The sequence below is a fragment of the Schistocerca serialis genome, chromosome 3, assembly GCF_023864345.2.
Source record: "Schistocerca serialis cubense isolate TAMUIC-IGC-003099 chromosome 3, iqSchSeri2.2, whole genome shotgun sequence".
Classification (NCBI taxonomy): domain Eukaryota; kingdom Metazoa; phylum Arthropoda; class Insecta; order Orthoptera; family Acrididae; genus Schistocerca; species Schistocerca serialis.
This window is the reverse complement of record NC_064640.1, coordinates 852196394-852471609: the sequence shown is the minus strand read 5'-3', so window position 1 is coordinate 852471609 and position 275216 is coordinate 852196394. Positions and strand designations below refer to the sequence as shown.

The window sequence follows — 275216 nt, the reverse complement described above, 5'->3', positions numbered from 1 at the left end:
TGCGTTTATGTCCTAAACTCAGTCTGTAGTGAACATGTGCCCCTTCAAACCCCTCTTGAAGCTGTGGTTGTCAGAATAAGGATGACGCATGAAATAACTGTCTGCAATGTATATCTTCCTCTGGATGGTGCAGTGCCCCTGAATGTATTAGCTGCACTAATTGATCAACTTCCTAAACCTTTCCTACTTCTGGGAGATTTCAATGTCCATAACCCCTTGCGGGGTGGTACCATGCTTACTGGCTGAGGCAGAGATGTCGAAACTTTACTGTCGCAATTCGACATCTGCCTCTTAAATAATGGGGCCGCCACACATTTCAGTGTGGCTCATGGTAGTTACTCGGCCATTGATTTATCAATTTGCACCACAGGACTTCTCCTATCTATCCACTGAATAGCACATGACGACCTGTGTGATAGTGACCACTTCCCCAGCATCAGGCACAAGGACGCCTGCCCAGATGGGCTTTGAAAAAGGTGGACTGGGGAACTTTCAGCTCTGCCGTCACTGCTGATGCTCCCCCACATGGTAACATCGATGTGATGGTAGAGCAGGTGACTAGCACAATTATTTCTGCGGCAGAATACGCGATCCCTCGCTCTTCAGGCTGCCTGAGACATAAGGCAGTCGCTTGGTGGGCGCCGGAAGTCGCTGAAGCAATTTAGGAACATCAGCGAATTCTACAGCAGCATAAGCGGCACCCTTCCCTGGAGCACCTCATACCTTTTAAACGGCTCCGTGCCCGTGTTCACTACCTTATCAAACAACGGAAGAAGGAGTGTTTGGAGAGATAAGTCTCCACCACTGGGTGCCACATGGCACCTTCGCAAGTCTGGGCAAAGATCAAACGTCTTTTCAGGTACCAGGCCCCAAAAGCTGTCCCTGGTGTTACCGTATATGGCGAGTTATGTACTGACGCAAACGCAATTGCCGAGCACTTTGCCGAGCACTTTGACCTGCACTTTGACCTGCACTTTGCCGAGCACTTTGACCTGCACTTTGCCGAGCACTTTGACCTGCACTTTGCCGAGCACTTTGACCTGCACTTTGCTGAGCACTTTGACCAGCACTTTGACCTGCACTTTGGCCTGCACATTGACCTGCACTTTGGCCTGCACTTTGACCTGCACTTTGCCGAGCACTTTGACCTGCACTTTGACCTGCACTTTGCCGAGCACTTTGACCTGCACTTTGACCAGCACTTTGCCGAGCACTTTGACCTGCACTTTGCCGAGCACTTTGACCTGCACTTTGCTGAGCACTTTGACCAGCACTTTGACCTGCACTTTGGCCTGCACTTTGGCCTGCACTTTGACCTGCACTTTGACCTGCACTTTGACCTGCACTTTGCGTTGGAGAATTACCCTGCAGCCTTTTGCACACTTAAACAGCGGCTGGAAGAAATGGTTCAAATGGCTCTGAGCACTATGGGACTCAACTGCTGAGGTCATTAGTCCCCTAGAACTTAGAACTAGTTAAACCTAACTAACCTAAGGACATCACAAACATCCATGCCCGACGCAGGATTCGAACCTGCGACCGTAGCGGTCTCGCGGTTCCAGACTGCAGCGCCTTTAACCGCACGGCCACTTCGGCTGGCGGCTGGAAGAGAATGTCCTCTCATTCACTACATGCTGCAGTGAATCCTATAACGCCCCATTTACAGAGTGGGAGCTCCTCAGTGCCCTTGTACATTGCCCTGACACAGCTCCTGGGCCTGATCACATCCACAGCCAGATAATTAAACATCTCTGATCTGACTACAAGTGACATCTTCTTGTCATCTTCAACCAGCTCTGGTGCTATGGCATCTTTCCATCGCAATGGCGGAAGAGCACCATCATTCCGGTACTCAAAACCGGTAAAAACCCGCTCGATGTGGATAGCTATCGGCCCATCAGCCCCACCAATGTTCTTTGTAAACTGCTGGAATGTCTGGTATGTCGGCATTTGGGCTGGGTCCTCGAGTCACGTGGCTTGCTGGCTCCATGTCAGGGCGGCCTTCACCAGGGTCGCTCTACCACTGATAATCTTGTGTCCATAGATTCTGCCATCTGAACAGCCTTTTCTTGAGAGCAACACCTGATTGCCGTCTTTTTTTGACTTACATAAAGCATAAGACATGACTTGGCGACATCATATCCTTGCTACATTGTATGAGTGGGGTCTCCATGGACCACTCCTGATTTATATCCAAAACTTCCTGTCGCTCCGTACTTTCCATGTCCAAGTTGGTGCCTCTCAATAGTTCCATCCATATCCAGGAGAATGGAGTCCCTCAGTGCTCTGTATTGAGTGTCTCTCTATTTTTAGTGGCGATTTACGGTCTAGCAGCAGCTGTCGGGCCCTCTGTCTCACCTTCTCTGTTTGCAGACGACTTCTGCATTTTGTACTGCGGCAGAAGTACTGTTGTTGCAGAGCAGCACATACAGGGAGCCATCCACAAGGTGCAGTCATGGGCTCTAGCCCATGGCTTCAAGTTTTCAGCCACAAAGTCGTGTGTCATGCACTTCTGTCGGCGTCGTACTGTTCATCTGGAACCCGCACTTTACCTTAATGATGATCCACTCACTGTAGTAGACACATATCAATTCCTAGGACTTTTTTCGATGCTCGATTGACTTGGCTCCCTCATCTTTGTCAGCTTTAAGCAGAAGTGCTGGCAGCACCTCAATGCCCTCCGTTGCCTGAGCAACACCAATTTGGGTGCAGATCGCTCTACACTGCTGCAGCTCTACAGAACCCTTGTCCAATCCTAAATTGACTATGGGAGTGTGGTTTATGGTTAAGCAGCGCCTTCAACATTGCATTTACTCGACCCTGTGCACCACTGTGGGATTTTATTAGCGACAGGAGCTTTTAGTACGAGTCCAGTAACCAGTGTCCTGGTGGAGGCTGGTGCCCTCCACTGTAGATCGGACGTGCGCAACTGCTCATAGTTACCCTGAGCATCCGAATTACCATCTCCTTTTCCTGCCCATGGCAGTCCATCTCCCGCATCGGCGGCCCAGATCAGGGCTAATGATTGTGGTTTGCGTGCGGTCCCTTCTCTCCAAACTGGAGTCCTTCCCTTTACCAGCTCTAGTTGCGGTCCGTTCACGTATGCCTCCATGGTGTACACCTTGGCTGCAGCTTCGTCTGGACCTTTTGCATGGCCCTAAGGACTCTGTTAACCTTGCTGCTCTCGACTGTCACTTTCCTCTCCATTCTTGACGTGTCCCGGGGCTCTGAAGCGGTTTACACCGATGGCTCAATGGCTGATGGTCATGTAGGCTTCGCATATGTTCATGGAGGACATGCTGAGCAGCACTCCTTGCCAGTTGACTGCAGTGTTTTCACTTCAGAGCTGATGGCCATATCTCGTGCTCTTGAATACATCCACTCATGCCGTGGCGAGTCATTTCTCCTGTGAACTGACTCATTGAGCAGCTTACAAGCTATCGACCAGTGCTACCCTTGCCACCCTCTGGTAGCGTCCATTCAGGAGTCTATCTATCCTCTGGAACAGTCCCGCCATTCCGTGGTGTTTGTGTGGACACCAGGATACGTCAGAATCGTTGCTGACAGGCTGGCCAAACAGGCAATGCAGAAACCGCTTCTGGAGGTAGGCATCTCCAAAGCTGACCTGCGTTCTGTCCTACACCACAGGGTTTTCCGGCTTTGGGAGACAGAATGGATAACAGCATGCACAACAAACTGCATGTCATTAAGGACACTACGGATGTGTGGAAGTCTTCCACGCAGGCCTCTCGCAGGGAATCAGTTGTCCTCTGCCAGCTCCGCATTGGCCATATGTGGCTAACGCATGGTTACTCCATTGCAAGGACCCACCTCAGTGTCACTGTGGCCCCCTAAATGACAGTTGTCCACCTCTTGCTGGACTGCCCACTTTTAGCCACTCTGCAGCAGACTTTTAACTTTCCCAGCACCCTGACTTTGGTGTTGGTCAACAATGCCTCCACAGCAGCTTTAGTTTTACGTTTTATCCGTGAGAGTGGGTTTTATACTTCTATCTAGGTTTTAGTACATGTCCTTTGACCCTTTGTGTCCTCCACCCTAGTGCTTTTAGGGTGGAGGTTTTAATGTGTTGCAGAGTGACTGGCTTTCCCTTTTTTTCTCGTGGTTGGCTAGCCACTGTAATCTGCTTTCATGTTTTACTCTCTTCTGTTTCTAGCGTCCCTGTTGTTTCCTTGTCCTCTTTTGTTCCTTTTAGTGTTCATTGCCTTCCCTTCATTCTTGTGGCTTTTCCTTCCTTTCTGTTTTGTGTTATATGTTTCGTCCGTTTTATTCTCACACTTGTGGCATTATTTTATTAGGAACAAGGGACCGATGACCTCATAGTTTGGTCCCTTCTCCTGCCTTTAAACAAAGTAACCAACCAAACATGATAGGTAACAAAGTGAAAATGAATAGTTATAGAGTATACAATTATTTTTTGGTGTTGCGATTCTTTTCCCCCATTAGTGTCATCAATTTTGTAGCAGTTTTACTCAGGCAGCAGTTCCACAAGGGCACAGGGCTATAGCAGACAAGGAGATGACATGGAGTATGTGCTTCAGACTTAGTACCACAGTGCAGCAGACCTTCCTGGCTCACTCCAGCAGCAGCCCAACTCCTGTCATGATGGCAACGAGGCAACAAATTGCAACCTATGCACAGCAGCTGTTTCTCACCACCGCAGTGGACATGCCTCTGTGCCACATGCAGAGGCTGCCTGGGTGCAGTAACTCATTTGCAGGATTGGCTACCTCTGCAAGATTACTCTTCACCTTCATGCATTGCTGACACCCATAGAACGGGGCAAGGCCATCTCCCAGTATAGATACAGTGATAATGTAACAGTGAAAAATAAAACATTAATTTTGACAGTCTCTTCTCTCTCGTCCTTCACCAACCATGAACTCCCCACTGTCTCCCATCCTGACATCATAGCCAACTGTCCACCCCAAGGTCACCTATAACATGCAACTGTTATGAGCACCCACAGAAAGTGGTGGCTGAAGGATGGCGAAAGCACTGGTAGGTGACAAGATGCTGAATCTCCATGGCTGATCATAGAATGTGGAGGTCAGAGACTTGCCGGCTCTATAAAGGCAGACAGGGAGTGCTCAGTGGTAGATCTGATGACACAGTGCTGAACAGGCAGAAGTGTTAAGGGGTGCATAGTTTTGTGCACATTATTGAAAATAAGCCCCCACAACAAACAACCCTTGTGTGTTCACATGTTGACCCAATGACACTGCCAGTTGTGATTGCAGTGGCCACAGAATCAGGGAGATTAAGCCATGAATCAATGTAAATGTCTTGCTTAGTTAGATGGATCACATTTCTTGTTACACAAGATCAGTAATTGTGTCTGGATATACAGGCCAGGATGCAGGCCAATTGGAGTAGTTTTATTCTCTGTTGGACATTCACCTTGTTTTTCGTTTGAAGTATAGAAATAATCAGACACATTAAAGCTATGGAGTATATGGACACTGTTGTAGACCATTTACATTCCTTCATGCTTGATTTCTTTCTGCCAGTGATGGCATCTTCCAACATAACTTTCCATGTCTCATGCCTGGAAACATCCTGTAGTGATCTAGGAGGCAATACAGTTACCTCACGTTGATGTCTTTACCACCAGATTCACCTGATTTGAACCTAGACATTTAGTAGCATAACAATGCTTCAATCTGGTTCCTGACAATACTATATGTAGCTCACAATGAGTTGCTCCACCCCACAGATGAAATGCACAGACTTGTCTTAACAAGGTTTGGTCTTGGCTGGTTCTGATTATACAAACATCAAAAAACATTTTGCATCACCCCGGTTCCCAGAACTCCTAAAGATAGATGTTGACTGTGGATATTGTATCACAGACACAGTCCCTTTGACTGTTCAGAGATCCCCCTGCGGGTCCGGGGGTTAGAATAGGACTGAGGTATCCCTGCCTGTCGTAATAGGTGACTAAAAGGAATCTCGCACTTTCTGGTCCCATTTTATGATTTGACCTGCCACTTTCCAAATTCCACAGAAGTACAGGCCATATGGGGAAGGACACCTTACATGGTGCAAGAGTTGTCCATAGTGCCCTTAGATTCGATCTCCTGAACCTCTTGTCATGGCTTTGCATATCCAACTGCAACTCAAGTATTTGCGCGAGGACACTTTACAGGGTATGTCACTTGCTTATGTTGTCTCCTGTCCTCATTCGCCCCCATGACAGTATTGTATTTCTCTGCACCCACTATCCAGCATGGTAGCCAGTCCGTTGTAGTGGGGCTGTCATGTACCCATTTGGTAGTAGTCCCCTGACAGCACAGGGATTGCACTGCTGATGCCTGAACTATAAACTCCCCATGTATGCCAAGAAGTAGATGCCTGTCTTCCTGCAGCATCAGGACTCCTGGCAATGGTCATCATGCCAGGTGCCCTTTGCTGTGGCTGGGTGTCACCTGTGGGGAGAGCCCCTGATCAGAGAGGGTGGCATCAGGGCAGATGACCTGCAATGAAGTTGACTAAGTCATCTCTCGCTGGTGACCATATGCCACCAGCAATCTCTGCGAAGGGCAAGACCGAGTACAATGCTGACAGATATGACACTAAATTGTTTCCCCCCCTCACTACACCATGCGAGGAACAGTGGGCTACAGGAAGAAGAGAGCCATATTCACCTCGGTATTTAGTCTGTAGCAGAATAGACGGGGACTCCTTTCTACTTATGAAGCTTCAATTTTTTGTTGAACATCTTGAGGATAAGCCTGGGGAAGTGACAGCACTGTGCAAGAAGAGCAGTGGTGCAGTCTTTATTCAGACAGCACCCCAGCCCAATCCTGGGCATTACTCGCTTGTGACCAGCTGCATGATATTCCAGTTTCCATCACTCCCCATAAAAGCCTCAACATGGTCCAGCGAATTATTTTCCATTGCGATCTACTCTTGCAGTCTGATGATGAGCTACGTGGCAATCTAGATTGGTGGGGTGTTCATTTCATCTAGTGCGTTTACAGGGGACCCAAAGACAACAGGGTTGCTACTGGTGCCCTCATCTTGGCCTTTGAGGGTGATTCATTGCCTGAAAAGGTCGAGGTGATGGTTTACCACTGTGGTGATAAACCATACATCCCTCCCCCTATGCAGTGCTTTAATGCTGGAAATTCAGGCACGTCTTCCCACTGCATTTCCACCGCCACATGACAAGACTGCGGACATCCACTGCATCCAGACACTCCCTACCACGTGTATCAACTGTGGAGAGCAGCACTCCCCCTGCTCACCAGACTGCACAGTACTCCAAAAGGAGCTAAAAATCATGAAATACAAGACCTTGGACCGGTTGACTTACTAAGAGGCTAAACGTAAATTTGATCAATAACACCCCATTTCGTTGATCTCCACATGTGCTGCTGCTACATTACAATTGCCATCACAAGTACCAGCCATACCACACTCTGTGCGCCACGAACAGGGGGCCCTCCAGGCCACCAGAATACATCCGCCCCCTTGGTGGTAGGGGGAAAATCTCCTTTCGTTTCTCCCATAGTACCTACTTCGGGAGCAAGGCCCCCCAAATGCAGGGGACATCAGTCCCCTCTCTCCAGCCAGAGAAGCAACAGCCTCCTCCAGCTCCTCTCATGCAGAAGGGGTCCTTCGGTACCCTCTCTCTCAAGGTCTCTACTGACACAGGGGGGACACACACCAGTGGCTAAAGGAGCCAAAAGCTGCTGGACGAAGAGCTTCTCGGTCTTCCTCTGTGCCTGAAACTACTTCAGAGAAGTACTCCCAGCGCCCATAAAGAGAAGCAAGAGGGCAAGCAAACAAAGAAGTTTGCTAAGAAAAAGGACCCTCCAGAGACCAATTATGCACCTGCAGTTGAGGTGGATATCTCACCATCCCTTAAGGACCTGGATCTCACTGACATGTCATCCACAATAGGAATGGATACAAATACTCAATCGGTGGCAGCAGGTGACCCTGAGGCGTAACCTGCCTCCTTGCATGCTTCATGCCTTCCCAACCTCACGATATCGTCATCCTCCAGTGGAATTGCTGCGGTTTTTTCCACCACCTAGCTGAGCTACGGCAACTGTTAAGCTTTACACCCGCTTTCTGCACTGCGCTCCAGGAATCTTGGTTCCCGGCAATGTGAGCCCCTGCCCTCCATGGCTATACGGGATATTACAAGAACAGTAGTGCCTATTATAGTGTGTCAGGTAGAGTTTGTGTCTATGTCCTGAACTCAATATGCAGTGAAACTGAGCCCCTTCAAACCCCTCTTGAAGCTGTGGCTGTCAGGAAAAGGACGACGCAGGAAATAACTGTCTGCAACATATATCTTCCTCCAGATGGTGCAGTACCCCTGAACACATTGACTGCACTGATTCATCAACTTTCTAAACCTTTCCTACTTTTGGGAGATTATAATGGCCATATACCCTAGTGGGGTGGCACTGTGCTTACTGGCCAAGGTAGAGATGTCGAAACTTTTCTGTTTCAACTCGACCTCTGCCTCTTAAATACTGGGGCCACCACACATTTCAGTGTGGCTCATGGCACTTATTCGACCACTGATTTATCCTTCTGCAGCCCAGGACTTGTCCTACCTGTCCACTGGAGAGCCCACGACGACTTGTGTGGTAGTGACCACTTTCCCATCTTCCTGGACGTCCAACAAGATGGGTTTTAAACAAGGCAGACTGGGAAGCTTTCACTTCTGCTGTCACCACTGAATCTCCCCACAAGATGCCATCGATGGTAGTTGAGCAGGTCACTATAATGGTCATTCCTGTGGCGAAAAACACAATCCCTTGTTCTTTAGGGTTCCCCCCAGTGAAAGTCAATACCTTGGTGGTAATCAGAAATCACTGAGGCCATTAAAGAGTGTCAGCGAGCCCTACAGTGACATAAGCAGCACCCTTCCCTAGAGCACCTAATAGCTTTTAAAACAGCTCTGTGCCCACGTTTACCACCTTATAAAAAGATGGAAACAGGCATGTTGGGAGAGGTATGTCTCGACCATTCGGTGCCACATATCACCTTCCCAAATCTGAATGAAGATCAGATGTGTTTGTGGGTACCAGGCCCTGACAGGTGTTACTGGCTTTAACATCAATGGCATGTTACCTACTGACACAAACGCAATTTCCGAGCACTTTGCTGAGCATTATGCCCAACCTCCATGTCGGAGAATTATCCCCCAACCTCCATGTCGGAGAATTATACCCCAGCATTTTGCACCCTCAAACAGTAGATGGAAAGGAAAGCCCTCTCGTTCACTCAATGTCACCATGAACCTTATAATGCACCATTTACAAAGTCGGAGCTCCTCTGCATCCTTGCACATTTCCCTGACACAGTTCCTGGACGAGATCGGATCTGCAGTAACATGATCAAACATATCTTGTCTGACTACAAGCTACATCTCCTTGTCATCTTCAACCAGATCTGGTGCGATAGCATCTTTCCATCGCAATGGTGGGAGAGCACCATCATTCCAGTGCTCAAATCCAGTAAAATCCCGCTTGATATGGATAGGTATCGGCCCATCAGCCTCACCAACGTTCTTTGTAAGCTGTTAGAATGTATGGTAAGTCAGCGTTTGTGTTACGTTCTGGAGTGACGTGGCCTACTGGCTCCATGCCAGGGCGATTTCCACCAGGGTCACTCTTCCACTGATAACCAGTTTCCCTCAAGTCTGTAATCTGAACAGCCTTTTCCAGATACCAACATCTGGTGTCCGAATTTTTTGATTTATGAAAAGCTTACAACATGACCTGCTGACATCATATCCTTGCCGCATTATATGAGTGAGGTCTCCAGGGCCCGCTCCAGATTTTTATCCTAAATTTCCTATTGTTCAGTACTTTCCGTGTCCAAGTTGGCACCTCCCATATTTCCCCCATATCCAGGAGAATGGGATCCCGCACGGCTCTGTATTGAGTGTATCTCTGTTTTTAGTGGCTATTAACTGTCTAGAAGCAGCTGCCGGGTGTTGGTCTCACCTTCTCTGTATGCAGACGACCTCCTCCAGCACTGGTTTTACAAGCGGCGCCTACAGGGAGCCATCCACACGGTGCAGTCATGGGCTGTAGCCCAGTGCTTCCAGTTTTCAGCCGCGAAGTCGTGCGTCTTGCACTTCTGTCAGTGTCGTACCATTCATCCAGATCTTTTAACTTAATGACGATCCACTCACTGTAGAGGATACATATAGATTCTTAAGTTTGGTTTTTGATGCCCGACTGACGTGGCTTCCTTATCTTCATCAGCTGAAATGGAAGTGCTGGCAGCACCTGAATGCCTTCTGCTGCCTGAGGAACACCAACTGGGATGCAGATCGATCTATGCTGCTGCAGCTCTACAGAGACCTTGCTCAATCCTGCCTTGAATATGGGAGTCTCGTTTATGGTACACCGGTGTCCTCAGCATTGCATTTACTCGACCCAGTACACCATCGTGGCATTCAACTAGCAACGGGAGCTTTTAGCACAAGTCCAGTGACCAGCTTCCTGGTGGAGGCCGGAGTCCCTCCATTGAAGGTTAGGCATGTACAGGGGTTCATTCCCACATTGGAAGCCCAGGTCAGGGCTTACAAGTGCAGTTTGCATCCGATCTCTTCTGTCTGAAGTGGAGTCCTTGCCTTTACCACCATATACTTGAGGTCTATTCACGTACACCTCCATGGTGTACAACTAGGCCAAAGCTTTGCCTGGACCTTCCACATGACCCTAATAAATACAAATGTTAGTGGGAGTTGCATTCACTAGTAGTTCATAAGAAATATAAACTGTCTTACCAAGCTACAGAAGTGATGTGTGGAGTGGTACATTACAAACAAGCACAGATATGATAATTTAACAGTGAGTTTGTACTATCATAGTATTTTAACAAATGAGTAAAAAATACAGGGCAAACAAATTGTGATTATCATATGTTAAGGACGGGCTGCAAAAGTTGACATGTAGCTATAGGAGTACTAAAACTCAAGCAGTTGGACTCAGCTGGGTATGTTTTGAGAAAATTTAACAAATACATAAAAAAAGTGTGAAGGCTCTTCATCAATGTGAGGAGTTAATGTACAGTGTGTAACGCCGGAAATGCATATCCTCCTATTTCCATCTATTGTACTATTATTTTTTTCCTTGTTTTGTTACCTCAAAATATGACATTTCTGTCTCTTTATATATTGTAATTGCTTTACTGTTTGGATATATATATATTTATGCACTTATGTCGATGTATAATTGGTTTGTTTCATAAATATTATTTATATTTTTGCGCTGGGTCTTGCCTAGGGAAAACTGCTATCGAACGATTACGTCGATAGGTCGTGTGAAGAATCAAAGTGTGTAGGATCTTTGGTAGTGTTAACTCTGCCGCGTGGAGCGCGGGCAGTGAGAGTCTGGCGGGAGTAGCGAGTGGAGCAGGTGTTGTGTGACGCTCCCGCGAGTTGCCGCGCTTTCGGGGTTTGGCAGCATGTAATTGCGCTCGACTCGCGATGATAGTTTCTGACATGGTGTCGCGGACGGGAAGCATTAGCTGGCGCACATCAAGAGCCCGTTTCGCCTGGTGACCGTGTCGAGAAGAAGGCGCGCCAACATCCAGCTTCTGCAACAGCGACGGCCGACAATGAGTGACTGTCGCCACCTCCTCGATCGACGGCTTCAAACCTTCAATCAACCAACAAGGAAGACTAAAAGCACGTAAAGTTTCAGAACTGTATGGCAGACCTCAGCTTTTCAAATTGTTCCATTTGCCTCGCAAAATTACAGCAACTTAGCATGAACCTTTGTTGCTCATTGTCCCAATTGCATTGCCAAGCAGGGTCCCTTCCTTTTCCGAAATGAACCCGAGTGTCGTTGAAATTCAAACGCCAGCATTAAAATAATATAATTAGATTTCACTGCTTTAATTTCAAAGTTCAGTAGCTGGCTACAATATTTAGGTTACACGAGCACAAATTTAGAGTACGAGTTTTGTTAGCATATTTTAGCTTACCTGTGACTGCAGCTCAGCTTGGTACGTACTAAATTTTACTATTGCTAATAGTTCAGAATCATTTAATTCAAGTTCAAAGTTAAATCTCTTGTTTCTAAATTGCGTAGAGTCAAGTTGCTTTTGAAATGATTGTTGAGGTAGTCCAAGACTAACCGTATTTTACTGGATTTCGATGTGCTTCAGAAAGAAAGCTCACTATTAACTTCAGTCACTAAATTAACTTTCGATTTTCCGGTTTTATTAATTCTTTTGCTAAATTAAGTCATAGTGTAGCGAAATTTATTACTTCTGACAAACTTTCAGTTTTCACACTACACGTGTCAACCTTCAGTTGCCACGCTTCTAGTGTTAATTATATGTGTAATAACCTTTCTTTTTCAGTTACTATAGTAATTGTCCTTAGGACTGGCGACCGTGATTTCCCCCAAATCTCAAATATCTAATTACCGCTAGTTAATTGTTAACGTAACGGCCGCACATTTACTTTCTTTATTAACTTAACCCCTTTTCAAAATTAATTTCCACCAGTTTCATTTGCATTTTTCCTTTCATTTAGATGTAACCCTTTCCTCCCTCTTTACCGATAGATTAACTTCGGTGACGATTGCTTTTCCAAAATTCCCATTAGGTACACACGGTTTAATTTTTCACTTCATTAAGGTCGATAAGTGAGGGGGGAGGTTACACGTGGCGACCGTGACAGGACAATCTTCAGATTTGAGGTTGTTCTGGACACGAATTTTGCATTGTGCAAATCTCGTAACAAAGTACTGGTTACGAAATGGTCGATACGTCAGCAAGAATATTAGTGTGAGGAATCCTAATTAGATTTGAGATTTGTTATTTATATTGAAAATTATTAAAATGAGTGAAGGCAACAATTACCAAAATTTGGTAGACTTGGATACGGAACAATCGGTCGAACAGTGGGAAACGCGCACCGCGGTACCCATTGTTCAGAGGCAGGCGGCTAGCATGAAAGACGCGACCGCCGAAATGCAACAAAGAGCAGAAATGGAATTCCAAACTTTAGAAAATGTTTCGGAATCGGAAGTGAAAATCAAATCTGAATCCCTTGATGAAGAATACGGGGGGACAATTAAAGAGGAAGCCGCTGCGGAAGTAAAACCGGTAGTTTCCGGGAATTTAACTGATTTATTGAATGTTTTGATTAACGAAATCAAGAGTCAATCGGCCAAGCAAGAAGCTCAGTCTGAAAAATTTGAACGAATGCTAGACAATCAGAACAAAACTATTAATGTTGTTAACAACAATGTTGGAGTTGTTAACACAAAAGTTGATAAAATCAAAGAAGATATTGTTGTGATTAATAGCGAAATCGGTAATCTTAAACAGGAAATGATAGGCGTTCAGGCGGAAATTGCGAGCATAAATACGCGTTTTTATTCCGAAATTAGCAGAATCGAGAAAAGTGTAGGAGAATCAGTTGCTCCGATCATCGAGAATAAGGTGACGGAACAAATTCAATTAGTGATAAAAGAGGATCAAAAGAAGGTGGAAACTTTAAAGGCTTTAGTATCCGAAGTAGATACCAAAGTGACGAAGCAGGCTAATACCTGCGAAGAGAAAAAGAGGGAAGTGGAAACGCTTGCGACAACCACTTGCCAAGTGATTATGAGGGTGTCGGAATTAGAAAGGAAACTTGACGAAAAACAGAGCTATGTGCCAATCTGTGCACATAGTTCGGAGTTGTTGACGAAAGAGGAGCGGTTCGACCCCTTGAAAAAAGGCGGTATACACCCGACGGATTTCATTAAAAATTGTGAAAGAGTTTTACCCAGATCATGGACTGATGAGAGAAAAATTAATGGGATTATTGATGTGTTGGCTGGTGATGCCAAGCGTTGGGGCTTAAACCTCAACATTACGAACCTGACTTTTGACGAATTTAAAAATTTGTTTCTGGCTGAATACTGGTCAGAGCAAAAACAGCAAAGTGTCTGGCGCGAATTTGTCGTATCGAGGCCTTTCGATGCGAATTCGCGCGGTTCGATGAAGGAGTTTTGTGAGGGCTGGATCCGCAAGTTGGAATATTTGCGTGACCGCCGCTCGGAATCCGGAATAGTCTGGGAACTCTACAAGAAGCTTCCAGATGATACAAAACGATACGTAGGAAGCAATTACAGGACAATCTATAATTTCCTGGAAAGAGTGGAGGACGAGGACAATTGGCGCAATAATCGCGACAGTGGCAGAAGCCGTGGTAACAACAACGGGTACCACAGCAACCACAACAACGATAACCACGGGAATAATGCATACCACAACCATGGCAGCAATAACAATAATGGTTCGGACCGTAATAACAATCGGTACAATGCAAATAATAACAGGAATGACGGAAACCAGTATCATACTAACGTGATACGGGCTTCACAGAATAGTAATAACGCCAGAGGGTGTGATAAGCCGCCTCAGCAGCATCCGGAGATCGTATCTGCTGGGACGAGACAGGGAAACCATTAGCCGCGCCGGTGAGGGGCCGACCGGGCGTGGAGAAATTTTGGCGGCCCAATAGCAGGAGAAAACCCAGGTGTCGTCGATATGAAAATTCCGTGTGGAATAATCAACGGCGGGAGAGTGTGCCAGTGTTAGGAGAAAGGAGTGCGCCCACAAGTAGTAGATCAGCTGTATACACGGCAGTAGAAGGTACATTCACTGTCAGTGAGAACAATTTAAGTAGTTTTCCGGAAATCGATTATAAAGTGGCAGCTGTAATACCCACAGCGGAACTGGAGATTGAGTTTAAGAATGATTCGCAATTGTTGAGAGAAGATCAGATGTCGGATAACATGTCCGTCGTTGAGCGAGGGGATGCAGAGAGGGATGAGGTCTGGTTAAGGCAGTTCGGTCGCTTATACGACGAACTAAGAGATTATAGGGGCCTGTACGGGAGAAGTATTTATGGAGAGCGCGGGCAGAATTTGCCGCGTCTCGTCCCACAGGAAGATAGTATTTGTGAAGTGATGGAAAATTCTGGCCCTAACCGGCAGACTTTACCAGAAATAGTTGATGTTAATGGGGAGCACGAGCAAGATTCGTCGTGTTTCGTCCCGCAGGAGTTAGATGTTGAAGTAGTAACGGAAAGTTCTGGCCCTAACCGGCAGACTTTACCAGAAATAGTTGATGTTAATGGGGAGCACGAGCAAGATTCGTCGTGTTTCGTCCCGCAGGAGTTAGATGTTGAAGTAGTAACGGAAAGTTCTGGCCCTAACCGGCAGACTTTACCGAAAGTTATAGTGATAGAAGTAGCCGACCCATCCGACGCAAACCTCTAGTTTAAACGTTGCGAGAGTATTAAGGAGAAAGATTACGAAAATTTTAGTGATAGCCGGACACGATTGGTAGAAAACCACGTAGATTACAGTGTGTATGAGGTTAGAGCTGACGTTATACGGTCAGACAATAGCAGTGTGGGTTGCGCAGATCCAGAGGAAGTAATTGCAGATACTACTGGGCACATGTCTCCAGGTAGATTGGCAGATGAGATCAATCTGACTAAAGAGGAATCAACGAAGGTGACAATTAGTGAATTGATAGCAATGCAACACTCACTAGTTGACGAGTTACAGGAAAAGGTTTCGGTATTGGAGGCGAAGCTACAGACTAAGCCTCAGGACAGACGTGTTGAAATTAAAACTGTATGTGAACAGAGGCTGAAAAAGCCGCCAGATAAACCGGATTTAGGATCAAAGCCGGATGGTTTTTTCTGGAATGACCTGGATATAGACGAGGATTTACTGTGGGAAAATAAAGAAACCGTCGAGGACAAGTGTAGACAGATGGTAGTGTCTGTTAATATGCACGACCTACAACTTAACGTGTTGATTGACACCGGTGCAGAATTGAGTGCTGTATCTGGGAAAATATTTGAGTTACTGAAAGACAGACCTGGCATCGTAGTTATGCCAGTAACAGGAGTGAAAATTATCGGTGCTACTGGGAAGGCCAGTAAACCGGTCACAAAACAGATTTTTGTCAACTTTGAGATATGTGGGGCACAATTTGAACAAGAGTTTGTCGTCGTGCCAGACTTAACTACGGAAGTAATTATCGGGTTAGATTGGCTATTAAAGTACCGTGCAGTGATTAACTGCGAAAGCAAAACGTTGACATGTACGTCCCAAGATAAAACAATAGTAGTTAGTTTTGACGAGGCAGGAGACGGTGTGCATAGGCAATACCAGCCTATACACATTGTTAACTGGCCGGATGGTATTGACGTAGGTATGAATCTGAACTACTGTAATGTGAAGAATCTCGGCATTGACAATAATGTAGAAAGTGAATTGGAAAGTATTGTAGACGGTGTGTCAAACGTAACACACGAACAAAGACGAGGCCGACTTTCCCGTACCTATTGCCATCACAACCATAGGGCATGGGGCAAATATGTAGCAGTATTTGAGAGAATTATGAACACCTTGAGACATGAATCTACGGGATTTTCTCCAGAGGAAATCCTGTTGGATGACAGAAGTAAAAGTTTAGTGGAAGAGGTAATCAAATTCCCTCCACGGATTGACATTAGTATTGGTGTGAAAAAAGATCGTTTGCGAGAACTAATGAAGCTAAAAGCTGATGCTCGCATACGTCGTCATGACGCTAAAGCGCGTTTTGCTAAGTTTGCGATCGGAGACTTAGTACTTGTAAAAGCTCATGAGAAATCGAGCGAGATAGACAATGAAATCTCTAAATTTAAGTTTGTTTATAATGGACCATATAAAGTCATTGGTATACCTCACACAAATGCTTATTGCTTAGAGTATCCAAGCTCTGGAAAGCTATTAGGTATACGAAATATAGTAGATTTGAAATTGTACCAACCTAGGATCGATTAATACCACACAATGGGTAATTTGTACAATATGTAAATATAGAGTGTAAGATTTAAGGTTTGCTAGATTGCCATGCTTTTGCCTGACCAAGAACCCATTAAAGAAGTTGTAATTAATAAGTAATTAATTTTGACTAAATGATTTAAGAGAGAGTGATTATTTATCAATTGAAAAATCCAAGCTGCTAGTTTAAGTTTTCAGCTGAGTCACAGTAGATTAAGGAATGTAAATATGATTTTGTAAATAGCTGTAAGATTCCATAAATATGTGATTTACTAGTCATTGCCGATGTACTTAGACGCTGTTTTAAGTTTCAGGCTAGTACATGCGTGTGATGATGGACAGTGTTGAGTTATCCACTGTGATAGTATTAAGGGACTCCTTGAGATTACTCGGGAGTGAGTTTTTCCTAAAGAATTCAGTGAAACGGACGTTCTGGAAACGCAGTCACAAGGGCGAGTGAGATCAAGCGTGCCGCACACGCGGGCGCAACAATACTGGCGAGGCGAGCCGCTGTCGGCTCTTGTGCCGCTGTTGGCTCTTGTGCCGCTGTCGGCATTCTTTGTACTTGCGAGTACGGAAGGCGGAATTGTTTTTCTTCCTGGACAGCTGAAAGAATTCTACTGTCAATATTTATGTTTTTTTCGATCTGATGTGTGTTATTTTCTTGTTTAGCGTTTAATGGACTCCCATGACGAGAATATTAATTATGAAAGGGTTATGTAAAAATGTGTATTCTATGTAATTAATTATTAATTTGCGTATTTTGATCTACCTGTTTTTATGACCATGTAGTCTAATTAATTTTGCAAATAGTATTCCATTTCATGATAGTGTTACGGATTTTGACGATTTTGGAATAGCTAAACCGTTTTCTATATCTTCTATGAATTTTAATATGTTGTCAACCTGTTTTATTTTGTGCAAGATGACAGAGTGGAATAAGATTAGGAGTGTCTCCACTCAGTTATTATGGTCTAAAAATTGATTTATGATTAATTGGACGAATGCTAAATTTTGTTGATGTTTTGAGCATATGCATTTCCGCTGTTTCTTTTTTTGGGACATTTTCTGAGTCTGTTTACGTTACACGAACATCCTCAGACAATGTGGGGCACGTGTAACGCCGGAAATGCATATCCTCCTATTTCCATCTATTGTACTATTATTTTTTTCCTTGTTTTGTTACCTCAAAATATGACATTTCTGTCTCTTTATATATTGTAATTGCTTTACTGTTTGGATATATATATATTTATGCACTTATGTCGATGTATAATTGGTTTGTTTCGTAAATATTATTTGTATTTTTACGCTGGGTCTTGCCTAGGGAAAACTGCTATCGAACGATTACGTCGATAGGTCGTGTGAAGAATCAAAGTGTGTAGGATCTTTGGTAGTGTTAACTCTGCCGCGTGGAGCGCGGGCAGTGAGAGTCTGGCGGGAGTAGCGAGTGGAGCAGGTGTTGTGTGACGCTCCCGCGAGTTGCCGCGCTTTCGGGGTTTGGCAGCATGTAATTGCGCTCGACTCGCGATGATAGTTTCTGACATGGTGTCGCGGACGGGAAGCATTAGCTGGCGCACATCAAGAGCCCGTTTCGCCTGGTGACCGTGTCGAGAAGAAGGCGCGCCAACATCCAGCTTCTGCAACAGCGACGGCCGACAATGAGTGGCTGTCGCCACCTCCTCGATCGACGGCTTCAAACCTTCAATCAACCAACAAGGAAGACTAAAAGCACGTAAAGTTTCAGAACTGTATGGCAGACCTCAGCTTTTCAAATTGTTCCATTTGCCTCGCAAAATTACAGCAACTTAGCATGAACCTTTGTTGCTCATTGTCCCAATTGCATTGCCAAGCAGGGTCCCTTCCTTTTCCGAAATGAACCTGAGTGTCGTTGAAATTCAAACGCCAGCATTAAAATAATATAATTAGATTTCACTGCTTTAATTTCAAAGTTCAGTAGCTGGCTACAATATTTAGGTTACACGAGCACAAATTTAGAGTGCGAGTTTTGTTAGCATATTTTAGCTTACCTGTGACTGCAGCTCAGCTTGGTACGTACTAAATTTTACTATTGTTAATAGTTCAGAATCATTTAATTCAAGTTCAAAGTTAAATCTCTTGTTTCTAAATTGTGTAGAGTCAAGTTGCTTTTGAAATGATTGTTGAGGTAGTCCAAGACTAACCGTATTTTACTGGATTTCGATGTGCTTCAGAAAGCTCACTATTAACTTCAGTCACTAAATTAACTTTCGATTTTCCGGTTTTATTAATTCTTTTGCTAAATTAAGTCATAGTGTAGCGAAATTTATTACTTCTGACAAACTTTCAGTTTTCACACTACACGTGTCAACCTTCAGTTGCCACGCTTCTAGTGTTAATTATATGTGTAATAACCTTTCTTTTTCAGTTACTATAGTAATTGTCCTTAGGACTGGCGACCGTGATTTCCCCCAAATCTCAAATATCTAATTACCGCTAGTTAATTGTTAACGTAACGGCCGCACATTTACTTTCTTTATTAACTTTACCCCTATTCAAAATTAATTTCCACCAGTTTCATTTGCATTTTTCCTTTCATTTAGATGTAACCCTTTCCTCCCTCTTTACCGATAGATTAACTTCGGTGACGATTGCTTTTCCAAAATTCCCATTAGGTACACGCGGTTTAATTTTTCACTTCATTAAGGTCGATAAGAGAGGGGGGAGGTTACAAGTGTTTCCTGTAAAGTGCTATTTAGTAATTATAACATATTTGTATTACAAAAAGCCATAGATGTTTTGTGTTTATTCAGGACCCCTAGGCGATACTCTTTTTGAATACATTCATGAAATCATTAACATGCCAACTGATGAGTTCGTTTCCACATTATTTCATTTGATTGGCAAGCATCAAGTATAAAAGTATAATTTTAGCATTCAACAATGATGAAATCAAAGTATGCATTGACTGCCAGACATGGTCAAACACACCAGGAGTTTCTTTGATTGCAACACCTGCAAAGAAAATTCTTGTGACGAGATCCATTTCAGACTACACAAGCTTACGATACATGAGAGATTTCATGGCTCTCACAGAAAGAAACCAAGACTCAATAAATCTAGTGACCTGGTCCACCATGCCCAATCAATTAATGCAATAATGACTTATTCAAACACCTATGAATAGCCAATCCAAAATGAGCATGCACTCCATTATGCTGGAACCACATGCTGTGCATCACATTTACTGTAGCATTTTCAAGCGAACTGGGAAGAACCTGTTCCAGAAAAGTCTGATAATAAGTGGGATGGTAAAAGGTACTGCTCAATGAAGCACTCACTGACCAAACCCACCCACATGTTAGCCGTGAACTGATGTTGTGCAATATGGTGCTGCATGCCGCGAGCATTTCCTGGTACCCATAACTGCTGTGTGTGTGTGTGTGTGTGTGTGTGTGTGTGTGTGTGTGTGTGTGTGTGGTGCATGGGTGGTTTGCTATGGAAGTACACTGGTTCATGTTGTGTATTTTATTCATCACTATTTGCATAACCTTGTTGCTCTTGCAGGCCACATTGCTGATGGACACAAAATTCATGTTCCCAGTAAGATTTCCTTTCAATCCATCAAAAATCAAGCTTGAAGATATAGAAGTACCAGAGGTGTTGAACCTACCAATGCTAAAGAAAGTTTAAACTTGTGAGAGTAGTGTTCATCAGGAAAACAGAAATGTGCCCTACTACAAGGTTTACATAGATTTCCTTCTGGAGATCTGGGTTCTGAAGTAATAAATGTAAAAATTGTAATGAGATATGTATTTAATGTTAAACAGTCATCAGCATCCTATAAATGTAAACTTCTTTATTCCTTCACTCTAATATTCATTTCATTCTTAATATATCGTTATTACGTTAATCTATCTGCTTACAGTTTTTTTGTTCATCAAAAATATTATATATAAAATATCTTTTATAATTATTTAAGATGTTTGCATTTTGTGTACATATGGCTTTTGTTGAAATATGTGATTAATGTTTGGCTTTCATGTGCGAGTGGGGGGGGAAAGGGCTGGAGGTACTGGGGTTGTGTGTGTGTGTGTGTGTGTGTGTGTGTGTGTGTGTGTGTGTGTGTTTGGATCTGTATAATGTCCTAAATCACTGTCAACAACAAATATTTGCAGATGTAAAAACAGATGTTGTCATGACAACTTTGTTTACTTGCAACACAACTGTCATTTTTCCTCCTCTATCTGTGAAATCAAAACTTTGTTCTAAAAGTCAAAGAATGTGTATATACTATGTGGAGCAGTGTTTTAAGCTCTCTTAATTCTCCACAATGATGGTTTATTTAAATGTCATGGCACTACTAGACTATTATTCCTTTTTGTTAAAATTATTTCAAGAAAAATAGGGTTCAGGAGACAGAGAAATAAAATGTTGTCATCTGACAGATCAGTAACCATGAAGAAACTGAAATACATGTCATTTTTCTTTCAAGGACATTGATTGTTCCTCCGTATTCTCACTTTTGCCTAATATGAAAGAAAAATTTCTATCATATCTTTGGTATTCTGTTTATCTCGCCACCTTCTTCCTCTTATACTGCTTCTTCATCATCTGTTCCTCATTAACACTTAGGTAAAACTTGCATGATTAATTTCACAATGATCTTGTTTTTCATTTGTAGTCATTCCTCAGTGTCTGCCAACTAGGTATCTATTATAATTTACTCCAGGCCTATTAAATGTAAAGTTGTATCTCCTGTACTCAGGTAGGACTGCTTTTTTTATTTTCCTTTTTTTAGTGACAAGTTACTTCCAGCCACTTATGAGTGCCAAATTACTTTGTTGTAATCATAATGTGGTTTGTCTGCAAATGAACAGTACAAATATAAGTCTGGAAGTTGTTACAAGAATTTGGTTTCTGGCCAGTACTGCCATGTAAATGAATATCAGATCTGCTATGTGTAAGTGATTTACAGATATGACTGGTTTTTAGTATCAATTTTGTACTAGTTACTGTGTGCATAATGGGCCTCCAGCAAGCCTTTGTTATTATTTAGCTAGAGATTTCCATTCAGACTAAGGCATTTCATGTTAAAAGGTAAATAAGGAGTTGTACCCTGATAAGGATATTTAAAAATGGATTTTCTGTTTCATTTCATATGGGTATCAGTTAGTATGGTCTCATTTTTTTTAAACATTTTAGCTTTTTCACAATATCCATATCAACCATACAAAAGAAATTACTGTGATGATAAAGAAATCAAGTTAACTTCTTTCTTTCTGTCCGTTCTGTGTAAGTGATTTTTGTCAGAAATAATATAATTTTTTAAATTGTTGGGACTCGCCATGATAATGTAATTTGACCATGTGTTACAGACATATTGCAAGTTACTGTTTGACATGCACAGAACATTATGGTCACCAACCTTCCATCAATAGCAGTGTCACCTTGTGAGGAATGACTGCTACACACACACACACACACACACACACACACACACACACACACACTGTGTGTGCATGTGTGCGTGCATGGGTGTGCGCGCGCGCATGTAGAATGGGGAAGGTGCGCAGTCTGAGTTTGACTGAGGGCAGATGGTAATGGCCCGAGGCTCAGCATGAGCATATTGGAAACTCCACAACTTGTCAGGTATTTGAGAAGTGCTGTGGTGATTGCCTTCAACACATGGTGATACCACATCCAAACGTCATGGGGTTGAGGGACTGCCACTCATAACAGATGTCGGACGTTGTAGGCTGAGCAGACTGGTAAAACAGAACAGGCAGTAAACTGTAGCAAAACAATCCTCAGTCTTAAATACTAGGCAGAGTACAAGTATGTCTGAACACACAGTGCACTGAACACTCGTAATGATGGGCCTCTGCAGCCAATGACCCAAGCATATGCCAATGTTAACACCACAACATCAACAACTACAATTGAAAAGAGCAAGTGACCATTAGCACTGTACATTGGTGCAGTGGCAGAGCATTGAATCCCGATGCCATCATCATCATGCCAATGGGTGGGTGCAAATCTGTCATCTTCCAGTGGAACATCTCCTTCACACCTTCACTTGGAATGGAGACAAGCTGGCAGTTGCTCCATTATGCTTTGGGGAACATTCAAGTAGACACTCACGGGTCCAGTGGAGCTTACGCTAGGCCATGATAGATAAGGAGTATCGTACATTGGTTGCAGACCACATGAACCCCTTCATGACAATCATGTTTACCGACAGCAGTGGCATTTTTTCAAAAAGATAATGTGATATATCACAGGGCCATGAGTGTGACAGAATGGTTCAAGGAACACAGTGGTGAGTTCCAAATGATGTGCTGGCCACCTCAATTAGCCAGATCTGAACCTGATTGAACGTGGCATCAGAGGTCATCACCCCCCCCCCCCTGGAATTTATGGAAATCGGGTGCCTTGGGTGTGCAGGTGTATTGCCAGCTCCCTACAGTGACCTACCAAGACCTCACTGCTTACATGCCATTATGTGTCACCTCACCGCTGTTATCCATGTGAAAACGGTGGACATGCTCCCTATTAAGAGTGTGTGTGTGTGTGTGTGTGTGTGTGTGTGTGTGTGTGTGTGTGTGTGTGTGTGTGTGTGTGTCTGTGTTCCAAGTGTCTCATACAGACAATCACATTTGACATCAAAGAATGATTCATTGTCAATAAAATGAAAATTAATGAAGAAATAACACATCATATCATATGCAGCCTTAGCAACTATGGAAAGCCATGATAATCTGGAGGCTGTCAAACTGCTGTGATTCATGACTGGCAGTAAACCTTTGATGTTAAAATGTAATTGCCTATTGAAAGGGGAAAGGGGGGGGGGGGGGGAGAACTTGCTTTGATAGTTTCTAATTCTTTTATTTTTTGCTCTTATGCCATGTTTTTCTAATTATGACTCAACATAATGACATTACTTATATCTTCTTATTTGTGTGAAAGATTATTATTATGTATTGGTTTATAATCTGTACTGTGACATTTGTTAACTGTGGGTATCATGTATCAGGCAGAAGTTTGGTGCTCATCTTGCAAATTCAAGTAAATTATTGAAATATTACTTTCTCTGCTGACTAATATTGATTGTTCATCAAAAATCACTTTTTCATTTTTAAAAATTTACTACTAATAGGCCCTCAGATGGCTAAAAGTAAAACAAATGAGGTTATTAGTAAATCCATCATAAATGTGATAGGCAGACTCACTCTTTGAGAAGATCTGCATGAGGTGAACTTTTCATCTTAATGACTCTTTTTGTTTTTCCTGTTATATATTTTGTGTAACACCTACTAGATATTTCTACATCAGTCATTGGCTTTAGCTGAAGTATAAAATATTTCTTGGGCTAAAATGTAGGTAAAAAGGAACAGAGACTTGAAAAAATTTATTTCCATCATAATTCAAGATTATGGTGTTAACTATACTATGGAAAGATGCATAATTTTACTTCTGTTGTCAGTAAATAGTGTGAGACTTTGAGAACATAAGATGTAGAAACGAACTGTATTGTTCCTCTGACTATGACTGAATAAAAATTTTAAATCCATAAAAAGCTATTGTAGTCACTGTTAACTGTAAATATTGCCGAGCTTATCAGGGAGAAATAATCTGTGTGCTGAACTTTAACTGTTTTTAGCAGTTCTGATGGATAGTGAATATGAGTAACATGCTTGGCTAGGAACATGATGTACATAAAATATTTCTTTCATGTGCAGATTTTCTTAAAACTGTACCAGTGTTAAAAAAAGTTGTATAATACTCATTGTTCATGTACTTCCTCACAGCCGCTAAAGGAACCAGGTGATGCTATGTTTAGTTTAAAAACTGTTTTATGAAAAATTTAAAAACTGGTATTATTTTGTATGAGCTGTTTCCAAAGAAGCAATATTTTAAACTCCCCCAGTGCTATTAACCCTGCTTTTTCCATTCTGTATGTACACCACAATGTTGTTTTTGGGATGTAACTACCATTTCATTTGTTTAAAACTATAAAATATCACACTAGACTGACAGAAATATGTTCTTCATGAATACTGGCCACATCAAAGAACAGAATTAAATGGGAATAGTGACCTAACTACAGTGTCTTTAAATCAGAATTTATCATTCAGGCATTGCCGGTGCTACTGTAGTAATGAATACTCCACTTGAGGTGTGTGTAGTTACAGTGCTTATTGTAAATTATTCTCTTCTAAGATAATCCAAAAATCACATTTCCTTATTTTTATTAAAAAAGTAGAATTACTATAAAGATACAGAGTTGTTTCAGATAAATGAGAAATATATTTTCAAAAGTCTAGTCAGGATAATTTCATCCCTTCTGTATCTTTAAATGACCACACTGAATAATACGAGGGTAGTCCACAAATTAAGTTCCGTTTCTATTTCTATCTGCGGCAGTGCTACGATCGCAGTTCCGAGCATGCACGGCAGTTACTCTGCCTCAATGAGAAGACATGTAAGCCATTTTAAAATTGCTACTGCTGACATGTGCTTTGTAGTGCTTCTTTATAATGTCAGCCATAATTGAAAATGCCGTCACGTGTGAAGTAAGATCTGCGATTATTTTCTAAATGCAAAGAAAGTTAAACCAAAGGAAATTCATTGGCAAATCTGTGAGGTTTATGGACAAAATGCTATGAGTGATTCAATGGTTATAAGATGGGTCAGACTGTTAAATGAAGGACGTGATCAAGTTCACGATGAAGAATGGAGTAAACGCCCGTCTGTGGTTACTGATGAACTGGTTCACACAATTGAAGAGAAGATTAAGCACAACCATAAGTTTACACTTAGTGCCCTTGCTATGAAAGTTCTGCATATCTCACTATCACTAGTTCATGAAATTGTTACTGAAAAACTGAAATTTCAGAAACTTTGCTCATGTTGGGTACCCAAATTTCTTGCTGAAAAACACAAAAAACAATGGATGGGCAGTGCACTTCAGTTTTTGACAGAGTACAGTGAAGACATCAATGGTTTTCTTTCTCGGATAGTCATGGGGGGGGGGGGGGGGGGGGGATGAAACTTGGGTAATGTAAGACACCCCTGAAACAAAACAGCAATCAATGAAATGGAGGCACACTTCATCCCCAACAAATGTTAAGCCTAAGCAAATCTTGACACCTCTAAAAGTCATGTGCACCGTTTTTTGGGACAGAAAAGGCATTTTGCTGATTGATTGATTGGCCTCATGGTAAGAAATCAATGCACATGGTTACTGAGAGACCATCAAGAAATTGTGCCGTGCAATACAGAACAAGCACCAAGGATTACTGTCAAAAGGTGGTGTTTTTTCCCCCACCTCACAGCTCTTATGAGAATTTCACTGGGATGCATTTGATCATCCTCTGTACAGCCCAGACCTTGCTCCTAGCTCTCTTCTTACATCTAAAATCTGTCCTTGGTAGTCAACACTTCAATGATAATGACAAGCTAAAAGAACATGTTACCACATAGTTGAATACACAGGTGGCAACCTTCTATGAAGAAGGCATACAAAAACTTGTCCCACGGTATGACAAGTGTCCACAAAATTTTAGAAGCTATGTAAAAAAGTAGTTTAACAGTTGCAGATTTTTTACAATAAATATTTTTTCTGTCTGTGTCTGTGCACGTTTGTTTTATATAACCAAATGGAACTTGCCTTGTGGACATATCTTGTAAATTAATAACTGTGAAGATCTATAATCAAAAGTGATGTCTAATTATTTTAAGCATATAACTGAAATTTTTGATACTTCAATTATGAACTTTTTTTAACTGCATTTCATAGTTCACTCCCACCTTCATAGTTTAGTGGTCAGTGTGGCTGAATGACATTTAAGGGGCCTGGATTTGATTACCAGCAGAGTCAGCAGTTTCCTCTGCTTGGGGACTGGGTATTGTTTTGTCCTCATCAATACCGGCATGTAAGTCATCAAAATGAAATCAACTAAAACGACTTGCAGCTGACAAACTCCCTGAAAGGGTACCCCTGGCAAAATATGCCATATGCACATTTCATTTTCATAGTTCAAAAGTCAGAGAAGAAGGAAGACTAATGTTGTAAGTTGAGGTCACTTGTGTTTATTTCATAGTAATGTAATGTCCTATGCAGAGAGTAAAAATAAGTTGCAATATTGGCTGGGAGTATAATCCATTGGCTACAATCTTTGGAAAAAACACTGTTTGATAACATTTGACACAAACTTTGCTAACTACTTGTAAAATTAATCTGAGGCAGTAATTTAGCCTCTTGGAAAATAAAGTAGTAAGGAAGTAAGTTTATTTTTCAGGTATAGTAGTATCTCCATATTGTCCATTGCATTATGATCTCACAATTAAGTGTGCATCAGGAATATTAGTGAAACATGAACATGAAAACTACAACTGAAACCACTGAAGATCACTTGATGCACTTACCAATGTCATATACACATGCATTGGTTCTTCAGCTTTGGATATGAAAGGTAAAATAACAAACAAGAGGTGCGGCAGTGAAATGAGAGACTTGGCAACACTGGAAGTAGGAATCACAAAACGGGAGTGATGCCACTGACCCTGATATTTATGTTCAGTGGAGATGCCATCATGGGCCAGTGAACAACGTGTTGTTGCCACGAAGGTGATTTCCAAAAATGACAACTAAGCAGCTATGCAGTGTGTTTTTTGTACTCATTACAATCTCGCAAGTCATGCCCCTGTCCCATCAGCACATGCTATCAAAGTACAGGTACAGAACTTTGAGGAAATGGGTGATGAGGTGCAAAAGAGGGATGGAAGTGCAAAATGGATGTGTACACTAGAGAATATTGCAAGAATGGAAGAAGCCTTCAGCCGAAATTCCAGGCATTCTGCACAAAAGCACGTGCTGAAACTTGACGCAACAGATTGCAGTGTGTGGTGAATATAGCACAAAGAACTGCAAAACTACCTATACAAAATTCAGATAGTGCAAAAAACTGATGCAAATGAGCTCCTGAAAATACTATTCTTTCACCAGAAATTTTTGGGGTTCAACACCACCACGTCTGTGCAACAATCTGACAATGAATGATGAGGTGTCAGGCTTTGCTGACAAGCAAAACTTTAGCGACTGATCATGTGAAAATCCTGAAATGCTTCATGAAACACAACTACAGTCATAAAGTGGTGGTGTGGTGCAGTATATTAATGTTTGGAATTGTTGGGTGCTATTTCTTCTAAGACAACTGTGCTAATGCCGGTACCATGAATACAAAACATTATGTTCACATAGTGAAACACACCCTAATGTGACAACTTCCTGTAACTTTAGAGACATTTTTTCAACAAGACCATACCTTGCAGCATTCCATTAACATGCTGCAGAACATCTTTCCTGGTCATCTGATCTCCAACAGTGGGGACATTTCCTGGCCTCCAAGATCCCCTGACCTTCCGGTATGTGATTTGTTCCTTTGGGGTCATTTGAAATCTCAGATCTTCCAGTGGACCCACCAAACACCATCCAGGAAATGAAGGACCAAATTCAGGAGGAAATTAATTGAAGTTCAGTGCCAGTCTTGATAGATGTGAAGTCTACCTTCTTTAAGACATGAAATGTGTCGTCAGCTACATGACATCATTTCAAGTGATTGTCATCTTGAAGTGCAAGCATTGTAAACTGTTATTTTATTTCTTTTCTAGCACTGTGAATAAATTTTTAGATGTATAGTTCCTTAGAGGTGGAGAGGGGAGACGAGGGGAAGAAACGAAAAAAAGTCTTAATAGTGTGTGTGACTTTTAACATGTTGACTGCCACATGCATAGTGATGGATGTTTCACCACCAGGCCAAACCAGGCACACAGTGTTAGGGGTGAGGCTCTGCTATGACCTCATGGCAGTCATCATATTAATGGAGATTCCAGTGTCTCAGTGCATACATTTTCTTTCTTAATAAGATAAGCTGTCAGTAGACAAGAAGAAGAAAGAATGAGGGAGGAAGATAAGAACAAACTATTAAAGGAACTCGGTATACATTCTTGACAAATGCAGCATAGAGTTGTCAGTGCTTACAGACAAACAGCACTGCATGAAATAACTGCAGAAACTGTTGTGGGAGATGATGAATGTATCTGTTAGGACAGCATGGTGAAATTTGGTGTTAATGGGCTATGAAAGGAGACAACCGACAGGAGTACCTTTGCTAACAGCACGATATAGACTGCAGTGCCTCTCCTAGGCTCATGACCACATTGATTGGACCCTAGATGACTGGAGAACTGTAGCCAGGTCAGATGAGTCCCTGTTTCAGTTGGTAAGAGCTGAAGGTAGGATTCTAGTGTGGTGCAGACCCCATGAAGCCATGGACCCAAGTTATCAACAAGGCACTGTGCAAGCAGTTTGTGACTCCATAATGGTGTGGACTGAGTTTACACAGACTGGACTGGATCCTCTGGTCCAGCTGAACCAATGGTTGACGAAATGGTTATGTTCAGCTACTTGCAGGCCATTTGCAACCATTTATGGACTTCATTTCTGTGGATGAAAATTGACCATATCACCACACCACAACTGTTCATGATTAGTTTGAAGAATATTCCACACAATTTGAGCAAATGATTTGGCCACCTGGATCACTTGACATGAATCCCATCAAGCATTTACAGTACAAAAGCAAGACATCAGTTTGTGCACAAAATCTTGCACCAGCAACACTTTCAGAATCATGGGTGGCTGTAGAGGCAGCATGGCTCAATATTTCTGCAGGGAACTTCTAATGACTTTCTGAATCCATGCCACATAAAGTTGCTGCACTACGTCAGGCAGAAGGTGGTCTGACAATATATTAGGGGGTAGCCCATGACTTCTGTCACTTCAGTGTATAAGGTGAACAGAAACTGGAAGTTCTGGAAGGCCATATTTTCATCTAAAATAAACAAAGAAATACGTTATCCTAACATTATCTCTGTAACGAGAATTTGAAATGTGTGAGGTACCAGGTATAAGGCCCGTTAGAAACATCACAGGTGTTAAAGTCTTAGTCCCATTTTTTTCCCCGAGTTCCTTCTAGCAGATATAGTCTACCATTTTCATTAACTGTGGTGGTGCACTTTCTCAATTTGGTTGTTAGAAATCAAGGAATATGGTCTTTGGCCTTGAGGTCCACACAGGAAGAAATTGCACGGGGAGTAGTCTGGGAAGAATGTACGTCTTGTGGCAGTTTCCTTGAAAAATAAAAACAGGGTAAACATCTCATTTGAAATTGGTTATTCCATTTGTATATTAGCATGGGGTTAATTCATCATGCCTGTGGAAATTTTACTTAACTATTCATGACGATTACTTCCCACAAGCCCTCATCCCATTCAGTGGCACCCCTAAAAGTCTCATGAAACATCTTATTTATTAGATAATTATTATGTAGATGCACTCTCTGCATGTCATTGAGGTTGATGTTGCAGGAGACGAATGAAATTCAAATTGGTATCCAAATGCCCATCAAATTGGAACAACACTGCCATGCATATTTAAGAACTTACCTGTAGTTATCTGTCAGTAACACTAATATTTTCCAGCAACATTAAAAATAGCATCAACAGTAAGCTATATCTGGCTCAATTTACTATCTATGCAGTTAGATACTAATGCCAAAGGTCCAAAATGCATTCTTTGAGAGAATGTACTTATGTTCATTGCCCGTGAATTCATTGTCTTATGAAGTTGTCCACTATGTGTAACTGGGGAGCATCATTTCAAATTGCATAATGACAAAAAAACTCATTACCTGTAACCTGGGAAATTTTTCACAAATTTTAAAATGTGAAGTTGTTATGTTTGAAATGTACTTCTAGAAACATGAAAAAGTGAAATCAGTTTTGCAATTCTGTTCTTCATATTTAAGGAAAATGTGACGGTTTTAGTACGCCATGACTAAATACAAATATAAAAATAAAAAAAAAAAAAATTAATGAGGCAAATACATAATTAAGTATTTATTTTTGTTACTATTGTAGAATAACAGTGTTAATGATGTCCTTTTTGGTGCCATTTGTCTTTGAAAACATTTTTATTACACAATAAATATGGTCACATTAATCATTTCATATCAAACTCAGCATGTCTTTCTGGTAAATATTTTGATTTATAGAATCTTGAGAATGGCCATTCTTTTGGTTTCTCTTAATATTTGGTAAGGTCCTCGTGCTCCTTTCAAGCAACCACAAGCTGATGTACAAACCCCTTCCCCACTGCCAGTTACAATAGGAACTGCACCAATGAAGTTTGCACAGAAATCTAAATCTCCTATGCTCTTCCAGTCATCCCCAAAATGTTTAGATAGTAAGTAGAAGATTCACATCAGTCATCTTTGCTTTGCCTGTATGGTGAAATCACTGATGGTTTTCCCCCTGCATGTCCAGGGGTAAGAATAGGCCCTAGGTATTCCTGCCTGTCATAAGAGGCGATTAAAAGGAGTTTCCCAAGTTTCAGCCTGAATGTGACGGTCCCCTGTAGGGTTTTGAACTCCATTCTTCAAAATTTTCCCGAAGATCAAGCCAATTGGGGAAGGGAGCCTTACATGGTGCATAATGTCCATCGTGCATTGAAATCTTTAGCCCACTTCCTCACTGTCGCATCTCAGTCCCGCTCATTCCCCATCTATTGGGCGAGGACACCTTCCTGGATGTGTTTTCCATCATGCATTGTGCAGTGTCGCTTTCTGTGTCAACGATGACCATGGATTTCTTTGCACCTGATATCCAGCACGGTAGCCAGTCTGTTCTGGTGGGGCCGCCATGTACCGTGTTGGTTGTAGCCCCCTGACCACACAGGGATCACTCTGCTGATGCTTGCGCCATTAAATCCCCACGTATGCCAAGGGGTAGATACCCATCCCCCTGCGGCATCAGGACGTCCGGCAATGGCCGTCCTGCCAGGTGGCCTTTGCTGTGGCTAGGTGGCACCTGTGGGTAGTGCCCATGGTCTGAGTGGGTGGCATCAGGGCGAATGACACACGATGAAGCGTAGTCCATCATCTCTTGCTGGTGGTGGTAAAATACTAGCAGTCTCTAAGCGATCACAAGTTCAATTCAACACACAGAAGTGCGACGCCAAATCGTTCCCCTTCTTGGCCACACCATGGAAGGAACATCAGGCTAAGGATGGCAGCGGAACTTATTCGCCACGGTACCTTGTATGTTCGAGAGCTGATGGGCAGTCTTTCATGACAAAGAAGCCTCAGTTTTTTGTGGAGGATTTGGAGTGGTGGAGGGATTGTCCAAAACGAGATGTGGGTCAGTCTTGATCAAAACAGCATCCTCAGCCCAGTCACCAACATTACTAGCTTGTGACAAGCTGGCGGATGTTTCTGTAACCATCACACCCCATAAGAGCTTAAATACAGTCCAGGGTATCCTATTTCACAGAGACATCCTTCTGCAGTCTGGCGATGAGCTGGGCCCCAATTTAGAGTGGCGAGGTGTACATTTCGCTCCTGTAGTTGTTCTGTTGTGGTACTACTGAAGTTGCGATATCTTTCTGAAAATAAATCAAAGATATACTGAATGAGTGAGAAGAACAAACATAAGTAGAATAACATCACTGTATGTCAAATTAGAAAAGAATTAAATATGTACTGATTAGTAACATGAATTTTGTGTGTAGAGTACACCACTCCATTGCCAATGAAGCACCTAGGAGTGAAAACTGCTGCATTTGAGCAAATATTAAGCTGTCAAATGGTGAAGCATATAATCAGCTAATCTGGTAACATGTTGCATTCACAATGTAAATGGGCAGCTGTGGACAGTGATGCTAGTGTTTACCAAGAGTCATTTTATAGGTGCATCTTCAAGGCCTTAAGCATTTGTGACAAAGCTAGCTGGGATCTCTTTACTTCGTCTCTTATTTTTCCACCTGCCTCCTTAAATTATTTTTATTTTAATTTTTGCCTAGTTACCTTTACATGTATGAATATAATCTGCATTTCCATAAAAGAGAGATGCTGGCCCTCCGTCTTAAGGAATATAGCACGAGGTCAAATTTTGTGCCTACTTTTGTATATGTAATTAATTTCCTAATTTATTTTGACAATTCCTAGTTAAATTTTTGTTATAGGGTGAAATCAGTAATTGTTTTGTGACAGATTCTATTGTTGACTTATAAACAAATATAAATTCTGTAGTAAATATAAACATTTGGAAGAAAAACTACTCAGATTCTTAAAGTATCTATTTGGCTCTATTCAAAAACATATTAGCAAAGTCAGCCCTTAATTAATTCCAAAATAATTACCAGGTTTGTCAAAAGTATTGTTTGTGTAACTATATTAATTTCATTATTTAAACAAATGATTCGGCCTAATCTTTGTGGTAGAAGGAACTACTAAAAAGAATGAGTTATGAGTTAAATTTTAATTGTAATTTCTGTAACTTAAACAGTGAAAATGTAAAGCTTCAGTGCCTATTATTGTGGGGATATACAAAAAACTGATTTTTGGTGCTGAGACAGTCAGTCCACAGCCGATTTTCAGACAGGAATTATGTATTCGTTAAATTAACAACAATCCATTAACTTAACAGTGGAATAAGTGTAACACAAATAAGCCGTGTGTTAGAACAATTAATGACAAAGTCTGTTCAATTTATTTGAGAAATAGTGTCATCGTATTATTCTGCAAGAACTGCCTAGTTAGGTTTTTACTGCTCGTAGATATTCAATGGCAAACTATTGTAGCAATATGCTGATGTTGCCTGCAACCTATTAATGAGGCTTTTCAACATTAACCCATAGTTAATCTGCCATATAATTGTGTAATATTGGGCAGGTTTTGAACAGTGAAAGTAAAGAACTGTGAATCGCAATTGTGCAACTGTTGGCTACATCATTTACAGTAGTCAGTGTTGAGCTTCCACCCACTATTTTTCAGCTAGTATAACAATGCAGCACGCCGACACAGAGGACTATCAAGGAAGAAATAAAGCAGGCAAACGTCACACATTCTAACAGCTCCTTCACAAGATATACATTTACTAACGTGGCTTGACATAAATAAACCATCACAATTTCTAATGAATAGTGATTCCTTCTACTCATCCACCATGTTCTTTACATCCCACCAACAAGGTGAACTTACAAGGCTCTGGAACAAGTAAACAACCAAACATTGCTTAAGCCCTACATTATATTAACAAGAAACTATCACAATACTGCTTAATAATAGTTCTGTCTCTGCCAGTTAAAAGTGTTCTAATGAATTAGAAAGAAAGCTGCTGTGACTTCAGTTACGTTAGCTAGCTGCAGACTGTCTTAACAGGAACTTAATATTTACTTAATTAATAAAGTATTTTTCGAAGAAAATAGTAACCTAAATCTGTTATTACACAGGATTGTTTACAACATACTACTTGCCATCCATCTAAAGGAGGACTCAAACCCTTGCACTAAGATAAGCAGTAGAAGGAGACATCACCAGGAATGTTTTTAATTGGCTGAGATAACCAATTACTTGCTGTATGTTAGATGGGAGCTTCTCAAATATCTTCACACCATAGGATATAATTCCTAAGTTAGATTTCTGTCTTGTATTGATGGTGGAGATCACAGTTCAGCTTGTACTGGTTTTTCACAGCCACACTACAGTTCTTTCATGACACCTATATGCCCACTATAATGACTGATTTTTTTTTTACCCACCAGACAGCATTCTCAGGTGCAGTATGATGCATAGGATGGGGAGAGCCAACTGTTGCCTTATCATCAGATGGTGCATGTTTGCAGCACTGCTGGAGTGGTGCTGCTGTGGCCAGGCGTGAACTGTACATACTTCTCACTACATTCAGTGTGTACATGTTTTGTTCTCTGGCCATAGCTACATGAGCCACAACAATGCTGGAAATATGCAATAAATATGTCCCATCTGATAATAAATCTCTTGTGAATTCAAAACCAGTCATGGTAAATAGAAACTGAAGAATAACATCATAGGTGCCTGGTTGCTGGAAACCTTTACACAATTTTAAACCTGAACTGAAATTGCTTCTTCTGGCAACATCTGCCTGAAGAGAGGTATTTAACAAAAACCTTGTGGCATAAGACTACGATTGCTTGGGCTATTTAGAACTAAATGTCAATATTCCTTCACAGTAACATGAGCAGTGACAGAGACCAATATGTTCATTATTATTACTTTTCAGCCAGTGAGCTAGCTGCTAATCTGTAAGTAGCTAGAATGTAGACACAGAAGACACAGAGTGTAAAACCAATGTAACCTACACCATTTTGGTACAAACAGACCAATGATCCTTGGAACACAGCATTATTTCTAGTTAGACACACAAACTATATCTGAAGAACAAAATCAGTCTATATAAAGGGATCTACTGCTCTAACTATTATAAAAGGTAGATTGGCAGAACAAAATCATGACTCCACCCACCTGTTTTGAACAGTAATGTCATCAACATGGTTTAAACTATTTCAAGCACATACAATACGGTGACCATGACATCACTTATTACAACTGCAAACAAACATAAATAACATTGAAGTATTTAACTCCAACATCAGAATGAAACTGACAGGAGAACTCAATGACGGAGGTGGTTTCGGGCGCGGACAAATATACGACAGTAAGAATAATGACATTACAGCAAAACAAATAGTTGCCCAAAAATCAAGCACATGAAATCCTCAAAATTTAACACAAAAAAATTACAAAAACAAAATCTATTGGTGTTGTAAATTTCGATACCTCAAATGAGGACTACAATACCAGTAACCCATACACAACTATAAAACTCAACACCACAATTTTCACCCACATAGCTCCAACAAAGCCCTCGATACCAGGAACTAACATACTACTCTAAAACATGGTGTTGCAAATTTCACTTCACCCATAATCCTCAAGCAAAGGTCTTGATATCGTGAACTTGCACCCAACTCCAAAACCCGATGACACAAATTGGCCTATATAGCACCAAAAAACAAAGCCCACTGTACAAAAAGAAACACACTCAAATGCTAAAATCTATTTTCCACACTTTCACTTACTCTACCTAATACAAAGACCACAGTACAACAAACCAAACCATGCCCACATGACTAATATCAGATACATATTCTAATGGTACACCATTAACCATGATATCAACCAATCACAGTCCAACACAATTACCACACACTGACAAGAAAAATCCCAAAATTTATGAAAAATTGGTCATCACCAATTTCAATATACACAAAGAAACTATAGTCAACAAACTCATACCATACATAGTGTGGTATCAATGTTCGATACCACACTTGTTAGGGGTTGAAGTTATCGACCACAGTCCATATTAGTATCGTTGGACCCGCGAGTTGCAACCAGCGCCGCTCCGTGGCTTGTATCAACTTTCTAGAGAGCTCTCATCCACTCTTGCTCGGGACGTCAAGTAGTAAAGCCTTCAGCTGATAGGAAGCAACCTCTAACAAGGCACTTAGTAACATATGGCCCAAACAAGGCCTCAGTAGCTATCTGTTTATAATTATATGCATGCAGCCAAGAAGAATCCTCTACAACCAGTTAAGTACAATATATATTATTTTTTTACCAACGACTTTTAATTATTTTAGTCGTTGCAGATCCAGACCATTCAGCCAGCACGTTATCGACGTTACTGACAAACCTGCTGTGATTTATATGTTTCTATTTAGCATTGGCCACCAGTCAACACTGGCGACGACTTGTTCGTCGTCGTCATAACAATTGGCGACAAGGTTAAAGGTCCAGATTTTTTGGAAAGTGGAACAGTGACAGCAGCCTATTTATACATGTTTACAGACTATATACCCGGCTGTGCCACCCATCCTCTCCGCATGGTGTGATTGTGAGTGCATGACATTTTTTCCTAGTCCCGTTCGTGATTATTTGCTTTCGTTGTGATGGCAAATCCAGAGGCAGAACTGTTACGATTACAGAATCAGCAGACCAACGCACTACTACACACATTGGGACTGCTCGTCCAGGGACAACAACAAGCTGTACCACAAGTACCAGCTGCACAGGAGCTGGCCGTACAGCAGGTCACAGCGCCGCTGTTTCGCGCATTTGACTTCTGCGTGGAAAACTGGCAGGAGTGACACGTACAGTTTTCACACCACCTTGCTGCATATGACATCCAAAGTAAAACACGGCTGCATGTGCTTTTATCTTGTGTTGGCGTGGCATCATACCACATTCTCCTCAAACTCTTCCCGAGAAGTTCTCCAGATCAGCACAGTTTCGAAGAACTTGTTCGGGAATTAACTGATTATTACAAGGAAAGTGTGAATGTTGTCACTCAGCAGTACAAATTTTTCCACACAAAACGTGCACCTCAGCAGAATTACCGTGAGTGGGTAGCCACTTTGCAAGGCCTCACTCGCAACTGTGGCTTTTCATGTTCTTGTGGCATATCATATTCTGACATCATGGTACAGGACACTATTGTGCAAAACATGTCAGACACACGCATTAGAAAGCAAATTCTTAAATTATCCAACCCCACTTTAGAACAAGTGTTGGACATTTTGGACAGGCAGGACACTTTGGATTTTGCTGCAAATTCTTTTGAATTGCCTCCCGCTGTCTGTCAGGTTAGCAAGCTGGCTGCACGCGCATCACACATACATGATGCTGTACTGGCTCGGTGCATGCCTGCCCAATTCACTTCCAGGAAAAAGACACCTGTTATGCACCGACAGAAGCCGCCTGCTTTGCGCTCATGTCCGCAATGTACTTCAAAGCACTCACACCAGAACTGCCCATCGCACAAGGCCATGCGCCGTTTTTGCAACAAGAAGGGACATGTCCAGGCAGTGTGCCTCAAAAGACAAAAATCTAATGCTCCATATTACATTTCCAGACAAAGTGGCTTCCACCGGAACGGTTTCCAAAATGAGCCATAAGCAATGGAAATAAATGTTGTACATTCGCCTCCAGTACCTGTGACATTGCCCGAGTGTGTGAATTTTCTTTGTGATGCCAGTGCAAGCCGACGTAAGGAGACCCGTCACACACGATCTTCCTGTCAACATAAGCCAGTGCACACTGCTTCTCAATGCCATTTTTCGCTGATGGCAGAACAAACTTTTTGTAGACTTGAACATTCAGAATCATATGATCCCTTTTCAGTTGGACACTGGAGCTTCTGTTACACTCATGAATCATAAAACTTACGAATTGCTTGGTTCACCTCACTGAGTAACGCAAATGTTACGTTAGCTACCTACAGTGGTCAAAGTATCAGGTTTTAGCACTGGGTAGTTTGCCAGCGACATACCGTGGGCAAACTCAAGTGATTTCTTTTGATGTACTGAGTTCACCCTCAGCTGTAAACATTCCTGATCTTGATTTATTTGATGTATTCTCCTTAATTATGCACGATGACATTCTAGCCGTCACTAAACGTGTTCCCACCAACAGTGTTTCCGAACTATGTCAAGAGTTTGCTGATATTTTTTCGCCAGGTTTAGGGCACGAGACAAATTTTCAGACGCATACTGAATTGAAGGGCAATGCACAGCCTCATGCGCTTTCTAGATTAAGTTGCTAAAACACTGCATGCACTTAAGGAACAAGGAGTGATTGAACCAGTGACAGCATCACTATGGGCTTCACTGTCGGTTATCTTAACAAAACCATCAGGCAAATTGCGACTGTGCATGGATTTTAAAGCCGCCATCAATCCTCAAATTGTTGTTGCAACATTTCCTACGCCACGTCCAGAAGACTTGTTTGACAAATTGTGTCAAGGTAAATATTTTTCCAAGTTAGATTTGCAAGATGCACATCTTCAAATTCCTGGGGATGATGAATCCCACAAGATTCTCATCGTGAAAACGCATTTAGGTCTCTACAAATTTAAGAGGCTTCTGTTTGGATGAGCCTCTGCACCTGCACTATTTCAGCAGTACTTACAGACTCTTTGTGCATCGATTTCTTCAGTGTCTAATTACCTAGATGACATCGTAGCTTCTGGTTCTACACAGCATGAACATTTGCATAATTTGAGACAGTTACTTGAAGTGTTACATGAGAATGGACAAGCTCAATAAGGACAGGTGTACATTTTTTTCCGAACAGTTATCCTACTTAGGACACGTAATAAACTCTCAAGGCATCCACCTAAGTCCGGATCATATAAGAGCAATATCAGAGCTACCAGCATGCAAGACAGTTAAATAATTACAATCCATCCTTGGAAAGCTCAATTATTATCACAAGTTTTTGCCTCACGTATCATCTCTTGCAGCAGCGTTACACCGACTATGTTGAAAGAACGTTTCGTTCAATTGGCTGCCTGAATGCGAATGTGCCTTTCAGCAGCTTAAATCTGCGTTGTTATCTAGTACATAACCTCTTGGCCTCATGGTTGACCCTTCCGATCGGAGCTGTTCTTGCACACAAAATCGGTTTGCGCGATTGCCTGATTGCATTTGCATCAAAGCTACTCTCCTCTGCGCAGCGTAACTACTCGCAGATCGAGAAGGAAGCTCTTGCTTTGATTTTTGGAGTTACGAAAACCCACGCCAACACATTACCCAGATAGCCAATAGCTGAAGACTTGCTGTTCGACTCTTCCGAACAGGCTTGTATGTTCACTGGTGGGCAAAATGATGATGTAGTAGAAAGTTTTTCTGCTGACTTTTGTTGTATAACCACAGCAACAGCTAACAACCTAGTATTAAGTGTTGTTTTGTGTTATGTTACTTTTTATAAAATTTGGATCGAAGATCCATTGGTTCGTCTTTTTTTTTTTTGTGCAGACGACTTTTTGTCCAACGTGGTGTCATTTTGCTCTGCACGGGGATCGATCAGTCTCGTGTTATTGTTCCTTGTTCTTTGCAGTCACCTGTGCTACGACTTCTTCACCAAGGTCATTAGAGTATCGTACAGACAAAACAGTTAGCTCGCCGTCACCGTACCTGGTTTGGTATTGTTTCTGACATACCCAAGATTTGTTGTCCTTGTTCTGTGTGTGCAGAAAACCAATCCGCACCACCGCAGAAAATTTTCTCTTGGCCTAAGGGAACTTTGCCACAGAATAGCTTACATTTAGATTTCGCTTGTCCTGTTTGGGATGCATGATGGTTAATTCTTTCAGCAGTTTTCCATCTGTTGTTCACATGTCATCAACATCGTTTGCTACCATCAAATACTTGTCTTCTATATTTAGCATAGAAGGACTGCCACAAGTCATTGTCACTGGCAGTGGACCTCAATTTGTGTCTGCAGGGTTCAAAACCTTTTATGAAGCTAATGGTATTCAGCATTTAACTTCAGCACCATTCTCCCCTCAATCGAACGGAGCCGTTGAAAGATTCGTTCGGACATTTAAGTCGCAAATGTCTAAATTGATTGATTCTCATTCTTGTTAGGATGCTCTTTTGTTGTTTTTGTCTTTGTACCGATCGCAGCCATGCGACGGTGCTTTGCAGGTGAATCACTGCAAGGTCATCCTCACAGAACTCTGCATTTGTTGCATCCCCCACACCGCGTTTCTTTGCCATGGCAGACTCACAAAATTTTGCCTGATGATATTGTCTATTTTCATCATTCCCACGGCAATCGCCGATGGATGAAAGGGTGCACCCTTCGCTATCTTGGTCATGCTATGTTTGTCATATCAGGTCCATCTGGTGAGGTGTCCAGGTATTAGAAGCAGATGCGTCTCTTTAGCCGTGGTGTCTCTGCCACTTGCCCTATGTTTCCAGTGTCGGCGCCGTCGGGGGTGCCCCCGAAGGGCCTTCTTTCTTGCTCTCCTCACCCCTGGGTGCAAGCACCCATAGCTTTGCCTTTGCCGCGCGATGACGTGCCAGCGCGCATACCATGTCTCACAGGGAAGTCGCCCGCAGTGCCAGCAACGCTGCGGTGACCAGATGGACCAGATGCCTTCAACTGTGATAGGGCACAGTGAAATTCAGGTTACAACGCCATCCAACGCCACAGAACAGTCTGCACTTCCTGATTTCCAGTCTTTGATGCCGGTCAGGTGCCCCGACCCGATGGAGGTCGACCCTTCGGTTGCGCCCATAGTTGTAGAAGCGCAGATGCCTCATGTTGATGTGCACCCTGGAGTAGATTTCCAGGCATTTCCTGTCTCCCATTGGTCGGAATGGCAGGGTGTGGGTGGGCATGCCCCGCCTGCAGTCAGTCTCCCCACCTCCTCGACGACATCAGCATGGCGTCCCCCACGTGGCGGCCATAAACCACATTCAACGGCCATTCGAAGATTTGCGAGGGAGGAATGTGGTATCAACGTATGATACCACAATTGTCAGGGGTTGAAGTTATCGATTGCTGTCCATATTAGTATCATTGTACCCATGAGTCATAACCAGCACTGCTCTGCGGTTTGTATCAAGTTTCTAGCGAGCTATCGTCCACTCTTGCTCGGAACATCCAGTAGTAAAGTAGCATAACCTTCAGCTGATAGGAAGCAACCTCTAACAAGGCGCTTAGTAACGTATGGCCTAAGTGAGGCCTCAATAGCTATCTGTTTATAATTTTATGTATGAAGCCAAGAAGAATCCTGAACAACCAGTTAAGTACAATATATATAATTTCTTCCAACGACTTCTAATTATTTTAGTCGTTGCAGATCCAGACCATGCAGCCAGCACCTTATTGACATTACTGACAAACCTGCTGTGATTTATATGTTTCTATTTAGCACTGGTCACCAGCCAACACTGGCGACGACTCATTCATCGCCATCATAAAACATATAATAAAAACAAAAATATCTCCCATTGCAACAAGTAATGACCTACTCATAAATATCTCTATCTTATTCACAACTGAAGAAGAAAGAAAAAATTAATATTAAATCTCTGACCATAAGAAACACATGCCACTAATATTTCCAAACATAAAAATGAATCCATCAGGTACAATGTGAAAATTCAAACTATCTCAGCACAAAACCAGCAGAAATTCTTCCAATAGCAACCTGAAACATTCAATTCATGTCAAACAACTCACTAACATACATCTAGCACAAGAGGGCACCCCCAAATACTACAACACACCATCTACAAACACACAGAAACATCAAACCTCACCATGACATTAACACCACATCACAGGTACGTCACAGGTCTAAGCAGATGGGTGTAGCATCAGCACCTGACCTTGAGCAAATAACATGACAGTAGCCTCAGATAGTAAATGTGAAGCGGAAAGCAAAAAGGGACCTCTTGTCGGAAGAGTAAAATTTTCAGTACAAGCAAAAACCTATCTGGTATTTCTTTATTACAAGACATTCCGAAGTTTAATGAAGCCTTAGGTAATAACGATAATGTTACTGATAATGTTATTATTGAAATAGAACGAAAAGTTAATAGTGATCAAGTTGTAGGTGAGAACGATGGTGCTCAAGAGTTTGACCTGATGGCTGCATAAATTTAATTGACTCTTTTGATGCTGACAGAGATCATGCTCTCGTTTCAGAGTTTTTAAAAGCAGGTTGCGGGTGCAAAGAAGAATGTTGCAATTACTGTTCAGTTGATGACTATTTGGAAATACGTCATGAATGTGCTGAGATTGATCAGTATGAGAACAATGTCAACACATTAGATCAAGTAATTTTAGGCCAATTGCGGTGTGTAACTTCAGATTCTTCTTTGACAGCTCGTAAACATAAAGTACAAACTGAGAGGAAACAACCAGAAGTAAATACTAAGTAAAAGGTCGGCATGTTTGTAAAAACACTTACATGTTTTCCAACAATATTAAAATTAAAAGACTAAAGCGCTCTAACAAAAATGTAAAATGATACAGGATTGACTGTCAAAGCTCATGGTAATGCAAGAAAACTTCCTAAGAATGTGACTTCTTTTTCTGATTCAGAGTTTGTTGTAAAGTTTTTACACAACTACGCAGAACAACATGCCATAATTTTACCAGGCAGAAGTAGCACTCAATTTAATGCAAATTTCAAACTTCTACCTTGAAGTGCTAATAAAGCCAAAATTTTTGAAACTTACATGGCTTCCTTTACAAACGATATGCCCGTAAAACCAGTATCAAGTAAAGTGTTCTGTAATATTTGGAAAGAGATATGCCCAAAAATAGTTGTCATGAAGCCCAAATCAGATCTTTGCGCATTTTGCCAATGGCATTTCACTCCAGGAACTGCAATGGCATCAGTGCCTGTAGAAACTAAAATGGAAACTATTGAAAAAATGAGGTCCCATCTAAAACTTGTTGCAAAATAGAGAGAGTTTTATAAGGGAACTATCAAAAAGACTAAGGAAAATTTTGAAGATGGTGATAGAAGTTGTGTACACTACGGTTTTGACATGGCCCAGCAGGTTTACATACCCAGTAACCCATTGCAGCCTGGACCTATTTAGTTCTTGCTTCCATTCAGAATAGGAATATTTTATGTGTGAGACTGTGAACAAACAAGTAAACTATCTACTCCCAGAAAGTGTAGGAACAACAAAGGGATCCAATGTTGTTGCCAGTCTTTTCCATAACTACTCGAAAAACTACAGTCATGGAGAAGACAATGTTCATTCATGCTGACAATTGTGTAGGTCAGAACAAGAACAACATCTTATTACAATATCTTGCTCGGAGAATCAGTAATAACAAAAATAAGAGAACTGTTTTGTCATTCATGCCAGTAGGTCACACACAATTTGCATGTGACTGGGCATCTGGACTTTTAAAGAAAAGATTTAGGGTCACCTATATCTCTTCCATACAAGAGTTCACCGACTGCATTGAGAAATCTACATCTACAACACATGTTAACTCAACTGTTGCTGTTGGAAATGACATAGGTGAAGTTGCTGTGAATACATATGACTGGCTAAATTTCTTGAAGGATAGTAATGCTAACAAAGTACCTCACATACTAAATACAACCACTTTGAGTTCAACGTTAGCTCCAAAGGTAGAGTACATTGCAAATTGGACATTGACGGAAATGAATTTGTGTATTGCATCTTCCCCAATGACAATGAACCCACTGGGTTTCCTGCTGCAGTAATTCCTCCAGGCATGACAAGACAACGTAAACAGTATCCTTTTAATAACATCAGGACCTATTGCAAAGAGAACTACAAAGACATTATGTGTCTTGAAGTAGGCTCAGAATGTGAACCAGAAACTCAAGTCAGCGACAGTAAAGATCCTGATGAAGAACCTGAACAAACAAATATTCCAGTAAAAAAAAGAAGAGGTGAAAACGCTCTTGTTAAAGTGCCTTTAACCCCATTCAGACTTTTTTTATGAACAGAAAATCAAGTCGTTTAGCAACTACAATTAATTGCTGCAGGATCAAAATTTGATGCAAAAGATGCCATAACATAATGTAAAAATAGAAATATTATGCCAAAAAATAAGCACGGGGCTTGCTATATATTTCTCAACAAGGGGCCAATTTATTTGGTTTCAAATGTATTTACACTCGGATGTGATATAGGTCTCAGGGAGTAATCCACTTATTGTGAAGTGTTAATTTAAAAAACTCCAAACCACTTGACAAAGGACATTTTAAGTGTAATATATATGCAGAATTTGTTTCTTAAATATGTAAAGTCAAGCAATGATAATAAAGTGAAACTTTAAAAGCCCATATCTCAAAACACCTCTTTTATGTCATAAATATTCAACCTGCCATAACTTCCTCAAATTTAGAGATAGAAATAAAATTTTTTTGCAAGTTGTTCAGAATGCAATGCTGAATGTAAAAACTACAAAAACTCAAATTCCCACATTTTCGACAAGAGGTCCCTTTTCGCTTTCCGCCTCACAAATATTGATAAGGCAATGACTGCCAATTGGCAAGGAAACAGGACTAAATTATCTAGAAAGAAGCTTAATTACTGTTGGAACATTTGTTCAGTGTGTGCATCTTTTTGGTTCAACCCAAAAAACGTCAGCACTGGCTGCTTTGCACTTAGAAATCTTTCTCACTGTACTGGCCCACAAACAAGACTGACAGCACAATTTTATTCAATCTGTACTACAGCATATTCTTTTTAATCAGCGCAGCTAAGATTTAAAAATTGTCTATTCTAACACTGAAATTCATATACTTACACCCTAAACCATTTACTCCCCACTGGTACTTAAGATTAATAATAAACAGCGAATTTTGAAGACGCTGATTTTCTGAATGTAAGCCGCATAAACCCTTACCTGCTACTTCAGTATCTTGTTTTGCAAATGAAAAAATTTCTCACACTATCTACTGTTTAGCTGCATGTCACCTTCTGCTTTAAGCAAGTTTCATCGTTAAACACTTCAGTGACTGAAAATAAAGTTCAAGAACTTCACTACTTAACAACTCAAAATGTTTAAATGAAAGTTAACTTTCAAGAAGCCTTCCATCAACCATATAAACAGTACTAAGTTGCATACAACATACCTTTGTACTCTTTAATATACACTTACAAATATGAAACTAAATCTGCAGTTTATAACGTTCTCAGTACAACGCTGTACTTGCAGCTTGAGCACATACGACACAGTATTAGATAAATCCTCTACATTTATATTCTACGGGAAAATACGATATGCTAACCACAATCATTTTAACTCATCAACTCACTTGCCTCCCAGAATGTCAATGTATATTACGTTTCCTATTCTCTCTCCAACAATTTTGCAACCCATTTTGCGTTCTGCTATTCGTTTGTTATAAATCGGAACAGCACGAAGCCTATGGCTGAGTTACCACTACAGTTCCACGAAGCACCTACTATCTTGACCAAAACAATAACTAACAGAGATCTTCCCGCTCGCCAAAAATTTCGTCTTCAAAGTTAATACTCACAACGCCTTCAAATGGGATGTGGTAACATCTGAGAACTATATCACGTCCCCTTGTTTCGCTGTCATTAAAGTCTTGTGCGATTCACCGCCAAACACTGTACTTGCATCGCTTTATTACACATTTACAAATATTGCAAAACAAAGTAAATTGACTAATTCAACGAAAGCTAGGTCCATGGAAATACAACTGTAATAAATTTCTTTGCAGTGGTTCGACACTCGTTAACTATCGATAGTTGTGAGCGGCAATCTTGTAGCCTATAAATAGCGAGTTTTCGGCGCTGCAATTGAGAGAAAAAATTGAAGTACAGCAGAGTCAAAAGCAGTAGCACTTATCGTAAATTTGTTTGTAGTGTGAACGTGGAAATTGAAATGTTGGTGTGGGAAACCACTTTAACTCCGCCTGCAGTTACTGTTGGAGTGAATTAAGTAGCTCTGCAGTTGCTGTTGCCGGTCCCAAGCCCGGAGAAAGGAGGAGGGTTGGCGAAGCGCAGAAGCCATAAAAGAATCGATATAAAATAGTTGGAGAGCTCCTGTAGAGCTTCATACCTTAGTCGTAATGACGACGACGATGATAATAATAATAATATTGATTAAAATTTCAACGAGCGTAACAAGCAGGAATGTTGGAGCTTCCCAAATCTCTTCAACCGAAATGCAAATACTTCTGAGCTTAACCGTTTCTATTAAATAAAATTTTTCTTGGTTATCGCTATTCTTATAACAGCAAAATATAACAGTTTAAATGGATAACTTGCACGCCCTCCGCGCTTGTGCCAATTCCTGCTATTATCTGTCAGTGTAATAGCGCCAAAAGGCTTGTCAGTACGAAAGGATAGCGTGTTCAGCTTCGAAGTCTAGACAAAGTTATTGTAGTAGTGGACACAAGGAATAGGATATTCTAACCACTGCTTGTCAGTATATTTAGTCCTTAATGAAATTTGTTGAAAATAATGTGCCTATTTACAACCAATAGCTCAATATATAGTATCGATACTAGTGATAAGAACAATCTATATAAAAACCTGACATCACGTACCTTGGTCCAAAAAGGCGCTCAACATTCAGGAACACACAGATTCAGATAACTGCCAGCAACCATTAAAAACTTGGCTTCAGATAAATTACAGATTAAACAGAGTCTGAAAGACTTTTTGGTAGGAAACTCATCTACTCTTCAGACGAATATCCTAACAGGGACAGTTAGACCAGCTTATGTAAAAATTTCTGTTTTGACAGCACTTGGTCACAACAGTTAAGATTAGGTATGATGATAAATTTATCAAATACTTATAACTAGGTTTCATTCTGATAGTGTATTAATTCTATAAATATTAGCAGTTCCAATTTATTGTAAAATATGGTCACATATTGTGACAATCTCCTGCCAAATGATTGGGGAAGTGAGTGTTGTATTCATGTGTTCTATATTTTTTATGTTATACTTTCTGACATGTTCCATGCCCATGAGAGTCATGTCATTTTTGGGTCTCTGGAACAAAAACTTAATCTAATCTAGAAAGAAAATTTCATCTCATCAAAACAGTCAATAGAAATTGTGAATTAAATTTCATTATGGGGCTTTAAATTTCTAGTAATGGAATAATAATATTTTTGGGTAAAGTTCACAGTCATATAGATTACCACATCGTCCAGTACGAGTATGTATTTAGAATATGATTTATAACCTCTTTGTAATGTTTAGTTGTCTCAGCTACATTTTCTGACATGATAGAGAAAGAATTCAAAGTATGACTAGTAGTAAATCTGGCAAAAATTACAGTGATCCCTTAGACTGCCCTCATCTGAAGAAAAGTTGAATTTCTAATTTATAATTGAGCTTACTGTTGATCTGCTAATGTTATGACCAACCTTGCCTTCCACTTGCTGAAACATGCACTGATTACCCTGAAAGTAACATTGTTATTAACTTTACTAGTAGAGAATTAAAATTATAATAGATATTCTCTCTCTCTCTCTCTCTCTCTCTCTCTCTCTCTCTCTCATCTGGGGGAGTACATCCTATGGGTTTAGATTGTAGACAATGTCTAGCATACGCGCAGTTTAAAAGTGCTGTATATTAAGCCATAGGTGTTAAAACTGAGTGTCTGAATTCAAGTCTTCATGTGACCTGAAAGAAATGATAAATAATTGTACAACATGTTTTGAGTCACTTGTTCAGGATAATGACAATTCTGTTTGCCTCTTGCTTATAATGACTTGTTTATGTGTAGATGTCTATGCATTAAGGTTGATTACATGCATGTGTTGGCCACCAGTAGCTGAGTGGTCAGCGCGACGGACTGTCAATCCTAAGGGCCCGGGTTCAATTCCCGGCTGGGTCGAAGATTTTCTCCACTCAGGGATTGGGTGTTGTGTAGTCCTAGTCATCACCATTTCATCCCCATCGACGCGCAAGTCGCCAAAGTGGCGGTCAAATCAAAAGACTTGCACCAGGCGAGCGGTCTCCCCGATGGGAGGCCCTCGTCACACGCCATATATACGAGGTGTAAGGCATTCAGGCTGATACATGCAAGTGAAGAGAGTGGGAAGTGGGCCTACAGTTAAAGATATGTTTAGTTGTGTACGTATTTGTTGTGTCGAAGAAAATATCTTACTTGTGAATTCACTATGGTACTGCAAAACATTTAACTGCAGCTGCCAGGTAAATAAACAAACTTAAAACTTTTTGCAGGGCAAATCATCCTGTGGAGCAGATACAGAGTAGAGCAAGTTATACATGCAAAACAATAATCTTGTGTTTTTCGCCTTCTTTGTGCAGACAGGGACAGGTAGGGTCAAAAAGGAAGAGGAACAGATAGCTCTAAAAATATATGAGACTTTGGTGACAAATGCATGTAATGTTGCAAACCTCTTAAACAAGTACTTTGTTTCTATCACTGACTGCTTGGGCTTTTCAGGTTCAGTAAACAGTGCAGTGGAGTATCTGAGACCAGTCTTTACAAATAACTGCAGTAAAATGGAATGACACATCTCCCAAAGAAGTAGCATTCATTATAAAATCCTTAACATCTAAGTATTCTAGTGGTTATGGTAAATTATATCAACAAAGTTAATCAAAGAGTGCTCATGCAAGGTGAATTCTGTCTGAAGCTATTTGTGTTATCAATCTCTTATCAGCAGAACATTTGCAGACTGGCTAAAATATGCCGAAGTTAAGCATCTTTACAAGAAGGGGGATAAAGAGATTCCATCAAACTATCACCTAATTTCACTTTCGCCAACTTTTCCAAAAATATTTGAAAAGGTTGTATTCAAGTGTCTCCTTAAGTATATGACTGCAAATAATATATTGTCCTAGTCATAGTTTGGGTTTCTAAAAACTTTCTGATAGAGAAAGCTATTTACATGCATAGTGAGAATGTACTTAATGAACTAGTTAACAAATTAGAGGTTAGTGGCATTTTCTGTGACCTCTCGAAAACCTTTTACTGTGTGAATCACAGCATTCTCTTAAGTAAATTAGAATATTATGGTGTCAACAGTAGTGCTGCGAAATGGTTTGAGTCTTATTTAACTAATAGGAAACAAAGGGTGTCATTGTGAAATACCTGAGCATTAAGCAGTCAGTCTTCATCTGACTGGGAATTAATTACGTGTAGTGTTCCTGGAGGTTCCATCTTGGGTCTGTTGCTTTTTCTTGTGTGCATTAATGACTTCTTGCCCATTACATTGCCAGATGCTAAGTTTGTTTTGTTGCAGATGGTACAGACATTGCAATAAGTAGGAAGTCAAGTACAGATTTAGAAATGGCTGCTAATCAAGTTTTCACTGACATTAATAAATGATTTAAAACTAATTCACTGACATTAAACTTTGTAAAGACACACCAGAACCTGTAAGAGATTTCCTTCTAGCATGTGTATAGCACATGAAGACATGCAGATCAAAGAGGTTGACAGTGTTAAATTTCTGGGATTATAACTCGATAATAAATTCAGTTGGGATGGGATTTGCAGTCAGAATGATGTCAGGTGTAGTAAATATAATAAGAACTTGCATACTTTTCTTATTTTCTTTCTGTAATGTCATATGGGATCATATTCTGGAGTAACTGACGAAGCCGAGCAAAAGTTTTTAGCAAGCAAAAGCATATAACAAGACTCATTTGTTGTGTAAATTCAAGAAAATCATGTAGAAACCTGTTCAGGGAACTTTGTATCCTAACCATTGCTTCTCAGTATATTTATTCTTAATGTAATTTGTTGCAAGTAATATATCTCCATTTCCAACCAATTGCTCAATACATAGTATCAGTACTAGGAATAAGAACAATCCACATAAAAACCTAAAATCACTTACCTTGGATCAGAAAGGGGTCCAATATCCAGGAACACACATTTTCAATAAATCACCAGCAACCATTAAAAACTTGGCTTCAGATAAAGCACAGTTTAAACAGAGTTTGAAAGACTTTCTGGTAGGCAACTCCTTCTACTCTACAAATAAATATCTTAACAGCGACTGTTAGACCATCTTAAGGAAAAATTTTAGTTTGCACCAATAGGTCACAACTGACAAGATTAGGTATTTTATGAATGATAAATTTATTAAAAGTGCATAGCTGTGTTTCATCCTGACAGAGTATTAATTCTGTAAATATTAGGTGTTCTAGTTTGCTGAAATGCATTTACCTATTTTGACAGTCTGCTGATAATTGATCAGGGTAGTGATTATTATATTCAGATGTTTTATGTTTTTTTTTATGTTACACTTTCTGACTTGTTTCACACCCGTGAGAATCATCTCATTTTTGGGTCTCTGTCACAAAAACTAAATCTAATGTAATCTAATTCCATTTCATTATAGTCACAGAACTTTGTAGGTAGTAGTCCTAGTGCTGTGTTGACATTGCCAAGACTTGTAAACATTCTCTAATCCATGTAGTAATTTTGCCACAAGTGTCATATCAGAGCAGACTTTATCACTTATTCAACATTATTTGCTCACAAAATTGAAATACTGAATGGGGATAAGGTATTCATTTATTTTTATCTACACCAAATCATTCACATGCAGTCAATGGTTCCGTGAATAATTTTGATAACTACTTTTACATTGGGAATTGACAAGATGCGGTTGTGGGAGTGATGTAATCAACTAATTGATATGTGACAAGTGCAGTGTCTCTCTAATTTCTCATTTTCTTTGATGCTTCCTGTTCTGGTTTGTTTGCTAATGTGTACACTTGGAGACCATTTGCAGCTATTCATGTTTGAAACAATGGTGGAATTTTTATAGATGACAGTGTACCTGGTCACCGGGCCACAATTGTTCGCACTCGGTTTGAATAACTTTCTGAACAATTCAAGTGTATGATTTAGGCACCAGGATCACCCAGCGTGAATCCTTTCATACATGTATGGGACATAATTGAGATGTCAGTTCATGCACAAACTTGTGTACCAGGAACATTCACACTTACAGAGACAGCATGGGACGATATTTCTGCAGGGGTCTTCCAACAATGTATTGAGTCCACGCCACTTCATGTTGCTACACTACTCCGGGTAAAAGCACGTCCAACATGATATCAGGAGGCAACCCATAACTTTCGACACCTCAGTGTATTACACTGTTAGTCCATGAATGTATTTTATTTGTAGGAGATAGTGTTCTTCCATAATTTGTGAACCCAAAGAAGCAATTCTGCTCTCGTGGATAGGTTATCTGCTGCAGTTGGCATAGATAAGTACCGTCAGGCATACCACACGTAACCTTCTACATTCCATCAGTGGTACCGTTCAGGTCATTAAAAATGAGATACAGATTCTACATTGCCCGCCTCCCGTTTTTCAACCACTAGACTCCGTGCCACACACCGATCCACTTTGGAACATCATGGTTTCAAACACACTAGTCATGAAATTGGACACAGTGATATAATCACATAACATTGCTTCACGCATAATTACAGCACTGTCGTAAGACATCAAATTCAGAGTGAACATATTTCCAGTCATTTCGCGTTCACTGGTACCACATGTGAGATCAACAGAAATATCCACTCATCAGCTTTCGCAGTCCTCCCACACTGTATTTGCAAATTCAGGCCCCACTGTTTGCAACTAATCGATTGAAAACTTAGTTGCAGTAAATGGAGAGCATTTTCAAGTAATAGCAAATTAGTGACTCTTTTAAATAGTTCACTTTGGTGACCAGTAATCTTGATCAACGTGTTACTTCAGTAGTGTTGGAAATTATATTATGATGCTCCCTGCACCAAGCCTACAATGCCCTCATGATGGTGTTTATTTCACATTGCACAAAATCAATGGGTCAAAGGCTCACACAAGTCCTGTACCATGAGAGGCATTATGACATGATTCTGTCTGAATTCTGGAGACATCTCCATGGAATGATTATCAGTTTGGATGCTTTACTGTTACACATTTGTCAACAACAATTGCTACCAAAATGAGGTTAATTTTAATTGCTCAGGAAGGGCAATCATTATATTAGTTACCAATAAAGCACACACCTTGCCCAAAACATATGTCACAGTGGCCACCGTGATAATTTCCTTTTACTCTGAAGGAAGAGTGACCAGCCCAACATGCTGCTGCCTCGCTACCATGCCACATCTGCCTGAAAGTCACAGAGTGTTCTCGAGGACCTGTGAACTACCCATGCCACTGTCAAGCGGCTAACTAAGCAGTCGTAAATGTTGCAACTATTGATCATGACAGCTGAGCACAAACGAGCCCCTTGCACATGCCCACAGTGGTTTCATAGCCATGAGACCACTCAGACAAATGTTTACTGTTCCACAGACATTTTGGTCAACTGGCAATGAAGTGCAAGAAATTATGTTTGCACCTCAATGCCGAGAGATGATTTGGCTCAGGTACAACAGTTTGACACCCATTAACAGCACCTACTGTTTTAGAACAGTTAGCACCCTATGTCAAAAAGACGGTATAGGACTGCTCAGCCTAACGCTTCTGTCGGCATGCCTCCAAAGCTTCTGACTACCGAATGACTACAAGGCACTACATCACAAAGGCTGTTCATTACCAACCACTATTTAGGGCTAGTGTTATCCGTACGGACGTTGTGGATTCCTCTTCAAACTACATTGGAAGCGGTTGCTGTTAGGGTTCACCTGGACTCTGAGGTCACGGTTTGCAATCTTTAGCTCCCTCCTGACAGGACTCTTACGCCTGCTGCCTTAACTGCCCTTCTTCAGCAACTTCCTCCTCCCTTCCTCTTTCTCGGGGTTGCTCATCATCCCTTGTGGGGCAGTGCATTTCCATCTAGATAGGGTCTTCTCATAGACCAGTTTCTTGCAGACCATCTATCTTTCTATCTATCTTTCTATCTATCTATCTATCTATCTAGGTTGGTCTTTCCAATGTGCCGATTGGCCTCTATATACTGCACAGTTCGTTTTTTCTCCATGTTTGTCAGGTTGTATTGATGACGTCCTATGTGACGTGTCTGACGCAATAGTTCGCGCTGCTAGCCTTGCTGTACTGCGCTTAAGTGGACCATCATGCCGCCGGCAAGTCCCATGGTGGAGTACGGCTATTGCCATTGACATTCGTGATCACTGTCAAGCAAGTCCTGTGGTGGAGTATGGCAAATGCCATTGCCATCCGTGATCGCAGTCAAGCTTTGCCTCACCCATCTGTTGCCAATCTTATTACCTTTAAATGCCTTCATGCTAAAGCCCCTTTACTTAATCAAAAAGAGCAAATGGATGTGTTGGGAAAGCTTTGTTACTTCCCTCGGTTCTACTGTCCCTATGTCATGGGTATGGGATACACTTCACTCTCTCCAAGGTTGCTGTCCACCCTCCCAGGCCTTCACGTCCTGGATGGCCTTTGCATAGACCCGTTGATTCTCGCGGAACATCTTGTGACCAATTTTGCAACAGCATCAGCAGCAGCCTCCTATCCGGCTGCTTTCCTTCACCAGAAACAGCGGGCCGAAGCTTCCACATTATGTTTTACCCCTTGTCAATCAGAATCTTACAACAAACCTTTTACTGAATGGGAACTTCTTTCCACTCTTTATTCTTCTCATTATACGGCCTCTGGCCCAGGCTCCATTCATAACCAACTGCTTCAACATCTCAGTGCTCCTCAACGGCAACATCTTCTCTGGGTGTTTAACCGTATTTGGCTCCAGGGTGACTTCGCTTGTCAGTGGAGGGATAGCATCATGGTTCCTGTCCTTAAGACTGGTAAGAACCCCCCTTTGTCGAAAGCTACCGGCCAATTAGCCTGACAAATGTTGTTTGCAAGTTACTTGAATGGATGGTAGCCCGTCGGCTCACTTGGATCCTCGAATCTCGGGGTCTATTGTCCCCTTACCAGTGTGGTTTCCAAGAGGGGCGGTCTCTGATTGATCATTTACTTCACTTGGAATTTGCAGGCTTTTTCCCAGCACCCCATTTGGTTGCAGTATTTTTCAACTTTTGCAAGGCCTATGACACGGCTTGGCGCGATCACATTTTACTTACACGTCATCAGTGGGGTCTTCCAGGCCCACTATCGATTTTTATCTGCCAGTTTCTGTTCCATCGGTCGTTCAGGGTTTGGGTTGGTACTGTTTTTTGTTCTCCACAGACACAGGAGAATGGCATCCCACAGGGTTCCGTATTGAGTGTAATACTTTTCCTCATTGCTATTGATGGCCTTGTGGCCTCTGTCAGTTCTTTGGTCACCATCTGCTCTGTATGTGGATGATTTCTGCATTTGGGTTAGTTCCTCTTCGATGGCCTCTGCAGAGCGGCAGCTCCAGGGAGCTATACGGCATGCCTCTGCATGGACTCCCTCGCACGGGTTTCAATTCTCTCCTTTAAAACTATGGGTGGTCCACTTCTGTCGCTGTACTACGATCTACCCCGATCTGGAGCTCTATCATGATGCATAACAATCGCCTGTGGTCCCACAGTTTCATTTCCTGGGTCTTCTTTTCGACAGCAAGCTCACTTGGCTGCCCCATATCAGACTCCTGAAGGTAGGATGTTTCCGTGAACTCAATGTCCTTCGCTTCCTTGACCACACCTCTTGGGGTGCGGACTGCTCCATCCTTCTCCGCCTTTATCAGGCTTTAGTGCTGTCTCGCTTTGACTATGGTTGTCAAGATTATGGTTCGGCTGCTCCTTCCACACTGTACCTCCTGGATCTGGTCCACCATTGTGGTACCAGTTTGGCCACCGGTGCCGTCCCTACTAGCCCTGTTGATAAACTCCTGGTGGAAGTTGGGATCCCCCCCCCATCCCCCTTTCTGTTCGGCGGTCCCAGCTTTTGGTTTCTTATGCAATCGCTGTACATTCCTCTCTCACTCATCCTTCCTATTCTATCTTGTTCTCAGACCATGGACATTACCCACCTGCTCCTTCGAGGTCCGAAAGATTCCACTCCCGTGATGGTGTTCTGTTGTTTTTTCCGCCAAATTTTATGGGAGTTTCAGGATGCTGTTGTTTTTTACACTGATGGCTCTAAATCTGCTGATCATGTGGGATATGCCTTCACATCCTCTGTTGGCATGGAAAATCATCTCCTCCCACTTACATGTGGGGTGTTTACTGCAGAATTGATGGCAGTTTTCCAGGCCCTTACCTTTATTAAACAGTCCCAACGCAACCATGTTTTGTTATGTACGGACTTAATGAGTGGCCTTCTGGCTATTGACCAGTGTTTTTCCTGCCATCCCTTGGTCTCAGCATTTTGGTGGAATGCCGCCTTCTTTTGGCTCTGCGTACTAAGTACAGACTTCCCCACACTTAACCTTTAATGTTGGCTGACAGGTCCCAGATGGTCGAACTGGTTCTCAGTTTCCTCCATGAAAGTGGTTTTTATTCTCAGTTTTAAGGTTTTTAACCTCACTCTGGTGTTGGGGCAGGGCCAATATCCTCTTTTCTTTCCCTTTTACTCTGTTTTTATCACTTTTTAGAATTAGTCTCCTTTTCCAGTACACACATCTACATTCTAGTGGTTGATGCAGTAGAGGCAAGACCACCTGCTATTTAAAAGCATTCAGAGGTGGGATATTTCCTGCTTCTAGCATAGCCTTGGAGTTGCTCTCTTGCTGACTTCCCTCTTTTTTTTTTTTACCATTGACGGCATGACTGCACTTTTACGTTTTTTTAGCCTTTTTCTTTCATCGTTCTGACTTTTCTGAGATGTCAGACTGTCTGAATGGACCACATTTGAAACAAGGGACTGATGACCTTGCTGTTTAGTCCCTTCAACCCCAACCAACCAACCAACTAACCAACCAACCAACCAACCAACCAACCAACCAACCTAAAAATAACTCTCACACACCTTTGTGTCAGTCTGGAGCATCTGAGTTAGGCATATTGTAACCCATCCTCTCTGCCATTGACAAATCTCATCCACTAACATTAACACATAGCATCCCCTTTGTTTGGAGATCAGCATCACCTCATGTGTCCTTAGTTGTGTGTACTTCTCCAGAGCTTTCCACTATTTAGAACAAACAAACATAATTTTGGATACACCCTCAAACTGAATACACAACCCATAACTCACTACATAAACAATACAAATAACAATAAAAATGCACAAAAAATACAACAGTTTGGAATGGTTCCCATAATCCAAGCATACTCTTCTTGACATGAAACCACAAGAAATGAACACCCTATCCCAAGAAAAATTCATGCACAAGTAAAATATTGCAAGTAACCAAACTTCCTTGCAAAGACTGCACTCATGCCCATTTTTGGTGGCAACACCACCTGGGGAAATGGAATCTGCATCACCCTATGTCCCCCTCATGAGAACACTGCCCATGGTCCATTGTTATACAACAGCCATGATATAACTCATTCTGTTTTGCTGATATACATGTGTTACACTTCTGTTTTGCACTTCATACCAAGCCTATTACTAGAAAACAGATCAAAGTGAAAACACTAACAGAAAAATAAGAGAACTATACAAACACAACAGAATCTACCATGAAGTTTATCATGTACTCCATATCTGCCATACAATAAATCATACAAAAAATATTCATAAAATATACATACAAACCACTTATGTGCGGGACCTAAGAGCATATAGTATCTTGTGTGCAGCCTGCATGCAAGTTTGATTCTTTACTTCCCTTTACTCTTGCCATCTATCTTCTTTCAACGTAGTGGTGCTGGCAATGGTAGTAGTATCTGAAGCACCTTCAAAAGATTAACTGTGCTCCACCTGAGCAATGGTTTGTGTGTCAGAAACTGCAATGGAATGTTTACTAGTGATGTCATTTCCACAGCTTGATATGGCACATAATATTGCGTAATAAATTTCTTCAGTTTACTCTTTGGTTATAGGGGCCAGTTAACATTACCCTTTACTTGGCTCTGTACTCTGGCAGTTTAACTTTATACTGTCCCATTTTCTCTTGCCAATCAAATGCCTTATTGCTTGCCTTTTGCATTTGCTTTCTTATATCTTTTAATGCTTTGTAATAATTCCATGTGTTTCCCATTTTTTCCCTATCTTAGGTTTAATACCTCAAAAAGTTATGGCATCTTTCTTCCATGCGTCACCTTATATGGTTACAACCCAGCACTAATGTGCGCCTTTCAATTATACACAGCCATTACACAGGGTAAGAAAACATCCTAGTCATTATGGTGACTGTTGAAGTAGTAGCTCAGCACCTTATTTATGGTTTGGTGAATGTGTTCAGTCCTCTCTTTAGACTGCAGGTGCAAGGAATGGTTCTTTGTTTCCAGATGTGTGATGGATGTAATGGCTGTTTCATTATCTCTGACATAATGATGGTGCCCTGTTCAGTGATTATCATGTTGGGGGTACCAAACTTCAGTAACCAGTTATTCACAATTGCTTGTGCTACTGTAATTGCTAGCTGATTTGTAATCTTTGCAAGGTAACACAAAAAGTGGTCTATGATAGTCAAAAAAGAGTGGTTGCCCATCATTTTTGGCTCAATGGACCCAAAACTGTTCATTCCAACCATCTAAAATGGCCTGGGTGACCCTGGTAATCATTGAATTGTGTAATCTTACCCTCTCTTGCATCACCAGTTGATTTTCGCTCTTATAAATAATTGACCGGTTTCATAAGCTTTGAGAGAAGTAAGATTTACGAATAAACTTTTTTACATATCTTCTTTCCTTATTGTTGGCTCCAGTTTGTCACATCTAGGGGTTGATTCTTGAAGCTTAAATTTTTTTGACTCTGTAGGTTTCAAATTACATGCTAACTATTAAGTAAGTCTGCTGTGTAATTTCTATTTTTGCACTTTTTTTATTGTATCACATTTTTTGATATCACACTGTCTTTACAATTTCCACTTCCATAAAACCAAGAATTGCATTGTTATTGCCAAAATTAAAATCTCATTCAGTTCCATCAGATCCATACCCACTACTACTTCATTCTGCAGTACTAAAAATATTCAAGAGATTTTACAAAACAAAAAGAGTTTACAAACTTTCTTCACAAAAGAGGGATCTTCACCAAGCTATATCATTTTATAGATGACACCAGAAATAAATATTGTCAGATTGTGCAATTAACAATAGGAATTTTAAGTATGCCAGATATTTTGTAATTTAAAATATTTCTAAAAGAAAAGTAATTGTAACTGTACATAGAGAGTCAATACATATAGATTGTGATAAAGTAATGAAATAATTTTTCCTTGTGCATTTTAGTCTGAAATGTAATACATCATATACAAAAGCATATGAAATTCTTTTAGTTAAATAGCTGAGACAATATTAACCTGTTCAGAAGGTAGAAAGTATTTTTGGTATCTATAACTTCTTTTGAATAAAGGTGATGTTAGAGGATGATGTCCCTTTACAGTATCCCCTTCACAAAATTTTGAAACTGTTTGTTTACAATATTTTGTGACAGACTATAAAGTTTGACAATCGGTGTACAAAATGATGCCAAAAGGTTGAATACTGATGTATAGAAGTATCTGGTACATAACATATTACAGAAAACAGAAAAATATCTGCTATACAAGTCATAATCTATACATATGTCAGGGCTTGGCATTCAGCTTTTCAGATCTGTGGAGCATACTGTTACAAGACAAATAATACAAAGTCAAAACTATAACATTACAACACTACACTCTGGAAATAAGTACAGAGACTATGATTACAAATTGTAAGTATACATCCATAAAATCACACCTTCAAATCCTTAAAAAGAGACGAGAAAAAATTCAGAGCCTAAGTGTACGATGAGTGAGCCGATTCTAAAAATACGACGATGGGTACAGACCTGAGGAATATACTCAATTATGAGTAGGAATATAGTACAAAATCAATCAGCCACATAAACCAGAGTATTTGAGGATATGTTGATTCATAAAAGGAGGGAGAGGGAGAGTCATAAATAGCTTTAAATGATGACATAATAAAGTAGCTTGAGGATAAAAATCAGTGTATGGAAGTAGACATGTGTACATCTTGTTATATTGACTATGCTAGCAAATAGTGTGGAAGACATACGAACTAACCTACATACATAAAGGCCTAGAAGACTCATTTACAACTGATAAAAAAAGTACATACTGATTCAAAGTTACATAATGTATTGGGAATTTAATCCCCTACCTAAAAAAAAAACTTACATTTATGCGAAATACTGTCTTTGGTAGTCTTGGTTAACAATTTACAAATCTCACTCACAACACTGATGTAGTTGGCAGGTGCCTGAGTACATTACCCAGCACCTACGATTTCTTGTAAGTTGACTGGTCCAGCCAGGTACAGCCATACAGCAGTGTGGGAGTGAATCTACCCACAGCTTTCAGTTTCCTCCCTAGAGTTCTCAAACTTTCAGTCTAGCATTCAACCAAATCCTGAAACATTGTTTTATGTACTAAATATGCTGTTCAATACCTTCTTTACATCACACGGAGTATGCTCTCCCTATTAAGTTTCCAAAAGCAGTTACTTATGTGAGATGAAATTTAAAAACGGTTCACACATGAAACTTTGATAAACAGAGTTAACTGCAATGGAAAGAATAAACTAACAAGGTGATACACACAGATATACTAACATACTATTCCTATTTTTTACAGTACAAATTATGTATATTATCCCATTTCAAAATTGCAAAAGGATCTACTCATGTAGTCTCATAGCATATATGTATCATATTCTAAAGTACAAATCTATTACAAAAAATCATTATATAGTGCATCATAAATTTGAACAGCCTATAGATAAGACAAAACTCTAGGAATGACATTATATTACATACTACATTCTTGATAAACACACCACAATTATGTAGTCTTATGAATCTGCAAACATAGTGTGTATTTTCTTCTAGATCATTAAGCATCCATGGTCATAGGTCTTGTCCTCTATACTAAAAGTTAACAGTACTTAACATTTTACATACTTGCTTTACTTAGCACTAGTTCCTCCTATCTTTACACGTGCAATGGACATTTCCACAAAATTCTTATTATACTGGATCTTGTCTCTAAATTGTTCAGATATACCACAAATTGGTACCTGTCTCAAACAAACAGTTCCCTTCCCACTGATCAATCTTAATGTTAATGTATGGACATCCAAAATCTGAATCATCATCTCTGATAACAGACACTTCATGTAAAATATCACTTTCAATTTTGTCAAATGCTACATCCACACTGTTTTTACAGGGTTTAATCAACTTTGCTGATATCATAGAATCACTTTGGTTACTCATTTTGTCAGGTATAGATTAAAGACAAGGAATGGATTCCATAGTGCAACTGACCTCACTTATTACAGAAGGAACACAAAAAATATATTACTGTCAAAATTACACTTCCTGCTCAGATCTTCTTGGACTTCATTCCACCAATTTGGATATAAATTTTGACTAACCACAGCTAACTTATTCCAGAATGCACATTTATCTATGTTACAATCAGTCTCGTCCAAAACAAACTTAAAAATGTTTTGACCTTTTTCTCTTGTCTTACTCTGTGTGATATTAATGAAAATCTGCTTTGACTGTACTGGTATTCCAAGACTCTCACTTACACCATCACATACATCACCTTACCTTTATTCACAAATAACTCTGAAACTTCATTATTCTTAAACTCCACAACTACATGACAATCATCATAATCATAATCCCTGATGATGATTATGATTGATGATTATGATTGATGATCATACATTCATTCTCAATAAGCTACCAGTCTCAGACATACCAACTTCAGTCATTTCACAGCTCTCATTCGTATCTATATAAAAAATACTATCTAGTTCAGGTCCAGTGGAGTCATCGCCTGACTGGTATACATCAATAACACTGTTTTCTGAGCAAAAGAAGAAATCCTTAGTACATACTGCATCAAAACTCCCATTAGTGTCACATTCTGGTTTGAAATTAGTACTGACAACACTATAATTAAATATAGTATCTCAAAACTTTTTATCAAAACATAAGTGAGAAATCTGATATTCCTTCTGTTCAACTTCAGATATCTGTGCCACTTTATTAACACTGTCATTATTGTCTAATTATAAGTGTAAATTGAAGGTCCCATGCTTTTTGTGTTTCCATGCCCCAAAACTATGGACCTTCATTGAGGCGGATTGCTGTTTCCCGAGTAGTTACATCTACAATTGTTTCTTCTATTAAATTGCCCTTGGTTATCCCCATTATTCCTATCCTGCTGATGTTAAAAATTTCTGTCTCTATTAACATTTTGATCCTGATAGAAGCTACCATTATCTCTGTTTCTGTAGTTATTACCATTGTAATCTCTCTCATTTCGATTATTATGGTACATGCTTCTTTCTACTGCCCTATCCAGCCTGTCAACATATTGTAAAAATTGTTCAAGGCAATCATCAGGTCTGTGCACTAAATCCCACTGCAACCTTTTTGGTAATCTCCTTTCGAGTGCATCAGTCATTGCCATTTCATCAAATGGTTTATCAAGGTGCATAAATTTCTGAAGTTGATTCTTACAAAACTCTTTCAGGGTATTGCCCAATTCCTATAATTAGGACTATTCAAAAGTTCACTTTTAATTCTCCCCTGTTCAGCTTCTAACTATAATTTATTTAAAAAACTTTTTTTGAAACTTTGAGATGTTTCCCACTGACTTAAATTTAGATTTTCCCAAGACAGAGCTTCGCCTTCAAGACATCTTTTAACAAATTTAATTTTGTGACTGTCACTCATGCCTGACACACAACTTTCTTTACAGTGGTGCAGAAGATCTACTGGATGTGAATTGTCTTACAGAAAAAATTTTGATTGGAATGTTGCACCATGCAACACTATTGTTTGAATGCAGATTTTTGTAAATACAGTTTTCCTGAACTGCTGAAATTTTTTTGATCTAAAACATTTACATTAGGTTGCATACTGTTTTCAACATTTAAAATTCTTTGATTTAAACTACTAAAGTTCTGTTCCATTTTTTCTGCTATGACCTTCTGTTCAACTCTGATGTCATTAACATTCTTCATCTGTCTTGCAGACTCGGCAACTAACTCATTTTCCAAAACAATAAATTTATTTTCTAAGACATCAACTTTTTTGTTCACACTTCTTAATCCCTTGGACAACCCATTTTTTAGCTCTGTAACGTGATTACTAAGTTGGTCTGTTTGGTATTGTACCTTATCCATTTTACTATTGTTTTCAGCTTTTAGGTCATTTAATTGTCCTTGTAGTGAAGTAAATTTTCTATCATTGTCCGTGCTTATTTCAGTTGACTGCTCATTAATGCACTAAATTTACTGTTATTATCTGTCTTCATTTCCACTAGCTTTGCCAAAATTAACTGCAAAATATCAGTTTTTGTTGTTTCTTTGCTGACTACATTTTCACTTGGCTCATACATGTCCTGACTGGGTCCCACAGCTTTCACTTCTACGTCACACCTGCCCTCATCTCTCTTCATTTTGTTAACAATCAAACAAGTACACAAACAAATTAATTTCACAAATACTTTGTACTTAGCTTTCCATTTTGATGTCTCTCATTGTAGTTGTAAAGTCCTCTTTCAATTGATCCAGTCCATCATTATTGGAAGTATCTCATCACTGTTGTTATAACTTGACTGTGCAGCTCTCGGTCTTCTTTCTCTGAGTGATGGGAAATTCAATATAAACTGCAAAAGGCACAAATCACTGTCCCTTCTCTAACAGACAAAACTTCAATATCAGTCAATTGATCACGCCACCAATTGTAAAATTACCCTCCCTCACATCAACAGTTGATTTTCACTCATCTAAATAATTGACTTGTTTCATAAGCTTTGAGAGGAGTAAGATTGACAAATGAACTTTTTTACTTACCTTCTTTTCTCATCATTGGCTCCAGTTTGTCACATCTAGGGGTTGATTCTTGAGGCTTCAATTTTTTGACTTTGTATGTTTTCAGATGACATGATAACTGTTAAGTGAGTCTGTTGTGTAATTTCTGTTTTTGTACTTTTTTAATTGTATCACATTTCTCTATATCACACTGTCTTTACAATTTACACTTCCATAAAACCAAAAATTTCATTTTTATTGCCAAAATTAAAAACATGTCCAATTCCATCAGAGTTGTGCCCACTATTACTTCATTCTGTGGTACTAACAACAGTCCAAAGAGTTTACAAAACAGGGTTTACAAACTTTCTTGACAAAAGAAGAATTTTCACAAAGCTATATAATTATTTTATAAATGAGACCAGAAATAAATTTAATAAATATCATCAGATTGTGCAATTAACAATAGGAACTTTAAGTGAGCCAGATATTTCGTGATTTTATTTCGTGATTTCAAATATTTCCAAAAGAAAATAAATTTTAACTGTAAATATACAGGTAATACATATCAATTGTAATAAAATAATGTCTTTTTATACATTTTAGAGTGAAGTATAATACATCATTCACAAAATCATATGAAATTCTTTTAGTTAAACCGATGAGATAATATTAACCTGTTTGTAAGGTAGGAAGTTTTTTTTTGCTATCGATAACTTCTGTTGAATAAAGGTAATGTTAGAGGAGGGTGTCCCTTTACCAGTGGAACTTGCTGATGAAGCACACTATGCACCTAGCACACAATTTCTCACATACTTGTCAACATCCTGTCTTCACACTCTTCACCAATATTGTTGAGCAACCTTACAATCTATTGTTCTTTGACCTCTGTGCCCAGTTAGAATGTGGTTGTGAACTTCTTTCAATACTTCTTCCCATAATGCAGCAGACATCATGATGCATGGCTCAAGCTTCAGTGCCCTACCTAGCATTCCATTGTGCATGGCAGATTGTGGCTATGTTTTGAATAGCTTGAAGTCAGCATCAGCAGTTAGCAGCTTCTATCATTCTGTATGGTTACAGCCAAGTGTCCATATGACACCAAACTTTCTGCTTAATCCGTCTGCATTTTATGTGCTTTCTGCCTGGCTTATAAATCTCCTCCAGTCAAATTTGTTTAATTTCAATTCCCACCAAGTCCACCTGCTTGGAGCCTCCTTCAAGCTTAATAGCCATTTTGACACTGTGTGATCATTTAAGACTTTCAATTTCCTGGCATAAATATAGCGCCTGAAGTACATGATACCACACATCAAACTCAACATTTCCTTTTCCATACTCAAGTAATTTTGCAGCTTCATTTAACTGTTTTGATGCGTAGGCTGCAAGATGCTCTTTCCCATTCACATCTTTGCTCATAGTACAGCCTCCTGGCTAGCTATTTGCATCACAGGACAGAACAAATTCCTTCTCATAATTCAGAAATATTAACACTACCTTGTCTGGTGATACAACAGTGGTGTCGTGCACAAAATAGCGGTCAATGGCCGGCGACGCCACAGTGGTGTCGTCTGCATAGTATCGCTCAGTGGTCGGTGACACCACAGTGGTGTCATGAGCATAGTATGATGCAGTGGCCAGCGCCAGCACTTAAGTATCTTTTGCATTCTGTTGGTGTTTTGTTTAGGTAACAATAAGTTACACACATCAGTAAGTTTTTTGTTTTTATAAGTACTTGCACCTTTTCATTATGGCAGATGAAAGAGAAAATAGGATTATTTACAATGAAGGTGCAGACGTCTTGTCTGACATTTTGAATGACTTGGCTGATTAGGAAGAAGACATAGGATATCAAAAAAATTAAAGTGAAGCAGAATCGTAGGAAGATAGTAAAATACGTCCAAGAAGAATTCAGTGAAGGCTACGGTTTCCAACTGATTCGGCTGAATCAGATGAAGAAGACAGTGCACAGGGGTCAGACTTTGATTTACCAAAGACCAATAATAAATTTTAAGGATCCTCGGGTCCAAACATATTTCCCAAAAATACATAGAGCATCGAGGATATCGTAGAATCAGATGTCGGGAACGATCTATTTGAATATATGAGCAACGAATCCAACAAGTACTATAGTCAAAATTGCAAGAGAAGGAAACTGGATTTAAAAAATGCCAAATTTGTCAACGTTATGGGACCCAAGCATAGAAATTGGTTTGGGCTGCTATACTTATGAGAATTATAAATACAGCAAGGATTGATTATTATTGGTCAACAAATCCATTGATAGACACACTGATATTTTGCAAAACGATGTCCTACAACCGATTCAGACAAATATTATCATTTTTACATTTTTCCAACAGCAACAGTAAACTGGATAATGCCGACCGGCTAGTCAAAGTGCAATTCGTAATAGATTATTTTTCCAAAAAGTTTGAAGAAATGTTTAATCCAAGTCAGAACATCTCAACTCATGAAGGAATGACACCATTGGGTGGACAGTTAAATTTTAAAGTTTATAATCCATAAAAAATTATGAAATACAGCATACTCATTCGGATGCTGTGTGATTTGAGTACAGGATACATTTCTTCATTCGAGATATATTCCGGTGCTGGACAGCCTTTAGCAAAAACAGTGATGGAACTATTGACACCTTCTGAGGGAAAGTGGCACCACTTCTGCATGGCTGATTATTATAACAGTGTAGAACTTGCAAAGAAGTTACTTGAAAAGAAAATTTGAGTTTGTGGAATGACATGGCAAAATAGAGGATTTCTGGAAAATTAAAGCTCACAAAAGTTAATGTTTTAGAAGCTTGTCATCTATGGAAAGGTGACAAGTGGCCAGTGACAAGCCAAGTAATCTGAATTAGTGCTGCCGGCGCCAAGTGTATATATTTGTACGAGATATGAGGACGGCAAAGTGCTAACATGAGGCTAGTTGTTAGTGCTCCTTTTATCTTTTTTGAATATGAAATTGGGAAGATCTTAGCTGTAAGTCAGTTAGTTTTAGTGATGTACAAATCAGTGAAGTTGGCCATACATAAATATAACATTTCTGAACCTCATTCCATGTTGATTAAGTACGATGTGGAGTCATTTAAAATATTATGGAGGATTTATATTAATGCATGGTTTTGCAGTGATATGTACCACTAAAACTCTCTTGAACTTCCAGCTGCAGCAACTGGTTTAAAACTCACATGCTTTCAGTCAAGTACTCCTTGGCAACTGTCAAGTAGCGACTGTCTTTTGGTTGCCGCTAACATCCTTTACTGCTGCACTGCCTTACATGACGTCACTGGTGCTCACTCCAGCACCATATAGGGTAATGTTTGCATTGCGCCCCTGCTGCACCTGCTTCAGCTTTCTGATGGCTGTGTTACAATCCTTGCTCAATGGTAGGCTACCACCTTTGCTGAGGGTGTTTTCACAAACTTTTATCTATCACTTCTTTAATTATGCTATCCCAGAAGCAACTAGTCCATGTAATAAATGATGTCTCTTTGAATGCAGTATAATGTGAATATTCTAGAGCATGCTCTACTATCACTGATTTCTTATGACATGACAGGGGAAAGCATCTCTCGTGTTCTGTCTGACAGAAAACTGTCAATGCTCACACAGTATTTTATATACTCCTGGCATTCTGAGGCCTACATCACTTTTACAGGTCTCGTGAGTTGTCAAATTTTTGTTGGAGGCCTGTAGACTGAAACTGTTTCATACCCCTTTAAGAAGTGGCTAATATTTCTGATTAATGAGCCACAGAACGGAAAAAAACATAAGCTTCATTGAGTTTTATTCAGGGTCCTTCTGCTCCTGTGTTTTCAGGAAGGTGGTTTGTGAAATCTGGTAACTAGTGTATCTGTTTTCCTTGAATACTTTCTGTATGTGGCTCAGTTCCTTCAGCAGGTTTTCAGCATCTGAGACACCTTCCACACAATGCACTAAGATCCTCAGAACAGAATATTTTTGTGACAGATAGTGATAGCTGTTAATGTGCAGGTATCTGCAGTATGTGTGGGTGGGTTTCCAGTAAACACTGTGGCTGACACACAAATTGCTTTATGGCAGATGAGGACGTCAAGGAAGTGCAAGGCACTACCAGTCTCTACCTCCATTGTGAATTTGATGTTGTCATGGATATTGTTGATGTGGTCCAAGAATTCCCCAAGCTTTTTACATTCATGAGACCAGATGATGAATGTATTGTCAATTTAATGATAAAAGCAACTAGGCTTTGCAGGAGCCACATCCAGTGAAAAGCATTTGTCTGATTAAAACATTCTATATTCTCCATCATACAAAATCAGATGGACGGCCTCACATTGGAAAGTCCATTAGCTCTAGTTATACCCAACTTGTTTATGGAGAACATCATGCTGGACATGCCTCCTGCAAAGTCTGATTGCTTTTATCATTACATCAATGACACATTCATCATCTGGTGTCATTGATGTGAAAAAACTGGGGTAATTCTTGGATCACATCAACAATATCCATGACAATATAAAGTTCACAATTGAGGTGGAGACCTATAGTGCCTTGCTGTTCCTTGATGTCCTCATCTGCTGTAAGGCAATGTGTGTCTCAGTCACAGTGTTTACTGGAAATCCACCCACACACATCAGGATCTGCAAGCTAACAGCTATCACGATCTGTCACAGAAATGTTTTGTTCTTAGGACCTTGGTGCATCAATAGAAAGCTCTCTCATACACTGGAAGGTTGCCAAAGGAACTGAGTCACTTACAGAAAGTATTCAAGGAAAACAGCTACAACAATCGCAAGATTTCAAAAGCCATCATCCCAGAAACATAGAAGCAGAAGGGCCACGAGAAGAAATATAAGCTTGTGTTTTTTCCATTCTATGGCTCAATAATGGGAAAGATCAGCCATTTCCTAAAGAAGGCATGAAATAGATTCGGTCATCAGGGCTCCAACAAAAGTTTCACAACTCATCAGTCCTTTGAAAGATGGTATAGGTGTTTGAATGCCAGTAGTACATAAAATACTGTGTGGGTGTGGATATTTTTATGTTGGACAGACTGTGCATACTAATGAACAGTGCTGAGTAGAACACAAGATACTTTCACTTTTGTTACACTGAGTGATCAAGGGTAGCAGAGCATGCTCTGGAAAACAGACATCACATTTCATTCAAAAAGACATCAGTTATTACACAGATGTGTTAATTCTAGGATATCATAATTAAAAAAGCAATAGAGATAAAAATTTGTAACAACACTCTCAATGAAGTTGATGGCCTATAGTTAAGCAAGCCTTGGGACCCTACCATCAGAAAATTGAAGTGGGTGCTGTGGGTGTGCAATGAAAGTATTACACTATATGGCAGTGGAGCAAACACCAGTGACAACAAAGAAGGAAGCACTGCTGTATAAGTATGATGGCAGCAACCAAAAGATAGTCACCACTTGACAATGGCAGAGGAGTACTTGGCCCAAGGGCTTGATGATTTTACACCATTTGATGTTATGGTGAGGTCAATAGAATTTTATCATAATGGTTAATTGTTTATCAGATCACTGTTGATGTTAACCTACAGCACTATCACAATTACAGTAAGCTGTGATCAGCAAGCCCGACCTCATGCACTTGCATGGCAGGTCTTAATTTCTTGTGGAGATAAAGTTGCCTATTTTTCCCAGGTTTCAAACACATGTTTTTTATTTTTCCTAAATCAGTTATGGTGAATGATGAGATATTACTGTTGAGGAGGACATGGTTGATTTGTCATTACCAGAAGGATGTTGAGCTAATCTTCCTCAATACTTTATTAAATTGTATGCAGCTCATGTCACCCACATAAAACAAATGTCAGTTTCTAATCTGCAATTATCCTATATCAGTATCACAGAACCAGTATTGATTAAGAAGTGAAACTTTTTGCTCTCCACTCAGTCCTCTTGTTACAGGCTCATAACAGTTATCTACACTGCCTGTAGTTAATAGCTGTGATGTATGGGAACATTTCCTATTGTAAAGATTCAATTCAGTAATGACTTTCAATATAGTAGTAAGAAAGTTTTGTTAGGAGGGATATTCTTAATGTAAACATATATTTAGAGGACTATACCATGACATGAAAGAATCCAGTTAGAGAACTATACCATGATAAATCAGAAAACTTAGACAGGCTGCAAATGACACATTCTTAAAAGGGTACTTTTTCTAACTGTTGCTAATTAACTTTGTCTAATTATCAGAAATTGTTATTCACTTAGCAAATAAGATGGATAAATGGTACAAACTTGGATCCTCTTTTCAACTATTATTGAGAAATATTTCAAACAGTTGATTATACACTTTTTAGCGAGCTTCTGTGCAACGTATTTCTATCAGTGGAAGCAAAAGTTTCAGCATGGCATACTCCAATTTTTATGAGAATGTTTTATAGCTGTGTTATCATAAGACTTCTGTATCAAATGAGCAGCAGCAGGAGGCCACTTTTGTAATCATAATGGGGATGTGCCAGTTTCTACCCTTTGTATAGGTTTTTTTTTCTGTGGTTGTGCAGTATGACATAAGTCAAATGATTGGATGTAGATGTAGATATGAAGTGGAATGAATACCTCAGAATGGCAGTAGGGAAGGTGAATGGTAGACTTCATTTTAGTTGAAGAATTTTGGCAAAGTGTAGCTCAGCCATAAAGGAGATGGTGTATAGAATGCTAGTGCTATTCATTCATTCAAGTATATGGCATCCCCATCAGGTTGGATTAAAGGAAGACATGAAGTAGTTCAGAGTGGGCAGCTGGATTTGTTACCAATATATTCAATCTGCAATTTGTCCCATGGGTAGATGCTTGATAAGAAATAGTAAGATACAGCTAAACAAGAACAAGGGTCTATTACAACCACAATAGAGAGATTTAATAACAATGGAAAACTCTTCTCAATAAAATATAATACAACTTCTCTGACACTAACAGGCACACACCTGGAACACTCAGTGAATAAACATTGTGGGGCATGAAGACCATGCCACAGATAGTCCCCAATGACAGAGGTTGAGTGCTCAACATAGCTGGTTGACAGGTATGTCTCAGGATATCACTGGAAAGTTATAAGTGCTGCTGTGGTGGCTTCTGATCAGGCCCTGACTGATTAGCTGCTTAGAGCTTGTGTGTGAATTGGCCCAGAACCCTGGTGTGGTGAACCGTCAAATCGTGTTGGCTTGCACTGTCCTGTATAGATGGGACTTGGAGGAATTCATGCCAATCCAGTTCTGCACACAACCCAGTTGAGGAAATAGGTCCCTGACGTGGAGGACCTCTGGTGGTGCTCGTCCTGCTGTCTGTCATCCTTTATGTGATCAGTTCAATGCAGTGAGGCAATACCTTGTACATATGCAAGCCCATGATGGTTCAGTGTCTGAGGGGTTGCTGATCCCTTTAGGTGAATGAGGGGTACATGGCACCATCAGCACACAAGTGTTATGAAGATGCTTTATGAACTTAAATGAGAATCCCTTGAGGAAAGATAATGCTCTTTCTGCAAGGCATTATTCCTGAAATTTAGAGAACCAACATTTGAGGCTGACTACATAATGAATCTACTGCTACCAACATGCATTTCACATAAGGATCATGAAGATAAGATGTAAGAAATTAGGGCCTGTATGGAGGCCTTTAGATATTCATTTCTTCATTGCTCCATTTGCAAGTCAAACAGGAGAGGAAGTGATTAATAGTGGCACAAAGTACCCTCTGCTGTGCACTATATGGTGGTCTGCAGTGTCTGTATGTTGATTTGTTATTAGTAGTGAACCTGCTTAGCTGAGTGGCAATGTGTTTGCCTGCCATGCAGTGGGCCCAGGTTCGATTTCCGGCCGTGTTGTGTCACCACCACCACCACCACCACTACCACCACTACCACCACCACCACTGACATGCAAGCCACCCAACGTTGCGTCACCTGAAATAAGACTTGCAACCCGGGGCTGAACTTTCCTGGATGGGGCCTCCCAGGCAACAAGGCTACAATGTCATAATTTTTGTTTTTTAAAAAGTGCTCATTCATAGTTAGCATTAGAGTATTTTAAACATGTTTATTATGGCATTTAGACATGGTGTTGAAACTGAAATAAAACTTGGATGTAGATTTTAGTCCATAACATAAAACAACTATTTCTTTAGGCAACATTTGATGTTGCAGGCTACACATGACACTGTTAAACATTTGGTATGTGCAGTGGCTGTGGGTGTTTATTATTGGTATGATGAAACTGATTATAAAATAAACAGAGCTGCAAAAGACCCAACTATTAATATGAACAACCCCATTCACCAGTAGTGTTAAAAAGTATAAATAGCTCCATTTTCAACTAACTGTTAGGGAAGAGGACCAGAGAAAATTGACATTTTTACAGCATGTTTGTTTAACAAATACTCTGTTGAGAAATAGACTCCAATGTGGACACAGTTAAGAGACAAGGTTCTTCATACTTATAGATGTGTGACAGACTCTGATGTAATCTCAAGTATGCAATACTACAAAGACCACTGCATATTAAGGTACCTCAAATTGTACATAAAAAATGATAAGTGATATCATTACATAAAAATCTTTTTTGAGCCAGGAACATAAACTGAGCAGTGTTGAGTCAGTTTAATTCTGTTTTAAGTATCTGTTATCTCTGAGGCATCATTCTTGAGACACCTTTTATATTTCAATTTCAGTTGCAGCAACTGGAAGTGGAAAATCGAAGATTACATGCAAATATGACTAAACTTCAGCTATCATTCGATGATTGCTGTTCTAATCAAACATTAGATGATGGTCCAGGACGAGAAGAATTGCTAAGTAAGATCAAATTGTTCCTTCATCATAGTAAGGATCTTTCTTGTTGCTGTTGTTCCCAAATGCCCAAGTTCATGGTTTTCATTCTGAAAAACAGTTTTCTTTTTCCTCCATAGATGCTCTTTCTAATAATTGAGGTCTTCTGTAAGTGCAGATTTTTACAAATACTGCCAGTTCTAGACAGAAATAATCATTCTATCATACTACATGCTAAAGGTATAAAATTGCTATAACACTAAAACAAATATAATAGATATAATGTTTGAGAATGTGTTCCTGATGTGCATTTTAAGTCTGTGTTTCCAAATACTCTAGGGATGGTAACTTGACATTCACAGGTGACTGTTCAACAGCATAACATCTGATTTTCTACACGACTGGTGTTATTTTGTTATACTTGAATTAGTATTAATTTCATTTATTTATGACAGTGTTATAAATTTGTTCTCATTCAGAGCAGTACAATCAGCTGCAACTTGAAGTTGACAGATGGCGAGAGGAATGCATTCAGTTACACAGTATTCTAGCAAAGCAAACTGAAGGTTTGAAGAATGTTGCTAGTATCAACTATGGAAGTCATGTACACTTAATAAATGAGGTTGTGGAGCTAGTACTGGCATTTGAAGCACAGAAGAAGATAAACAGGTATGTGCAAAAATGCAGTACCATATCTTATTTTTGTTAGTTAAGTCTGGGAATCATTAACTCTTTGAACTGTAAATTCATGTAGGAAGCTGGAAGATGAATTGCACCAAGAGAAAATAAGTGGCAAGCAGAAAGAGAACAACTCCAACAAGAAAATGAGAAACTCAGAGAGGAGAATGATAATCAGCACAAGCTTTTATCTCCAAGCTTAACTAAAAGCCCCCCCTTTTATGCAACATGAAATTATAAGAGTGACTTCAGAAAAGCTGGTGAATATTAATTCAGATCATATTAATGTTTAAAAACTTCATTAAAACAGCTTATAGCATGTACAGGATGTCTTAGGAGGAAACACATATGCATGAAGAGGTGATAATACAGACTGCTGTAATGGGGAAACAATGTATTATTCTATGCTTTCTTCTCAGTAACAAAACTTAACAATAGGAGAATGCATAGAGGACTGAGACCAAATCAGCAATAACAGTTGTAGTTTTCTGTGGTCTTTTTAAGAGTTCATAATTATGCCAATTTTTTAGATGTTTCCAGTTAGTCCCTTACTTAATGCTGAACTTCATGGCTAAGCACAAATACCGTGCTGCTTTCTCTGTCAGGTACTAGTGGAAAATGTTTGTTGCTTTCATCTTGTGACCCAGCAGTGAAGTGTCCATTTCATTTTTCTTCTTTCTTTTTTTTTATTTTTTCTCTTTTTTTTCTTGTGTAGTTGACTGTGCTGAGTGCTTTTGCAGTGCAGTTTTTTTCTGTCATTGCAGATTAGCATGGAATGAAAGTAAACTCTCACTTCACATACTTCATTCTTCAAATCAAATCCTTGGAGGGTGTTTGTAAAACTTTACATTCACATTTGATTGAGGAATAACCAACAGTACAAAATGCCCTCTCATCGTGACTGAGTGACACACTTTAGGGATGTTACCAAACCTCTGTTCTCTGCTTCCACCTTTTCCCTGCCTCATCCCCTTGTCCAGATTCCTGTGATGAAACTTTCTTCCATCACCACCATTAAAGCTGGTATCCTCTCGGTGGGCACCTACGCACTAACGTGAGATAATTACCTTTATTATTCAATTAAGCAAAACTCTGAGAAATTGTCTTTCCAGCCAATAAAATTCATATTCTTGTTAATAAAAAAAACAGTTTATTTTCTATTGGAATCAATTTACACCTGCAGTTGTTACACAACTCATCTTTGGTCTTAATTTCTTCATGTTTGTTTTTTTTCTGTGAAAAATTTCATTCTCTCTTTGTCAAACTAGTATTTGTATACTATGCTACTCCTAATTTCCTATAAACCATATTATAATTTTATCACTACTTTCATAACTTTTAATTCTATTTTAATAACAGCTATTAAACCCCACTATATTACTAAAACAACAATCACCCTTATGGCTGCATTCATTACTATGCAATGTTGGGTTTGAAACATTCCTTTTGTCCATATGTCAGAGCTTCTGTGGCATTGCATGCAATTCCATCCATGGCAGCTGTTGGAATGCACTACTCTTAGCAATGACCAGTGTGCTACACAAATAATGTGATTTATTGCTCTGTAGATTTAATCCGAAGCATTATTAGTAGAACTGGATAACTTCTCGGCACTGCCACACTACCCAGTCAGTTGAAATAAGGGTTGCCAGCCTTGACTTGACCTGTGAGAGCGGGTTGAACTTCTCACTACTCCAGAGTCAATAATTGAAAACCGTGTACTTACCAAACTACCTTCAGGACAGATTCAGAGATATGAGCTCTGGACTGGAAAATGATAAATGCTGTCAGTTGAATACATCACTTCCAGCTGGCTACTGGCAGCTGTTGTCAATAATAACTAAAAAGGAAGTTCAAAGTCAATGTAAATGGAGAAAGAATCACACAAAGACATTACTCTAAAAATTTCTATCGAAGCTAAACGTTCCCACATTGATCTCACTGTCTCAAACACTACTTTCCAGCTAACTAATGTCACTCCAATCTGATGGAAGGGCTGTGCTTACCTAAGAAATGTACTTGCACTTAAAAACACACTTTCCTGGAGCACTGAAAAGTTCAAACTGAAATCCATACACCTTCTGAGTCTGTTTCCTGTAGTATGAGAAGTAACTTGGTTTATCATGAAGCTCTGCAGCTGGAAACTGGCTGAGGCAACTAAGATAATGGACAGGACTAGTGCACATGAGTGGCTGAGAAACAATATGTTAAAAGTTGAACAACAGCAATGCACATTCACCCAACCTCATCACGATTCCACATAATGGTCACTCACCTTCATTCCTATGTCAGTGGCATTCTTTCGTGAAGAGTAGAGTTGACTGTAACTGATGCTAAATTAACTTTCACATCTACTTTGCAGGATGTGGCAATAAGGCGTGTGTGAATATGTAAGTTATTAGATTACCAGTACATTTTTATTAGGTTAACAGCAACCTGATATGAAATATTCTTTACGCAGAAATAAAATGTTGTAATGTCAACATATCTGTAATGATTTCACTTCTCACACAGGCATGTTGGAAGATATACATGTGTTACGAAAATTGTCATGAACATTAGATTGATTATGGAAATTTTGATTGAAAGCATTATATTTACAATGATATGTGTTGCAGACATGTTGACTGTGTTGGGTACTAATCAAAGACTCAACTGGCTGTCATTTACCCTGTGCCAAGCTGCAGCTCATCTGAGAAAACTTTGCTGATACCATGAATAATTATGTAAATTCCAGTTGTTATATTTTAAAATATTATTATCCAATTTATTGCTGTTTTTGTAATGAGTTAGCAGTTCATTGACACTATATGCAAGCAGTATAGTGAAACTTCCTGACAGGCACACACTCCGCTGCAGAGTGAAAATCTTATTCTGAAAGCAGTATAGTTTCTCCCAGTATTGCATCATCTGCTTCATTTCTTTAATTATGGTATACAATCTACTGGTTTCAGCATAGAAAAATCCTGGCAGCTTTGCATCTGTCATTTAGCTGCAGATTTCATGCTCATAATGCAGTAAAGAACTGAGCCAGAAATGTTAAAGCATTGTACTCCTTTACATTACTTACTGAATGCTTCCTCTCAGGATACTTTTGGTACACCCAGAGTTACAGATTTCACCATCCTGATATGACTATAAGATTGTAAATGCTGTGATCATCTTCTGTAGCTTCCCAACCTGTTTAATATATCCTTGAACTATGAAGTCCCTATTTTAAGAATGCTGATGAACTGTGTTTAGTTTCTTGTGTTTTGTTAAACTTCACCCAATGTACATGGACCAATAATTACAAATGATTTGTGAGGAAATAAGTATAAGGTTTAATTGACAGAGATACAATGAATATATCTTATGATTTTTTGTGGCCAGAGAATGTGACTCCTGAGGATAACCTTTCATGATACCTTCTCACTAGATAATAAGGAACTGTACATAAATCCTGCACATCCATCATTATTGAAAAAATCAGTATGGTCCAAGGAGAAATGCAAGATCTTTTTCATCTAACATCATCACTGGAATTTTTCTTTTAATGGTTTGCAAATAGATGCAATTTGTAGTGCAATCATTTCCCCAGCAGTTTTATAATTAATCCCACATTTATTATTCTTTGTTATTTTTTCCCAATCCATTGCCTGCAAATACAGTTTTGCTTCCTTATACTTTTACCACAATCAGTGCAAATGGCAAAATACATTTTGGATATATTAATTATTTCTAAATGTGTTGTGTACAAATTCCAGGTTCTTCAAGAGAAACTAGATTTAGCTAAAGAGGAACTTTCACAATGCAAGAACAGCTTAAAATTGCAAACTGAAGTGCTGAAGGATGCAGGGTGTAAGTATATTTTGAAGACCAATAAACAGGATGTTAAAATTATTCCATATTTTGAGATGTGCTGTTATAATGATTGTGTAACTGCTTCAGAAACAATATTACATTGTTTCCCCTAGTGTTTTCCAGCAAATTAGATAACAATGCTGAAACAGCTGAAAACTCAATAGAGGAAGTGCTAGTGAAGAGGCAAGGTCAAAGGAATAACAGAAGAGGGATAAGAAAGAAGGAAAGACATTACCAAGGAATTTTTGAGTTTCACAAAGAGGATATTAGACATATTGTTAGGCATGTGATATTTGGTCACTATATATCCCTGAATAATTTTTCATTATGTTCACTCATGTGTTCTCTTTATTGAAGTACTTCCATTGTTTATGAATTTTACATTCTTTTAATTGCAGAATTAAAGCAACATATTGCTGTAACATTACTGCCAGGATTGCCTGCATACATTTTGTTCATGTGCATTAGGCATGCCGACTGTCAAAATGATTATGAGAAAGTACGATTACTCCTGACAGCAACTATCTACACCATCGAAAAAGTTACTAAGAAAGGCCATGATGATATTGATATAATGGTTTTGTGGCTTTCAAATACTGTGAGACTTCTGCATAATCTGAAACAGTATAGTGGAGACAAAACATTCCAAACTGAAAACACATCACTACAGAATGAACAGTGTCTACAGAATTTTGATCTCACTGAATACAGAGAAGTTCTTTCAGATACAGCTGTAGAAATCTACCAGGTATGCCTTATATTAGTGCAATTTTGTAGCTGTTGTACAAACAACAGATTCCAGATGATGATGATAATTGGTGGTGGTAATGTAATCAATAGACAAGACTTGCTGCATCGACTGCAGTCAAGAAATGTAGCATGGCCTCCAATTGCTTCTAAAAAATACTCTGTGGAATTTCTCATTTCTCAGTCCTAAGACCACCTGCGCACCAATTTCTACTTTCTTCTGAAACTCGTAAGTCCAACCATTCAATACATCTCATTATGGCTTGTTGCTATGAACCCACTGAAGAAATTTTCACTCTTGCTTATCAACACCTATAGTCTACTGCTTCCAGCCTAAAACACTACACCAGAGGTACTAATTACTTCTTCCATCAATTCTCAACATGTTAATCACTGTGTCATCTCCATCTGCACTGTTATACAAAGAGTAACTCCCCACTAATTCACCATAATTCTCCCTCAACAATCCTCTTACCCAACCTAATCCCTAATTTCTACACATTGAGAGAAGACTGTCAAGAGAAGCAGTCATCAGCTGAGTTCTGTGATTCTCAGAAAGTCATTTTGGAACACAAGGAGCACAGAACTCGTGATAGCCTAATCATTTGGACGTGATCCCATACAAAATGCTCGAAGAAGTCTGTAAAAAGTTATGGCAGTGGAGATATGACAAAACTGATAGTTTTCATGAATTTCTCTAGTGATTTTCCTGCACCAGTTTGTTGCTGACTACTGATGGCAGTGTGGCTGGTGATCATGTTTTAACATGCTACAGCTCACTGTAAACATTGCACTAAAATTATACCATTTCTCATAAAATGTGTGCTGGTATGAAAATAAAATGGACGGAAAAATGTTTTGCAGTGCTCTCCATATGATAACCAGAAACAAGTGTCAAGTGCTGAAATGGTCATCCACACTATTCTCAACTCAAAAAAGCAATAAAACTGTCTGTTTTGATTGCACATGCTCTGGTGTGACATTATCCCTGGTGGCACTAAGGGCATGATGTCCTTAACAAGTCAGTATTTTTCTTTGAAGATGTCTGTAAGGTGCTGTGAAAGCAATATCGTAAATTCAGTATATGTTCTACTGAAGAGGCCCTTTTCCAGTAGATTTTTGGAGAAGAAAGGAAGAATTAGAGTTAGGTACACCTATTCCAAATTTAAATCCTAACAAATCTGGATCAAACTGTGTGAGTAGAAATGGGTGGATGCCCCTTTGGACTTACTATCATATGTCACCTGCATGGGCCATAAAAAATGTAAAGTTCTCTCTAATAATTTGTGAGTAAAGTATGAGGGATTTGTGAGCAATACTTGACATATAAGTGCCATGGTGCACTGTTCAAGCATACCAGCTGGCAGTTTGTCAGCTCACATTTGATTCTTGCTGCTCTGTGCTTCTTTTCCCCCATCATAATGTTAAAGTTTCAATTATAAAATTTTAAATACATTTAAACAGTTAAATTTATCTTGGTAAAATTAATATATTCAATTTAGTTAAGATTACTACACTTGTAAGTCAAAAGGTTGTAGGTGGTGGTAAAAAAGTGAGTATATGAGGAGATTTAGTATGAAAGTGTATGAAGAGCATTGGATTTGTGTTTGTGATGTGTACAGTGTGTTATTTGCTTTCCATGTTTGTTATTCATGAACAGTAATGCATGGGGTAGAAGGGGTGAAAGATCTAGGACATCAATGCATTAACAAAAAAGAAACAATGGAAATCATAAACATATAGGGTGGGCAGCAATCTGTTTATTTACTGATAATAATGTGATGTACAGGAACTTTTCACTGTTGTGTGACTGTAATGGGATACAAGATGCCTTAGACAAGATTTCTACTTAAGATACAATATTGCATTGCTTGTTTTCGTAAGAGGTGTGATGCAGTGGTCCTCTGGACATACATACATGTCAGACAGACCACTACATTGTACTTCTGAACAACACAGGCACTGCAATATCTTATTTAACTACCAACACTGGGCAAGTGACTTTCAATTAAAATGTCTCCCCTGTATGGGAATAGACATAATGGATGTACTAGTGTAGGTTATAGACACATGGTTAACAACATATAGAAGATCGAGTCTGCCCATGAGGCATGCTTGGGTAGCTTAATGGTAAGATGACCTCTTGCAATAAGCAGAAAATCAGGGTTCAAATCCCAGCCCAGCACAAATTTTCATTATCATCATTCCATTATAGGGCTGCTTGTTGTCCATATTTCAACTACAAATTTATTTGAAGATTCCTAGTTGTCATGAATGGCAGCTAGCTCTTCATGTACAAAAATGTAAGTTAATGTGGATGAGTAGGGAAAGAAACATGTTCTGTAACAGCATTAGTAGTGTGTCACTTGGCATAGTCAAATCATTTAAACATGTGAATGTAATGTTGCAAAGCAATATGAAATGGAATGTGCATGTGAGGATTGTGGTAGTGAAGGTGGATGATAACCAGTTTTGTGGTTACCTGTAAAGCAGATGTCATATAGGATACTAGTGATCTATTCTCGAATATTGATTGAGTATTTTGGATCTGCAGCAGATCATATTAAAGGAAGACATTGAAGCAGTTCAGAGGTGTGTTGCTAGACTTGTTAGCAGTTGGTTTGAACAACACACGAGTATTATGGAGATACTTCAGCGACTCAAATGGGAAGACGATGTTTTTGAAGAAAACTATTGAGAAAATTTAGAGAAATGGTATTTGACTCTGACTACAGAATGATTCTACTGCCACCAAGTATACTTTCCATATAAGTACCAAGAAGATAAGACATGAGAAATTAGGGCCCACACAAAGGTGGACAGTCATTTCTCCCATGCCATATTTTGAGTGTAGCAGGAAAGGGAATGACTACCACTGGTAAAGGCTACTCTCTGCCATGCATCATGTGGTCAACTGCCGAGTATCTACGTAGATGTAGATAAAAATATCATACATGAGCTTAGTTCATTATGTAAGGCTAATGTCACAACAGTATTAAGTCAATCCTTTCATGACGATACAGTCAAAAAAAAATCTGTTTATATTTGTAGTATTGTAGCACATTGGTAAAATTTTGCATGAGCCACCAGTGTTAGATGGACAGCAATTTTTGTCATCATCATCATCATCATCATCACAATAGAACAATTATGAAAATATATATTCACATAAACAAAGATTTCTTCATACTGTTGATGGTCTTGATTTTTTAGGAGTGGACACAGCTCCAAGGATATTTCCAACAACATTTTTCAGTGTATAAAATTCAGAATCCAATGTTCGCTAACCACATATGTGAAATATTTCATGAGAAAATTCCAAGATAAACAAGGCTTTCAGAATCTGCATTTCAAAAAGAAACCAGAGAAACATAAAAATGACTTCTTAACTGATTTGAAGTTTGAGTGAAAAGAATACTTGGCAAACCCTTAGGCAAAAGCAAATACTAACTCATCTTGAAAAAAGTAAATAAATAAATTTGAATTTTGTGTAACTACTAATTAGCAATATTACAGAAAAATACTTACACTAAGATAAAAACTGTAAAGCAAATATTAATGCATTAGGGGTAACAAGACTAAAACTAACACTCAGCAATCTGAAAATTTTAACTTGGATGCAGAAAATTCTAAGATAAATGATTTGTTTTCTTATTCAATTGACTTCCTAAAGTTACTAAATTTTTTGAAATGTTAATACTATTTTGAAAACAGTCTTTTCTGTTACTTTCATCATAACTGTAAAATACTATATCATTTGCACTATTGTAGATTACTATACCAATTTCGCTACTGAAAAATGCGATACCATATCTTAGAAACAAGTCCTCTGTACCTTTTTGGCACTACCATGGCTACAGTACTATTTTACATTGTCAGTAGTTCATGAAATACTGTGTGCAGCATAGACACTACTAAAACGTCAAGGCATTTGTTAAAGTTCTGTGTGCTACATAAGCACTACTCAGTTCCAGGATACTAGATTATGTGTATAGTAGTTCAAAAATAAGTCCGGTGTGCTAACATGGCACAGCTTCAATTCGGGATACCACATGGTAAAATCTAGCACTTAACTAAAAGTTCTTTATGACAATTTAAGTCCAAGTCCAGTTGAGGGTACCATGTAGTGTGTTTAAACACACAGCCCAGTTCACTATCAGTTTGGTTCAACTCGTGGGTGAGGATAATATATAACATCAATGAAATAACATATTTATTAACACTATGGTAAATGTCCATAAAACATGTCATATAACTAACACTGAAACCATAAAAATGAAAATATCCTCTCCAGATCATGGTGTTGTCTGAAATTTACATACCATTTCTGGTTGAATATTCACTTAAAACCGGATTTAATTGGACAATGTCCACAAAGGTAATACACAAAATTATATACTGTACACAGATGATATGATGTATCAAATTTTGGGAAGCAAGTGCCCACAGATGTCAATAACTCGCCCGATATCTTTTACGCACTTCGATGAAAATAGGATTTGCTTGTTTTGTGTCATAGACATCTAAATAAAATTGCATGGTGCCTTCTGTTTACAAGTAGTTCAAAGACAAAGAATAGTATACATATATTACTAGTTATCAGACAGTATCTTCAAGGTATTTACAAAAATTATAGTGCTATGCAGTTTTTTTTTAATGCGGTGTGGGTATAGTATTCAATGGCAAAGTAGTCTTTGTACCTGATAGTATCATTCAAGAATCACTCCCATACTCATAGTTGCTTACATAAATAACAAAACAGCAAAGAAAATATGTAACACCACTTAGATATTTAAAAGTCATTGTGTGGGATATGGTTGTGGTGAAACACTTTAAAAACTTAAAAACTAGAATTTCTGTACAAATAAATGCAGATCATTACATGTTTTAGTAATTCACTATTGGGTTGTAACACTTGGTGCACATCAAGCACAAAACAAATTCATTATAAGTCTGCCATCTGGGGTAAAATGTTTCAAAAACTTAGTATATACCTTATCATATTTTCAGAAAAGTAACTATATAACTCCTATCATTCATCAGATTTTCAGAAATAGTAACAGAACAGTTATATGTCTCAAGTATATAGTCTGATACAATAAGTAGTTCAATTTATAGAGCCTTTTGAATATTGAATACATCTACCCACAAGTGTTCAGATGTGTTTTCTTGACTTACCTTGTATGATTCAGTGTAAGTAAAAACATTTCATAAGTTCAGAAATAAAAATTTCTGACTTCTCATTATCTTTCAACAGTGTACAAGTATGTAGTGGTGTATAGGTATAGTTGTTAATTCCCTATAAACATTCTCCAGCTTACTTCCTATTTTAAAGTGTCACATACTTCACATTAATTACCAACAAGACACTTAATCACTTTCCAGTGCACAGATTACTGACATGTTGCCTAATTACAAAAGGTGTCACACTTCACATAGACCCAACCTTTCTGCATAAATTTAACTGAGTATTTACTTGCATCTGTTACTTCAGACCGAAAACAACTTGCTCTACAAACCGTGCTGACAATATGTGTCTTTCATAAACTTTCTCCATGGTAAGAAAAAGTTATGTTCCCTATCCAGTCCCTACCCAACATCATTCTCCTCATCACATAAGTAATACATAAATACTTCATTAAATACATCTAATATCTCCTCATTGTATCAACATAATAACTTTACCTATTATCCTCATAATATCACCTTATTACTCCACTAAATACTTGTTTTTGTTGTTGTTGTTGTGGTCTTCAGTCCTGAGACTGGTTTGATGCAGCTCTCCATGATACTCTATCCTGTGCAAGCCTCTTCATCTCCCAGTACCTACTGCAACCTACATCATTCTGAATCTGCTTAGTGTATTCATCTCTTGGTCTCCCTCTACGATTTTGACCCTCCACGCTGCCCTCCAATACTAAACTGGTGATCCCTTGATGCCTCAGAACATGTCCTACCAACCGATCTCTTCTTCTGGTCAAGTTGTGCCACAAACTTCTCTTCTCCCCAATCCTATTCAATACTTCCTCATTAGTTATGTGGTCTACCCATCTAATCTTCAGCATTCCTCTGTAGCACCACATTTCGAAAGCTTCTATTCTCTTCTTGTCCAAACTATTTATCATCCATGTTTCACTTCCATACATGGCTACACTCCATACATATACTTTCAGAAATGACTTCCTGACACTTAAATCTATACTCGATGTTAACAAATTTCTCTTCTTCAGAAACGCTTTCCTTGCCATTGCCAGTCTACATTTTATATCCTCTCTACTTCGACCATCATCAGTTACTTTGCTCCCCAAATAGCAAAACTCCTTTACTACTTTAAGTGTCTCATTTCCTAATCTAATTCCCTCAGCATCACCCGACTTAATTCGACTACATTCCATTATCCTCGTTTTGCTTTTGTTGATGTTCAACTTATATCCTCCTTTCAAGACACTGTCCATTCCATTCAACTGCTCTTCCAAGTCCTTAGCTGTCTCTGACAGAATTACAATGTCATCGGCGAACCTCAAAGTTTTTATTTCTTCTCCATGGATTTTAATACCTACTCTGAATTTTTCTTTTGTTTCCTTTACTGCTTGCTCAATATACAGATTGAATAACATCGAGGAGAGACTACAACCCTGTCTTACTCCCTTCCCAACCACAGCTTCCCTTTCATGTCCCTCGACTCTTATAACTGCCATCTGGTTTCTGTACAAATTGTAAATAGCCGGCCGCTCCCTGTATTTTGCCCCTGCCACCTTTAGAGTTTGAAAGAGAGTATTCCAGTCAACATTGTCAAAAGCTTTCTTTAAGTCTACAAATGCTAGAAACGTAGGTTTGCCTTTCCTTAATCTTTCTTCTAGGATAAGTCGTAAGGTCAGTATTACCTCACGTGTTCCAGTGTTTCTACTAAATAATACTTAAATACTAATTAATACTTAATACTTAAATAATAATAATAATAATAATAATAATAATAATAATAATAATCCCCGCGGAGGCCCGGGAAAAGAATAGTCCTCTGGTATGTTGTTCTGCCAGTTGTAAAAGGCGACGAAAAGAACAAACCACTAATAGGGCTAACAACCCTTTTAGTGTGATTAGTTGGTTCAGGACAGAACTAATGAAGCCTCGGACAAGCGCTGTCATGGTCGGGGATGACGCTTGAACCCTATGCCCGTCCACAATGGTAATGACACTGCTAGCCAACTGGAAAATGATTTAAATCCAAATAGAGGTGTTTTACAGGATATGCTTCCTGCAACCACCCTAGAAGGAAAACAAAGACAGAGGATGAGATGGTCTGATGAAGTTAACCAACACCTCATGTTCTGTTATTACCAAGCAACAAACTTAGGAACCAACACAACTGGATACAGATCACAAGTATACACAACATTTATTACCAGATACCCAGAATTAAAATTTTTAACAGAACAATGACTAGCTGATCAGATCCACGTAATAATCAAAAATAACAGGATACCCCAGTCAGAATTAGAAAACATCAAACAACAAGTACAGCAAATACTGGAACAAAATAATATGCAATCAGAAGAAGAATAAAATACAGTAACGGACTCAAACATCCCAGAGCAAACAAATAAAGAACACCACGCATCAATTAAACAATCAGAGGAAAACGAAATCTTAAGACAGCCACCAGAACAAGCACAAATAGAACACAAAGTGACACACATGTTAGATATAGAAGAAAAATTTCAGCTGACATATACAGAATACAAAGTCACAAACATAGACATTAGACCATTCTTGCATAGACCACCAAATAACCCGCAAGTCGAAACAACAATAACAACTATCAACACAATCATACACAACAAAATAAATGAAAATACAACTACGGAAGAGTTACAACTGCTGGTTTATATAGGAGCACTCACTACACTAAATATACACACTAGGCAGAGATCAGAACCAACCAACACACAGAAGAAACCCACAAAACCAGCATGGCAACACAGGCTACAGATCAGAATAGAAAAACTGAGAAAAGACACCGGACAGCTAACACAATTTATAAGAAATGAAATATCAGACAAAAAACAAAAAAGGTTAGGTAAAATCACACAACAAGAACCGATATAGCAATTAGATGGAAAGAAGCAAAAATTACAAGCATTGGCCAAATGACTTAGAAGATACAAAAAAAGTAAAAATAGAAGGAAACAAAACCAAACATTCAACACAAACCAAAAGAAATTTTACAAGACAATAGATAACACACACATTAAAATAGACAATCCACCAAACATAACAGACATGGAACACTTCTGGAGCAACATATGGTCAAACCCGGTACAACATAACAGACATGCACTGTGGATACAAGCAGAAACAGACACATACAAGATGATACCACAAATGCCTGAAGTGGTAATTTTGCAACATGAAGTCACCCGAGCAATTAATTCTATGCACAATTGGAAAGCCCGTGGAAAAGATAAAATAGCAAATTTCTGGCTAAAGAAGTTCACCTCAACACATTCACATCTGACTAAATTATTTAACAGTTACATAGCAGACCCATACACATTCCCTGATACACTTACACATGGAATAACCTATCTAAAAACTAAAGATCAAGCAGACACAGCAAAGCCAGCAAAATATCGCCCCATAACATGCCTACCAACAATATACAAAATATTAACTTCAGTCATTACACAGAAATTAATGACACATACAACACAGAACAAAATTATAAATGAAGAACAAAAAGGCTGTTGCAAAGGGGCGCGAGGATGTAAAGAGCAACTGATAATAGATGCAGAAGTGACATATCAAGCTAAAACTAAACAAAGGCCGCTACGCTACGCATACATTGATTACCATAAAGCTTTTGATAGTGTACCCCATTCATGGTTACTACAAATATTGGAAATATACAAAGTAGATCCTAAATTGATACAGTTCCTAGACATAGTAATGAAAAATTGGAAAACCACACTTCATATCCAAACAAATTCAAATAATATCACATCACAGCCAATACAGATTAAGCGTGGAATATACCAAGGAGACTCATTAAGTCCTTTCTGTTTCTGCCTTGCTCTGAACCCACTATCCAACAAGCTAAACAACACAAATTATGGATACAATATTACTGGAACATACCAACACAAAATCACACATTTGCTATACATGGATGATCTAAATCTACTGACAGCAACAAATCAACAGCTCAACCAATTACTAAAGATAACAGAAGTATTCAGCAATGACATAAATATGGCTTTTGGAACAGACAAATGTAAGAAAAATAGCATAGTTAAGGGAAAACACACTAAACAGGAAGATTACATATTGGATAACCACAGCGACCGCATAGAAGCGATGGAAAAAACAGATGCCTATAAATATATAGGATACAGACAAAAAATAGGAATAGATAATACAAATATTAAAAAGAACTAAAAGAAAAATATAGACAAAGACTAACAAAAATACTGAAAACAGAATTGAAAGCAAGAAACAAGACAAAAGCTATAAAAACTTATGCTATACCAATATTGACCTACTCGTTTGGAATAGTGAAATGGAGTAACACAGACCTAGAAGCACTCAATACACTTACACGATCACAATGCCACAAATATAGAATACATCACATACATTCAGCAACAGAAAGATTCACATTAAGCAGAAAGGAAGAAGGAAGGGGATTTATCGACATAAAAAACCTACATTATGGACAGGTAGACAATTTAAGAAAATTCTTTCTAGAACGAGCAGAAACTAGCAAAATACACAAAGCAATCACTCATATAAATACATCGGCTACACCACTGCAATTTCATAACCACTCCTACAACCCTTTGGATCACATAACATCAACAGATACGAAGAAAGTAAATTGGAAAAAGAAAACACTACATGGCAAGCACCTGTATCATCTAACACAGCCACACATCGATCAAGACGCATCCAACACATGGCTAAGAAAAGGCAATATATACAGTGAGATGGACGGATTCATGATTGCAATACAGGATCAAACAATAAACACCAGATATTACAGCAAGCATATTATTAAAGATCCCAATACCACAACAGATAAATGCAGACTTTGCAAACAACAAATAGAAACAGTAGATCACATCACAAGTGGATGTACAATACTAGCAAATACAGAATACATCAGAACACATGACAATGTAGCAAAAATAATACATCAACAACTTGCCATACAACATAAACTAATAAAACAACATGTTCCCACATACTAGTATGCACCACAAAATGTACTGGAGAATGATGAATACAAATTATACTGGAACAGAACCATTATAACAGATAAAACACCACCACATAACAAAGATGACTTCATACTCACCAATAAAAAGAAGAAATCAACACAACTAATCGAAATATCCATACCCAATACAACAAATATACAGAAGAAAACAGGAGAAAAAAATTGAAAGATACATCCAACTGGCTGAGGAAGTCAAGGACGTGTGGCATCAGGATAAAGTTGACATTATACCAATTATACTGTCAACTACAGGAGTCATACCACACAATATCCACCAGTACATCAACGCAATACAGCTACATCCAAACATATATATACAACTACAGAAATCTGTAATTATTGATACATGTTCAATTACCCGAAAGTTCCTAAATGCAATGTAACATATACTGTACAGTTAAAAGGAAGTGAAGCTTGACCAAGGTCCGCATCAGTTTCCATTTTTGACCAGACATAACGTCTGAGAAAAGAAAGAATAATAATAATAATAATAATAATAATAATAATAATAATAATGATAATAATCACCTACAAAAAATCACCTGCTTCATCCTGCACAATAGATAAACTTCACAAAATAACGTAATGTAGTATAAGACATTAGATTAGATTTACTGTCATTCCTTTTGATTCGTAATCAGGAGGTCCTCCAGGATGTAGAACATGTCAGACAAACAATAATACATGACAAATACAGTATTTACAACTAAAACACATAAGCTAATGTACCTTCCAAAGGTCCCAAGTGGAATGATTGTCATTTTTTTAATGTACACTATATAAAAGGATCATTTTACAACACTCATTTACTAAGGTCACATTAATACACAGAATTTAAAATTTTTAAAAAAAGTTTATTTTATTTATAAGGTAATAAACACATAACTACTACAGTACTTATTTACAGTGAACACATTATTGCACTGAAATTGTGCAGAAGTTTGATTGTAACACACACAAAAATCTGTTGGTTCGACTGAGAAATTCATCAATGGAGTAGGAGGAGTTGGCCACCAATAAATCCTTTAGGCTTCTCTTAAACTGAATTTCATTGGTTGTTATGTTTTTTATGGCTGTTGGCAAGTTATTGGAAATGTGTGTTCCTGAATAAGGCACACAATTTTTTACAAGAGTAAGTGACGTCAAATCCTTGTGAAGTTTATTCTTATTTCTAGAATTGATTCCATTAACTGCGCTGTTTTTTTGAAAAAGTGATATATTTTTAATGACAAATTTCATTAATGAATAAATATATTGGGAAGCAGTAGTTAGTATCCCTAGTTCCCTAAACAGGCCTCTACAGGATGTTCTTGAGTTCATACCACATATAACTCTTATTGCACGTCGCTTTAGCTTGGCTTGATGAATTACCCCAAAAAATAATCCCCATGACATGATGGAGTGAAAGTAGTCATAGTATGCCAGGTTTTTCATTTTTATATCTCCTATGTCTGACAGAATTCGCATTGAAAATGGAGATTTGGTTAGACACTTCTGCGGTTCTGAAGTGTGCTCCTCCCAGTTGAAATTATTATCAAGTTGTAATCCTAAGAATTTAACACTGTCCACTTCTTCTATCTGCTTGTCATCAACTGTTAGGCATATACTCGTGGGACACTCCTTACAAGTTCTGAACTGCATTTAGTGTGTTTTTTTCAAAGTTTAGTGACAAAGAATTGGCTAGGAACCAGTGATTAATGTCCACAAATATTTTATTAGCCGGTCTTTCTAAGACTACACTTGATTTGCTATTTATTTCGATGTTTGTATCATCGGCAAACAAAATGAACTTGGCATCTGGTAATGTTACTGATGAAAGGCCATTGATATACAGAAGAAAAAGTAAGGACCCTAAGATGGAACCTTGTGGGACCCCACATGTAATTAGTTCCCAGTTGGCTGATGCCTAATAGCTCAATACATGTTTCTTTCTTAATAACACCCTTTGTTTCCTGCCAGAGATATTAGATTTGAACCATTTTGCAGCGTTTCCTGTTACACCATAATACTGTAATTTACTTAAAAGGATATTGTGATTTACACAGTCCAATGCCTCTGACAGATCACAAAATATACCAGTTACTTGCAATTTTTTGTCTAATGAATTAAGTACATTTTCACTGTAAGTGAAGATAGCCTTCTCAATATCAGAACCCTTTAGAAATCTGAACTGCAACAATGACAGTATGTTATTTGTGATAAGATTCCACTGATAAATGATTGGTTACACATATAGCTTAATATGTTACTTAACTCAGAATCACATCCTTTAATTAACTGTGTTGATATTTCATCATACTTACCAGATGTTTTTGATTTTAAGGATTTTATGATGGACGTTGTATCGTATTGTATTGTGTGGAACTGGGAACCTAGAAATGATGGAGAGGCTTTATCCATGCCATAGCCCTCAGTGGTTTACAACTCAACAACAGGCGACAGCAGTCCACTCACCGAACTACCGCCCCACACCAAACCCAGAGTTATTGTGCGGTTCGTCCCCCAGTGGACCCCCTTCCCTAGTAACGCTTCACACCAGAGTGTAGCCCCAATGTTTTATGTTTTTGTGGTAGACTAAATATGGTGTACACATACGCGGAGAAAATTTTTGCACAGCAATCGCTGACATAGCGTAACTGAATCAGAATAAGGGGAACCAGCCCGCATTCGCTGAGGCAGATGGAAAACTGCCTTAAAAACCATCCATAGACTGGCCGGCATACCGGACTTTGACACTAATCCATCGGGCAGATTCGTGCCAGGGACTGGCAGTGACTAGCAGTGCGTTAGACGGCACAGCTAATGGGGCGGGCCAAGATGAACATTACTTCTGTTGGGGTAGTGAGGGTCAGATTCATATTATGGAAGTTACTTGAAATGTCTGGTCTAAGGTATCCCACGGCAGCATCTACAGAATCTGGCAACCCCATCTTTTCAGTAACAGTTATAAAATGTTTGTTAAGAAGTTCTGCAACATTATACACATCTGTCACCAATGTATTATTTACTCTTAATGCTATTTGCCCCGCTTCATATCTGGTTGTACCAGTCTCCCACTTCACTATATCCCATGTTGTCTTTATTTTGTTATCTGATATGACTATCTTTTCCATGTAATATATTTGCTTTGATGTCCGTATTACAGTCTTTAATATTTTGCAGTATCTCTTGTAATGTGCTACAGCATCATCATCAGAACTGTTTTGGATTGACAGATACAGTTTTCTTTTTGTTTTACAAGACACATCTATTCCTTGAATAATCCATGACTTCTTTGTAGACTGTGCTCTAACCTTGGATAGCTTTGGGGGAAAAGTGTGTTCAAATAAGGTAAGCACTTTATTAGCAAAAGTGTTATATTTTTCATTCATGTCATGAGCACTGTAAACATCACTCCAATGAATGTCTCTGAGGAGTGTCCTAAAATAATCAATTTTTGCCTTATTGATTACCCTGTTGAGTTCAGATTTAACATATTTTATATCCTGTTGAGTATTAACATTTAACAGAAGGAACTGCATGCCATGCTCTGAGAGGCCATTGACTATTGGTTTTGTAATATAATTCTGCTGATTGTTAAAATTCTTAACCAGCAGCTGTTTATGCTGATGTAACAAGCTAGAATTATGTTTTTTTGGTTTCTTTCTCAAACTGAAGGTTTGTCTCAATCCTAACCCCTCTTAAAACTTGGTTTCTTTCTGTCCTCCCTACCCTAAAAAGAGTCTTCCGTGAACACTATAACCACTGGTATTTTATCACTCATGACAGTCCCACCCACCTTTAACTGTCCTGCTATTTGCTCAGCCAGTTTATCCTTCCCTTTTCTGTTGAGGTGAAGGCCATGCCTAGTATAATCCCACATATTGAGAGAACCATCAGGAACCACAGCAATGTGTGACCCTGCACCTGATATAAGCAGCCATTCCAACTCCAAATTCGGGAGGACGACGGTTCAATCCCACATCCGGCCATCCTGATTTAGGTTTTCCGTGATTTCCCTAAATCACGCTGGGATGGTTCCACTGACAGGGCAGGGCCGACTTCCTTCCCCATCCTTTCCTAACCCGATGAGATCGATGACCATGCTGTCTGGTCTCCTTCCCCAAACCAACCAACCAACTCCAAATTAACTCTACTGACAGAAGAGTTCAAATTGGGTTGGTCATGGTGCCCAAGAGCATATACAAACTCAACACTAGTATGGTTCGATGCTGATGCAATCTTTGCCAAGTCACACTATGTACTGCACCCAGGAACTCTGTCAATATCTTACCTGGCCCACCCACTGTAACAACGGTGTCTTCCGTAGTGAAATCTTTGCAAAGTGATCCTAAATCCTCTGTCACCTGCTCCAGACCAGCACTAGATTTAAAAAAATTGGTGACCTGGTATTCTCATTCTAGTTCATCATGCAAAACTTGGCCAACACCTCTTCCATGGGAACTACCTAACATCAACACTTTCTTTCTCTTTACTGATTTCCCTACATTCCTACTTTTCAATTTGCTGCTGAAAGTTTAATGGGCCCTGTCTACACCTGCAACTGCTTGAGGCTCAGCAGCTTCTAACCAAAGCAACAGGTCAAATCTATTTTCCACATTCACCACGAAGCTGTCAGACAAAGTTCTAGGCCTGTTCCTCCTGTTGCCACTTCTCGCCTCTTTTTGCCCTTCTCCCTCCTTAACATGTCAAGATCCCCCCTGGCCTCATCTAACTCAGCCTGAAGGGTGCCAATATTCCCCTCCTGTTCTAGTATCTTCCTACCTCTACTACATATCCTATGAAACCACTGATGAGTATCATTTACTTCCCCCACTCCCACGCCACTACAGTCGCCCACTTGGAAAAAACTACAGCACCCGTCACACCAAAGCACCGATCTAAGATTCTATGGCAAGTCAAGCACTTTTCACTCATGATAAACGTAATAGTTGATTAAGAATAAGTCAATTAAATTACAGGTAAACACGAAAATATGATTGCACAAATTTGGCCTATACGCAACTGTATGTAAAGAGAAACAACAGCGTGAATTTTCTGAAACAACAACTTAAACTTTACACTACTTTCTGGAAATGTGAGTTAAATAATGAAGAGGTATGCTACAGTTAAATGGCTGGAGAGAGCAAATAACAATTGAATGAAATTCTATCACCTAGCTGCATTCAGAGAAGTATTTGAATTACTCATGTCAATCTGTGTCAGTAATTATACTGTCTGAATATACAACAGTGGATGAACAACTGGTTGCATTTAGAGGCAAATGCAGTTTCCGACAGTATATACCAAGCAAGCCTGCAAAATGTAGTTTGAAAATTTTCACCTTATGTGACGCTAAAACATGATATACATTGGGGATGGAAATCTATGTTGAGGAAACAGCCAGAGGATCCCTTTGCACTGTCAAACTCGCCTAAGGAGATAGTACGTAGACTTGTACAGCCTATCGGAGGCACAGGACGCAATATGACACTAGACAACTGGTTTTGTTCCATACCACTGACTGAAGAGCTCCTGAAAAAGAAAGATACAATAGTAGGAACTTTTAGAAAGAATAAGAGGGAGATCTCTCCAGACTTTGTTTGCTCGAGAGGTCATGAACTTAGAAGCAGCCTTTTTGGATTCAGAAAGGATATCACCATTGTTTCATATGTGCCAAAGAAGAGCAAAAACATTATCCTTCTTTCATCTTTGCATCATGACTGTGCCATTGACACTAATACTGCAGAGGAAAAGAAACAAGAAATCATAACAATGTACAATAAGACCAAATCAGGTGTGGACACAATAGATGAAATGTGCGCTACTTATTCAACCTCAAGAAAAACTAGACGCCCGTCACTTGCCCTATTTTTTCGAATGATTGACATTGCTTACAATAACGCCTTCATCATATATGCAAATAATAACAATGAGAGGATTTCCCGAAGAATGTTTTTACGTGACGTCAGAAGGTCATTAGTAAATCCCATAGTGTGTAAGAGAGCAGCCACTCACTCCCTGCCTAAACAAGTTAGACAGAAAGCCACAAAAATGGCAGGAATTGAAGACACCAACAATGCACCACCTTCTGAGCAAAGGATACTTAAGCCCAGGTGCTGCACAGTTTGTCCTCGGGGTAAAGATATAAAAGTTAAATTGCACTGTGCTCGATGTTTGAAAGTTATGTGTGTAAAGCACATGAGAAATGTGTGGGAAAAGTGCTAAGATAACGCACCCCTTGCAGCCAGTGATAGTGACTGATTTCATAAAATGTTTGTATGAATTGACTGAACAAATTTTTAATTATAAGTATAATGTCTTACACCTGTAATACAGTATGAAGAATAACAGAAATAAATAATTAAAACTTAATTTTTAATTCATCACTCATACCAGGGAGAAAACTATCATGGCAATGTCATATAAAATCAACTGGATGGAAATGCTTGTCACCAAGGAAACATTTTAGTGGCATAGTAGGAAAGCTTGGGTGTCCTACATTGCAGAATTTTTTTAGATAAGCCCCATCTTGTTTTTTTGGTAATAGTGACATCACTATGTAAGTCTAACACATTTGAGTCTGTTATCTCAGATATTTTCTGAACTTTTTTTATCTATTTCTGAGGCAACACTGTCTATTTTTTCATTTTGCTTATTTATAAAGTTTACAGCTTGTTTACTAGTGTCTCCAACAGCATCTTTACATCTAACTTCAAAAGCACCTATCTCAGATCTGAGACCCTTGTCTACTTCCTATGGTTTTGTCTCTAATGATTGAATTTTGGATTCTGAAGCCTCTAACTTCCCCTCTACTTTTTTCACATGTTCATCTGTAGCTTTCACTTGCGAAAAAACACCAACTAAGTCTTTTTTAATATCTGAAATTTGTGCATTAAGCTCTGCTCTAATGACATTACATTCTGAGACTATTGACTTTCAAGTTTTTCACAATTTTTCTCTGTCGATGACAGTTTTTTCACTATTTTTCTCTACCAATGACAGTTTTTCACTATTTTTCTCTATCAATGACAGTTTTTCACTCTTTGATTCATTGATGACATCAGTGCAGTAAACATGTCTTGTAAATTTAACTGTTTCGGTTTTTCACTCGGCATTGTTTCACTTACGTGCAACTGTACTTGTTGCTCATGGTCTGGACTCAAATATAACACACTACTGTCTAAAAATTTCGATTCTGCATGGATTTCATTTAACTGTTTTTGTCAACTATTGCCTAATGCATCCTGAAACATGCCTTTATTGGCTATGTCATTTTTAAAGTCATTAGTTGAAGCTGGTAGCTTCAGCATATTTATTTCATTGTTCTGATCATGATCCATTTGTTGTAAATTTGTTCATAAATTATCAGTGCTAGAAAAAATGCCAGTCAGAATGTCCACACAACATTGCACTGAGGAAGTATAAAAATAAATTTTTTAATTGGTACTTAACTTATTATTGTCCTGGATTGAGTAGGTGGTGTCAACTTTCGTAATAATGTTTCAACCTTTTAAAACCATGTATGTCCATAGTGTTGTGTCACTCCAAAACTTCTCAACATGTACTATGTCAAACAATATTTGGTTTAAAATCATTACACTTTGCAACACAATTATATGCTTTTTCATCACCTGAAACATAAACACTGTCAAAAATCCAAACGTATAAGTATCCTGGCCACAAGGGCACCACTTTAACGACCTCCTTTGTTATGCACATTGGATGACTGTTAATTGTAATAATTGTTCATTGAGTAGAAATACTGTTGGGCAGATCTAGTGGTAGATTTAAAGAAAAAATACTCTTCTTGTTTCCTTTTTTAAAGGATCTCCTTCAATCCGTTGCTTGAATTTCTTCTGTGTGGAAGCCAGGTTCTCTTTTAGGTCTGGAAACCCTATAGATTGACATGCTTCTTGAAATGACATAGACTACAAACTGATTCATATGTAGTTTTAAATTTTAATAGTCCTATATGCCTTGCTGACGTCAACTACAATGTTCACTCAGTGAAATACATTCCATTTGTCTGAAACTCCAGACAACTTTACATTTTTCCTTCCTTCCTTCCCGACAGACAACATACAACCAACTGGCACCCACTTCACATCATTTCATAGTACATCAGTAAAGATTTAGGCATACTAAGAGCAAAACAGAACATTAAATCAAGAATAATTTACAGAAAATGAAATTCACTCAGCAGCACAATAGAACAATTATGATAATATATGTATTCACATGAACAAAACTTCTTTTTTGTAGTACAGTAATTTTTATGAAATTCAATTTTTTTAATCACAAGGGTTAATTGTGTTAGCACGACATATTATACAGTCGGAGTTTAAAACATTTCAAATAAGATTGAAAAATGGATGAGATTGTAAATTTGAGAATATACATGGTCCAAATGGCTTATTGCACATTACAATGAGCACTACCTTCATTCATCACGTTCAGTTCCCATACAATAATTATTTTTAATGAATGTCAGTGACACTGAGGTATTTATGCCACTAAAAGCAATGTTACTAAATGGCTTTCCACATCTGCCATGATTTTTAATTGCAATTCCCATTCTGAACAGTTACTATAGGCAAACAAGAAGTTTGGTGTAACAGTATTTTAGATTGAAATTTGGAAGGTTCACTTGTATATTAGATAAGAACTGTCATACTGAAAACTTCTCCACTTTTGAGAGAAGCTAGTACTAATAACGTCTCATTTGATGTATCATTGCAAATTTCAGTAGTGAATAACTATTATGAGCAGTGGACATGATTTTGCTGTGTTGCTCTGTATGAAATTGACAGCTTCTGTCATGTAGTACAATTGGGAATTTTGTTTGAAGTGGGCCCGATAACAAGTCATTGCCTTCAGATATCAGATGTGCCATTTGAGGACTTTTATTTCTGTGGTCCTGGTATTTCATCAGTTCAAGAAGTTAAACTTTGCTGGATATTTGCTTAAAAAGTTGTAAATTTAAAAAAGAATAAGGTTTGACGTGACATCCATATTGTCTCTAATACATTTCTTTCTTTTTTTAATCTGAATGTGGAAAAAGACATGTTGTTGTTGTTGTTGTTGTTGTGGTCTTCAGTCCAGAGACTGGTTTGATGCAGCTCTCCATGCTACCCTATCCTGTGCAAGCTTCTTCATCTCCCAGTACTTACTGCAACCTACATCCTTCTGAATCTGCTTAGTGTATTCATCTCTTGGTCTCCCTCTATGATTTTTACCCTCCACAGTGTCCGCCAATGCTAAATTTGTGATCCTTTGATGCCTCAGAACATGTCCTACCAATTGGTCCCTTCTTCTTGTCAAGTTGTGCCACAAACTCCTCTTCTCCCCAATTCTATTCAATACCTCCTCATTAGTTATGTGATCTACCCATATAATCTTCAGCATTCTTCTGTAGCACCACATTTAGAAAGCTTCTATTCTCTTCTTGTCCAAAGTATTTATCGTCCATGTTTCACTTCAATACATGGCTACACTCCATACAAATACTTTCAGAAATGACTTCCTGACACTTAAATCTAAACTCGATGTTAACAAATTTATCTTCTTCAGAAACTCTTTCCTTGCCATTGCCAGTCTACATTTTATATCCTCTCTACTTCGTCCATCATTAGTTATTTTGCTCCCCAAATAGCAAAACTCCTTTACTACTTTAAGTGTCTCATTTCCTAATCTAATTCCTTCACCATCACCTGATTTAATTTGACCACATTCCATTATCCTCGTTTTGCTTTTGTTGATGTTCATCTTATATCCTTGTTTCGAGACACTGTCCATTTCATTCAACTGCTCTTCCAAGTCCTTTGCTGTCTCTGACAGAATTATAATGTCATCGGTGAACCTCAAAGTTTTTATTTCTTCTCCATGGATTTTAATACCTACTCTGAATTTTTCTTTTGTTTCTTTTACTGCTTGCTCAATATACAGATTGAATAACATTGGGACACTGAACTCACATTCGGGAGGACGACGGTACAATCCCACGTCCGGCCATCCTAATTTAGGCTTTCCATGATTTCCCTAAAATCACTCCAGGCAAATGCTGGGATGGTTCCCTTGAAATGGCACGGCCGATTTCCTTCCCCATCCTTTCCTAATCTGATGAGACCGATGACCTCGCTGTTTGGTCTCTTCCCCCAAACAACCCAACCCAATAACTTCAGGGAGAGGCTACAGCCCTGTCTCACTTCCTTCCCAACCACTGCTTCCCTTTCATGCCCCTCGACTCTTATAACTGCCATCTGGTTTCTGTACAAATTGTAAATAGCCTATCGCTCCCTGTACTTTACCCCTGACACCTTCAGAATTTGAAAGAGAGTATTCCAGTCAACATTGTCAAAAGCTTTCTCTAAGTCTACAAATGCTAGAAACATAGGTTTGCCTTTCCTTAATCTTCCTTCTAAGATAAGTCATAAGGTCAGTATTGCCTCACGTGTTCCAATATTTCTACGGAATCCAAAGTGATCATCCCTGAGGTTGGTTTCTACCAGTTTTTCCATTTGTCTGTAAAGAATTCGTGTTAGTATTTTGCAGCTGTGACTTATTAAACTGACAGTTCGGTAATTTTCACATCTGTCAACACCTGCTTTCTTTGGGGTTGGAATTATTATATTCTTCTTGAAGTCTGAGGGTATTTTGCCTGTCCCATACATCTTGCTCATCAAATGGTAGAACTTTGTCAGGACTGGCTTGTCAGGACTGGCTCTCCCAAGGCCATCAGTAGTTCTAATGGAATGTTGGCTACTTCTGGGGCCTTGTTTTGACTCAGGTCTTTCAGTGCTCTGTCAAACTCTTCATGCAGTATTGTATCTCCCATTTCATCTTCATCTACATTCTCTTCCATTTCCATAATACTGTCCTCAAGTACATCGCCCTTGTATAGACCCTCTATATACTCCTTCCACCTCTCTGCTTTCTCTTCTTTGCTTAGAACTGGGTTTCCATCTGAGCTCTTGATATTCATACAAGTGGTTCTCTTTTCTCCAAAGGTCTCTTTAATTTTCCTGTAGGCAGTATCTGTTTCACACCTAGTGAGATAAGCCTCTACATCCTTACATTTGTCCTCTAGCCATCCTTGCTTAGCCATTTTGCGCTTCCTGTCGATCTCATTTTTGCCTGCTTCATTTACTGCATTTTTATATTTTCTCCTTTCATCAATTAAATTCAAGGATTTATACTAGCCCTCATCTTTTTACCTACTTAATCCTCTGCTGCCTTCACTACTTCATCCCTCAAAGCTACCCATTCGTCTTCTACTGTATTTCTTTCCCCCATTCCTGTCAATTGTTCCCTCATGCTCTCCCTGAAACTCTGTACAACCTCTGGTTTAGTCAGTTTATCCAGATCCCATCTCCTTAAATTCCCACCTTTTTGCAGTTTCTTCAGTTTTAATCTACAGTTCATAACCAATAGATTGTGGTCAGAGTCCACATCTGCCACTGGAAATGTCTTACAATTTAAAATCTGGTTACTAAATCTCTGTCTTACCATTATATAATCTATCTGATCTCTTCTAGTATCTCCAGGATTCTTCCGTGTATACAACCTTCTTTTGTGATTCTTGAACCAAGTGTTAGCTATGATTAAGTTATGCTCTGTGCAAAATTCTACCAAGCAGCTTCCCCTTTCATTTCTTAGCCCCAATCCATATTCACCTACTATGTTTCGTTCTCTCCCTTTTCCTACTCTCGAATTCCAGTCACCCATGACCATAAAATTTTCATCTCCCTTCACTACCTGAATAATTTCTTTTATTCATCATACATTTCATCAATTTCTTCATCATCTGCAGAGCTAGTTGGCATATAAACTTGTACTACTGTAGTAGGCGTGGACTTTGTGTCTATCTTGGCTACAATAATGCATTCACTATGCTGTTTGTAGTAGCTTACCCACACTCCTATTTTCTTATTCATTATTAAACCTACTCCTGCATAACCCCTATTTGATTTTGTATTTATAACCCTGTATTCACCTGACCAAAAGTCTTGTTCCTCCTGCCACCAAACTTCACCAATTCCCACTATATCTAACTTTAACCTATCCATTTCCCTTTTTAAATTCTCTAACCTACCTGCCCGATTAAGGGATCTGACATTCCATGCTCCGATCCGTAGAACGCCAGTTTTCTTTCTCCTGATAACGACGTCCTCCTGAGTAGTCCCCGCCCGGAGATCCGAATGGGGGACTATTTTACCTCTGGAATATTTTACCCAAGAGGATGCCATCATCATTTAACCATACAGTAAAGCAGCAGAGACATATGCAGGAATAATTTTAAAGGAGGCATATAATGGGGCCATTGCCATGTGGCTTGAAAGGATATATAGCTGCAACTGACGAAAGAAGGTACCACACTCTGAAAATGGCATATTAGTAAAACACTATTAACAATCTCTTGATACTCCCATTACTGATTTTGGCTTACAGTTAATTCATGAAGAAGGAATTCATATATGTATGTATTGTCATACTGTGATTCATCAGTTAAGCACTAAGAAATCACCACTAACACAACAATAATTTGTTATAATTTTGAGATGCTGAATGTATTATGTTGCACGTAAAGAGCTATTATCATTACTTGTTGGGCAATATGTGTCTGCTGGATTGACTGGGAATCAAAGGGAAGAGAAGAGAAAATGATATGGGAAGAGCCATGCTGCTACGGGATACTATATTAACACTTCGCTGGCTGCATATATCGTACAAATTGATCCCGACAGTGGTATTTCAGATTACTTGGCTTGTCACTGGCCATTCTTGACATTATTAGGAGATATCATCACTAGTTCTTGTAAGTTCTCAATCCTGTTCCCCTACTTACATGAAATTTCGAAGATATACATATGTAAATAAATACAAAATTTGTTTGTTTCAAATGTTTATTCATTTTAACTTTTTGGAAAAATAATCAATTACAAGTTGCACTTTGAAAAGCTGGTAAGCATTATCCAGCTTATTTTGCTGTCAGAAAAATGTAAAAATGATAATATTTGTGTGAATCGCCAGCGGGACAGCGCTTTGTCAAATATCGGTGTGTGTAGCAATGGATTCGTTGACCAATAATCATCAATCCTTGCTTTTTTTTTTTTTTTTTACAGTTTCCATAAGGATAGCCAGCCCAAATCACTTTCTAAGTTCGGGTCCTGTAACGTGCGTATGCGCAGACACACGCGCACACATACACACACACACACACACACACACACACACACGCACACACACACACACACACACACACACACACACACACACTCTCTCTCTCTCTCTCTCTCTCTCTCTCTCCCCCTCTCTCTCTCTCTCTCTCTCTCTCTCTCTCTCTCTCTCTCTCTCTCTCTCCCTCTCTATTTCAATACACGAACACTATCCCAATAGCTTGAAGTGCATATAGGAATCTATGTTATATTCCAAACAATGATTGGTGTCAAGACAATGTCCTGCAGTGGCAGATTTACTTGGCTGTTGTAAGCGTGCATGCCATTTATGCTCAAAACTTTGGCCTTTCACAGTCCTGATAGTCTGACCAATATATGACATGAAACAGCTGCAAGGAATACAGTAGACAACCACCTTACGTGAACCAAGATCATCCTTTATGTTACCTAAAAGGACCCCAATTTTAAATGGTTATTAAAACACACACATCACATTGTATTTCCACAGAATATGACCAATCCTGTTTGAAATGCTTCCTGTGTAAGGCCAAAAAGCTGTAGAATTTGGTACCACGTCAGTATTATCATGGCTCACACAGTGCATAGTTGGTCAAGAGTGCAACATATGTCTTATCTGTCTTTCACTACAACCATTCCGACAAAAGGTGACTTCAAGATGGACTAACTCTGCTGACAAACTCTCAGGGCCCAGGATGACATGGGCCCTGTGAACCAAGGTTTGAAGTACCCCTTCATGTTAAGCTGTATGGTGAAAACTATTAGCCTGCAGATACAAGTTAGTGTAAGTAGGCTTCCTATAATTGGCATGTCCTAACACACAATCCACCTTCCTCCTAACCACCACATCAAACAGTGGAAGACAGCCATCCTTTTCCACCACTGTTGTGAAGTGAATATTGAGGTGGGTTGAATTCAGGTGTTCTAGAAAGTCATTCAAATTCTCACTGCCATTAGGCCAAACAACAAAAGAATCTTCTACATATCTGAAAAAAAAAACATGCAGTTTTCAAAGCCGTAGACTCAAAGGTAAGTTCTTCAAAATCTTCCATAAACAAGCTGGCAATGATAAGTGACAACTCCATCTGTCTGCTCATAGTACTGCTCATTGAATAAAAAGGAAGTGAGTTAACACATGTTGAAATGGGTTCATTAATTCAGCACCAATCCTAACCTCAATCAACTGTAATGAATCGGACAGAAGTATATGAGTGAAGAGAGAGAGAGAGACCACATCAAAACTTACAAGAATATGTCATTCAAATGCATTCACTCTAACTGATCTACAAAATCTGCTGAGTTCTTAACATGGTGCTTACATTGACCTACTATATGACTCAACAGAGTAACAAAGTTTTTTTCTACACAATGTCAGAGCAACAGTCTTAATCACAATCTTATGAAGAGGAGCCTCTTCCCTGTGGACCTTAGGGAGGCCAAGTACCCTAGAGAGAATAGCACAATAAGAATTGAGGCTCTTGATATTCTCCTACCATAAGGAACTTTTTCCAGGAGGTTGTTAGTCTTTCTCTCAACACTTTTTGTTGGGTCAGAACCGATCCTGCAATATGTGGAATCAGACAGTAAAAACTGCATCCTTTGATGGGTCAACTCTAAGTGAACATAAAGCAGTCCTCTCAGCTGCTGTGATATTACTCTTGGGTGTACGTCCCCCAGTCAACACACAATATGCCTTCCTCCTAGTATATTCTGCAACATCAGGAGGTAGTTTAAAAACAGTGTGTACAAGAGAACTTATAGAATCAACCACTGGCAAATGCTTTGGAGCACCGATAAAGCTGCTTCATCAAAAAGTTTTCTCCATGAGACATATCACAGAATGTTGAGATACAGTATAGATTCCAAGTCACAGAAACATTCAAACTTTGCCAAATGCCTGGCAGTTACAGAATGAAATTCCCAGTGCCATGAAGCATCATCCACCAATCCCAAGAAAAAGCTGAAATTTTGAAGCAGGCGTTAAATGAAGCTGAAAAAATTCCTTGGAAACAAAATCCAGCTGTCAGTGAGTGTAATGGATCCTCTCATAAACAATATCTAGGCTAGTGCATTGCTTGATAAGACTAGTGGCAGGAGAATTAATATGATGCACTACATTGGCAAATGTTGGAACAATATTTTGATCACAACACTGCAGTAAAAACGACACTGCACATTGCAATCTTACTGTACTGCTGCAGAATTTATCCAACCTCCACAAGCAGTGATTAGTTCTATTGGGAGGAAATTAACAATGTGAGATTTAGTTTCTTCTGGCATATACAGTGTTCAAATAACTTAAGAGAATGCAGCTGGGTGGCATCGTTGACAACTGCAGATACTTCAACAGGAACATACCTTGCCATTTTCAATGCAAAACTGCAGAAAGTAAGCACTGTGTTGACACCCACTTACTTTTTATTCAATGACCAGTACTGTGAGCAGACAAATGGAGTGTTAATGGGAAGCCCATCATTACCAATTTGTATATGGAAGATTTCGAGGAACACACCTTGGAGTCTGCAGCTGAAACTAGCATGTTTTTTCAGATACGTAGATGATAGTTCTGTTATTTGGCTTCATGGCAGTGAGAACTTGAATGACTTTCTAGAACACCTGAATTCAATCCAGGGAGGAGAGAGAGAGAGAGAGAGAGAGAGAGAGAGAGAGAGAGACAGAGAGAGAGAGAGAGAGAGAGAGAGGGTGGAGGAGGAGGAGGAGGAGGAGGAGGAGGATTAATATTGAACTTCGCTATTTGAACAAGTGTAGTTGGATTATCATTTACCTAATGGGTACCCAACTTTACGGTGTTCAGACTGTGTGCTGCAGAATTTGCATTGTCAGTGGCCAGTTGTGTCACATGTTGTTGAAGAATGTACTGTTGCCATGGCTGAGAAAGCTGGACACAGTAACGATCTTCAAGCTGTGCCACAACTGCTGAACATTCCATTGTCCATTGTTCAAAAAGTGCTGCAAACAATTGAGATGGTATCCAGGCTATCATGGATGCAGGAGGTCATAACATTGAGCAATATTTGTAACTTGGAATGTAAACATGGCAATATATGTGTTGCCATTAGTAGGAATACTAGTACAGAGACAAAGTGCTGAAACGTAAGTATCAATGTGCATTACAGCTGCAGACAGTCAATAAGGGTCTGGTCATGTGAGCAGAGCTTTACTCATAGAACTTTTTTTATCAAAACAGCAGCACTAGTGTTGCTGCTCTTCACAAGTCTCATGCATTAAAGGAATATGAAGAGGTCCTCTTTCTACACCAGTGTTGAAGAATATGATTCAGAAGGCAGAACTAACTGACAATTTGGGAATTACTCCTGAAAAAGGCCGGTGGCCAGTTGTGTCACATGTTGTTGAAGTATGTACTGTTGCCATGGCTGAGAAAGCTGGACACAGTAACAATCTTCAAGCTGTGCCACAACTGCTGAACATTCCATTGTCCTTTGTTCAAAAAGTGCTGCAAACAATTGAGATGGTATCCAGGCTATCATGGATGCAGGAGGTCATAACATTGAGCAATATTTGTAACTTGGAATGTAAACATGGCAATATATGTGTTGAAATTTCTCCCTACTCACTCTATATGTGACTTATTATAATTTATGCTCTGAATTTTATGCATGTCCAAGCCATAGAACAGATTTCTGTTAACTATTTTGTGTCTGTCTAAATTTTTCTTGTGCAAAATCCAGATCTATCTTAACTTTCTGAGAATCTTTCTTAAATACCACCTAATGTTCTCCCATTGTGTTTAATAGTGCAATAATTCTTCATCTGAGAGTATTATATAACAATTCCCACCTAACTGATTACCTCATGAGGCTATGCCTAGAAAGTGATTTCATTACATTTCAAGTGTAACCTTCATATGCTCCTTGCAAGACTCATGAGAATTAGTCTGCACTGAAATTTAATCTCCTCCTTAACCTCAGCTTCTTAGTGTGTCATTGCATAGGATAGCTTTTGAATTGGAACACAACTTATTGATGCAGATTAAATACTGAATAAGACATAGATACTGTACTCAAAGTATGAAGAAACAAGCTAATTTTATACAGTGTTATCATGGAAATGTGACTCTACTAAGAACCATGCACAGACTGCACAGTTCAGTGTCAAATTTTTGAGTAGTTGGAGCTAGGTTCATTTGGCAAAACTCGAAAATTTTCATTAAGGTGATAGGCACTTGATTTACTTATTGTATTTATGAAATATTCTAAATAATACCCAAGTTCTAGCTCAAATTAGTTCACACCTACTGAATATTGTACCCTTATAGTGTGTAACTACTACACGGCTACATGATAAGAAAGTGCAGACTGATTCTGGGATTACTGTCCAAATCGTGTAGCATGTAATACCCCGAGATGATATGCACACCATAGTATGAGATGCAACAGAGGTGCACAGAAGTGAAGAAACAATGTTGATCAGGTCTGTTTAAAGTTTTGTGGATTTTGTAAATTTCTTCAGTATTGAAGACATGGTTTAGAGTCTTTGTATTCTCTTTGGTTTTCTTAGTGCTGAGAAATATTACAGACTCAATTATATGCTTCCTTTGTTAATTAATTAATTAATTAATTCTTAAATCTTTGCATGGAGGACATAAAGTAGGGATTTTTTTCTGTTGGCTATGTAGAGGATTGAATATCTGCATTAAAAGATTGAAGTAAGAACATGTTTTAGTCCTATTTTAGTTCTTCCTTCTGAAATTCTTCTTTGAGGAACAGTTTTGTCTGTCTCATACATAATCATTGCAAATATAGTAGTAGTAGTAGTAGTACAGCCATTAATTGAAATGAATATTTCTTCTCTAGTTATTACTGCATTTTTTTTTTCTATGGTTCTAACTGCTACACATGTTTTTCAGATAATCAAAATACTCAATATGTATACAACCATTGATGAATCTGAAGAATGTGTTCCTGTCAGCTTTATTTGTAGAATACAGGCCAAGCTCCTGGAAAGAAGTGAACCTCAGAAACAGGTATGGAGAAATGAGAGCAAATTGCTGCTCTTGCAATGTTTCATAACTACTGATGCTTTTAGAGAAATTGTTAGACGTCTATAAACCATGTAATGTGTTGCATTTTCTACACTGACAAAGGTACCACAATTAGCCTTCTTCATTTTAATTCCTCTCAGCAGTATGATGTTTTTGTAGTCCAATAAAAATTAATTAGTCCTGGAGAGCTCTTTGAGAGTAGTGTTCCATTTCCTGACTGACCACCTCGATAGCTTTGACAGTGACATCTCCCACAGTTTCTCCCTGACCTATACTATTACTCCCTATCTAGTATTTTGTGTGTGATATCACTGATCAGCAAGATGGTGGAATGATGCGACATCCAATCAATTCCCTAAGGATGACAGCTGAAATTTTGTTAGCTACATGGGTTTAGACTATTTTTTGTTTATAATAGACTTAGTTGTGAATGCCATATATCCATATTCAATCCCATCTAACTGTTTACCCTTTGCAGATGGTAAGTACCTAATAAATATTCAAGATTTAGAAAGAATGATATGGTGTCTAACAGTCTCTGCAGTACCATAGCTGTTAAATTGCAGTGCTAGTTTATCGTTACCAAAAGACAAAAAAAAGTTTTGCAGCACCTTAGTACCTATAGATATGTATGGGTAAGAATTCTACAGGAGCAGGGAGGGGAAGAATAAGTTTTCAGGAAGAAAAAATATTGACCATGAAACAAAGCAATCAGCAAAATAAAAGCAGTCTGAAAATGCATATCCGTATAACCAAAAACTGCTGCTGGGTAACACTGAAGACTGTATTCTTGAAGTCTGTCTCCTCTTCAGTGGCAGCCCTCCTGTGGTCCAGAGTGGTTTCTCCTTCTGTAGTTAAAAACTTGCCTTCACAGGTGTTGCAGCAGGAATCTTGGAAGATCATAGGAAACTAGTCCTGTACTTCAGCTATTGAGTACGAGGGGTATGCCCCCACAATGGTTACATGATCTGCCCAACTCTCCCCCTTCCTCTCCCCCTCCCCCTTTCTCTCGCCCTCCCCCTCCCCCATTCCCTCGCCCTCCCCCTCCCCCTTTCTCTCGCCCTCCCCCTCCCCCTCCCCCTGCCCCTTCCTCTCGCCCTACCCCCATCTACCCCACCCCTTTACCCCTTTTTGTGTAGAAAGGATGGCACTATTCCAGCTGGGTAATAAAATTTATTGCATTGAGTCAGCCTAAAGGTTTCATTGTGCCCTGTACCCATTGCTCTTTCACACTAGAGAGGCATATTCCACGGCAGAAAAATAATGTCACTGTCGTTGCAGAGATTGTTGTACAATGGGCAGCAGCTGGACTCTTGTCCCGGGAGCAATTGGTCCCTGCAAGCAGCAGCCACTTGGGCGTGGTCACTCATTGGCTACCTCTGCAAGATTCCTGTTCGCCTTCATTCACCACTGATACCTGTTGTTTGTGGCTCTTGTGACAGTCATATGCCAAGCACCAACTGCAGGTGTCAGCATAGCTGTGTGTGAGTGGGTTGCAGCCAGCTGGCCAATTGCTTGCTGTCATCCTGCTGACCACGTGCCCTCTTCCCATGAAGTGAGGGCATGGTCGCCTCCTTGCACTGATGCAGTGCTAACGTAATAGTGCGAAATAAAATATTAATTTTGGCAGCCACCTCTTTCTGAACCTTCACCAGCCTGCTACCTTGCCTCAACCATTTGCTGTCTGCCATCCTTACATTGTAGTAGCCCCTCCATCTCAGGCTTGGCTATAATTGGCACCAGAATTGGTGGCGTCTCCAGTAGGCACCAGATGGTGCATTGTCCAAGCAGCACGATGTCTGGACCACTGCCTACAGTGTCAGCACAGTAGGGGGAGTGAGAGAACTATTGGTTATCTTTGTTGTGTGTGACAGACATGGGATCTAGCAGTAACTATCACCATAACTTGAAGTTATTTGGTTTAGGTCAGAGCAACTGGATAATGTGCCTGAGTTTCAGGACAATGGTAAGGCTCAGTGTTTGGAGCATGTTAGATATTCACAATGTAATCTGCTCGGGAATTCTGCAGTGTGGGCTGAGTGAGTATATGTAACTTGCTTTACATCCTACAATATGGCCATGTTGCAATGCTGTATATGGAGTGTAGTGTTAATGATAAGTTGTAGTTTGTAATTTATTTATTTTTTCAGGTTGTGAACTGTTGCATATTTATACTTTGTGTATTGTGTGTGGATGATGAGTAAAGGTGTTGCAATGGCAGTCACACATGGTGCAGTTTGGAGCTTAAGGCAGTTCATTTTTTGAAAGAAAAGATAGTACAGTTGTCAGCAGATAAAACAGTAATGGGGGCAAACTGCAGTTAAGGATGAGGAAATGGCATTGCTCCAGGCACCAGACCAAGTAATAGATCAGCTGCTGCATGCCCCCCCCCCCTCCCTCCTCCTTTTCCTGGAAGGTCGTCTGAGGACGTGGTGGTATTTGTTGAGGACCCAATGATGTCAGCAGGTATTGGTGATTAGTCCAATGTTCAGTTGTTGTTGGTGTCAAAATTACATCTAGTGGAAGAACTGAAAACTACTGTAGGATATACAGAGGCACTAAGAAATCATAAATGTTTGAGCAGATAAACTAGGGGCTTCTCAAGAGGTACAAGAAGCAGAGCTGTGCAATGTTCTTTCAGGAATGATTGAGTACTGTTACAAGGAGGCATTGACAAGCCATAGCGGATTTTGCCAACAGAATATGCAAGGTGAATATGTACATACATATGAGCTGGCACAGAAGAATGAAGCAAATATTCAATACAATGGAAAAACAGACAAGGTTGAAAATTTCACTTTCATTTACTCATTGACAAGTTTTGGCTTGGGATACATTTTCAAATTATGCAGATAGTCAAAATGGTATTTCCCAAAATATAAGACCCATATCAAGATCACAAACATGTATCCCCCCCCCTGCAGGTATGGGGGTTAGAATTGGTCTGAGGTATTCCTGCCTGGCATACGAAGTGACTAAAAAGAGTTTCACACATTTCGGCCTTTATATGATGGTCCCCTGTATGGTTTGACCTCCATTCTCAAAAATTTTCCTGAAGAGCGAGCCAATTGGTGAAGGGTGTCTTACAAGGTACATCATGTCCATCATGCATTGAGATCTTTAGCCCACTTTCTTGTTGTCGCATTGCAGTCCTGCCCATTCTCCATCTCTTGGGTGAGGACAAATTCCTGGGTGTGTGTTCCACCATGCACTATGCCGTGTCAATGTCTGCGTTGATTCTTGGCACCTGATATCCAGCACAGTAGCCAGTCCGTTATGGTGAGGCTGCCATGTACCCTGTTGGTTGTAGCCCCTGACCACACAGGGACCGCTCTGCTGATGCCTGTGCCATTAACTCCCCATGTATGCCAAGTGGTAGATGCCCATCCTCCTGGGGCATCAGGTCTCCCAGCAATGGCCATCCTGCCAGGTGGCCTTTACTGCAGCTTGGTGGCGCCCGTGGGGAGGGTCCCTGGTCAGAGTTGGTGGCATCAGGGTGAATGACAAGCGATGAAGAGTAGTCCATCATCTCTTGCTGGTGGTGAAACACTAGCAGCCTCTAAGCGATCACAAGCTCAATTCAACGCACAGAATTATGAATAAGAATCGTTATCCTCCCTGGCCACACAAAGGGAGGAACGTCAGGCTAAGGATGGCGACGGATCTTATTCACCCCAGTACCTTGAATGTTCGAGAGCTGATGGGGAATCTTTCATGATGATGAATCCTCACTTTTTTGTTGAGCATTTAGAGGACAAGTTCGTGGAGGTGGAGGGCTTGTCCAAAATGAGATCTGGGTCAGTCTTGATCAAAACCGCATCCTCTGTCCAGTCACAGGAGTTACTTGCTTGTGACAAGCTGGGGGATGTTTCTGCAACCATCATGCCCCACAAGAGCTTACATATGGTCCAGGGTATCATATATCACAGAGACCTTCTTGTGCAGTCCGACGATGAGCTGCGTGCCAATTTAGAGCGGCGAGGTGTACATTTCGTCCAGTGTGTCCACTGGGGTCCGAAGGATAATCAGGTTGCCACCGGTGCCTTCATCTTGGCCTTTGACGGTGATACCTTGCCCAAGTAGGCCAAGGTGATGGTCTAATGGTGTGATGTAAAGCCCTATATCACTCCTCTGATGTGGTGCTTTAAGTGCTGGAATTTCGGCCATATGTCTTCCCGCTGTATTTCCAGCTTCACGTGCTGAGATTGCAGACGCCCATTACATCCCAATACTCCATGTGCCCCACCTCCCATCTGTGTCAACTGTGGAGAGCACCATTCACCTTGCTCGCCTGACTGCAGGATTCTCCAGAAAAAAAGGAAAATCATGGAGTACAAGACCCTGGACAGACTGACCTACACTGAGGCTAAGAGAAAATTTGAACACTTGCATGCTGTGTGTATGACATCATCTTACACCACCGCTACAACAGTTCTGGCACCATCAGCTCCTCCAACCCCAGTCACCTCTCAGAGCCACAAGACTACACCTGCCCCCTTGATGGTGGGGGCGTTTCCCTCCCTGTTGCTCCTGCACCACCTACTTTGGGAGCAACACTCCACCAACCATCAGGAACGTCCGTCCCCACTTCTAAGCCAGAGAAGCATAAGTCTTCTTCAGCTTCTCTGGCTAGGAAGGGGTCCCTTGGATCACTCCCTTCACAGGTTTCTTCTAGTGGGAAAGATGACGCCCGCCAGTGGCTGAAGAGCCCAAAAGCAGCTGGTTGTAGGGCTTCACGCTCATCATCAGTCCCAGAGACTGAGCCAATGAAGTCCTCCCAGCCAGGGAAACCCACGGAGCAGCGAGAGAAATCCAAAAAGAAAACCCCTAAGACGAAGGAAATTTCAGTGGCACCCACACCACTGCTACCTACAAGCTCTGCCTCTGACGATGAGGTGGAGATTCTGGCGTCTGCTGAGGACCTAGATCTCACCAGACCCTCAGACACAATGGATATAGACTGCTCAGGCAATAAATCAGAGGCAGCAGGTGACTCTGAGGCGTAAACTGCCTCAGTGAATGTTCCATGTCTTCCCAGTCTCACGATGTCATCCTCAAGTTGAACTACGGCTTGTTTTTCCACCGCCTGGCTGAGCTACGGCAACTGTTAAGCTTTACACCTGCTATCTGCATTACCCTCCAGGAAACCTGGTTCCCAGCAATGTGAACCCCTGCCCTCTGCGGCTATAAGGGATATTACAGGAACCATAGCAACGATAATAGTGTGTCAGGCGGAGTTTGCGTTTATGTCCTAAACTCAGTCTGTAGTGAACATGTGCTCCTTCAAACCCCTCTTGAAGCTGTGGTTGTCAGAATAAGGACGATGCACGAAATGACTGTCTGCAATGTATATCTTCCTCCGGATGGTGCAGTACCCCTGAATGTATTAGCTGCACTAATTGATCAACTCCCTAAACCTTTCCTACTTCTGGGAGATTTTAATGTCCATAACCCCTTGCGGGGTGGTACCATGCTTACTGGCTGAGGCAGAGATGTCGAAACTTTACTGTCGCAATTCGACATCTGCCTCTTAAGTAATGGGGCCGCCACACATTTCAGTGTGGCTCATGGTAGTTACTCGGCCATTGATTTATCAATTTGCACCACAGGACTTCTCCTATCTATCCACTGAATAGCACATGACGACCTGTGTGATAGTGACCACTTCCCCAGCGTCAGGCACAAGGACGCCTGCCCAGATGGGCTTTGAAAAAGGTGGACTGGGGAACTTTCAGCTCTGCCGTCACCACTGAAGCTCCCCCACATGGTAACATCGATGTGATGGTTGAGCAGGTGACTAGCACAATTGTTTCTGCGGCAGAAAACGCGATCCCTCGCTCTTCAGGCTGCCTGAGGCATAAGGCAGTCGCTTGGTGGTCGCCGGAAGTCGCTGAAGCAATTTAGGAGCGTCAGCGAGTTCTACAGCAGCATAAGCGGCACCCTTCCCTGGAGCACCTCATACCTTTTAAACGGCTCCGTGCCCGTGTTCACTACCTTATCAAACAACGTAAGAAGGAGTGTTTGGAGAGATAAGTCTCCACCACTGGGTGCCACATGGCACCTTCGCAAGTCTGGGCAAAGATCAAACGTCTTTTCAGGTACCAGGCCCCAAAAGCTGTCCCTGGTGTTACCGTGTATGGCGAGTTATGTACCGACGCAAGAGCAATTGCCGAGCACTTTGCCGAGCACTTTGCCGAGCACTTTGACCTGCACTTTGCCGAGCACTTTGACCTGCACTTTGCCGAGTACTTTGACCTGCACTTTGCTGAGCACTTTGACCTGCACTTTGACCTGCACTTTCGCCTGCACTTTGGCCTGCACATTGACCTGCACGTTGGCCTGCACTTTGACCTGCACTTTGCCGAGTACTTTGCCGAGCACTTTGCCGAGCACTTTGCCGAGCACTTTGACCTGCACTTTGACCTGCACTTTGACCTGCACTTTGCCGAGCACTTTGGCCTACACTTTGGCCTGCACTTTGCCGAGCACTTTGCCGAGCACTTTGCCGAGCACTTTGGCCTGCACTTTGCCGAGCACTTTGGCCTGCACTTTGACCTGCACTTTGACCTGCTCTTTGACCTGCACTTTGCGTTAGAGAATTACCCTGCTGCCTTTCGCACACTTAAACAGTGGCTGGAAGAGAATGTCCTCTCATTCACTACATGCTGCAGTGAATCCTATAACGCCCCATTTACAGAGTGGGAGCTCCTCAGTGCCCTTGTACATTGCCCTGACACAGCTCCTGGGCCTGATCACATCCACAGCCAGATAATTAAACATCTCTGATCTGACTACAAGTGACATCTTCTCGTCATCTTCAACCAGCTCTGGTGCTATGGCATCTTTCCATCGCAATGGCGGAAGAGCACCATCATTCTGGTTCTCAAAACTGGTAAAAACCCGCTCGATGTGGATAGCTATCGGCCCATCAGCCCCACCAATGTTCTTTGTAAGCTGCTGGAATGTCTGGTATGTTGGCATTTGGGCTCGGTCCTCGAATCACGTGGCATGCTGCCTCCATGTCAGGGCGGCGTTTACCAGGGTCGCTGTACCACTGATAATCTTGTGTCCATAGATTCTGCCATCTGAACAGCCTTTTCTTGACAGCAACACCTGATTGCCGTCTTTTTTTGACTTACATAAAGCATAAGACATGACTTGGCGACATCATATCCTTGCTACATTGTATGAGTGGGGTCTCCATGGACCACTCCTGATTTTTATCCAAAACTTCCTGTCGCTCCGTACTTTCCATGTCCAAGTTGGTGCCTCTCAATAGTTCCATCCATATCCAGGAGAATGGAGTCCCTCAGGGCTCTGCATTGAGTGTCTCTCTATTTTTAGTGGCGATTTACGGTCTAGCAGCAGCTGTCGGGCCCTCTGTCTCACCTTCTCTGTTTGCAGACAACTTCTGCATTTCGTACTGCTGCAGAAGTACTGTTGTTGCCGAGCGGCACATACAGGGAGCCATCCTCAAGGTGCAGTCATGGGCTCTAGCCCATGGCTTCAAGTTTTCAGCCACAAAGTCGTGTGTCATGCACTTCTGTCGGCGTCGTACTGTTCATCTGGAACCCGCACTTTACCTTAATGACGATCCACTCACTGTAGTAGACACATATCAATTCCTAGGACTTTTTTTGACGCTCGATTGACTTGGCTGCCTCATCTTTGTCAGCTTTAAGCAGAAGTGCTGGCAGCACCTCAATGCCCTCCGTTGCCTGAGCAACACCAATTTGGGTGCAGATCGCTCTACACTGCTGCAGCTCTACAGAGCCCTTGTCCAATCCTAAATTGACTATGGGAGTGTGGTTTATAGTTACGCAGCGCCTTCAACATTGCATTTACTCGACCCTGTGCACCACTGTGGGATTTTATTAGTGACAGGAGCTTTTAGTACGAGTCCAGTGACCAGTGTCCTGGTGGAGGCTGGTGCCCTCCACTGTAGATCGGACGTGCGCAACTGCTCATAGTTACCCTGAGCATCCGAATTACCATCTCCTTTTCCTGCCCGCGGCAGTCCATCTCCCGCATCGGCGGCCCAGATCAGGGCTAATGATTGTGGTTTGCGTGCGGTCCCTTCTCTCCAAACTGGAGTCCTTCCCTTTACCAGCTCTAGTTGCGGTCCGTTCATGTATGCCTCCATGGTGTACACCTTGGCTGCAGCTTCGTCTGGACCTTTTGCATGGCCCTAAGGACTCCGTTAACCTTGCCACTCTCGACTGTCACTTTCCTCTCATTTCTTGACGTGTCCCGGGGCTCTGAAGCGGTTTACACCGATGGCTCAATGGCTGATGGTCATGTAGGCTTCGCATATGTTCATGGAGGACATGCTGAGCAGCACTCCTTGCCAGTTGACTGCAGTGTTTTCACTTCAGAGCTGATGGCCATATCTCGTGCTCTTGGGTACATCCACTCATGCCGTGGCGAGTCATTTCTCCTGTGAACTGACTCATTGAGCAGCTTACAAGCTATCGACCAGTGCTACCCTTGCCACCCTCTGGTAGCGTCCATTCAGGAGTCTATCTATCCTCTGGAACAGTCCCGCCATTAGCCGGCCGAAGTGGCCGTGCGGTTAAAGGCGCTGCAGTCTGAAACCGCAAGACCGCTACGGTCGCAGGTTCGAATCCTGCCTCGGGCATGGATGTTTGTGATGTCCTTAGGTTAGTTAGGTTTAATTAGTTCTAAGTTCTAGGGGACTAATGACCTCAGAAGTTGAGTTCCATAGTGCTCAGAGCCATTTGAACCAGTCCCGCCATTCCGTGGTGTTTGTGTGGACACCTGGATACGTCAGAATCGTTGCTGACAGGCTGGCCAAACAGGCAATGCAGAAACCGCTTCTGGAGGTAGGCATCTCCAAAGCTGACCTGCGTTCTGTCCTACACCACAGGGTTTTCCGGCTTTGGGAGACGGAATGGATAACAGCATGCTTAACAAACTGCATGTCATTAAGGACACTACGGATGTGTGGAAGTCTTCCACGCAGGCCTCTCGTAGGGAATCAGTTGTCGTCTGCCAGCTCCGCATTGGCCATATGTGGCTAACACATGGTTACTCCATTGTGAGGACCCACCTCAGTGTCACTGTGGCCCCCTAAATGACAGTTGTCCAACTCTTGCTGGACTGCCCACTTTTAGCCACTCTGCAGCAGACTTTTAACTTTCCCAGCACCCTGACTTTGGTGTTGGTCAACAATGCCTCCATAGCAGCTTTAGTTTTACGTTTTATCCGTGAGAGTGGGTTTTATACTTCTATCTAGGTTTTAGTACATGTCCTTTGACCCTTTGTGTCCTCCACCCTAGTGCTTTTAGGGTGGAGGTTTTAATGTGTTGCAGAGTGACTGGCTTTCCCATTTTTTCTCGTGGTTGGCTAGCCACTGTAATCTGCTTTCATGTTTTACTCTCTTCTGTTTCTAGCGTCCCTGTTGTTTCCTTGTCCTCTTTTGTTCCTTTTAGTGTTCATTTCCTTCCCTTCATTCTTGTGGCTTTTCTTTTCTTTCTGTTTTGTGTTATATGTTTCGTCCGTTTTATTCTCACACTTGTGGCATTATGTTATTAGGAACAAGGGACCGATGACCTCATAGTTTGGTCTCTTCTCCTGCCTTTAAACAAAGTAACCAACCAAACATAATAGGTAACAAAGTGAAAATGAATAGTTATAGAGTATACAATAATTTTTTGGGGTTGCGATTCTTTTCCCCCATTAGTGTCATCAATTTTGTAGCAGTTTTACTCAGGCAGCAGTTCCACAAGGGCACAGGGCTATAGCAGACAAGGAGATGACATGGAGTATGTGCTTCAGACTTAGTACCACAGTGCAGCAGACCTTCCTGGCTCACTCCAGCAGCAGCCCAACTCCTGTCATGATGGCAACGAGGCAACAAATTGCAACCTATGCACAGCAGCTGTTTCTCACCACCGCAGTGGACATGCCACTGTGCCACATGCAGAGGCTGCCTGGGTGCAGTAACTCATTTGCGGGATTGGCTACCTCTGCAAGATTACTCTTCACCTTCATGCATTGCTCACACCCATAGAACGGGGCAAGGCCATCTCCCAGTATAGATACAGTGATAATGTAACAGTGCAAAATAAAACATTAATTTTGACAGTCTCTTCTCTCTCTTCCTTCACCAACCATGAAATCCCCACTGTCTCCCATCCTGACATCATAGCCAACTGTCCACCCCAAGGTCACCTATAACATGCAACTGTTATGAGCACCCACAGGAAGTGGTGTTTGAAGGATGGCGAAAGCACTGGTAGGTGACAAGATGCTGAATCTCCATGGCTGATCATAGAATGTGGAGGTCAGAGACTTGCCGGCTCTATTAAGGCAGACAGGGAGTGCTCAGTGGTAGATCTGATGACACAGTGCTGAACAGGCAGAAGTGTGAAGGGGTGCATAGTTTTGTGCACATTATTGAAAATAAGCCCCCACAACAGACAACCCTTGTGTGTTCACATGTTGACCCAATGACACTGCCAGTTGTGATTGCAGTGGCCACAGAATCAGGGAGATTAAGCCATGAATCAATGTAAATCTCTTGCTTAGTTAGATGGATCACATTTCTTGTTACACAAGATCAGTAATTGTGTCTGGATATACAGGCCAGGATGCAGGCCAATTGGAGTAGTTTTATTCTCTGTTGGACATTCACATTGTTTTTCGTGGGAAGTATAGAAATAATCAGACACATTAAAGCTATGGAGTATATGGACACTGTTGTAGACCATTTACATTCCTTCATGCTTGATTTCTTTCTGCCAGTGATGGCGTCTTCCAACATAACTTTCCATGTCTCATGCCTGGAAACATCCTGTAGTGATCTAGGAGGCAATACAGTTACCTCACGTTGATGTCTTTACCACCAGATTCACCTGATTTGAACCTAGACATTTAGTAGCATAACAATGCTTCAATCTGGTTCCTGACAATACTATATGTAGCTCACAATGAGTTGCTCCACCCCACAGATGAAATGCACAGACTTGTCTTAACAAGGTTTGGTTTTGGCTGGTTCTGATTATACAAACATCAAAAAACATTTTGCATCACCCCGGTTCCCAGAACTCCTAAAGATAGATGTTGACTGTGGATATTGTATCACAGACACAGTCCCTTTGACTGTTCAGATATACCCCTGCGGGTCCGGGGGTTAGAATAGGACTGAGGTATCCTTGCCTGTCGTAATAGGTGACTAAAAGGAATCTCGCACTTTTTGGCGCTATAAGTTCTGGTCCCATTTTATGATTTGACCTGCCACTTTCCAAATTCCACAGAAGTGCAGGCCATATGGGGAAGGACACCTTACATGGTGCAAGAGTTGTCCATAGTGCCCTTAGATTCGATCTCCTGAACCTCTTGTCATGGCTTTGCATATCCACCTGCAACTCAAGTATTTGCGCGAGGACACTTTACAGGGTATGTCACTTGCTTCTGTTGTCTCCTGTCCTCATTTGCCCCCATGACAGTATTGTATTTCTCTGCACACACTATCCAGCATGGTAGCCAGTCCGTTGTAGTGGGGCTGTCATGTACCCATTTGGTAGTAGTCCCCTGACAACACAGGGATTGCACTGCTGATGCCTGAACTGTAAACTCACCATGTATGCCAAGAAGTAGATGCCTGTCTTCCTGCAGCATCAGGACTCCTGGCAATGGTCATCATGCCAGGTGGCCTTTGCTGTGGCTGGGTGTCACCTGTGGGGAGAGCCCCTGATCAGAGAGGGTGGCATCAGGGCAGATGACCTGCAATGAAGTTGACTAAGTCATCTCTCGCTGGTGACCATATGCCACCAGCAATTTCTGCGAAGGGCAAGATCGAGTTCAATGCTGACAGATATGACACTAAATTGTTTCCCCCCCTCACTACACCATGCGAGGAACAGTGGGCTACAGAAAGAAGAGAGCCATATTCACCTCGGTATTTAGTCTGTAGCAGAATAGACGGGGACTCCTTTCTACCTATGAAGCTTCAATTTTTTGTTGAACATCTTGAGGATAAGCCTGGGGAAGTGACAGCACTGTGCAAGAAGAGCAGTGGTGCAGTCTTTATTCAGACAGCACCCCAGCCCAATCCTCGGCGTTACTCGCTTGTGACCAGCTGCATGATATTCCAGTTTCCATCACACCCCATAAAAGCCTCAACATGGTCCAGCGGATTATTTTCCATTGCGATCTACTCTAGCAGTCTGATGATGAGCTACGTGGCAATCTAGATTGGTGGGGTGTTCATTTCATCTAGTGCGTTTACAGGGGACCCAAAGACAACAGGGTTGTTACTGGTGCCTTCATCTTGGCCTTTGAGGGTGATTCATTGCCTGAAAAGGTCAAGGTGATGGTTTACCACTGTGGTGATAAACCATACATCCCTCCCCCTATGCAGTGTTTTAATGCTGCAAATTCAGGCACGTCTTCCCACTGCATTTCCACCACCACATGACAAGACTGCGGACATCCACTGCATCCAGACACTCCCTACCACGTGTATCAACTGTGGAGAGCAGCACTCCCCCTGCTCACCAGACTGCACAGTACTCCAAAAGGAGCTAAAAATCATGAAATACAAGACCTTGGACCGGTTGACTTACTAAGAGGCTAAACGTAAATTTTATCGATAACACCCCATTTGGTTGATCTCCTCATGTGCTGCTGCTACATTACAATTGCCATCACAAGTACCAGCCATACCACACTCTGTGCGCCACGAACAGGGGGCCCTCCAGGCCACCAGAATACATCCGCCCCCTTGGTGGTAGGGGGAAAATCTCCTTTCGTTCCTCCCATAGTACCTACTTCGGGAGCAAGGCCCCCCAAATGCAGGGTACATCAGTCCCCTCTCTCCAGCCAGAGAAGCAACAGCCTCCTCCATCTCCTCTCATGCAGAAGGGGTCCTTTGGTATCCTCTCTCCCAAGGTCTCTACTAATGACACAGGGGAGACACACACCAGTGGCTAAAGGAGCCAAAAGCTGCTGGACGAAGAGCTTCTCGGTCTTCCTCTGTGGCTGAAACTACTTCTGAGAAGTACTCCCAGCGCCCATAAAGAGAAGCAAGAGGGCAAGCAAACAAAGAAGTTTGCTAAGAAAAAGGACCCTCCAGAGACCAATTATGCACCTGCAGTTGAGGTGGATATCTCACCATCCCTTAAGGACCTGGATCTCACTGACATGTCATCCACAATAGGAATGGATACAAATACTCAATCGGTGGCAGCAGGTGACCCTGAGGCGTAACCTGCCTCCTTGCATGCTTCATGCCTTCCCAACCTCACGATATCGTCATCCTCCAGTGGAATTGCTGCGGTTTTTTCCACACCTGGCTGAGCTACGGCAACTGTTAAGCTTTACACCTGCTTTCTGAACTGCGCTCCAGGAATCTTGGTTCCCGGCAATGTGAGCCCCTGCCCTCCATGGCTATAGGGGATATTACAAGAACAGTAGTGCCCATTATAGTGTGTCAGGTAGAGTTTGTGTCTATGTCCTGAACTCAATATGCAGTGAAACTGAGCCCCTTCAAACCCCTCTTGAAGCTGTGGCTGTCAGGAAAAGGACGACGCAGGAAATAACTGTCTGCAACATATATCTTCCTCCAGATGGTGCAGTACCCCTGAACACATTGACTGCACTGATTCATCAACTTCCTAAACCTTTCCTACTTTTGGGAGATTTTAATGGCCATATCCCCTAGGGGGGTGGCACTGTGCTTACTGGCCAAGGTAGAGATGTCGAAACTTTTCTGTTTCAACTCGACCTCTGCCTCTTAAATACTGGGGCCACCACACATTTCAGTGTGGCTCATGGCACTTATTCGATCATTGATTTATCCTTCTGCAGCCCAGGACTTGTCCTACCTGTCCACTGGAGAGCCCACGACGACTTGTGTGGTAGTGACCACTTTCCCATCTCCCTGGACGTCCAACAAGATGGGTTTTAAACAAGGCAGACTGGGAAGCTTTCACTTCTGCTGTCACCACTGAATCTCCCCACAAGATGCCATCGATGGTAGTTGAGCAGGTCACTATAATGATCATTCCTGTGGCGAAAAACACAATCCCTTGTTCTTTAGGGTTCCCCCCAGTGAAAGTCAATACCTTGGTGGTAATCAGAAATCACTGAGGCCATTAAAGAGTGTCAGCGAGCTCTACAGTGACATAAGCAGCACCCTTCCCTAGAGCACCTAATAGCTTTTAAAACAGCTCTGTGCCCACGTTTACCACCTAATAAAAAGATGGAAACAGGCATGTTGGGAGAGGTATGTCTCGACTATTCGGTGCCATATATCACCTTCCCAAATCTGAATGAAGATCAGATGTGTTTGTGGGTACCAGACCCTGACAGGTGTTACTGGCATTAACATCAATGGCATGTTACCTACTGACACAAACGCAATTTCCGAGCACTTTGCTGAGCATTATGCCCCAACCTCCATGTCGGAGAATTATCCCCCAGCATTTTGCACCCTCAAACAGTAGATGGAAAGGAAAGCCCTCTCGTTCACTCAATGTCACCATGAACCTTATAATGCACCATTTACAAAGTCGGAGCTCCTCTGCATCCTTGCACATTTCCCTGACACAGTTCCTGGACGAGATCGGATCTGCAGTAACATGATCAAACATATCTTGTCTGACTACAAGCTACATCTCCTTGTCATCTTCAACCAGATCTGGTGCGATAGCATCTTTCCATCGCAATGGTGGGAGAGCACCATCATTCCAGTGCTCAAATCCAGTAAAATCCCGCTTGATATGGATGGGTATCGGCCCATCAGCCTCACCAACGTTCTTTGTAAGCTGTTAGAATGTATGGTAAGTCAGCGTTTGTGTTAGGTTCTGGAGTGACGTGGCCTACTGGCTCCATGCCAGGGCGATTTCCACCAGGGTCACTCTTCCACTGATAACCTGTTTCCCTCAAGTCTGTAATCTGAACAGCCTTTTCCAGATACCAACATCTGGTTGCCGAATTTTTTGATTTATGAAAAGCTTACAACATGACCTGCTGACATCATATCCTTGCCGCATTATATGAGTGAGGTCTCCAGGGCCCGCTCCAGATTTTTATCCTAAATTTCCTATTGTTCAGTACTTTCCGTGTCCAAGTTGGCACCTCCCATAGTTCCCCCATATCCAGGAGAATGGGATCCCGCACGGCTCTGTATTGAGTGTATCTCTATTTTTAGTGGCTATTAACTGTCTAGAAGCAGCTGCCGGGTGTTGGTCTCGCCTTCTCTGTTTGCAAACGACCTCCTCCAGTACTGGTTTTACAAGTGGCGCCTACAGGGAGCCATCCACAAGGTGCAGTCATGGGCTGTAGCCCAGTGCTTCCAGTTTTCAGCCGCGAAGTCGTGCGTCTTGCACTTCTGTCAGTGTCGTACCATTCATCCAGATCTTTTAACTTAATGATGATCCACTCACTGTAGAGGATACATATAGATTCTTAAGACTGGTTTTTGATGCCCGACTGACGTGGCTTCTTCATCTTCATCAGCTGAAATGGAAGTGCTGGCAGCACCTGAATGCCTTCTGCTGCCTGAGGAACACCAACTGGGATGCAGATCGATCTATGCTGCTGCAGCTCTACAGAGACCTTGCTCAATCCTGCCTTGAATATGGGAGTCTCGTTTATGGTACACCGGTGCCCTAAGTATTGCATTTACTCGACCCAGTACACCACCGTGGCATTCAACTAGCAACGGGAGCTTTTAGCACAAGTCCAGTGACCGGCTTCCTGGTAGAGGCCGGAGTCCCTCCATTGAAGGTTAGGCATGTACAGGGGTTCATTCCCACATTGGAAGCCCAGGTCAGGGCTTACAAGTGCAGTTTGCATCCGATCTCTTCTGTCTGAAGTGGAGTCCTTGCCTTTACCACCATATACTTGAGGTCTATTCACGTACACCTCCATGGTGTACAACTAGGCCAAAGCTTTGCCTGGACCTTCCACATGGCCCTAATAAATACAAATGTTAGTGGGAGTTGCATTCACTAGTAGTTCATAAGAAATATAAACTGTCTTACCAAGCTACAGAAGTGATGTGTGGAGTGGTACATTACAAACAAGCACAGATATGATAATTTAACAGTGAGTTTGTACTATCATAGTATTTTAACAAATGAGTAAAAAATACAGGGCAAACAAATTGTGATTATCATATGTTAAGGACGGGCTGCAAAAGTTGACATGTAGCTATAGGAGTACTAAAACTCAAGCGGTTGGACTCAGCTGGGTATGTTCTGAGAAGATTTAACGAATACATAAAAAAAAGTGTGAAGGCTCTTCACCAATGTGAGGAGTTAATGTACAGTGTTTCCTGTTAAGTGCTATTTAGTGATTATAACATATTTGTATTACAAAAAGCCATAGATGTTTTGTGTTTATTCAGGACCCCTAGGCGATACTCTTTTTGAATACATTCATGAAATCATTAACATGCCAACTGATGAGTTCATTTCCACATTATTTCATTTGATTGGCAAGCATCAAGTATAAAAGTATAATTTTAGCATTCAACAATGATGAAATCAAAGTATGCATTGACTGCCAGACATGGTCAAACACACCAGGAGTTTCTTTGATTGCAACACCTGCAAAGAAAATTCTTGTGACGAGATCCATTTCAGACTACACAAGCTTACGATACATGAGAGATTTCATGGCTCTCCAGAAAGAAACCAAGACTCAAATCGAGTGACCTGGTCCACCATGCCCAATCAATTAATGCAATAATGACTTATTCAAACACCTATGAATAGCCAATCCAAAATGAGCATGCACTCCATTATGCTGGAACCACATGCTGTGCGTCACATTTACTGTAGCATTTTCAAGCGAACTGGGAAGAACCTGTTCCAGAAAAGTCTGATAATAAGTGGGATGGTAAAAGGTACTGCTCAATGAAGCACTCACTGACCAAACCCACCCACATGTTAGCTGTGAATTGATGATGTGCAATATGGTGCTGCATGCCGCGAGCATTTCCTGGTACCCATAACTGCTCATTGTGGTAAAGGAATACACCATCTCCCCTCCAGAAGTGTGTGTGTGTGTGTGTGTGTGTGTGTGTGTGTGTGTGTGTGTGTGTATGGGTGTTTTGCTATGGAAGTACACTGGTTCATGTTGTGTATTTTATTCATCACTATTTGCATAACCTTGTTGCTCTTGCAGGCCACATTGCTGATGGACACAAAATTCATGTTCCCAGTAAGATTTCCTTTTAATCCATCAAAAATCAAGCTTGAAGATATAGAAGTACCAGAGGTGTTGAACCTACCAATGCTGAAGAAAGTTTCAACTTGTGAGAGTAGTGTTCATCAGGAAAACAGAAATGTGCCCTACTACAAGGTTTACGTAGATTTCCTTCTGGAGATCTGAGTTCTGAAGTAATAAATGTAAAAATTGTAATGAGATATGTATTTAATGTTAAACAGTCATCAGCATCCTATAAAGGTAAACTTCTTTATTCCTTCACTCTAATATTCATTTCATTCTTAATATTTCGTTATTATGTTAATCTATCTGCTTACAGTTTTTTTGTTCATCAAAAATATTATATATAAAATATCTTTTATAATTATTTAAAATGTTTGCAATTTGTGTACATATGGCTTTTGTTGAAATATGTGATTAATGTTTGGCTTTCATGTGCGAGTGGGGGGGGAAAGGGCTGGAGGTACTGGGGTTGTGTGTGTGTGTGTGTGTGTTTGGATCTGTATAATGTCCTAAATCACTGTCAACAACAAATATTTGCAGATGTAAAAACAGATGTTGTCATGACAACTTTGTTTACTTGCAACACAACTGTCATTTTTCCTCCTCTATCTGTGAAATCAAAACTTTGTTCTAAAAGTCAAAGAATGTTTATATACTATGTGGAGCAGTGTTTTAAGCTCTCTTAATTCTCCACAATGATGGTTTATTTAAATGTCATGGCACTACTAGACTATTATTCCTTTTTGTTAAAATTATTTCAAGAAAAATAGGGTTCAGGAGACAGAGAAATAAAATGTTGTCATCTGACAGATCAGTAACCATGAAGAAACTGAAATACATAAGTCATTTTTCTTTCAAGGACATTGATTGTTCCTCCGTATTCTCACTTTTGCCTAATATGAAAGAAAAATTTCTATCGTATCTTTGGTATTCTGTTTATCTCGCCACCTTCTTCCTCTTATACTGCTTCTTCATCATTTGTTCCTCATTAACACTTAGGTAAAACTTGCATGATTAATTTCACAATGATCTTGTTTTTCATTTGTAGTCATTCCTCAGTGTCTGCCAACTAGGTATCTATTATAATTTACTCCAGGCCTCTTAAATGTAAAGTTGTATCTCCTGTACTCAGGGAGGACTGCTTTTTTTATTTTCCTTTTTTTAGTGACAAGTTACTTCCAGCCACTTATGAGTGCCAAATTACTTTGTTGTAATCATAATGTGGTTTGTCTGCAAATGAACAGTACAAATATAAGTCTGGAAGTTGTTACAAGAATTTGGTTTCTGGCCAGTACTGCCATGTAAATGAATATCAGATCTGCTATGTGTAAGTGATTTACAGATATGACTGGTTTTTAGTATCAATTTTGTACTAGTTACTGTGTGCATAATGGGCCTCCAGCAAGCCTTTGTTATTATTTAGCTAGAGATTTCCATTCAGACTAAGGCATTTCATGTTAAAAGGTAAATAAGGAGTTGTACCCTGATAAGGATATTTAAAAATGGATTTTCTGTTTCATTTCATATGGGTATCAGTTAGTATGGTCTCATTTTTTTAAACATTTTGCTTTTTCACAATATCCATATCAACCATACAAAAGAAATTACTGTGATGATAAAGAAATCAAGTTAACTTCTTTCTTTCTGTCCGTTCTGTGTAAGTGATTTTTTCAGAAATAATATAATTTTTTAAATTGTTGGGACTCGCCATGATAATGTAATTTGACCATGTGTTACAGAGATATTGCAAGTTACTGGTTGACATGCACAAAACATTATGGTCACCAACCTTCCATCAATAGCAGTGTCACCTTGTGAGGAATGACTGCTACACACACACACACACACACACACACACACACACACACACACACACACTGTGTGTGCGTTTGCGCGCGCGCGTGTAGAATGGGGAAGGTGCGCAGTCTGAGTTCGACTGACGGCAGTGAGGGCAGATGGTAATGGCCCGAGGCTCAGCATGAGCATATTGGAAACTCCACAACTTGTCAGGTATTTGAGAAGTGCTGTGGTGATTGCCTTCAACACATGGTGATACCACATCCAAACGTCATGGGGTTGAGGGACTGCCACTCATAACAGATGTCGGACGTTGTAGGCTGAGCAGACTGGTAAAACAGAACAGGCAGTAAACTGTAGCAAAACAATCCTCAGTCTTAAATACTAGGCAGAGTACAAGTATGTCTGAACACACAGTGCACTGAACACTCGTAATGATGGGCCTCTGCAGCCAATGACCCAAGCATATGCCAATGTTAACACCACAACATCAACAACTACAATTGAAAAGAGCAAGTGACCATTGGCACTGTACATTGGTGCAGTGGCAGAGCATTGAATCCCGATGCCATCATCATCATGCCAATGGGTGGGTGCAAATCTGTCATCTTCCAGTGGAACATCTCCTTCACACCTTCACTTGGAATGGAGACAAGCTGGCAGTTGCTCCATTATGCTTTGGGGAACATTCAAGTAGACACTCACGGGTCCAGTGGAGCTTACGCTAGGCCATGATAGATAAGTAGTATCGTACATTGGTTGCAGACCACATGAACCCCTTCATGACAATCATGTTTACCGACAGCAGTGGCATTTTTCAAAAAGATAATGTGATATATCACAGGGCCATGAGTGTGACAGAATGGTTCAAGGAACACAATGGTGAGTTCCAATTGATGTGCTGGCCACCTCAATTAGCCAGATCTGAACCTGATTGAATGTGGCATCAGAGGTCATCCCCCCCCCCCCCCCCCTTGGAATTTATGGAAATCGGGTGCCTTGGGTGTCCAGGTGTATTGCCAGCTCCCTACAGTGACCTACCAAGACCTCACTGCTTACATGCCAGTATGTGTCACCTCACCGCTGTTATCCATGTGAAAACGGTGGACATGCTCCCTATTAAGTGTGTGTGTGTGTGTGTGTGTGTGTGTGTGTGTGTATGTGTGTGTGTGTGTGTGTGTGTGTGTGTGTGTGTGTGTGTGTGCGTGTGTCTGTGTTCCAAGTGTCTCATACAGACAATCACATTTGACATCAAAGAATGATTCATTGTCAATAAAATGAAAATTAATGAAGAAATAACACATCATATCATATGCAGCCTTAGCAACTTTGGAAAGCCATGATAATCTGGAGGCTGTCAAACTGCTGTGATTCATGACTGACAGTAAACCTTCGATTTTAAAATGTAATTGCCTATTGAAAGGGGAAGGGGGGGGGGGGGGATGAACTTGCTTTGATAGTTTCTAATTCTTTTATTTTTTGATCTTACGCCATGTTTTTCTAATTATGACTCAACATAATGACATTATTTATATCTTCTTATTTGTGTGAAAGATTATTATTATGTATTGGTTTATAATGTGTACTGTAACATTTGTTAACTGTGGGTATCATGTATCAGGCAGAAGTTTGGTGCTCATCCTGCAAATTCAAGTAAATTATTGAAATATTACTTTCTCTGCTGACTAATATTGATTGTTAATCAAAAATCACTTTTTCATTTTTAAAAATTTAATACTAATAGGCCCTCAGATGGCTAAAAGTAAAACAAATGAGGTTATTAGTAAATCCATCATAAATGTGATAGGCAGACCCACTCTTTGAGAAGATCTGCATGAGTTGAACTTTTCATCTTAATGACTCTTCTTGTTTTTCCTGTTATATATTTTGTGTAACACCTACTAGATATTTCTACATCAGTCATTGGCTTTAGCTGAAGTATAAAATATTTCTTGGGCTAAAATGTAGATAAAAAGGAACAGAGACTTGAAAAAATTTATTTCCATCATAATTCAAGATTATGGTGTTAACTATACTATGGAAAGATGCATAATTTTACTTCTGTTGTCAGTAAATAGTGTGAGACTTTGAGAACATAAGATGTAGAAACGAATTGTATTGTTCCTCTGACTATGATTGAATAAAAATTTTAAATCCATAAAAAGCTATTTTAGTCACTGTTAACTGTAAATATTGCCGAGCTTATCAGCGAGGAATAATCTGTGCGCTGAACTTTAACTGTTTTTAGCAGTTCTGATGGATAGTGAATATGAGTAACATGCTTGACTAGGAACATGATGTACATAAAATATTTTTTTCATGTGCAGATTTTCTTAAAACTGTACCAGTGTTAAAAAATAGTTGTATAATACTCATTGTTCATGTACTTCCTCACAGCCGCTAAAGGAACCAGGTGATGCTATATTTAGTTTAAAAACTGTGTTTTATGAAAAATTTAAAAACTGGTATTATTTTGTATGAGCTGTTTCCAAAGAAGCAATATTTTAAACTCCCCCCAGTGCTATTAACCCTGCTTTTTCCCTTCTGTATGTACACCACAATGTTGTTTTTGGGATGAAACTACCATTTTATTTGTTTAAAACTATAAAATATCACATTAGACTGACAGAAATATGTTCTTCATGAATACTGGCCACATCAAAGAACAGAATTAAATGGGAATAGTGACCTAACGACAGGGTCTTTAAATCAGAATTTATCATTCAGGCATTGCCGGTGCTACTGTAGTAATGACCCTCCACTTGAGGTGTGAGTAGTTACAGTGCTTATTGTAAATTATTCTCTTCTAAGATAATCCAAAAATCACATTTCCTTATTTTTATTAAAAAAGTAGAATTACTATAAAGATACAGAGTTGTTTCAGATAAATGAGAAATATATTTTCAAAAGTCTAGTCATGATAATTTCATCCCTTCTGTATCTTTAAATGACCACACTGAATAATACGAGGGTAGTCCACAAATTAAGTTCTGTTTCTATTTCTATCTGCGGCAGTTACTCTGCCTCAATGAGAAGACATGTAAGCCATTTTCAAATTGCTACTGCCGACATGTGCTTTGTAGTGCTTCTTTATAATGTCAGCCATAATTGAAAATGCCGTCATATGTGAAATCAGATCTGCAATTATTTTCTAAATGCAAAGAAAGTTAAACCAAAGGAAATTCATTGGCAAATCTGTGAGGTTTATGGACAAAATGCTATGAGTGATTCAATGGTTAGAAGATGGGTCAGACTGTTAAATGAAGGACGTGATCAAGTTCACGATGAAGAATGGAGTGAACGCCCGTCTGTGGTTACTGATGAACTGGTTCACACAATTGAAGAGAAGATTAAGCACAACCATAAGTTTACAGTTAGTGCCCTTGCTATGAAATTTCTGCAAATCTCACTATCACTAATTCATGAAATTGTTACTGAAAAACTGAAACTTCAGAAACTTTGCTCATGTTGGGTACCCAAATTTCTTGCTGAAAAACACAAAAAACAATGGATGGGCAGTGCACTTCAGTTTTTGACACAGTACAGTGAAGAAATCGATGGTTTTCTTTCTCAGATAGTCATGGGGGGGATGAAACTTGGGTAATGTAAGACACCCCTGAAACAAAACAGCAATCAATGGAATGGAGGCACACTTCATCCCCAACAAAGGTTAAGCCTAAGCAAATCTTGACACCTCTGAAAGTCATGTGCACCGTTTTTTGGGACAGAAAAGGCATTTTGCTGATTGATTGATTGATTGGCCTCATGGTAAGAAATCAATGCACATGGTTACTGAGAGGCCATCAAGAAATTGTGCCGTGCAATACAGAACAAGCGCCAAGGATTACTGTCAAAAGGTGGTGTTTTTTCCCCCCACCTCACAGCTCTTATGAGAATTTCACTGGGATGCATTTGATCATCCTCTGTACAGCCCAGACCTTGCTCCTAGCTCTCTTCTTACACCTAAAATCTGTCCTTGGTAGTCAACACTTCAATGATAATGACAAGCTAAAAGAACATGTTACCACATAGTTGAATACACAGGTGGCAACCTTCTATGAAGAAGGCATACAAAAACTTGTACCACGGTATGACAAGTGTCTACAAAATTTTAGAAGCTATGTAAAAAAGTAGTTTAACAGTTGCAGATTTTTTACAATAAATATTTTTTCTGTCTGTGTCTGTGCACGTTTGTTTTATATAACCAAATGGAACTTGCTTTGTTGAAATATCTTGTAAATTAATAACTGTGAAGATCTATAATTAAAAGTGATGTCTAATTATTTTAAGCATATAACTGAAATTTTTGATACTTCAATTATGAACTTTTTTTAACTGCATTTCATAGTTCACTCCCATCTTCATAGTTTAGTGGTCAGTGTGGCTGAATGACATTTAAGGGGCCTGGATTTGATTACCAGCAGAGTCAGCAGTTTCCTCTGCTTGGGGACTGGGTATTGTTTTGTCCTCATCAATACCGGCATGTAAGTCACCAAAATGAAATCAACTAAAACGACTTGCAGCTGACAAACTCCCTGAAAGGGTACCCCTGGCAAAATATGCCATATGCACATTTCATTTTCATAGTTCAAAAGTCAGAGAAGAAGGAAGACTAATGTTGTAAGTTGAGGTCACTTGTGTTTATTTCATAGTAATGTCCTGCAACCGATTCAGACAAATATTATCATTTTTACATTATTCCAACAGCATCAGTAAACCGGATAATGCCGACCGGCTAGTCAAAGTGCAATTCCAAAAAGTTTGAAGAAATGTTTAATCCAAGTCAGAACATCTCAACTGATGAAGGAATGACACCATTGGGTGGACAGTTAAATTTTAAAGTTTATAATCCATCAAAAATTATGAAATACAGCATACTCATTCGGATGCTGTGTGATTCGAGTACAGGATACATTTCTTCATTCGGGATATATTCCGGAGCTGGACAGCCTTTAGCAAAACCCAGTGATGGAACTATTGACACCTGCTGAGGGAAAGTGGCACCACTTCTTCATGGCTGATTATTATAACAGTGTAGAACTTGCAAAGAAGTTACTTGAAAAGAAAATTTGAGTTTGTGGAATGACATGGAAAATAGAGGATTTCTGGAAAATTAAAGCTCACAAAAGTCAATGTTTTAGAAGCTTGTCGTCTATGGAAAGGTGACAAGTGGCCAGTGACAAGCCAAGTAATCTGAATTAGTGCTGCCAGCGCCAAGTGTATAAATTTGTACGAGATTTGAGGACGGCAAAGTGCTAACATGGGGCTAGTTGTTAGTGCTCCTTTTATCTTTTTTGAATATGAAATTGGGAAGATCTTAGCTGTAAGTCGGTTAGTTTTAGTGATGTACAAATCAGTGAAGTTGGCCATACATAAATATAACATTTCTGAACCTCATTCCATGTTGATTAAGTATGATGTGGTGTCATTTAAAATATTATGGAGGATTTATATTAATGCATGGTTTTGCAGTGATATGTACCACTAAAACTCTCTTGAACTTCCAGCTGCAGCAAGTGGTTTAAAACTCACAAGCTTTCAGTCAAGTACTCCTTGTCAACTGTCAAGTAGTGACTGTCTTTTGGTTGCCGCTAACATCCTTTACTGCTGCACTGCCTTACATGACATCACTGGTGCTCACTCCAGCACCATGTAGGGTAATGTTTGCATTGCGCCCCTGCTGCACCTGCTTCAGCTTTCTGATGGCTGTGTTACAATCCTTGCTCAATGGTAGGCTACCACCTTTGCTGAGGGTGTTTTCACAAACTTTTATCTATCACTTCTTTAATTATGCTATCCCAGAAGCAACTAGTCCATGTAATAAATGATGTCTCTTTGAATGCAGTATAATGTGAATATTCTAGAGCATGCTCTACTATCACTGATTTCTTATGACATGACAGGGGAAAGCATCTCTCGTGTTCTGTCTGACAGAAAACTGTCAATGCTCACACAGTATTTTATATACTCCTGGCATTCTGAGGCCTACATCACTTTTACAGGTCTCGTGAGTTGTCAAATTTTTGTTGGAGGCCTGTAGACTGAATCTGTTTCATACCCCTTTAAGAAGTGGCTAATATTTCTGATTAATGAGCCACAGAACAGAAAAAAACATAAGCTTCATTGAGTTTTATTCAGGGTTCTTCTGCTCCTGTGTTTTCAGGAAGGTTGTTTGTGAAATCTGGTAACTAGTGTATCTGTTTTCCTTGAATACTTTCTGTATGTGGCTCAGTTCCTTCAGCAGGTTTTCAGCATCTGAGACACCTTCCACACAATGCACTAAGATCCTCAGAACAGAATATTTTTGTGACAGATAGTGATAGCTGTTAATGTGCAGGTATCTGCAGTATGTGTGGGTGGGTTTCCAGTAAACACTGTGGCTGACACACAAATTGCTTTATGGCAGATGAGGACATCAAGGAAGTGCAAGGTGCTACCAGTCTCTACCTCCATTGTGAATTTGATGTTGTCATGGATATTGTTGATGTGGTCCAAGAATTCCCCAAGCTTTTTACATTCATGAGACCAGATGATGAATGTATTGTCAATGTAATGATAAAAGCAACTAGAATTTGCAGGAGCCACATCCAGTGAAAAGCATTTGTCTGATTAAAACATTCTATATTCTCCATCATACAAAATCAGATGGATGGCCTCACATTGGAAAGTCCATGAGCTCTAGTTATACCCAACTTGTTTATGGAGAACATCATGCTGGACATGCCTCCTGCAAAGTCTGTTTGCTTTTATCATTACATCAATGACACATTCATCATCTGGTCTCCTTGATGTGAAAAAACTGGGGTAATTCTTGGATCACATCAACAATATCCATGACAATATAAAGTTCACAATTGAGGTGGAGACCTATAGTGCCTTGCTGTTCCTTGATGTCCTCATCTGCTGTAAGGCAATGTGTGTCTCAGTCACAGTGTTTACTGGAAATCCACCCACACACATCGGGATCTGCAAGCTAACAGCTATCACGATCTGTCACAGAAATGTTTTGCTCTGAGGACCTTGGTGCATCAATAGAAAGCTCTCTCATACACTGGAAGGTTGCCAAAGGAACTGAGTCACTTACAGAAAGTATTCAAGGAAAACGGCTACAACAATCGCCAGATTTCAAAAGCCATCTTCCCGGAAACATAGAAGCTGAAGGGCCACGAGAAGAAATTTAAGCTTGTGTTTTTTCCATTCTATGGCTCAATAATGGGAAAGATCAGCCATTTCCTAAAGAGGCATGAAATAGATTCGGTCATCAGGGCTCCAACAAAAGTTTCACAACTCATCAGTCCTTTGAAATATGGTATAGATGTTTGAATGCCAGTAGTACATAAAATACTGTGTGGGTGTGGATATTTTTATGTTGGACAGACTGTGCATACTAATGAACAGTGCTGAGTAGAACACAAGATACTTTCACTTTTGTTACCCTGAGGCATCAGTGGTAGCAGAGCATGCTCTGGAAAACAGACATCACATTTCATTTAAAAAGACATCAATTATTACACAGATGTGTTGTTTCTAGGATATCATAATTAAAAAAGCAATAGAGATAAAAATTTGTAACAACACTCTCAATGAAGTTGATGGCCTATAGTTAAGCAAGCCTTGGGACCCTACCATCAGAAAATTGAAGTGGGTGCTGTGGGTGTGCAATGAAAGTATTACACTATATGGCAGTGGAGCAAACACCAGTGACAACAAAGAAGGAAGCACTGCTGTATAAGTATGATGGCAGCAACCAAAAGATAGTCACCACTTGACAATGGCAGAGGAGTACTTGGCCCAAGGGCTTGATGATTTTACATCATTTGATGTTATTGTGAGGCCAAGAGAAATTTATCATAATGGTTAATTGTTTATCAGATCACCGTCGATGTTAACCTACAGCACTATCACAATTACAGTAAGCTGTGATCAGCAAGCCCGACCTCATGCACTTGCATGGCAGGTCTTAATTTTTTGTGGAGATAAAGTTGCCTATTTTCCCAGGTTTCAAACACATGTTTTTTATTTTTCCTAAATCAGTTATGGTGAATGATGAGATATCACTGTTGAGGAGGACATGATTGATTTGTCATTACTAGAAGGATGTTGGGCTAATCTTCCTCAATACTTTATTAAATTGTACGCAGCTCATGTCACCCACATAAAACAAATGTCAGTTTCTAATCCGCAATTATCCTATACCAGTATCATAGAACCAATATTGATTAAGAAGTGAAACTTTTTGCTCTCCACTCAGTCCTCTTGTTACAGGCTCATAGCAGTTATCTACACTGCCTGTAGTTAATAGCTGTGATGTATGGGAACATTTCCTATTATAAAGATTCAATTCAGTAATGACTTTCAATATAGTAGTAAGAAAGATTTGTTAGGAGGGATATACTTAATGTAAACATGTATTTAGAGGACTATACCATGACATGAAAGAATCCAGTTAGAGAACTATACCATGATAAATCAGAAAACTTAGACAGGCTGCAAATGACACTTTCTTAAAAGGGTACTTCTTCTAACTGTTGCTAATTAACTTTGTCTAATTATCAGAAATTGTTATTCACTTAGCAAATAAGATGGATAAATGGTACAAACTTGGATCCTCTTTGCAACTATTATTGAGAAATATTTCAAACAGTTGATTATACACTTTTTAGCGAGCTTCTGTGCAACGTATTTCTATCAGTGGAAGCAAAAGTTTCAGCATGGCATACTCCTATTTTTGTGAGAATGTTTTATAGCTGTGTTATCCTAAGAATTCTGTATCAAATGAGCAGCAGCAGGAGGCCACTTTTGTAATCATAATGGGGATGTGCCAGTTTCTACCCTTTGTATAGGTTTTTTTTTCTGTGGTTGTGCAGTACGACATAAGTCAAATGATTGGATGTAGATGTAGATATGAAGTGGATTGAATACCTCAGAATGGCAGTAGGGAAGGTGAATGGTAGACTTCATTTTAGTTGAAGAATTTTGGCAAAGTGTAGCTCATCCATAAAGGAGATGGTGTATAGAATGCTAGTGCTATTCATTCATTCAAGTATTTGGCATCCCCATCAGGTTGGATTGAAGGAAGACATGAAGCAGTTCAGAGTGGGCAGCTGGATTTGTTACCAGTAGATTCAGTCTGCAATTTGTCCCATGGGTAGATGCTTGATAAGAAATAGTAAGATACAGCTAAACAAGAACAAGGGTCTATTACAACCACAATAGAGAGATTTAATAACAAAGGAAAACTCTTCTCAATAAAATATAATACAACTTCTCTGACACTAACAGGCACACACCTGGAACACTCAGTGAATAAACATTGTGGGGCATGAAGACCATGCCACAGATAGTCCCTAATGACAGAGGTTGAGTGCTCAACATAGCTGGTTGACAGGTATGTCTCAGGATATCACTGGAAAGTTATAAGTGCTGCTGTGGGGGCTTCTGATCAGGCCCTGACTGATTAACTGCTTAGAGGTTGTGTGTGAATTGGCCCAGAACCCTGGTGTGGTGAACCGTCAAATCGTGTTGGCTTGCACTGCCCTGTATAGATGGGACATGGAGGAATTCATGCCAATCCAGTTCTGCACACAACCCAGTTGAGGAAATAGGTCCCTGACGTGGAGGACCTCTGGTGGTGCTCGTCCTGCTGTCTGTCATCCTTTATGTGATCAGTTCAATGCAGTGAGGCAATACCTTGTACATATGCAAGCCCATGATGGTTCAGTGTCTGAGGGGTTGCTGATCCCTTTAGGTGAATGAGGGGTACATGGCACCATCAGCACACAAGTGTTATGAAGATGCTTTATGAACTTAAATGAGAATCCCTTGAGGAAAGATAATGCTCTTTCTGCAAGGCATTATTCCTGAAATTTAGAGAACCAACATTTGAGGCTGACTACATAATGAATCTACTGCTACCAACATGCATTTCACATAAGGATCATGAAGATAAGATGTAAGAAATTAGGGCCTGTATGGAGGCTTTTAGATATTCATTTCTTCATTGCTCCATTTGCAAGTCAAACAGGAGAGGAAGTGATTAATAGTGGCACAAAGTATCCTCTGCTGTGCACTATATGGTGGTCTGCAGCGTATGTATGTTGATTTGTTATTAGTAGTCAACCTGCTTAGCTGAGTGGCAATGTGTTTGCCTGCCACGCAGTGGGCCCAGGTTCGATTTCCGGCCGTGTTGTGTCACCATCACCACCACCACTACCAACACCACCACTGACATGCAAGCCACCCAACGTTGCGTCACCTGAAATAAGACTTGCAACCCGGGGCTGAACTTTCCTGGATGGGGCCTCCCAGGCAACGAGGCTACAATGTCATAATTTTTGTTTTTTAAAAAGTGCTCATTCATGGTTAGCATTAGAGTATTTTAAACATGTTTATTATGGCATTTAGACATGGTGTTGAAACTGAAATAAAACTTGGATGTAGATTTTGGTCCATAACATGAAACAACTATTTCTTTAGGCAACATTTGATGTTGCAGGCTACACATGACACTGTTAAACATTTGGTATGTGCATTGGCTGTGGGTGTTTATTATTGGTATGATGAAACTGATTATAAAATAAACAGAGCTGCAAAAGACCCAACTATTAATATGAACAACCCCATTCACCAGTAGTGTTAAAAAGTATAAATAGCTCCATTTTCAACTAACTGTTAGGGAAGAGAACCAGAGAAAATTGACATTTTTACAGCATGTTTGTTTAACAAATACTCTGTTGAGAAATAGACTCCAATGTGGACACAGTTAAGAGACAATGTTCTTCATACTTATAGATGTGTGACAGACTCTGAGGTAATCTCAAGTATGCAATACTACAAAGACCACTGCATATTGAGGTACCTCAAATTGTACATAAAAAATGATAAGTGATATCATTACATAAAAATCTTTTTTGAGCCAGGAACATAAACTGAGCAGTGTTGAGTCAGTTTAATTCTGTTTTAAGTATCTGTTATCTCTGAGGCATCATTCTTGAGACACCTTTTATATTTCAATTTCAGTTACAGCAACTGGAAGTGGAAAATCAAAGATTACATGCAAATATGACTAAACTTCAGCTATCATTCGATGATTGCTGTTCTAATCAAACATTAGATGATGGACCAGGACGAGAAAATTGCTAAGTAAGTTCAAATTGTTCCTTCATCATAGTAAGTATCTTTCTTGTTGCTGTTGTTCCCAAATGGCCAAGTTCATGGTTTTCATACTGAAAAACAGTTTTTTTTTCCCTCCATAGACGCTCTTTCTAATAATTGAGGACTTCTGTAAGTGCAGGTTTTTACAAATACTGCCAGTTCTAGACAGAAATAATTATTCTATCATGCTACATGCTAAAGGTATAAAATTGATATAACACTAAAACAAATATAATAGATATAATGTTTGAGAATGTGTTCCTGATGTGCATTTTAAGTCTGTGTTTCCAAATACTCTAGGGATGGTAACTTGACATTCACAGGTGACTGTTCAACAGCATAACATCTGATTTTCTACACGACTGGTGTTATTTTGTTATACTTGAATTAGTATTAATTTCATTTATTTATGACAGTGTTATAAATTTGTTCTCATTCAGAGCAGTACAATCAGCTGCAACTTGAAGTTGACAGATGGCGAGAGGAATGCATTCAGTTACACAGTATTCTAGCAAAGCAAACTGAAGGTTTGAAGAATGTTGCTAGTATCAACTATGGAAGTCATGTACACTTAATAAATGAGGTTGTGGAGCTAGTACTGGCATTTGAAGCACAGAGGAAGATAAACAGGTATGTGCAAAAATGCAGTACCATATCTTATTTTTGTTAGTTAAGTCTGGTAATCATTAACTCTTTAAATTGTAAATTCATGTAGGCAGCTGGAAGATGAATTGCACCAAGAGAAAAATAAGTGGCAAGCAGAAAGAGAACAACTCCAACAAGAAAATGAGAAACTCAGAGAGGAGAATGATAATCAGCACAAGCTTTTATCTCCAAGCTTAACTAAAAGCCCCCCCTTTTATGCAACATGAAATTATAAGAGTGACTTCAGAAAAGCTGGTGAATATTAATTCAGATCATATTAATGTTTAAAAACTTCATTAAAACAGCTTATAGCATGTACAGGATGTCTTAGGAGGAAACACACATGCATGAAGAGGTGATAATACAGACTGCTATAATGGGGAAACAATGTATTATTCTATGCTTTCTTCTCAGTAACAAAACTTAACAATAGGAGAATGCATAGAGGACTGAGACCAAATCAGCAATAATATTTGTAGTTTTCTGTGGTCTTTTTAAGAGTTCATAATTATGCCAATTTTTTAGATGTTTCCAGTTAGTCCCTTACTTAATGCTGAACTTCATGGCTGGGCACAAATACCATGCTGCTTTCTCTGTCAGGTACTAGTGGAAAATGTTTGTTGCATTCATCTTGTGACCCAGCAGTGAAGTGTCCATTTCATTTTTCGTCTTTCTTTTTTTTATTTTTTCTCTTTTTTTTCTTGTGTAGTTGACTGTGCTGAGTGCTTTTGCAGTGCAGTATTTTTCTGTCATTGCAGATTAGCATGGAATGAAAGTAAACTCTCACTTCACATACTTCATTCTTCAAATCAAATCCTTGGAGGGTGTTTGTAAAACTTTACATTCACATTTGATTGAGGAATAACCAACAGTACAAAATACCCTCTCATAATGACTGAGTGACACACTTTAGGGATGTTACCCCACCTCTCTTCTCTGCTTCCACCTTTTCCCTGCCTCATCCCCTTGTCCAGATTCCTGTGATGAAACTTTCTTCCATCATCACCATTAAAGCTGGTATCCTCTGGGTGAGCACCTACACACTAACATGAGATAATTACCTTTATTATTCAATTAAGCAAAACTCTGACAGAAATTGTCTTTCCAGCCAATAAAATTCATATTCTTCTTAATAAAAAAACCATTTATTTTCTATTGGAATCAATTTACACCTGCAGTTGTTACACAACTCATCTTCAGTCTTAATTTCTTCATGTTTGTTTTTTTTCTGTGAAAAATTTCATTCTCTCTTTGTCAAACTAGTATTTGTATACTATGCTACTCCTAATTTCCTATAAACCATATTATAATTTTATCACTACTTTCATAACTTTTTATTCTATTTTAATAACAGCTATTAAACCCCACTATATTGCTAAAGTAACAATCACCCTTATGGCTGCATTCATTACTATGCAATGTTGGGTTTTAAACAATCCTTTTGTCCATATGTCAGAGCTTCTGTGGCATTGCATGCAATTACATCCATGGCAGCAGTTGGAATGCACTACTCTTAGCAATGACCAGTGTGCTACACAAATAATGTGATTTACTGCTCTGTAGATTTAATCTGAAGCATTATTAGTAGAACTGGATAACTTCTCGGCACTGCCACACTACCCAGTCAGTTGAAATAAGGTTGCCAGCCTTGACTTGACCTGTGAGAGAGGGTTGAACTTCTCACTACTCCAGAGTCAATAACTGAAAACCCTGTCCTTACCAAACTACTTTCAGGACAGATTCAGAGATATGAGCTCTCGACTGGAAAATGATAAATGCTGTCAGTTGAATACATCACCTCCAGCTGGCTACTGGCAGCTGTTGTCAATAATAACTAAAAAGGAAGTTCAAAGTCAATGTAAATGGAGAAAGACTCACACAAAGACATTACTCTAAAAATTTCTGTTGAAGCTAAACATTCCCACATTGATCTCACTGTCTCAAACACTAATTTCCAGCTAACTAATGTCACTCCAATCTGATGGAAGGGCTGTGCTTACCTAAGAAATGTACTTGCACTTAAAAACACACTTGCCTGGAGCACTGAAAAGTTCAAACTGAAATCCATACTCCTTCTGAGTCTGTTTCCTGTAGTATGAGAAGTAACTTGGTTTATCATGAAGCTCTGCAGCTGGAAACTGGCTGAGGCAACTAAGATAATGGACAGGACTAGTGCACATGAGTGGCTGAGAAACAATATGTTAAAAGTTGAACAACAGCAATGCACATTCACCCAACCTCATCACGATTCCACATAATGGTCACTCACCCTCATTCCTATGTCAGTGGCATTCTTTCATGAAGAGTAGAGTTGACTGGAACTGACGCTAAATTAACTTTAACGTCTACTTTGCAGAATGTGGCAATAAGGCGTGTGTGAATATGTAAGTTATTAGATTACCAGTATATTTTTATTAGGTTAACAGCAACTTGATGTGAAATATTCTTTACGCAGAAATAAAATGTTGAAATGTCAACATATCTGTAATGGTTTCACTTCTCACACAGGCATGTTGGAAGATATACATGTGTTACGAAAATTGTCATGAACATTAGATTGATTATGGAAATTTTGATTGAAAGCATTATATTTACAATGATATGTGTTGCAGACATGTTGACTGTGTTGGGTACTAATTAAAGACTCAACTGGCTGTCATTTACCCTGTGCCAAGCTGCAGCTCATCTGAGAAAACTTTGCTAATACCACGAATAATTATGTAAATTCCAGTTGTTATATTTTAAAATATTATTATCCAATTTATTGCTGTTTTTTGTAATGAGTTAGCAGTTCATTGCCACTATATGCAAGCAGTATAGTGAAACTTCCTGACAGGCACACACTCCGCTGCAGAGTGAAAATCTTATTCTGAAAGCAGTATAGTTTCTCCCAGTATTGCATCATCTGCTTCATTTCTTTGATTATGGTATACAACCTACTGGTTTCAGCATAGAAAAATCATGGCAGCTTTGCATCTGTCATTTAGCTGCAGATTTCATGTTCATAATGCAGTAATGAACCGAGCCAGAAATGTTAAAGCATTGTACTCCTTCTTTACATTACTTACTGAATGCTTCCTCTCAGGATACTCTTGGTACGCCCAGAGTTACAGATTTCACCCTCCTGATATGACTATATGATTGTAAATGCTGTTATCATCTTCTGTGGCTTCCCAACCTGTTTAATATATCCTTGAACTATGAAGTCCCTATTTTAAGAATGCTGATGAACTGTATTTAGTTTCTTGTGTTTTGTTAAACTTCACCCAATGTACATGGACCAATAATTACAAATGATTTGTGAGGAAATAAGTATAAGGTTTAATTGACAGAGATACAATGAATATATCTTATGACTATATTGTTCCAACTTATGTGGCCAGAGAATGTGACTCCTGAGGATAACCTTTCATGATACCTTCTCACTTGATAATAAGGAACTTTACATAAATCCTGCACATCCATCATTATTGAAAAAATCAGTATGGTCCATGGAGAAATGCAAAATGTTTTTCATCTAACATCATCACTGGAATTTTTCTTGTAATGGTTTGCAAATATATGCAATTTGTAGTGCAATCATTTCCTCAGCAGTTTTATAATTAATCCCACATTTATTATTTTTTGTTATTTTTTCCCAATCCATTGCCTGCAAATACAGTTTTGTTTCCTTATACTTTTACCACAATCAGTGCAAATGGCAAAATACATTTTGGATATATTAATTATTTCTAAATGTGTTGTGTACAAATTCCAGGTTCTTCAAGAAAAACTAGATTTAGCTAAAGAGGAACTTTCAAAATGCCAGAACAGCTTAAAATTGCAAACTGAAGTGCTGAAGGATGCAGGGTGTAAGTATATTTTGAAGACCAATAAACAGGATGTTAAAATTATTCCATATTTTGAGAGGTGCTGTTATAATGATTGTGTAACTGCTCCAGAAACAATATTACTTTTTTCCCCTAGTGTTTTACAGCAAATTAGATAACAATGATGAAACAGCTGAAAACTCAATAGAGGAAGTGCTAGTGAAGAGGCAAGATCAAAGGAATAACAGAAGAGGGATAAGAAAGAAGGAAAGACATTACCAAGGAATTTTTGAGTTTCACAAAGAGGATATTAGACATATTGTTAGGCATGTGATATTTGGTCAATATATATGCCTGAATAATTTTTCATTATGTTCACTCATGTGTTCTCTTTATTGAAGTACTTCCATTGTTTATGAATTTTACGTTCTTTTAATTGCAGAATTAAAGCAACATATTGCTGTAACATTACTGCCAGGATTGCCTGCATACATTTTGTTCATGTACATTAGGCATGGCGACTGTCAAAATGATTATGAGAAAGTACAGTTACTCCTGACAGCAACTATCTACACCATTGAAAAAGTTACTAAGAAAGGCCATGATGATATTGATATAATGGTTTTGTGGCTTTCAAATACTGTGAGGCTTCTGCATAATCTGAAACAGTATAGTGGAGACAAAACATTCCAAACTGAATACACATCACTACAGAATGAACAGTGTCTACAGAATTTTGATCTCACTGAATACAGAGAAGTTCTTTCAGATACAGCTGTAGAAATCTACCAGGTATGCCTTATATTAGTGCAATTTTGTAGCTGTTGTACAAACAACAGATTCCAGATGATGATGATAATTGGTGGTGGTAATGTAATCAATAGACAAGACTTGCTGCATCGACTGCAGTCAAGAAGTGTAGCATGGCCTCCAATTGCTTCTAAAAAATACTCTGTGGAATTTCTCATTTCTCAGTCCTAAGACCACCTGCGCACCAATTTCTACTTTCTTCTGAAACTCATAAGTCCAACCATTCAATACATCTCATTATGGCTTGCTGCTATGAACCCACTGAATAAATTTTCACTCTTGCTTATCAACACCTATAGTCTACTGCTTCCAGCCTCAAACACTACACCAGAGGTACTAATTACTTCTTCCATCAATTCTCAACATGTTAATCACTGTGTCATCTCCATCTGCACTGTTATACAAAGAGTAACTCCCCACTAATTCACCATAATTCTCCCTCAACAATCCTCTTACCCACTTTAATCCCTAATTTCTACACATTGAGAGAAGACTGTCAAGAGAAGCAGTCATCAGCTGAGTTCTGTGATTCTCAGAAAGTCGTTTTGGAACACAACGAGCACAGAATTCATGATAGCCTAATCATTTGGACGTGATCCCATACAAAATGCTCGAAGAAGTCTGTAAAAAGTTATGGTAGTGGAGATATGACAAAACTGATAGTTTTCATGAATTTCTTTAGTGATTTTCCTGCACCAGTTTGTTGCTGACTACTGATGGCAGTGTGGCTGGTGATCGTGTTTTAACATGCTACAGCTCACTGTAAACATTGCACTAAAATTATACCATTTCTCATAAAATGTGTGCTGGTATGCAAATAAAATGGTCGAAAAAATGTTTTGTAGTGCTCTCCATATGATAACCAGAAACAAGTGTCAAGTGCTGAAATGGTCATCCACACTATGCTCAACTCAAAAAAGCAATAAAACTGTCTGTTTTGATTGCACATGCTCTGGTGTGACATTATGCCTGGTGGCACTAAGGGCATGATGTCATTCACAAGTCAGTATTTTTCGTTGAAGATGTTTGTAAGGTGCTGTAAAAGCAATATGGTAAATTCAGTATATGTTCTACTGAAGAGGCCCTTTTCCAGTAGATTTTTGGAGAAGAAAGGAAGAATTAGAGTTAGGTACACCTATACCAAATTTAAATCCTAACAAATTTGGATCAAACTGTGTGAGTAGAAATGGGTTGATGCCCCTTTGAACTTACTGTCATATGTCACCTGCATGGGCCATAAAAAATGTAAAGTTCTCTCTAATAATTTGTGAGTAAAGTATGAGGGATTTGTGAGCAATACTTGACATATCAGTGCCATGGTGCACTGGTCAAGCATACCAGCTGGCAGTTTGTCAGCTCACATTTGATTCTTGCTGCTCTGTGCTTCTTTTCCCCCATCATAATGATAAAGTTTCAATTATAAAATTTTAAATACATTTAAACAGTTAAATTTATATTGGTAAAATTAACCCTTTTAGTGCCAAATACGATCTGATCGTGATCCAGATTTTCGGCGAAAAATGCCAGTAACGATCTGATCGTGATGCCTTTCTCATTCATTTTTTCCACGCTTGAAGGCAAAGTTGTTAGTATTTCCTAGCGAATGAGAAAGGCATCACGATCAGATCGTTACTGGCATTTTTTGCCGAAAATCTGGATCACGATCACATCATATTTGGCACTAAAAGTGTTAATATATTCAATTTAGTTAAGATTACTACATTTGTAAGTCAAAAGGTTGTAGGTGGTGTCAAAAAAGTGAGTATATGAGAAAATTTAGTATGAAAGTGTATGAAGAGCATTGGATTTGTTTTTGTGATGTGTACAGTGTGTTATTTGCTTTCCATGTTTGTTATTCATGAACAGTAATGCGTGGGGTAGAAGGGGTGAAAGATCTAGGACCTCAATGCATTAACAAAAAAGAAACAATGGAAATCATAAACATATAGGGTGGGCAGCAATCTGTTTATTTACTGATAATGCTGTGATGTACAGAAACATTTCACTGTTGTGTGACTGTAATGGGATACAAGATGCCTTAGACAAGATTTCTACTTAAGATACAATATTGCACTGCTTGTTTTTGTAAGAGGTGTGATGCAGTGGTCCTCTGGACATACACTCCTGGAAATTGAAATAAGAACACCGTGAATTCATTGTCCCAGGAAGGGGAAACTTTATTGACTCATTCCTGGGGTCAGATACATCACATGATCACACTGACAGAACCACAGGCACATAGACACAGGCAACAGAGCATGCACAATGTCGGCACCAGTACAGTGAATATCCACCTTTCACAGCAATGCAGGCTGCTATTCTCCCATGGAGACGATCGTAGAGTGCTGGATGTAGTCCTGTGGAACGGCTTGCCATGCCATTTCCACCTGGCGCCTCATTTGGACCAGCGTTCGTGCTAGACGTGCAGACCGCGTGAGACGAAGCTTCATCCAGTCCCAAACATGCTCAATGGGGGACAGATCCGGAGATCTTGCTGGCCAGGGTAGTTGACTTACACCTTCTAGAGCACGTTGGGTGGCACGGGATACATGCGGATGAGCATTGTCCCGTTGGAACAGCAAGTTCCCTTGCCGGTCTAGGAATGGTAGAACGATGGGTTCGATGACGGTTTGGATGTACCGTGCACTATTCAGTGTCCCCTCGACGATCACCAGTGGTGTACGGCCAGTGTAGGAGATCGCTCCCCACACCATGATGCCGGGTGTTGGCCCTGTGTGCCTCGGTCGTATGCAGTCCTGATTGTGGCGCTCACCTGCACGGCGCCAAACACGCATACGACCATCATTGGCACCAAGGCAGAAGCGACTCCCATCGCTGAAGACGACACGTCTCCATTCATCCCTCCATTCACGCCTGTCGCGACACCACTGGAGGCGGGCTGCACGATGTTGGGGCGCGAGCGGAAGACGGCCTAACGGTGTGCGGGACCGTAGCCCAGCTTCATGGAGACGGTTGCGAATGGTCCTCGCCGATACCCCAGGAGCAACAGTGTCCCTAATTTGCTGGGAAGTGGCGGGTGCGGTCCCCTACGGCACTGCGTAGGATCCTACGGTCTTGGCCTGCATCCGTGCGTCGCTGCGGTCCGGTCCCAGGTCGACGGGCACGTGCACCTTCCGCCGACCACTGGCGACAACATCGATGTACTGTGGAGACCTCACGCCCCACGTGTTGAGCAATTCGGCGGTACGTCCACCCGGCCTCCCGCATGCCCACTATACGCCCTCGCTCAAAGTCCGTCAACTGCACATACAGTTCACGTCCACGCTGTCGCGGCATGCTACCAGTGTTAAAGACTGCGATGGAGCTCCGTATGCCATGGCAAACTGGCTGACACTGACGGCGGCGGTGCACAAATGCTGCGCAGCTAGCGCCATTCGACGGCCAACACCGCGGTTCCTGGTGTGTCCGCTGTGCCGTGCGTGTGATCATTGCTTGTACAGCCCTCCCGCAGTGTCCGGAGCAAGTATGGTGGGTCTGACACACCGGTGTCAACGTGTTCCTTTTTCCATTTCCAGGAGTGTACATAGATGTCAGACAGACCACTACATTGTACTTCTGAACAACACAGGCACTGCAATATCTTATTTAACTGCCAACACTGGGCAAGTGACTTTCAATTAAAATGTCTCTCCTGTATGGGAATAGACATAATGGATGTACTAGTGTAGGTTATAGACACATGGTTAACAACATATAGAAGATCGAGTCTGCCCATGAGGCATGCTCGGATAGCTTAATGGTAAGATGACATCTTGCAATAAGCAGAAAATCAGGGTTCAAATCCCAGCCCAGCACAAATTTTCGTTATCGTCATTCCATTATAGGGTTGCTTGTTGTCCATATTTCAACTACAAATTTATTTGAAGATTCCTAGTTGTCATGAATGGCAGCTATCTCTTCATGTACAAAAATGTAAGTTAATGTGGATGAGCAGGGAAAGAAAATTGTTCTGTAACAGCATTAGTAGTGTGCCACTTGGCATAGTCAAATCATTTAAACATGTGAATGTAATGTTGCAAAGCAATATGAAATGGAATGTGCATGTGAGGATTGTGGTAGTGAAGGTGGATGATAACCAGTTTTGTGGTTACCTGTAAAGCAGATGTCATATAGGATACTAGTGATCTATTCTCGAATATTGATTGAGTATTTTGGATCTGCAGCAGATCATATTAAAGGAAGACATTGAAGCAGTTCAGAGGTGTGTTGCTAGACTTGTTAGCAGTTGGTTTGAACAACACACGAGTATTATGGAGATACTTCAGCGACTCAAATGGGAAGACGATGTTTTTGAAGAAAACTATTGAGAAAATTTAGAGAAATGGTATTTGACTCTGACTACAGAATGATTCTACTGCCACCAAGTATACTTTCCATATAAGTACCAAGAAGATAAGACATGAGAAATTAGGGCCCACACAAAGGTGGACAGTCATTTCTCCCATTCTATATTTTGAGTGTAGCAGGAAAGGGAATGACTACCACTGGTAAAGGCTACTCTCTGCCATGCATCATGTGATCAACTGCCGAGTATCTACGTAGATGTAGATAAAAATATCATACATGAGCTTAGTTCATTATGTAAGGCTAATGTCACAACAGTATTAAGTCAATCCTGACGATACAGTCAAAAAAAAATCTGTTTATATTTGTAGTATTGTAGCACATCGGTAAAATTTTGCATGAGCCACCAGTGTTAGATGGACAGCAATTTTTGTCATCATCATCATCACAATAGAACAATTATGAAAATATATATTCACATAAACAAAGATTTCTTCATACTGTTGATGGTCTTGATTTTTAGGAGTGGACACAGCTCCAAGGATATTTCCAACAACATTTTTCAGTGTATAAAATTCAGAATCCAATGTTCCCTAACCACATATGTGAAATATTTCATGAGAAAATTCCAAGATAAACAAGGCTTTCAGAATCTGCATTTCAACAAGAAACCAGAGAAACATAAAAATGACTTCTTAACTGATATGAAGTTTGAGTGAAAAGAATACCAGGCAAACCCTTAGGCAAAAGCAAATACTAACTCATCTGGAAAAAAGTAAATAAATAAATTTGAATGGGTTACTTCTCGCAAAAAAAAAAAAAAAGGTCCAATGTCATAATGCTGATGAATTTTGTATAACTACTAATTAGCAATATTAAAGAAAAATACTTACACTAAGACAAAAACTGTAAAGCAAATATTAATGCATTAAGGGTAACAAGACTAAAACTAACACTCAGCAATCTGTAAATTTTAACTTGGATACAGAAAATTCTAAGATAAATCATTTGTTTTCTTATTCAATTGACTTCCTAAAGTTACTAATTTTTTTGAAAAGTTAATACTATTTTGAAAACAGTCTTTTCTGTTACTTTCATCATAACTGTAAAATACTATATCATTTGCACTATTGTAGATTACTATACCAATTTCGCTACTGAAAAATGCGATACCATATCTTAGAAACAAGTCCTCTGTACCTTTTTGGCACTACCATGGCTACAGTACTATTTTACATTGTCAGTAGTTCATGAAATACTGTGTGCAGCATAGACACTACTAAAACGTCAAGGCATTTATTAAAGTTCTGTGTGCTACATAAGCACTACTCAGTTCCAGGATACTAGATTATGTGTATAGTAGTTCAAATATAAGTCCGGTGTGCTAACATGGCACAGCTTCAATTCGGGATACCACATTGTAAAATCTAGCACTTAACTAAAAGTTCTTTATGACAATTTAAGTCCAAGTCCAGTTGAGGGTACCATGTAGTGTGTTTAAACACACAGCCCAGTTCACTATCAGTTTGGTTCAACTCGTGGGTGAGGATAATATACAACATCAATGAAATAACATATTTATTAACACTATGGTAAATGTCCATAGAACATGTCATATAACTAACACTGAAACCATAAAAATGAAAATATCCTCTCCAGATCATGGTGTTGTCTGAAATTTACATACCATTTCTGGTTGAATATTCACTTAAAACCGGATTTAATTGGACAATGTCCACAAAGGTAATACACAAAATTATATACTGTACACAGATGATATTATGTATCAAAATTAGGGAAGCAAGTGCCCACAGATGTCAATAACTCGCCCGATATCTTTTACGCACTTCGGTGAAAATAGGATTTGCTTGTTTTGTGTCATAGACATCTACATAAAATCGCATGGTGCCTTCTGTTTACAAGTAGTTCAAAGACAAAGAATAGTATACATATATTACTAGTTATCAGACAGTATCTTCAAGGTATTTACAAAAATGATAGTGTTATGCAGTTTTTTTTTTATGCGGTGTGGGTATAGTATTCAGTGGCAAAGTAGTCTTTGTACCTGTTAGTATCATTCAAGAATCACTCCCATACTCATAGCTGCTTACATAAATAACAAAACAGCAAAGAAAATATGTAACACCACTTAGATATTTAAAAGTCATTGTGTGGGATATGGTTGTGGTGAAACACTTTAAAAACTTAAAAACTAGAATTTCTGTACAAATAAATGTTGATCATTACATGTTTCAGTAACCCACTATTGGGTTGTAACACTTGGTGCACATCAAGCACAAAACAAATTCATTATAAGTCTGCCATCTGGGGTAAAATGTTTCAAAAACTTAGTATATACCTCATCATGTTTTCAGAAAAGTAACTATATAACTCCCATCATTCATCAGATTTTCAGAAATAGTAACAGAACAGTTATATGTCTCAAGTATATAGTCTGATACAATAAGTAGTTCAATTTATAGAGCCTTTTGAATATTGAATACATCTACCCACAAGTGTTCAGATGTGTTTGCTTGACTTACCTTGTATGATTCAGTGTAAGTAAAAAGATTTCATAAGTTCAGAAATAAACATTTCTGACTTCTCATTATCTTTCAACAGTGTACAAGTATGTAGTGGTGTATAGGTATAGTTGTTAATTCCCTAAAAACATTCTCCAGCTTACTTCCTATTTGAAAGTGTCACATTCTTCACATTAATTTCCAACAAGACACTTAATCACTTTCCAGTGCACAGATTACTGACATGTTGCCTAATTACAAAAGGTGTCACACTTCACATAGACCCAACCATTCTGCATAAATTTAACTGAGTATTGACTTGCATCTGTTACTTCAGACCAAAAACAACTTGCACTACAAACCTTGCTGACTATATGTGTCTTTCATAAACTTTCTCCACGGTAAGAAAAAGACATGTTCCCTATCCAGTCCCTACCCAACATCATTCTCCTCATCACATAAGTAATACATAAATACTTCATTAAATACATCTAATATCTCCTCATTGTATCAACATAATAACTTTACCTATTATCCTCATAATATCACCTTATTACTCCACTAAATACTTAATTAAATACTTAATAATAATAATAATAATAGATAACACACACATTAAAATATTGTGATCTGTATCCAGTTGTGTTGGTTCCTAAGTTTGTTGCTTGGTAATAACAGAACATGAGGTGTCGGTTAACTTCATCAGACCATCTCGTCCTCTGTCTTTGTTTTCCTTCTACGGTGGTTGCCCGAAGAATGTCCTGCAAAACACCTCTATTGGGATTTAACTCATTTTTCGTGTGGCTAGCAGTGTCATTACCATTATGGATGGACATAGGGTTCAAGTGTCGTCCCCGACCATGACAGCGCTTGTCCGAGGCTTCATTAGTTCTGTCCTGAACCAACTAATCACACTAAAAGGGGGCTTAGCCCTATTAGTGGTTTGTTCTTTTTGTCGCCTTTTACAACTGGCAGAACATACCAGAGGCCTATTCTTTTCCCGGGCCTCCACGGGGATTATTATTATTATTATTATTATTTCTTTCTTGTCTCTGATGTTATGTCTGGTTAAAAATGGAAGTGACGCGGACCTTGATCAAGCGCGACTTCCTTTTAACTGTACAGTATATGTTAGATTGCATTTAGGAACTTTCGGGTAAATGAACAAGTGTCAATAATTACAGATTTCTGTAGTTGTATATATAAGTTTGGATGTAGCTGTATTGCATTGATGTACTGGTGGATATTGTGTGGTATGACTCCTGTAGTTGACAGTATAATTGGTATAATGTCAACTTTATCCTGATGCCACATGTCCTTGACTTCCTCAGCCAGTTGGATGTATTTTTCAATTTTTTCTCCTGTTTTCTTTTGTATATTTGTTGTATTGGGTATGGATATTTCGATTAGTTGTGTTGATTTCTTCTTTTTATTGGTGAGTATGATGTCAGGTTTGTTATGTGGTGTTGTTTTATCTGTTATAATGGTTCTGTTCCAGTATAATTTGTATTCATCATTCTCCAGTACATTTTGTGGTGCATACTTGTATGTGGGAACATGTTGTTTTATAAGTTTATGTTGTAAGGCAAGCTGTTGATGTATTATTTTTGCTACATTGTCATGTCTTCTGGGGTATTCTGTATTTGCTAGTATTGTACATCCACTTGTGATGTGATCTACTGTTTCTATTTGTTGTTTGCAAAGTCTGCATTTATCTGTTGTGGTATTGGGATCTTTAATAATATGCTTGCTGTAATATCTGGTGTTTATTGTTTGATCCTGTATTGCAATCATGAATCCTTCCATATCACTGTATATATTTCCATTTGTTAGCCATGTGTTGGATGCGTCTTGATCAATGTGTGGCTGTGTTAGATGATACGGGTGCTTGCCATGTAGTGTTTTCTTTTTCCAATTTACTTTCTTCGTATCTGTTGATGTTATGTGATCTAAACGGTTGTAGAAGTGGTTATGAAATTGCAGTGGTGTAGCTGATGTATTTATATGAGTGATTGCTTTGTGTATTTTGCTAATTTTTGCTTGTTCTAGAAAGAATTTTCTTAAATTGTCTACCTGTCCATAAGGTAGGTTTTTTTATGTCGATAAATCCCCTTCCTCCTTCCTTTCTGCTTCATGTGAATCTTTCAGTTGCTGAATGTATGTGATGTATTCTATATTTGTGGCATTGTGATCGTGTAAGTGTGTTGAGTGCTTCTAGGTCTGTGTTACTCCATTTCACTACTCCAAATGAGTAGGTCAATATTGGTATAGCGTAAGTATTTATAGCTTTTGTCTTGTTTCTTGCTGTCAATTCTGTTTTCAGTATTTTTGTTAGTCTTTGTCTACATTTTTCTTTTAGTTCTTCTTTAATATTTGTATTATCTATTCCTGTTTTTTGTCTGTATCCTAGATATTTATAGGCATCTGTTTTTTCCATCGCTTCTAAGCAGTCGCTGTGGTTATCCAATATGTAATCTTCTTGTTTAGTGTGTTTTCCCTTGACTATGCTACTTTTCTTACATTTGTCCATTCCAAAAGCCATATTTATATCATTGCTGAATACTTCTGTTATCTTTAGTAATTGGTTGAGTTGTTGATTTGCTGCTGCCAGTAGTTTTAGATCATCCATGTACTGCAGATGTGTGATTTTGTGTGGGTATATTCCAGTAATATTGTATCCATAATTTGTATTATTTAGCATGTTGGATAGTGGGTTCAGAGCAAGGCAGAACCAGAAAGGACTTAATGAGTCTCCTTGGTATGTTCCACGCTTAATCTGCATTGGCTGTGATGTGATATTATTTGAATTTGTTTGGATATTAAGTGTGGTTTTCCAATTTTTCATTACTATGTTTAGGAACCGTATCAATTTAGGATCTACTTTGTATATTTCCAATATTTGTAGTAACCATGAATGGGGTACACCATCAAAAGCTTTTTGGTAATCAATGTATGCATAGTGTAGCGACCTTTGTTTAGTTTTAGCTTGATATGTCACTTCTGCATCTATTATCAATTGCTCTTTACATCCTCGTGCTCCTTTGCAACAGCCTTTTTGTTCTTCATTTATAATTTTGTTCTGTGTTGTATGTGTCATTAATTTCTGTGTAATGACTGAAGTTAATATTTTGTATATTGTTGGTAGGCATGTTATGGGGTGATATTTAGCTGGGTTTGCTGTGTCTGCTTGATCTTTAGGTTTCAGATAAGTTATTCCATGTGTAAGTGTATCAGGGAATGTGTATGGGTCTGCAATGTAACTGTTAAATAATTTAGTTAGATGTGAATGTGTTGAGGTGAACTTCTTTAGCCAGAAATTTGCTATTTTATCTTTTCCAGGGGCTTTCCAGTTGTGAGTAGAATTAATTGCTTGGGTGACTTCATGTTGCAAAATTATCACTTCAGGCATTTGTGGTATCATCTTGTACGTATCTGTTTCTGCTTGTATCCACCGTGCATGCCTGTTATGTTGTACCGGGTTTGACCATATGTTGCTCCGGAAGTGTTCCATGTCTGTTATGTTTGGTGGATTGTCTATTTTAATGTGTGTGCTATCTATTGTATTGTAAAATATCTTTTGGTTTGTGTTGAATGTTTGGTTTTGTTTCCTTCTATTTTTACTTTTTTTGTATCTTCTAAGATGTTTGGCCAATGCTTGTAATTTCTGCTTCTTTTCACCTAATTGCTCTATCACTTCTTGTTGTGTGATTTTACCTAACCATTTTTGATTTTTGTCTGATATTCTGATATTTCATTTCTTATAAATTGTGTTAGCTGTCCGATGTCTTTTCTCAGTTTTTCTATTCTGATCTGTAGCCTGTGTTGCCATGCTGGTTTTATGGGTTTCTTCTGTGTGTTGGTTGGTTCTGAACTCTACCTAGTGTGTATATTTAGTGTAGTGAGTGCTCCTATATAAACCATTAGTTGTAACTCTTCCATAGTTGTATTTTCAATTATTTTGTTGTGTATGATTGTGTTGATAGTTGTTATTGTTGTTTCGACTTGTGGGTTATTTGGTGGTCTATGCAAGAATGGTCTAATGTCTGTGTTTGTGTCTTTGTATTCTGTATATGTCAGCTGAAATTTTTCTTCCATCTAACATGTGTGTCACTTCATGTTGTATTTGTACTTGTTCTGGTGGCTGTCTTAAGATTTCGTTTTCCTCTGATTGTTTAATTGATGCGTGGTGTTCTTTGTTTGTTTGCTCTGGGCTGTTTGAATCCATTACTGTATTTTATTCTTCTTCTGATTGCATATTATTTTGTTCCAGTATTTGTTGTACTTGTTGTTTCAAGTTTTCTGATTCTGACTGGGGTATCCTGTTACTTTTGATTATTACACAGATCTGATCAGCTAGTCATTGTTCTGTTAAAAATTTTAATTCTGGGTATCTGGTACTTTGTGATCTGTATCATCTAACACAGCCACACATCGATCAAGATGCATCCAACACATGGCTAACAAAAGGCAATATATACAGTGAGACTGAAGGATTCATGATTGCAATACAGGATCAAATAATAAACACCAGATATTACAGCAAGCATATTATTAAAGATCCCAACACCACAACAGATAAATGCAGACTTTGCAAACAACAAATAGAGACAGTAGATCACATCACAAGCGGATGTACAATACTAGCAAATACAGAATACACCAGAAGACATGACAATGTAGCAAAAGTAATACATCAACAACTTGCCATAAACTAATAAATAAACTAATAAAACAATATGTTCCCACATACAAGTATGCTCCACAAAATGTACCGGATAATGATGAATACAAATTATACTGGAACAGAACCATTATAACAGATAAAACAACACCACATAACAAACCTGACATCATACTCACCAATAAAAAGAAGAAATCAACACAACTAATCGAGATATCCATACCCAATACAACAAATATACAAAAGAAAACAGGAGAAAAAATTGAAAAATACATCCAACTGGCTGAGGAAGTCAAGGACATGTGGCATCAGGATAAAGGTGACATTATACCAATTATACTGTCAACTACAGGAGTCATACCACACAATATCCACCAGTACATCAACGCAGTACAGCTCATCCAAACTTGTATATACAACTACAGAAATCTGTAATTATTGATACATGTTCAATTACCTGAAAGTTCTTAAATGCAATGTAACATATACTGTACAGTTAAAAGGAAGTGATGCTTGACCAAGGTCTGCGTCACTTTCCATTTTTGACCAGACATAACGTCTGAGAAAAGAAGTAATAATAATAATAATAATAATGATGCTAATAATCACCTACAAAAATCACCTGCTTCATCCTGCAGAATAGATAAACTTCACAAAATAACGTCATGTAGTAGAAGACATTAGATTAGATTTACTGTCATTCCTTTTGATTCGTAATGAGAAGGTCCTCCAGGATGTAGAACATGTCAGACAAACAATAATACATGACAAATACAGTATTTACAACTAAAACACATAAGCTAATGTACCTTCCAAAGGTCCCAAGTGGAATGATTGTCATTTTTTTAATGAACACCATATAAAAGGATCATTTTACAGCACTCATCTACTAAGGTCACATTAATACACAGAATTTAAAATTTTTAAAAAATGTTTATTTTATTTATAAGGTAATAAACATATAATTACTACAGTACTTATTTACAATGAACACATTACTGCACTGAAATGGTGCAGAAGTTTGATTGTAACACACACAAAAATCTGTTGGTTCTACTGAGAAATTCATCAATGGAGTAGGAGGAGTTGGCCACCAATAAATCCTTTAGGCTTCTCTTAAACTGAATTTCATTGGTTGTTATGTTTTTTATGGCTGTTGGCAAGTTATTGGAAATGTGTGTTCCTGAATAAGGCACACCTTTTTTTACAAGAGTAAGTGACGTCAAATCCTTGTGAAGTTTATTCTTATTTATAGTATTGATTCCATTAACTGTGCTGTTTTTTTTGAAAAAGTGATATATTTTTAATGACAAATTTCATTAATGAATAAATATATTGGGAAGCAGTAGTTAGTATCCCTAGTTCCCTTAACAGGCCTCTACAGGATGTTCTTGGGTTCATACCACACATAACTCTTATTGCACGTTGCTTTAGCTTGAATTTATTATCAAGTTGTAATCCTAAGAATTTAACACTGTCCACTTCTTCTATCTGCTTGTCATCATCTGTTAGGCATATACTCGTGGGACACTCCTTACAAGTTCTGAACTGCATTTAGTGTGTTTTTTTCAAAGTTTAGTGACAAAGAATTGGCTAGGAACCAGTGATTAATGTCCACAAATATTTTATTAGCCTGTCTTTCTAAGACTACACTTGATTTGCTATTTATTTCAATGTTTGTATCATCGGCAAACAAAATGAACTTGGCATCTGGTAATGTTACTGATGAAAGGCCATTGATATACACAAGAAAAAGTAAGGACCCTAAGATGGAACCTTGTGGGACCCCACATGTAATTAGTTCCCAGTTGGCTGATGCCTAATAGCTCAATACATGTTTCTTTCTTAATAACACCCTTTGTTTCCTGCCAGAGATATTAGATTTGAACCATTTTGCAGCATTTCCTGTTACACCATAATACTGTAATTTACTTAAAAGGATATTGTGATTTACACAGTCAAATGCCTCTGACAGATCACAAAATATACCAGTTACTTGCAATTTTTTTGTCTAATGAATTAAGTACATTTTCACTGTAAGTGTAGATAGCCTTCTCAATATCAGAACCCTTTAGAAATCTGAACTGCAACTATGACAGTATGTTATTTGTGATAAGATTCCACTGATAAATGATTAGTTACACAGATAGCTTAATATGTTACTTAACTCAGAATCACATCCTTTAATTAACTGTGTTGATATTTCATCATACTTACCAGATGTTTTTGATTTTAAGGATTTTATGATGGACGTTGTATAGTATTGTATTTTGTGGAACTGGGAACCTAGAAATGATGGAGAGGCTTTATCCATGCCATAGCCCTCAGTGGTTTACAACCCGACAACAGGCTACAGCAGTCCACTCACCCCACTACCGCCCCACACCAAACCCAGAGTTATTGTGCGGTTCGGCCCCCAGTGGACCCTCTTCCCCAATAACGCTTCACACCAATGTTTTATGTTTTTGTGGTAGACTAAATATGGTGTACACATACGTGGAGAAAATTTTTGCACAGCAATCGCTGACATAGCGTAACTGAGGCAGAATAAGGGGAACCAGCCCGCATTCGCTGAGGCAGATGGAAAACTGCCTTAAAAACCATCCATAGACTGGCCGGCATACCGGACTTCGACACTAATCCATCGGGCAGATTCGTGCCAGGGGCTGGCAGTGACTAGCAGTGCATTAGACCGCACAGCTAATGGGGTGGGCCAAAATAGACATTACTTCTGTTGGGGTAGTGAGGGTCAGATTCATATTATGGAAGTTACTTGAAATGTCTGGTCTAAGGTATCTCACAGCAATATCTACAGAACCTGGCAACCCCATCTTTTCAGTAACAGTTATAAAATGTTTGTTAAGAAGTTCTGCAACATTATACAAATCTGTCACCAATGTATTATTTACTCTTAATGCTATTTGCCCCGCTTCATATCTGGTTGTACCAGTCTCCCACTTCACTATATCCCATGTTGTCTTTATTTTGTTATCTGATATGACTATCTTTTCCATGTAATATATTTGCTTTGATGCCCGTATTACAGTCTTTAATATTTTGCAGTATCTCTTGTAATGTGCTATAGCATCATCATCAGAACTGTTTTGGATTGACAGATACAGTTTTCTTTTTGTTTTACAAGATACCTCTATTCCTTGAGTAATCCATGACTTCTTTGTAGACTGTGCTCTAACCTTGGATAGTTTTGGGGGAAAAGTGTGTTCAAATAAGGTAAGCACTTTATTAGCAAAAGTGTTATATTTTTCATTCATGTCATGAGCACTGTAAACATCACTCCCGTTAATGTCTCTGAGGAGTGTCCTAAAATAATCAATTTTTGCCTTATTGATTACCCTCTTGAGTTCAGATTTAACATATTTTATATCCTGTTCAGTATTAACATTTAACAGAAGGAACTGCATGCCATGCTCTGAGAGGCCATTGACTATTGGTTTTGTAATATAATTTTGTTCATTGGACTTTTCTATAAAGATATTATCAGTAGCTGTTTGTGAGTAATTGGCTACCCTAGTTGGGAACTTTAAAGGGGGGGTTAAGTTGAATTATAGTCTTACTAACTCAAATAAGTTCATATTGGAAGAGTCTTCAAGCAAATCTACACTGAAGTTGTTTTTGGTTGTTAACTGGGCCAGTACAGATTCAGTGTGGTTTATGAACAGATTAAAGTTTGCCTGCATGTGCTCGATATACACTTAATATTATGAAGGATTTGTTTATGAAATTCTGCTTCTGTTGCACATGCTTCCATATGCCATTCTAGGCAAAATTTATGAATGTCTATGTTCTTAAATTTATTACAGTTCCTGATGACTGTGACAACTCCTCCTTTCTCCATTTCTGCTCAACAAAGGTGAGATGCTAACCTAAACACTGTAACACTTAAAAGTACTATACCAGTGGTCACATGATTTTCAGAGAGGCAGATTACGTCAGCTGGGTTTGAGGACTCTAATTAATCTATGCAGCTAATTACTTCATTAATGTTATTTCTCAGTCCTTGAATATTTTGATGCAATAAAAATAGCTGACATTTCACATTGACAGAGTTAAAATTTGGTAGAATTGAGACTTCTGCTGATTCTTAAAAATTCTTAACCAGCAGCTTTTTATGCTGATGTAACAAGCTAGAATTATGTTTTTTTGGTTTCTTTCTCAAACTGAAGGTTTGTCTCAATCCTAACCTCTCTTAAAACTTGGTTTCTTTCTGTCCTCCTACCCTAAAAAGAGTCTTCCCTGAACACTATAACCACTGGTATTTTATCACTCATGACAGTCCCTCCCCCCTTTAACTGTCCTGCTATTTACTCAGCCAGTTTATCCTTCCCTTTTCTGTTGAGGTGAAGGCCATGCTTAGTATAATCCCACATATTGAGAGAACCAACAGGAACCACAGCAATGTGTGACCCTGTACCTGACATAAGCAGCCATTCCAACTCCAAATTAACTCTACTGACAGAAGAGTTCAAATTGGGTTGGTCATGGTGCCCAAGAGCATATACAAACTCAACACTAGTATGGTTCGATGCTGATGCAATCTTTGCCAGGTCATACTATGTACTGTACCCAGGAACTCTGTCAATATCTTACCTGGCCCACCCACTGTAACCACGGTGTCTTCCGTAGTGAAATCTTTGCAAAGTGATCCTAAATCCTCTGTCACCTGCTCCAGACCAGCACTAGATTTAAAAAAATTGGCGACCTGGTATTCTCATCCTAGTTCATCCTGCAAAACTTGGCCAACACCTCTTCCATGGGAACTACCTAACACCAACACTTTCATTCTTTTTACCGATTTCCCTACATTCCTACTTTTCAATTTGCTGCTGAAAGTTTGTTGTGCCCTGTCTACACCTGCAAGTGCTTGAGGCTCACCAGCTTCTAACCGAAGCAACAGGTCAAATCTATTTTCCACATTCACCACGAAGCTGTCAGACAAAGTTCTTGGCCTGTTCCTCCTGTGGCCGCTTCTCGCCTCTTTTTGCCCTTCTCCCTCCTTAACATGTCAAGATCTCCCCTGGCCTCATCTAACTCAGCCTGAAGGGTGCCAATTTTCCCCTCCTGTTCTAGTATCTTCCTACCTCTACTACATATCCTATGAAACCACTGACGAGTATCATTTACTTCCCCCACTCCCACACCACTACAGTCGCCCACATGGAAAAAACTACAGCACCTGTCACACCAAAGCACCGATCTAAGATTCTATGGCAAGTCAAGCACTTTTCACTCATGATAAACGTAATAGTTGATTAAGAATAAGTCAATTAAATTACAGGTAAACACGAAAATATGATTCCACAAATTTGGCCTATACGCAACTGTATGTAAAGAGAAACAACAGCGCGAATTTTCTGAAACAACAACTTAAACTTTACACTACTTTCTGGAAATGTGAGTTAAATAATGAAGAGGTATGCTACAGTTAAATGGCTGGAGAGAGCAAATAACAATTGCATGAAATTCTATCACCTAGCTGCATTCAGAGAAGTATTTGAATTACTCATGTCAATATGTGTCAGTAATTATACTGTCTGAATATACAACAGTGGATGAACAACTGGTTGCATTCAGAGGCAAATGCAGTTTCCGACAGTATATACCAAGCAAGCCTGCAAAATGTAGTTTGAAAATTTTCACCTTATGTGACGCTAGAACATGGTATACTTCGGGGATGGAAATCTATGTTGGGTAAACAGCCAGAGGGTCCCTATGCACTGTCAAACTCGCCTAAGGAGATAGTAAGTAGACTTGTACAGCCTATCGGAGGCACAGGACGCAATGTGACACTAGACAACTGGTTTTGTTCCATACCACTGACTGAAGAGCTCCTGAAAAAGAAACGTGCAATAGTAGGAACTTTTAGAAAGAATAAGAGGGAGATCCCTCCAGACTTTGTTTGCTTGAGAGGTCGTGAACTTAGAAGCAGCCTTTTTGGATTCAGAAAGGATATCACCATAGTTTCATATGTGCCAAAGAAGAGCAAAAACATTATTTTTCTTTCATCTTTGCATCATGACTGTGCCATTGACACTAATACTGCAGAGGAAAAGAAACAAGAAATTATAACGATGTACAATAATACCAAATCAGGTGTGGACACAATAGATGAAATGTGCACTACTTATTCAACCTCAAGAAAAACTAGATGCTGGTCACTTGCCCTACTTTTTCGAATGATTGACATTGCTTACAATAACGCCTTCATTATATATGCAAATAATAACAATGAGAGGATTTCCCGAAGAATGTTTTTACGTGATGGCAGAAGGTCATTAGTAAATCCCATAGTGTGCAAGAGAGCAGCCACTCACTCCCTGCCTAAACAAGTTAGACAGAAAGCCACAAAAATTGCAGGAATTGAATACAGCAACAATGCACCACTTTCTGAACAAAGTATACTTAAGCCCAGGTGCTGCACAGTTTCTCCTCGGGGTAAAGATATAGAAGTTAAATTGCACTGTGCTCGATGTTTGAAAGTTATGTGTGTAAAGCACATGAGAAATATGTGAGAAAAGTGCTAAGATAACGCACCCCTTGCAGCCAGTGATAGTGACTGATTTCGTAAAATGTTTGTATGAATTGACTGAACAAATTTTTAATTATAAGTATAATGTCTTACACCTGTAATACAGTATGAAGAATAACAGAAATAAATAATTAAACAAAATATTGTAAGAAAATGGGAATTACTGCATATGTTTCAAATAACTCAGTTTAATACTAAAGTAATATTAAATAAAACGCTAATATACTGGGAGATAACATTCTAAATAGCCATTTGTGAAGTAAACATATTCATATCAGTGATATGCTGCACAACTGTGTCATTATAGCCACTATTATTTTGGGTGTTAGCAACACCCTACGCGACTATTAACGTTACGAAAAGCCACATGACCACATAAGGGTTAAGGGTCAGAAAGGTAACACTCCCTACAATCACTTCATTACTTTCAAATACACTTCACTAGGCAACTGTACTTTCACTTATTACATTATACAAACCCTTTACAAGCTAGTACATGACGCTAAATAGCTCAGGTGTATTCTTCTACTAATACCTATATATACCCTATACTTCCTCAATATTCCCAAAAAATTGTGTACATGCAGTGTACTAATCTCATTACTCCTGCCATTATACAACCTTTTACACTTTCATGTTTACTGGTTACTCAGGGTACTCAAAATAATTTGATACACTTGTACATTTTGTAAAATTCCATTACCTTACCTTTTTGCTATAATCAAAAAAACCTTTTTTCACTATAAACAGAAAAACATCCTTCTGATTACTTTTGTACTCATAAAATAATCAAATAGTTGTTAACTCTCTGAATTTTACATAATCAGTGTTGTATAGGTTTTATGTTACTGTTTACTGTTAAAAATGACTGTTCACCAATGTTTCCACCAACCGAGAGAGTTTCAGTTTAATCTATCACCTCTACTATCATTATCTCTCACATGTGTGGGGGACTAGTTACTATTTGTCCATTTTCCACCACTATTTTCAAAATTCCCATCACCATTTCTGTTCCCAGAATTTCTATTCTCATAAAACTGTTGGTCCCCATGGTTTGATGCTACATCCTGATAATTTCTAAAATTATTTGGATTCCTGTCATTCCTTGCCAGGGTGTTGTTGTTATGTCCTTGGTTAAAACTGACATTATTATTTGAATTTCTGTTATTATTGTGATTACTCCAGTTAAGCCTCCTGGAATCTGTACTGTGGTGGCCAAACCTGTTACACACCCTGTCCAACGTTTCTACATATTTCAGGACTGGTCTACAGAATCATCTGGCCCATAGAGTAACCCCATTTCAATTATTTCTGGTAGCCTTCTCTTAAGTGCACCTATGTGAGTTAATTCATGAAAAGCTTGGTCTAAGTGGGAATGTTTCATGATCTGGTCTTTGCAAAACTCTTTCATATCCCCATTCTGCTCCCTGTTCATCGGACCATTTAAAAACTCACTCTTTATCTGTGCCTGTTCAGTGTCAGACCAAAACTTTTTCCAGAAACACTTTTTGAATTCATCTATGTTTAAATTGTTACAGTCAAGTTGGGTGGCCTATGACAGCCCTTCCCCTTCTAATGATCTTTTAATAAACTTAATTTTTAATTCATCACTCATACCATGGAGAAAACTATCATGGCAATGTCATATAAAATCAACTGGATGGAAATGCTTGTCACCGAGGAAACATTTTAGTGGCATAGTAGGAAAGCTTGGGTGTCCTACATTGCAGAATTTTTTTAGATAAGCCCATCTTGTTTTTTGATAATAGTGACATCACTATGTAAGTCTAACACATTTGAGTCTGTTATCTCAGATATTTTCTGAACTTTTTTTAATCTGTTTCTGAGGCAACACTGTCTATTTTTTCATTTTGCTTATTTATAAAGTTTACAGCTTGTTTACTAGTGTCTCCAACAGCATCTTTACATCTAACTTCAAAAGCACCTATCTCAGATCTGAGACCCTTGACTACTTCCTTTGGTTTTGTCTCTAATGATTGAATTTTGGATTCTGAAGCCTCTAACTTCCCCTCTACTTTTTTCACATGTTCATCTGTAGCTTTCACTTGAGAAAAAACACCAACTAAGTCTTTTTTAATATCTGAAATTTGTGCATTAAGCTCTGCTCTAATGACATTACATTCTGAGACTATTGACTTTCAAGTTTTTCACTATTTTTCTCTGTCAATGACAGTTTTTTCACTATTTTTCTCTACCAATGACAGTTTTTTCACTATTTTTCTCTATCAATGACAGTTTTTCACTCTTTGTTTAATTGATGACATTAATGCAGTAAACATGTCTTGTAAATTTAACTGTTTCGGTTTTTCACTCGGCATTGTTTCACTTATGTGCAACTGTACTTGTTTCTCATGGTCTGGACTCAAATATAACACACTACTGTCTAAAAATTTCGATTCTGCATGGATTTCATATAACTGTTTTGGTCAACTATTGCCTAATGCATCCTGAAACATGCCTTTATTGGCTATGTCCTTTTTAAAGTCATTAGTTGAAGCTGGTAGCTTCAGCATATTTATTTCATTGTTCTGATCATGATCCATTTGTTGTAAATTTGTTCATAAATTATCAGTGCTAGAAAAAATGCCAGTTAGAACGTCCACACAACATTGCACTGAGAAAGTACAAAAATAAATTTTTAATTGGTACTTAGCTTATTATTGTCCTGGATTGGGTAGGTGGTGTCAACTTTCGTAATAATGTTTCAACCTTTTAAAACCATGTATGTCCATAGTGTTGTGTCATTCCAAAACTTCTCAACATGTACTATGTCAAACAATCTTTGGTTTAAAATCATTACACTTTGCAACACAATTATATGCTTTTTCATCACCTGAAACATAAACACTGTCAAAAATCCAAACGTATAAGTATCCTGGCCACAAGGGCACCACTTTAACGACCTCCTTTGTTATGCACATTGGATGACTGTTAATTGTAATAATTGTTCATTGAGTAGAAATACTGTTGGGCAGATCTAGTGGTAGATTTAAAGAAAAAATACTCTTCTTGTTTCCTTTTTTAAAGGATCTCCTTCAATCCGTTGCTTGAATTTCTTCTGTGTGGAAGCCAGGTTCTCTTTTAGGTCTGGAAACCCTATAGATTGACATGCTTCTTGAAATGACATAGACTACAAACTGATTCATATGTAGTTTTAAATTTTAATAGTCCTATATGCCTTGCTGACGTCAACTACAATGTTCACTCAGTGAAATACATTCCATTTGTCTGAAACTCCAGACAACTTTACATTTTTCCTTCCTACCTTCCCGACAGACAACATACAACCAACTGGCACCCACTTCACATCATTTCATAGTACATCAGTAAAGATTTAGGCATACTAAGAGCAAAACAGAACATTAAATCAAGAATAATTTACAGAAAATGAAATTCACTCAGCAGCACAATAGAACAATTATGATAATATATGTATTCACATGAACAAAACTTTTTTTTTGTGGTACAGTAATTTTTATGAAATTCAATTTTTTTAATCACAGGGGTTAATTGTGTTAGCACAACATATTATACAGTCGGAGTTTAAAACATTTCAAATAAGATTGAAAAATGGATGAGATTGTAAATTTGAGAATATACATGGTCCAAATGGCTTATTGCACATTACAATGAGCACCATCTTCATTCATCACATTCAGTTCCCATACAATAATTATTTTTAATGAATGTCAGTGACACTGAGGTATTTATGCCACTAAAAGCAATGTTACTTAATGGATTTCCACATCTGCCATGATTTTTAATTGCAATTCCCATTCTGAACAGTTACTATAGGCAAACAAGAAGTTTGGTGTAACAGTATTTTAGATTGAAATTTGGAAGGTTCACTTGTATATTAGATAAGAACTGTCATACTGAAAACTTCTCCACTTTTGAGAGAAGCTAGTACTAATAACGTCTCATTTGATGTATCATTGCAAATTTCAGTAGTGAATAACTATTATGAGCAGTGGACATGATTTTGCTGTGTTGCTATGTATGAAATTGACAGCTTCTGTCATGTAGTTCAATTGGGAATTTTGTTTGAAGTGGGTCCGATAACAAGTCATTGCCTTCAGATATCAGATGTGCCATTTGAGGCCTTTTATTTCTGTGGTCCTGGTATTTCATCAGTTCAAGAAGTTAAACTTTGCTGCATATTTGCTTAAAAAGTTGCAAATTTAAAAAAGAATAAGGTTTGACGTGACATCCATATTGTCTCTAATACATTTCTTTCTTTTTTTAATCTGAATGTGGAAAAAGGCATGTTGTTGTTGTTGTTGTTGTTGTTGTTGTTGTTGTGGTCTTTAGTCCTGAGACTGGTTTGATGCAGCTCTCCATGCTACCCTATCCTGTGCAAGCTTCTTCATCTCCCAGTACTTACTGCAACCTACATCCTTCTGAATCTGCTTAGTGTAATCATCTCTTGGTCTCCCTCTACGATTTCTACCCTCCACAGTGTCCGCCAATGCTAAATTTGTGATCCTTTGATGCCTCAGAACATGTCCTACCAATCGGAACCTTCTTCTTGTCAAGTTGTGCCACAAACTCCTCTTCTCCCCAATTCTATTCAATACCTCCTCATTAGTTATGTGATCTACCCATATAATCTTCAGCATTCTTCTGTAGCACCACATTTCAAAAGCTTCTATTCTCTTCTTGTCCAAACTATTTATCGTCCATGTTTCACTTCCATACATGGCTACACTCCATACAAATACTTTCAGAAACGACTTCCTGACACTTAAATCTATACTCGATGTCAACAAATTTCTCTTCTTCAGAAACTCTTTCCTTGCCATTGCCAGTCTACATTTTATATCCTCTCTACTTTGATCATCATCAGTTATTTTGCTCCCCAAATAGCAAAACTCCTTTACTACTTTAAGTGTCTCATTTCCTAATCTAATTCCCTCAACATCACCTGATTTAATTTGACTACATTCCATTATCCTCGTTTTGCTTTTGTTGATGTTCATCTTATATCCTTGTTTCAAGACACTGTCCATTCCGTTCAACTGCTCTTCCAAGTCCTTTGCTGTCTCTGACAGAATTACAATGTGATCGGTGAACCTCAAAGTTTTTATTTCTTCTCCATGGATTTTAACACCTACTCTGAATTTTTCTTTTGTTTCCTTTACTGCTTGCTCAATATACAGATTGAATAACATTGGGTCACTGGACTCACATTAGGGAGGACGACGGTTCAATCCCACATCCGGCCATCCTGATTTAGGCTTTCCTTGATTTCCCTAACATCACTCCAGGCAAATGCTGGGATGGTTCCTTTGAAATGGCACGGCCGACTTCCTTCCCCATCCTTTCCTAGTCTGATGAGACCGATGACCTCGCTGCTTGGTCTCTTCCCCCAAACAACCCAACTCAACACTCTCTCTCTCTCTCTCTCTCTCTCTATCTATCTATATATATATATATATATATATATATATATATATATATATATATATATATATATATATATATATATATATATATATCTCAATTTCAATACCTTTCCTAGAAACACTATCCCAATAGCTTGAAGTGCATATAGGAATCTCTGTTATATTCCAAACAATGATTGGTGTCAAGACAATGTCCTGCAGTGGCAGATTTACTTGGCTGTTGTAAGCGTGCATGCCATTTATGCTCAGAACATTGGCCTTTCACAGTCCTGATAGTCTGACCAATATATGACATGAAACAGCTGCAAGGAATGCAGTAGACAACCACCTTACGTGAACCAAGATCATCCTTTATGTTACCTAAAAGGACCCCAATTTTAAATGGTTATTAAAACACACACATCGCATTGCATTTCCACAGCATATGACCAATCCTGTTTGAAATGCTTCCTGTGTAAGGCCAAAAAGCCGTAGAATTTGGTACCACCTCAGTATTATCATGGCTCACACAGTGCATAGTTGGTCAAGAGTGCTACATATGTCTTATCTGTCTTTCACTATAATCATTCTGACAAAAGGTGACTTCAAGATGGACTAACTCTGCTGACAAACTCTCAGGGCCAAGGATGACATGGGCCCTGTGAATCAAGGTTTGAAGTACCCTTTTATGTTAAGCTGTATGGTGAAAACTATTAGCCTGCAGATACAAGTTAGTGTAAGTAGGCTTCCTATGATTGGCATGTCCCAACGTACAATCCACCTTCCTCCTAACCACCACATCAAACAATGGAAGACAACCATCCTTTTCCACCACTGTTGTGAAGTGAATATTGAGGTGGGTTGAATTCAGGTGTTCTAGAAAGTCATTCAAATTCTCGCTGCCATTAGGCCAAACAACAAAAGAATCTTCTACATATCTGAAAAAAAACATGCAGTTTTCAAAGCCGTAGACTCAAAGGTAAGTTCTTCAAAATCTTCCATAAACAAGCTGGCAATGATAAGTGACAACTCCATCTGTCTGCTCATAGTACTGCTCATTGAATAAAAAGGAAGTGAGTTAACACATGTTGAAATGGGTTCATTAATTCAGCACCAATCCTAACTTCAATCAACTGTAATGAATCGGACAGAGGTACATGAGTGAAGAGAGAGAGAGAGAGACCACATCAAAACTTACAAGAATATGTCATTCAAATGCATTCACTCTAACTGATCTACAAAATCTGCTGAGATCTTAATGTGGTGCTTACATTGACCTACTATATGACTCAACAGAGTAACAGTGTTTTTCTACACAATGTCAGAGCAACAGTCTTAATCAGAATCTTATGAACAGGAGCCTCTTCCCTGTGGACCTTAGGGAGGCCAAGTGCCCTAGAGAGAATAGCACAATAAGAATTGAGGCTCTTGATATTCTCCTGCCATAAGGAAATTTCTCCAGGAGGTTGTTAGTCTTTCTCTCAACACTTTTTGTTGGGTCAGAACCGATCCTGTGATATGTGGAATCAGACAGTAAATACTGCATCCTTTGATGGGTCAACTCTAAGTGAACATAAAGCAGTCCTCTCAGCTGCTGTGATATTACTCTTGGGTGTACGTCCCCCAGTCAACACACAATATGCCTTCCTCCTAGTATATTCTGCAACATCAGGAGGTAGTTTAAAAACAGTGTCTACAAAAGAACTTATAGAATCAACCACTGGCAAATGCTTTGGAGCACCAAAAAAGCTGCTTCATCAAAAAGCTTTCTCCATGAGACATATCACAGAATGTTGAGATACAGTATAGATTCCAAGTCACAGAAACATTCAAACTTTGCCAAATGCCAGGCAGTTACAGAATGAAATTCCCAGTGCCATGAAGCATCATCCACCAATCCCAAGAAAAAGTTGAAATTTTGAAGCAGGCATTAAATGAAGCTGAAATAATTCCTTGGAAACAAAATCCAGCTGTCAGTGAGTGTAATGGATCCTCTCATAAACAATATCTAGGCTTGTGCATTGCTTGATAAGACTAGTGGCAGGAGAATTAATATGATGCACTACTTTGGCAAATGTTGGAACAGTATTTTGATCACAACACTGCAGTAAAAACGACACTCCACATTGCAATCTTACTGTACTGCTGCAGAATTTATCCAACCTCCACAAGCAGTGATTAGTTCTATTGGGAGGAAATTAACAATGTGAGATTTAGTTTCTTCTGGCGTATACACTGTTCAAATAGCTTAAGAGAATGCAGCTGGATGGCATCGTTGACAACTGCAGATACTTCAACAGGAACATACCTTGCCATTTTCAATGCAAAACTGCAGAAAGTAAGCACTGTGTTGACACCCACTTACTTTTTATTCAATGACCAGTACTGTGAGCAGACAGATGGAGTTGTAATGGGAAGCCCATTGTCACCCATCATTACCAATTTGTATATGGAAGATTTCGAGGAACACACCTTGGGGTCTGCAGCTGAAACTAGCATGTTTTTTCAGATACGTAGATGATAGTTCTGTTATTTGGCTTCATGGCAGTGAGAACTTGAATGACTTTCTAGAACACCTGAATTCAATCCAGGGAGGAGGCAGGAAATGGGAGAGGGAGAGGGAGGGGGAGGGACAGCATTGTTATTGAACTTCGCTATTTGAGCAGGTGTAGGTGGTAAACCATTTACCATATGGGTACCCAACTTTACAGTGTTCAGACTGTGTGCTGCAGAATTTGCATTGTCAATAGTGGTAGTATCATGACTTGCCATTAGTAGGAATACTAGTACAGAGACAAAGTGCTGAAACGTAAGTATCAATGTGCATTACAGCTGCAGACAGTCAATAAGGGTCTGGGCATGTAAGCAGAGCTTTACTCATAGAACTTTTTTTTATCAAAACAGCAGCACTAGTGTTGCTGCTCTTCACAAGTCTCATGCATTAAAGGTATATGAAGAGGTCCTCTTTCTACACCAGTGTTGAAGAATATGATTCAGAAGTCAGAACTAACTGACAATTTGGGAATTACTCCTGAAAAAGGCCGGTGGCCAGTTGTGTCACATGTTGTTGAAGAATGTACTGTTGCCATGGCTGAGAAAGCTGGACACAGTAACGATCTTCAAGCTGTGCCACAACTGCTGAACATTCCATTGTCCTCTGTTCAAAAAGTGCTGCAAACAATTGAGTTGGTATCCAGGCTATCATGGATGCAGGTGGTCATAACATTGAGCAATATTTGTAACTTGGAATGTAAACATGGCAATTTATGTGTTGTAATTTCTCCCTACTCACTCTATGTGTGACTTATTAAAATTTATGCTCTGTATTTTATGCATGCCCAAGCCATAGAATAGATTTATGTTAAATATTTTGTGTCTGTCTAAATTTTTCATGTGCAAAATCCAGATCTATCTTAACTTTCTGAGAATCTTTCTTAAATACCACCTAATGTTCTCCCATTGTGTTTAATAGTGCAATAATTCTTCATCAGGTAACCTGAGAGTATTATCTAACAATTCCCACCTAACTGATTACCTCATGAGGCTATGCCTAGAAAGTGATTTCATTACATTTCAAGTGTAACCTTCATATGCTCCTTGCAAGACTCATGAGAATTAGTCTGAACTGAAATTTAGTCTACTCCTTAACCTCAGCTTCTTAGTGTGTCATTGCATAGGATAGCTTTTGAATTGTAATACAACTTATTGATGCAGATTAAATACTGAATAAGACGTAGATACTGTACTCAAAGAATGAAGAAACAAGCTAATTTTATACAGTGTTATCATGGAAATGTGACTCTACCAAGAACCATGCACAGACTGCACAGTTCAGTGTCAAATTTTTGAGTAGTTGGAAATAGGTTCATTTGGCAAAACTTGAAAATTTTCATGAGGGTGATAGGCACTTGATTTTCTTATTGTATTTATGAAATATTCAAAATAATACCCAAGTTCTAGCTCAAATTAGATAACACCTCCTGAATATTGTACCCTTATAGTGTGTAGCTACTACATGGCTACATGATAAGAAAGTGCAGACTGATTCTGGGATTACTGTCCAAATGGTGTAGCATGTAATACCCCGAGATGATTTGCACACCATAGTATGAGATGAAACAGAGGTGCACAGAGGTGAAGAAACAATGTTGATCAGGTCTGTTTAAAGTTTTGTGGATTTTGTAAATTTCTTCAGTTTTGAAGACATGGTTTATAGTCTTTGTATTCTCTTTGGTTTTCTTATGTAAGTGCTGAGAAACATTACAGACTCAATTATATGCTTCCTTTGTTAATTAATTAATTAATTCTTAAATCATTGCATGGAGGACATAAAGTAGGGATTTTTTTCTGTTGGCTATATAGAGGATTGAATACCTGCATTAAAAGATTGAAGTAAGAACATGTTTTAGTCCTATTTTGAGTTTTCCTTAACAGATTGTTTTGGCCTCACTTCATCTATGAAAGTAGCAGTTTTATGAATTCATCTACAAGGTATATAATAACTGTCCCCAAAATAATGTCTATCATTCACATGCCATTATTCAGAGTCTTGCTGGGCATATACAAGAAAAGATAGAGCCACTGGTGGTGCCAGCTATTCTTGAACATGAAGAAATAAGTGGCTTGACAAGCCAGATACCTAGTGGAAAGAGAGGAAGAGCTGTGTTGTCATCATGGGATTCTGATCCATTTTTGGGTGTACAGAAGTCATTGGATGCACTCTTGCAGGAACTAAATTATATCTATAAAATTATGGGGAACCATGGTGTTGACCCAGAACTTACTGTCCAGATATTTCGGCAGGTGAGATGACCAATTTTCTAACAGTAAGTTACATGATCCTAGACTATAAGGAAACTGCTGTATTTTGTAAATACTGAAGTCTCTAGTAGATTGCAAACCAGAAATAAAAGAAAATACCCATGACAATGTTACCATTTTAAGTGAAGTTGTGTGTTTTAATTTTGCAGGTATTCTACTTCATCTGTGCCATTTCAGTGAATAACCTACTGCTCCGAAAGGATTTGTGTCATTGGAGTAAAGGAATGCAAATAAGATATAATCTATCACATCTTGAACAGTGGTGTTGTGACATGAGACTACAGGTACATGTAGTGTTATCAGTAGTCTATTTTTTTTCCTCCTCCCTGCAAAGAACAACATTAATGAAACATGGAGTATTCATAGGCTTTGGCTTATGGAATCACTTTTGTATTGTCAAATCGACAACAATAAGGATTTAGGGAAATCAATGCAGTCCCTTTAATCTCATTATGTTGTGGGAAAAATAATGTTGTTTTAGACTATTATGTAACTAAAAATTAAATTTGGTCTGATTAGGTCACTTACTTGGGGTATTATACAGTGTTTTGCCTTGGGACACCCTCTTTTCCTGTTACTCAACAATGACTTGTCATCAAGTGTAGCAGATGACTCCAAAGTAACTTGCAGATAACATAAGGAATAGACTGTCATCTGGAACCGCATAATGTAGCCCCACAAATAACATATCAGAGGGAAATCTGTTGATGTGTCACATACAAGAGTGTAACTCTGTTACAATAAAAATGTACTATAAGTAATTTCTATTGAATAATTCCTTTTGGATTGGTGTTATTACAGCCATCAATAATGTCCTAATCGTGTAGTGTGGTACGTCAGACTTCTAGGACTGAAGACAAGTGTGGCAACTCTTGTGGAAGGCATGTACATTTCATCTGCAAATGGTGAATGTAGATAACATGCTTTACAATAATAATACCAATATCTACAGTCAGAACCTGTGGTATGCTTTGACTACTTTACTTTGAATTGTATATAATTCCTTGATGTCATATGGGATAATATTGTGAGGTATCTCAGTACAGGTGCATAGGATACCTTCTACTCTAAAAACATGACAGATACACTTACATTAAACTAACTTCATGACTGACGTTTCATTGTATGGAGCAGTAGATCTGTATTGAAATAATTTACAGAAGAACCTCCCATCTCCATAGTGAACTGGATTTTATTGTACAAGGTGTACAACTTTGCTTCCGCCATTTTTCCCCAACATTTGAGGCTTTAATGAAACAAATGGATACACTTGTTTCATTCAAAGTATTTTCCATTGCTGGCCACTACTTTCTTCCATCTTTCAGGCAGTGTATGAATCCTGCATCAAAAAAATTGTTCATCTTTTGAAGCAATCCATGAATTGATCCAGTTTGTGGCTTCTTCATGAGATCATAAGTGTTGGTCAGCCAGGCCACGTGCCATTGATCTAAACAGGTGATAGTCAGAGGGAGCAATGTCTGGAGAGTACAGCAGGTGGGATAGGACTTCCCATTTTAATGTTTCCACGAATGTTTTGACCTCTCTTGCAACGTGGGGTTGAGCATTGTCGTGCTGCAAAATCATTTTATTGTGCATCTCACTGTATTGCGGCCGTTTGTCTTCTAATGCTCCGCTCAAATGCACCTAATTGCATTTGATAGCAAGCATCTGTGATTGTTTCTCTTGGTTTTAACACCTCATAGTACACGATGCCAAGCTGGTCCCACCAAATGCAAAGCATTATCTTGGAGCCATGAATATTCAGTTTGGCCATCAATGTTCAAGCATGGCCAGGATATCCCCATGATTTTTTGCATTTACAGTTATAGTAATGAACCCATTTTTCGTCCCTGGTCACAATATGATGCAGAAATCCCTTCTGTTTTTGCCTTTAAAGCAACTGTTCACAAACCCACAAACACCATTAAACGTCTCTTGGTTTCAGCTTACATGGGACCCAACTTCCTTCTTTCTGAATCATGCCCATAGCCTTGAGAAGTTTTTAAATTGCTAGATGTGTCACTCCCACTAATTGTGCCAATTCTTCTTGAGTTTGACACGAGTCTTTACTCAGCAATGTCTCCAATTCTGCATCTTCAAAAACATTCTCTCTTCCACCACTATGCCAGTCAATGACATTAAAATCACTGTTCTTGATGCATTGAAACCACTCAAGACACATTCTTTCACTAATAGCATCCTTACCATTCATACTTGAGAGGATTCAATGAGACTCAACCACTGTTTTCTTCATATTGAAACAAAACAGTAACACCTCCCACAAATCATGAGAATTAGGCTCATAAAATGACATTTTCAATCAAGTACAACTTCATGATGCAGACAAAAATTGACTAATGTTTGACTGAGGTTATGTTGACTGAGGTCCAAGCTAACTGCCTGATGTCTGCGATCTGTTTGTTTCGACTGCTAGTTACTATTGTCGCTACCTATTGGCAAACAGTGGAAGCAAAGTTGTACACCTTGTATTGTGACTTTAAATGTTGTAGGAATGCATTTATCTAGTGATACCATTCCATAAACACTTCACATCGCCAACATACCTGATCCAGTATTTAATTTTTCAGCTCATTGTTGCTTTCACAGGAAGAGCGCTTGTTCAATTTGTTTGTAAAACACCTTGTAGTTAGGACTAATAAAAGAAATCCATAGCTATGTCATTAGATGGTCTGTAGTAAGTGTTCTCAAACAGAAAATAATTCTGTTTTGCATATGTTTCAGTGGTAATTGTTGATGTGTAGCACTATGGAATTCAGCTTAGGTATATGTAAAAGGTATCTCGATTTGTTTTTACACTCATCAGTGGGAGTATTTGTATACAAGCTAGTGATGTTAAATGAAACTACCCTGCCTGACAAAGAAAGTGAACCTGCAAGAAGGGGAAAAAAATAAACTTCACAGTTTGAGAAGTTGCGTGATGTTACAGCAGTGGTTACAAAACTGAATCAAATTTACAAAGAGCTTAATAATAGGAGTCCACTTATCAGTATGATGTTGCACCCCTCTGAGATGGACGTATGCACTTCTTTGGTTGGAAAAGGTGTCATAAGGAGTTTGTGACCTCTCCTAAGACAAGTTGGCCAACAACTTTTGTAACTAGTCCTTAATATACTGCATGCCAGCATGGGATGTTAGTTGAGATCCAAGCTGATTCCACACATGTTCCGTCAGGGGCAGTTCTGGGGATTTTGTTGGCCACCGGCAAACCTCAACATCATGCAGACAGTTCATAGATACACATCATGTGTGAATGACCATTATCCTGTTGAAAAATGGTACCATAATCTTCTTGCATGAGAGGTAACACACAGAATTCCTGTGATGTACCATTGTCTTTCAGAGTTTTCTGTGTCAGTATAACCTGTTACCTGGAGTTACACCCAATGGCTTTACACTCCGTAGTGCCAGGAGTAACACCTTGTGCCACTACAAAACCATGAAAGAATGGGACCTCTCCGAGACTGGCATTGTACTCACCAATGATGGTTATCCAGGGTAGTACAAATTTCAGTTCATCAACAAAGACAATGTGACATAATTAATTAGCAATTTATTCTTCCTGGCCGTACCATGCTTCCAAAAAAAAAAGTCTGTATTGTGGTTTTAATGACCACCTCATGGGATGGTAATTCTCTGGTGAAACTGCTGCTGGTTTCTGACCAAAGTTATGGAATGACACAGAATGTAGCAAGAGTTCATTATTTGTTCTCAGAAGGCAGATGTAAGTCAGAAGGGGTTACAGTGTTGTTAGTGCAAACTATGACAGTACCTCTATGCGGTGGTTAGGTGCAGTTCACCGAAACATTAACAATAAGTATATGAGCCCTCACACTCCCATACAGTCAAACATAGTCACTGTCACATACAAATGCCATCAGATCTGGATATTGCACAATCTGATGAGGCAGCCAATTGAAGACCCACAATGAGGCCCCTTTCAAACTCTGTCAGGTGCTGATAACACTGTCTAAAAAGAGTATGTGGCACCTCCATGTTCTTCACAGTGATCATTCAACATCTTACACTGTCCATGCTCCTTATATATCCTACCAGGCTTGGTAACAACAATTAACTCAAACAACAGTAATGGACTACCTGCAACTCTAATCATTACTTACTCAACAATCGTGCATATGTATATGAAAGTAAATTGATATCTGACCATGGCTATTAAGTGACTTTTTGTCAGGCAGTGTAGTTAAAGCCAATATTGTTTGAAATTTAGCTACAAGAGCTGAGGAATTTCTGATGCCAAATATTAGGTTAAGTTTTGTTTTCTTGTTGTGATGTAATCTAGTTTCTTCCATAGTAATCAACAAGAAGCAGAGAAACTGGACACTACTGGCTGTCATACATATGTAACATAGGTAAACCAAAACATCTAGGAGCCATTGGAGTCATATTTACAAGTGTCCAGCTGCTGGTTTCTGAACCGAAATTTTCACATGATTTTATAGTGTTTTGTTCCTCTTGGTTGTTAGAAGCTGCAGTTGGATCTTCATACAGATTGTGAAATTTAGAATTATTTAGGCATTTTTATTTTTTGACTTTGTTAGTGATAACATCCCTGGACACAAGTTTCCTCTTGAACTTGATAATTGTATTAATTTTACCACACAAAATAGCATCACTATTGGCAGCAGCACTTTTTAATTGTGATCTGGCAAATGTTTCATAGAAGGATCTCCCATTAACACAATTAAAGGTCTATTTATCACTTACAGAAAAACAGCTACTTCTACTGTGACCTGTGCAGGATGGTACCATCCAGTCACAAGTAAGCAGCGTTCAGTTCCTTTGGTGTGTCACCTCTCACTGGTTCCATTATCCAAATCTGATTTTCAAACAATATCCATAACTTAATCATTATTTTAAATTGAAGACACAATGAAATATTAAGAGCAGATCAGTGTGTACAAAATCAACTGCAAACATATTGGAAAAGTATAAGTGGTCAGTCAAGCAAATCTGTGGCAGTTAGGTTGTCAGAACACCAGAGAAGATGGACACTATGGAAGATGGCTTCAACCTTGCACAACATCTCTTAAAAGAAAATAATGCATTAAGATGTGTGCTGCAACATTTTACATGACTTTAAGAAAACAGATAAATGGATAGTTTAAATCAATAAACGTATGATATAGAATACCACCTTAGTTTTGAATGACAAAACAGTTTTCATTCTCATTTCAAATTAAGGTTCATTTATGCAGATGTTAGATTAGAACATTAAAATCAATCTCATCATTATTTTTTGTCAAATATAACAGTTACCATACAATGACACTCTGTCTCATCATTTTATATATCTTCAAATGTGTTTCAATAATATTGTGTAGATGCCATATCATTCTATCTACAGTTGTGATGATTGGCTGTTACCTGTCTGTTGTGCTGCCACAAAGAACAAAGTTAGTTTATCCACATACAAGTAAACAGCAAACACACAAATGGTACAATAAATAGTAGAACATAATCTGAGGATGAGCACCTGCTGTGCTGTCCTTATATGGAGGAGATCTCCAGCAGATGCACCATGTGCCATACCATGTGCCCAAATTACGGGCAGCCTCTGGTGGCCATCTCGCACAGATGCCATTGGTAGAGCATGAGTGTAGTGCACTGGTAACCTGGTAACATGGATCATATCCATATGTACAGGATTATAGCACCCCTCCCCCTTACCAAAAGGGCTTTCGTCTGATGACGGAATTGGGGCAAATGATGACACAACCATGACCTATGTGGTGGGCATCGGAGATGCTGGTGGATGTGGGAGGAGATTCTGGCCTGGAACTGATGAGTAAAGGTGGAAGTGACATGGCCCCTGACATGTGCAGTGGCCACCTCTTGCAAAGTGCCATAAGTGAGGGCCGGTGAGAATGGTGTTGGTAGCATCTAGACATCTGGGTCCTCAGAGTGGCAGAACTGCACCAATGCTGAAGACACTAACCACCTAGGCCAGGAAGAGAGCTTTACCACCTCATGGGTTGCACACTGAGAGCAGGCCATGACAAGACACGCAATGTCTTCGTCAATGCCAGGCCAGAAGATGTGTCGATGGGTCAGTGACTTGGTATAATAGAGCCCTCCACTTTCCCAGCTGTAGGAACTGAAGCACACCATACTCTACAGCCACTGAAATCACAACCCTGGAAGACAGCCCATCATTTGCTAAGAGAAAACCACCATTACACACTGGAAGGTGGTGACAAAGGGCAGAATAGCTACATAAAAAATCAGAAGTCCTGCCCAAAGACCTGTCTGGCCAACCAAGTTGAACAACTTGGTGCAAAGTCAGGTTGACAGCAACAGCAGCTGCAATCCAGAAGCGTGCAATAGGAAACCCTTCCACTATACATTATGCCTCAACATCTAAATGAAAACAAAGGCACTCTTCCTGATCAAAAGTAGAGTATGGCCCTGTCAGAATCAGGGACAGTGCATTGACATTGACATGCTGTGCAGTAGGCCAAAAATGTATTTCATAGTTGTAGTGAGACAGAAACAAGGCCCCACACTGGAGGCAATCTGCTGCTTTGTCAAAGTACAAAGCAGAAGGACTAAACAACAGAACCATGGGCTTGTGGTAAGTAATGAGGTGGAACTTAGATCCATACAAGAATACATCAAACTTTTTGAGGGTATAGATGATAGCAATGCCTCCTCCTCAACTGGGCAGTAGTGCTGCTGAGTGGAATTGAGCATTTTTGACATGTCAACTATCAGACATTAAGAACCATCCTCACGACCATCAGGCCATACTTTGAGGAGCCTGTAGCCAAGACCATTTGGTGGCCAGGATGCCAGGAGAAGAATGCAGCATACATTTCAGAAGCATTAATGCATGCTGCCAGGCCGATGTTCAGTGAAAAGAAATGTCCTTGTGGTGAAATTTGTGGAGGGGATGGTCCGCTGTGGGCACAGCCAGAATGAATTTATGGTAGTAAGCAATTTTCCCTAAAAGCAGTTGGGTGTTCTTTGACATTGGAAGGGTGAGGCAAAGAGCTGTGACAGCAACATGATGACATGAAGGCTTTACAACAGGGCCAGCCACATTGGGCCAAACTTCACGCATGCAACGGGTGTGGACTGCGGGCAGGACAAGGCCCAGCCTGTCACTTGGCTTTGCTCAGTCCTCCTTGGACATACAGGGAATGTTGTGACATTTCATTTACTAGTGTGGTGCAGCATTTTTCAGTTGGCACAACTTTCTGAGTTTGGCAGAATTGCACTGTCAGTGCTGTTTAACCTTTGCTGTTTGTTGATGGTATGGAAGGATGTTCAAAGGTCCACTGGTTGTTTTACAAAAAGAGGCAGTCTAGCAATCTATCACTGCAATCCTTTAAAGTGAATAGGAATGACAGAAGAGAGGGATGAGAATTCTCAGTTCGCATAAGTGACAGGTACTGTATATTTGCTATGAAATGAAATTACAATACTATGCAACAAGAATTTGAAGGTTTAGTTGAGAATGAAAGAGCAAAAAACTGTGATGATACAGATGGGATTCATTGTTCTGTAAGTCAAATAGCATTTGCAGGCCAGGAGTGCCTAAAGAAATTGCTGGTATGACCAGTAAAATTTCTGAAGTCACACACATTATTCCATTGTCAGTTGCAATAGATTTCAATAGAACCGAACAAAGGGTGCAAATGGCTCTGAGCACTATGGGACTTAACATCTTAGGTCATCAGTCCCCTAGAACTTAGAACTACTTAAACCTAACTAACCTAAGGACATCACACACATCCATGCCTGAGGCAGGATTTGAACCTGCGACCGTAGCAGTCCCGCGGTTCCGAACTGCAGCGCCTAGAACCACACGGACGACGCGGCCGGCCTGAACAAAGGGTGCAGAGATTTCATATATTACTGAAAGTACATTCATTAAGTCAAGGGGCATGCCTGGAATAATTTCTTGACTTAAAAGTCACTATTATTGAATTTATGAAGGAAAAATGAGAGCAGGAATGAAAATTTGAACATCCACAATGGAGTACAGACTTTGCATTTGAAGTAGACTTGACTGCACACTATCCACACTTCTTTCTGATTTTATGTGGATGCATTTGAAAAGAAAATCATGTTGTAGAAGGGATACATTCTGGCAAAGACAGTCCAGTTCCATAAGCTGACTAGCATTGAAGAAAATACAAGGTTTGAGGAATCCATTGTGGCCTTGCAAGAATTACAAGAATAGTTTTATAAAGATTTTGAGGACACTGTCAATTGTACATCTATTTCTTAGACCCTTTGTTTCAGTTGAAAGTGCCCCTAATCTTATACAGATGCAATTGATTGAACTGCCTTGTAATTCTAGTTTTCATTACAAATCTTTCTGCATTAAAACTGTCCAGAATGTCTATATTTCACCAGGTAGAGTTTCAAAGTCATCATAATGAGATTACAAAAGTGCTACAATGCTTCAATCATCATATTTGTGTGAAAAACATTTTTTTGACTATGAAACTAAATAAATCACAATTATGTGGCAACTTGAGTGCAAAACTGTGAAATTGTCTGCATCTGTCCATATACCAACAGTTGCTACCAGATAAAAATTATGTCTTCAATGAGCCAAAAATAATTAAATAATACCGAAAATTTGTTTTTTTGTTAGCTATGTTGTTGGTAAATGTGAAATATAAAACCACGTAGTATGCAGTGTGCTTGCACTGCCATTTAAATGAGGTGTGTTCCGTTTTCCCCTCTTCTCCCACCTTGCACTGAGACAGTGTATCATGGCAATAGGGGAAACATGAAGGGAGGCTGAGCACTTTGGCCCTTGTGTCTGGGCATGGCCTGGGAGCTGAAATCTTGATCAACCCTGCTTTATGTTATCCTGAGAGAACTCAAACCCCAAATACACAATTGATGGGTGCAGTATGTAAGGCCGTGACCAAGTAGCATAAGTTGCATAAATGCTCTTCCTTGGATGCACCCATCATGACAATATCATGAGGATAGTTGATGCATGCCAGAACAGACATCATCAATTGTTCCAAAAATGCTGAAAAAATCACAGGTGTGCCAGCCACACCAAATGGGAGGCACTGATTTTGGTATATCCCAAAGGGCATCCCAGCCACAAGGAGCCTTTTTGGATCCTCATCCAATGCAACCTGTAAATAGGTTTCAGATAATTCAGTTTTAGCAAATAACTAGCCTCCTATAAGTCTGACCAACAACTCATCCTGATGGGGCAAAGGGTGAGTGTCAATAATAGTGTGAGTGTTATCGGAAACTTTATAGTCACTGCAGAGGCGCTACTCACCATTTGATTTTTTAGCAGACAGTTAGGGTAGGCCACATATTTGTTGTAATAGGCTGTAAGACCCCAAAATCATCAGCCTATACAATTCTGATTTCATTTGTTTCTTCAAAGCTACAGGAATAGGGCACACATGTAAAAATGTGGCTGCACAGTAGGTTTCAAGGTAATGTGGGCTGCAAAATTAGTGGCACAACCTAAAACATAAAAAAATGTGAACTCAGAATCTGCGAATCTGACTGCTGCTAAAGGGACCTCATCAGAAGCAAGGTGCACTGCACCTGCAATAAAAAACCAGAAACATGGAAAGCATCCAGACCAAATAAATTGTTGGCACCAGCATCATCCACTACCAGAAGAGTTAAGGAATGAACCACAGATTTATACACAGTGCAAGCTGTAAATTGCCCCAAAGCTGGAATACGTTGTTCAGTTGTAACTCGCCAGATGTTAAGTACACAGACACAATGCCAAACATACCAAATTAACATAGGTTCACAAGTTTAGCAATGTCAGAGCTGCGTATGTGTGTCCACTTGTTGCCTGAACTCTTTGTCTATTACTCACACTTCAATAAACAGTTTGTTAAAAGTCATAAGCATTGGAGATACACAATTAACACCTGCAGAAGAGGGCTTGGAATGACGCATGCAAAATATTATATACAGTGCACGCAGCTTCTGCACCCTCATCGACAGTGACAAATGACAACCAACCACCTCACCCATCTTTCCCACACTGTTTCATGTAGAATGTCAAGGCTATGTGCCCTAGGCACTGGGCAACTTGCCATCTACATCTACATGGTTACTATGCAATTCACACTTAAGTGCCTGGCAGAGGGTTCATCGAACCATTTTCATACTACTTTTCTACCATTCCACTCTCAAATGGTGCATCAGAAACAAGAACACCTAAATCTTTCCATTCGAGCTCTGATTTCTCTTATTTTATTATGATGATCATTCCTCTCTACATAGGTGGTTGTCAACAAAATATTTTCGCATTCAGAAGAGAAAGTTGGTGATTGAACTTTCATAAATAGATCTTGCCATAATGAAAACTGCCTTTGTTTCAGTGACTGCCACCCCAACTCACGTATCATGTCAGGTGACACTCTCACCCCTATTATGCAATAACACGAAACAAGCTGCCCTTTCCTGCACTTTTTTGATGTCCTCCGTCAATGCCACGTGGTAAGGATCCCACACTGCACAGCAATATTCCAGCACAGGATGAACAAGTGTAATGTAGGCTGTCTCTTTAGTTGGTTTGTCGCATCTTCTAAGTATTCTGCCAACAAAGTGCAGTCTTTGTTTCAACTTATCCAAAAATATTATCTATGTGGTCTTTCCAATTTAAGTTACTCATACTTGTAATTCCTAGGTATTTAGTTGAATTGACAGCCTTTAGATTTGTGCGATTTATCATATACCGAAAGTTTATCGGATTTCTTTTAGTACCCATGTGGATGACCTCACAATTTTCATTGTTTAGTGCCAATTGCCACTTTTTCCACCATACAGAAATTCTCTCTAGATCATTTTGTAATTGGAATTGATCGTCTGATGATTTTAATAGACAGTAATTTACAGCATCATCTGCAAACAATCTAAGGGGGCTGCTGAGATTATCACCTAGATAATTTATGTACATCACCAACAGCAGAGGGCCTATGACACTACCTTGTGGAACACCAGATATAACTTCTGTTCTACTTGATGATTTACTGTCTATCACTACGAACTGTGACCTCTTTGAGATTAAATCGTGAATCCAGTCACACCACTGAGACAATACTCCATATGCACGCAATTTGATTAATAGTCACTTGTGAGGAACATTATCAAAAGCCTTGTGGAAATCTAGGAATATGGAATCGATCTGAGATCCCTTGTCAACAGCCCTCATTACTTCATGGGAATAAAGAGCTAGCTGCATTGCACAAAAAAGATAATTTCTGAATCCGTGTTGGTTGTGTATCAATAAGTCATTTTCTTAAAGGTGATTCATAATGTTAGAGTACAGTATATGCTCCAAAATCCTACTGCAAATTGAGGTCAATGATATGGGTCTGTAGTTCAGTGGGTTACTCCTATTTCCTTTCTTGAATATTGGTGTGACCTGTGCTTATTTCCAGTCTTTAGGAACAGACCTTTCGTCAAGTGAGTGGTTGTATACAATTGCTAAGAAAAGCGCATACTCTGAAAGGAATCTGATTGGTATACTCCACCCTCCCCTCCTTCTTCCCCCAAGAACTAACTGATGTCAAACAACCAGGAACAGAAGTTGCTGTGGTGACATCATACCAAGCCTCAGTCTAATCACCAACAGCATGAGATGCCTCAAAAGATTGACTAATATTCAACACTTCAGCCAAAAATAGATTATCAGACTGTAGTCTGTGTTGATGCCCCTCCTTTCTGGAGCCAATCGAATGGTGGCAACACAGACCATAGACTCAGCATGTGAATCCTGACAAGCATCAGTAACAAACTGATATTTGCAACTGAGGCCGTAGGACTGATGGGGCTATTTATGTCAACAATAGAACTCAGCATGTGCTGCAATTACATGCATGCACTTTTGGTGATAACTGGAGAAATTACACACTTACACGTTTCATCAAATGAAAGTGATGATGGTTCCTGGAGTGGGACAAGATGGAACAACAAATGGTAAATTTGAGGGGAAATCCAAGAAGTGAACAAAGCCTTAAGCATGATTGCACTGGTGACACCAAAAACAAAGTGGTGTTACCTAAGCCACTTCTCATAAGCCAACTGTCTTCAGACCCAACACCATAATGGGGAAAGGGTAGTGGTTATGCTGACAACATAGAAGCCTATCTACACAGTCAGTGTGGCTGACAAATTTGTGGTAGCAACTGAAAGGGCCTCCTTTTCCTAAAGGAGAGATTTCAGCACTGCTTGCATGGACATGAGAACTGACAGAAAAACCAAATACACTGAGCATGATGAAGTGAACATCACACTCAACACCAATTGTGTCATAATGTTAGACATAAACAATAGTGTGGCCCAAAGAACAATGTTTGTTTATTCATGTACAAGTAAACAGCAAACATAGAAATGGGGAGAATTTTGGGAGAACAGAAGAGGCTCTCTCCTGGAACTGCAGAGTATGCAGTAGGAACATTTTGATTGGGGAACAGGAAAGGAAAATCTATGCCCTTCAGACACAGTCGGAGGGAGCAAAGAAGGAATTCATAAGGATCAAGGGAGATAGGGGGATGAGGGTGGATGGGAAGTGGCAGCTGGTAGGAGGATAGGAAGAAAGAGAACATGATCTGACAGTTTTATCGTCAACAGCAAAAACAGGCATCTACCACTACCAGAGTTACATGGAGAAGAGCCTCAGGTAGAATGAGGAGCAGGAAATATGCAGCACACTTCAACCATGGCCAAGAAGCCTAGGAATGTACAAAGTGTTAGGAAGAAGAAAGTGCTGCTGCTAGGTAGTAGCCATGGTTGAGGTGTAGGTCCTCAGCCAAAGGAAAGTTTCGGGGCTGCGTACCAGGCCACCAGTATCTTCAATCCAAATGCAGGGCTAAGTCATTTGATAGAGGACCTAGGGTCTTTATGTAGGGACTTCACAGAAGAGGACCATGTAGTGATAGTGGATGGGATGGGAAACAGTTTGGACAGGGATGGGGCATATGACATAGGTGGTGACATGGACAAGATAGCTTCCCTGACTCATGGCACCAACGTACACTTTGTTGAGCTGTTCCTGCTTCATGATCAACCACACCTTGATGGAGCTGTGAGGTGAATCAATGTGGGGTTAAGGATGGCTCTGAGGACAACCAACTTTGCTCATGTTTCTCTGCTGCCCATCGGGATTATCAACAGATGGGGTTTCACTAGGCATGGCCTGCACCTAAACAGGACTGGGAAGGGAAGATTGATACAGCTGATTCATGAAAGTATAGGGAGTGGATCTTGGGCAACACATGGTCAAATAACTGATGTCATAGGTAGGAAAAGTAGGTCTTTTTTAGGATAAATCCAGACACCAGGTTCCCCTCATAGAGATTATCTCGAGCAGTTTAAAAAATACTGAAACAATCACTCACAAGACATATTTTAACACTTCAAATTTCACACGTACCAGATGTCGCAAAGAAAAATAAACCATTGGAAAGAGTAACATGGGGCATTTCACAGACTTAACAATCCTCCATCAAAACATGCAATCAATAAAAATTAAAATACAACTATTAGAAGTTGAGCTCCAATATTTGAACTGCACAGTAGTTTGTATTACTGAGCACTGGTGTAGAGACATAGAAATCGAATATGTAGTATTATCATTGTATGAAATGGCAACTACTTCAAGGGGTGGAGGATCATGCATTTATATTAGAAAAGGAATACAGTTCAAATGAAGACATGACCTCAGTACAGTAAGTGAAGACAAACACTTTGAAATATCAGCTACTGAATTAACAGGGCTTGATATCACCAAGAAATTAATCCTTTTGTGTGAGTATAGATCTCCCAGTAGTAGTGTGGACATTTTTTTCAATAAATTAACAGAAGTTCTAGAAGTAGTATGAAGTGCAAAGGTCAACGTAATTCTGTGTGAGGACATTAACATCAACACTAATATCATAGATGAATCCAGCAGCACCTACATAAACATCCTTCAGAGTTTTGGCATGTCCCTATTGGTCAATAGTGCAACAAGGGTTACTACAATGACTGCATCAGTAATTGACCATGTGGCCACAAATGTGGACAGGGAAAAATGTGATTTAGCTGTAAAAGATCTCAAACTATCAGACAATCTCTGTCAAATAACAGTAATAAAATCAGGCATCAAATCATTCCCTAAACTCCAAGTCTACAAATGACATCTATCAGAAGGAAACCAATGTGAATATGAAATTCTCTAAATTCTCCACATTGTTTGAATTTAATTTTGAAAAGGCATTTCCAAAAGTATGCATGTCTGTATGAACATCTCACAAAAACAGATGGATAACAGCAGGTAGTAGGAAGTCCTCCCAAACACTTAAACAACTCAGTTCCAACAAAAAGATTTGCAATGATCCAGAATTCTTAAATTTCTATCATAGATACAAAAAGATCCTACAGGAATGTGCTGATTTCTGCAGAAAAGTCATTTAATGATAAAATAATATATAATGCAGAGAATAAAAGCAAAACACTCTTGGATGTTATAAAAAAAGGAAATGGAGAGAGGCAAACAAATGCAGAATAACATACTGCGAAGGGAGCGGGATAAGGTAATAAATGATCCACAACGCTTAGAAAACTATATAAATGAGCATTTTTCAAGTATTGCCAACAAGTTACAGCAAAAATTCCCCAAAACAAATATAACACCTGTAAATAATGTTGCACTAAATACAATGATGTTACTTCCAACCACAGAGAATGAAGTTAATAAAACTGTTCAGTAACTAAAAAATAAATTGTCAGCAGGCTTAAATAAAGTACCAGTGTTTGTACTGAACAATGCATAGGGATTATACAAGGCCCCTTAACAAATATAATAAATGAATCCTTCGCATCAAGGATATTTCCAGAGCAGTTAAAGCAGGCAAGAGTTGTACCTTTGCTTAAGAAATATAATGCAGAAGACACAGAAAATTACCAGCCCATTTCCCTGCTGTCAGCATTCTCAAAAATAATAGAAGCAATTATGAAAGACAGATTAATGAATTACCTGAATAAATACAATCTTTTAAGCGAATCACAGTTTGGTTTACAAAGTGGCAAAAATACGAAGTCAGCGATAGAAGAATTCACAAAAGTTGTACTTGATAAAGATGAGTATGTCACAGGCATATTTTTGGATCTTTCTAAGGCGTTTGATACAGTCAACCACAAGATTCTATTAAATAAATTAGAAGCATTAGGAATAAGAGGAGTAGCTAATGACTGGTTTCCATTGTATGAAGCAGGTAGGGCACAAAGAATAGAGAACACATACTTCAAATAGAACTAAACATTTAGTAAAACTCTTATCAGAACCAAAATACACTAATATAGTGGTTCCACAAGGTAGCACATCAATGACTTTCCCACTTGTGTTACTCGTGGTGAAAAAATGGTCTTCGCTGATGACAGCAATATTATAGTCATGGAGAAAACAAGAGAACTCCTTGCCAAGAAAGCAAATGAAACTCTCAAGGAAGTTTATGATTGGTCAATAAGCAATAAAGTAACATTTAACGTGAAGAAAACTAATGCCATGAATTTCAGTTTGAAGAGGAAAAATGACCATGTTAAATATAGATTTTACCTCTATAGACTGTGTAATAAATGCAAAATTTTTAGGAATGACTATTGATTCTGAGTTGAAGTGGTGTGAACACACGAAGGTACTTGCAAACAGAATGTCATCAGCCCTTAGAATCCTATCATCAGTGTGTACATGCAGTGTCATTTAGTTACATATTATTCATATGTACACTCAATGATTAGCTATGGCATTCTTTTTTGGGGAACAAATGCACAAAATATGAACACAATTTTCAAACTTGTAAAGTTCTGTTCATAATACTGTGGATTTTAACTGCTCCTTGTGAATTCATTTACCAGTCAATTGTACACATCAAAAATAACATTGGTAATTACTGCACAAACAGCCCTGTCCATGGCCATGCAACAAGAGATAGACTCAACTTACATTTACCAAGAAAAGAAACATAAAACTCAAAACAGCACTTTCTACCAAGGAATAAAACTGTACAATAAATTACCAAAAGAGATTAAAGAAATTGCAGAAATACACTTCTTTAAAAAGACAGCTAAAAAGTGCCTGTTATACAATATATTTTATACATTGAAGGATTACTTAGCTAAAATAGAGTAGGGGTTTGATAAAAAAAAGTTATACAAATAAATAAATAGATGATGATGATGATGGTAATAAAACATACACCATACAACATTCCACATTCCACATAACACCTTCACTTAGTTTTTTTCCTTCTCTTTTCCTTTCTAGAAATACTTATCCCCAAGCTATGCATGGCACAATAGTAACGTCTCTTCCTCTTTCTGAGCTCAATATCTCGCTCTTTATGGAGGAATGCTGATTCAGTTTTTTAGGATAGCAAATGGGAAGTTGCGGTACAGAAAACGGCCCATGTGCAGTGACTGATAGTGAGATGTGACTGAACAGTGTGGCATTACATTATTTAACAAATTATTTGTAAAAAAAAGTATTCTATACCAGGAGTAAATCTAATGGTTGTCTCTAACTAGAAGTCTGGAAATGTGTGTGTCTACTAATTAGCTTATTTTAAATTGTTCTAAACTTGTAAATACTTTTACATGTCCAATATCCTTGTAATAAGAGATCTACGGATGAATAAATCTGCTGCTGCTGCTGCTGCTGCTACTACTACTACTAATACTACTACTACAAATGGCAGTTATCATGACTTGAAACCTAAGTTGGTTAGCTCTTTGTGTGCTACTGTTCTCAGTATCCATGGAAAGTGGTTGAAGGGCAGTGAAAGTATGAGTAGGTGACATTGTTGGACGTCTGCACCCCACCAAAGGACATGGAGATTGAAAGTTTGTCTGCTCTGTAACACAGATTAAGAAAGATCCAACAACAGAGTACAACACTGATGCAAGCACAAATGTTTCAGAGCACACCATGCTTTCCACATTGATATTTACTGGTCATTTTATGAATGTAACAATCTCTAATCTTCTTTATTATGTGTCATATCAATCTGGTATTAACAGTACTTAATGAGTCTTCATTTTACAGAGTCCCTCTAACAGGGATACCTGAAAAACAGTGATTATTTAATTCAGTATCCAGTAAAAATGTGTATCAAATATAATTATGAAAGGCCAGTATAGTGAGAAAAATATCAGTGGTACAGTAGCAATGTATGAATATCAGTATTGTTTTGGCAGTTTATTGATATTTCTAACATATTGGTGGTCTATCACTGTCATCTGTAGCCATTCATTTCAGTGAGTAGGAATAACTGCACCAGCTATCCCAGTTTCCCATTTGTGACTGAGTTAAGTGATTTAATAATGCGGTGAAGTGAATCTGTGTGCTCCTGCATGGAATAGAGTTTTATAGGAGAAAAGCTATCATTTGTAGGAACCCCACTCTACATTTGTGTTGTAGAGTGCTCCCCTTTTTTGTGAATAATAATCAAAGATGTCCATGTGACACTAAAATCATTCATCTGTGTTTGTTCATGGAATTTCATACAGGACCAGTCCTAAATTTTCTACTCCTCACCACTGATTTCTTTTTTGACCCTTTCACATTATCACAAGTGTTCCTCCCTTTCCTGGCTGTACTATCAACAGAGCATTAAAATTTGAAAGGAAATGGGAATCTACATATATCTTTTTTACCAGTATTCCACTAGTTTTTACATAAAATGGTACTTCAGATGATCACCAGCAGAAGTCCACTTACGACACATAACTTGATTATATCAGTTCCCACATTTGGTAAACTGAAGAATTCAGATTTCTTTTGTGGATGCCTATTCAATTCTGCTGTTCAATACAGACCAAAACATAGTACTTGGTGTTCTCTTAATAATTTTAAATGCAGCAAAATTCAGTGTTTTAAATGGTTAATTATCACATTTGTTCCAGTGTACTGATGTGCCAACCACATTACAGCCCATAATTCAGGCTGCCCACTTGCTACAGACTCGTAAGCTGGATGAAGATGTTCAGCATGTATGCAATATGTGTGATAAACTTTCAATGTTGCAGGTATGTATTCAAAATTAACTGTATCATTGTTTCAAATTGGTGTCAGTTATTACTGATTTACTAAATTTTGCACATGATTAGATTGCCCATTGTGATGGTTCTTACATAGTAATGCATCCACTCATGTTAAAGACTGGTTTATATACCATATGGGTTAGGAAGAAACATATTTATAAAGACTTGTGAGCTACAGTTGTTTTTTCATTAAAGTAATTAGCATTTCTTGGTGCTTCATATGTATATTATACAGCAACTGATGATGTAATTCTCTGCAGCTAGAACAGGTTGTTCCAACTTATGTGCTTGTAATAATTTGTGGATTGCTCCAACCAGTGTTGGTGTCAGTGAGGAATTGAATTAGCCTGCACGGCAGCACCTTGTAATCTGACAACTATAAATGGTGCACATTATGTTATTGCCAACAACAAATTTGGAATGTTACATTAACTAAAAAATGCAGGAAGCAAAGGAAATAAATAATAAGGAACTCTATTAATAGTATGTAATATGTTCATTAGGCTTCTGAAGTTTGAGGTTTTTCCATATTAAGAGGAAATATTGAGAGTCAAAGTGTTTGCAGTGTTACTGTGGAAGATTCATTGTAACATCATAAAGAAAACTCCCTTCTTTGCTTTTTACTCTTGCTATGGACAAAAAAGGTGATTACATTAGTATATATATACCCAAACATGCACATGATCATGACCATATTTTTGTATAGGTTGTGAAACATTTTTGCTGTAATGAAAAATCCCACTAGGACAAAGTCAGTGTGCTGTGGTATCTTTCTTTCATTGAAGTTAGAAATACTAGATTCACATATTTTAACTTTGGTAATGGTGACAGACCATGGAATGAAACCAGGAAAGGATTGTTGAATAATTTAATTTCCATTTCCAAAATATTGAGCTCCTGCAGTCCCTTTTTAAAGACATGCTTAACTGGTTTATCTTGACTTGGTAATCAGTAAAACTAGTAATCTTAAAGAAGCCAGGTGACCCAAAAATGTTAAATTGCAGTTTCTCATTTGTGTCTCAAACATAGGTTTTCCAAGAACATTCAGATTTTGTTTTGCACGTCAACCATTTAATTTTCCATCCACTGCAGTAACATTTTAAATTGTTCAGATGTATTTTCATGTCTGCCAGGAATGCTAGCTATGATAAACATTATAAATCTTTCAGATATTACACTTCTTTCCCTATCACTTTGACAAAAGGAAAAGCTTGCTCACAAATGTGAAAGTAATTAACAAGAAGTTACCAATCAAGCTAACTGTGGTGTGGTTAGGTATGTCCTCATACTTTGCATCCATATCTTTCTCCTGCCATGGTTGTCATGTCCAAGTTCCAGCGAGTTGCAATTTGTTGGGAAGGGAAACTCCTTAAATTCTCTGCAACTCCTTTGGAGACAAATATTATGCATCTGCTACCAGACTTATTGCTACAATAAACTTTTTTTTCAGATGTAACCATCTTGATATTTTGCTTTTAAGTCTGTTAGATCTCTGAGTATTTTGCCCTCTATCTGCTCCTAATGCCCTGCGTGGGAACATGTACAAGGGTGTGCTGAAAAGTTATGCCTCCAAGTTTTTTATACATAAATTCTTAATGCATTTTAAATAAAGCACATGTTATTAACATTCTACATATTTATTCTTCATTTCTATACATTTGCAGCCCTCTGCCATGAGAGGTCTCTGAATTGTAGCATGTAACATGGTGGTGAGTAATGTAATTATGTCACTGGATTAGAAACAGCATGCTAAAATCAGATTCTGGGTTAGAAGAGTTTGTCCACACATGCTGCTCCTTTAGTATGACAAAGGTAGATCACAAATTAGCATTGTGACATCTGCAACAATCGTCCACCTATGTTTCACTGTCATCGATCATCCTCCATACAATTCCAACTTGGCACAATCAAGTTTTCATTTTTCCAAAACTTAAAGAACGCCTTCAAATATGTTACTTTGACAATGAAAAAGAGGTACAAGCTGAGGTGAGGTTCTGAGTCCATCAACCAGGTCAAATATTCTGCAATGACTGTACCAAGAAATTGTCGTCTCGGGGAGAAATGTGTTACCAGGATGACTATACTGAGAATAGAGATACAGACTGCTAAGAATATTTGTTTTGTTTAAGAATCTTAGAGTTTTCATGTAGAAAATTCAGAGGCATTGCTTTTCAGGATGTCTTCGTACAGTCATGTTGTATGGTATACATATTGGCAAAATTAAATACTTCGTGGCATACACAACACTGCAGGCATCCATCTATATTAGTAAATGCGACAAAGGCATGGGGCTTTCATGGCTAACGATATCTGTCATTGTCAGTGTCAGAACACAAATCTGTTGGCATTTGTTATGTCAGATATGGTGACATGATACTTGCAGACAGAATATCATCAGAATTTTATGTGCTTGAAGTCTTAATGAGTATCAGCTGTTGTCTCTGAATTATGTACGATTTGTATGTACAATTAATTCTTCCTTCTGAAATTCTTCTTTGAGGAACAGTTTTGTCTGTCTCCATTTTATCAGATACTGAAGTTAGGAGAAAGTTGACATCCTTACAAATGTAATGTTGCAGCAGTAGTAGTAGTAAAGCTATTAATTTAATGAATATTTCTGCTGTAGTTATTACTGCATTTTATTTTGTATGGTTCTAACTGCTACACATGTTTTTCAGATAATCAAAATACTCAATCTGTATACAACCATTGATGAATCTGAAGAATGTGTTCCTGTCAGCGTTATTCGTAGAATACAGGCCAAGCTCCTGGAAAGAAGTGAACCTCAGAAACAGGTATGGAGAAATGAGAGCAAATTGCTGCTCTTGCAATGTTTCATAACTACTGAACCTTTTAGAGAAATTGTTAGACGTCTATAAACCATGTAATGTGTTGCATTTTCTACACTGACAAAGGTACCACAATTAGCCTTCTTCATTTTAATTCCTCTCAGCAGTATGATGTTTTCGTAGTCCAATGGTAAAATTAATTAGTCCTGGAGAGCTCTTTGAGAGTAGTGTTCCAATTCCTGACTGACCACCTCGATAGTTTTGACAGTGACATCTCCCACAGTTTCTCCCTGACCTATACTATTACTCACTATCTAGTATTTTGTGCGTGATATCACTGATCAGCAAGATGGTTGAATGATACGACATCCAATCAATTCCCTAAGGATGACAGCTGAAATTTTGTTAGCTATGTGGGTTTAGACTATTTTTTGTTTATAATATACTTAGTTGTGAATGCCATATATCCATATACAATCCCATCTAACTGTCTACCCTTTGCAGATGGTAAGTACCTAATAAATATTCAACATTTAGAAAGAATGATATGGTGTCTAACAGTATCTGCAGTACCATAGCTGTTAAATTGCAGTGCTAGTTTATCGTTACCAAAAGACAAAAAAAAGTTTTGCAGCACCTTAGTACCTATAGATATGTATGGGTAAGAATTCTACAGGAGCAGGGAGGGGAAGAATAAGCCTTCGGGAAGAAAAAATATTTACCATGAAACAAAGCAATCAGCAAAATAAAAGCAGCCTGAAAATGCATATCCATGTAACCAAGAACTGCTGCTGGGTAACACTGAAGACTGTATTCTTGAAGTCTGTCTCCTCTTCAGTGGCAGCCCTCCTGTGGTCCGGAGTGGTTTCTCCTTCTATAGTTAAAAAGTTGCCTTCACAGGTGTTGCAGCAGGAATCTTGGAAGATCATAAGAAACTAGTCCTGTACTTCAGCTATTGAGTAGGAGGGGTATGCCCCCACAATGGTTACATGATCTGCCCAACTCTCCCCCTCCCTCTCCCCCTCCCCCTTTCTCTCGCCCTCCCCCTCCCTCTTTCTCTCGCCCTCACCCTCCCCTTCCCCCTTTCTCTCGCCCTCACCCTCACCCTCCCCATCCCCCTTTCTTTCGCCCTCGCCCTCACCCTCCCCCTTTCTCTCGCCCTACCCCCATCTACCCCACCCCTTTACCCCTTTTTGTGTAGAAAGGATGGCACTATTCCATCTGGGTAATAAAATTTATTGCATTGAGTCAGCCTAAAGGTTTCATTGTGCCCTGTATCTATTGCTCTTTCACACTGGAGAGGCATATTCCACGGCAGAAAAATAATGTCACTGTAGTTGCACAGATTGTTGTACAATGGGCAGCAGCTGGACTCTTGTCCCGGGAGCAATTGGTTCCTGCAAGCAGCAGCCACTTGGGCATGGTCACTCATTGGCTACCTCTGCAAGATTCCTGTTCGCCTTTATTCACCACTGACACCTGTTGTTTGTGGCTCTTGTGACAGTCATATGCCAAGCACCAACTGCAGGTGTCAGCATAGCTGTGTGTGAGTGGGTTGCAGCCAGCTGGCCAATTGCTTGCTGTCATCCTGCTGACCACCTGCCCTCTTCCCATGAAGTGAGGGCATGGTCGCCTCCTTGCACTGATGCAGTGCTAACGTAATAGTGCGAAATAAAGTATTAATTTTGGCAGCCACCTCTTTCTGAACCTTCACCAGCCTGCTACCTTGCCTCAACCATTTGCTGTCTGCCATCCTTACATTGTAGTAGCCCCTCCATCTCAAGCTTGGCTATAATTGGCACCAGAATTGGTGGAATCTCCAATAGGCACTAGATGGTGCATTGTCCAAGCAGCACGATGTCTGGACCACTGCCTACAGTGTCAGCACAGTAGGGGGAATGAGAGAACTATTGGTTATCTTTGTTGTGTGTGACAGACATGGGATCTAGCAGTAACTATCACCATAACTTCAAGTTATTTGTTTTGGGTCAGAGCAACTGGATAATGGTAAGGCTCAGTGTATGGAGCATGTTAGATATTCACAAAGTAATCTGCTCGGGAATTCTGCAGTGTGGGCTGAGTGAATATATGTAACTTGCTTTACGTCCTACAATATGGCCATGTTGCAAGGCTGTATATAGAGTGTAGTGTTAATGATAAGGTGTAGTTTGTAATTTACTTATTTTTTCAGGTTGTGAACTGTTGCATATTTATACTTTGCCTTTGTGTATTGTGTGTGGGTGAGGAGTAAAGGTGTTGCAATGGCAGTCACGCATGGTGCAGTTTGGAGCTTAAGGCAGTTCATTTTTTGAAAGAAAAGTTAGTACAGTTGTCAGCAGATAAAACAGTAATTGGGGCAAACTGCAGTTAGAGATGAGGAAATGGCATTGCACCAGGCACCAGACCAAGTAATAGTTCAGCTGCTGCATGCCCCCCCCCCCTTTTTCTCGAAGGTCATCTGAGGACGTGGTGGTATTTGTTGAGGACCCAATGATGTCAGCAGGTATTGGTGATTAGTCCAATGTTCATTTGTTGTTGGTGTCAAAATTACATCAAGTGGAAGAACTGAAAACTACTGTGGGATATACAGAGGCACTAAGAAATCATAAATGTTTGAGCAGATAAACTAGGGGCTTCTCAAGAGGTACAAGAAGCAGAGCTGTGCAATGTTCTTTCAAGAATGATTGAGTACTGTTACAAGGAGGCATTGACAAGCCATAGCGGATTATGCCAACAGAATATGCAAGGTGAATATGTACATAAATATGAGCTGGGACAGAACAATGAAGCAAATATTCAATACAATGGAAAAACAGACAAGGTTGAAAATTTCACTTTCATTTACTCATTGACAAGTTTTGGCTTGGGATACATTTTCAAATTATGCAGATAGTCAAAATGGTATTTCCCAAAATATAAGACCCATATCAAGATAACAAACATGTATACCCCCCCCCCCCCCCCCCCTGCAGGTATGGGGGTTAGAATAGGTCTGAGGTATTCCTGCCTGGCATACGAAGTGACTAAAAAGAGTTTCACACATTTCGGCCTTTATGTGATGGTCCCCTGTATGGTTTGACCTCCATTCTCAAAAATTTTCCCAAAGAGCGAGCCAATTGGTGAAGGGTGTTTTACAAGGTACATCGTGTCCATCATGCATTGAGATCTTTAGCCCACTTTCTTGTTGTCGCATTGCAGTCCTGCCCATTCTCCATCTCTTGGGTGAGGACACCTTCCTGGGTGCGTGTTCCACCATGCACTACACAGTGTCAACGTCTGCGTTGACTTCTTGGCACCTGAAATCCAGCACGGTAGCCAGTCCGTTATAGTGGGGCTGCCATGTACCCTGTTGGTTGTAGCCCCTGACGACACAGGGACCGCTCTGTTGATGCCTGTGCCATTAACTCCCCATATATGCCAAGTGGTAGATGCCCATCCTCCTGGGGCATCGGGTCTCCCAGCAATGGCCATCCTGCCAGGTGGCCTTTACTGCAGCTGGGTGGCGCCCGTGGGGAGGGTCCCTGGTCAGAGTTGGTGGCATCAGGGTGAATGACAAGCGATGAAGAGTAGTCCATCATCTCTTGCTGGTGGTGAAACACTAGCAGCCTCTAAGCGATCACAAGCTCAATTCAACGCACAGAATTATGAATAAGAATCGTTATCCTCCCTGGCCACACCATGGGAGGAACATCAGGCTAAGGATGGCGACGGATCTTATTCACCCCAGTACCTTGAATGTTCGAGAGCTGATGGGGAATCTTTCATGACGATGAATCCTCACTTTTTTGTTGAGCATTTAGAGGACAAGTTCGTGGAGGTGGAGGGCTTGTCCAAAATGAGATCTGGGTCAGTCTTGATCAAAACCGCATCCTCTGTCCAGTCACAGGAGTTACTTGGTTGTGACAAGCTGGGGAATGTTTCTGCAACCATCATGCCCCACAAGAGCTTACATATGGTCCAGGGTATCATATCACAGAGACCTTCTTGTGCAGTCCGACGATGAGCTGCGCGCCAATTTAGAGTGGCGAGGTGTACATTTCGTCCGGCGTGTCCACTGGGGTCCGAAGGATAATCAGGTTGCCACGGGTGCCTTCATCTTGGCCTTTGATGGTGATACCATGCCCAAGAAGGTCAAGGTAATGGTCTAATGGTGTGATGTAAAGCCCTGTATCACTCCGCCGATGTGGTGCTTTAAGTGCTGGAAGTTCGGCCATATGTCTTCCCGCTGTATTTCCAGTGTCACGTGCTGAGATTGCAGATGCCCATTACATCCCAATACTCCGTGTGCCCCATCTCCCATCTGTGTCAACTGTGGAGAGCACCATTCGCCTTGCTCGCCTGACTGCAGGATTCTCCAGAAAAAAAGGAAAATCATGGAGTACAAGACCCTGGACAGACTGACCTACACTGAGGCTAAAAGAAAATTTGAACGCTTGGATGCTGCGTGTATGAAATCATCTTACACCACTGCTACAACAGTTCTGGCACCATCAGCTCCTCCAACCCCAGTCACCTCTCAGAGCCAGAAGACTACACCTGCCCCCTTGGTGGTGAGGGCATTTCCCTCCCTGTTGCTCCTGCACCACCTACTTTCGGGGCAACACTCCACCAACCATCGTGAACGTCCGTCCCCACTTCTAAGCCAGAGAAGCGTAAGTCTTCTTCAGCTTCTCTGGCTAGGAAGGGGTCCCTTGGATCACTCCCTTCCCAGGTTTCTTCTAGTGGGAAAGATGATGCCCGACAGTGGCTGAAGAGCCCAAAAGCAGCTGGTCGTAGGGCTTCACGCTCATCATCAGTCCCGGAGACTGAGCCAGTGAAGTCCTCCCAGCCAGGAAACACAAGGAGCAGCGAGAGAAATCCAAAAAGAAAACCCCTAAGACGAAGGAAATTGCAGTGGCACCCCCACCACTGCTACCTACAAGCTCTGTGTCTGATGATGAGGTGGAGATTCTGGCGTCTGCTGAGGACCTAGATCTCACCAGACCCTCAGACACAATGGATATAGACTGCTCAGGCAATAAATCGGAGGCAGCAGGTGACTCTGAGGCTTAAACTGCCTCATTGAATGTTCCATGTCTTCCCAGTCCCATGATGTCATCCTCAAGTCGAACTACGGCTTGTTTTTCCACTGCCTGGCTGAGCTACGGCAACTGTTAAGCTTTACACCTGCTATCTGCATTACGCTCCACGAAACCTGGTTCCCAGCAATGCGAACCCCTGCCCTCTGCGGCTATAAGGGATATTACAGGAACCATAGCAACGATAATAGTGTGTCAGGTGGAGTTTGCGTTTATGTCCTAAACTCAGTCTGTAGTGAACATGTGCCCCTTCAAACCCCTCTTGATGCTGTGGTTGTCAGAATGACGGCGACGCAGGAAATAACTGTCTGCAATGTATATCTTCCTCTGGATGGTGCAGTGCCCCTGAATGTATTAGCTGCACTAATTGATCAACTCCCTAAACCTTTCCTACTTCTGGCAGATTTTAATGTCCATAACCCCTTGCGGGGTGGTACCATGCTTACTGGCTGAGGCAGAGATGTCGAAACTTTACTGTCGCAATTCGACATCTGCCTCTTAAATAATGGGGCTGCCACACATTTCAGTGTGGCTCATGGTAGTTACTCAGCCATTGATTTATCAATTTGCACCACAGGACTTCTCCTATCTAGCCACTGAATAGCACATGACTACCTGTGTGATAGTGACCACTTCCCCATCTTCCTGTCACTGCCCCAGCGTCAGGCACAAGGACGCCTGCCCAGATGGGCTTTGAAAAAGGTGGACTGGGGAACTTTCAGCTCTGCCATCACCACTGAAGCTCCCCCACATGGTAACATCGATGTGATGGTTGAGCAGGTGACTAGCACAATTGTTTCTGCAGCAGAAAACGCGATCCCTCACTCTTCAGGCAGCCTGAGACATAAGGCAGTCGCTTGGTGGTCACCGGAAGTCGCTGAAGCAATTTAGGAGCGTCAGCGAGTTCTACAGCAGCATAAGCGGCACCCTTCCCTGGAGCACCTCATACCTTTTAAGCGGCTCCGTGCCCGTGTTCACTACCTTATCAAACAACGGAAGAAGGAGTGTTGGGAGAGATAAGTCTCCACCACTGGGTGCCACATGGCACCTTCGCAAGTCTGGGCAAAGATCAAACGTCTTTTCAGGTACCAGGCCCCAACAGCTGTCCCTGGTGTTACCATAAATGGTGAGTTATGTACCGACGCAAAGGCAATTGCTGAGCGGTTTGCCCTGCACTTTGCCCTGCGCTTTGCGTCGGAGAATTACCCTGCAGCCTTTCGCACACTTAAACAGCGGCTGGAAGAGAATGTTCTCTCATTCACTACATGCTGCAGTGAATCCTATAATGCCCCATTTACAGAGTGGGAGGGCCTCAGTGCCCTTGTGCATTGCCCTGACACAGCTCCTGGGCCTGATCACATCCACAGCCAGATAATTAAACATCTCTGATCTGACGAAAAGTGACATCTTCTCGTCATCTTCAACCAGCTCTGGTGCTATGGCATCTTTCCATTGCAATGGCGGAAGAGCACCATCATTCCGGTACTCAAAACCGGTAAAAACCCGCTCGATGTGGATAGCTATCGGCCCATCAGCCTCACCAACGTTCTTTGTAAGCTGCTGGCATGTCTGGTATGTCGGCGTTTGGGCTGGGTCCTCGAGTCACATGGCTTGCTGGCTCCATGTCAGGGCGGCTTTCGCCAGGGTCGCTCTACCACTGATAATCTTGTGTCCATAGATTCTGCCATCTGAACGCCCTTTTCTAGACAGCAACACCTGATTGCCGTCTTTTTTGACTTACATAAAGCACAAGACACAACTTGGCGACATCATATCCTTGCCACATTGTATGAGTGGGGTCTCCATGGACCACTCCTGATTTTTATCCAAAACTTCCTGTCGCTCCGTACTTTCCATGTCCAAGTTGGTGCCTCTCAATAGTTCCATCCATATCCAGGAGAATGGAGTCCCTCAGGGCTCTGTATTGAGTGTCTCTCTATTTTTAGTGGCGATTTACGGTGTAGCAGCAGCTGTCGGGCCCTCTGTCTCACCTTCTCTTTTTGCAGACGACTTCTGCATTTCGTACTGCTGCAAAAGTACTGTTGTTGCCGAGCGGCGCATACAGGGAGCCATCCACAAGGCACAGTCATGGGCTCTAGCCCATGGCTTCCAGTTTTCAGCAACAAAGTCGTGTGTCATGCACTTCTGTCGGTGTCGTACTGTTCATCCTGAACCCGCACTTTACCTTAATGATGATTCACTCTCTGTAGTAGACACATATCAATTCCTAGGACTTTTTTCAACGCTTGATTGACTTGGCTCCCTCATCTTTGTCAGCTTTAAGCAGAAGTGCTGGCAGCATCTCAATGCCCTCCGATGCCTGAGCAACATCAATTTGGGTGCAGATCGCTCTACACTGCTGCAGCTCTACAGAGCCCTTGTCCAAACCTGAATTGACTATGGGAGTGTGGTTTGTGGTTAAGCAGTGCCTTCAACATTGCATTTACTCACCCTGTGCACCACTGTGGGATTTTATTAGCGACACGAGCTTTTAGTACGAGTCCAGTGACCAGTGTCCTGGTGGAGGCTGGTGCCCTCCACTGTAGATCGGACGTGCGCAACTGCTCTAGTTACCCTGAGCATCCGAATTACCATCTCCTTTTCCTGCCCGCAGCAGTCCATCTCCCGCATCGGCGGCCCAGATCAGGGCTAATGATTGTGGTTTGCGTGCGGTCCCTTCTCTCCAAACTGGAGTCCTTCCCTTTACCAGCTCTAGTTGCGGTCCGTTCACGTATGCCTCCACTGTGTACACCTTGGCTGCAGCTTCGTCTGGACCTTTTGCATGGCCCTAAGGACTCCGTTAACCTTGCCGCTCTCGACTGTCACTTTCCTCTCAATTCTTGATGTGTCCCGGGGCTCTGAAGCGGTTTACACCGATGGCTCAATGGCTGATGGTCATGTAGGCTTCGCATATGTTCATGGAGGACATGCTGAGCAGCACTCCTTGCCAGTTGACTGCAGTGTTTTCACTTCAGAGCTGATGGCCATATCTCGTGCTCTTGAGTACATCCACTCATGCCGTGGCGAGTCATTTCTCCTGTGAACTGACTCATTGAGCAGCTTACAAGCTATTGACCAGTGCTACCCTTGCCACCCTCTTGTAGCGTCCATTCAGGAGTCTATCTATCCTCTGGAACAGTCCCGCCGTTCCGTGGTCGTAGTGTGGACGCCAGGATACGTCAGAATCCCCGGCAACGAACTTGCTGACAGGCTGGCCAAACAGGCAATGCAGTAACCGCTTCTGGAGGTAGGCATCTCCGAAGCTGACCTGCGTTCTGTCTTACACCACAGGTTTTTCCGGCTTTGGGAGACAGAATGGATAACAGCATGCACAACAAACTGCATGTCATTGAGGACACTATGAATGTGTGGAAGTCTTCCATGCAGGCCTCTCGCAGGGAATCAGTTGTCCTCTGCCGGCTCCGCATTGGCCATATGTGGCTAACGCATGGTTACTCCATTGCGAGGACCCACCTCAGTGTCACTGTGGCCCCCTAAATGACTATTGTCCACCTCTTGCCGGACTGTCCACTTTTAGCCACTCTGCAGCAGACTTTTAACTTTCCCAGCAGACTTTTAACTTTCCCAGCACTCGGACTTTGGTGTTGGTCAACAATGCCTCCACAGCAGCTTTAGTTTTACGTTTTATCCGTGAGAGTGGGTTTTATACTTCTATCTAGGTTTTAGTACATGTCCTTTGACCCTTTGTGTCCTCCACCCTAGTGCTTTTAGGGTGGAGGTTTTAATGTGTTGCAGAGTGACTGGCTTTCCCTTTTTTTCTCGTGGTTGGCTAGCCACTGTAATCTGCTTTCATGTTTTACTCTCTTCTGTTTCTAGCGTCCCTGTTGTTTCCTTGTCCTCTTTTGTTCCTTTTAGTGTTCATTGCCTTCCCTTCATTCTTGTGGCTTTCCCTTTCTTTCTGTTTTGTGTTATATGTTTCGTCCGTTTTATTCTCACACTTGTGGCATTATGTTGTTACGAACAAGGGACTGATGACCTCATAGTTTGGTCCCTTGTCCTGCCTTCAAACAAAGTAACCAACCAAACATGATAGGTAACAAAGTGAAAATGAATAGTTATAGAGTATACAATTATTTTTTTGTGTTGCAATTATTTTCCCCCATTAGTGTCATCAATTTTGTAGCAGTTTTACTCAAGCAGCAGTTCCACAAGGGCACAGGGCTATAGCAGACAAGGAGATGACATGGAGTCTGTGCTTCAGATTTAGTACCACAGTGCAGCAGACCTTCCTGGCTCACTCCAGCAGCAGCCCAACTCCTGTCATGATGGCAACGAGGCAACAAATTGCAACCTATGCACAGCAGCTGTTTCTCACCACCGCAGTGGACATGCCTCTGCACCACATGCAGAGGCTGCCTGGGTGCAGTAACTCATTTGCAGGATTGGCTACCTCTGCAAGATTACTCTTCACTTTCATGCATTGCTGACACCCATTGAATGGGGCAATGCCATCTCCCAGTATGGACACAGTGATAATGTAACAGTGCAGAATAAAACATTAATTTTGACAGTCTCTTCTCCCTCGTCCTTCACCAGCCATGAACTCCCCACTGTCTCCCATACTGACATCATAGCCAATTGTCCACCCCAAGGTCACCTATAACATGCAACTGTTATGAGCACCTACAGAAACTGGTGGTTGAAGGATGGCGAAAGCACTGGTAGGTGACAAGATGCTGAATCTCCATGGCTGATCATAGAATGTGGAGGTCAGAGACTTGCCAGCTCTGTAAAGGCAGACAGGGAGTGCTCAGTGGTAGATCTGATGACACAGTGCTGAACAGGCAGAAGTGTTAAGGGGTGCATAGTTTTGTGCACATTATTGAAAATAAGCCCCCACAACAGACAACCCTTGTGTGTTCACATGTTGACCCAATGACACTGCCAGTTGTGATTGCAGTGGCCACAGAATCAGAGAGATTAAGCCATGAATCAATGTAAATGTCTTGCTTAGTTAGATGGCTCACATTTCTTGTTACACAAGATCAGTAATTGTGTCTGGATATACAGGCCAGGATGCAGGCCAATTGGAGTAGTTTTATTCTCTGCTGGACATTCACCTTGTTTTTTGTGGGAAGTATAGTAATAATCAAAGACACATTAAAGCTATGGAGTATATGGACACTGTTGTAGACCATTTACATTCCTTCATGCTTGATTTCTTTCTGCCAGTGATGGGATCTTCCAACATAACTTTCCATGTCTCATGCCTGGAAACATCCTGTAGTGATCTAGGAGGCAATACAGTTACCTCACGTTGATGTCTTTACCACCAGATTCACCTCATTTGAACCTAGACATTTAGTAGCATATCAATGCTTCAATCTGGTTCCTGACAATACTATATGTAGCTCACAATGAGTTGCTCCACCCGACAGATGAAATGCACAGACTTGTCTTAACAAGGTTTGGTCTTGGCTGGTTCTGATTATACAAACATCAAAAAACATTTTGCATCACCCCGGTTCCCAGAACTCCTAAAGATAGATGTTGACTGTGGATATTGTATCACAGACACAGTCCCTTTGACTGTTCAGAGATCCCCCTGCGGGTCCGGGGGTTAGAATAGGACTGAGGTATCCCTGCCTGTTGTAATAGGTGACTAAAAGGAATCTCGCACTTTTTGGCGCTTTAAGTTCAGGTCCCATTTTTTGATTTGACCTGCCACTTTGCAAATTCCACAGAAGTGCAGGCCATATGGGGAAGGACACCTTACATGGTGCAAGAGTTGTCCATAGTGCCCTTAGATTCGATCTCCTGAACCTCTTGTCATGGCTTTGCATATCCACCTGCAACTCAAGTATTTGCGCGAGGACACTTTACAGGGTATGTCACTTGCTTCTGTTGTCTCCTGTCCTCATTCGACCCCATGACAGTATTGTATTTCTCTGCACCCACTATCCAGCATGGTAGCCACTCCATTGTAGTGGGGCTGTCATGTGCCCATTTGGTAGTAGCCCCCTGACAACACAGGGATTGCACTGCTGATGCCTGAACTGTAAACTCCCCATGTATGCCAAGAAGTAGATGCCTGTCTTCCTGCAGCATAAGGACTCCTAGCAATGGTCATCATGCCAGGTGGCCTTTGCTGTGGCTGGGTGTCACCTGTGGGGAGAGCCCCTGATCGGAGAGGGTGGCATCAGGGCAGATGACCTGCAATGAAGTTTACTAAGCCATCTCAGGCTGGTGACCATATGCCACCAGCAATCTCTGCGAAGGGCAAGATCAAGTAGAATACTGACAGATATGACACTAAATTGTTTCCCTCCCTCACTACACCATGCGAGGAACAGTGGGCTACAGAAAGAAGAGAGCCATATTCACCTCGGTATTTAGTCTGTAGCAGAATAGACGGGGACTCCTTTCTACCTATGAAGCTTCAATTTTTTGTTGAACATCTTGAGGATAAGCCCGGGGGAGTGACAGCACTGTGCAAGATGAGCAGTGGTGCAGTCTTTATTCAGACAGCACCCCAGCCCAATCCTGGGCGTTACTCGCTTGTGACCAGCTGCATGATATTCCTGTTTCCATCACTCCCCGTGAAAGCCTCAACATGGTCCAGCAGATTATTTTCCATTCCGATCTATTCTTGCAGTCTGATGATGAGCTACGTGGCAATCTAGATTGGCGGGGTGTTCATTTCATCTAGTGCGTTTACAGGGGACCCAAAGACAACAGGGTTGCTACTGGTGCCTTCATCTTGGCCTTTGAGGGTGATTCATTGCCTGAAAAGGTCAAGGTGACGGTTTACCACTGTGATGATAAACCATACATCTCCTATGCAGTGATTTAATGCTGGAAATTCAGGCACTGCATTTCCACCGCCACATGACAAGACTGCAGACATCCACTGCATCCAGACACTCCCTACCACGTGTATCAACTGTGGAGAGCAGCACTCCCCCTGCTCACCAGACTGCACAGTACTCCAAAAGGAGCTAAAAATCATGAAATACAAGACCTTGGACTGGTTGACTTACTAAGAGGCTAAATGTAAATTTGATCGATAACACCACATTTGGTTGGTGTCCACATGTGCTGCTGCTACATTACAATTGCCATCACAAGTACCAGCCATACCACACTCTGTGCGCCACGAACAGGTGCCCTCCAGGCCACCAGAATACATCTGCCCCCTTGGTGGTAGGGGGAAAATCTCCTTTCGTTTCTCCCATAGTACCTACTTTGGGAGCAAGGCCCCCCAAATGCAGGGGACATCAGTCCCCTCTCTCCAGCCAGAGAAGCAACAGCCTCCTCCAGCTCCTCTCATGCAGAAGGGGTCCTTTGGTACCCTCTCTCTCAAGGTCTCTACTAATGACACAAGGGGGGCACACACACCAGTGGCTAAAGGAGCCAAAAGCTGCTTGACGAAGAGCGTCTCGGTCTTCCTCTGTGCCTGAAACTACTTCAGAGAAGTACTCCCAGCCAGCCCATAAAGAGAAGCAAGAGGGCAAGCAAACAAACAAGTTTGCTAAGAAAAAGGACCCTCCGGAGACCAGTTATGCACCTGCAGTTGAGGTGGATATCTCGCTATCCCTTAAGGACCTGGATCTCACTGACATGTCATCCACAATAGGAATGGATACAAATACTCAATCGGTGGCAGCAGGTGACCCTGAGGCGTAACCTGCCTCATTGCATGCTTCATGCCTTTCCAACCTCACGATATCGTCATCCTCCAGTGGAATTGCTGTGGTTTCTTCCACCACCTGGCTGAGCTTCGGCAACTGTTAAGCTTTACACCTGCTTTCTGCACTGCCTATTATAGTGTGTCAGGTAGAGTTTGTGTCTATGTCCTGAACTCAATATGCAGTGAACCTGAGCCCCTTCAAACCCTTCTTGAAGCCGTGGCTGTCAGGAAAAGAACTACACAGGAAATAACTGTCTGCAACATATATCTTCTTCCAGATGGTGCAGTACCCCTGAACACATTGGCTGCACTGATTCATCAACTTCCTAAACCTTTCCTACTTTTGGGAGATTTTAATGGCCATATCCCCTAGTGGGGTGGCACTGTGCTTACTGGCCGAGGTAGAGATGTCGAAACTTTCCTGTTTCAACTCGACCTCTGCCTCTTAAATACTGGGGCCACCACACATTTCAGTGTGGCTCATGGCACTTATTCGATCATTGATTTATCCTTCTGCAGCCCAGGACTTGTCCTACCTGTCCACTGGAGAGCCCACGACGACTTGTGTGGTAGTGACCACTTTCCCATCTTCCTGGATGTCCAACAAGATGGGCTTTAAACAAGGCAGACTGGGAAGCTTTCACTTCTGCTGTCACCACTGAATCTCCCCACAAGATGCCATCGATGGTAGTTGAGCAGGTCACTATAATGATCATTCCTGTGGCGTAAAACACAATCCCTTGTTCTTTAGGGTTCCCCCCAGTGAAAGTCAATACCTTGTTGGTCATCAGAAATTGCTGAGGCCATTAAAGAGTGTCGGCGGGCTGTACAGCGACATAAGCAGCACCCTTCCCTAGAGCACCTAATAGCTTTTAAAACAGTTTGCCACCTTATAAAAAGATGGAAACAGGCGTGTTGGGAGAGGTGTGTCTCGACCGTTCGGTGCCATATATCACCTTCCCAAATCTGAATGAAGATCAGATGTGTTTGTGGGTGCCAGACCATGACAGGTGTTACTGGCATTAACATCAATGGCATGTTACCTACTGACACAAAAGCAATTTCCGAGCACTTTGCTGAGCATTATGCCCCAACCTCCATGTCGGAGAATTATCCCCCAACCTCCATGTCGGAGAATTATCCCCCAGCATTTTGCACCCTCAAACAGCAGATGGAAAGGAAAGCCCTCTCGTTCACTCAATGTCACCATGAACCTTATAATGCTCCATTTACAAAGTCGGAGCTCCTCTGCGTCCTTGCACGTTGCCCTGACACAGTTCCTGGGCGAGATCAGATCTGCAGTCACATGATCAAACATCTCTTGTCTGACTACAAGCTACATCTCCTTGTCATTTTCAACCAGATCTGGTGCAATAGCATCTTTCCATCGCAATGATGGGAGAGCACCATCACTCCAGTGCTCAAATCCAGTAAAATCCCGCTTGATATGGATAGGTATCGGCCCATCAGCCTCACCAACGTTCTTTGTAAGCTGTTAGAATGTATGGTAAGTCAGCGTTTGTGTTAGGTTCTGGAGTGACGTGGCCTACTGGCTCCATGCCAGGGTGATTTCCACCAGGGTCACTCTTCCACTGATAACCTGTTTCCCTCAAGTCTGTAATCTGAACAGCCTTTTCCAGAAACCAACATCTGCTTACCTAATTTTTTGATTAATGAAAAGCTTACAACACGACCTGGTAACATCATATCCTTGCCGCATTATATGAGTGAGGTCTCCAGGGCCCGCTCCAGATTTTTATCCTAAATTTCCTATTGTTCAGTACTTTCCGTGTCCAAGTTGGCACCTCCCATAGTTCCCCCATATACAGGAGAATGGGATCTCGCAGGGCTCTGTATTGAGTGTATCTCTATTTTTAGTGGCTATTAACTGTCTTAGCAGCAGCTGCCGGGTGTTGGTCTCACCTTCTCTGTATGCAGATGACCTCCTCCAGTACTGGTGTTACAAGCGGCACCTACAGGGAGCCATCCACAAGGTGCAGTCATGGGCTGTAGCCCAGTATTTCCAATTTTCAGCCGTGAAGTCGTGCGTCTTGCACTTCTGTCAGTGTCGTACCATTCATCCAGATCTTTGAACTTAATGATGATCCACTCACTGTAGAGGATACGTATAGATTCTTAAGACTGGTTTTTGATGCCCGACTGACGTGGCTTCCTCATCTTCATCAGCTGAAATGGAAGTGCTGGCAGCACCTGAATGCCTTCTGCTGCCTGAGGAACTGGGATGCAGATCGATCTATGCTGCTGCAGCTCTACAGAGACCTTGCTCAATCCTGCCTTGAATATGGGAGTCTCATTTATGGTACACCGGTGCCCTCAGCATTGCATTTACTCGACCCAGTACACCATCGTGGCATTCAACTAGCAACAGGAGCTTTTAGCATGAGTCCAGTGACCAGCTTCCTGGTGGAGGCCGGAGTCCCTCCATTGAAGGTTAGGCATGCACAGGGGTTCATTCCCACATTGGAAGCCCAGGTCAGGGCTTACAAGTGCTGTTTGCATCCGATCTCTTCTGTCTGAAGTGCAGTCCTTGCCTTTACCACCTATACTTGAGGACTATTCACGTACACCTCCATGGTGTACAACTAGGCCAAAGCTTTGCCTGGACCTTCCACATGGCCCTAATAAATACAAATGTTTGTGGGAGTTGCGTTCACTAGTAGTTCATAAGAAATATAAACTGTCTTACCAAGCTACAGAAGTGATGTGTAGAGTGGTACATTACAAACAAGCACAGATATGATAATTTAACAGTGAGTTTGTACTATCATAGTATTTTAACAAATGAGTAAAAAATACAGGGCAAACAAATTGTGATTATCATGTGTTAAGGATGGGCTGCAAAAGTTGACATGTAGCTATAGGAGTACTAAAACTCAAGCAGTTGAACTTCAGCTGGGTATGTTTTGAGAAGATTTAACAAATACATTAAAAAAAGTGTGAAGGCTCTTCACCAATGTGAGGAGTTAATGTACAGTTTTTCCTGTTAAGTGCTATTTAGTGATTATAACATATTTGTAATACAAAAAGCCATAGATGTTTTGTGTTTATTCAGGACCCCTAGGCAATACTCTTTTTGAATACATTCATGAAATCATTAACATGCCAACTGACGAGTTCGTTTCCACATTATTTCATTTGATTGGCAAGCATCAAGTATAAAAGTACAATTTTAGCATTCAACAATGATGAAATCAAAGTATGCATTGATTGCCAGACATGGTCAAACACACCAGAAGTTTCTTTGATTGCAACACCTGCAAAGAAAATTCTTGTGACGAGATCCATTTCAGACTACACAAGCTTACGATACATGAGAGATTTCATGGCTCTCACAGAAAGAAACCAAGACTCAATAAATCCAGTGACCTGGTCCACCATGCCCAATCACTTAATGCAATAACGACTTATTCAAACACCTATGAATAGCCAATCCAAAATGAGCATGCACCCCATTATGCTGGAACCACATGCTGTGCGTCACATTTACTGTAGCATTTTCAAGCAAACTGGGAAGAACCTGTTCCAGAAAAGTCTGATAATAAGTGGGATGGTAAAAGGTACTGCTCAATGAAGCACTCACTGACCAAACCCACCCACATGTTAGCTGTGAACTGATGTTGTGCAATATGGTGCTGCATACTGTGGGCATTTCCTGGTACCCATAACTGCTCATTGTGGTAAAGGAATACACCATCTCCCCTCCAGAAGTTTATATATATAATAGAGGGAAACATTCCACGTGGGAAAAATATATCTAAAAACACAGATGATGTGACTTACCGAACGAAAGTGCTGGCAGGTCGATAGACACACAAACATACACATGAAATTCAAGCTTTCGCAACAAACTGTTGCGTCATTAGGAAAGAGGGAAGGAGAGGGAAAGACAAAAGGATGTGGGTTTTAAGGGAGAGGGTAAGGAGTCATTCCAATCCCGGGAGCGGAAAGACTTACCTTAGGGAGAAAGAAGGGGTATACACTCCCGCACGCCCCCCCCCCCCCCCCCCCCACACACACACACAAATCCATCTGCACGTACACATTGTGTGTGTTTACTGCAAAAGCTTGAATTTCATGTGTATGTTTGTGTTTGTTTGTGTGTCTATCGACCTGCCAGCACTTTCATTCGGTAAGTCACATCATCTGCGTTTTGCTATGGAAGTACACTGGTTCATGTTGTGTATTTTATTCATCACTATTTGCATAACCTTGTTGCTCTTGCAGGCCACATTGCTGATGGACACAAAATTCATGATCCCAGTAAGATTTCCTTTTAATCCATCAAAAATCCATCTTGAAGATATAGAAGTACCAGAGGTGTTGAACCAACCAATGCTAAAAAAAGTTTAAACTTGTGAGACACTAGTTCATCAGGAAAACAGAAATGTGCCCTACTACAAGGTTACATAGATTTCCTTCTGGAGATCTGGGTTCTGAAGTAATAAACGTAAAAATTGTAATGAGATATGTATTTATTGTTAAACAGTCATCAGCATCCTATAAATGTAAACTTCTTTATTCCTTCACTCTAATATTCATTTCATTCTTAATATTTCGTTATAATGTTAAGCTATCTGCTTACAGTTTTTTTGTTCATCAAAATTATATATAAAATATCTTTTATAATTATTTAAAATATTTGCAATTTGTGTGCATATGGCTTTTGTTGAAATATGTGATTAATGTTTAGCTTTCATGTGTGTGGGGGGGGGGGGGGGGGGGGGAGGGGGAGGGAAGGTAGTCGTGTTTTGTGTGTGTTTGGATCTGTATAATGTCCTAATTCATTGTCAACAACAAATATTTGGAGATGTAAAAACAGATGTTGTCATGACAACTTTGTTTACTTGTAACACAACTGTCATTTTTCCTCCTCTATCTGTGAAATCAAAACTTTGTTCTAAAAGTCAAAGAATGTGTATATACTATGTGGAGCAGTGTTTTAAGCTCTCTTAATTCTCCACAATGATGGTTTATTTAAATGTCATGGCACTACTAGACTATTATTCCTTTTTGTTAAAATTATTTCCAGAAAAATAGGGTTCAGGAGACAGAGAAATAAAATGTTGTCATCTGACAGATCAGTAACCATGAAGAAACTGAAATACATAAGTCATTTTTCTTTCAAGGACATTTATTGTTTCTCCGTATTCTCACTTTTGCTCTAATATGAAAGAAAAATTTCAACCATATCTTTGGTATTCTGTTTATCTCGCCACCTTCTTCCTCTTATACTGATTCTTCATCATCTGTTCCTCATTAACACTTAGGTAAAACTTGTATGAATAATTTCAGGATGATTTTGTTTTTCCATTGCAGTCATTCCTCAGTGTCTGCCAACTGGGTATCTATTATAATTTACTCCAGGGCTCTTAAATGCAAAGTTGTATCTCCTGTACTCAGGCAGGACTGCTTTTTTATTTTCCTTTTTTTAGTGACAAGTTACTTTCAGCCACTTATGAGGGCCAAATTACTTTGTTGTAATCATAATGTGGTTTGTCTGTAAATGAACAGTACAAATATAAGTAGGTGTCTGGAGGCTGTTATAAGAATTTGGTTTCTGGCCAGTACTGCCATGTAAATGAATATCAGATCTGCTATGTGTAAGTGATTTACAGATATGACTGGTTTTTAGTATCAATTTTGTACTAGTTACTGTGTGCATAATGGGCCTCCAGCAAGTCTTTGTTATTATTTAGAGATTTCCATTCAGACTAAGGCATTTCATGTTAAAAGGTAAATAAGGAGTTGTACCCTGATAAGGATATTTAAAAATGGATTTTCTGTTTCATTTCATATGGGTATCAGTTAGTAAGGTCTCATTTTTTTAAACATTAGCTAAAATTTTCACAATATCCATATCAACCATACAAAAGAAATTACTGTGATGATAAAGAAATCAGGTTAACTTCTTTCTTTCTGTCCTGTGTAAGTGATTTTTGTCAGAAATAATATAATTTTTTTTTAAATAGTTGGGACTTGCCATGATAATGTAATTTGACCATGTGTTACAGAGATATTGCAAGTTACTGGTTGACATGCACAGAACATTATGGTCACCAACCTACTATCAATATAAACCTGTCCAATAGCAGTGTCACCTTGTGAGGAATGACTGCTACACACGTGTGTGTGTGTGTGTGTGTGTGTGTGTGTGTGTGTGTGTGTGTAGAATGGGGAAGGTGCGCAGTCTGAGTTTGACTGAGGGCAGATGGTAATGGCCCGAGGCTCAGCATGAGCATATCGGAAACTCCACAACTTGTCGGGTATTTGAGAAGTGCTGTGGTGATTGCCTTCAACACATGGTGATACCACATCCAAACGTCATGGGGTTGAGGGACCGCCACTGATAACAGATGTCGGACGTTGTAGGCTGAGCAGACTGGTAAAATAGAACAGGCAGTAAACTGCAGCAAAACAATCCTCAGTCTTCAATACTAGGCAGAGTACAAATATGTCTGAACACACAGTGCACTGAACACTCGTAGTGATGGGCCTCTGCACCCAATGACCCACGCATATGCCAATGTTAACACCACAACATCAACAACTACAATTGAAAAGAGCAAGTGACCATTGGCACTGTACATTGGTGCAGTGGCAGAGCATTGAATCTCGATGCCATCATCATCATGCCAATGTGTGGGTGCAAATCCGTCATCTTCCAGTGGAAGATCTCCTTCACACCTTCACTTGGAATGGAGACAAGCTGGCAGTGGCTCCCTTATGCTTTGGGGAACATTCAAGTAGACACTCACGGGTCCAGTGGAGCTTACGCTAGGCCATGATGGATAAGGAGTATCGTACATTGGTTGCAGACCACATGTACCCCTTCATGACAATCATGTTTACCGACAGCAGTTGCATTTTTCATCAAGATAATGTGATATCTCAGGGCCATGAGTGTGACAGAATGGTTCAAGGAACACAGTGGTGAGTTCCAATTGATGTGCTGGCCACCTCAATTAGCCAGATCTGAACCTGATTGAACACAGTTGCGATGCGATTGAACGTGGCATCAGAGCTCATCGTCCCCCCCCCCCCTCCCTGGAATTTATGGAAATCGAGTGCCGTGGGTGTGCAGGTGTATTGCCAGCTCCCTACAGTGACCTACCAAGACCTCACTGCTTACATGCCATTATGTGTCACCTCATTGCTGTTATCCATGTGAAAACAGTGGACATGCTCCCTATTAAGTGTGTGTGTGTGTGTGTGTGTGTGTGTGTGTGTGTGTGTGTGTGTGTCATATAGACAATCACATTTGACATCAAAGAATGATTCATTGTCAATAAAATGAAAACTAATGAAGAAATAACACATCATATCATATGCAGCCTTAGCAACTTTGGAAAGCCATGATAATCTGGAGGCTGTCAAACTGCTGTGATTCATGACTGACAGTAAACCTTTGATTTTAAAATGTAATTGCCTATTGAAAGGTGAAGGGGGGGGGGGGGGGGGAGAGATATGAACTTGCTTTGATAGTTTCTAATTCTTTTATTTTTGCTCTTACGCCATATTTTTCTAATTATGACTCAACATAATGACATTACTTATATCTTATTTGTGTGAAAGATTATTATTATGTATTGGTTTATAATCTGTACTGTAACATTCGTTAACTGTGGGTATTATGTATCAGGCAGAAGTTTGGTGCTCTTCTTGCAAATTCAAGTAAATTATTGAAATATTACTTTCTCTGCAGACTAATATTGATTGTTCATCAAAAATCACTTTTTCATTTTTAAAAATTTAATACTAATAGGACCTCAGATAGCTAAAAGTAAAACAAATGAGGTTATTAGTAAATCCATCATAAATGTGATAGGCAGACCTACTCTGACAAGATCTGCATGAGGAGAAGTTTTCATCTTAACGACTCTTTGTTTTTCCTGTTATATATTTTGTGTAACACCTACTAGATATTTCTACAGTCAGTCATTGGCTTTAGCTTAAGTATAAAATATTTCTTGGGCTAAAATGTAGGTAAAAAGGAACAGAGACTTGAAAAAAATTTATTTCCATTGTAATTCAAGATTATGGTGTTAACTATACTGTGCAAAGATGCATAATTTTACTTCTTTTGTCAGTAAATAGTGTGAGACTTTGAGAACATAAGATGTAGAAACGAATTGTATTGTTCCTCTGACTATGACTGAATAAAAATTTTAAATCCATAAAAAGCTATTTTAGTCACTGTTAACTGTAAATATTGCCAAGCTTATCAGCGAGGAATAATCTGTGTGCTGAACTTTAACTGTTTTTAGCAGTTCTGATGGATAGTGAATATGAGTAACATGCTTGGCTAGGAACATGATGTACATAAAATATTTCTTTCATGTGCAGATTTTCTTAAAACTGTACCATTGTTAAGAAAGTTGTATAATACTCATTGTTCATGTACTTCCTCACAGCCTCTAAAGGAACCAGGTGATGCTATATTTAGTTTAAAAACTGTTTTATGGAAAATTTAAAAACTGGTATTTTGTATGAGCTGTATCCAAAGCAATATTTTAATCTCCCCCCAGTGCTATTAACCCTGCTTCTTCCCTTCTGTATGTACACCACAATGTTATTTTTGGGATGTAACTACCATTTCATTCATTTAAAACTATAAAATATCACATTAGACTGACAGAAATATGTTCTTCATGAATACTGGCCACATCAAAGAACGGAATTAAATGGGAATAGTGACCTAACTACAGTGTCTAAATCAGAATTTATCATTCAGGCATTGCTGGTGCTACTGTGGTAATGACCCTCCCCTTGAGGTGTGTGTAGTTACAGTGCTTATTGTAAATTATTCTCTTCTAAGATAATCCAAGAATCACATTTCCTTATTTTTATTAAAAAAAGTAGAATTACTCTAAAGATACAGAGTTGTTTCAGATAAATCAGAAATATATTTTCAAAAGTCTAGTCATGATAATTTCATCCCTTCTGTATCTTTAAATGACCACACTGAATAATACGAGGGTAGTCCACAAAGTAAGTTCCGTTTCTATTTCTATCTGAGGCAGCGCTACGATCGCAGTTCCGAGCATGCACGGCAGTTACTCTGCCTCAATGAGAAGACATGTAAGCCATTTTCAAATTGCTTCTGCCGAAATGTGCTTTGTAGTGCTTCTTTATAATGTCAGCCATAATTGAAAATGCCGTCGCGTGTGAAATCAGATCTGCGATTCATTTTCTAAATGCAAAGAAAGTTAAACCAAAGGAAATTCATTGGAAAATCTGTGAGGTTTATGGACAAAATGCTATGAGTGATTCAATGGTTAGAAGATGGGTCAGACTGTTCAATGAAGGACGTGATAAAGTTCACGATGAAGAATGGAGTGAACGCCCGTCTGTGGTTACTGATGAACTGGTTCACACAATTGAAGAGAAGATTAAGCACAACCATAAGTTTACACTTAGTGCCCTTGCTATGAAAGTTCTGCAAATCTCACTATCACTAATTCATGAAATTGTTACTGAAAAACTGACATTTCGGAAACTTTGCTCATGTTGGGTACCCAAATTTCTTACTGAACACAAAAAACAACGGATGGGCAGTGTACTTCAGTTTTTGACACACTAGAGTGAAGAAATCGATGGTTTTCTTTTTTAGTCATGGGGGATGAAACTTGGGTAATGTAAGACACCCCTGAAACAAAACAGCAATCAATGGAATGGAGGCACACTTCATCCCCAACAAAGGTTAAGCCTAAGCAAATCTTGACACCTCTGAAAGTCATGTGCACCGTTTTTTGGGACAGAAAAGGCATTTTGCTGATTGATTGATTGGCCTCATGGTAAGAAATCAATGCACATGGTTACGGAAAGACCATCACGAAATTGTGACAAGGATTACTGTCAAAAGGTGTTGTTTTTTCCCCCACCTCACAGCTCTTATGGGAATTTCACTGGGATGCATTTGATCATCCTCTGTACAGCCCAGACCTTGCTCCTAGCTCTCTTCTTACACCTAAAATCTGTCCTTGGTGCTCAACACTTCAATGATAATGACAAGCTAAAAGAACATGTTATCACATGGTTGAATACACAGGTGGCAACCTTCTATGAAGAAGGCCTACAGAATTTTAGAAGCTATGTAAAAAAGTAGTTTAACAGTTGTAAATATTTTACAATAAATATTTTTTTCTGTGTCTGTGCATGTTTGTTTTATATAACCAAATGGAACTTGCTTTGTGGACATACCTTGTAAATTAATAACTGAAGATCTATAATCAAAAGTGATGTCTAATTATTTTAAGCATATAACTGAAATTTTTGATACTTCAATTATGAACTTATTTAACTGCATTTCATAGTTCACTCCCACCTTCATAGTTTAGTGGTCAGTGTGGCTGAATGCCATTTAAGGGGCCTGGATTTGATTACCAGCAGAGTCAGCAATTTCCTCTGCTTGTGGACTTGGTATTGTTTTGTCCTCATCAATACCGGCATGTAAGTCATCAAAATGAAATCAACTAAAACGACTTGCAGCTGACAAACTCCCTGAAAGGGTACCCCTGGCAAAATATGCCATATGCACATTTCATTTTCATAGTTCTAAAGTCAGAGAAGAAGGAAGACTAATGTTGTAAGTTGAGGTCACTTGTGTTTATTTCATAGTAATGTAATGTCCTATGCAGAGAGTAAAAATAACTTGCAATATTGGCTGAGAGTATAATCCATTGGCTACAATCTTTGGAAAAAACACTGTTTGATAACATTTGACACAAACTTTGCTAACTACTTGTAAAATTAATCTGAGGCAGTAATTTAGCCTCTTGGAAAATAAAGTAGTAAGGAAGTAAGTTTATTTTTCAGGTATAGTAGTATCTCCATATTGTCCATTGCATTATGATCTCACAATTAAGTGTGCATCAGGAATATTAATGAAACATGAACATGAAAACTACAACTGAAACCACTGAAGATCACTTGATGCACTTACCAATGTCATATACACATGCATTGGTTCTTTAGCTTTGGATAGGAAAGGTAAAATAAACAACAGGTGCGGCAGTGAAATGAGAGATTTGGCAACACTGGAAGTAGGAATCACAAAACGGGAGTGATGCCACTGACCCTGATATTTATGTTCAGTGGAGATGACATCATGGGCCAGTGAACAATGTGTTGTTGCCACGAAGGTGATTTCCAAAAATGACAACTAAGCAGCTATGCAGTGTGTTTTTTGTACTCAATACAATCTTGCAAGTCATGCCCCTGTCCCATCAGCACATGCTATCAAAGTACAGGTACAGAACTTTGAGGAAATGGGTGATGAGGTGCAAAAGAGGGATGGAAGTGCAAAATGGGTGTGTACACTAGAGAATGTTGCAAGAATGGAAGAAGCCTTCAGCCAAAATTCCAGGCATTCTGCACAAAAGCATGTGCTGAAACTTGACGCAACAGATTGCAGTGTGTGGTCAATATAGCACAAAGAACTGCAAAACTACCTAAACAAAATTCAGATAGTGCAAAAAACTGATGCAAACGAGCTCCTGAAAATACTATTCTTTCACCAGAAATTTTTGGGGTTCAAGACCACCACCAATGTCTGTGCAACAACCTGACCATGAATGATGAGGTGTCAGGCTTTGCTGACAAGCAAAACTTTAGCGACTGATCATGTGAAAATCCTGAAATTCTTCATGAAACACAACTTCAGTCATAAAGTGGTGGTGTGGTGCAGTATATTAATGTTTGGAATTGATGGGTGCGATTTTTTCTAAGACAACTGTGCTAATGCCAGTACCATGAATACAAAACATTATTTTCACATAGTGAAACACACCCTAACGTGACAACTTCCTGATCTTCCTGTAACTTTAGAGACATTCCTTCAACAAGACCATACCTTGCAGCATTCCATTAACATGCTACAGAACATCTTTCCTGGTCATCTGATCTCCAACAGTGGGGACATTTCCTGGCCTCCAAGATCCCCTGACCTTCCAGTATGTGATTTGTTCCTTTGGGGTCATTTGAAATCTCAGATCTTCCAGTGGACCCACCAAACACCATCCAGGAAATGAAGGACCAAATTCAGGAGGAAATTAATTGAAGTTCAGTGCCAGTCTTGCAAGATGTGAAGTCTAACTTCTTTAAGACATGAAATGTGTCGTCAGCTACATGACATCATTTCAAGTGATTGTCATCTTGAAGTGCAAGCATTGTAAACTTATTTTATTTCTTTTCTAGCACTGTGAATAAATTTTTATTGGTGGTGGAGGTTTCAAGATCATCAATTTCACTGCCATACATGTTAGTAAGAAAATTAGGATAAGTGGCAAGTATGAGGAAAAATGTTAAGGAACTTCTGCTAAGAGATGTATAGTTCCTTAGAGGTGGAGAGGGGAGAGGAGGGGAAGAAATAAAAAAAAGTCTTAATAGTGTGTGTGACTACCATGTTGACTGCCACAGGCCAAACCAGGCACACAGTGTTAGGGGTGAGGCTCTGCTACGACCTCATGGCAGACATCATATTAATGGAGATTCCAGTGTCTCAGTGCATACATTTTCTTTCTTAATAAGATAAGCTGTTAGTAGACAAGAAGAAGAAAGAATGAGGGAGGAAGATAAGAACAAAGTATTAAAGGAACTCTGTATACATTCTTGACAAATGCAGCATAGAGTTGTCAGTGCTTACAGACAAACAGCACTGCATGAAATAACTGCAGAAACTGTTGTGGGACATGATGAATGTATCCGTTAGGACAGCATGGTGAAATCTGGTGTTAATGGGCTATGGCAGGAGACAACCCACAGGAGTGCCATTGCTAACAGCACGATATAGACTCATGACCACATTGATTGGACCCTAGATGACTGGAGAACTGTAGCCGGGTCAGATGAGTCACTGTTTCAGTTGGTAAGAGCTGAAGGTAGGATTCTAGTGTGGTGCAGACCCCATGAAGCCATGGACCAAAGTTATCAACAAGGCACTGTGAAAGCAGTTTGTGACTCCATTATGGTGTGGACTGAGTTCACACAGACTGGACTGGATCCTCTGGTCCAGCTGAACCAATGGTTGACGAAATGGTTATGTTCAGCTACTTGCAGGCCATTTGCAACCATTTATGGACTTCATTTCTGTGGATGACAATTGACCATATCACCACACCACAACTGTTCGTGATTAGTTTGAAGAATATTCTACATGATTTGGCCACCTGGATCACTTGACATGAATCCCATCAAGCACTTATGGTACAAAATTAAGATGTCAGTTTGTGCACAAAATCTTGCACCAGCAACACTTTCAGAATCAAGGGTGGCTGTAGAGGCAGCATGGCTCAATATTTCTGCAGGGAACTTCTAATGACTTTCTGAATCCATGCCACATAAAGTTGCTGCACTACATCAGGCAGAAGGTGGTCTGACAATATATTAGGGGGTAGCCCACGACTTCTGTCACTTCAGTGTATAAGGTGAACAGAAACTGGAAGTTGTGGAAGGCCATATTTTCATCTAAAATAAACAAAGAAATACGTTATCCTAACATTATCTCTGTAACGAGAATCGAGTTCTTTCTAGCAGATATAGTCTAACATTTTCATTAACTGTGGTGGTGCACTTTCTCAATTCGGTTGTTAGAAATCAAGGAATATGGTCTTTGCCCTTGAGGTCCACACAGGAAGAAATGGCACGGTGAGTAGTCTGGGAAGAATGTACGTCTTGTGGCAGTTACCTTGAAAAATAAAAACAGGGTAAACATCTCATTCGAAATTGGTTACTCCATTTGTATATTAGCATGGGGTTAATTCATCATGCCTGTGGAAATTTTACTTCACTATTCATGATGATTACTTCCCACAAGCCCTCATCCCATTCAGTGGCACCCCTAAAAGTCTCATGAAACATCTTATTAGATAATTATGATGTAGATGCATTCTCTGCATGTCATTGAGGTTGATGTTGCAGAAGACGAATGAAATTCAAATTGGCATCCAAATGCCCATCAAATTGGAACAACACTGCCATGGATATTTAAGAACTTACCTGTAATTATCTGTCAGTAACACTGTAATATTTTCCAGCAACATTAAAAATAGCATCAACAGTAAGCTATATCTGGCTCAATTTACTATCTATGCAGTTAGATACTAATGCCGAAGGTCCAAAATGCATTCTTTGAGAGAATGTACTTATGTTCATTGCCCGTGAATTCATTGTCTTATGAAATTGTCCACTATGTGTAACTGGGGAGCATCATTTCGAATTGCATAATGACAAAAAAACTCATTACCTGTAACCTGGGAAATTTTTCACAAATTTTAAAATGTGAAGTTGTTATGTTTGAAATGTACTTCTAGAAACATGAAAAAGTGAAATCAATTTTGCAATTCTGTTCTTCATATTTAAGGAAAATGCGTCAGTCTTAATACGCCATGACTAAATACAAATATAAAAATAATGAGGCAAATACATAACTAAGTATTTATTTTTGTTACTATTGTAGAATAATAGTGTTAATGATGTCCTTTTTGGCGCCATTTGTCTTTGAAAACATTTTTATTACACAATAAATATGGTCACAATCATTTCTTATCAAACTCAGCATGTCTTTCTGGTAAATATTTTGATTTATAGAATCTTGAGAATGGCCATTCTTTTGGTTTCTCTTAATATTTGGTAAGGTCCTCATGCTCCTTTCAAGCAACCACAAGCTGATGTACAAACCCCTTCCCCACTGCCAGTTACAATAGGAACTGCACCAATGAAGTTTGCACAGAAATCTAAATCTCCTATGCTCTTCCAGTCATCCCCAAAATGTTTAGATAGTAAGTAGAAGATTCACATCAGTCATCTTTGCTTTGACTGTATGGTGAAATCACTGATGGTTCTCCCCCTGCACGTCCGGGGGTAAGAATAGGCCCTAGGTATTCCTGCCTGTCATAAGAGGCGATTAAAAGGAGTTTCCCACGTTTCGGCCTTTATGTGACTGTCCCCTGTAGGGTTTTGAACTCCATTCTTCAAAATTTTCCCGAAGATCAAGCCAATTGGGGAAGGGAGCCTTACATGGTGCATAATGTCCATCGTGCATTGAAATCTTTAGCCCACTTCCTCATTGTCGCATCTCAGTCCCGCTCATTCCCCATCTATTGGGCGAGGACACCTTCCTGGATGTGTTTTCCACCATGCATTGTGCAGTGTCGCTTTCTGTGTCGACGATGACCATGGATTTCTTTGCACCTGATATGCAGCACGGTAGCCAGTCTGTTGTGGTGGGGCCGCCATGTACCGTGTTGGTTGTAGCACCCTGACCACACAGGGATCGCTCTGCTCATGCCTGCGCCATTAAATCCCCACGTATGCCAAGGGGTAGATACCCATCCCCCTGGGACATCGGGACGTCCGGCAATGGCCGTCCTGCCAGGTGACCTTTGCTGTGGCTAGGTGCCACCTGTGGGTAGTGCCCTTGGTCTGAGTGGGTGGCATCAGGGCGAATGACACGCGATGAAGCGTAGTCCATCATCTCTTGCTGGTGGTGGTGAAACACTAGCAGTCTCTAAGCGATCACAAGTTCAATTCAACGCACAGAAGTGTGACGCCAAACCGTTCCCCTTCTTGGCCACACGATGGAAGGAACATCAGGCTAAGGATGGCAGCGGAACTTATTCGCCACGGTACCTTGTATGTTCGAGAGCTGATGGGCAGTCTTTCATGACAATGAAGCCTCAGTTTTTTGTGGAGCATTTGGAGTGGTGGAGGGATTGTCCAAAACGAGATGTGGGTCAGTCTTGATCAAAACAGCATCCTCAGCCCAGTCACCAACATTACTAGCTTGTGACAAGCTGGCAGATGTTTCTGTAACCATCACACCCCATAAGAGCTTAAATACAGTCCAGGGTATCCTATTTCACAGAGACATCCTTCTGCAGTCTAGCGATGAGCTGGGCCCCAATTTAGAGTGGTGAGGTGTACATTTCGCTCCTGTAGTTGTTCTGTTGTGGTACTACTGAAGTTGCGATATCTTTCTGAAAATAAATCAAAGATATACTGAATGAGTGAGAAGAACAAACATAAGTAGAATAACATCACTGTATGTCAAATTAGAAAAGAATTAAATATGTACTGATTAGTAACATGAATTTTGTGTGTAGAGTACACCACTCCATTGCCAATGAAGCACCTAGGAGTGAAAACTGCTGCATCTGAGCAAATATTAAGCTGTCAAATGGTGAAGCATATAATCAGCTAATCTGGAAACATGTTGCATTCACAATGTAAATGGGCAGCTGCGGACAGTGATGCTAGTGTTTACCAAGAGTCATTTTATAGGTGCATCTTCAAGGCCTTAAGCATTTGTGGCGAAGCAAGCTGGGATCTCTTTACTTCGTCTCATATTTTTCCACCTGCCTCCTTAAATTATTTTCATTTTAATTTTTGCCTAGTTACCTTTACATGTATGAATATAATCTGCATTTCCATAAAAGAGAAATGCTGGCCCTCCGTCTTAAGGAATATAGCATGAGGTCTAATTTTGTGCCTACTTTTGTATATGTAATTAATTTCCTAATTTATTTTGACCATTCCTAGTTAAATTTTTGTTATAGGGTGAAATCAGTAATTGTTTTGTGACAGATTCTATTGTTGACTTATAAACAAATATAAATTCTGTAGTAAATATAAACATTTGGAAGAAAGACTACTCAGATTCTTAAAGTATCTATTTGGCTCTATTCAAAAACATATTAGCAAAGTCAGCCCTTAATTAATTCCAAAATAATTACCAGGTTTGTCAAAAGTATTGTTTGTGTAACTATATTAATTTCATTATTTAAACAAATGATTCGGCCTAATCTTTGTGGTAGAAGGAACTACTAAAAAGAATGAGTTATGAGTTAAATTTTAATTGTAATTTATGTAACTTATACAGTGAAAATGTAAAGCTTCAGTGCCTATTATTGTGAGGATATACAAAAAACTGATTTTTGGTGCTGAGACAGTCAGTCCACAGCCGATTTTCAGACAGGAATTATGTATTCGTTAAATTAACAACAATCCATCAACTTAACAGTGGAATAGGTGTAACACAAATAAGCTATGTGTTAGAACAATTAATGACAATGTCTGTTCAATTTATTTGAGAAATAGTGTCATCGTATTATTCTGCAAGAACTGCCTAGTTAGGTTTTTACTGCTCATAGATATTCAATGGCAAACTATTGCAGCAATATGCTGATGTTGCCTGCAACCTATTAATGAGGCTTTTCAACATTAACCCATAGTTAATCTGCCATATAATTGTGTAATATTGGGCAGGTTGTGAACAGTGAAAGTAAAGAACTGTGAATCGCAATTGTGCAACTGTTGGCTACATCATTTACAGTAGTCAGTGCTGCGCTTCCACCCACTATCTTTCAGCTAGTATAACAATGCAGCACTCCAACACAGAGGACTATCAAGGAAGAAATAAAGCAGGCAAACGTCACACATTCTAACAGCTCCTTCACAAGATATACATTTACTAATTTGGCTTGACATAAATAAACCATCACAATTTCAAAAGAATAGTGATTCCTTCTACTCATCCACCATGTTCTTTACATCCCACCAAGAAGGTGAACTTACAGGGCTATGGAACAAGTGAACAACCAAACATTGCTTAAGCCCTACATTATATTAACAAGAAACTATCACAATACTGCTTAATAATAGTTCTGTCTCTGCCAGTTAAAAGTGTTCTAATGAATTAGAAAGAAAGCTGCTGTGACTTCAGTTACGTTAGGTAGCTGCAGACTGTCTTAACAGGAACTTGATATCTACTTAGTTAATTAGGTATTTTTCAAAGAAAACAGTAACCTAAATCTGTTATTACACAGGATAGTTTACAACATACTACTTGCCATCCATCCAAAGGAGGAATCAAACCCTTGCACTAAGATAAGCAGTGGAAGGAGACATCACCAGGAATGTTTTTAATTGGCTGAGATAACCAATTACTTGCTGTATGTCAGATGGGAGCTTCTCAAATATCTTCACACCATAGGATATAATTCCTAAGTTAGATTTCTGTCTTGTATTGATGGTGCAGATCACAGTTCAGCTTGAACTGATTTTTCACAGCCACACTACAATTCTTTCATGACACCTATATGCCCACTATAATGACTGATTTTTTTTTTTTTACCCACCAGACAGCATTCTCAGGTGCAGTATGATGCACAGGATGGGGAGATCCAACTGTTGCCTTATCATCAGATGGTGCATGTTTGCAGCACTGCTGGAGTGGTGCTGCTGTGGCCAGGCGTGAACTGTACATACTTCTCACTACATTCAGTGTGTACATGTTTTGTTCTCTGGCCATAGCTACATGAGCCACAACAATGCTGGAAATATGCAATAAATATGTCCCATCTGATAATAAATCGCTTGTGAATTCAAAACCAGTCATGGTAAATAGAAACTGAAGAATAAAATCAAAGGTGCCTGGTTGCTGGAAACCTTTACACAATTTTAAACCTGAACTGAAATTGCTTCTTCTGGCAACATCTGCCTGAAGAGAGGTATTTAACAAAAACCTTGTGGCATAAGACTACGATTGCTTGGGCTATTTAGAACTAAATGTCAATATTCCTTCACAGTAACATGAGCAGTGACAGAGACCAATATGTTCATTATTATTACTTTTCAGCCAGTGAGCTAGCTGCTAATCTGTAAGTAGCTAGAATGTAGACACAGAAGACACAGAGTGTAAAACCAATGTAACCTACACCATTTTGGTACAAACAGACCAATGATCCTTGGAATATAGCATTATTTCTAGTTAGACACACAAACTATATCTGAAGAACAAAATCAGTCTATGTAAAGGGATCTACTGCTCTATTATAAAAGGTAGATTGGCAAAACAAAAATCATGACTCCACCCACCTGTTTCGAACAGTAATGTCATCAACATGGTTTAAACTATTTCAAGCACATACAATACGGTGACCTTGACATTACTTATACAACTGCAAACAAACATAAATAACATGTGAAGTCTTTAACTCCAACATCAGAATGAAACTGACAGGAGAACTCTATGACGGAGGTGGGTTCGGCCGCGGACAAATATACGACAGTAAGAATAATGACATTACAGCAAAACCAATATTTGCCCAAAAATCAAGCACATGAAATCCTCAAAATTTAACACAAATTAATTACAAAAACAAAATCTATTGGTGTTGTAAATTTCGATATCTCAAATGAGGACTACAATACCAGTAACCCATACACAACTATAAAACTCAACACCACAATTTTCACCTACATAGCTCCAACAAAGCCCTCGACACCAGGAACCAACATACAACTCTAAAACATGGTGTTGCAAATTTCACTTCACCCATAATCCTCAAGCAAAGGTCTTGATATCGTGAACTTGCACCCAACTCCAAAACCCGATGACACAAATTGACCTATATAGCACCAAAAAACAAAGCCCACTGTACAAAAAGAAACACACTCAAATGCTAAAATCTATTTTCCACACTTTCACTTACTCTACCTAATGCAAAGACCACAGTACAACAAACCAAACCATGCCCACATGACTAATATCAGAAACATATTCTAATGGTACACCATTAACCATGATATCAACCAATCACAGTCCAACACAATTACCACACACTGACAAGAAAAATCCCAAAATTTATGAAAAGTTGGTCATCACCAATTTCAATATACACAAAGAAACTATAGTCAACAAACTCATACCATACATAGTGTGGTATCAATGTTCGATACCACACTTGTTAGGGGTTGAAGTTATCAACCACAGTCCATATTAGTATCGTTGGACCCGCGAGTTGCGACCAGCGCCGCTCCGTGGCTTGTATCAAGTTTCTAGCGAGCTCTCATCCACTCTTGCTCGGGACGTCAAGTAGTAAAGCCTTCAGCTGATAGGAAGCAACCTCTAACAAGGCACTTAGTAACATATGGCCCAAACGAGGCCTCAGTAGCTATCTGTTTATAATTATATGTATGCAGCCAAGAAGAATCCTGTACAACCAGTTAAGTACAATGTATATTATTTTTTTACCAACGACTTTTAATTATTTTAGTAGTTGCAGATCCAGACCATTCACCCAGCACGTTATCGATGTTACTGACAAATCTGCTGTGATTTATATGTTTCTATTTAGCATTGGCCATCAGTCAACACTGGTGACGACTCGTTCGTCGTCGTCATAACAATTGGCGACAAGGTTAAAGGTACAGATTTTTTGGAAAGTGGAACAGTGAAAGCAGCCTATTTATACATGTTTACAGACTATATACCCGGCTGTGCCACCCATCCTCTCCACATGGTGTGATTGTGAGTGCATGACATTTTTTCCTACTCCCGTTTGTGATTATTTGCTTTCGTTGTGATGGCAAATCCAGAGGCAGAACTGTTACGATTACAGAATCAGCAGCCCAACGCACTACTACACACATTGGGACTGCTTGTCCAGGGACAACAACAAGCTGTGCCACAAGTACCGGCGGCACAGGAGCCGGCCGTACAGCAGGTCACAGCCCCGCCGTTTCGCGTATTTGACTTCTGCGTGGAAAGCTGGCAGGAGTGACACGTACAGTTTTCACACCACCTTGCTGCATATGACATCCAACGTAAAACACGGCTGTATGTGCTTTTATCTTGTGTTGGCATGGCATCGTACCGCATTCTCCTCAAACTCTTCCCGAGAAGTTCTCCAGATCAGCACAGTTTCGAAGAACTTGTTCAGGAATTAACTGATTATTACAAAGAAAGTGTGAATGTTGTCACTCAGCAGTACAAATTTTTCCGCACAAAACGTGCACCTCAGCAGAGTTACCGTGAGTGGGTAGCCACTTTGCAAGGCCTCACTCGCAACTGTGGCTTTTCATGTTCTTGTGGCATATCATATTCTGACATAATGGTACAGGACACTATTGTGCAAAACGTGTCAGACACACGCATTAGAGAGCAAATTCTTAAATTATCCAACCCCACTTTACAACAGGTGTTGGACATTTTGGACAGGCAGGACACTTTGGATTTTGCTGCAAATTCTTTTGAATCGCCTCCCGCTGTCTGTCAGGTTAGCAAGCTGGCTGCACGCGCATCACACATACATGATGCTGTACCGGCTCGGTGCGCGCCTGCCCAATTCACTTCCAGGAAACAGACACCTGTTATGCGCCGGCAGAAGCCGCCTGCTTTGTGCTCATGTCCGCAATGTACTTCAAAGCACTCACACCAGAACTCCTCATCGCACAAGGCCGTGTGCCATTTTTGCAACAAGAAGGGACATGTCCAGGCAGTGTGCCTCAAAAGACAAAAGTCTAATGCTCCATATTATGTTTCCAGACAAAGTAGCTTCCACCGGAACGGTTTCCAAAATGAGCCGTAAGCAATGGAAATAAATGTTGTACATTCGCCTCCAGTACCTGTGACATTGCCCGAGTGTGTGAATTTTCTTTGTGATGCCAGTGCAAGCCAACATAAGGAGACCCGTCACACACGATCTGCCTGTCAACACGAGCCAGTGCACACTGCTTCTCAATGCCATTTTTCGCTGATGGCAGAACAAACTTTTTGTAGACCTGAACATTCAGAATCATATGATCCCTTTTCAGTTGGACACTGGCGCTTCTGTTACACTCATGAATCATAAAACTTAGGAATTGCTTGGTTCACCTCCATTGAGTAACACAAATGTTACGTTAGCTACCTACAGTGGTCAAAGAATCAGGTTTTAGGACTGGGCAGTTTGCCAGTGACATACCGTGGGCAAACTCAAGTGATTTCTTTTCATGTACTGTGTTCACCCTCATCTGTAAACATTCCTGATCTTGATTTATTTGATGTATTCTCCTTAATTATGCACGATGACATACTAGCCGTCACTAAACGTGTTCCCACCAACAGTGTTTCCGAACTATGTCAAGAGCTTGCTGATATTTTTTCGCCAGGTTTAGGGCGCGACACAAATTTTCAGACGCATACTGAATTGAAGGACAATGCACAACCTCACGCGCTTTCTAGATTAAGTTGCTAAAACACTGCATGCACTTAAGGAACAAGGAGTGATTGAACCAGTGACAGCATCACTATGGGCTTCACTGTCGGTTATCTTAACAAAACTATCAAGCAAATTGCAACTGTGCATGGATTTTAAAGCCGCCATCAATCCTCAACTTGTTGTTGCAAGATTTCCTATGCCACGTCCAGAAGACTTGTTTGACAAATTGTGTCAAGGTAAATATTTTTCCAAGTTAGATTTGCAAGATGCATATCTTCAAATTCCTGTGGATGACGAATCCCACAAGATCCTCGTCATGAAAACGCATTTAGGTCTCTACAAATTTAAGAGGCTTCTGTTTGGATGAGCCTCTGCACCTGCACTATTTCAGCAGTACTTACAGACTCTGTGCATCGATTTCTTCAGTGTGTAATTACCTAGATGACATCGTAGCTTCTGCTTCTACACAGCATGAACATTCGCATAATTTGAGACAGTTATTTGAAGGGTTACATAAGAATGGACTTAAACTCAATAAGGACAGGTGTACATTTTTTTCTGAACAGTTATCCTACTTAGGACACGTAATAAACTCTCAAGGCATCCACCCAAGTCCGGATCATATAAGAGCAATATCAGAGCAACCAGCATGCAAGACAGTTAAATAATTACAATCCATCCTTGGAAAGCTCAATTATTATCACAAGTTTTTGCCTCACGTATCATCTCTTGCAGCAGCGTTACATCGACTATGTTGAAAGAACGTTTCGTTCAATTGGCCGCCTGAATGCGAATGTGCCTTTCAGCAGCTTAAATCTGCGTTGTTATCTAGTACATAACCTCTTGGCCTCATGGTTGACGCTTCCGATTTTGGGATCGGAGCTGTTCTTGCACACAAAATTGGTTTGCACGATTGCCTGATTGCATTTGCATCAAAGCTACTCTCCTCTGCGCAGCATAACTACTCGCAGATCGAGAAGGAAGCTCTTGCTTTGATTTCTGGAGCTACGAAAACCCACGCCAACACATTACCAGATAGCCAATAGCTGAAGACTTGCTGTTCGACTCTTCCGAACAGGCTTGTATGTTCACTGGTGTGCAAAATGATGATGCAGTAGAAAGTTTTTCTGCTGACTTTTGTTGTATAACCCCACAGCAACAGCTAACAACCTAGTATTAAGTGTTGTTTTGCTTTATGTTACTAAGCAGCGGCCTTTGTCTAAAATTTGGATCGAAGATCCATTGGTTCATCTTTTTTTTGTGCATACGACTTTTTGTCCAACGTGGTGTTATTTTGCTCTGCACAGAGATCGATCAGTCTCGTATTATTGTTCCTCGTTCTTTGCAGTCACCTGTGCTACGACTTCTTCACCAAGGTCATTAGAGAATCGTACAGGCAAAACAGTTGGCTCGCCGTCACCGTACCTGGTTTGGTATTGTTGCTGACATACCCAAGATTTGTTCTTCTTGTTCTGTGTGTGCAGAAAACCAATCCGCACCACCGCAGAAAATTTTCTCTTGGCCTAAGGCAACTTTGCCACAGAATAGTTTACATTTAGATTTCGCTTGTCCCGTCTGGGATGCACGATGGTTAATTCTTTTAGCAGTTTTCCATCTGTTGTTCACATGTCATCAACATCATCTGCTACCATCAAATACTAGTCTTCTATATTTAGCATAGAAGGATTGCCACAAGTCATTGTCACCGACAGTGGACCTCAATTTGTGTCTGCAGGGTTCAAAACCTTTTATGAAGCTAATGGTATTCAGCATTTAACTTCAGCACCACTCTCCCCTCAATCGAATGCAGCCGTTTAAGGATTCGTTCGGACATTTAAGTCGCAAATGATTGACTCATTCTCGTGAGGATGCTCTTTTGTTGTTTTTGTCTTTGTACCAATCACAGCCATGTGACGGTGCTTTGCACGTGAATCGCTGCAAGGTCATCCTCACAGAACTCTGCATTTGTTGCATCCCCCACACCGCGTTTCTCTGCCATGACAGACCCACAAATTCTTGCCAGATGATACTGTCTATTTTCATCATTCCCACGGCAATCGCCGATGGTTGAAAGGGTGCACCCTTTGCCATCTTGGCAGTGCTAAGTTTGTCATATCAGGTCCATCTGGTGAGGTGTCCAGGTATTAGAAGCAGATGCGTCTCTAGCCGTGGTGTCTCTGCCACTTGCCCTATGTTTCCAGTGTCGGCGCCGTCGGGGGTGCCCCTGAAGGGCTCTCTTTCTTGCTCTCCTCACCCTTGGGTGCCAGCACCCGTAGCTTCGCCTTTTCCGCGCGATGACATGCCAGCGCGCATACCATGTCTCACAGGGGAGTCGCCCGCAGTGCCAGCAACGCTGCGGGGACCAGATGGCCATATGGACCAGGTGCCTTCAACTGTGATAGGCCACAGTGAAATTCAGGTTACAACGCCATCCAATGCCGCAGAACAGTCTGCACTTCCTGATTTCCAGTCTTTGATGCCGGTCAGGTGCCCCGACCCGATGGAGGTCGACCCTTCGGTTGCTCCCATAGTTGTAGAAGCGCAGATGCCTCATGTTGATGTGCACCCTGGAGTAGATTTCCAGGCGTTTCCTGTATCCCATTGGTCGGAATGGCAAGGTGTAGGTGGGCACGCCTCGCCTGCAGTCAGGCTCCCCACCTCCTCAACTACATCAGCATGGCGTCCCCCACGTGGCGGCCATAAGCCACATTCAACAGCCGTTCGCAGATTTGCGAGGGGGTAATGTGGGATCAACGTATGATAACAATTGTCAGGGGTTGAAGTTATCAATTGCTGTCCGTATTAGTATCATTGTACCCATGAGTCATAACCAGCGCCGCTAGCGCTGCTCTGCAGCTTGTATCAAGTTTCTAGCGAGCTCTCGTCCACTCTTGCTCGGAACATCAAGTAGTAAAGAAGCATAACCTTCAGCTGATAGGAAGCAACCTCTAACAAGGCGCTTAGTAACGTATGGCCTAAGTGAGGCCTCAATAGCTATCTGTTTATAATTATATGTATGAAGCCAAGAAGAATCCTGAACAACCAGTTAAGTGCAATATATATTATTTTTTCCAACGACTTCTAATTATTTAAGTCGTTGCAGATCCAGACCATGCAGCCAGCACCTTATTGACATTACTGACGAACCTGCTGTGATTTATATGTTTCTATTTAGCACTGGTCACCAGCCAACACTGGCGACGACTCATTCATTGCCATCATAAAACATATAATAAAAACAAAAATATCTCCCACTGCAACAAGTAATGACCTACTCATAAATATCTGTATCTTATTCACAACTGAAGAAAAAAGAAAAAATTAATATTAAATCTCTGACCATAAGAAACACATGCCACTAATGTTTCCAAACATAAAAATGAATCCATCATGCACAATGTGAAAATTCAAACTATCTCAGCAGAAAACCAGCAGCATGTCAAACAACTCACTAACATACATCTAGCACAAGAGAGCGCCTCCAAATACTACAACACACCATCTAGAAACACACAGAAACATCAAACCTCACCATGACATTAACACCACATCACAGGTACGTCACAGGTCTAAGCAGATGGGTGTAGCATCAGCACCTGACCTTGAGCAAATAACATGACAGTAGCCTCAGATAGTAAATGTGAAGTGGAAAGCAAAAAGGGACCTCCCTTCGGAAGAGTAAAATTTTCAGTACAAGCAAAAACATTCAATAATGTGTAAAATATCAATTTTCGTTTTTTATATATATATAGAATAATAATAGTTTATTTCATTCTGTACACACTCGTATTGATTTGAAACTTGTTTGAATGCAACAAGAGTCAATTATATCATTAAAAACAATCTATGTTAGTCTGCGGAAAAGGGACCTCTTGTTGTTATGGGGAAATAACATTGGTTCGACAAGAGGTCCCTTTTCTAAATATCGCAGCTATACATGCAGTACTTCCCAAAATAGCATCTCTTAAATTTTAGAAGCATTTTAAGGAGCTCAGAGTAATTTCGTATAAAATAAAACCATTTTGTGATTTCAATAATGCCAAACAACACACGTGGTCCTATTTTTGCGAATGCCTACAGATGTTGCCAATGTATAGTTGGTAGCCCTTAAAGAACAGCTGACAGCTGACGTTACAAATTCGTGTTTACAGCTTGCTCAGTTTAAAGTATGCAATGTGTGAAGATAGAATTATGAAAGCACTAAACGATATTGGTGTTGGTGGTGATTTATATGATAAAGTTTATGAAGTATTTCGAGATTATTTTTCTGGAAGAATGCCAAGTAGAGACGAATCAAGTGATGAGGAACTGGAACCTCAAGGTGATGAATCAGTTAACCTATCTGGTATTTCTTTATTACAAGACATTCCGAAGTTTAATGAAGCCTTAGGTAACAATGATAGTGTTACTGATAATGTTATTATTGAAATAGAACGAAAAGTTAATAGTGATCAAGTTGTAGATGAGAACGATGGTGCTCAAGACTTTGACCTGATGGCTGCATAAATTTAATTGACTCTTTTGATGCTGACAGAGATCATGCTCTCGTTTCAGAGTTTTTAAAAGCAGGTTGCGGGTGCAAAGAAGAATGTTGCAATTACTGTTCAGTTGATGGCTATTTGGAAATACGTCATGAATGTGCTGAGATTGATCAGTATGAGAACAATGTCAACACATTTGATCAAGTAATTTTAGGCCAATTGCGGTGTGTAACTTCAGATTCTTCTTTGACAGCTCGTAAACATAAAGTACAAACTGAGAGGAAACAACCAGAAGTAAATACTAAGTAAAAGGTCGGCATGTTTGTAAAAACACTTACATGTTTTCCAACAATATTAAAATTAAAAGACTAAAGCGCTCTAACAAAAATGTAAAATGATACAGGATTGACTGTCAAAGCTCATAGTAATGCAAGAAAACTTCCTAAGAATGTGACTTTTTTTCTGATTCAGAGTTTGTTGTAAAGATTTTACACAACCACGCAGAACAACATGCCATAATTTTACCAGGCAGAAGTAGCACTCTATTTAATGCAAATTTCAAACTTCTACCTTCAAGTGCTAATAAAGCCAAAATTTTTGAAACTTACATGGCTTCCTTTACAAATGATATGCCCGTAAAACCAGTATCAAGTAAAGTGTTCTGTAATATTTAGAAAGAGATATGCCCAAAAATAGTTGTCATGAAGCCCAAATCAGATCTTTGTGCATTTTGCCAATGGCATTTCACTCCAGGAACTGCAATGGCATCAGTGCCTGAAGAAACTAAAATGGAAACTATTGAAAAAATGAGGTCCCATCTACAACTTGTTGCAAAAGAAAGAGGTTTATAAGGGAACTATCAAAAAGACTACGGAAAATTTTGAAGATGGTGATAGAAGTTGTGTACACTACGGTTTTGACATGGCCCAGCAGGTTTACATACCCAGTAACCCGTTGCAGCCTGGACCTATTTAGTTCTTGCTTCCATTCAGAATAGGAATATTTGGGGTTATGTGTGAGACTGTGAACAAACAAGTAAACTATCTACTCCCAGAAAGTGTAGGAACAACAAAGGGATCCAATGTTGTTGCCAGTCTTTTCCACAACTACTCAAAAAACTACAGTCATGGAGAAGACAATGTTCATTCATGCTGACAATTGTGTAGGTCAGAACAAGAACAACATCTTATTACGATATCTTGCTCGGAGAATCAGTAATAACAAAAATAAGAGAACTGTTTTGTCATTCATGCCAGTAGGTCACACAAAATTTGCATGTGACTGGGCATCTGGAATTTTAAAGAAAAGATTTAGGGTCACCTATATCTCTTCCATACAAGAGCTCGCCGACTGCATTGGAAATCTACATCTACAACACATGTTAACTCAACTGTTGCTGTTGGAAACGAAATAGGTGAAGTTGCTGTGAATACATATGACTGGCTAAATTTCTTGAAGGATAGTAATGCTAACAAAGTACCTCACATAACTAAATACAACCACTTTGAGTTCAACGTTAGCTCCAAAGGTAGAGTACATTGCAAATTGGACATTGATGGAAATGAATTTGTGTATTGCATCTTCCCCAATGACAATGAACCCACTGGGTTTCCTGCTGCAGTAATTCCTCCAGGCATGAAAAGATAACGAAAACAGTACCCTTTTAAAAACATCAGGACCTATTGCAAAGAGAACTACAAAGACATTATGTGTCTTGAAGTAGGCTCAGAATGTGAACCAGAAACTCACGTCAGCAACAGTAAAGATCCTGATGAAGAACCTGAACAAACAAATATTCCAGTAAAAAAAAGAAGAGGTGAAAACGCTCTTGTTAAAGTGCCTTTAACCCCATTCAGACTTTTTTTATGAACAGAAAATCAAGTCGTTTGGCAACTACAATTAATTGCTGCAGGATCAAAATTTGAGGCAAAAGATGCCATAACATAATGTAAAAATATAAATATTATGCCAAAAAAATAAGCACGGGGCTTGATATATATTTCTCAACAAGGGGCCAATTTATTTGGTTTCAAATGTATTTACACTCGGATGTGATATAGGTCTCAGGGAGTAATCCACTTATTGTGAAGTGTTAATTTAAAAAACTCCAAACCACTTGACAAAGGACATTTTAAGTGTAATATATATGCAGAATTTGTTTCTTAAATATGTAAAGTCAAGCAATGATAATAAAGTGAAACTTTAAAAGCCCATATCTCAAAACACCTCTTTTATGTCATAAATATTCAACCTGCCATAACTTCCTCAAATTTAGAGATAGAAATAAAAATTTTTTGCAAGTTGTTCAGAATGCAATGCTGAATGCAAAAACTACAAAAACTCAAATTCCCACATTTTCGACAAGAGGTCCCTTTTCGCTTTCCGCCTCACAAATATTGATAAGGCAATGACTGCCAATTGGCAAGGAAACAGGACTAAATTATCTAGAAAGAAGCTTAATTACTGTTGGGACATTTGTTCAGTGTGTGCATCTTTTTGGTACAACCCAAAAAACGTCAGCACTGCCTGCTTTGCACTTAGAAATCTTTCTCACTGTACTGGCCCACAAACAAGACTGACAGCACAATTTTATTCAATCTGTACTACAGCATATTCTTTTTAATCAGCGCAGCTAAGATTTAAAAATTGTCTATTCTAACACTGAAATTCATATACTTACACCCTAAACCATTTACTCCCCACTGGTACTTAAGATTAATAATAAACAGCGAATTTTGAAGACGCTGATTTTCTGAATGTAAGCCGCATAAACCCTTACCTGCTACTTCAGTATCTTGTTTTGCAAATGAAAAAATTTCTCACACTATCTACTGTTTAGCTGCATGTCACCTTCTGCTTTTAGCAAGTTTCATCGTTAAACACTTCAGTGACTGAAAATAAAGTTCAAGAACTTCACTACTTAACAACTCAAAATGTTTAAATGAAAGTTAACTTTCAAGAAGCCTTCCATCAACCATATAAACAGTACTAAGTTGCATACAACATACCTTTGTACTCTTTAATATACACTTACAACTATGAAACTAAATCTGCAGTTTATAACGTTCTCAGTACAACGCTGAACTTGCATCTTGGGCACATACGACACAGTATTAGATAAATCCTCTACATTTATATTCTACGGGAAAATACGATATGCTAACCACAATCATTTTAACTGATCAACTCACTTGCCTCCCAGAATGTCAATGTATATTACGTTTCCTATTCTCTCTCCAACAATTTTGCAACCCATTTTGCGTTCTGCTTTTCGTTTCTTATAAATCGGAACAGCACGAAGCCTATGGCTGAGTTACCACTACAGTTTCACGAAGCACCTACTATCTTGACCAAAACAATAACAAACACAGATCTTCCCGCTCGCCAAAAATTTCGTCTTCAAAGTTAATACTCACAACGCCTTCAAATGGGATGTGGTAACTTCTGAGAACTATATCACTTCCCCTTGTTTCGCTGTCATTAAAGTCTTGTGCGATTCACCGCCAAACACTGTACTTGCATCGCTTTATTACATATTTATAAGTATTGCAAAACAAAGTAAATTGACTAATTCAACGAAAGCTAGGTCCATGGAAATACAACTGTAATAAATTTCTTTGCAATGGTTCGACACTCGTTTACTATCGATAGTTGTGAGCGGCAATCTTGTAGCCTATAAATAGCGAGTCTTCGGCGCTGCAATTGAGAGAGAAAATTGAAGTACAGCAGAGTCAAAAGCAGTAGCACTTATCGTAAATTTGTTTGTAGTGTGAACGTGGAAATTGAAATGTTGGTGTGGGAAACCACTTTAACTCCGCCTGCAGTTACTGTCGGAGTGAATTAAGTAGCTCTGCAGTTGCTGTTGCCGGTCCCAAGCCCGGAGAAAGGAGGAGGGTTGGCGAAGCGCAGAAGCCGTAAAAGAATCGACATAAAATAGTTGGAGAGCTCCTGTAGAGCTTAATACCTTAGTCGTAATGACGACAACGACGATAATGATAATAATATGGATTAAAATTTCAACGAGCGTAACAAGCAGGAATGTTGGAGCTTCCCAAATCTCTTCAACCGAAATGCAAATACTTCTGAGCTTAACCGTTTCTATTAAATAAAATTTTTCTTGGTTATCGCTATTCTTATAACAGCAAAATATAAGAGTTTAAATGGATAACTTGCACACCCTCCGCCCTTGTGCCAATTCCTGCTATTATCTGTCAGTGTAATAGCGCCAAAAGGCTTGTCAGTACGAAAGGATAGCGTGTTCAGCTTCGAAGTCTAGACAAAGTTATTGTAGTAGTGGACACAAGGAATCGGATATTCTAACCACTGCTTCTAAGTATATTTATTCCTTAATGAAATTTGTTGAAAATAATGTGCCTATTTACAACCAATAGCTCAATATATTATATCGATACTAGTGATAAGAACAATCTATATAAAAACCTAACATCACGTACCTTGGTCCAAAAAGGCGCCCAATATTCAGGAACACACAGATTCAGTTAACTGCCAGCAACCATTAAAAACTTGACTTCAGATAAATTACAGCTTAAACAGAGTTTGAAAGACTTTTTGTTAGGAAACTCATCTACTCTGTAGACGAATATCCTAACAGGGACAGTTATACCAGCTTATGTAAATTTCTGTTTTGACAGAACTTGGTCACAACAGTTAAGATTTGGTATGATGTGTATGACGATAAATTTATCAAATACTTATAACTAGGTTTCATTCTGATAGCGTATTAATTCTCTAAATATTAGCAGTTCCAATTTATTGTAATATGTTCACATATTGTGACAATCTCCTGACAAATGATTGGGGAAGTGAGTGTTGTATTCATGTGTTCTATATTTTTTATGTTATAAATTCTGACATGTTCCATGCCCATGAGAGTCATGTCACTTTTGGGTCTGTGGAACAAAAACTTAATCTAATCTAGAAAGAAAATTTCATCTCATCAAAACAGTCAATAGAAATTGTGAATTAAATTTCATTATGGGGCTTTAAATTTCTAGTAATGGAATAATAATATATTTTTGTGTAAAGTTCACAGCCATATAGATTACCACATAGTCCAGTATGAGTATGTATTTAGAATATGATTTATAACCTCTTTGTAATGTTTAGTTGTGTCTCAGCTACATTTTCTGACATGATAGAGAAAGAATTCAAAGTATGACTAGTAGTAAATCTGGCAAAAATTACAGTGATCCCTTAGACTGCCCTCATCTGAAGAAAAGTTGAATTTCTAATTTATAATTGAGCTTACTGTTGATCTGCTAATGTTATGACCAACCTTGCCTTCCACTTGCTGAAACATGCACTGATTACCCTGAAAGTAACATTGTTATTAACTTTACTAGTAGAGAATTAAAATTATAATAGATATTCTCTCTCTCTCTCTCTCTCTCTCTCTCTCTCTCTCTCTCTCTCTCTCTCTCTCATCTGGGGGAGTACATCCTATGGGTTTAGATTGTAGACAATGTCTAGCATACGCGCAGTTTAAAAGTGCTGTATATTAAGCCATAGGTGTTAAAACTGAGTGTCTGAATTCAAGTCTTCATGTGACCTGAAAGAAATGATAAATAATTGTACAACATGTTTTGAGTCACTTGTTCAGGATAATGACAATTCTGTTTGCCTCTTGCTTGTAATGACTTGTTTATGTGTAGATGTCGATGCATTAAGGTTGATTACATGCATGGGTCGGCCACCAGTAGCTGAGTGGTCAGCACGACGGACTGTCAATCCTAAGGGCCCGGGTTCAATTCAATTCGACCTGGCTGGGTCGAAGATTTTCTGCACTCAGGGATTGGGTTTTGTGTAGTCCTAATCATCATCATTTCATCCCCATCGATGCACAAGTCACCAAAGTGGCGTCAAATCAAAAGACTTGCAACAGGTGTACATATTTGTTGTATCGAAGAAAATATCTTACTTGTGAATTCACTATGGTACTGCAAAACATTTAACTGCAGCTGCCAGGTAAATAAACGAACTTAAAACTTTTGCAGGGCAAATCATCCTGTGGAGCAGATACAGAGTAGAGCAAGTCATACATGCGAAACAATAATCTTGTGTTATTTGCCTTGTTTGTGCAGACAGGGACAGGTAGGGCCAAAAAGGAAGAGGAACAGATAGCTCTAAAAATATATGAGACTTTGGTGACAAATGCATGTAATGTTGCAAACCTCTTAAACAAGTACTTTGTTTCTATTACTGACTGCTTGGGCTTTTCAGGTTCAGTAAACAGTGCAGTGGAGTATCTGAGACCAGTCTTTACAAATAACTGCAGTAAAATGGAATGACACATCTCCCAAAGAAGTAGCATTCATTATAAAATCCTTAACATCTAAGTATTCTAGTGGTTATGGTAAATTATATCAACAAAGTTAATCAAAGAGTGCTCATGCAAGGTGAATACTGGCTGAAGCTATTTGTGTAATCAATCTCTTATCAGCAGAACATTTGCAGACTGGCTAAAATATGCCGAAGTTAAGCCGCTTTACAAGAAGGGGGATAAAGAGATTCCATCAAACTATCACCTATTTTCACTTTCGCCAACTTTTCCAAAAATATTTGAAAGGTTGTATTCAAGTGTCTCCTTAAGTATATGACTGCAAATAATATATTGTCCTAGTCATAGTTTGGGTTTCTAAAAACTTTCTGATAGAGAGAAAGCTATTTATATTTATAGTGAGAATGTACTTAATGAACTAGATAACAAATTAGAGGTTAGTGGCTTTTTCTGTGGCCTCTCAAAAGCCTTTTACTGTGTGAATCACAGCATTCTCTTAAGTAAATTAGAATATTATGGTGTCAACAGTAGTGCTGCGAAATGGTTTGAGTCTTATTTAACTAACAGGAAATAAAGGGTGTCATTGTGTAATACCCAAGCATTAAGCAGTCAGTCTTCATCTGACTGGGAATTAATTACGTGTAGTGTTCCTGGAGGTTCCATCTTGGGTCTGTTGCTTTTTCTTGTGTGCATTAATGACTTCTTGCCCATTACATTGCCAGATGCTAAGTTTGTTTTGTTGCAGATGGTACAGACATTACAATAAGTAGGAAGTCAAGTACAGATTTAGAAATGGCTGCTAATCAAGTTTTCACTGACATTAATAAATGATTTAAAACTAATTCACTGACATTAAACTTTGTAAAGACACACCAGAACCTGTAAGAGATTTCCTTCTAGCATGTGTATAGCACATGAAGACATGCAGATCAAAGAGGTTGACAGTGTTAAATTTCTGGGATTATAACTCGATAATAAATTCAGTTGGGATGGGATTTGCAGTCAGAATGATGTCAGGTGTAGTAAATATAATAAGAACTTGCATACTTTTCTTATTTTCTTTCTGTAATGTCATATGGGATCATATTCTGGAGTAACTGACGAAGCCGAGCAAAAGTTTTTAGCAAGCAAAAGCATATAACAAGACTCATTTGTTGTGTAAATTCAAGAAAATCATGTAGAAACCTGTTCAAGGAACTTTGTATCCTAACCATTGCTTCTCAGTATATTTATTCTTAATGTACTTTGTTGCAAGTAATATATCTCCATTTTCAACCAATTGCTCAATACATAGTATTAGTACTAGGAATAAGAACAATCTACATAAAAACCTAAAATCACTTACCTTGGATCAGAAAGGGGTCCAATATCCAGGAACACACATTTTCAATAAATCACCAGCAACCATTAAAAACTTGGTTTCAGATAAAGCACAGTTTAAACAGAGTTTGAAAGACTTTCTGGTAGGCAACTCCTTCTACGCTACAAATAAATATCTAAACAGCGACTATTAGACCTTCTTAAGGAAAAATTTTAGTTTGCACCAATAGGTCACAACTGACAAGATTAGGTATTTTATGAATGATAAATTTATTAAAAGTGCATAGCTGTGTTTCATCCTGACAGAGTATTAATTCTGTAAATATTAGGTGTTCTAGTTTGCTGAAATGCATTTACCTATTTTGACAGTCTGCTGATAATTGATCAGGGTAGTGATTATTATATTCAGATGTTTTATGTTTTTTTATGTTATACTTTCTGACTTGTTTCACACCCGTGAGAATCATCTCATCTTTGGGTCTCTGGCACAAAAACTAAATCTAATGTAATCTAATTCCATTTCATTATAGTCACAGAACTTTGTAGGTAGTAGTCCTAGTGCTGTGTTGACATTGCCAAGACTTGTAAACATTCTCTAATCCATGTAGTAATTTTGCCACAAGTGTCATATCAGAGCAGACTTTATCACTTATTCTACATTATTTGCTCACAAAATTGAAATACTGAATGGGGATAAGGTATTCATTTATTTTTATCTACACCAAATCATTCACATGCAGTCAATGGTCCATGAATAATTTTGATAACTACTTTTACATTGGGAATTGACAAAATGCGGTTGTGGGGGTGATGTAATCAACTAATTGATATGTGACAAGTGCAGTGTCTCTCTAATTTCTCATGTTCTTTGATGCTTCCTGTTCTGGTTTGTTTGCTAATGTGTACACATGTGTCTTTTGTGTCTGTGCACAATAAAGTGTGGTTTACACTGAGGTGAAAAACAGTCATAGAATAGCGATGTGCACATGGTGGTAATATCATGTATACAGTGTATAAAAGGACAATGCATTAGCAGACAAGTCATTTGTATTTGAGTGATTCATGTGAAATGTTTCCAATCTGATTACAGCCATATGAGGGGAATTAACAGACTTTGAACACGGAATGGTAGTTGCTGCTAGATGTGCGGGACTTTCCACTTCAAAAATCATTAGGGAATTCAGTATTCTGAGATCCGCAAAGTCAAGAGTGTTTCGACAGCAGCAAATTTCAAGCACAGTGCAAGCTATTGGTGGCTCCATAATTGTGTGGGCTGTGTCCAACTGGACCAATCATTGAATGGAAATATTTATGTTCAGCTACTTGGAGACCATTTGCAGCTATTCATGTTTGAAACAATGGTGGAATTTTTATTGATGACAGTGTACCTGGTCACTGGGCTACAATTGTTCGCACTCGGTTTGAATAACTTTCTGAACAATTCAAGTGTATGTTTTAGGCACCAGGATCACCCAATGTGAATCCTTTCATACATTTATGGGACATAATTGAGATGTCAGTTCATGCACAAACTTGTGTACCAGGAACATTCACACTTATAGAGACAGCATGGGACGATATTTCTGCAGGGGTCTTCCAACAATGTATTGAGTCCACGCCACGTCATGTTGCTACACTACTCCGGCTAAAAGCACGTCCAACATGATATCAGGAGGCAACCCATAACTTTTGACACCTCAGTGTATTACACTGTTAGTCCGTGAATGTATTTTATTTGTAGGAGATAGTGTTCTTCCGTAATTTGTGAACCCAGAGAAGCAATTCTGCTCTCGTGGATAGGTTATCTGCTGCAGTTGGCATAGATAAGTTCCGTCAGGCATACCACACATAACCTTCTACATTCCATCAGTGGTACCGTCCAGGTCATTAAAAATGAGATACAGATTCTACATTGCCCGCCTCCTGTTTTTCAACCACTAGACTCCGTGCCACACACCGATCCACTTTATAACATCACGGTTTCAAACACACTGGTCATGACATTGGACACAGTGATATAATCACATAACATTGCTTCACACATAATTACAGCACTGTCGTAAGACATCAAATTCAGAGTGAACATATTTCCAGTCATTTCGCATTCACTGGTACCACATGTGAAATCAACAGAAATATCCACTCATCAGCTTTCGCAGTCCTCCCGCACTGGATTTGCAAATTGAGGCCCATCTGTTTGCAACCAGTCAATTGAAAACTTAGTTGCAGTAAATGGAGAGCATTTTCAAGTAACAGCAAATTAGTGACTCTTTTAAATAGTTCACTTTGGTGACCAGTAATCTTGATCAAGGTGTTACTTCAGTAGTGTTGGACATTATATTATGATGCTCCATGCACCAAGCCTATAATGCCCTCATGATGGTGTTTATTTCACATTGCACAAAATCAAGGGGTCAAAGGCTCACACAAGTCCTGTACCATGAGAGGCATGATGACATGATTCTGTCTGAATTCTGGAGACATCTGCATGGAATGATTATCAGTTTGGATGCTTTACTGTTACACATTTGTCAACAACAATTGCTACCAAAATGAGGTTAATTTAATTGCTCAGGTAGGGTAACCATTATATTAGTTACCAATAAAGCACACACCTTGCCCAAAACATATGCCACAGTGGCCACCATGATAATTTCCATTCACTCTGAAAGAAGAGTGACCAGCCCAACATGCTGCTGCCTCGCTACCATGCCACATCTGCCTGAAAGTCACAGAGTGTTCTCGAGGACCTGTGAACTCCCCATGCCACTGTCAAGCGGCTAACTAAGCAGTCGTAAATGTTGCAACTATTGATCATGACAGCTGAGCACAAACGAGCCCCTTGCACATGCCCACAGTGGTTTCATAGCCATGAGACCACTCAGACAAATGTTTACTGTTCCACAGACATTTTGGTCAACTGGCAATGAAGTGCAAGAAATTATGTTTGCACCTCAACGCCGAGAGATGATTTAGCTCAGGTGCAACAGTTTGACACCCATTTACAGCACCTACTGTTTTAGAACAGTTAGCACCCTATGTCAAAAAGACAGTATAGGACTGCTCAGCCTAACGCTTCTATTGGCATGCCTCCAAAGCTGCTGACTACCGAATGACTACACAGCACTACATCACAAAGGCTGTTCATTACCAACCACTATTCAGGGCTAGTGTTATTAATCAAATGGGATCAGAGGTCAGCACACTGCCACACTAAGGCCAATTTAATGGCAGTTAACAAGTCCGTCATATGTGCATATGGTCACAATACATTTGAGGCTGACAATTGCCTCTTTGAGAACTGCAAGTGGACTTACAAATTAACCAACATTGCTCAACCTATTTCAGGTGCTGATTTCCTCACACAGGCTGCACTGACCACCAATTTACTAAATGAATGACTGATACACTCTGTCAACAGTCATACTTTTCTTGCAGGAAAGGCTCATTCATCAAAGTACACAATGTCCAATGTGTATAATTTAAGTGCTAACACCTCAAATGACCATCAACATTACTGGGAGTTGTACTGCTGCAACTTGAAATTACATCTCCATACCATGAAACAAGATTATGTAACAATCAGGTGTGAAATAATCAAGTTGCATGAGGACAATGTGGTGTTGAATGATACCCTATTGGAAACAGAAGGCAAACTCCAAGTGGCCCACAAAACATAAGAACAACATAGGACACCTCCGCATTGCATCTGTGCTTTGCACACAACTGCGTCCATGGAGTAACTGCGGCCCGTAAAATCACAGGGCATGGGCACACATACTACGGTTCACCATATCTCTACTAGACCTGGTCTACAATATCGTCACAAGTCCATTGGATTGCTAGAAAATGACTACCACCGATTTCCAGTGGCTACACAATGTTACCAGGGGAAGGAACATCTCACTCCCCTCCCCCTCTTTCTGCTACCAATGGCACTCCTACCAACCATCATTCTACGGTTCTGGCTGTGTCACTGACTGCAGTTACATGTCCATCATGTCCAGCCACCCACACACAAGCTGGCTGTGAGTTCAAATTTGAACTCCCTCTCATCTTTTAGGAGGGGGGGGGGGGGGAGGAGGGAGCAAATGCTGTGTGGGAGTGACATAATCAACTAATAAATGTGTGACAAGTGCAGTGTGTCTTTAATTATTCATATTCTTTGTTGCTTCCTGTTCTTGTTTGTTCACTAATACACTGTTGTTCCCTGTATGTATTTGATATGTAGTACATGGTCCCACATTGTACAGTAATTCATACTGTAGACCTATACTGAAATGTACATAATAAAATTAATAAATGCGTACATTTGGTAGACTTTGCAACTGAACATCTTATAGAAGCCTCTTTATGGACCTAGGGATTGTTACATGTACACACTCCCTGGTGGTATTTTTGGTTAACAGCAAGAGTGAATTTAGGATGAATTCAGCAATTCACAATCACATAACTAGATGAAGTAATAATTCCCATGTCAGCTATGTATCCCTTTCTAGGGTTCATAATGGAGTTTTATTTTTGCGTACAAGAGTCTATAAAAGTGAGCTGCAAGCAGAAAACTGAACATTTGCAAATATTTAAAAACAAAACAAAATAATACCTCATTAGCCACTCTTTCAACAATTTATCAGAATATTTGAAGTGAAGAACGTAAATTCTGTTAAAAATTGAGCTCACTGTTTCATATAGATACATGACAGTGGCGAAACATTTAGTTCTTTCAAAGGTGTCAAGTGATGGAAGAGAAAGGCACTTATTTCATTATTTCCTCTTTTGTGTAATAAATATATTTTTGAGAGATATGTCCCAAAATGTAATGCAGCGTGGCATTACGAAATGTACAACTGCAAAGCAGGCACATTTGACTGTTTCTGTGTTGATGACTTTACTCAGTCTGTTTAATGACTTCTCTTTAAGTATTCCTACTGTCGAGTACTGTCTGTCAACATACTCTGAGGAATTTTGTAGTTGCATTTTTATGTTTGTATCAGCAGTCAGAGCTTTGAGTTGATGAGAACAGTATATTAGAGTCACCAGAAGACATTACCAATAGACCATCCTGAATGTTTAGGGACAGATCATTGCAAAGCATGATAAACAGAATTGCTCAAAGTGTGAAAATTGAGGAATTCCTTGTCTTACTACTTACTGCTTTAACCAACACTTTCACTACTTGTTTGGTGATTACAACTTTTTGGACTCTATTCAAAAGATATGATCTGAACCGATAACTGCATTTTCCCCTAATTCGATACTACCATAATTTCTCAAATGTAATGTATGGTTGTCAAAGTTTGTGAGCTCAAGGAATAGCCTGTTGTGTGTTTTCTTTTACAAAATGCACTATAGAATTAATCAAAATGAATATAAAGCTCCATTTATCATTACCCTTTCTAAAAAGACAAACTTTTGGACAACCAATAAGCAATAACTTCTAAGGAAGCTCTTCAGGCCAATAGTTGTTGCACTTGCAGCTAACCTACCGGCACTAGTTTATGTGGCCAGCTGGTACTGAAACATGGAATTTCATCTAAATTACTCTAGCATAGGAATGATTTGTTAACAATTAATGAAAATCTTGAGAATTGTTAACAATAGTCCTTTATTATGCATTAAACACAGATGATAACTTGAAATGAACTTCCAGTGTGCTATATTTTAAAACAACTATTGAAACAAAAGACATACACCACAGTCTCTCCCTGTGAGTTTCCAATAGTTCTATTACAAAAGTCAGTGTGAAATTTTTATGATCGTCCACCTTTCCCTTTTCAGTGGCATAGTAAACAATAAATGCATTATTCACTGAAGTATTTAGTAATCTTCTAATATGGATAAGTTATTTGGAGGAAGTAATTTCTTTTGTGATCACAATATCGCCTTTAGAAGTGTAGGTCAATGACAGTAGCAGTACTTGACTTAGTTACAAATATAAGTCAGGGTTTTGAAGACAAAAGAGTCTAGTGCACTGGTACCTTGTGAGCTTAGTAAGGTGTTCAATTGTACCTTGTGTAAGGCCCTCCTCAGCAATGTAAAATCATGTGGTGCTGGGGAAGCTGTTGAGCAAATTCCTACCTAAATAACAGACAGCAGATTGTATCAGTGCAAGGAGTAGACTCAATTGAAAAGAAGTCGAAATGGAGTGCACCATAGGAACCTGTAATAGGGTCTCTGTTGTTCCTGATTTTTGTTAGTGACATAAGCATCAATGGGCACACCTTGCAGTTTGCAGATAATAACATTTGTTCTCAAAAAGGGAGAGTGTCGCTCAGGCTTTTCAACCAGCAGAAGTCCTATTAAGCAAAGCCAAGGCCTAGTTTATTATGAACAAGATGAAAATTAGTGAATACAAAACACAGAATGACATGGAGCCTTATTGAATGAAACTGGAGCCCTGTGTGACACAGCAGCCATGGGCTTTTTCATTGATTCTATGTTAACATGGCAACAGCCCACAAAATGGTATATTTCAAACTTTCCTGGGTCCTCTATCTCCTGGGGAAATTACAAGGTGTAATATCGGACAAGTAGCTACCAACAGTGTACCATGTAATTTTCCAAAGCTGCATGAGACATGGGCTGCTGCTGTGGAGGCACTCTGCAGGCTGCAAGAATATACTTTGTTTTAGCCAATCTTTATTCAACTGCCTTGCTCATATGGAGGTAAATCATGCACGCTACAGAAAGAGAAATAAATGTCATCACCACAGCACTGGCAATAGACAGTATAGAAAGCCCTGGATGTTGATTAACAAAAACACAAAGGGCGTCCACAGGGCGGCTCTCGAACTGTTGAATGCACTACCTAAGGGTATCCTGTCATTACCAATGGAGCAATTTAGGACTAAAATTTTGTCTGAACTGTGCACTATGTTCTAGAACTGATTTCATAGTTGTATTGTCATTGTACATTAGATTATAATCGAATTGTTCTCTTCATTATATATTTTATAGCATCATAGTTTAAACTGCAGTCTTTCATTCATTTTATTGTTGTAATACTACTGTAATCTTGACGCAGTCTGTCCAACTATGGCTGGTTAACAACACAGAGCTGGTAATAAATGGACAAGATGTCAGACTGGTTTTTGAAGATAATAAGCAATATTATCCTAACCACAGGATTATTCATTAGGCTTTGTGTTATAATACTGCAAATTTCAGTAGGTGTGAGCGGGCAAGGAAAAAGTTATCTTGGGAGCAGCACAAAGCTTGTACAGTGATTAGGTACAGAAGGATTGATAAAAGAAGAAAGTTTGTCATCAATGTTTATAAAGTGATTGTTGAATACTTCACATAAATTTTTTGATCAGAGGAGACACCATTTTCATTCTGAATGCATGTTTTTGATTGACGTCTTTCCTTTTCACCACCCGTCTCACTGATGACTTTCCATATAGCTTTTGATTTATTACTTGAATTGAGTATAAACTGCTAGTTGTACATTGTCTTGGCTTCACAACAAACTTGTTCACTTTGAAATAGTTATTGAATAACTTGTTGTATGTAGTTTTACTGTAAGTATAGAGCAGTCTTTTGTTTGTACAAGAGGTTTGTGTTCCTGACACCAGCAATTTATTACTAGACATTTTCCATATAGTTTGCTTAGATCTAAGTTTGGTTGGAAATGCTACATCTTCATGGTTGTACAGAATACTCAAATTCTTGTACCTTACAGTCAACATCACTATCACAATGTACACCCTTCCAGTCAGCTTCATGGAGCACATGTGTGAAGGTGAATAGGCTATATTATTTTCTTCAAACTTTCCTAACGGTCTGTCATCATCTTGAGAGGTCAGGAACAGCCCAAGCCTTTGCAGCACCTGCGCTGAATGTCTATCTTCAGCTGTTCTTTTTGCCCTCCCTTGGGAAATATGTCTGGGTAGTTTTGGGAATTCGTTCTGAAGCTTTCGTATCCTGACATCAGAACAGTCCCTCAACTGTTTTTCTTTCTTTCTTCATTCACCATGTCCTGCCCTTCCTCTGCTTCAACATTTGAGGTTCCACTTTGTTTCTTCTTCCTTCCTGTTTGCTCCTGAAGGCTGGCCTATATGTTTGACGTGTAACAGCTGACTGGTAATGTGTTATTCCTAGCCCCGGGTCAACAGGTAGTGTTCGCACGTAGCCCCTGCTACAGGCCAGGCGCAGGGAGGGATGACTGCCTGAGCTGTTACCTTCCCCAATTGCCAATATGTCACTCTATCAGGAGTTTGGGAGGTGTGACGTGAGGTGTGAACAATCACATAAGGCAGGTGAGACCCCCTTGGTAGGACCCCAGTTGGAAGGAAAGCACCATCGAAGGCACTGTCAATTATGGGAGATTTTCTCACAATGAGCCAATCATCATTTCTGTCTACACCTACTAAATGTAAACAGAATGAGGCTAAAGATTCAAAGAATCTCCCAGTGGCACCTCAGTCCCTCAGGGTATCAAATACTGAAGAAGGTCAGTCCTTTGCTACTGTTAATGTGTTTATTATTCAAAAAGGTTTTGCTGCAATTGCAGGTCCTGTGAAATATTGCTACCATTTATGCAATGGAACTTTGTATTTGGAGTATAATTGTGATTTTCAGGGCCAATCATGTTGAGACCCACTGAATACTGAATTTTTTGCATGGTGTTATTTACACTAGACTGCTTGGAGGTCTGACCGAGGGAGAAATCCAAACTTACCTCTCTGATCAGGACATCACTGCAGTCCATCAGTGCTTCCACCGAAGATCAAAGTAGATTATGAAGTGATCATGATCCAACTGTACATTCCAAACTGGATGTGTTGCCACCAGTGGCAACATTACAACCAAATTCACATGTCCTGCTGAAACAAAACCAAATGAGTTATTTGTGGTAGGGTTGCTCGCAAGGACAATTGCCACCTCCTCCTCCTCCATGCTGTATCAATTGCAACAGCGACCATGCAGCCTCCAGCGGAAGGTCCACAGCATTAGATCCAAATAGGAGGAATTATGGCTGCTCTTTGAATCATAGCATCCACTCTTTCTCTGCCTCCAAGAAACAAAACTGCATCCTTGAGATCGCTATGACCTCTCATATTTCCTTCTGGTCTGCTTTGACCTTCCTGCAGAAGACAGCATTCCATCTCATGGGGGAGTCATATTGCTGATCTGGGATGACATTCATAGCCAGACCATCTTACTGAACACTTGGCTGCCAGCTGTTGCAGTTGACATTATCCTTCCTTGCTTAACCTTTGCTCTTTGCAGTGTATACGTCCCTCCATCATTTGGTGTCGCCAGGGCAGGCTTCCTCCAGCTTATTGATCAACTGCCTCACCTCTGCTCAGTGACTTTAATGCACACCATCGCATCTGGGGCTCTTCCAGAACCTGTCAGAGAGGTGCTCTCTTGCCTGACCTTAATCAACTCAACCTCTCTATCTTAATAATGGAGCACCGACATTCCTTTCAGACTCCACACACACCTATTCCCATTTGGACCTCTTGTTCTCCAGTGCTCACTTTTCCTGTCATCCTGAATGGTCCATTCGCTCTGATTTGTACTAGAGTGACAATCTGCCATGCGCTATCTGTTTGCTGACTCCTATCTCACCTATGTGTAAAGCCAATTGGAAGCTTTCTGAGGCTGACTGGAGCCTTTAGTCCTCCCTGGAGACCTTCAAAAAACATTTCCCCAGTTGTGATGACCAGGCATAGTTCCTCACAAACATTATCCTTACCATCATAGAACATTCCATACCTCGCACTTCATGTCTACCATGCTGTGTACTGGTCCCCAGGAGAACTGAGGCATACTGTGATGTGAGTCACATGCGAAGACCTGTTCTCTGCATTTATAACCATCATCCTTTGATGGCAAACTGTATTTGCTGTAAACAGTTGCAAGTGCAGTGTCATTGCATTCTTCGCTATATCAAAACAGCTAGCTGGATTTCATTTACTAGTTCTTTTAACAGTTCCACTTCCTCTTCCGTCATGTGGGGGGCAACCTCCATCGTCTGTTTGGGACTAAGGTCTATTACCTGATTTCCGGTATGACTGTAGCAGGTGATGTCATTGTGGACGTGGTAGCTATCTCCAACACCTTGGGCTGCTATTCTGTGGAGATTTTGAGCTCCACCCAATATCACCCCACCTTCCTCCCTCGGAAACGAGTGGAGGAGGCTTAGATGATACCCTCCTCCTCTCAGAAGAGTGAATGCTACAATTCTGTCTTTACCATGGGGGAAATATATAATGTTCTCACTTCATCCTGATCTTCCACCCCAGGGCCAGATAATGTTCACATTCAGATGTTGCAGCACCTTTCTCTTGAGGGCAAGCACTTCCTCCTTCATACACACAATCACATTTGGGCAGATGGCACATTTCCCAGATGCTGACATGAAGTCATTATCATACCCATATCTAAGCCCAATAAGGACAAACACATTCCTTTTAGCTACCACTCCATTTCTCTCATCAGCTGTGTTTGCAAGATGATAGAATGTATGATTAATGGCTGGTTGGTATGGTGGCTCTAACCTCGCAATCTACTAACCCTTGCACAATGTGGATTTCGAGCGCATCATTTTGCTGTTGACCAGCTCGTCACTTTATCAACTCATGTCATTAACCATTTTCAGCCAAAATACCCAATGGTGACTTTGTTTTTTGATTTGGAGAAAGCCCATGACACCTGCTGAAGGGCTGGTATCCTCTGTACTCTATACACATGGGGCTTTCGATGCTGCCAGCCCTGTTTCCTTCAGAAATTTTTTAAAAGACCAAGTATTCAAGATATGTGTGGATACAACCTAGTCAGACATCTTCATCCAGGAGACTGGGGTGCCTCAAGGCTCCGTCCTGTGCATCGTACTCTTTGCTGTAGCCATTAACCCTATAATGGCCTGTCTCCCACCAGACATCACAGGCTCACTTTTCGTCGATGACTTTGCGATGTACTGCAGTTCTCCACATACTTGTATCCTTGAGCAGCATCTTCAGCCATGTCTTGAGCATCTTTACTCGTGGAGTATCGACAATGGCTTTCGCTTTTCCACTGACAAAAGAGTTTGTATGAATTTCTGGTAGTGCAATCTGTTTCTTCCACCATCTTTACATCTTGGGCTTGTTGCTTTTCCATTTGCTGAAATTATGAAATTCCTTGAACTCATGCTTGACAGAAAACTTTCTTGGTCCTCCCATGTGTCTTATCTGGCTGAACGCTGTACCCAGCCTCCTAATGTCTTACGTGTTCTAAGTGGTACTTCCGGGGGAGCAGATCATACCACCCTCCTCCATTTGTACAAATCCCTTGTCTATTCTAAACTAGACTCTTGGTGTTTTATTTATTCATCTGCACATCCATCAATTTTATGCCATCTTAATACAATCCACCGTCTTGGGATCCGTTTGGCCACTGGTGCCTTTTACACTAGCCCAGTTGAGAGTCTGTATGCAGAAACTGCCCGGCAACTGCTGTTATACCGGTGTGATGTTCTCCTCAACAGATATGCTTGCCATTTATCTGCTATGCCTAGCCACCCATCCTACACCTCCTTTTTCGATGACTCCCTTGACTGCCAGTATGGGGCGCGTCCCTCTTCTCTGTTACCTCCCAGAGTTTGCTTTCAGCTCCCATTCCAGCAGCTTAACTTCACACTCCTTGCCAGTTTTCCAGTGGGTGTGAACCCTTCACTACCTTGGCATTGCGCGGTGGCCTGTGTTTATCTTGGACTTTATTTACTCCCTAAGTAAACTACTCCCAATTTGATCTATTGCAGTAAGTTTATCGACCTCCGCACACAACGTAGTGACAGCACCTTTGTGCACAGTAATGTTTCTAAAACTGACTGTGGTGTCTAGTGTGCCTTCGTCATTGACATGGACAATTTCCGGTACTGGCTTCCAGAACACCACCCAATATTTACAGCAGAGCTCTTCGCCCTCTATCAGGCTACCTAATACATGCAGCTGGAGCGGCTTTTTAATTGAGTCATATTTTGATTCTCTCAGTGCCCTTCAGAACCTCTGTGTGCTGTACACAGTCCATCCCTTAGTGCAATGGGTCCAAGAAAGCTACCATTTGCTGTCTGTTGAGGGAGACACTGTGATGGTCATGCAGTCTCCTGTTCACATTGCTCTGATGGGAAATCAGGCTGCTGATGCTGCTCACAAGGTTGGAATCCTCCTACCTCAGTCTGCTGGCTCTTCCATCCCTTTGGATGATCTCTATGTTGCCGTCTGTTGGCAGGTGGTGTCACTTTGGCATCACCACTGGTGCACTCTTCATGGCAACAAGCTCCAGGGAATTAAACCTCCCCTAGCAGCTTGGCCAACGTCATCTCGGCCCCTTTGCTGTGAGGAGATCATTTTAGCTAGGTTGCATATTGGGTATTGTCGTTTTAGCCATCACCATTTGTTAAGTGGTGATCCCCCACCACTTTGAGCTCATTGTCGTCAACCTTTGATGGTTCACCATTTCATGACCGAATGTCCTTGTTTTAACTACTTATGTTGTCATATGTGTTTGCCGTCTGATTTGTAGGGTGTTATAGTGAAGGATGCAGGGGTTGTTGACTGCGTTTTACTTCTTATCCTTCATAGCAATGTGGCAAATGACATTTAATCTTTGGTTCAGGACTTCCACTGTCTTCACAGCATATTTTGTGGGCCTTTCTACATGAGGAAGTCCTTGTTCTTAGCTCGCTTTCCATTAGTTGATTGGACTTAATGTATAATTTCTTTTAAGTTCTTTTACTTCTTGATATTCTAAGGTTATGACATGGGCACCTTAGTTGTCTTTGTGCCAGTGGGTTAGCGATGACTGGGTCTGCAGGATTACATGATTGAAGTATGTGTTGCAATGATAACTCCTATCTGTATTTCAGGAAATCTGGTGTTGGAGGGGAAGGATCCAGATGACAATGGTTAGGAAACGCTAGTACATTAATAATCAGGTAATGACCATTCATTCCTCTGGGCTGCTTGTAGGCGATCATGTCAAAATAAAATGCTCTGCAGAAATTGTGGCAGCACTGTGACTGCCAGAAGTAAGGTTCCACCTATTTTCTAACTCCTCCACCCACAATCTGTACCATAGTGATCCCCTCCCAGAAGCACAACATAACCTTCAATTCCTACTCAAATCCATATGCCTATCCCAGAATCTGTTTCCTAAATCCATCTCCCTCCTCCCTCCAATTCATTGTGTCACTGTGTGCTAATTGCTACTGCAGATGCAGCACCATTCGCCAGAGCCTCACAGCAGACATGATGGTCTTCCCTCTCAGTAGTGTCATGTGACTGTCCAGATCCCCCATCTTCTGGTGACTGTACTTTCTCGTGACCACCCCTGCCAATGGCCATCTATAGTGGTTACATTTCTGCCAAGTCTTACTGCAATATCACAGAAGGAACATACAGTTTCTCATAGCTCTATTACATGACTTCGCTCAAACTCAGTGAGGTGCTGATAATGGCATTTTTGTTGCCTTAAAGTGGTTGTTGACTAATATCAAGTCGTTATGTTTAGTCCCAAATTCAACCAACACTATAGTCGTTACAGCATGTATTTAAAGCAAGCCTCATTTGCATCCTCATAGTGGCGCTACTACCAGCACTCTTATGCGACTAGCATGAAATTTTAATAGACATCAGAAACACGCATACCAACTTTCATTTGTTTTGCACAACTCCCTCTTGGTACTGCAATATTTTTTAGTCAGTGTATTTAAGCAAATCCACAGCACAGCCATGGGCACCTGCATGGCACCCTTCTATGCCAATCTGTTTACAGACATTCTAGAGGAATCCTTCCTAGAACCCCAAAACTCCAAACACCTTGTCTGGTTCTGATTTGTTATCGATATTTTCATGATCTGGACCTAGGGTCAAGATATCCTATCTTCATTCATCCACAACCTTAACACTTTCTCTCCCATCTTCTTCATCTGGTCCTTCTCAGCCCTATGTGCCATCTTCTTGGCATTGTCCTCCATCTCATTGATGGCTTCATCCATATCCAGCTGTGTGGCTGGATTGAAGAGTTGTTAGCAAACAGAACACAGGATGTTGATCTCAATGGAGAGACATCTACAGACATTAAAGTAACCTCTGGCGTGCCACAGAGGAGTGTTATGGCACCATTGCTTTTCACAATATATATAAATGACATAGTAGATAGTGTCGGAAGTTCCTTGTGGCTTTTTGCGGGTGATGCTGTAGTATACAGAGAAGTTGCAGCATTAGAAAAATGCAGTGAAATGCAGGAAGATCTGCAGTGGATAGGCACTTGGTGCAGGGAGTGGCAACTGACCCTTAGCATAGACAAATGTAATGTATTGCGAATACATAGAAAGAAGGATCCTTTATTGTATGATTATGTGATAGCAGAACAAACGCTGGTAGCAGTTACTTCTGTAAAATAACTGGGAGTAGGCATACGGAACAATTTGAAGTGGAATGATCATATAAAATTAATTGTCGATAAGGCGGGTGCCAGGTTGAGATTCATTGGGAGAATCCTTAGAAAATGTAGTCCATCAACAAAGAAGGTGGCTTACAAAACACTTGTTCGACCTATACTTGAGTATTGCTCATCAGTGTGGGATCCATACCAGGTCGGGTTGACAGAGGAGATAGAGAAGATCCAAAGAAGAGCAGCGTGTTTTGTCACAGTGTTATTTGGTAAGCGTGATAGTGTTACGGAGATGTTTAGCAAACTCAAGTGGCAGACACTGCAAGAGAGGCACATTGTATTGTGATGTAGCTTGCTGTCCAGGTTTTGAGAGGGTGTGTTTTTGAATGAGGTATCGAATATATTGCGTCCCCCTACTTATACCTCCCGAGGAGATCACAAATGTAAAATTGCCGAGATCTGAGCGCGCACAGAGGCTTTCTGGCATTCGTTCTTCCCGCGAACCATACGCGACTGGAACAGGAAAGGGAGGTAATGACAGTGGCACGTAAAGTGCCCTCCGCCACACACTGTTGGGTGGCTTGCGCAGTATAAATGTAGATGTAGATCTCTGTCCATGTCAAACTCACTAATCACTAACAATACCTACTTTTTGAGCACTGTCACCCTTTGGACATCAAAAAATTGTTTCCATTTAGCATGGCCACTTGTGGACAGCATATCTGCTGTGATGATGATTTGTGACATATCCATAACCTGTTGATGCACTTGGCTCCATGTATCTCAAAGTCTCAAATTTCAGGGTTTTGAAATAATATGCTGAATACCAATTCTATAAAGCATAGTGAAAAATTATGTAGACCACACAATAGTTAAATTTCGAAGTGAATTCTCCTACTTTATTTGCACTATAGCATTGTTGATTGTCAGTTCAAGTTTTACATATTACAGTTTAAACAGGTGAGGAGACATGCACCTCCTCCTTCGTAAATGTATCCAGATGAGAATTAATTCAACCACTAATCAGAGTCACAATGTTTATTGAATTTCATGGTGGTATAACATGCAATGACAGAAATATGTAGTTAACAGTGCACATTATATAACTTGCTACACAATCACCAACATGAATTATACTGTCCAGTAAATAATAGTGATTGAACATTAACACTTTGAGTTTACATATGTGACATATGTGTCATGCAGATGATGTCAAATCACAAATTTTCACGTGAGATATTAGGCCTTTGATTCTTAGTCTGGGACTTTCACGCGGAATGATATGGCATGTTTCTGAGTGCTAGCGTGTCACAGAACTTTCTGATGCATTGACGTTGTTCGTTTGGTAGTGTACCCATGAGTCTAACTCAACTCGACATAGAGATGTTACCTGGTTGCTGACCATTCACAGACTTTCACTTTAATCGACACTAGTTGGACACAACCCAGTGATTTTGGGGGAGGGGTGGCTATTTAAAGAAAGGCACAAGAACTTTATGTGATTTATGAAATTACTTAATTTTTTAAAATTTGGCTAGGTTAGATTTTACTATTTTGTGTGGACTCAAGGACTTTACTATTATCTAGCTTATGAAAAATGTTTCAGGTTAATAAACCATAAAATCATGTGGAACATCATTATGTTTTCGTAGTCTGAAATCCCATATCTACAAGTAGGGCATCTCTCCTGAAATCCATATTCTGTGATCCTCAGTTATCCAAAATCTTAATTAATGACTGAATTAATTAGTGAGAGTTGTTATGTGATTCAGAAGAAAATATAGCAAAAAAATAATTATACCATCACAGGCCAAAATCCCACTGACATTAAAGCAAAATAGATTATTGAAATTATGAGTGTCCAAACTTTTAATGTCACTTATCCCATATGTTAATTAATTTCAGATAATTTAAAATATGGTCATGAAAAATTGGGAATGTCTGTTTTTGAATGAGTGGTAATAATACTTCCTATCCTGCCCATTAGCTCAATATGTTTTCCCATTAAGTGTTGTTGCAGGAAATTTAATTAACCACAACTTTTAATTTCTGAGTATTCTAGTAAAACTACATCATTTTAATCAGGAAGATAAATACAGACAATTGAACTACAAATTTAAATAAAATTTCACATAAATAACAAATTTACACATTCCTGTATATCTTACATATTATGTGTGTGATAGCATTAGATACAGGATGAAAAAGTGAAAGAATTTTAGTTATTCATATGAGCAGAAATCACAACAGTTGCAGTATTTTACAACTTCCTATATCTGTTCACCCTCCAACTGAATTAAACAGACACTTATGACAATTAGCTTACTGGATAATTCAGTGGTCTATAAGAGTCTTACATGTATCAAAATACATAAAAAAGAAACAATGTTATCATAATACTTTAAACTAATTTTCAAATCAGGTATCCTAACTAAATGTTACCTAACAGCCTTCCCTGGCCATCTTATGACATAAAATTTTAAAAAATTTCGAAACATACAAGTGTGTAACTACAATATTTCAAAACACATTTATGTCAGAGAACTTCATGGGTCAAAACTTATTCTTGATATTTCCCAAATTTTTCACCATGTTAACACAGTTCATTACTCATCATTGGCACCACCTTCACAGAAACCACACTCAACGTTTGCTGTAGGTTCTTTCTGGGATTTCTCCTTCAAATTTTCACTCACATCCGATGTATTGTATTGTATAATATTGTATTGTATTGATCCAAAGTGGTGTTCGGCATTTACAAACATGAAAAGACAAACAAATTTTCTAAATTGGTGCACTAATAATTCCTATCTGTATATCTCCAATAAGAATGATTACTCATTAATTGGACATTTACGTGTTATAAAATAACACAGCTATCAGTATAATGTCACACAGAGAATTTACAACAAAGATCTCCTCCGACTATGACTTAACTTTCTTGAAATGAAGATTGAGTTAGTGAAATTCATTGCATTTTTAATTCCAGTTAGAAAATGATATCAAATAGGTGGTGAACAGTACAGTATCATAGAAATGAACTTTGTAGCAATTTATATTCAACAAGTCATTAAATAAATTAGTACTTCACTTAGCTTCATTAAATAATTTTCAGTACTATTATCATTTTTTTTTTTCATGAAAGCGTCACTCTGTTTCTGAATACAGTGCTGTAATGTCCAGCATGTTCTCAACAAGTTATGTCATATTACTTAGGCATGCCATCACAACAAAAGAATATTATTCTCTTGTGTATCATTTCACTTTCCAGTTTATCAATGCTCATTATACCACTTATTTATTCTGTTTCAGACATGTTGACTGAAGAGGTACTTTTGCAAAAGAAGCTGTTACAAAGGCAGGGTCCCTAATCATTACTGTTTCATATATACTCCAAAGCACTTAATTCAGTTTGCCACTTCATATTCACTTTCTATTTCATCAATTCATTATAATATACTTCTCAATTACATAATACATTGCTACTTCATATACTTCATTCTGTTTGGCTTTATACACAAAAAATGACTCTACTGCATAATTCTCAACAGCAACCACCCATATTAATGACAAGACATTACTCTCTATCACATAGCAGAGAAAAATGTATTCAAATAATCACTTTATTTTCCTCATGTTTGAAGAGCAAGTCTATGACACACTTTGTTCTCACTAAAATTTTGTGTATGCAACAGTTATTATTACTGCAATATTCTTTATTTTGGCCTGAAAGACTTATAATATGGCACACATGCACTGAAAAGATGAACTTTCATACAGACAACTGAACTTAATTAAATTTTACTTTGGGGCAATGACTTTCTGAATTTCATATACTTAGGAAAAGTTGGGTTAACTGATTCTCAAAGCTAATGCAACCATCAAATTTATAAACAATTCAAGAGGGAAAATTGTTTTTTCATACCACAAATATGTTCCCTTAGGTGGGCTGTACTGTGTGAGCTAATATGGATGTTGTCTGTTAGCTACATTTGCAGATATAGATTAAAAAAACTGAAATCCACGGGTAAGAGTAATTTATTTTTGCATTTAACAATATCTCCTACAGTTTTACTTTTTTGAGTTAGATTAATTGTTTATTGCTTTGTGATACTCCATGAAATATAAACTGTGCATGGAGTCATTTTCCCTTCATGCTGAAGATTGTTGATGAAGTGAAGGTGGGGTTAAGTATACCAGTAAAATTTGTCATTAAGTGGATTGGTGCAGTTAACCCCAGACAGTTGCAAAACATCTAATAAATTACATAAATGTAAGGTTTGCACGTTCAAGTAAAAACCATTTTTCATGCAGTTTCATTTGCTTGCTGTCAGAAATTGCCTGGAAATTCAACTTTATGTTGACCTCTAAAGGCTCTGATCTCGTGAATAATTTCAAAGAAACACATTCTAGTGCCCAAGAAAAATACCATATATAACACAGCCCTTGTTGGTGTTGCATTTCCTGACATTTGGAAAGGCTTTCATGTTAGTAGTATCAAACGTATCAGTTCTCTCGTATTTTATGCCTAGAATTTTTTATCGTCTTACATATTGGGCAGACCTTTCCCAGTCTGACAACAAATAACAAATGATTCACTGGGAGAACATGCAAGCATATCTGCAGATGACAATGTTCAGAATCTTGGACACCAGCCAGAAGATAAGCAAACAGAAATTATGCATACATTATAAGTTTGGCAATGTACTAAAGCTGGTACAAGTAAAAAAATGAGACACAGAAGGAAAGGAAAATAAACTGTCCTTAACAGTACAACAGTTAAACAATGGACAGAGGCAGCAGCAAAAGACAGAAGAGCAAAGCTATTGCCAAATAAGCATAAATTAAATTAAGTATGCCAAATACTGGCAGAAAGGAGCAGTAGCTCTGAAGATTCTGATCACGTCCAATACACTGATTCATCTGATGCTAACTTGTACACAAGTGTTGAAAATATTGAAACAGTGGAGAAAGGTGACTTTATTGTAGTTAAGGTACAAGGTAAAACTGTCACAAGTAGTCACAATTATTTGCTAGAGTGATTAAAATGTATGGTGATGACTGAAGTAAAAATATATAAGACAGTTGTTTATACTACAAAATTTGCAGCTACAGAAGAAGAAGATACTTTTTTTGCATTAAATGAAATAATTGCCAAACCACTCAACGCACTATGTCTCACTATGCAGGTAATTTGGTGTGACATCTCTAAGGCACTGACTTCTTAATAACAATGTCGGGTATTCACAAGAGCTACAGAAAAAGTTCGCTATTTACATTGTTCAGAGTGGTATTGAGAGTGACATGTTCAAGTGTTCACACATTGCACAAGTTCGCCGAGTGACTCAGTCGCGGAAGCAGCAGAGCACTCGAACCGACCTCAACGTTTGAGACAACGGAGGTCTGGAGAACATGCATGAGTATGGTAATATCATGACTCGAAAGCGGGTCCGGGAGCTGATACGGACAAGCCGGGCGGTGCGGAGCGCGATATCTGCAGCTCGACGGTGATGCGAATCGGTAAACTGGCACGGATGTCAATCCGGCCTCAATGCCCAATGTGGCAGAGGCACAGGGACACAAACGCGCATCCAGGAGCTGCGACAGACACAGGAGGCATTGTCTGGGGCTACCAGCTGAATGTGTGGTAAGCTGGAGACTAGGTCTCTACAGCAGATGGCGGCAGGTGCACGCCAGATTCTGACGGGTTCGGCAGCTCGGGCGCTTTTTTTCTGCTGTGGGTGGTGTGGCGCATTGGTGATGCAGCACTGCTGTTTGAATCGGAGACGGTGGCTGGCGCGCGGGACGTAGTCCACTGGCGGCTGTGGTGGGAGCGACCGGTGCACCAGTGGTGGGCGCGGTCCGAGTGGCCGTGCCAGCTGCCTGGACGGGGTGGTGTTAGGCACACGTGGTGGCGTGATGACAGAAGGCGCCGCTGTGCATCACCGGCGGCTATGGGTGCGGGCTCCGTCTGGCTACTGGCAGAGGGAGTGTCGTCTGTGATCAGGTCTTCTGCTGGGTCGAAGAAAAGCGTGGCTGCTGGAGTGAGCAAGACGTAGGCTGGCTTGACGTGGTCAATTGACACTGTAGATGGCTTCCCGTTGCACTTGATGCCGAACATTTAGTCACCTCAGCGATCACTTGGTGCAGTCTGCAGTAGGGCGGCCAGAGAGATGATTGTACTGCATTGATACGCAACATGACATGCGTGCAGCACTGTAGGTCTGTGTGCACGAATAGCTTCCTGATGCCTTGCTGCATCGGTGCGTCCGCTCGGAGGCTGGCCGTGTGAGTGCACAGACGTTCTGCCAGAGTGGGTGCCACGGTGTCGTGTGGGAGTGGTACTTCTTCAATGAAATCGCCCAGGATCGTCAGACGTTGACCCTAAACGAGGTCGGCAGGTGACGCACCGATCTCCTCCTTCGGCGTTACTCGCAGGCCGAGCAGCACCAGTGGGAGTGCCTCTGGCCATGAGGTGTCGTGGCAAGTTAGGGTGGCTTACAAAGTCCTGTGGAACCATTCGACCATGCCATTCAACGCCGGGTGGTAGCTTGTTGTCCTGTGTAGCCGGATGCCACACAGTCTGGTGACGTGCGTGAACAATGCGCAGTCAAACTGGCGGCCGCGGACAGTTATCACATGACTGGGACATCTAAAGCGTGCCACCCAGCTGTCCACGAATGTGGTGGCGATGGTCTCGGTGGTGATGTCCGCGACAGGCATTGCTTCCGGCCAGCGAGTGAAGCGGTCCACCACATTTAAGAGATACCGCTTGCCTCGAGAGACAGGAAGCGGGCCGATGAGGTCCACGTGAACATGCATCAGGGAAGGTGCTCACGAGTGTGTGGGTGTGCCTCCCGACTTTGCCGCACTGACATGCCGTGCAGGTGCGCGCCCATTCACGGCAGTCCTTCCAAAGCACGGGCCAGATGAAACGCGTGGCCACAAACATCGCAGTGGTGTTGGTGCTGGGGTGTGAACGTCTGTGGGCACAGTCGAAGGCACTGCTCCGGAAGGAACGGTCGGTGCATGCCAGTTGACATGTCACACCAAATCTTCCGTGCAGAGCCGGGGACAGGCACCAGCTCCAGTTGCAGGCCGCTGGAAGTGTCGTGCCGGAAGCGGTGCAGTTCTTCATCACTCTCCTGTACTTGGGCGATGTCCTCAAAGTTCAAAGAGGGTGAGATAGCAGCACACGCTCGAGACAAATAATCGGCGACAATATTTTCTATCCCCTAAATGTGTCGAATGTATGTTGTAAATTGCGACACGAACTCTAATTGCTTGAGTTGGCGCGGTGAACACTTAGTGTGGTTGTTATGGAACGCGTGCATAATCAGTTTATTGCCGGTGAAAATTACAAATTGTCGTGCTCCTAAGGACAGTTGGAAGTATTTCACCGCCACATACACCCCAAGCAACTCTCGGTCATAAGTGCTCCAAGCGTGTTGCGATTTGTATAGCTTCTTAGAGAAAAAACCGAGAGGCTGTCAGCTCCCGCCGACGCACTGCTCTAACGCCGCACCAGTGGCGGCCTGGCTGGAGTCCAAGACTACAGCTAAGTACGCGTCATCTACTGGGTGAGCGATCAGTGTCGCTTCTGTGAGATTCCGTTTTGAGTCCGTGTAGCTCTGCTCCATTTCGTCTGTCCAATTCACAGGGGTCTTTCCCTTTGAGGTAGGACCGTGTAACGCCTTAGTCAACGGCTCTTGCTCGGCGGTAGCGTTGGGCAGGTGTCAGCGATAAAAGTTCAACTTGCCAAGGTAACGACGTAGTTTTTTGTGTGTCTGCGGTCGCGGTATGATCAGTATCGCTTGCACTTTCTCCAGTAGTGGCGTCGATCCGGTGGGGGTAATTAAATGGCTGAGGAACTCGATTTCCTTCACACCGAATTCGCATTTTGCTGCATTAATAACGATGTCGGCTTCACTCAGGCACTGAAAGACAGTCATTAGGTGGCGGCAGTGGAGCTCGGTCGTCTTGGAATACACCAAGATGTCGTCGAGGTACGCGAAACAAAATGGCAAGCCTCACAAGACGCCATCCAGGAACCACTGCCAAGTCTGGGCAGTATTCCAAAGACCAAAAGTCACAAATAGGCTTTCGGAAATCCCAAAGGGCGTTACAATAGCCGTTTTTTCAATGTCTTCGGGCGCCATCGGAATTTGGGTGTATGCCTTTGCGCACTCTATCTTGCTAAACACCACGCAGCCTGCCAAAGCATAACTGAAGTCTTGAAGGTGTGGGACTGGGTATCAGTCCGACACCGTTCGCAAATTAAGGGCGCGGTAGTCCCCACATGCACGCCACGAATTGTCTTTTTTGGGTACCAAATGTAACACCAATGGCCATGGCCATGGCCATGGTTGAATGAGGCCTTGCTGCAGCATGGCTCGAACTCTGCCTTTGCTGCTGCAAGTCTATCAGGCGCGAGTCGACGTGGGCGCCACAATGTGTGTGGTCCGGGCGTGGTTATTATGTGGTGCACCATCGTATGTTTAATGTCTCTCGGTGCGTTGGCTGGGTGCGTGAGGTCGGGGAATGTTTCAAGGATGTCACCGTAAGTACTGGGGCACTTCACAGGTTTAACACTGTAGAATGCGGCCTGCTGGAGCTGTCCCACTGTCTTTAAATTTGTTGTCACGTCGATGAGCTGGCCATTTGTGATATCGGCTAGCAGCCTGTAGTGGCCGAGAAAGTCCTCACCCAGAATCGGCTCATTGACACCGGCCACAGTAAAAGTCCATGATAATGTGTGGCATAGACCAAGATCTAAATTGCGGCTGTGTGTGCTGTAACTTTTAATTGCTGAATTGTTTGCCGCTGTGAGGGAGAGTGCCTCGACCTGCCAGCAGTCTCGTATCATAGAACAGGGGAATATCGAAAGGTCCGAACCGGATTCGACAAGGTACCTCACGCCTGCACCACGTTCCACAACAAATAGACGCTTCGATATCACACTGCAGCCGGGTGTGCCTAGGTCCGATCGTAGCTGGCATTTGGGTTCGAGCAAGGAGCCTGGCACGGGGTTGCTTCATTGCCGAAACGGGCATGGTACCAGCAGAAGCCGATTTGTGCGTGATCTGACTTCTACAAGGTACAGTTGGTGCGGCTGTTGCTGCATTGCCAGCTGCGCCGCCTGTAGCCCGGTCTGCTGCTGCTGCAATGCGTGCTGCCCTCTTGCCGCGAGCGCGCCAACCAGTCGACTTGCGTGGAGAGAGTTGCCACTTGTGCGGCCAAGTTTTGCACTAGCTTGTGCAGGTCAGCATCCAATATGGGTGTGGGAGGTGCATGCCACCACTGAGGTGGCGGGGGCGGTGTCGTAAGCTTCCACACTGTTGTCAGCGCATCGTGCACGTGGTCGTCCAAGTTAGCGACAGTGTCCAGCTGCATCTCCATCTGTGCTGTTATCACTGCCTGCACCTCAGCTGGGCGGCTGCGCACCCAGATAGTGCATAACAGCGAATCTGGCACCATGTTGGACTGTGTGAAACTCCGTAAGTGACGCAGGAACTGCGAGGGCCTCTAGTCGCCGCATTCCTCTTGTCACAGCAGTTGATGCACTCGTTGTTCTTCAGATGATGAGATCCGCTGGATCAGCTCTTCCTTGAGCCGTCTGTAGGATGACTGCGTCAGCGGGGCATCTTGCACTTCGGCCGCATAATTCTGGTCGAGCTGGCTCACTACGTGTCCAAATTTTGCCAGGTTGCAGGTTATGTGGTTGCTCATAAAGACTGCCTCCACTTGGCTGAACCACATTACAGGATCGCGCGGCCGAAAGGGAGGCAGCCTGATCAACATCCGACCAGTGCTTTTTGGCGTTCCAGTAATCATAGGAGGCATCACTGTGGCAGGGATTTGCGCGCCAAAATTGTCCTGGGCTGTCTGTGGCTGTGCAGCATCCGCACGTGTAGTCCATGCTTGTAGCTCACTCTCCAGCCCCTTGTTGCATGCGAATGGGTCTTCAACAGCCTTTTGCAACTCTTCCAATGTCGCTATCTTAGCTCAGAGTCGAATCCTCACTAAAGAGTAAAGCACACAAAATAACACGACAAAGGAAATCACACAAAAAAGAATAACACTAGACAGCTCATGAACGAAACATATGCGCACAAAAACAATACAAAAAAAGAGTTCATACACAAAAGAAGTTCATCACTAAGGAGCACTGTTCAGCCTACTCGCGGTTCCACATTACTCATACCGACAAACGTTCATCACCATGTGTTTTTAGCCTTGGATCACGTCGGGGTCACCAGTGAAGTGGGGACATGTGGTATCACTGTCATGATGTGCAGTGAACCAGCTTTATTGCCGTGGCAATGCACTGTGTTCAAGGGAGAGGCTTGGTGACAGAAACAACTAGGGCAGTTTTTGGTCGTGACACATTTATTCTTCACTAGTTTTACCATAAGTAACAAATACCATTCATCAATAATGTCCATCCATACAGGTGTGTTGAGCTAGCTGTACAGCTTGATCACCAATCCTGGAGGGTGTACACTCCAGTGATGAGCCTTGGTGTGTGGACTGACTGAGACAAAAGCCGTGTCACCAAAAGTTTAGCTCCTGGCACGACCGGAGGCGCCATGATGTCTGTGAAGGGGCGAAAGGCACTGCCAATGGAAGAGTGTACACCACTAAACGGGCGACTCCATTTAGGACTGCGCACATGCATTTGCGGTGGAGTCGCTTTCACTCGATGCATGTGGTCCGCGGCATGAGAAGTCAGAGACATGTGTTGCGTCGCATTGATTAGCTCGCACTGTCTGTCTGCTTTGTCCTGTATGATCTGGAGTGGGATGCACCAATGCCAAAACTTGGTATAACGGTACAGCTGCACTCGTGAATGCCGAGCGTCGCTTACTTGTGTCGTCTGTGCAATAGTTCAGCCCTTTGCGGTTTTGAATGTTGTGGCCGCCACAAGCCTATCCTCAATTCATGCCAGTGGCTCGGGGAAGTGGAGTAGCCTGCTGGCCTCGCTTGTGGGATGCAACCAGAGATGGCAAATTGCAGCATTGTTTCCTCAACCATTATCTTTGGCTCTGTGATGATCTTGGATGCAGATTTCTAGGGCTACATTATTGAGTGGAAAGTCGTAGGACCCCTGTTGACAGGTCACGGGTGTAATACACAAAGGAAGGAGCTACTCATGTAGCAGGGGTATTCGTGGAGTGCTCAACGTTTTTTTTAAAGGCTATGTGATACTTTGTATTCATCTCATAACATACATTTACAGATTATCTGATCATGCTGTACAGAATACACGTCAAATTTAGCCTTATGATATACATAATTACATAACAGTATTTTTACCATTACTGGTTGATACTGGACACAGCACTATTATTAAATTGTTTTTCTTATGATGTGACGGTACATTACTTTTATATATGTGTACAATATTATACACAATTCTATAATATTAAACAGTCACACTGTAAAAATGATGGCCATAGTAATTATATAAAATTGTTTTTCTTATGATGTAACAGTACATTATCTTTATATATGTATCCAATATTATACCCAATGCTATAATATTAAACAGTCACACTATTCAAATGACAATTTCATTGTTGATAAATTCCTCAATTGAATAGTAGCATTTTTCCAAGAGGATATTATATAGTTTTCTCTTCAATGAACCTATCTCCATGCTCAGTACATCTCTACCCTTGAGTTTATTGTAAATTTTCATTCCCATGGACTGAGGTGTCCGTTGGTAGAGTTTTAAGTGATGTGGAAGCATGAAATTTTCTTTGTGTCTAGTGTTGTACGTATGTTTAAAATGGTTTTCTTCTGTCAGCTCAGGTTTACTATTTAAAAAGATGATAATTTAAAATCTGTACAATGCAGGGATAGGTAATATTTTTAGGTTCTTGAATAATTGGTGGCAGGATGTTCTTGGAGGGGCAGCACAGATTTTTCTAATAATTATTTTTTGAAGTAGCAGGATTCATGACATGTAGCTTGAATCCCCCTCCCCCCAAATTAAACCATATCTAATTACAGGTTCAAAGTAACTGTGGTTCACTGCTTTTCTGCAGCTTATGTCTGGTATACCACTGCAAAGGCAAGGCTGTTTAATTTTGGAGTTAAATAATCTATATGTGCTTGCCAGCTTAGATTTTTGTCCAAGTTTATTTCCAAGAATTTAATGGACAGAGCTTCGACCATAACTTGATTTTTGTGTACAATACTGAAGTCACTGATTTTTTATTGTTTGGTTCTAAGTTGTGTAAAGAAGGTCTTTGAAAAGTTAAGTTTACGTCCATTTTCTTGAAACCACGTATCTAGGTTGTTTAGTGTGTTTATAACACCATCTGGAATTTCTCCCACATTTTGTTTTTCATGGAGTACTGAAGTATCATCAGCAAACATGACTGGCTCAGCAGTGATATTAAGAGGTAAATCATTTATGTAAAAGAGAAACAATATTGGCCCTAAGATTGTGCCTTGATGGACTCATTGTGATAATGTACCCCCATGGCGTTAGTTGTTATGATTAGCATTTGCTACCTGTTTGTCAGAAAACGCCTGAGCCACTGCAGAGCATTTTGCCTGATGCCATATCTGTCTAGTTTATGAAGCAGCATCGAGTGCTTCACAGAATCGAATGCCTTTGTAAGGTCACAGTAGACATGTGACATGTGACCATAATAAACTTTATGTCCTCCTTAGCTGAAGAGCATTTTGTTACCAGCTTGTGGACTGCAACATACAACTACAGAATGGATCATGTGTTTGACGCTGTGTATGACTGTTTAAGTGGTTTAAACTGTAACAAACATAATTTACAATATGCTCCTCTGCCCTCTCTACCATCTACATCTACATCTACATCCATACTCTGCAAGCCACCTGACGCTGTGTGGCAGAGGTTACATTGAGTACCTCTATTGGTTTCCCTTCTATTCCAGTCTCGTACTGTTCGTGGAAAGAAAGATTGTTGGTGTGCCTCTGTGTGGGCTCTAATCTCTCTGATTTTATCCTCATGGTCTCTTCATGATATATACGTAGGAGGGAGCAATATACTGCTTGACTTCTCGGTGAAGGTATGTTCTCGAAACTTCAACAAAAGCCCGTACTGAGCTACTGAGCGTCTCTCTTGCAGAGAGTTTATCTATCATCTCTGTAACGCTTTCGCAATTACTAAATGATCCTGCAACGAAGTGCGATGGTCTCTGTTGGATCTTCTCTATCTCTTCTATCAACCCTATCTGGCATGGATCCCACACCAGTGAACAGTATACAAACAGTGGGTGAACAAGTGTACTCCAACCTACTACCTTTGTTTTCGGGCTGCATTTCCTTAGGATTCTTCCAATGAATCTCAGTCTGGCATCTGATTTACCAACAATTAATTTTATTTGGTCATTCCATTTTAAATCACTCCTAATGCACACAATTGCTCTGATAGTCCATATTCTCTTACTTTGTTCATCAAACGCCCATAGGGAACTGTATCAAACGCCTTGCGGAAGTCAAGAAACACGGCATCTGCCTGGGAACCCGTGTCTATGGCCCTCTGAGTCTCGTGGACAAATAGCGCGAGCTGGGTTTCACATGATCATGTTTTTCGAAACCCATGCTGATTCCTACAGAGTAGATTTCTAGTCTCCAGAAAAGCCATTATACTCAAACATAATACGTGTTCCAGAATTCCACAACTGATCGACGTTAGAGATATATGTCTATAGTTCTGCACATCTCTTCGACGTTCCTTCTTGAAAATGGGGATGACTTCTGCCCCTTTCCAATCTTTTGGAATGCTATGCTCTTCTAGAGACCTACGGTACACCGCTGCAAGAAGGGGGGCAAGTTCCTTCGTGTACTCTGTGTAAAATCGAACTGGTATTCTATCAGGTCCAACGGCCTTTCCTCTTTTGAGCAATTTTAATTGCTTTTCTATCCCTCTGTCATCTATTTCAATATCTACCAGTTTGTCATCTGTGCGACAATCTAGAGAAGGAACTACAGTGCAGTCTTCCTCTGTGAAACAGCTTTGGAAAATGACATTTAGTATTTCGGCCTTTAGTCTGTCATCCTCTGTTTCAGTACCATTTTGGTCACAGAGTGTCTGGACATTTTGTTTTGATCCGCATACCGCTTTGACATAAGACCAAAATTTCTTAGGATTTTCTGCCAAGTCAGTACATAGAACTTTACTTTCGAATTCGTTGAATGCCACACACATAGTCCTCCTCACACACATTTCGATTCGTGTAATTTTTGTATGTCTGCAAGGCTTTGGCTATGTTTATGTTTGCTGTGAAGTTCCCTTTGCTTCCGTAGCAGTTTTCTAGCTCGGTTGTTGTACCACGGTGGCTCTTTTCCATCTCTTATGATCTTGCTTGGCACATACTCATCTAAAGCATATTATACGATGGTTTTGAACGTTGTCCACTAATCATCAGCACTATCTGTACTTGAGATAAAACTTTTGTGTTGAGCCGTCCAGTACTCTGTAATCTGCTTTTTGTCACTTTTGCTAAACAAAAAAATCTACCTACCTTTTTTAATATTTCTAGTTATGGCTGAAATCACCTATGCTGTAACAGCTTTATGATCGCATGATCGCTGATTCCCTGTTCTGCGTTAACTGTTTCAAATAGTTCGGGTCTGTTTGTCACCAGAAGGTCTAATATGTTATCGCCACAAGTCGGTTCTCTGTTTAACTGCTCAAGGTAGTTTTCAGATAATGCACTTAAAAAAATTTCACTGGATTCTTTGCCCCTGCCACCCATTATAAACGTTTGAGTCTCCCAGTCTATATCTGGTAAATTAAAATCTCCACCCAAAACAATAGTATGGTCGGGAAATCTACTAGAGATATTTTCCAGATTTTCCTTCAGGTGTTCTGCCACAACAGCTGCTGAGCCAGTGGACCTATAGAGACATCCAATTACCATGTTTGAGCCTGCTTTAACCATGACCATCACCCAAATTATTTCACATTCCAGATCTCCGTCAATTTCCTTCAATACTATTGCACTTTTTATCGCTATAAACACGCCTCCCCCTTCACTGTCCAGCCTGTCTCTGCAGTATACATTCCAATCTGAGTTTAGAATTTCATTACTGTTTACATCTGGTTTCAGCCAACTTTCCGTTCCTCGTACCATGTGGGCATTGTGACTGTTTATTAATGAGAGCAGTTGTGGGACCTTTCTATAGATGCTCCTGCAGTTTACTATTACCACACTAATATTGTCATTCGCTGTTGCGTTTTGCCTACTGCTACCTTGTCGCGTCCTAGGAGGCGTCTTGTTGGGCCAAGGGAGGGAATTCTCTAACCCAAAAAAACCCACATGCACACTCCACACGTACTCCGCTAACTTGTAGCTGCTTCCTGGGTGTAGTGCATGCATGACCTATTCATGGGGACACTACAATTCTCCACCCGATAGCAGAGCTCGAGAAATTTGCACCCCAGATCTCTGCAGAATCGTCTGAGCCTCTGGTTTAAGCCTCCCACTCGGCTCCAAGCCAGAGGCCCGTGATCGTTTCTGGGAATGACATTCAAAATGGTTAGCTCCGTTTCCACCCTGCGATCTAGGCAGCCACCTTCACCAACTCCGCCAACCATCTGTATGAACTGAGGATGACCTCTGAACCCAGACGGCAGAAGTCATTGGTGCCAACATGAGCAACAATTTGCAGTCGGGTGCACCCAGTGCTCCCTATCGCCGCCGGCAGAGCCTCCTCCACATCTCGGATGAGACCCCATGGCAAGCAGAGTGAACACTGGCCTTCTTCCCTGACCTTTCCACTATTTCCCTAAGGGGATCCATCACCTGCCTAACATTGGAGCTTCCAATCACTAATAAACCCATCCCCCCATGTGCCTGCTCGGACCTTGCTGAAGGAGCGGCCACAAGTCCACTCACAGGTTGAGCAAGCGATCCCACACGGACAGCCTCCACATTGACCCTCCGCCTCATGCGACGCGAACATCATTGAACCCGCCACTCCCCTTGGGAAGAGGGTGGCCCAGCTGTGCCCGGTACCCACGAAGATGTCTCGACAGCAGGGACTGTGGGTGAAGCATGTAACACCTGGGGTGTACCATGCGATGCATCAGACTCCCCACTGCCCCTACACTCCGAGGCAGCAGCCTGAAGATGGCTGACTGTGGCCATCAGCATGCTCAGCTGTTCGCAAACAGTGACCAGCTCCTCCTGCATCCATACACAGCAGTCACACATCCTGTCCATCCCAAGGAATCAACAATTTACTGTAGAGCGTTAAGTAATCAGTTTTGAACTAGACTGCTAATTCAGTAAAGGCGGCTAATAGCTGACTAAACTGTGGTTACTAGACATTTCTTGTTGGAAACAATGAGACTAAGCACTAACTGTCTCTGGACTGTATTCTAAACAAACACAAAATCTATGGAACACTATTACTAGTGCTCGAAAATTAAAGTTTCCTAAAAGCAAAAACACACGGAAAAAGAAGTGACAAGTAAGAAAAACACAGTTAATACTTAAATTTACATTGCTTGCTGCACAGGAGATGTGTAGCAGACGGCAGTTACCACTGACAATCATGTGGTGTCAGCTAACAGATACCTTTCAGAACATTTCCACAATGCTTTTTAACGACATTCTGCAGTATGTCTACTGATATAATAGAGATATATGCAAGTTCACTGCACTACTAGAAAAGAAAACCCTCTGCATCTAAATTGACATCGATCTGTGCTAAAAGATGATAAAAAGTAGGTGTATTAATCAGCTGAGAGGGGCTGTAATGAGTTATGATTTAATGGTAGACTGATGATGCATTCTAGAGACAGCGAGAAGTTGTGGCAGTTCATGTATTGCACTTTGAACCATTTTTTTTCTGATGTTTTCTCATAGTGTATCAGTTGTGTGGTATAACTTTCATTCAACTCATATATAATTGTATGTTCTACGTGTGATTTAGAGAGCTATCTACCTGCGATCATTAACAGGAAACCCCTCCATACCACAGCCAGCGGAGCACTTCCAACGCATGTGCGATGAACCATGTCTACCAAACCGATGGAAAACCTATTTCAGCATCCTCCTCTAAACAAATGAAGATGTATGCAAAGTACTCCATTCCCCTGCCACATCTTGAACATAAATTGAGGCAGGGGTTTGTGAGGTACTGTAATCCCTGCGTATACATTTGCTTCACAGTTATTGTGTTTGGAAGAGATTGTGTTCTGTTCTCATAGATAGTGCAGCACTGGTGTAGTCTGACAGGTCAAACACCACTGCTATGCGTTTGTCTTTTTCCTCATAAGATGTGGTAGTTTCATGAATTTTCCATTGCTGACAGTCATTTTATATGACTGATGCGAGCGTAGAATAATTATTGAACCATATTTGGACATGAACAATGTGTGCTGTACACCTCCAGAAAGCTATATAGTGCATGTTTCACAAAGAATCTATTTTTTCCTCTTGGTGTAGAAGGTAGTAGTTGTATCATCATAAAGCTTCTCACCATAGTAAGTAGGATAGAAATCTTAGAGGGTGAGTTTATGTCAGGTGTTGGACATATATTTACTCCATTGGAGTATTAATAGCATCGCATTCCATGTGGCTAACATATTGGAAACCACACTGCTTTTACATTATAGCATGTTTAAGTGTTGAATCGTGTAGTCTTACGAGTGTATGTTCATGTTCTGCGACAATTTATCTTTTTCCAATACTACATAATTGCTAGCACAAGTGATTTATGTACAATTTTTTAAACTCCTTCCTCCTGGAGTTCCATCATGCATAAACCATACGTTTCTTCTTCTTAATCATCTGTTATATCACCGCAACAGTCTCAAATGTATCAGGCTCGTATTTGCTACACACTAGTAAAGGGTGCTAACCTCCTCAGCATGGATGCATCTAGAGAGATCGTGTGTAATTGGATGAGTGATGTAAGATTGGTATCAAACAGTCTTCACAGAACAGCAGCTACAGTAGTGGAATGTGCATACTGGTCTGTATCGCTAGTATCAGTTGGTTGTGCAAGTTTGGAAGTCGTGTTATGCTCTTTCTGGAAGCACAATATCGAAATATATTGATTACATGGAACTCAGTTCATCCCGTTCTTTAACAAGGTATCGAATGTAGTGGGTATAGTGCGCTCATACTTCAGGTCAGTTCCAAATTAAGTCGGCGACAATGTGTGCAGGGAAGGTTGGTTAAAGGCCAAGGGACAGTTACAAGATGCACAGAGAGAGCATCTAGAGTTTTTTCTCAGGATCATTAGTCGACAGGTTCAATCAAGGGGCAGCTCATTTCGATATAGAGGGCAGAGTGCTGCTATGAATATGATTCTTTTGTTGGGATGGTAGTTATCAAAGGTGATCTTTCAATCTCAGACTTTATTCTATGAATGCAAGGGACATAGGCAATTGCAATAAAATCTTACAGAATGTATGCAGTGTTTTGGCTAAGGAAAGTAGCTTTTGCACATTCTCTCTGCTAATGACTATTTCCCACATTAAAGAACAGTATTTGTCTCATGTCATGTAGGAAGTCTAACAGGGTTTGTGATATGTCCACATGTATATAGCACTCGCAAAGTAATGGAGGGTATGGTTTAGCAGTGATACAGAAAATGAGACTCATGCTGCAGTGTCATTGGCTGATAGCATAACGAGATTGACACAATGAAACTCTTTGTTGTATTGACAGGTCGTCGAGAGTGGTGGTCTGGAAGTCGAGTAATTGGGAAAATTGCCTTATGGGAAACCTGGCAAAATTACGAAAATTAATGGAAAATACGTAAAACTGAGGTAAATGCGACAGAAATGTGGAGCAATAAGGGTACTTACATGATTGCCTGGGTGTACAAAAATCATTCCATTCCTCCATCAGTGTAATTGACAACTGATTCTGCGTACTATCCATGCTCTATGGGTTTAAGTCCTACAGAATACCCCCATGTTCCACATGTGGTTATGCATTGTAAGCCATAAAAATGAAAGACGCAGTGTCCAAAGATTCAGAGATCATGATGACGACTACCTAGGCCACCAAAACAGTAACCCCACATGTGAGTGCAATAAGCACCACCAGTATGAGGAATCAATGCTTTTGTACTCTTAAAAAATGGAACACTGAGACATCTGCTACCAAATCACTGTGGAACATGAGTTTAAATGCAGATGTCATCACCTTTAGATATCTGTTTGGAAATGCTCTACATTACTGCAAAATTTACCAGTTTCCATATGTTGCAGTCTCATCCACATTTTCGTCAATAAGAAACACCACCTCTGTCTTTTATTTCAACCATCCTGTGTGTTTTGGGAGCAGCTTAGTTTACGCCATGGGATGTCCAAGTTTCTGTGAGAGCTCAAGGATCGAAAAGTGTTAATGTCAGTTTAGCACCTGACACAGACCTCAAAGTCAAGGTAGAAAACCAAAATGTATGGTGGTGTACAAAGCTGTAGCCACACACTGTTTCGATGCATTAAAAAAAAAAATCAATGTATCAAACTGCTTATGAAACATCAACACAGGAACCCTCTATTGTGACTGATGGTCTGTAGGATATGGTCCTTCCTCCAGCACAGACGAAAAAACTTTGCACTGCTCTGTGCAAGCAACTTTAACCACTGGCCACCTGCTTCAGTGTGCCAATACCTACATATTTCATAGGATCGCAAGATATGTCAGCATGCAGAAAGTATTTGTTTTCGACATATTGGAAATGAGAGGCATGTTAAAACCTTACCACCGTTCTCTACCAGGTGGCGTTGGTGAAGTTTTAATAGTTCATTGGATATTATAAAAGCAAATTGTGTGTGTGTGTATGTGTGTGTGTGTGTGTGTGTGTGTGTGTGTGTGTGTGAGAGAGAGAGAGAGAGAGAGAGAGAGAGAGAGAGAAGAATAAGAAAAAGAAGAAGAAGAGAGAGTGGTTGGTTGGTTGTTTGGGGAAGGAGACCAGGCAGCGTGGTCATCGGTCTTATCGGATTAGGGAAGGATGGGAAAGGAAGTCGGCCGCGCCCTTTCGGAGGAACCATCCCGGAATTTGCCTGGAGTGATTTAGGAAAATCACGGAAAACCTAAATCAGGATGGCCGGACGCGGGAGAAGAAGAGAGACTTTGCCATTAACAAAGGATCTGACGATCTGACACTATTACGCTGTTGTATACCTAGCATAGTAATCATAGGAATATGATAAAGATTAGGACATGTACAGGGGGATATTTATAGACAGTCATTCGATATCGATGAATTGTAGGTGTAGTGCTTCCGAATTTCTTTGTACCGTCCATGTATACCCTGCATAGTTGAGAATTTCCTTGTGCATGTTAGTGTTCTATTTTTCTCGTTGCGATATCTCTCTGCCAAATCAGTGATGGGTGGAGGAATAGACAGTCTTCCAACTAATAGAATGGTGCTGTCAGGACGTAATGGGATTTCAAGAGAATGAACTGGGATGTGGGACTTGCCAGGGGACATCTCTTTCTCGTCAGAATCAGGTGGATACAAATGCTATACCGTGGAACCTCACTTAACGAGCACTGCTCATAATGTGCAATTCGCATAACGAGCAAAACAAATGGTAAAAAATGACTCGATTAACGAGCAATGTTATACATAATGAGTGACGATGGCTAGTGTGATGTCACCAGCCTTTTGTGCATAGCAGGAGAAACGTTCAACAACATAAACACCTTTCATTGTCTGCAGCTACCATCTTAGTGCAGATTATGATAATACATTTTTCTAAATTTGTGTTCACATGGTGTTTTTCTGTGTGCAAACGTTAATAACTTTCATAAAAATGTCCCTTAGATAAAGCCATTAGGAGACAACAATAAGAGAGAGAAAGTGGCCTTAGAAATGAAACGTAAAATCATTGAAAAACGCAAATGTGGTGTGAGCATTGCTGATTTAGCATCCATGTACACTATGTGATCAAAAGTATTTGGACAGCTGACTGAAAATCACTTACAAGTTTGCAACACCCTCCATCGGTAATGCTGGTTTGCACCATGACTGATGGGGATACTTTCACGAATACCAAACCTTTATTCTTTGCAGAACACATTGAAGACAATTTTGGTGAAGTGGGCTCCCTGAGAAAGATGCGGTGGGGTTCGTTGTTGATCAAAACTGCTTCAGCTGCCCGGTCTGTGGCCCTTCGTGCATGTAACCATCTTGGCACAATTCCTGATTCCTGTGTCAATTACCTTCCCCTCCCCCCCCCCCCCCCACCCCACCAGTCTCTAAATATGGTTCAAGGTGTGATTTTTCACAGGGGCCTCATCCTTCAAACTGATGAGGAGCATCGAGACAATCTCGGATGGTGGGGTGTTCACTTTGTTCGGCGTGTTCAGAAGGGTCTGAAGTACAATTGCATTGATCCTGATGTCTTTATCCTGGCTTTTGAAGGGGGATTCCCTCCCTGAGAAAGTAAAGATTACGTTTTATCGATGTGATGTGATGCCGTATATCCCTCCTCCTATGAGGTGTTTTAAGTCTTCCCGCTGTTCACGGGCGCCTCTCTGTGATGACTGTGCACGTCCACTCCATGAGAGGAGTTCCTGTGTTCCCCCTCCTGTGTGTGTTAATTGTCATGCCAATCACTCTCCACGTTCACCAGATTGCCCAGTTTATAAGAAGGAAAAGAAGACACAGGAGTATAAGTCCCTTGATCGTTTAACCTACACTGAGGCTCGTAAGAGGTATGCATGTCTTCCCCTGTGTCCATGATGTCTAGTTATGCTTTAGTTACATTTTCACCCCTTCCTCACCCTTCCTTACCCCAGTCCCGGACGGCTCCTCTCCCCCCTTCCCTGCGGCTCCCACACCTTCTCCTCCAGGCGCTGCTCCCCCTCCCAAGCCACTTCTTCAGCGTCTGCCAGTCAAGGGCGCCCCTCCCGGGGTGCCCCTTCCCGGCACCTTCCAAGCCAAAGGTCTACTGCCATGCGACGACCGCGAGAACCGTGGTCTGTTGGGCCCCAGGTCACCCGATCTCTTTATGTTCCCAATCTTGTTGCAGCTGGCTCCATTATGCCGCACAGCCATCTTCGATCTCAAACAGAAAAGAAGAAGAAACACAAGTCCTGGGACAAGGAGCCTCTTGTGTCACCAGAGGTCCCATCCCCAGCTTCACAACCAGATTCTGACCTGCTGTTCACGGATGTCGCCCCCTTCTTGTCGGTGATGGGTGGTGACCCGGCGGTATGACTGGCTTTAGCCTGTTCAACCCCCATTTGAATCATCGTTCTGTGGTTATCCAGTGGAATTCTAATGGTTATTACCGTCACCTTACAGAGTTGAAATCAGTTATTTCGTCTTACTGTGCAGCTTGTGTAGTTCTACAGGAATCTCATTTTACTGATAATCATTCACCGACCCTCTGTGGGTTCAGTGTTTTCTGTCGAAATCGGGTCTGACACCTGCGGGCTTCTGGTAGCGTTTGTACGTTGCTCCGTACAGATGTTGCTTGCACCTGACTTCCTCTTCAAACTACATTGGAAGCGGTTGCTGTTAGGTTCCACATGGACTCTGAGGTCACGGTTCACAATCTTTATCTCCCTCCTGACAGGACTCTTACACCAGCTGCCGAAACTACCCTTCTTCAGCAGCTTCCTCCTCCCTTCCTCCTTCCAGGGATTTTAATGCTCATCATTCCTTGTGGGGCAGTGCTTTTCCATCTAGACGAGGTCTTCTCATAGACCAGTTTATTACAGACCTCGACTTCTGCCTTCTTAATGATGGCTCCCCTACTCATTTCTTGCTGGTCATGGTAACTTTTCTGCCATTGATCTTTCTCTTTCTTCTCCCTCCCTCCTCCCTTCATTACACTGGTCGCCACACGACGACCTTTGTGATAGTGACCATTTCCCGTTGATTCTCTCGCTCACTTCCCGCTCCCCAATGGACAGATCACCTCGTTGGTCTTTCCAATGCACCGATTGGCCTCTATATACTGCACAGGTCATGTTTTCTCCCTCTTTGTCCGATTGTATTGATGACGTCTGCTAGCGTTGCTGTATTGCGCTCATCTGGACCATTTTGTCGCCGGCAAGTCCCATGGTGGAGTACGGCCATTGCCATTGCCATCCGTGATCGTTGTCGAGCTTTGCAACACCTTAAGAGACACCCATCCATTGCCAACCATATTACCTTTAAACGCCTTCGCAGTAAAGCCCGTTATTTAATCAAACGGAGCAAATGGATATGTTGGGAGCGCTTTGTTTCTTCCCTCGGTTCTACTGTCCGTATGTCACGGGTATGGGCTACACTTCACTCTCTCCAAGGTTGCCATCGGCAGTCCACCCTCCCAGGCCTTCACCTTTGTACGGACCTGTTGATTCTTGCAGAACATCTTGCGACCCATTTTGCATCAGCATCAGCCTCCTATCCAGCTTCTTTCCTTCACCGGAAACAGCTGGCCGAATCTTCTGCCTTATGTTTTACCCCTTGTCAGTCAGAATCTTAAAACAAACCTTTTACTGAATGGGAATTTCTTTCCACACTTTCTTCTTCTCATTATACGGCCCCTGGCCCAGACTCAATTCATGACCAACTGCTTCAACATCTCAGTGCTCCACAACGGCAACATCTTCTCCGGGTGTTTAACTGTATTTGGCTCCAGGGTGACTTCCCTTCTCAGTGGAGGGATAACATCGTGGTTCCTGGCCTTAAGCCTGGTAAGAACCCCTATTTGTTGAAAGCTGTCGTCCAATCAGTCTGACAAATGTTGTTTGCAAGTTACTTGAACGGATGCTAGCCTGTCGGTTCAATTGGGTCCTCGAATCTCAGGATCTATTGTCCCCCTACCAGTGTGGCTTCCAAGAGGGACGATCTCCGATCATTTACTTCACTTGGAATCCGCAGTTCGGCAGGCTTATTCCCAGCGCCCTATTTAGTGGCAGTAGTTTTTGACCATCGCTAGGCCTATGACACAGCTTGGCGCCATCACATCTTACTTACACTTCATCAGTGGGGTCTTCGGGGCCCACTCCAAATTTTTATCTGCCAGTTCCTGTTCCATCGGTCA

The 275216-nt window shown here is 40.2% G+C and overlaps 1 protein-coding gene across 1 annotated transcript; it reads left to right on the top strand.

Moving 5' to 3' along the window:
* The first annotated feature begins 43906 nt into the window (after window positions 1–43906).
* LOC126471265 (unconventional myosin-Va-like) lies at window positions 43907–207092 on the top strand. Its single transcript, XM_050099383.1, has 14 exons — window positions 43907–43999; window positions 71589–71712; window positions 72165–72354; window positions 74878–74999; window positions 76605–76954; window positions 122588–122723; window positions 136024–136213; window positions 136299–136446; window positions 139986–140079; window positions 140195–140377; window positions 140480–140829; window positions 168853–169110; window positions 187066–187188; window positions 206967–207092. The coding sequence occupies exons 1-14, from the start codon at window positions 43907–43909 to the stop codon at window positions 207090–207092; spliced, it is 2487 nt and encodes an 828-aa protein (XP_049955340.1).
* Window positions 207093–275216: the final 68124 nt, after the last annotated feature.

Coding starts and splice junctions, on each gene's coding strand:
- LOC126471265 (XM_050099383.1), top strand. CDS start 43,907: ATGTGTCTTGAAGTAGGCTCAGAATGTGAACCAGAAACTCAAGTCAGC. Junction 44,000..71,588: donor CTGAACAAACAAATATTCCA/GTAAAAAAAAGA, acceptor TTTCAATTTCAG/TTGCAGCAACTGGAAGTGGA. Junction 136,214..136,298: donor GCACAGAGGAAGATAAACAG/GTATGTGCAAAA, acceptor AAATTCATGTAG/GCAGCTGGAAGATGAATTGC.